Genomic DNA, 288358 nt, shown 5'->3' with positions numbered 1-288358 from the left:
CTGACTGTATGTGTGTATGTTTACCCCCTCCCAACCATATACACGTTCCCCATGGGGAAAAGCATTTTCAGTATGTCCTAATTTGAGGGGGTGAGGTGGGGCTAGGGAACAATAAGCGAGCCTCCTTCTGCCCTTTGAGAAACACTCATTTGTCTTCTGGCTTGTCTATGTCTGCTTGAAATGCACTCTGTTCCTCCTTCTCATATCACCCTCAGTACTGTGACGTTGCAAATTTATTGCGAGTCAAGCATCAGCAATTCTCTCCCTCGATGGAACTGCTTCAGAGCAGTGCTGTGCTCAAATACCATGTGAGGGGGTTACCTGTGGTTGTGAAATGAGAGATATCACTTAAAGAGCTCTCTGTTGATACTGCTTTCTTGGCTTCCCTTTGATAATGACTCGTGTAGCCCTATAAATAAGTGATAAAGTGAAAAATAAGCTCTGGTAAGACTACAGCTCTGATGGACAGATGTGTTCCAAGGGGTAAATAAGAGGCCCATCAGAAAGGAAGTGAAATGTGTGGAACGAAGGAAACAAGAATATTTTTATGTTTCTGTCCCAGCCTCTGCAACTTTGCAGGTTTGTTTTTATACTTTCCCCTCCATGGCTTTTAGTGCTGACACTTGCTGAGGAAGGGAGGAGGATCTGATATAACACCTTCTAAAGTTATCACTGTAATTTGTCCTACAATATGAGGACCTTCACCAAGATTTGAGGTCCCAGGTACTGTACAAAAATGTACTGATTAGTAAAACATAGCCCAAAATGCTTGCCATCTCAATAAGGAAGATAGTGCCAATGAAAGCTCAGAGCCAGTACTGAGGATAACGCTTACCTGTCTCTGCTTCTCTGTGTCATTAGAACATGACACTGCTTCTACACAGTTTGAACCCACTGCCCGCAAGCCAGACACATCACTTTCACTTGCCTCTATTCCTGACTTTGCCTGAAGAACAATGGAACAGATGATCTTCAGGAGGCTTCAGCCTCGTGTCACAGACAAATTCCGATACAGATCTGCTGTGCCCCTTTACTCCTTCACTCCCAAAGAAGCAAGTATGCTTTCTCCTCTCTAAATGGAAACATACTTCCCAACTCTGTCTTCTAGTAACCAAAGGTTGTAATCCTCTGTCCATAAGTGCTAGGGGACATCTTGGGTTATGGAAACTCTATGACAGATGGGCAACTCTGACCACAGGAAAACTTGTTACGAAAAAACCCCAAAGTCTACATGTGATCAGACAGGAATTAGGTCCTTTTGTTCCTGTGAAGCAGTCAGACCCATGCAGGACACCCAGACACATATACTGGCAGCTTCCTGTGGTGCAAGGTGAGGGAAGATAGGAGAAATGTGTGGACTGTAAAAGCAGCCATTGTGCTCTGCAGCTTATGTCTGGGAAGCCCAGCTGGAAGGTCTGAGCTGTGGCAGAAATGCAGAAGTGAAACTGCAGCTGGAACCAGACTGGACATTTTCTGGCTCAAGCCACTAGTACCTCTTCTTCCTGTGGAGCAGTCCCCCACAGGATGCACACGCATACATGGTGTAGTGCTACAAGCGGTGAGAATGGCCCAGTGGTGCTTTCTGCCCTCACCACTGCTGAGCTTCATACGTGTGCATGAGGACCATGCCTCTCCTTCCCCCTTTGTTTCCTTTTTTCATTTTTTATCTCCTCAAGTAGGGACTGGCACATCACTCCTGTGTATGTCACATGTACAGTATTCTGTATATGTCACAAGTACAACTTCTAGCCCAGCATTGTGCCAGCCCAAGTGCTTTCCAGATGATAACCTAGCAAAGATGAAGCTTGGAGAGGCCAGGCAGGATGAGCCCCCCGTCTCAAGCTGGAAGAAGAGGGACATTTGAGTGCAAGGCAGTGTTCACAGTGATGATGAGTCACCCAGGTATGCACAGTAACTACAGAAATCCTTCCAACATCCACAACATCCTTTGCATTGTCTCTTGGTTTCCTGTTCCTAGCACAAACACTGTTTGCCTTTAGCAAGTTAAACCTGTTGCTTCTCTGTATTTTCCCCCTGCCTTGGATCCTTTAGTGTTTTGCTATGCCTTTGCAGTCTATATGCATCTGATATCCTAAACTTAGAGAGATTACAGCATGGACTCACTCCTAACCGATCTGAGAATGATACTCAGCTTCTAGTGCTGATGCCATTCAATGAGAGGCAGCACTGGATTGATCAGTGCCTCAGATTACACAGGTCTTTGGTTCTGATATTTTTCATGTGCTGTTCTCTAATCAAAAGTGCTAAACATTAGTTTGTTGACCCAGATTGCAACCCAGCATTTACATGAGGGAAGAAGACACTCCCACAGCAAGTTGCACAGATATGCAACTTCCTCACACAACTAATGATACTAACATCAATTGGATTCCTCCCCTTAGTAAACGGACACAAGAACTTGTTGTTTGCAAGAACAAGGAATTAATCATTATTGACCAACTATTCATTATGGCAGCTATCGAGAGCAAGTGAGTTTAATTTTTGTAAAGAGGTCTGTTTAGTGGGGAAGGTGAATGGTATATTTTGCTATTTTGCACTTGGGTGAGAAGGATTAATCAGGTCCTTGGTTTGCTTGGGCTGTAACTGGGGCACAAGAAGAGTGCAATATGCACTCTTGTTTGATGATTAGAACAGCTGTAGCACAGCCACAAGGAATCCACTCCCTGATCTGTGGTCAGAAAGGGATGGTCATCAATGTTCTCACTGGGTTTAGTGATAAAAGGGAGTTTTATGAATATATCTTAAATCTAGGGCTAGAGCAAATTACAGGACATTCAGAGTTGGAGGAAAGTCTTATTTTTAAAATACAGATACTGTGAATTTATAATTTTTCATTTTTCTGATACTTCTTATGTCTCAGAGACTGGTACGTTGACCCAGGCAAGTCAGCACACAGCCAAGTTAAACATCATTAATCTAAAGATATCTTAGACCCAATGAGCATACTGTGCTTGATGTGCAATCCAAGACATGCTCACTGTTTTTTTTTTTTTTAATTTTATTTTTACATACGTATCTAATGACAGGGAGAAAAGACAGAAGCTTGCATCTGTGTTTGTACAGTGGTTTGCATGTCCATACAAAGTGTATCCCTCAGTAGGTGCAATGTAGGAGATGCCTTTGCTTTAAATCTTACTTAAAATAATGATTTCTATGCAATGTATGCAGCATGTGGTGTTTAACTGTGTGCAGAGATTCACTCTGTCACAGACACAAACATGCAAGCACATAAGAACCATATCTTCTACATCTTCTACACAGATGCTAACACTTGTGCCATCGGTGGTGACACAGGGCTTCCAGTTTCTGCTAGCATCCCTAAATAGCAGCCCAAACAAAATGTTCTTCTGTAAATTGATTGCACAGCAGATAGCTTTCCTTGTTGCAAATCCCCATAGTTTAGCAGATGGGAGAAGAGGGGAGGGAAAATCAAACTTTATGCCCTGGGAGCCAGGCTATCTTAGTGATTTACAAATGACCTCAGTGATCTGCAGTCATCCTGGGTACTTGATATTGCTCAAGTATGTCTGCCTCTCTCTTGCATTCTCTCTCAGCATAGTAAAGCTAAGGAAATCCAGGAGACTAAATTCAGTGCTGCAGATTAGTGACAGGAAGGAAACTGGATATGCATGAATTAAAAGAGACAATTTGCCTTCTCTGATCTGCAGATGTTTTTCTCTCAGAAATGCAACTTCTTTTTTTGCAGGTGACACCCACACATCTCCTTCACTTACTGGCGATGATAATAAAGGAGATAAACAACTGGAGCTCATGCAGTTAGACTTAATCTTTGTATGTCATCATCACCAAGCAAAGCCACAGCAATAGGAAAACAGAGCTGTTTGCTGCTGCTCATTTCTAACTGACATTTCTTCACCAAGTGGCTCATGTAACCTATGGACTCTTTGAACTTCATTTTGTGCCTGCTATCTTTCACAGTGCGTGGGTATTACCACACAGTGCTGAGCTGCAGTATGTATATCCTCTGCTTACACCCTGGTCCTCACTTTGCCTCTCTGCCTCAGTGGTTTGAAATCAGATTGCAGAACTACAACAGAAACTCCTTAATAAAGTTGTTTGTTTTTTGTTTTTTTTTTTTTTAAGAAAAGGAGTAACAAGAAAGGAATACTCTGATTTTAAAACCTTATACCACAGGTTAAGTGTGGGATTTGTAAGTAAGTAATCCTTTAGTTCAGAAAAGACAAAAGGCAGAAATAAGGGTATTTTTTAAATCTTTTGGGGTTAACCGTATGCATGGTTATTTTGACCTAAATGTCAGGAAATAACCACAGAACCTTCATCCTTCCAACAGCTGCTTTTACTGGAGGAAATTCTCTGGAGCTGCAGTGCAAACTAGTGCCTTTCTCTAGCTGCTAGAAACAAGCCCTGGAGTCGCTTAACTCCACTTTTCCTGCAGTCAACCATTCATCCATCCTGCCTTTCCAGCCTGCTGTGGTTTGCTTAGCCATTGCACTTTGAATATAATTTGCTGCTTTCATCTCAAGGGTTTCCTGGGACTCAACAGTGTGCCCGACCTCACCTGGCTTTCACCATCAATGCAGCTAGTTTCTCATTGATGCGTAGCAGCCTATGCAGTAAAAAATACTTCTTAGGGCAAGAAGGACCTAAGAAGGTGTTATTTCTAGTACATGGCCAAGGAGAGGCAGAAGCCTGCTTTGTGCATCCTGCAGCTGGTTTGTTCATTTCCATTCCCTGAGGGACTGTTCCAGAGTTTCACTGAAGTGGTTTTGGTGTGGTTTCTTCTTTAACCCCTTTTGCTTCTCCCATCCTTAGTGGTGGATTGCTCCATCACAGGGCTGGACTCAAAATCAGTGTCAACTCTGTGTGTGTGCAGCAGGGAGAGAGGTTATTCCTTTGCTGTCCAATTCTATATCTTCATAGTCTCGTAGTTTTTTTGTTGTTGTCAAGAAAAAAAACATTGGCATTACTTCAGCATTCTGCTAATGAGAGAAAGAGCTAGCTGTGGTAACGCTCCCAAAGGCAACATTCGGCCCTGGACTTCAGACTCTGTCCCCGCGCATCAGGAGCTGATGAGCTATGCAAACAGAGAAACAATTTCCATTCTGCAGCCCATTTTGACTTGGCTGGGGAATGCTGACAAGCCGAGAAAGAAATGCAAGCAGCCTACTTCATCATTTTCATAAGTGAAAAAAAAAAACAAAACCAACAGCTCTCATCTTGACCGCTGGTGTTTGAAGATTAAAGTAGCCCAAGGGTTGTCACAGGTAGCAAGCATAGCAGGAAAATTAGTTCATTCTGACTCACAACAGAGTGATCTAACTTAATGGGGCGCTGACAAGGCTGTCGGGCATTGACTTAGCTGTTACCTAAGTCAGCCAGATTGATGGTTCTGTCCTGCTACTGCCCTTCGTATGAGGGGCTTGAGACCTCACTCAGACTCTACCTGCAGCACCAGTCACCAGCTGAGTGCCTGCTGTGGGAGTACCTGGAGCCTCTTGGTGCAGCCCTGAGCTTGCTGCAAGGGAGTGGACCAGCATCTCCAGTAGCATATGCTCAGATTAGAAGGCGAAGTCCTTGTAGGCAGGGAAAAAAATGCAATTTAGTTAAAGAGCCCCTCCGGTCACAGTAGGGGGCAGAAGAGAGGCTGGCTAGGAAAGCTTCCTTCTGGCATTTCCTGCCTTTGATTTCTTAATTTTGCAACTTGATCTCTTTTCTTTTAAGGTACTTTAGTATGTAATTTCTTAAGCTTCTTTATTTTAGAGCAAAAGGATTTTATAAAAAGGCCATTTGATCCTCCTACCAGATTGAAACCACTATGTTGATTTCCACAGAACTGTATTGTTACAAATTGCTCGCGTCTTTGTTTTTGATGGTTAGGGAGTAATCTTTCCTGACTGAAAAACTAGAGTTGTTCCAGCCCATGAGAACACTTCAACCTGATCCAGAACAGTTCCCTTGAAGGAATAAAAAAATAGTGAGGAAAAAGGAATGATGTGGGCACATAATGATAAAATGACTAGGAAAACTGCGGCATTTGAAAATTCCTCGTCATTTCAATGGTCAGATGAATGAGATGGAGCTAGCTCCCCAAAAGTGAAGTGCACCTGGTAAATTTATGGTTCCTGATAATAAAGTTACATTTTGTTTTTATTAACAAAGAAATGGAAAAAAAAAATGCAGTGCCTTGATCCTGGAGATGCAGTGAAAAAAAAACCAAAACCAAACACACAAAAAAAACCCCAAAACAAAAACCCAAAAAAACCCAAACCACCATGAATTTGAGACCATTCAACTTTTTATCTCTTTACAAATGGGTTTATATGAAATTGGCAGCCTCCTAATAGTTTGTCAGCCAAATTTGCCACATGAGACTATCTGCATGCCCTTGAGGCTGGAATAGTAACATACTGTAATGTGATGCTATAACAAAAGCACCTAATTGTGAAGAACAATCCATTTGCATCAAGATAAGCAGCTAGTAATGTTTCCCTCTCACAGTCACTTACAGACACTGACTGTGGCTACAAATTACTGCCTAGTGCTGTTTTCAGCCTTTCCCACTCTTTATTGGACCTTAACAAAGCTGATGCACTCATTACCCTAACCTGTTTTCTGGTTAGTGTGAGTGACTAACAAAATTATGTCTTGGTCTGTGATTCATCTTGAATAAAGTATTTTCCAGTCACACAGCAAAAGCCTTGCTGAAAGCGGAAACATTTGATCTTTAGCACTGAAGCCTTTGCTTGTTTGCTCCTAAAACTTAAGCTTTTTGTACCATGTTATTTATTAGTATTGAACATGCTATCAGTAGCCAAAGTTGCTTTTGCTGTCAGGGCATGTCTACAGGCGTAATGAAATGGGCAATAGCCAAAAGCCCGCTATGCACAGGAAACGAAAGGTACAGAAATTAAATGCACTGTGGGGAGCACATGGTGTGTGGGATTCCCACGTGGTTGCTGGGCACGACTGAAAATCTGAAGATGATGGGAAAAATCAAAGGGATGAAAGACCCCAAATCCTTCAAAAGAAAACAAATACCTATCAAGTCACCACATAGGTCCAATCTCCTATGGCAACTCCTTTCCCCAAACTGAAGAGGAATGTGGCATAAGAGACAGTCTTTGTGAAGCAAATAACTAGTCAGGGGTACATGTAGAAGGCTGCACAATGGTGTCAGAGATTAACAAATTGGATGGGTTCCTGAACCGCTGAATCTGGCATTGAAATGGAAGTAAAAGAGATGATATGTAAAGAAGGAAGATGTGATATAGTTTGACAGATATGTAGGGTTCATGTTTATAGCTGCAGAAGAAAGAAGAGGTAATTTGTAAAATCTAATACAGGAGGAGGATATTGTACTTCAGGGGTTTCAAACTAGAAGCAATGTCCTAGACTTTTGGCTTTAGTAAACCTGACAACCCCAGTGATGAAGGTCCAAGATATTACAAGATAACACAGGCTACCTCCTCAGCATTCATCTCCTAGGGGCTTGGTTCCTGGAAGCACAGAAGAGCCAGGCTGCTGTTTTGTGCTATGCTGGAGACGTGCAGAACAGGAATCAGCATGCAGGGGGCTGGAGCTGCACAACCCTTGGTTGACCCCTTGCATCATATGTTGATTGCCGTTCAGATATGATGATAGCAGATCAGATGTTTTTTGACTGAGATCCAAAAGTGGCAAAAAGGAAGATGAAATATTAAATCACCGTTCGGCAGGATTACATTTGCATTTGAATTAAGACCTGCGTGCAAGGCAGAAAACCCTGCTGATCTCTTGCTCCCCTTCCATAAGGGCCAGTTTCCGAGTTCAGAGCAGCAACAGAGGGAGGTCTCTTTTTACATCATCTCATGTATAGCATATAGACCCCAAAGGCAGGGCCTGGGAGGGCTAAGGCCTAAAACCAGATGGAATAAATTAGGATTGCTCTGTTTGTCATATATGCTAATCCACATATGCAGACCCAGACTCCAGGCTTCACTGGCTTGCTTCTCTGCAAACACTTTCATTTAGTCCCTTACAGAGGTGGATAAAAGGTATTTACTGGCATCGCATCTCCAACAGTCTGTAATTTGTGTCCCTACAGTGCTTTAATATAACGGCAATGTGCATTTTAATGCAGTGCTGGGGCCTCTCCTGTCCTGGTTCCCCTCATTTTTTTCATTGTATGTTTAGGATGTTTCCCTGTATCTCCCTTTCTTTTTGGTCAGTCAAATTTAATACTTCTTCCAGATGTTCCAGGACTTACTTTCCAGTATCATGTCCTGGGAGCTATCAGTATGTTTTAAATATGGAAATTACAAAAGTGTTAGGGGAAGGAATGCACGTTATACCAACATTTGCTTTAGAAATTACTAATTTCCTCTGACTAGCCTCAAGCCCAATGCATTTATTGAGGATTTCATTTACTGTATCTATTTAATAATTTTAAAAGAAGATTTCAAAAAGTATAATAAAACTCTAAGGAATATAGATATCATTAGATACATCTATATCTAAAAATATATATATGCAGTTTAAACAAAGAACGCTTACCCGGTCTTATGCATTTGATACCCATTTGCCATCTCACCTTACATTTGCACTAGAAGATGTGATTTTTCACAGTGCATGTAATCAGAGACTTGTTAATGTTGTGTTATACAATGACAACACTGGTAGATGGCGTGGAGCACAGCGAGACAGTGCTGTACCCTAACAGAGGACGGTGCCCAGCCTGCTGCTCTCTACTGCGAGTGGCTGGATGCCCCTGGCACAGGATCATCCACTTCTCCCCACCAAGTAAGGAGGGAGGTGGCAAGGCGTTAGCATCCCCCCAGTCATCCCCAAGCCGGGACCATGCAGGGACTGCCATGGGTCCTGCCTGGCCTCCTCCCCTCTGCCCCCTGCACGTGCTCCTTGCTGCCTTGGCTGCAGTACAAAGGTGCAGTAAAGGGCTTTTCAGGAACAGAAAGTTAAAAATGTATGCAGAAAAATGTCAGCCTTGGGGAGATGTGCATGTGGTGAGGGGAAAGGAGAAAAAAATAAATTTTAAAACTTTGTTTTGAAGTTCTTCAACGCAATCATAAGCTTTTGGGTTTGCTGAACTGACCCAGAGCAAAACTCTCAGGGCCTGCTGGGTCAAAGACCACAGTCCCATACCAAATGCACAGCATTGCCTCATGGCAGTAGACGCTCGAGCCTCGCTTGCAATTGCTATTGTAGGCTCTGCGCCTGGCTCTGGCAGAGCTGTGCCTAGCTGAGGGGACAGCAGGCATCTCATTGCTGCCCAGAGGTGGCACAGCACCCTCTGGAAACACAGCAATATGACTCAGAATGAATGGTTTGGGGCCCAGTCAGCAAACTCAAATAAAACTTCCAATTTGGAAGTGCCAAAGTCTTTTTCTTGGGTTAAGATGTCAAAGCAGGTTATTGCCACACTTCCACATCTCTACTTTTGACATTTCCCCTCAAAGAGAGAAAGAATCTTCTTATCCCAGTTTGGATTAAATTAAATCCCAATTTTATTTCAAGGTGGAAATATGGATGTATTTCTCATTTTTTATTCAGTAGTCCCAATAAACCTCATCTCCTCAGTACAACAAGGGATTTTATGCCAAGACAACCCCAATTACAGTTTAGGATGTCTTCTTAATGTAAACATGCTTAATTGAAAGAATGAAGCAGGTTTTGCTGAAGACTTTGTCCCACTCCAGCATGGAGCGTTCCCGAAGAACATATTTAAATAGAAAGATAACCTCCAGTCAACACAAAGTTCCTCAAAATGCCCAGAGTAGTCTGTACAGGTGGCTGAGCACTTGCTGGTCCAATACACAATGGTGGGAATGAAGGACCCTCTCACATCCCCAAAATTGGGTGCTTATGGGAAGAAAATTCAAGTGACCTTTAGTTGCTCATAACTGGACCCAGATTTTTGAAAGAGCTCCAGTACAACCTAAGTGCCAGAAGATGTGCATGAATTTTCAGGAGGACTCAGCAGAATGCCTTTTGGTTACAAAGAAAAATTAAAAAATGAAACTAAAGCTCTTCTCAGAATCTGACCTCTGTGTCTTCTAATGCTTCCCATATGACTTTGTGTTCCCTCTCTGTAGGAGGCAAACAGAAATGGGGTTCTTCATGATGACAACAGGTCTTTCTTCTTCTCCCACTTGTCTTGATTTTGTCTTCAGGTTGATTACTTTCCCAGTCTATGGAGTTGCTTGGTCATGACTTCAAATGGCCTTCTGAACATTTACAAAATGTCCAACCTAAGGACTCACATGTTGAAAATTTAGTAGTTTTCTATCAGCTTGATTTGTCCTGGTGGCCCATTTGTGCCATAGCCTAATAGCTTGGATGCCATACAGCTGACTTTTTCCCTTTTCTTTCAAGCATATGTTTTGAACTTCAAACTGTGCCCAGGTCTTATAGGGAAGTTTTTTGTTTGTTTGTTTGTTTGTTTTTTGGTTTTTTTTTTTTACATTTTGCCATATTTAATAGCAACAAGGGTTTCTGAGGACTAGACATACAGGAAAGGAAGTTAAGGGTTAAATCTAAGGCAGCATTTATTGGGAAAGGTCAGAAGTTCTGGTTCTCCCAAAAGCTGAGCAAAACCACAAGTATAAGGAGGAGACCAGCTCTGAGGTCTCATGCCATCTTTCTGTCTTACCCACTGACAACCCTCAACACACGTTGTATCTCATTTTCAACCACCATGGAGAACAATCCTTTTTTTCACTTCCCCTTCCCCCCTGCCTTTTTATGTTTGCTTGTTTCTTTTTTCTCTTAGTATATCAAAGTTTAGCCAATACTTGCTATGGTGTAGGTATCCATGATCAATAACGACAAACATGATGAGAAAATGAGAGGCTGTCTTTCCATGTCCAAGAGCAAGTGACTGCCTAGAAGCACACGAGGCCTACTGGTGGGTCTGCTGGTGGGTATCAAGGCTGCCAGGACCGATACGCAGTGTAGTCTCGTGTTGGCGCATAGGGTGGGTAACCCTTGTTCTTCTGGTATGGTGGATGCCGAGGAGTCATGTTCATGTAGTCACTTTGATGATACATATTCTTTTTGGATTTTTGCTGTGGGAGAAGGGGGAAGAGAAGTGTGAAAACATTTCTGCAATTAGTCTGTCCTGCCTGGGGTAGGCATCCCAAAAACGGAGAAGAACAAAGGGAACAGGGGTCCTTTGAACAGAGGGTTTTTTACTGTTAATAAGACCTCAGAAAAGTAAATCACGGATTTGATTAATTTTTCCTACTTTGAATTGACAAATTATCTCACCCAACTCTTACATTAACTGCTGACAGTTCTGGCCCTAGGCCCTGGTTCAGGGAAGCCAGCACATTTATAAGGCAGCCTCAGGTTTAAATACATTTACAGAAGAATTAGAATACACATTCTCATAAAATAATCTATGGAATTTGCCCAACCTGAAAGTAAGTCTCCCGCTTATCTGCTGTGAGATTTACAGTGTTAGTTCTCCAGGTACAGGAATGCTGCCAACCAAGGATACAGGCTGCTGCCTCTCACCATCAGTTCTGCCTTGTGGAATGACTCAGCAGAAGCAATGCAGTATGAGCAGTGAAAGCTGTCCTCATTTATTAGGAGGAAAAAAGAAATTAGCTTAACGCTTAACACAGAATAAGAGCAGGAGAAATCGGCCCCGGCTATGCATGTCATGGTTTGGCTGCCATTCACAGCAGGAACACTCAAGGTATATGTTGGTCTGAGCCTTCCTTTAAGGGACAAAAGAATCAGAGCTGATGTTAATCTTTTATCTGTCTCATTATCTGGGCCTCAAAAATCTCATTTCTACTGTTGAATTCCTGCCTTATAACTACCCTGTGGGCCAAGGGAGGCATAGTCTCTTTCAGAAATAAGAGTAGCAGAAGACAGGTGAAATAATTTGCCTATAATCACAGAGGAAGTTTGTGGCTACAGCAGCATTGGAACCTCTGACTGCTGCAGGCTGTGCACAAGGTTGGTGGTTTTGCGGAGCTTAAGGCTTTATTGATCAGGGGCTAGGTAAAGTGCTTCCATGCTTTTTCCTTAATACCGATCATACCTTTTTTGCAATCTCCTTTTTACTGAAATTTCCTTCCTGTGTACGTAAATACTTGCATATCCTGCAATATACTTGTGAAGCTGTGGAATTAGAGGAGGTTTGCATTACAAAATCTGATGGCTGAATTATGCTGTACATGCAGAGTGGGGCAGTTACTATGAAACATTTTCAGCCTTTTTATATTAATGTTATATCTATGCCAGGTGTTGAATGTAAGTCACATACTGCTTAAGCCATGCAATGCAGTTGATACATGTAAATCATTAGATAGAAAAGCTTTACCTGTATGTGTTAATCTCCATAATATAGGATTTTTAATTCACCTAAGAGGTAATTTTGCATGGGAGAAAGACATTTTGCTAGCATCAGTGAATGCTGAACTGTTCCAAGATCAGACTGCTACTTTTGGAGAGGAAAGCAGTTTTCCTCCAGGGAAGGCAGAACTGTATGAAAATACACAAATCTAGCTGCTTTCAGGAACTCAAGTGAAACAGGCTTGCCATGGCTGTCAAGTATCATATTTTAGAACCTTTTTTTACAATTCACAGTGTCTTCTAGGCAGCTGTGTTTACATTCAGCAACACTCCAAATACATCCACACTCAGAGTACATATTATCAGGAGAATACCACCAGCAGTGATAACAGCAGGTAAGAACTAATGCAGCAAGCAGCACACATCGCAATGCAGCTTTGTCACTCTTGCTGGAGGCAGACATGTTAGTAGGAAAGTCATAGCCATTAGGTACCAAACTAATACAGTGGAGAGAAAATGGTTCAGATTGTAAATGATGAATTTGAAGCTACAGTATCTCATCAGGGCACAGGCACTGTTGCACAGCACTGTGACACCAGTAGCTGTTTGCTGTAACCTTCTCAGCTCTCCTAGGAGTCAGCCTCCATGATAAGGCACAAAGAAGGACTACTTAACCCGCCTTTGCGTTTTCCTATGGCAATGCCCCATGTGATTGTTTTCCATTAGAAATAGCCATATATTGAGCAAGTGTATTTTTGTGAAACGCTTAACAGATCTCAAACTTCAGCTAGAAGTGAGAGAGGTTTTCTGTATGCATGCAAAATTTAACTTGTCCGAGACTCTGGACCCTTTATACAGGCTACCTCATAATGTGTTGAAAATTGCTATTTAACAATACAGGAGAAAGAGTGCAAGGAACAGAGGGCTCTACAGTCATTGTTCAAGTCTTTCCCATATGGAGTAAGTAGTGTAAATCAGCTCTGAGAGATCATGATCCTAAGACTTTCCTAGGAAGACGTCCTCCTGCTGCCTCTACATCACTCCTCACTCTCTCTTTACTCTAGCAGGCAGAACTGGATGTGACCTGGGCCACCCAACTCTCCAGAGAGATTTGAAAGCAAAATTAATGAGCCATAAGATTGTCTTAGCTTTCTTAGGGTTAATATACAGAGGCTGACAAGGGACTACTGAGATCCCAGTGCTCCTATTCCCTTGCTGTCAGGCTGTCAGAAATAGTGGGTACTTGAGGGAATTGCTGGATAGGCACAAGACATATTGATGAAGATGGTCTTGGGCCAACTGAGGGCTCCCTAAAGATTGTTTTACTGTAGGTGAGCTCCTTCTGTCTATATAGTCTCAGATGGTTTTGCCAGGAATGCTTGTAGTACTAGGTTTTCCTGACAGGGACAATTGGCAGAGCTAGAGACAGTGTCCCAGTACTGCTGGTGTGCAGGGCACTGCCAACACTACAGCATTACTCTTTGCTTTAGGACTCTACCGCAGAGGCCTGGCTGCCCACTTGGAGAGCATCTGGTGTTTCCGTTCTTTTGGGACATAGCATGGCTGTGCGTGTGTAGCTGGGGTGAAGAAGCACTGTGATCCTGAAGTGAGGGATGTCAGTGAGTTTGTGGTAAACATAGCAAGTATAGCCTGAGAAATGAACTAGGGACAAAGAGCATATAGAGCAAAGGAAAATAGTTGTTTCTTACCCAGTAGTTAATAAAAGCTATGGTTATTAGCATACTGTAGAAAGCAAGTACTCCAGTCACTGCCACCATAATCCACAAAGGAATTGCAGACTGAGGCTCTTGTGTTTGGATGGGTGTCTCTTTAAGGAAACAAACAAAGAAAAAATGTTAAGTACAGGAAAGCAAAAACCTTGATCTCTGCTTATTTACTCCTTGTCCAGTGCACTATTTGCATTAATCATCATTTTAAGATGTCCTCTTCAGGACATCAGGAGCAGGAATGTAGTTTTACCAGGCAACCCAACATTTATTTATGTATTTATTTTTAAGGAAAGAAACTGCCTCAGGCCATCATGTGGTGAGTGTGTACAGGGAGGATACTGGTCCATGGAGATTTCCCAGCTTACCTTTCACATGAATGACAGTCCCATTGCTCTTCTCATTGTAGACATATGGGGGTGGATACATGGCCTCAATTTTGCAGAAGTAGATGTCAGTTTGGCTGGCACTCATATTCCAAAGATTGAAGATGACTTTGTCTTTATCATGAATCCCCTGGCAGTTGAATTCTTTATTTGAATTACCGCTAATTTTGGTTGTGTTCCATGAAATGAAGCAAACTTCAACTGCACTGTCTGTTCCTTTGTACAGCGAAGCTCGAAATTCCTTCCCTGTTCCATTGTATGTGTAGTTGCACACTAGAGTTGCAGTTTTGTTAGCTACAATTAGCAAAGGTCGCTGAGACACTAAAATCTTGTTTTCTGGAAGGGAGGGGAGAGGAGAAAGTGAGAAAAACACTTGTTTATAAAATACAGTCCAAGATTTCAGAACCACACATCCTCCTGGGTAACTCTTCCCTGCATCTCCTCTCCCCTGCTGATGCTCCCTACTAGGGAGTAAGTAACCACCAAGCTGCAGAAGCAGTTTCTCATAAGAGCTCTTATTGCAGCAATCCTCCTCTGTACAAATAATGACATAGTCACTAGGAGAGACTATGCGGTCAAGAGTGGTTTTGTTCAGAATCAGAACACTAGTACAGAAAGTGATCCATATGATTAAGATTTAGCGTCAGGGCTTAGAAGGCTACTCTGTGTGTGTGTGTATATATAAGGTGAGCTTAGTCTATCCTTTCCTTAGCAAACAGATTCCCAGGGGACATTATGGAGTGAAAAGACTGTGAATTAAATGCTTAGTTTAGCAGTCAGATCAGAGAATATTATTTATATATTTGCTTTTTAATCCAAGGACAGACTTGAAGAGTTTGCAGGTGGAATTTGCTGAGCCATTTCAAGGGTTTGGACCTTGGACAAAGAGCACTAAAAGCATGAATCGTTATCATTTTAATGTAAAATAAATAATTTCTTTAGCTAGCAGTTGTAGTAGATTACTAATCTCTCAAAGGACTCAGGAGCTGACTAATTTGAGACTACATTGGCACTTAGCACTTGAATGGCCTGCAAAAAAACCATGTCATATAAAGGTATAATTCAATTTGAATTGACTGGATTGATACGTAAACAGGAAATGTTTTCTGACACATAGACCTCCGTGCTACCATCTGCCAAACAATGAAACACTGCAAGGACTATGCAGACAGACAACTTCTTCCAAGAAAAATCAGCCTGCACAAATGAGGCACTACTTTTCAAATATGACCTGTGAGAGGAAGGGCTTTCAAGCTAGGAACTTGCCAGAACTAAGGACAGCCCTTTTGTGTGTGTATATGACTGTGTAAGTCTTCATGCGAGCTCAACTCATGTGAGGTCTTAGTAGCCTTTTATAGATCCCCTGAGAATTGCTGTGGTTGTAAGAATGACAATCGTATCTCTTGTCCTCAAAATCTGCTGCAAAACCTATATTCTTTCTACTTAATCCATGTGATGATATTTAAAAAAGGCTAGTAAGGGAAATGGAGTGGGAAGGAGGCCAGATACAGAATGCCAAACAACAGGTATTTTACCGTGTTTAGCAGTCTTTAGGACCAAAAGGCTACATTTAGTGTGTTCACACCTGCACAAGAAGATGGAGTACCCCAACCTCTTGAGTAGGATACTCCTTTGAGATGAATGTGATTGAGGGAGTAAAGTAAACAGAAAGAAATGTATGCGATGGCCAGGACTAGTGGCAGAGTGTGGGCAGTAAAAACAACTCACAGCTAGCATGTTCTCCATTTACCAGCCCAACCTCCGAAACTGCTGAAGTTGTTCATTTTCTCACAGAAAGTCTTGTTTATCAGCCCTTTCTTCTCATGAGAGCAGGAAGACATGAGACAGGGAATGCTCTACCACCTCGTCTTTAGTGAAGAAAGATTACAGTCCATTCTTCTTGTGTCTTTTTGTTGAACATAGTGTCAGAAGTGGAGCAGAGCCCATCACAGCTCTGAAGTATCATGTTTGCAGGGAATGCAAACACTGAAACTTTTTGGTTTGATGAAAGGCAAGCATTTCCAGGTTTTCCAGCAGAAAGAGAAAGGGAAGACAGGATCCTGGAATCCTGGAACTGAGCAGCAGATTAACAACAGACAAAGCAGGATTCTACTCGAGATGCTGCCTGTGGTGAATTTTCATCGAAATGAAGACATTTCAGCAAAACAGTTCCGTTTCATCGAATCAGCATTTTCCAACAAAAGCTCTCACATAGACTTATAAGGCATTCTAGTAAGGGGTGAGGTTTGGATTCCACCCCTTTAGACAAGGTATTTGATCATATTTTTGTTGGACAGAAAATTTATCTTTGGCCTAAGTGGCAATGTGTAAGTCTGCAGCAGAATTGTTCTGTGTTTAGCTCAGCAGAATTCTACACATCTTGCTTGAGGCAGAGTTATTCTTCTGATTTGCACTGCAGTAGTGCCCACCACTACAACCCTGATTGCCGCCTGGATTGAACACACCTTCAGAAAAGACCTTTTTTGTCTCAGAGTTTACGACCGAAATAGGCATCCCGGAACAGACACTTGCAGAAGCGTTACACTTCAGAAAAATGCTTGCCTGTTTTTCACTGCAAGTACTTACAGAAAACTAATGGATGTTTATTGCTCAGCCTGATCAGTTTTTTCGCTATGGCCAGAGGAAAGACAAAGAACATACACAGTCTCATCACTGAGGGACTACCTTCAAATGTTATTTAGACTCATCTGCAGACCCCAGTCACTTACCCCTACGTCTTGCTGTTGTCAGCTCATTGGGAGTCCTGATTTTTAGTACATAGCTTCATGCCTTGAGCTCCACCACTTAACTACAGCTTAGGACTATTTATGTCCCTCCCTTACTGTGCTAATTGATAACCAGTCTCTTTTGATACACCCACCTAAAAAAATAAGTTCCTTCAACTTGTTTCCACCTCTTGGATTTATATTTTGGTCTGTTTGCCTTGTGTTGGTTACCCAGCCCCATGCTGCTGGTGTTGGGATGCAGGATGGCTGAGCCCTGGGAAGAAGTCTGTGGATCATTAAACAAAGACTGCTCCTATGTGATTTCAGCTTATCATCCAAATCCATTTTCACAAAGTGGCTCTACTAGTTGAAATCTAAATTGATTGAAGGAGATATTTTGTTTTTCATTTGTAGGAACTAATTAGCACCAGGTGAATTGGCTGGGCTGCAATGCGAGCAGGGGCAGGGCAGGTGACCCCACAGCCATGTTAGGCCCTGCTGTCATCCTCCTCCTCTGGCCTTGCATTTTTATTGACTTGAAGAAAGTCAGTCATGCTAAAATGTGTATTAGTTTCATGGGGAAAACAGAGTAAGGCCAAACATCCCTTACTTCACTTGTGATCTGAATAGGATTTGATTATATTCTTAGTAGGATCTGGACCAGTCTGAGGAAATGTGGGCTGAGGCTGCTTTTGCCTTCGCAGAGACAGTTTTTCTCGTAAGCGTCGCTTTGAGTTTGTTAAAATGGTGAAACTCTGAAACATTTAGTATGTGTTTCCATTAGTCTATGCTTTCCCCTAAATCGGGTTATGATTGCCACTTCCAGAGCTGTGTTCAGTCATGCTGCATAGTAATAAATATCTGTATCTTGGCCTTACTCAGCCAAGAAAATGGCAGTTATGAAAAATAATTGTCCACAGTTTCAAAAAGCTGTGAAGTCTAAAAATATAAAATAATTTAAGTCAGTGTGCAGAGGCTGCAAGCTTTCTCAGGATCTTAGGATTTATATGCAATGGTGTGTAAGATCTGTAAATGTTTGTGAAGCTTTTTAATACCTTATTTGTCATGATAGACATTTTTTATAATCACATGTGAGTTTTTTTGCATTGTAAAAAAATGCCATCCATATATAATATTGATTCTCTAATCGTAGACCCCTGATGCAAGCAAAACTTAACTGAAGTTTTTTTTCTTTCTTTCTTATTTGTCAAGAAAGTGAAATGGAGATGACAAAGTATGGAAAATAACTACTTGGAGGTTTTTTTTTTCCCAGAACTTTCCATGAATCATCATCAGCTATTGGAAAAAAATATTCTGCTAAAAATATTTTGTACTCTCCTTTCTTTCTTTTCCATGCCACTTGACTTCAAGGAGCTATTTGCCAGAGCAAGGAATTTGGGATAAGCTGAGATTTCTGTAAGCGCAGTGAAGAAACAGCCCACTGAAAGCCTTACCACAAACAAAAAGACACACAGCTGTGTTATAAACAAAACTATTCAATTGTTACTGCTGCTGCTCGGTTGCTGAATTACCTTTACTCTTCCTTTCCAGGTACAAGGGTCTTTCTCTTTTAATTTGGTTTTAGGTCACCCAGCTGTGTGCATCATGTGCAGCTGGAGGGATGTATCCCTTCTGGCCAATACAGGCTTGCTTTCTGCTAATCTTTCCTACTTTGATGCAAGCACTGCAGGAAGCGCGGAACTACATAAAGCCCGGGTGGCACTCTTGCTTTAATCAAATCCAGTGTGAGCACAGGAGTTTTTCTTGTCAGTTTGTGATTTTTTTTTTTTTTACAACAAGAATTTATTGCTGTCATCCTAATCTTGGCTAACCTTGCCTCATACGTCTTCTGCATTCTAGTAATCTTAGTGGGTTAGAAGTTGATTTTAACACCCAGAGACCATAAGACAGAAGGTTTTTGTGGGTAGTAAAAAGATGAGGCCATTTGTGGTATGCTGCAGTGGGAACCTGCTTATATTACTTATGTCACAAAATACACGGGACAGGCAACTTGATCTAGGTGCCTCTCTGACAGACCATAGCAATGAAATTATTTAGCCAACAAAACAGACAGAGGACAAACTTTATAAATGTTAGTGTTTCTGCAAAAGGGAAATGAACAAATTGATATTTTAAGTCCCTTCCAATTATTTAAACTCAACCTGCAGCACTCACTTCTACAGTCGAACAACAGCAGAATGGGACAAATTCTGTTGTCTTCCCCAAAACAAAATACCTGAGGCCTATAATACACTTTGTGGCTTGAGGAAGTCCTGCAGGGTTTTGACCTGCCTTAATGTTTTCCGTGTACTAGGGATCAGTCATCTTGATCAAAATGAAGAGAAGAGGTGGAGAAACTATATAGGAAAAAGATGAGACCCCTGAGAAGCAATTGACCTCCTGCACTTCTCTTTAAGCAGTTGAAAGACCTCAGTGAAGCTATTGGAGAAACTCAAGCTCTTCATGCAAAGCAAGTGTATAAATGTCTGTAGAGTCATGGCATAGCCCCTGTGTCTGATAACCATACACTATATTTTATTTTGTTGCAATTCAAAATAGTTGCTTAAAAGCTGTGCACACCTCATGGAAATGTTTTTAAAACTGTTAACCCACTGCTGATACTTATCCCCTCCTGGAATCAGTGTCTTCTCTGACAACCCAGGGGCCCACTGTGGAAATAATTATGATATGGCAAACACGGAATTATAAACATGGGAAAAGGACAGGAAGAAAAAGCCTATGATCTCTTAAAGAAATGTGGATCATGATGTCATGCAAATTACAGTGCTTTCACTGAAGAAAAGAATTCTAGACAAATAAGGCAGAAATAAGTTAAAAGTAGATTCAATTGTATCTCTCATCTTAGGAAAAGCAACTCTTTAAAGACGTTCTATATGTGAAAAGTGTTGTACTGGAAAACAGATTTTTGTCCTATCTGTAACTTCCTTGTAAAATACAAAACACTGGTATTTGGAGAAGACCCAACAACAACAGTTCACAGGCCAGTGGTTTGAAAAATTGTCTGTCTCAAGATTATTCTAGCAAAAGCCATCATCCCTTGCCTTGCTTTGCATTTTGATGTACCTCTTGGAAAGACATGTTAACTCTGAACATACGAACGCTGCATCAGCCAGACAACACCAAGACAAAATACTCTCAGGCACAACAACTGAAGATTCATAAAGATTCACTAAGATTCAGGATTTCAAAATCACAAACAGATATTTTTTTTGTTGTTGAAGATCTTTTCAGAAAGAATCTAGTAAATATTGATAAAGTACTAAACAATGCAAAAATCAGAAACTTCGCAGTTCCCATCCTTCCATCTTTGAGCTCACTAAGCAACTCTGCTTTTGGTCCTTTTATTTACTAATTTTGTGAGGATGTGGGTGGGCTCAGTTCTGCAGCCCATCACACCATGCCAGGCCATGGTGGGATCTGGAGCTTCACACAGGAGACTTGGGGGTGGTGGAGAGGCTGCCCCAAGAAAAGCACTGGCACCAGGTCTGCTCAGCACCCCTGCCACCCAAGAGAAGGCACTTGTGAGCAAAATTTGTAAAGCCTGTGGGGAAGGTTAAATAAACCCCTTCTGTCTATGCATGCAGCAATTTCCAAATGCATTGAAAGAGAAGTCAAATTAAAATAAAGCTCTTGGGTCTTATCTTGGAGGGATACTTGTGGCAGGAAAAAAAAAAAACAGCTTATTCGTTATATCAAGTTGATCCATGTGCAGTCTTAGCAGTATGTTCTTTCCCCTTTCTTCCAAACACAAAATAATTTGTGCAAAATTAATTCAAAGCTATACTAGATCTTCTCCCCTCTGATGATCAAAGTGAGGAAAAATAGTGGAAAGGATTGAAATGGGGGGGGGGGGGGTCATTACCTGTTACATCAGCAGTAGGGATGAAGCAGAGCACCACGAGGATCCCCAGGAGCATGGTGCTAATGGTGGGCCCAATGCCTTGTCCCCACCCCCTCCAGGCACTGCTACGTCTCTCAGGGCCCTGCGCCACCAGCCTGCCTTACCCGTGGGCCCAGGCTGCACCCTCGGTTGCTCACACAACTTCTCTCCTCCTCCCTCCTGAGCACATGATACACAGCCAAGTGAAACCACTGTAATGGCAACGCGTGAACAGGAAGTTAAATTGTTTGATGACTTTAGCCCTAGGAAATTGCCTCAGCAAAGCTCAGTAACGCCTAAAAGAAGAAGAATAGACTCTGCTCTAGGAACAGCACTAACAAAAACCAAGAGGGAGCTGTGTACACTCTCTTCATCGTGGCCGTGAACCCACTTATTCCCTTCCATCCCTTATTGCTCCTCATGTGCCTCTCCCATGGTGAGGACAGACCAAGGCACTGATTGCAAACAGGGACTGGACTGGTGGAATAGAGAAGAGGGAAGAGGTGCCACTAAGAAATTATCCATTGTGGCCCTAGAGACCAAGCTGTGAGGTATTGTTTCTCTCAATGCTGTTGAACAGTTGTACCAGTATTGCCCTTTCCAGAGCCTTTGGTCCTTCAGTCATGTGTTTAGTTTTGCCTAATGGTTTCCTCTTTGACCTCTGGAGTAAGGAAGGGCATTTTTTTTTCCCAAAATAGCTCTTGGCTCATCCGCACTTCTTGGTTTTCTAGGATTTTAAAAGGGTATAAATCATCATTGTGTTCCTGAGGGTATAGCTCCTTTCATTCTCAAAATTGCAGCTCTTACTCTAATTTAAACAGTTCATTTCCGATCACTTAGATACTTGACTTTGTCGCTTCACTTGTATGATCTTCTTCTGTTGCCAAAGTTATGATGAGGGTAGGGGAAGAAGATATTATAGCTTTCAGCAAGCTGTCTTGCACTTAGGACAAACCACATAAAAGTTTATCTAGGGAAAAAAAAAAGCCTGAAAATGTTCCCTGATATGCCCTCACTCTTAATTTTTCATTATTCTCCCATCTCTCAAAGTTTCTGTCCTTCGATACCCTGAACATTACCCGAGGATGTTCTGCAGTAGCATTAATTAAGGCATCATTCACTCCTATTCTTTCTCCATTTTCCATTCAGATTTCAGTCTGTTGAGTCTGTCTGTACGCTGGCAGACAGGCCCTGTTTGCTGAAACAGCAATGGAAATCCAGACTAACTTTAGAATTTCAGTGGAGCTAGAGCTGTGAGAGCACCAAAAGAGCTAAAGATGCGATTTGGACATATTTAGGAAAAGGAAGGTTTTCATCCCATCACAAAATGTCTGAAATTCTGAAATTGCAGTTCAAGAGAAGTAAATGAGAGTTTTGTAAATGAATTTTCAGGGTGCACCAGAATCTAGACTATGGGTTTGAGGTTTTTATTCATCACAGTATGTAAATAAAGTAACAGTCCAGCTATTTCATTGTAGCTTTTCATGCCTACCATTAGAAAACCAAGCACTGACAGGAGCTATGAGCTGAGTCTTAGAGAAATGCTGATATGATCTAGTATGGTTTCTCAGAGGATTATCCAGGTGTCTTTAAAAGAGTCCCGAGAAATCCCCAGTGGGCTGCCAGTTTGCTTGTATGTTAAAGAATGAGAAATAATGACCGATGCGTCCTCAGCCAAGTGTTTAGCCGTTAAAGTGAAGCAAGAGATTCCAAATTTGTTATGATTAAAGAAGTGGATAGATTAGAAGATAATTTTAAAATTAAGTCTCCCTTCATTCACTGGAAGTTGTGTAGTGCCATATTTGTTCCCAGGACATACTGTTGTTCTCAGGCAAATAAAAACATACATGCAACAAGACACTGATTCACTTATTTCTAGGGACTCCAGTGTAATGGGAGAACAGTAGGTCACTAAAATTCCTATTTAACTACTATAGACAATTGACTTATAAGTCTCTGGACTATTCTGCAACTCCATACAAAGATTAAATTTAACAGTTGTCTGAGAGAATCTTCCTCTTTCTTCCCTACCATGAAGAATCATAACACAGACCTGGTGTGAATTGTCTAGGTAGGCTTTATTCTGCTTGTTCTGCATAATTGTATGTTGTCAGCTGCTAGAATAAATGCTCTCTTTCCTACAGCTGCAAATCTTAAAACATTTTTATTTTTCCATTGCTGCTGCAAGTAATGATTTGTTATAAATAGTGCTATGCATACTTGGTACAGATGGAAGGTTGATTCTTTCACATCTTTATTACAAGGAGAATGCTATAGAGATGCAGAAGTGGGGTGACAGAAAGAGTTTAACAAATAGTCATGTAATTTCTAACTAGGGAGACAATGAATGATCTATATTATTCATTCTCTACTATGTCCAGTAAGGTAACCCTAAGGACTTATGTCGCATTTGTCATCTGAAGCACTTCGTAAAGTTACATATTGTTATCTTCACTTTACAGATGGAATGGAATCACAACAAGGTGAAGAGGAATGCCCAAGGACATAGCTCAGGTTAGTGGCACAGCTAGGAACCTCTGCGCGTAGCCCTTTGCTCTCTAGCTTCCAAGGTCTGATTGACTTTCTGACTGCCTCTGTTCTATGTTGTTGTTTCCCTTGTGCACCCATGAATTTTCACTGCGTTATGAGTCTTTTCACACTCTTCTTTCTGTGAATCCGGATGCCTTCCTACCACAAGTACAACCATCACACTTAGAAGGAAAAATCAATATACTTCTTCAGAGGGAATTTTAAGTTGGTTTTCTGTACCTTAAAATGTTACAACTGGTATCTGGTATGTAGGAACCTTCCAGGGCCAGAGTTAATATGGCATGTTACAGTGGAAAGAGCTTTCTTTTTTGGAAAGATGTGAATTTATTTTTTTTTTCCAGCCCTCAAGATAGCAGCCCATAAATGTGTCACTAATGTAGAACTAAGTGCTGCCATCAAACACATATAAATTTGAGAGGAAGCTTTAGGGAAGCCTTCCCTATTTGGTAGAAGAAACATTTCTCTGACAGGCTGCTTATTTTTAATGCCAATAGCTGGAAGCTGTTCATTAGTGTTTCTTGGGAAAGGGGCAGGAGTTCACACATGTACATGCCTGGCTCTTTTCAAGTTAAAAATCTCATCCAAGTTTCAACATTGTAACCAATTCTTCTGGCTGATCCTACTCCTGGTTTGGATTGTTAGAACAAGTCTCAAAGGAGGTGGATTAATGGGTAGAAAGGGAATGGCTAAAAGCTGAATGATTAACTCCATCTATCAGCTGCCTGTAATATGACATATGGCTGCTACTTCACTAGAGGTCACATGTTTAGGTAGCAACACCTGAAATAAAGCCCACAGGTGAGTATGTATATGCTAAGGTTAGAGGGAGAATAATTTCTGTTAACTGCACTGCCTGCTCCTTGTTTCTCTTGGGTAGAAAAGGTGAGTGAGACCCCTACATATTACTATTGAAGTTGACAAAATTGTTCCAGTTTACTTCAGCTGAGAACCTGATGCTTGGGACTGGTAGAGGAAAGTGAGCCTGGAAAAATAATCCTTAGCTCTTCTCAGCTTCTATTTTAGAGCTGCTGCCAGTTAGCTGCAGGGAGCTGGGCTAGCTTTTCCATTTCTGCAGTGAATGACAGGCCAATGATCTTCTGTCCTTCCTAAGGAGAGGGGTATGGGAAAAGTTGAAAAATAGCCAGTAAAGCCATGAAGGATATGGCAACAAAGCAGTGGTGTCCTGTATATGAGGGATTTCAGAATGCCTCATTCTTTAAGAGGGAAAGAATTTACTTCCCTCTCCTTTGTCCTGCTGAAAACAAAAAATATGAATGAGCACTGCAGGAATACTGCAAGCAATTTTAAATAAGAGGAAGCATCTTCCAAAGAACTTAAGGCCTAGAAATCTTGAGCAGAAAAATTCAGAATTCAGCATTGTGCAAAAAGACAGTTTCCAGACCTGGCTGCCTACAGCTTGTCCAGAGAAGTTACACAGATCCCTAAATATCAATAACAAGATTTCTGTCTGCTAGGGCTGTGTTTCCTTATCTGAGAGCAAGGTGGAGTGTCACAGGTCTTGCAAGGTCTGAGGGTGTGTAGAGGGAGGAAGGCTTTCTGGGGCTGTGCTGAACAGCAGTCATATAGAGCGGGAGTCCAAGCCTGGGTGGTACACATCCAATATGATCTGGCTGGAGTTGGCTGGTCTGCCAACTGTGGCAGCATTTCCTTTTGGAAAGAAATAATTGGCCAAAATGTTTGCTGCCAAAAGCAGCATGTGAACAGTATGGATAATAAGGAAACCAGAGCCCGGAGGTGAAATCAGGATGAAATCAAGGTGGAGGTGTAGACACTTGAGTTGCTTGGCAAACATTACCTGTAGTAAGGGAATGCAGTAGCTGGGGTTTCCAGGGAATTGTCTGCATTGCCTTTATTTGTAGAGAACAATCAACATAGCCTGTATGGGTAAAGCCTTAGCTAGAGAAAACACTTGCACTTCTACTGGGTTCAGCAGAACCAGGACAGCCCAGGCTCAGCTCAGAGTATTAGGCTGCCATGATCAGGCCCATTTTTAAAGCTTTAACTCTTTCACTTCCTCGTTGTTGTGTTACTTTTTGTCTCACACAAATACTACATTTTATAAAGATGGTAATAGTGCTATCAGCATGGTACACATACAGTGAAGCACCATCCATTTGCAGTTCTTCCCATTTACACAAACTTGGAAGGAAGTGTTACTCATGTTTACGAACAATTGAAACTAGAATAGAGCACTCCATACAATGAGAGCCCCTTTGAGGAAGTGTCAGAGGGGCTGCCCAGCAACCTCGCTCGTACAATGGAATATATTCTTTGAGATTACTTCATTCTGTGTAACCCTGACAGGAAATAATTATTTTGGTAGACATTAATGCACTCTAACTTGTAGGATAAGTATTTCCAAAATACTCCTTTCCCTGAAGACAGTGGCTTCTTTACGCCTAGGCAAACCTAGCTTATGTCCAAATTCAACAATTTTCTGCCTGAGAAGTGCCCTATTCTTAGACTGTGGTGTTGCCAACACTAGCCCACAGAGCTGTTTTCTGCCAAAATACTATGAGAAACAGGCTTTTCATTGTATTTCTGCCACTTCAAAAAAAGTACTGAGTCATCGCACACTGGAAATGTTTGTGCTGGACTGCATAGGAAAACATCATAAATATATTAGAAAGAGTTTGAAATATTTCCATGCAGGAACTAGGAACCAAAATTCCTGATTCTTAACTGTGATAAGTGCCTAAAGCAGGAGGAAGCCCTTTTCAAATCACAGTAGGAAGCATCTGCTAACTCATTTGGATATGCATGTGAATTGTGACAAGTACTTATTAATTTCATAATGGATTTTTTTCTTATAAAAGAAATCCTACTTTTATTCAACATGTTCAGCATTCCTTTAAACTATTCCTTTAAGTGGGAAATTGAAAATAAACATTTTGCTGTTTACAAAGACCTTTGTGGGTTCAGAGGATAGGAATCCTTGCTGGTTTAAAGAGGAGGATAAAAAAAAAATCATATGATGGTTTATTAGAAGTCACATCCACACAAGAAGCAGAAAAAATTTCCATGCTTTATTTCAGAGATCTCCACTCTGTCTACTGATGCAAGCCATAAGGTCCTTCAGGGAGCCACCTGGGTGCTGGATGTTTAGATGTCTCCCCTAACGTATCTTAGGACATGGAGCCGACAAGTGTTGGTACCCCAGCTATGCCAATGGCATGTAATGGCACAGGCTTAGCCCTCCTCACCTGAACCAACAGGCACGTGCACACCCTGTTGATGTGAATGGACGTTTTGCTGTCCTTGGGCTGGCGTGTCGCCTGCCTGACCTGTATGACCACCACTAAAGGGCTCACGGGAGACAGCAGACTGCAGACGGGGTGTATTGTTCTTACAGGCTAAACCTGACTCTTAAACCAAAACTGACTGACAACCAAACACCGTGTGCTAGAACTACCTAGAAAACTTGTATCTGAGCCAGCAGGCAACTATTAGGATTAGAAAGACAGGTATACGGGCTTCCCCTTCACATTGCTGCTGTCTCGTATACCTATGGATTCCTTTATAATAAAATCAGAATAATCTCATCTTTTCCTATGCACAAAAAGAGGTCCTGCTACATGTTGCTTATTGCAGCTGTGTGGATAATCTTTCAGGTGATATTAAAATACAATCAAATTTTAATATCTCACTAAGCTTTGGAGGTTATTAAAAGCAATATAAAAACGCTGATTTTGCTGATTTCAGGACAGTCTGGGAGTTTATATAAATTAAAGTACATTTTTGTAGCCAAGTCTACTAAGGTTTTATGATAAAATTGGAGTTCATTATTAAATTTCTGAGCTTTCATTTTTATGCCTCAGAAACAGGAAAATTTTTGGTGTCATTTTTCCTTGGCTTTAGCAGATTATTGTTGGTTACTCCATTAGCCCTAATTCTCCCTCTTAAGGTATTTGCACATGCTTTTTTATTAAGAAATATTCTCGTAAGTCCCCTAAGTCTCCATGTGGCATATCAAAAAGACAATCATTAATTCAGTCCTCCTTTCTTAATTTGTAGTAATTTTATAAATATTTTTTTTACAATATTCTATATAACATTTTGCCTGTTCAGTCAAATTTCCCTTAGTTAGTATTACTCAAAGTTCCATCATTAGTTGCGTGTGGGTTTTGTGTTATATGTAATATCCTTGGAGGTTTTCACAGAGCAGGCCCGCAGGATAAAAGACAAGTTAGTAAGCAGCAGAGCTTTTGGAACTCGAATGAAGTGATTCGTGACTATTCTCATTATTAGATCTCACTCCTGGTTTCCAGGGGTCATGTTTATTTAAGCTGTTAGTTTAACAATTTATTTGTGAGTCCTAAACATTTTGTAAACAATTTTTAACACAGTTTAATATTAATCTGGAATATCATCCTACATCATTATCTGTTCAGTAACTGATATGCTTCCATCGTTATTCTCCTATTTTAGAAGTTTTCGTTTCCCTGTCAGAAACGACAGCATGTGAATTAGGCAACTAGCCACATACCCTTGGGGGTGAAAAATAAATTGAGTATTTTCAAAACATTGGTCTGCAAACAGCTAATCAATTAAAATGTATTTGTATAATCTGTTTGTTGAATGTTTACAATTAATACTACAAACATGGAATTCAGGATGATGTGACGGTCAAGTCACAAGTAGGAAAAAATAGACTAAATTAAAATAATCACTTATTGCCATAAACAATTCATTCAGCTCTGAGTCTGGGAAAATTGCATTGCACTAATGAAGCTGGTAGAAATATATTCCTCTTTTTCTGAATGCCTAGAGGGGATTAACAGTGTGAGGGCAGTAAACTTGTATAAAGAACGTAAATAACTTTGATTAGATCAAGGAAACTATTTGAAAAAGCATAATCTTTATTAGTACTGCAATGGTGGGAAGGAGGAGTGTTTAGCTCTTTATTTGACCTGTATTGGAGGAAAAGGGCAACCTTCCTTTTCAGTCTCTCCACTTGTCTGTTTTGTAAGAGGTTTAACTGACATCACCGCTTTGATATTTCAACATCTGTGCTTGGCTCTTTCTTTTGTCCCTGTGGATTGGTTATGCTAGTTTTCATTTGTTCATTAGCTTAAAATAATGTGTGGAACCTAAGCCAATATCAAAATACTAGAGCAAACATCAGTTCTGGACAAGCAGAAGCCTACAAAGGTGTGGAGAGCAAGAGAAGCACAGGAGCACTTGAGTTCTTGCTGCAGCCTGGCTGTAAACACTGGCAGGAAGTGAGAAGAGCACACACCGTACACACGTCAGGCATGAACAGGCAGTCTAAGGTGAAGTATACTGTTCAGCTGTCATCAGCTGAAGTGGTAAAGTATGGTTCTAAGTTTAAGACTGCAGTATAGATTTCAAAGCAGAAGGAACAACTTCACAGTCAAGACCCAGGTTGCACCCATGTTAGGAATGCCTGTTTGTTGTGGTCCCGTCCACTGAAGGAGAGCAGGGATCATGGCCTAAGCAGCTGGGAGAGAGCAAACCATCTGGGGTCCAGGTGCTGTGGCTGGGTATGTCAGAGTTCCAGAAAACTCGTACGTTCCAGACACCACCAGCCTCTGTTAATCTGCAAAACAGGGAAACGTCTTCTGTTCTGAGTAGCATTTGAGCTCATTGCATTTGGCTGAGAATAACATAACTCTCATGGATCCAGGGAGTCATGGGCTCTTATACCAAAATCCATAGCTCCACAGAGTACCCTACTTGGCTACTGTCTGACTGCACTGCAGAGTATTCCTTTGTCCATCCTTTCACCTACAGGGGGGACAGTGTCTTCCAGAGCCCATTTTAACCTGACAGCAAGATCACGTATACCTCACGTGTATTTCCTTGCTCAAAATCATTGCAGTTTGTTTGAATATGAATATATTGATGTACAGAACACTGCACGACATTTGCTGTTTTTTACAAAAGGTCAGCATTTGGATACAGTTTGGCGAGACTGAAATCCTGGCCCTAGAAAAACTGGTGAGATTTTTTCCATGAATTTCATTGGGCCAGGATTTCATACCAGCTCATTAACTGACTTACTGAATTCTGTTACGCTGATAAGCCTGGACTGTGGACCATGTGAGAAGACTTTCTCCTCACATTTTAGTTTCTGCTATATTCCATCCTGGTCAGAAATGTTATAAAACATTTTCGTCTTTTTTTTTTGTCTTTTTTTTTTTTCTTGGAATAACCAGCTACTCCTGCTTCTTGTTCTGGAGAGAACATGAAAGTAAGGCAAGAGATGTATGTGTTCTTCAGTTAAGGTAAAGCTGCAAATGTTAACTTTAGGTCTACGCTCCCTAATGTTTGCAGGTGCTCAGGTTTTGTGTGAGACATATAAGCTACAGGCTGTGGCACATTTATGTGGTTACATCACATTTTAGGAAGTGATGCTGGAAGGATGTAGATTAGCTTGTTGATTTGTTATTTCATTTGCGGTTGTTCCGTCAGCATCACTATTGTTCAAGTAAGACAGTCACAGGCTGAATTTTGATGACTTTCAGACACATCATCTCACACATCGTAGGTGTAGGAACCTGCTGAAAGGCTTGAGATGAGTTCCTAATCCAAACAGTTCAGAACTTGAAAAATATGCTAAGTTTGGCTCTTGAAACCATAAGGCCTAAAGCTTTCTAAGTGCCCCCTCTCACTAGAGCACACGCATAAGTCTTCTCTAGTTTGTCATCTGAATTTTCAAAGCCCTCTTTGCTGTTCAGTAGCAGATGTGTTCAAATGGAATACAATTACAGAAAGATATGGTGGTGCTACGCTGTGGGCAATTGGCATTGGTGATTTATACCTGGGTAAATGCTCTTTAATGGGTATAGCTAAAAAACCCATGGAGACAGTTGTACGTTTCCCAGCAAGACCAAATGTGTCTGGGGTGACATAATCAGCTGTTTCTGTAGCATTTCTGAAAACCCAGATGATATGAGAGTGTTTTCTCCTGATGGGGACTAGAAGCACAAGAGACTTTAGCAGCTGGAGATGCTGCCAATTTTTGAAAACTTTCACAAAGCACTCTGTGCACCTTGCATCAGATACCACACACAGATAAGAAGCTTGAGAGACATCCGCACTGTAATGCAGGCTGGCAGAAAATGTCTCTACAATAATGCTGAAGAAACAGGAGGCCTAGAGCCCCTCTTGCTGTACAGTTAAAATGCTGGCCTTGTGATCAAAGTAATGGAAACAAGTTAGTCTTATTTTCAGAGGAAAAGCTTCCAGCTTCCATGGCCTTCCTTTGGAAACTGAAGGAGAAGGAAGACAGCAAACTAAAGAGTATAGACCTTTTAAAACATTTGGACATTTGGTTGGGAAGATCCTGCTCTGGGCAAATGTAAGGGAAAGGCTGTTAAGAAAGAGAAGACAGGTACTAAGAAACTAGAGGATTACTGAGGATGAATATGCAAGCATGACACCAGCATATAGGACTAACACACAAAAGCAAGAACACAAAATAAGGTAACATGAGCAAATTCCCTAAAGGGTAACAAGAAACACTTCTGCAGGTACACTCAGAGTAGAACAAAGCCCAGGGAAATGGCTAATTACTGAACAGAAAGGAGAAATGTTACTGAGAAAGCTGTTGCTATTTTTGTCTCAGGGGGCTTCGGGAGCCAGCTGCAGGCAGGTAACCAGCACAACTGAGACCACAGCACAGCAGTGTGCACCTGGGAGAATGGGTTGGAAAGGGCATAAAAAGCCAAGTACATTAAAATTTATTGGGCTTGATCAATTATGGCCCAGAATACTTGGAGAATTACCTGATGTGATTTCAGAACCACTTGCAGTTATTTCAAGAAAGGTGAGATATCAAAGAAGGGAAGAGGGCAAACATAATACTTCCCTTTAAAAAAGGGAGAAAGAAGAGTCAGAGCATTATAGAGCTATCAGCTTATTTCAGTTCCTGCAAAAATACTGGAAAAATTACTCAAGCCATTATTCATAAGTACCTAGAAGAAAAAAAAAACAAAACATGGCTTTCTGAAGAACAGACCGTGTCAAACCATCTAATTTCATCATTTGATGAGGTAATCCTTACCATGCTGACAGGGAGAAGCAGTAAATGCCATATATCTTGATTTTCATAAGGCTTTTGGCAGAGCTTTATGCAGCCAAGGAAGAGAAATATGGCCAGATGAAAAGTGGGTATCAATCTGACTGGAAACAAGGCTCAGTAGTTACAGACAATTTGCTGTCAAAATAGAAAGATAAACTGAGCTCCTCAGTTCTGAGTTTCCCAGGAGTCTTATCTGGCCTGGCACTGTTCATTACTTTCATAATAACTTGGATGATGAATGGAGTCTGCTTTTTCAATCTTCACACAGCCCTGGGTGCGAGGGACTGCAGGCATGTTGAGGGACAGGATTGGAATGGTAAAAACTGAACAAACTGTAGAACTGATCTTACACAGAAACCATGAAGTACAAGGTTCACGAGCTGTGTGGGAGCAGTCTGTAGCATGAGTATTGTCGTAGTTCAGTTCTGCTGAACAAAACCAGAACAAGTATGCAGTGAGGAATAACAGGTGAGAAAGCAGCTCTGCAGAAGAAAAAAAAAAAGATCTGTGAGGACCCATTCATGGATCACAGGCTAAACACAAATAACTAATGTCATGAAAAAGGCAAACACCACACTGCACAAATTGGGAGACTGCACTGAAAGTTATGTGATTCGTCCTTCAGCTTGGCTTCACATCAGTAGTGCCTTAGCTAGGGTGGCTGGGGCACTGTGCCGCCAGAAAGCTGTGTCCAGCTGGAAGGAGATGAGAGGAGTGCAGTAAGATCAGTGAGCAGTCTGGAAAGGATTGAAGGGTGTGTTCACTCACAGAAGACCCCTCTAAGTGGAGAACAGCAGTCCTTGGATACACAAAAGGCTACTGCAAAGAGAAAGGAAATCACGTGTCCTCTGTGTCTGTCACAGGCAAGGCAAGTAGTGATGGCATTGCACTGCAGCAAGTGAGGCTTCACCGTTAGGAAAAGCTTTCTAAAGGCAAGAGTACCCAAGCAGAGCAGCAGAGTGCAGGTTTCCATCTCTAGTTCTGGAGGCTTTTAACTGGTTAGACATCCATCTCGAGCGGTTTAAGTGGTATACAAGTCCTGCTTAGAATCACGATTCCCTCATGCCCCTTTTTCTATAGCTATTGGAAAGTGTGCAACACATCACAGTGAGCAGATATAGCACTTGTACAGCTTTGTGAATCTTTTGTAGGTGAAATCTCTTTGCCTTATTCTAAGATCATAAATGCAGTGAGAATATTTGCACGCAGCATCCTGCCACCTGTGGAACAAATGACCAGGTTTTCTTTGAAATTTTTTGTGTAAAAGGAGATTCCTTGACTGTCTGGTAAAATTAACATGCTACACATCACACATAGTTTTGAGCATCATAGCACTTGCTTACTGGCTTTTCCAACCCATGAAAGATTTTAGTAAGGATTGCTCTCAGTTTTTTAATTTTTTATTCAAGAACAATCTATCCAGGGAAGGAAACCCTGCTAAAATATGTGGTCAGGTTGATGAGTGCCCTCCAATGAAATTATACACCCTTTTACCACCAAATCATGCATTAATGTTCTCATGAGTTACCATGATATTCAGCAAGTTTTTACGTATTTATTATAAATCAAATGGCAAGTGGCTGACATCAAAAGGGCAAGCTTATGAGCCAAACACTGCTTGTTCACAAACACGCTAGATTCTTGCATCTGGAAGTTTCTTTTATGGGAAAAAGCTTTATTTGAAGATTTCCAGTACTCCTGGGTTTCAGTTCCATAAAATCTCACAAAACAGCTGTTATTGTGGTATTTTTAGTTATTCCTGCTTGAAAACTCAGCTGAGACTGGGATGTGTACATAATAGTGCAAGAATGGGAGCACACAGATGCAAGCATCTGACACTCTGCCACATTCAGCCAAGTCACCCAGGAGAGGAGGTTGGCCAATGGCCCCACTGTCACTGTGATCACTGGGTGTCCCTTCTGAACAGCACTTCGTCCTGGAAAGGGAGGCACTACCTGAAGCAGTATGTGTCTTATTATCTGTAGTGCTTATTCAGAAAAAAAATGTGCATCCCAACCCAAGGGGCTGACTTAAATTCTCAGATAACCTGTGATAGGAAGCTTTAGGAACAGAAATAAGAATAACCTTAGGGAAGTCAGACAACTCTAGCTATTTATGATTTAATGATCTAGCAGGGTTCACTCTGCTTCTTTCTGCCCCCAGTGGTTTCCTAAATGAGCTCCTAAATTTTGCCCAGACTGCAGATCATTAGTATCTTCAGCTTACGGCTCTGTGGTCCGGTCTTCTGTTGCAGCTGGTTACATCTTTCAGGACAACCTGCCCTTCTCCGAGACCACAGGCCTGGAAGCCTTCCAAGAGGTTCCCTGGAAAGATGCCCATGGTTGTGTGATCACACATGATACATAAGGCACTGCAGTTGTCATCTGCAATATAATATGCATCCTGCTCTTCTTTGTGGAATAAAAAGCACCTCTCTCTTTGGTCTCCTCCATTAATCTCTCTGTTTTCTGTTCCCTTCTACCTTTCCACACTGCACAGGATTCCCTGCCATGGGACTTTTTACCAGCCACTCCCCCATCTCTCTTCTTTTCTGGATGTAGATCTTATTTGCCTCATACCCTTTTCTCTAGACTCTGCAGACACCCTGAGAAAAGAGGTGCGTCTCTACCAATTTCTGTGGTTTCTTTTGCAAAGGACAACCTGTCCCCAAGTTCAGCCAGATCCTCGCAGATGTTTATTCAAACTGCCAAACTTTTAGAGGTTTGCCCACTTAATTTCTAGCTAGCATGCTGGAGTTGTTTGTAGAATGCCATGGTAACAGAGGAAAACATTGCTGCATCATTTCATGGTAAGGAAAATTCTGAGGAGCTGGGCCTGAAAGTCTCGGTGGTCTTCTCTCTCGCTTCTTCCATTTCTCACAACACTTCAGGCAAGGATGTTTCTCTGTCAAGAACTGGCCAGCCCAGAGGAACACAGTCTGTGCCAGGCCACCTAGACATGATTGCAATACAAGTAATAGGGAACATCAAAATAATCATAGGTAGCATATGTATTTTAGCTGTTCTGCAACTTCTGGAAACGACGTGGAAACACCATTGCCCAATGGCAACATTGAGGAAGATTTTTCTGGTGACTGATGTGATGAAAATTAGTATTAAATCTGCAAGGCATAAATGAAATATCATTCACTGGCTTTTACCTACAAAGTTAATTAATCAACTATTTTAAAAAATAATGGAATTGTGCCATTAAGGTGAAAAATAAAAACCCACAGGAAATTATCCCTGGTCTTCCTGTCTTTTTGGTAGTGCACCAAAAAGCAATAACTTTAAAAGAGAATGAATGCTTGTAAGAGTGCTGTTGTGTTCTGCGCACTTAGTCAGCCCTCCTCTGTTGAGTGCAGTGAGGATCTTCAAGGTACTATTTTCTACCAGTTTTGAATCAGATACAGTGTGACCTTTTCTCACTATGTGATGCTACCTCAGAGTATGCTGATGTGTCACGCTCCAGTATCATCATTCTCTTGGTGCAAGTGCAGCCCATGCAGCAAAAGAGTCCCTTTGGCTTTTCAGCACCTTAGTGATTTGAGTCACGGCGCCACAACAGCAAAGAATATATCCTTGAATGCTGTGAACACAGACCGTTCTTTGTGTGTCTTTAGTCTCTTTCTTATTGTCAGTTCAGGTTTGAGAAATTCCGGTCTATTTTGGAGCCACAGAATTTTATCTATAGGAGAGAGACAAATACACGCTGTTTAGAAAACCTGCCCTGTATTGTGTTTTCCCTAATTAAAAGTAGCTAAGATATGACAAAAAGCTTGTTTCAGGTTTGCAATGGGTTTTGTACAAAGATTCAACTCCATGTTTATTTTATCTAGGCAGATTACTTCTCTGTACAAATTACCTCTATCAGTTTCCTGTAACATTTTGTTAGTAAATCTAGCAATTCATCTTGCCGTTAGACTGCAAGGGATTCTAGCTTAGAGGATCACTTGCTTGCAGGACTACAATGAGCATCAAGCTTGAAGGCATGAATGACTGAACAGCAAAAAGGCACTATTTTCTAACCTGCAGCCCACGGAATAAGCACATCTAGGGTGCAGCCCTCAAATCACATAGTGTAGTGTCAGGATGGGGCTTTGGAAAAGGACAAAATTTCAGAAGTCAGTGATGCAGGAGTCTTCATTTTGTTGGCTGCTACCTGAATGTACCTGACTGTGCATTTTCTAATAGAAATTATCCTCAACTGCCTGTCTGCCCAATATAGATTAGTTCTGATTCGATAATTAATCTAACCCATCCCCCAGTAAATCCTTAGACATTATGTTCCTGTACAACCGGAAAACCCTAATGAAGCAATATAAACTCAGTGATAATAACAAGTAATGGCCACAGCTTAATGAAGGGTGGCAATTCTGCTCTGGTGAGATGTCTAATTGATGTGGCTGCTCTGGTAGCTTGGTCTTGTGCTGATCCTCTTCCCTTCACATTTGTTGGTCCATATCTTGTTGCATATATGTATAGACAAAACCAGGAACTGCTTCAGTATGGGAAGGAAGGCTGGCATCCAGATGACATGTTTGGACTGGACTGCCACGCCAGCACAGCTGCAGCTCTCCTTTCCTTTGGGATGAGGCAAAAAGCAGGTCTGTCTTTACCCCTCTATGAAGAGCAGTTCTTCCAGGTCCAAGGACCTGCCCAGATATTCACTTTTTTTTTCTGCATATCTCTGAGCTGGAGCACTGCTTTTGATGTATTAGTGTCTTATTTAATTTGGTGTTTCAATTGCTGAGTGCAATAGGCTGCTCACTAAGGGAGCTGAGTAATTAAAAGAAATCTATTATGTGTTTTTTGAAGTGCCACTGAAAAACAGTGAGAGTAAAAATCAGAATCCAGAACACACATGCATCCACACAAATAGGCCTTACATACCAGAGCTAGAAAACAAAACAAAACCAAAAATAAAAGTAAGAAGTCTCTCCTTTTTCTCTTCCTTTTAATTTACTGTTACTAGTCCTCACCCAAGACCAATCACTTAGGGGAGGCAAATTATTTCTGTCTCTCCCTGGTTTTGAGTCTAATGCCTTCTGACCAAACTAACAGTACTGGAGATGCAGCTGTGTCTTGGAATTCAAAGATATCTCAGTAAAAAGCACATACCAGTCTCTGTGAAGGGCCTTGTTTCAGACCAAAAGTAAATAGCCAGTGTCACACAAACCTGCACAGTGATCAAACACTGGAAAACATGACTGGATTTTTTTTTCCTTAGTCATGAAAGAAGGTTAGACTTGTCTAAAATTGCCTTCTTTGTATGATGCTTTAAATTGGTGAATTGAACCCAGAAGACAGATTTTTAAGCATTAACCAGTGAAAACACAAGCAAATTTCAGTTTTAGAAATGTCTCTTGAGAGCAGCCTTTCCTGTTTAACACTGAAGAATTACACTTCAGAAACAGGAGATCTTTGCTGCCATGCCTCCATTCAAACACGATAATAAGCAACAATCTTCCCAGGCTTATTTGTTGTTTCTTTCTGTTATATTTTAACATCTTTTTTAAAACCCTGTAGAAGCTTTTACTACACATAAAAAAAAAGCTTATTCTTTGCTCCTGCATTCTTCTTGTAGCGTCAGCTTTACCAGAGCGCAAAACACTTACGCATATTTATTTATTTTTCTTGTAAATAGCTCATTGCTTGAAGTAAGAAAGGTCCAGGTCAACAAACATGCACTAACTGTTCTCTCCCAACTCCATTTCCTGAAACCCTTTCCCAGCTGGGAACACGAATGAACTCAGGGAGTCCTACTCCAGCAGCATACCAAGGAAGAAAACAAAATTGCCATTTATACTACACTTACTATGTAATGCCCCAGGTAATTATCTTTCTGTCTATGCATATACTATTTTAGGTATATACTTACACAATCTAAGGCAAGCATCGCTCAGATCTTTGATTTGTTGATGCTGCGTGGCTTTCAGCTTCTTGAATATTTAAGGAAGAAGGACGAGTTTGTGGTTAAAGCACGGTTCTAGGAGTCAAGAGGTCTGGATTCTATTTCTGTGCTGTGCCACATACTTCCTGTACGCCCTTGAACCACTCACGTGACCTCTTTGCATTTTTATACCCCATCTACTAAATGGGGAATAATTGTTGCTTCATACGTACTGCTGCTGTGCAGCTTAATTCATACTTCTCTGAAAGTGTTTCAGGTTCGTCAGAAGAAATGCACTTCAGAAATAAAGCCCCATCTCAGTTTTAATATCATCTGAGCTGTCTAGCTTAAATGTAACCTCACCCAAAGGGAATGGTATTTGTAAATGTCATCCTTATAATGAAAAATCTGTTCTCCTTTTTCTGCCCCACATGCCCTCATCTCCACTTCCTCCCCTTCTTTTGCTTCCAACAAGCTGCAGCATTGTTAAAATACCTCCTCCTCCCCTGGGACACTCAACTGATCGCAGACCTGGGTGTGGGGTTTGTTTTATGTGGAGATGTGCATGCAGTTATGTTGCAACATTCTTTTGTCTGTTTCTGAGCAGGCAAACGGCTCTGCAGAAAGAATAGAGCATATCTGTATTTGATTTACACAGACACTCGGAACAAGCTGAGCATTTCAGGGGAAAGATTGGTCTTTAGTTTTAGAATCATAGAATCATAGAATCACATGGTTGGATGGGACCTATAAGATCATCTAGTCCAACCGTCTTCCCACTACCATTGCTGCCACAGCTACTAAACCATATCCTGTAGCTTCTCATCAAGCCGCCTCTTGAACACTGCCAGGGACGGAGACTCCACCACCTCCCTGGGCAGGCCATTCCAGTGCCTTACCACTCTTTGAGAGAAAAATTTTTTCCTCAAGTCCAATCTAAACCTCCTCTGGTACAACTTGTGGCCATTTCCTCGGGTCCTGCTTGTTGCCTGGTTTCCTTAAAACAAAGGGATTCCCAGAGTCTGACATTTCTGAGGGCTTGGGGCTTTTTAGTTATCTCTTGAGAGTTTCTGAAGGTGCAGAGATGAGATACTATGCTGCTATTGGACATGAGTCCGGTTAATGAACGATTACCAAATGATCTGTTACTGAATCAGTGTAACACAAAAAGTGCCATGTTTGTATGTGTAGAGGAGAAAAGAGTGCTTTTGTGGGAGCTAGATGTGTTGTCTGGGCCTGATAACTAATGAAGTTTTTCTTATTTGTGTAACTGTTTCAGTAGTGCCATCTTTGTGCTAAGGCCAGCTCAGTCAAAGTGTAACCCTACGGAAAAGCTCCACTAACTTTAAGGCTGGGCAAGGACTCATGTGAGTTGTGAAATCCAGACCCTGATTCCGAGCGCGGTGGCTTGTGTGTGCTGCGCATCTCAAGGACAGAGGTCTGTCACCCTCACAGCAACTACTTGGATTAACCTTGTGGAATAAAGGCTGATGGTGAACAGAGTGATCTTGCTGATCTGTTGCACAGCCCCTAGGGTGCAAGAATAGCATCAGGAGTGTGTGCTGTACCCAGAACAAAGGCATCCTGATTACTCCGGACTACTTGAGTAGCCCAGAGGACCCATAACAGTGATGCACTGGCGAAGTCACTAGATAATTGCTCACTTGTTCCTTGGAAGCCCCATCGTGCATGGCTAGGAAAGTGGATCCTTGCATTTAATCTGCACATAAACAGAGGTCAGTGCTTTAAAAAGCGCATCAGTTCCCTGAACTGTGTGAGAGAACCACTGACTTTTCAATCTTGTAAGAGCCTTCTGCAAAATAACAGAGCGAGTGCCGAGACACCCATGTATTTGAGGGGAGCAGTATTGCTGTAAATGCTTTATGAAAGAGAGATCGTCAAGCAGAATAAGCATAAAGAAGAGGTAGAAGTTTGGCATGTGAAGGAGAGAGGAGGAGCAAGTTGGTACTAGGAGGCTGTAAACACCGGTGCTAAAAGAGCCTTGATGTTGTTTGAGAGACCTGGGGAGCCTTCATCAGGAATGAGAAAGGAAAAACAGGAGAGGCAAGGTTTGAAACATTCAGAGCCATGAAAACTATGATAGGAAGTTGGAGCTGGATGCAGAAGAGAGAGGAAGCCAGGATTAAGAGAGGACACAAACTTACTGGGGGGGTGCCAGAGTGTGACAAGTTCAGTGTCCCATATTCCCTTGCATCCGGTGACAAGTATCAACTGTCAGTGGTTTATGTGGGGGCAGGCCACTTATCAGATCAGGAATGTTTACTTATTGCCCATCTCCTCTTTTTCTCCGTCAATTAGCAACGGGAAGTGCGAAGCCGTTACATTAGGCATGCTGTGGACATTAGCTGTCAGAGCTGCAGCCCTCTAACCATTCAGTGTTTTCAGGGAATGCAGGGCTTCTTTATCAGTAACTCTAGGAAGTTGCATTAATCAGTGGGGGATTTATTGCAAGGCCAATTGGATACATTTGTGGTATTTGGCCTGCCATAAATTGTCTCACACCGAAACTTTTTATTTTCCAGTCAGTGTGCTCTTGAGGGTTAAAACATGTAGCTCTTGAAACGACAGACTCGTGAGAGCCTGGGAAAGCAGTGATATTGCAAAAACTATGTGTCCCTCCTACACCTTCAGTACATTCTCCTCATTACCACAAACTGTCCCCAGGAACACTTGATCTGAATTAACTACAAGCTCTGCAATATTTTAAAGGTCTCTCTAGGCCGTTTCCTGCCCTCCCTGTGCTCCCTTACTTGGGCAGATATCCCAGTGAAGGTCCATGGGAGTTTTGCTTGAGACATCTGTTCAGATTTCCATTTCTGCTTTCTTCTTTTCAGTCAGTGTTTTGCTCCTTTCCTCTGGCTCCTTGTTCTTCTCCCCTTGCTGCTTAGTGTGAAGTGAGGAGAGGAAATGTCTAGATGATTCAAAGAGAGGAGAAAAAGAAACCAGTCAGAAGGTTTCTAAGGGCCAAGAGTAATGGGAAAGACTGGAAACCTGGTCAAAATTAATTTCCTAATACCTCCCAGCAGTGCTGAACACAGACAGCTTGGTAGGCATGCTTTGAATTCAGCTATCAAATTTTTGTCCCACAAAACACATCCCTTTTGCTTGTAGATGTAATTACCAGGTCAAAGCTAGCTTAATCAAGTGTGTTGGAAAAGGCAATCAAAATATTGCCTTTGGCAGCTGCCCCTTGTATTATTTCAGGTCTGAGAAGGGTTGGCATTAAAATAGGAATTAGATTTTTGTAGATCTGAGCTACCTCTTCAGTGTCCTCTCACAAGGCACCTATTCCTTTCTGTATCACCGACTCACTGCAGTAACTCAGTAGGTTAAGCAGTCACTCGAAATGGCAGACAGAATGAAGAATACAGTTCTTTCTTCTAGGTGGTTTGAACTACCCAGAGAAACCTGCTTTCCTCATCAGAAAAGACACATTGCTCCACTTCAGCCAGGAAGCAGGTGAAAGTCACAGATGTAGCTATGCTTATGTCTTTTCTGTGATGAGCTGACATGTCCTTGTGTAGGCATGAAAGTGGCTGCGCATATTTTTCTCTCATTTAAACACATCTAGCAGCCACTTGGTTTTATTTGCTGACTGGGTTTTGGTTTATTTTCTTTTTAAATTTCACCATGAGAAATGCCATCCTAGCTTCTTGTCGCAAATATTCTACTTCATGTTTGTCCTGCAGAGTAAGTGTTGCTTAAGTATTTTAGGGATTCGATTGCTTCACTTAAGAATTTCTGTCTCCATGACAACCCTTCTGTGCTTTGTAATACCTTTGGCGCTCACGGTGGAACTGACTATTATTTATTTCAAACTATATAACATTTAGCAGTGGAGATGCAAAGGGAAACGGAATCAAAAGAAAAATACCCAAAGAGCTAATTTGCAGCAATTGCTTTAAAAACAATTTTCAAAACAACCACACAATTTACTATATGGGAAGCCTGCTCATGTCAAAAATGCCTAATTTTTTTCTCAAAATCCACTTCTAGGCTCACTCTTTATCTCAGCACTGTGTCCTGCTACAGATAGACTGCAGAGTTTGACCTTCAGTGTCACCTCCATGACCATTAGTGTTCTGTGAAAGTTAACTTTGTGACGAAAGTGCTTCCCAAGCCTTATATATTTTTTTTTCCTAGGCATCCAAATCAACTGCTTCTACAGTGCAAAAGAACAGAACTCTGTTCTTGCCTGGGATGATGGATGATCATCTGTTGCACGATGTGTGGCATGGTCACACAGTTCTTGTGAATCTTAAAAAACATCCCATACTTCCATAATTTGGAAACTTCAGTTATGCAAATAATATCCTGTGTATGGAATTTCAGTTCTCTGATCTATTACTGTGTTTCCTTTCTGATAAAAAAATACCACTTAAAGTAAATTGGCTAGGTATTTTCCACTACATCTTCAGACACATTCCTACATTTGTGCCTTTCTCTTTCTTCCTGATGCTGTCCTGGATCTACCTCCATTTTCTAGTTTATACCTGCTTTATAGATGGTGTGGCTAATCTGCACATCTGTCAGTTGTCACACTTCTGACAGCTGTGCTTTGCAGAAGCTCTTTGTGAATAAAGCTCCTGGCAAGGATGTTTTTGAATATTGGCCTGATTTCTGGGTGCATCTGTAGATGCATCATAACAAGGCCTTACTTTCATATGATGAAAATAAAAGACCAGGGTCTTTTAAAATCAGATCATGCAAAAGTGGTTAAAGTTGGCCACACCATACCACCAGTCCCTGCTGAAGGGTTTGCTGTGTCATGTCTTAGCGCTTCCATACCTTTGAAGAGCAGCAATAACAGGCAAAGACTCTGTCTTCTCTGCTCCTGTGTCATACTGGAACTTTCTCAGAAAAATAAGGAGCCAGGAACTATGTGTGGCCTGGGTATTTTGAGAAGATATCCATGTTGTTGGTATCAAAAACATCATATATCTGAGAAACTCTTCCCTTTTTTCCTCTCTCTGTTTAGAAAATGAAGGCATGTTTACAGCGTAAAACCTCATGCTGAGTCCATAAAGCCTAAACACTATCCATGCTGATGTTTTCTGTTGTTTAAGACACCCTCTTATTCTTAATACTTAATGTCTCATAAAACCCACTGAGATGCAGCCCCAGAAGTCTCCCATGCTCTTCTGATTCCTTCTGTCTTGATTTCTAAAGCCACTCAGCTCTGTCTCCTCTTATTCATCAAGCACTGTAGTGCTCTGTCATGAGAGAACTCCTATAATTTATAGTGTTAATGACTCCAGGTGGTGCTACCTTGAATATAAAAGCAATCTAATTAGGCCACCTTCTGGCTGAATCTGATTTAGTCTTTGACTTGGGAGACGCAGGGAGGATGAGTGAGTGTGTGTATGTAACAGTGACTGTTATAAAGAGCAGACGTTGCTGAACACAGTTTTTTAAGTTCTACTGCCTCTTTTCTCCTTTGTTTTTGTTGTTTCCTTGTGCTTGAAGCATCTACAGAAAATCTTGGTATAATATGATACAGCACTTAGGACAAGCAGGGTGATTATAAATGGCTCTTGCCTCACTTCTGGTCTGGATCCTACAGATGTTACTATATGAGGCTTGTTCTTCCTGGTTCTATAATTTGATTTTAATGGCTAGATACCATTGGAGCATGTAAGTCCTACAGACAATAGTGTCCTTTTACATTCAGAAACATCTGTTAGCTAAGCACTGTTGTACAGCCTGAACTCTAAAAGAGCAGATCTGTGTTTGAACACCAGCATTTTATACCAACCTGGCAGACAGCATTCTCGGGAGAAACTAAGTCTAATATGTCTTTTCTCATTTGGTAGAGCTCTTTTCTTTCCTCTGTCCTTCATGTTTCTCTTTATTTCATCTACTACTTTTAGGGATATGAAGTTTGAGAGCATTTTCTAAGGGCTTAATGCATCCTGGGGACCAAATGTGTAATTCAAATAGTGGTGCTTTGCTGTTCCCTTGAAGCACAGGATAGAACTGGCACCACTTAGAGTAATATTTTGGGCTGTCATTATTTGATCAAAGAACTTGGACTGGGTCTGCCAGTGTTAATGCTTTTAGGATGGATGAATCCTTTGCTTTAGAAGGGGTTTCCAGTAACGGCCATAACATCTCTGAAATGTCTGTATTTGCAGGGTGGTGAACTCTCCATGGTAGTGCACTTCAGACACCCTCCGAGGAAGAAACAGGTTACAGAGCTCCTTGGTACATCCCTCCTTTTCCTCTTCTAATTTGTGCTCCTTCCAGTTTGGTCTTGTTTCTGTAGCTTTCTGTAGCTTTCCATAGCTCTCAGCTTGGGGAACAAGCCTGAACTCAAATCCAGCTAACAAAGACAGTTTCTCATGGTCATAGGCTGGAAGGAATAAGTTTTAAAGATGCCTGAGTTCTCTGAGGTTGGAACCACAGTACTCTTGTGTCAGCTGAGTATGTTTTATACCTTAACTACTGTACAATAAGCAGTCTTTATAACACATATCCCATATACTATTAATGCCTGCAGATTAAAACAGCTGCCAGGCAGCAAAACTTGCATGCAGAAAAATCAGGGGGACACTGAAATCTGGAGTTTTAATTAATTTTTTAGCTTTAATTCTCTGTTAAGAAGCTGCAAGTCTTAAGGCAACTTCAAACAAGGAATCTTACAGAGGTTTGAAAATTAAATTCACAGCACTTGTTCTCAACCTGTGTTTAGCTTTGAGGGCAACTGCTTTTATTCTAGACTTGAAGAAAATTTGCCCGGTTTTCCAATTATATTGGTCTAATAAAAGTCATTACTGCTTTTTAAAAACACTGCCTCACATAGTGTGTAGTTAGGTTGTAACAGAGCCACTACCATGTGTGCTTGGAACGCATCCATTTAACTCTGTTCTTTGTATTCAGAGTATTGCTGCAAAACAGCAACAGTTCCAGCTTTCAGAGGAAGTCACTGAGTACTGGGGAGGGATCATTTGTTTCTGATAAATCAGCCAGCTGCCCATCTACTTTTCAAGTAAATCACCACATTCAGTTGCCAGATTCCAGGCCCGTTTAGAGTTTTTGTAAAGAGAATAATTGAAATTACTAACTTTATTATTTATCTTTTTAACCATTAGTTATTGTAAATTGAAATAACAGAAATTTGTGTTTCAAGCAGAAGTATATGTTCACTGGAGCTAATTCTGATAGCCATATGTGAAAGTTGGTACAAAGATGCAACAAATTTAACTTCACTGCCATCATGCTAGGAACCCTTTCTTAATATCACCTGTTCTCTGTATTGGAAATAAATATTGCTTCTCACTGGGCAATAGGTAGGTACGTTTGGCAAATAAAACACCCTGTGAGCTCCTGAAAGTATAAAACACAGGAAAAAAAGAGAGTGAGATTCTCCAGAAGAACAAGCCTCTTTGCAAAACTTTATTTCCATTTATGTTACATAAGAACTTTTAAACAGAGCATTGTGTGTGTTGCCACTACGCATTCTTTTGCCTGTGACTCTCACTGTCATTTACTCCATAGACAGTTCCCAAAGTATCACTATTCAGTGTTTCTTCCCTGCTTCTCAACAGATTAAATCAATCTGCTCCCACCCGCTTTCCTGAGACAAAAGTTATTTCATCCATTGCTGTCATACATTTCCCAGATAACATTTCAATGTAGTCCCACCAGTCACGACTTCCATAAACTTGATTTACTGTCTGGTTTATTGACCTCACTTTGCAAGGCTTTGCCTCCCTTCATAACAGCTGTGAACATGTTGCCATAACAGGAGTTTGCCTTCTGTTCACCAGCAATTTGCCCTTTCATGGCCTGAAATCTCCAGGGGAACCCTGGTGGTGTTAATCTTTAATTCCTGGGAACATACCTCATACTCAAGACACTCTGGGCATCTTAATAAAAAATGTAACTATGGAAGTAATTCAGGGTAACTGAGCAATGTTCAGTAAACCACTACAAAGGATATTTTCCAAGCAAATTGTTTCTTGAGAGTAATATCCTTGGTCTCTAAATGAGCAGGAATTTCAGATAGACATGAGAGTACATTTGGGGACATACAGGGCATGCACGGTGTCACCTTTGACAAGTTTGCTCATACCAATCTAGACCTTCTTATTCTCCCATGTCAACAGGTTTCTATTCCACATGCCCACTGGAATAATGAGAGACAGGGATCTCTGCAGCTGAACAGCCACTCAAGAGCCGATTGGATCAATATACATATTTGTCACCTCCCACTGGATATGTGGGAATGGCAATAGCAGCCTACTGCATATGCAAGGATATAGAGAGCTGGCAGCTAGGGAAGGAAGGGAAGCGGGACTGCAAGGGGCAGGAGGAAATGACTAAGAACTGGAGCAGAGGTGAGATCACACTAGTGCACAGGCCCAGCAGAAGCAGCACAGAAAGGCAAATATGAAGGTGTAGAGGATGTGGGAAGAGAAGTCGTTGTCCCTGGGATGTACAGAAGCAGAATGCATAGAAAATTCTTGTGACTTAAATAGCTTTTTTTATTGAAAAGCACTTCTGCTTGTTGAAAGTTTTAGGCAAAGAAAGCCAAAGCAAAGATGCAAGAATACCTAGCTAAAGGAAAAAAAAAATGGACTGGAGACAGTCACTTGTGATGCCAATAGACAATGCAATTAAGTAGCTTCTGTATAAAAAAGAAACATAAGAACTGGATATCAGGGACAATTCCCACCTCCAGTAGTGTCCCTGGCAAACATCTCACTTTCTGAAAGAAGGCTGTGATTTTGTCCTAGATGACCAAAATTAATCAAAACAAGGAAAAAGACAGACATTAGTATACTATGGGAATTGACAGGAAGAAGCTTGCAAACAAAGGTTTAGTGCCAGGCAGAGTGGAAGAGAAGGTGAACGGTCGGGGCAGAGCGAGGGGCAGACACAACCTAGGAAGCAGCCTCCCTAACTGCAGTTTCCTGCCTTCTGCACTCCATTCAGCAGCACGCTGAACGACCCTTCAGCAGAAGTTCCTAAACTTCTTTTCTGTTGCTTCTTTATCAGCATTCTGATAAGCTGGCTTGTTGGCACTCCTGAACTGAGGAGTGTTGCCATGAAGTGCCTCTTTCTGTGTTACTAAAAGTTACAGGCTTTCTCTACTGTGGAATTAGCAGATGAACTTTCAGAGGCCAATTACAAGAAATATCTTGGAAGCATGAGAGCCACTTCTTCTTATCCAAGCTCTTAGATCAGCCCTGCTCTCCAGTCGCGTGTGCATAGCAGGACTACTTGTGCAGAGTGGGATGTCTCCTGATTTGGTTTGCAGGTTAGGACATTCTAGGATTATAGTATTTGACTGGGTCATGGCAAGAGGTTTGTGGTTGAAAAAATAAATCCTAAATTATTAATACTCTGTCAGGGGGAGAAAAGCCATATAATATTGGATTATGCATATTTTATCATCAAGTTGTGTAAGTGAGCTATTAAATGGCATACAATTCTTGCAAGCCTTTGTTTTATAGATTAGTTTTACAAAGCATTTTGTGTTCCTGCTTGAACATAAACAGCCTCTCATATCTCCACCTACTGCACCAAGTATTCTCCTGATTAATTCATGAAGTCTATAATATTCAAAAGGAACTAAGGAGAATAAATATGGTTTTAAGCCCTCTCCTAGCATTGGCAGAGCAAATGATCTGTGTTCAAGTCAGGAAAACAGATTCCTTTATTGTTTTTGTTCAATGCAGCATGCATTGTTCTTTCATTAGCATTATGTCTGGTCCTCTGTCTTTGCAAGGAACACACAGTAGTTCTGCAGTTACACAGTGGACATGGTGGTGGCTCTCAGAGGTTATCATCATCAAGACTAATGCTAGAAATGGAGGAAGCATCAGGTCAAAATCAGCCTCAACTGAAGCTTCATCCACAACTAGATGATATCCCAAACCTCGGCTTTTCCCAGCTGAGGGGAGACTGGCACCCTTTGGTACAGTGGTTCCCAAGAATTGGCCGGGGCACCATGCAGAGACAAGTTCTGTAGGTTCTCCTGGATGCTACTACAGTCACCCACAGCCACACCATGGCAGAAGGAAGGACAGGCATTCAGTGGGGAGATTTGTAGCCTTCCCTAGGCAGGTGGGTAGAGCAACAGGGCAGACCGAGCTCCCTTGGTACTCATAGCTCTGGCCTCTGTTGGCCTTTTGCCTTGGAGTCCCTCCAACTCAGAGCATGTTGGATGGCTGTAGGCTAATTCTCAGGTATAGAAAGTAGCCCTGAAACTTAAAGGGTGGGATGGCAGAAACAGAAAACTTCCCCAGGAGCAAGGACAGCTGCTTCACGGCCACTTTATGACCAAATATAACATAATATCAAATAGGTGCTCTCTTATCCATGGATGTCTTTCAGGGCCCAGAGCAAGGGATGCTCCATGTGTTTTCACTTTCACAAAATCAATTTTCACAGGCTGAGCCTGGCTGGCCATAGGCACACAACACAGCCAGAACAGTAATCCCAGTATTTCTGACCAACCCACTGAAGGGAAGTACCAGCAGAAACAAGGGGAAAGCCCAGTCTCCTGAGGCTTTGCAGGCTCCAAATTGCTGGCTTGCTCACAAAAGGCTGAATATTGTGCTCAGCCAAACATTCATTGGAATTTAGTGGCTTATTAGTTGACAGCTCTTGGAAAACCTCCGTCTGAAGAAGACGGAAAAACAGTCCCCAAACCAGATTTTTGTGTCTATTTTTCTGATGGGCTGTATGCATAATGCAGCAGCAGGGCATTAGGGTGAGCAGTATTGCTTTGGGAAGTTATCTGAGGAACACGGTTTTGATGTATTTCTGTTATCTATGGTCTAACAGGAATGAGGGGGAGACAAGGAAAGGTCGATTCAAGGTGCTAGCTGTTGTGCCCTGACCTATGCATTGATTTCTGTAATGAACTAGGTATCTATCTTCTTGCACTGGATGTTTTCAGAGCTCAGTTTAAAACAGATGTCATTCTGCTAAATTAAGGAGGCATTTAAAAAGAAATTGCATTATGATATTATTGGTATTGTTATCCCCCCAGATGCTCCAGGTGCTCTTAATTCTCACTGGAGTGCTAAATGCTAAATTCCCTCAGAAAAATTTAACAAATAAAGGTTAAGTATATTCACCTCATCATTTTTGGCAATGTCCCTTTAACTCAGGTGTCAGCTGGAGGGGTTCTTGCCACTCTTTCTTCTGTTGTTCTCTTAAAATCCCACTAGATACCATAGCAACAGCTGGATCACATGCTCCTCTGGTGTGCTCCCTATAAGCAGATGTGAACAATCCTGGATAATAAAGTCTCAGCAAGTGTTGGACAGGAAAAGGACTGAATTCAGCCTCTACATTTTTTTTTAATAACTCCCAGCAAAGGCTTTCCATAATTTCTTATGACACGGATAAATCCAGATCTGCAGGCAAAACAGAATCAGGTTACTTCCTTGCTTAATAAAAAGACCATCAAGGTAGTTGACATTTTACAGCCATTTTCTCCCCATCCTATGTAAGCGTTTCTTGGAAGCCTGAGGCTGAAATATGCTTCCATATTCAAATATGTTCGCAGTGCCTGAATGAATACTATCTCTGCTTTATTGATGGGTTAGTCCTGCTGTTAAATTGACTACACTCTTTTGTATTTTTTGAAACTTTACCCCAAAGAAGGAATTCAGATCTATTTATATGTTTGTATGAAAGCTCCATATTAAATTGTGTTCTAATTATTTTCCATGCATGTGGCAAACATTTAAAGTAATGCAGATCAGTTTGGCCTAATAACTGTGTCGTTTTTTTTTTTAAATCACAGAATAAAGCTTTTCATCTGTCAAGCAAACATTTAATAGTGCTATTGCTTAGAGGAAGAGTTCATAATCCTTTTCCTTGACTAATGTGGAAAATCTATATACGGCCTTATTTATGTTCATATTTAGGCAAGCAAAAAAATAATAATTCTCTCTTTTAATCTGATTTCTACTTCCAAGTATCTCCTATAAATTCCTCCCATATAACACTAAACCATATGCAGTCTCAGCTGTGTCATACTCCCTAGGTTCAAAGCCGACTTGCAATGCATAGAGTCTACAGCTATGTCAGACGTTGTGTAATCAATCTGTACTTTAATTATTGGTTCTTACAAGGACAAGTAAATCATACCTACATGCGGCTTGATGGAGGGACTAAAACCCAAAACAGGGAAAGAATATTAAATTTATTCCCTTATGCAACTAGATGGAGGTTTAGTAAGAAATCAATGCTAATACTTCTGATGAAAATCCAGAGTAGGTTCTGTGATTTTTAAAATCTGAAGTGGCTCTGAAATTGCAGATGGCAGTGGAGTTCTTCATCTAATACTTGTTTATAGTGTCTGCATCAATTTAGATGCAAAAACTTAAGGGATTTAATTATTTTCCTTCTGTTTTACAAAGTATCTTTTCATTACAGAGCATCAAGTTAGAAATCCATGGAGGAAATCTTAAGTAGTAATATCTGCTGCTGATTTTAGCTCTCTTTTCTTTCTGAAGGTCCTTTCCAACCCAAACTATTCTATGATTCTGTGTGTGTGTACTGCTTAGAAAGGGTCTGCTTCTGCGACCCCCTTGGTAGTGCTACAAAAATTTTTTTGTGATTATTGGAAATGCTCACTGATAAGGTCAGAGTAAGGGAAATAGCCTCCAGTCAAGTAATGTAACAGTCCCTGCTCCAAAACCTGAGATCGTCTCATAGCAAGCTGCCTGACAGGCACTTGCATGCATGGCTTCCGCAGGTGGGCACAAAGCGTGGAAGGAACACAGGATATTAAATAGCATCATGTTTACTTGGTAGGGCAGACACAGGTTTGGATGGGACAGTATCTGGCATTTGCAGCGTCTATGTCCGAGCCTCTCCCACACGTGTCTCTGGGAGAACGGGGCATAAATAGAAGGGAACATACTGGCAGGCAAAGAGGAGACTCCAAAGGCACGGAGTGTCCCAGTGCTCAGAGAGCACAAGCGTGCTGCCAGTCTCCTCCTGCACTGCCCATCACTGCCAAAGGCTATTGAGTAGCTCCTCACGAGCAGACAGTCTGGAGGGTGGCCTGCACTGGCTGGCCTCAGGACAAACCCCGCAGGCCAGGTGGGCCAAAGGTGCTTGTCCTGCTGCTGCCCTTTTGGGGAGACACAAGTCTATGGTCTCCAGACTGTTGGTTCAGCATTTCTCATGGGAACAGAAGATGAGGCTGAAACAATGACAGTGCTCTATGAAAAATTAGATCAGTTCAGGCTAGGAAGATGTGCAAGCTGGAGTGGCTGTTTGCCCCTGCCCTGGCACCAGGGACACATCTTTCCCTGCCAAACCGTCCAGCTCCAGGAAGGATGTAGGCACAGGCCTGTAAATTGATATTGCACTTAAATTATTACAGGCTCTTCACCTTTAGCCTGATTGCAGCTGACTTGTGGAAAAACAAGCCCAGAAATCTAGTTCTGTCTGTCTAAGGGTTGCTGAAGAACCGGGCTAGTGAAACCAGGCTAAATTAGAAATTAACAGGCGTTGCCCTGGGGATGGTCCTATAAGGCATGAGTGAAGGAAATAGGCAAGTATTCATAACCAGCTCCCAGGAAGATGAATTGCATGTAGATAGACAGATTTAAAGTTAGGGATAACAATTGTGCTTGAAACTGGAACCAGTTTACTTTATTGTTTTATTTGTAGTCATTGCGGACAAGCATTTTTGCTCAAAACACCTAGGCAGACCATGTATGTTATGTTGTGGAAGGACAAAATCATTCTTAAAGCATAACCATAATCATAAAGAGATTGTTTCCTCTCAGATTTGTTTCACCACCAGAAAATGCTTTTTTATTGCAGTCTGCGGCAAGAGAAATTCCAGAGAATTGTAATGTGTGCAATTAACAGAGGGTCAGCATTGCAGCTAGTGTAAATCAGAGTAGCTACAACTTGGAGATACACACACTCAACTGAGTGTCTGGCCCCAGGAATGTAAAATAAGATCTGCTCTGCAGAATGAGACTACTGTTACCAAGGATCCCATGACTAGCCTTTGTACGGTGAGAAAATGCAGTTAATAGGATTTTGTTATTAGTGAATTTGATCTGATACTGTGCTTTATTTTATTCCAGAGCAGCCTGGCAGATATTTAGCATCAACAAAGCAAAAACCATAAGAGCATTTCTTACTTATTGCAAACGTTTTCCTAAGCGTAACGTTGCTGTCCAGGAAGCTGGAGCTCTGGGCGCGGGAGCCTGCAAGCGGCCAGGCTGCGGGCAGCACTGCAGGGTGGCCCCGAGCAGCCGCACCCCGTAGAGGGTGCCCGGGAGTTGAGGCTGCCAATTCAGCTCTGGCACTGTCACCCTGACACTCCTCACAAATGTTGAAACGCAAACCAGAAAAGCCAAGCTGCACCTCTTTATTTCTTGATGAGTACTTAAAATAGAAATACTCTGACCTATTTTTTTTTAAGCTGCTCCTATCTTGATATTCCCATGTACAAAAAAAAAGCTGCGTGTCACTCTTCACAGCAGCCTTGTTTTCAAAGATTTAGGGCTGGATTCAGCCCAGCAGCCCTACACTAGGGAATCTCCACCCAGCCACACTGAAAGCAGGGGTCGTTTGACAATGGCTCAGAGCAACCCTTTTCAAGCCTTAAACAGCACAACAACTCAAAAAATGCTCACTGCCTGCTTTGCTCTTTTCATGCTCTCTCCTAGCTTGGCACCGCTATGATAAAAAGCCTCTTTAGAAGATAATGCACACTCTGTGTCACTCACCCTTCCTGCAATTTACAGGAGCTAAGGACACTAGTAAGGTCCAAGAATAACAGGCATTTCTATGGCATTGGAAGTCCTCTGACAGATTAGAATAAAAAGTAAAGAGTTTAATGCAGTCCCCAGGCAGCATCACTCGCATCTGGCTTTGAATGTAGATGAGGCCAATCTTGAAGACGGCTTTGCCTGTACAGCATCTGATGCCTCTGTGCCTCAGGGCAGCAGAGCCAGAAGGGAAACCCTGGGGGGACAAATGCCTGAGCCCTGCCCAGCCGCACCCTCAATGCTGGCTGTGGGTGGGCATGGCTCTCTCCTTACATAACTGTCTGAGGACTGGGTACAGCATCCCGCAGAGCAGAGCATCTCCCACATTTTACAGAGCCTCTGTTCTCACTCCCACCTGCTGCTGCATCCCCTCACACACAGTGCTTTCCTTGTTCCTCTGAAGCAAGGACAAGCCTTTCCTGCTGCCTTCTCTCACTAATGGTGGAAAATCCACAGGATAACACTATAATATTCATCATGACAAGGTGGGAGCTTTTCTCCTGACTGAATTTCTTTAGCTCTGTCTCTGAGGTGTTTAGAGATTCATATGAGGAAAGCTGCCTTTTCCTGATACATTGTCTGATGATGTGACAACCTGGACTGTCATCACAGGCAGATGTTTTTGGCAGCAGCTGGGCAAAAATAATTAGTACAACAGAGGTATAAGCAATCCTGCGCTGTCTGTTCCTCAGCAACAGAGGCTTTGGATGCTTGAGCAGCAACATGAGAAGTGGTGTAGTCTGAGGGATCTATTATGCTAACCTGAAGTTAGCCTGCAGCACGGTTTGACCATTCCGCTCATTCAGAACACCTTCTCGGTACCAGCATGGGTGAAACAGAGGCCTTCTGGAGAGGAAAACAGAGGTTATCAATCTGCTGTGTAGACTGTAGTAGCTGGACTCAGAGGGGCAGCTCCTTGCCAGAGTGGATTTTGTTTTGCTCTTCATGGGTTACAACTGTTTCTGGCCAAACTTTTCTCTCCTTCTCTTATTTGCACAGCAGACTGCAAACTTTTCAGACTACTTCAAATGGCAGTCGGGTTGAACATGAAATCCTTGCCACCAAGGCAAGGATTCTCTGTGTCTTACAGCTATCCTGGGTCTGTGGAGCTCATAGCTATCTTTCAGGAAGGAGACAGGTTTATGTAGAGAACTAATGTGCATGTAAATCTCTTCCCCATATATGCTGCCTCCCCTGCGTTGAATCTTGGCCTTGGTAAGGACTGTCATAACATCAAAAACTTTTTAGCATTGATTGAAGAGACTATCTGCTGTGAAGCCACTCCTCTGTCTGGTCTTTCTGAATTGGGGAAAGAATAAAAACTAGTTCAGAGATAGCATTACAATCAGTAACAGATTCATACTGATCGGATTCAGAAACATTCATACTGAAAGCCTGCAGTCTGTTCTTCTCTGTGTGAAATTCCTGTTAGATATATTGACAGAAGAGAAGCACTTCTGTACCTGTGTGGCTTCTTCCAAACAGGGGTCCTTATAATTCTGCCAGATTCTCATCTCACTCATTTGATTATTGCCCCATCTTGAGAAGAAGCATAAACCTGACATTGCTGTAAGGACTTATTCCTACCCCACAGAGACTTTTCATTATGTGTGATACAGATGATGCTCCAAGTTTATGCTCAGGGTTTCAGGTTTCAGAACCGCTTGTAAGTGCTAAGAGGAGCAAGTTCATGATAGAACACAGCTCTAGCAGAAAATGGGAAGATTACTGAGCCACATGAGGGTCATAAATGCAAAGACTACCAGGCAAGCTGTCTTAATCTGGTGGTTACCTTCAACTTGGATGTGGTCCTGGATGGTGTCACCCTCCCCACCAGCTTTGTCTTTAGAGGGGCTGCCTCTCCCTGCTTCTGTAAAAGCAGAGAGGGGAAAGACTGGATCTGTCTCATGCTGCCTGTAGAGAGCCCAGCTTCTCAAACCCTACTGCCGCTGCAGCAGAGCTCATGAGTGGAAGTCCAATATACATGGAAATCTAGGATTGCTCAATGGCTTTTGTCTTGGGTGTTCAGGAAGGATGACAAATGGTGAGAGATGTAGCACAATGTGGCTGCAACTTCCTTAACTTCAGACATGCAGAAGTTATCAATTCATAGAAGGGCAACGTTCCTCTCTCATGCATGCCAACTCAGGGGAGGAAATTTCTTTCCATACAACAGGACCTGTTGCCTAACTGTCTACTTTCCTAGAGGTTCCTTCTGTGCTGAATGAATGCAAATACAGAGCTCACCCAGACTAAGATATTGACTGTAAGCTTCATTTCAGTTTCAAGAAAGGGTCAAACACTTGATCTGTTCTCTTGTAAGCCATCACCATAGGCAGCTTATTTTCCAGTACCAGCACATTCCAAGAATGGCACAAACCTGCAGCTGGCTCACCAGCCTCTAGCACTGCCAAATCAGAAACTATGCCCAACTTTAAATCCACCACAAATTAGTCTGCATCTGTCTCAAACACCAAAGCAAGAGAGTGGCTCCACCCTCCAGAAATAATTCAGCCCGGTATGACCTGCATACTGAAAAGCATCCATTAGCGTTAGCAAGCAGATTTAAACATGGCAAGGCAAAGAAGCTGGCAACTAAAATTAAGATACACAGGGTCCTGTTCAGCTTCTTGCTCATGTTCCAGCAAAAAAAAAAAAAAGAGAGGGAGGAGAGATGCCTTTTGCCTTTTTTTTTTTTCCCTATACAACATTATAAAGAAAAAACTAATCCCTTCCATTTAGCAAATCCATTTTGTTTCTTGGAGGGTTAAATCCTGCTTGCCTCAAACAAATGAGTAATCCAATTGGCTTCAATGTGACAACTCCCAAAAGGCAAACAGGATTTGATTCCCTCCAGAATGTAGTACACAGATTTTATGAATGAGCTGTTTGAAATGCTGGATACTTTGTGTGCTAGCTTTGGTGCTGCCGTGTAAACCCATGATGACTGTGTCAGCTAGTTTTTCTTATGCTGAAGGTTTAAATGGCTTCCTATGGCTCTAAATTTAAACTAGGGCCTCTCAATACAAATCATAAATTTGGCCATGTTGGTTTTGTAAGATGGAGAGAAAAGGGAGGAGAAGGAACACTCTCTCTGAAAGCAGTAGTTAGGGCCAATTTATTTTTACTGGATGTTTTAATTTCTTGAGAACCACGTAATCTCGTAGGACTCTTGCAAAACTGTAAGCTCTGAATCTCTAATATGAGAAAGCAAGAGTGATTGAGCCACATTGAATAAACTTTCCCAGTTTGCTGGCATCAGGGGCTTTCTCATCTCCTCACTGACTGGATTTCTGTGTTCTTACTAAGCCCCCTCAAAGGAGCAGACATTTGAGCTTGCAGTTTGTCTCACATTTGCTACTGACACTGCAGGCTGTTTTCAGAGTAGCCTGAATTTCTTTTCTTTGCCACCTCCAGTTACTTCACAGAAGGCACTTAATTAGACACCTCCCAGCACCCACCTACAACGCTTTCACCACTACAGGAGGGAGCTCCCTTGACTATAATGTTCACACTGGCAGGAAAACAGATCAAGAAGGTAGTCAACAATCCATAGGGATGAAACCCATCCAAAGAAAATAGCTTTAGTGATCTAACTTTGAGACCTGAACGAATGTGGAAAATCACCCACTGGCTGTTTAAAAACAGTTAGATGCGTAGAGGCACCAAGTCCAAATAGCAAGAAAGAAAAGAGAAAATTGCAGCAAATAATGTGCCAAACACATTGTATGTTGATTTAACTGTGCCTGAAGTCAGACTTAGTGCCATCAGACAGAATTTACATGTCTTCAAGTCCTCTATAGTTGCACTGATTGCCCAAATTGCAGTCTCCCACTGCCCCATATTCCCTAACAGGTAGCAAGGCTTAGGCAACTTGCGTTTTTAGAAGAATATTTGCATCCTCTTTTTTTTTTTTTTTTTTTATGAAAGTAAAGCCTGCAGAAGGAGAGGGGGAGTGGAGAAAGTTGTTATATAAGCAGAGATGATAGAGAGTTTTGATCAGACTTCTACTCTGGGCAAAATAAGTAATCAGAGAAAATTAAGATGCAGGTGCTTACACCAGGACTAAATATGGCTCAAGGCCTTTCTCCTGGGCACTTCTTCCCTGATAACACAGACAGTGTCATGCGACTCATCTGTGCTACGGTAATCAAGCTATATAACACCACATATACAGTACATCTCAGCAGGAGGGAGTGTATTGGAAACTGGCCTAGTCATTTTTAACATGTGTGGCTCATTACTAAATTGAAGCATCGTATTTTAAAGAAAAGTCTTTGTGTTCAGAATGAGCCTCAAACCAAAATGCTGGATGTGAATGCCTCCTGTCTGCTGTGCCAGGTTCGATTTAGGATTGTTTTGGAGCAAGGGACTCTGTATTCCAGTGCTCCACCCAGACCCCGAGGGTGACAGCAACTACAGCCCTCTGGCAGGAGAAAGACGCGGTGTGGCCTGCCCTTGGCAGAATAAAATGCTGGAAATTTAGGACAAGTATGCAGGCTGTGCCATTCTCTCCAGATAAATTTCACAGTCAGGACATATAATCCTTGACTATTTGAAGAAGAAAACTGTTGTACACCTTCTTAAATTACTTACAAGGACTTTGATTTCAGTAATATTATAACTTTTATTTTGGTAAACATGAAACAGACTCTCAAGCCTAGAAGGAGTAAATATCATTGGAAGGGAAGGCAGAAGTCACTCATGAGCTAATTTGCTCTTTTGCCAACTAAATTGAGATAGTTCCCTGGAGTCTATTTTCCTAAGATTTTTTTTTCTTCAGTCTAGTCGAATGTCCTAATTAATAGATCTCAGCAGGAAGAACCACAAACCTAAAATAATCCAAAGCTTATGATATGATCTGAAGTGTTTTCCAGCTCCACTGTGTGAAATTTGCCTCCCAACAGTGTGTAGGAAGCCCTGAGAGCTTGGCTCCTGCAGGGGCTGTGTCGGCATAGCGGTGGGCTGTGGAAAGATGAAGCTGTACAAAGCTGTACAAACCTCATCCGTGTGAATCTCCCAGCTTTGGGGGGTTTTCTGTGTCACATGGAGGGCATTTCCAAGCCACCTTCTGGGAAATTACTGCCTCAAATCTTGTTCATTTGAACTAGGTATTCCAAATCCCCTAGTTAGCCCTACAGATCCTTTTCTTTAATCTTATAAAAACATTAAAAATCTTTATCTTAAAAGTCGTAAAAGACAAAACAGTCCTGAGCTTCCCTCTCCTGAAATCCTGTTGATGTAAATTGAAGTGAAATACAGGGCTGAAGGTGATTTAAAGGGGCAGGAATGAGGCAGAAGTTTTACGGTGACAACCCAGATTGGTTTAAGGTTAAAAACTTGCTTTCAGAACTCACAGTGCCATGTAGGAAGAGTGAAACAAGGATGTAACCATGAACCCAGCTAGTCAGCCAACCAGCTGTGCTTACAGAGGTTTCAATCCAGTAGAAAACTACTGATTTTTTTTTTTCTGTGAAAAACAGAGGCAAATGTTTCTGTAAAAACTTCCCTCTTTTCAACAAATACGAGTCTAGAAATGTGGATTTTTTTCCAATGTCAACTGCCAGTAAGTGCCATAAACACCTACAAGAACAAATACATTTAGAGGAACAAAACCCAAGCGTTTTGCTGGAAGATACCATGAGTTCAGCTGAGATGTCTGAGCACATTTGATGGCCAGTGCTGTTGCTGGATTCATAATCCTTTCCAGATAACTCGCTGAAGAAAGGAAGCTTAACCCCATTTGACCTGTGCTTACTCAGGGTGTCTCTTCCACTTCAGCAGCTTGAGCCACATAGAAAAGACTTTGTTTTTGCAATGATTTTGATAGATTTTCAGGGACACAAATGTGCCTGATTCTGAGGGAAGGCTGAGGCAGTTTGTGCCTCTGGAAGTTGACTTGCAGTTCATTAACCCTAGTTGCAGCTGTTGAAATCCGTTGTGCCGAAATAATGAAATGCAGCCCTGATTTCCTTTCTTCTGGGTCAGGTCTTGACAGCGAGTGACGTTCTCAGCTCTGAGAGCAGCTGGGGTCACAGGCTCTCAGAGAATTAGGCTCTCTGTCTCCTATGGAAAGTCTTTGGTCTGTTATGGCTGTTGCTTTGATTTTCTAGTGATGTGTATTTTTATACATGTCTGTAAAAACAAACACAGTTTACCCTTCTGCCACACAGATTCCTTGCGATCCCTTGTCAACAATGTCAAGCCAATGTTACACTCAAGCCCAGGAATGACTCATTTTTTACAACTGTGGTCTTCTGAGAACATTACAAAAGCTAGAGCAGAAATGGTTTAATTTAGAAGTATTTCCTGCATCACCATCAGTGGCTTACTTTTCCTGGGTCTCCATTTCCTTTGCGTTTCCAATGGTTTGGGTATTCTATATTTAGCCAGTTCACTGAAGCACACGTGGAGAACTGAACTAAGCACTTGTACTAAAGCTTTTCCCCTGACTTTCTGCCTTCATAGTAGAACCCCCTGTAATTTGACTGTCTTGTTACTCCCACTCATCCCTGATGAATGCAGCTGTATAAGATTTTAGCAGTGCACATTGCGTTTTTAATTCACTGTGTGCCTCTCCCGCAAACGAGAAACAGACGACATCTGCTGCCAGGGTGACTCAGCATGAGAAGAACTGCAATTGCAACCCAGCAGCCTGTGCTAAATAACCCGACCCATTTACTTCGAAAGTCAGTCAAATCTAAATGCCAGATACTAGATTAAGGTGTGGGTGGGTGGGGATTGGAATGAGCCTAGAAGAGGTGAGGGAAGGGGCAGACGGTGTCCCAGAACTACATAGGCAAGTACCAGAATAGGGAGCAACACAGCGGTGGTGCTTGGACCCCTGCCCTGCAGTCCTGGGCAGGGTGCGTGCTAATTTGTAGCCCACTCAAACAAAAATATCAGGCAAAGGTATTACTGCAGTTGAAGGGGGAGAGAGAGATATGCAGGGGCAGACCAGGGGAGCCTGTATGAACCTGCCTTCTGCTGCAGGAAGTATAAGAGAAGGTGAAATGACTGGTTTCACAGGTGGCTCAGACAGGATGGCCTGCGGGCAGTAGAAGCTCTCAGGAAGCAGTAGCTTGCCTTATCTCCAGGGGTATTTTGGGAGGGAGAAGAGAGGGCACTATCCTGCACAGGCTTTGGCATATGAACGAAGACATTAGGTAGCCAGCAGTTAATCCACTGAAAAGGTGGATTCCCCTGCCTTTGTAACAACGGATTTTCATTTCCCAGTGGACAAGATCCCTTTCCCGGTGGACAAGGGATAAGAGATTAAGTCTAATGCTTCTTGGTCTGCCTGATCAAGTGTAATTTTCCAGCAGCGCGTATCAGTGTCCAAACTTGTTTTTCATAGGAATGTAATGTTTTTACAAGGCCATGTTTGGTGGCTGAGCCTCAAAAGGGCCTTTGTGTATGTGTGAAGATCTCATTGATTTTAGTATCTTCACAGGAAGTTGCTGATTATTTACAAGCTTAATATAGAGGAGCTGGGCTTAGTGCTGCTTTCTTTGTGTATATGACACACTGTCATACGTTTGACATATTTTCCATCAGAGTAGAAGGGAGCTTTCCATGGATCTCTAAGCTAAGCCCCTCCCTGCAAAAAGGTTTCCTTAACCAGAGATGAGGAAACTAAACCAATAAATGATTCAGTGGTTTTCCCGAGTTCACACAATGATTTGGAACCTATTTCATGTCTCTTATGGAAGAAGGCAGGTTTTGTGACTGAATCTAGTGGCAGGAGTCCTTTATCCCTCTGGGACTAGATGTTTTGCTACAGCTATGTACTTCCATGTGCCCATCCTTTTGTTTAAAGTCATCAGGATGAGTTCTAAATTTACAGTGATTGTGTTTGGAAAAATAAATGGCTGAGGTGAAATGCCCAGGAGCTCCTGGAGGAGTGAAAGCATAAAGCATTTGCAGGTTCTGTTCTTCAGTCAAAAGGCTCTTTTCTCCTCAAGTAACATGACTCCACTTTCAGGGGTCTCTTTTTTTAGGAGCAGAAGATCATTTGCGGAGCTCTCTGTGAGTCCCGGTGGCTTTGATTGTACAGTGCTGCAATGTGTGAGTGAGAAGACGCGGAGGCAGCTGGCATTCATTCCAGAAATACATGGGCACTGGACTTTGCCAGGGCCATGCCTGGGAATGTCTCAGCTCTTCCACTGCGGGGATGCAAAAACACAGACTGTTTCTTCCTTAGAGCTGGTTAGTTCAATCTGGCAAACTCACCTAACTTTCTTCTTGGAAAACAGTTTTGTGCTTTAAAGGTCCTTACAGTTCAAAAGTGTCAGAGCCTTTGTCATACTTAGTCAGAGAATGCTCTGGAAAAGGTGGACTGTTGGCCATGATGTACGTGACAAAAAGTCAGTGACAAAGACGGTTTTAATTTCGAAATGCCACATCACATGCATTACAAAATGATATAAAAAGCTACAGCTGCTCTGCTAGTAATTCCCTACATGCCTTAAAATTAAACACTTTATGAACTTGCTGTCTTTCTTAGACATCCTTTATCATGATCTCCTAGCAGCCTCTAGCTAGTTACATGATCATCGCAGTAAACAAAGTGTCCATCTTTCTGTCTTTTCCACACAGATATTCTTTATGAACATTAGCACCTCTCTGATGTCGACTAAGCCACTTGCATGCCTAAAAATGTTTGCAGGGAAATTTCAAGGGTCAGTCCCAGCTTTCATTTTGTTTGATTATGTTTCATAGACATAGACATTAGCCATTTCCCAGTCCTTATCTAGAAAGCATCCGCCCCTCTAGTTACAGGAGGAGGAGTGAAGAAAAGAGCAAACTACAACATGCAGGAGCTTCAAAGGCAGGGAACAATGCTATCTGCAGAGAAACACATACACACAGCCTGCTGCCCATAAGGAGCTGGATGAAAAGACTAAAGCAGCACAGAGGGAAAAAATAACACAGAGAAGACCAGCTGTGTCTTGAGGCACAGTTTCAGTTGTCATGTCTACTGACAGTACAGAAGACACACCTTATTTTCATTAGTCATGCTGAGGACGAAGTGGAGCTGAGCTGCCAGACAGTGCCTTTAGATCCGGAGTGCACTCTCCAAACATAGCACGCAACGAATGCATTAAACAGTTCTGCTTGAACGGTGCAGCCGTTCAAAGCGCGTGGTGTGAGTATGCTCTTGTTTCATTGCCTGCTCTATTGCAGCTCTGATGTCTGACAGGGTGTCATCAGGGACCGGAACGGATGCTAGCTACCGCCCAGCCCTTCCAAACCATATATAAGGATGACTGAGGCCGAGAAGTGTGTCAGAGCTCTAAGCTGCCCACAGATTCATTGAAATTTGAGACCTTTAAGGAAGAGCAGAGTGAAAATACAAACTGCCCTAATTCAGTAATATACCACAAAAACACTTTGAATGTGAGCTGTGTTGTAAGTAATCAATACTTAATGTTACAGTGAGCGCTTCTTGGTTTCAGATATACCGTCTTAAAGGTACAAAGCACTCAAAGGATTAAACATAATCTTTGCATGTCCTGCTAAGATAAACGGGGGATGTTTGCACTGGGTTGATCCTGTTCTGTTACTCTCAGACTGTAGCACAAAAGACAGTGCTCTATCATCTCATACTTCAAAAAACCTCTTCTCCCTCACCAGAAGAGGAATAATTCTCATTTGAAATTAACAACCCCATTGTCATTTTAAGGTGAAAAAAAAAGTGAGTCAGCCCACAGATTCCTTTTTCTTCAAATAGCAAATTCCTGTATTTATCTCTGAAGTTCTCACATGTAGTCGATCTACTGGGGAATAAACTGTTGTCGTAGTTCAGCCCCGATCGGGACCAGACTACGCAGTCTCTCTCTCACTCCCCCACCCTCTAAGAGAACAGGGGGAGATGATATAAGGAAAAACGGTCCGAGGTTTGATATAAGGACAGGGACAAAATCCTTGAAGTTACCGTCACGGGCAAAACCAGACTCAACTTGGGGAAAACTATTCATTTATTACTAAAACCAGCAGGATAATGAGACAGAGAACAAGATAAACCTCCTCCCCACCCCTCCCTCTTCCCAAGCTTAACATTATCTCTACTACCTTCCCCCCGCCGAACGGCACAGGGAGGAAGAGGGAATGGGGGTTGCGGTCAGTTAATCATGCATTGTTTTACGCCGCTGCTTCATAGTTGGGGGAAGAACTCCTCACATTCCTCCCCTGCTACAGTGTGGGGTCCCACCCATATGCCACAGTCCTTCGTGAAACTGCTCCAGCGTGGGTCATCTCCTCCACGGAGTTCAGTCTCTCCAGAACGGCTGTCCCAGCGTGCCCTCCACGGGCCACAGCTGCTTTCAGGCATCCATCTCCCCTGGTGTGGGTTCCTTCATGGGCTCCAAGTGGATCTCTGCTCCTCCATGGACCTCCATGGGCTGCAGGGGGACAACCTGCTCCACCATGGTCATCACCACAGGATGCAGGGGAATCTCTGCCGGGAGCCGCATTACGCCTCCCCCTCCTTCTTCACTGACCTTGGTGTCTACAGCTGTTCCTCTCACAAGAAAAGTTCTTCACAACAGGCTGGCAGACGCCTCTCAGAATCTCTTCACATCATCCATCTCCTCTCCACTTCTTGCAGTCAGGCTGGGCTGAGTTGGGCCCAGTCGGCCGCCTGGTGAGAGGCCGGAGGGTGAGGCCTGCGCCTCTCCCTCTGCGCCTCTGCCCCCGCTCAGCTTCTTCACATCTTCTCTTCTTTTTTTTTTTCTGTTTTCCCCTTCTTAAATACGTTATTGCAGAGGCATTATCACGGAACATTCTGCCACCAATCGGCTCAGCCTTGGCCAGCAGCAGGTCTGCCCTAGGCCCGGCTGAGTCCACTGAACAAAGGGGAGCGACTTCTAGCAGTTTCCTACAGAAGCTGCCACCTTAGGCCCCCTCTCACTAAACAAAACCACAACAACTCTACAGCAGCACTAGAGAGCCAGCCATTAGGCACATATGAACTGATCACATTAACGCGTAACTAGCACGTAATTTTCTGGAGAACCCATATGGCGCCCATCGTACCAGTACTAACAGCAGCACATCATATCATCCAACAAGAGCAGGTCAAGCCCTGACTTTTTTCTAGCATACATGTTTTGATAATAATAGGTATTATTTTTGTCTAGAAATAGATTTGTGGTGTAATTTATGACCCAGCTTATTCTTTTTTCTTAAGAGTGAAAGTTCTCTTTGATGATCTTGGTAGTGGTGTCTGCTATCTTGTTGGTGCGGCCGACGAGAACATAACAAAGCCGACTAGATCACCAGCTCAATCTTACAATTGCCTAAGAGTCTGGCATCTTACCAGCTCAAATAGTGGTGCACTGGCTGCAGGGCCTAGGGAAAAAATGCAAATATTTCAGCTGTGTAGACAGCTATACAAATAGCAGAACAGACGAGGCAGCCTCATCTGGAGAGACAAAAAATATGTGTGACAACCTCCTTCCTTGCAGTTAAACAAGTACAATCTTAACCTGGCTCATTGTCACAAGTTCCCCTCCTCTGTGAATGTGCACAAAGCGCAATGCACTCTATCTGCAGCTTGGCAGCATGACACGAGCCCAGAGAGGATGTTTTGCGGTCAGGTCTCGCTGTGCCCTGTCTGTGTGCCTGCTGTGTGTGGTCAAGGTGCCTGGGGCTGACTAAGCACACAAGGCAGTACATGCCAATTCAAGCTGCCACATTTTCTGTCATTCTGTCTCTGCTTCTCCACTGGCATCTTTTGTGTTACCATTCCATGTGTTTGCTCTGTCTCCCTGTGGTGCCCTGCTTTTCTTGCACTCTCATTTTTTCTTGGGAGAACACAGAAGTATGGCAGGAAAAGTGGAAGCTGCCTCCTCTCTGCTCAGTGTCCATCATCTTGGTCATTCTCCTTTTTGACATGGTAGAGGTTTCCTTGTCCATTTCCGTCTATCAAGTCTAGCACAATGAGCAGTCTCAGCTGAGATATTTTTGGCTGACAGTGTCCCAACATGCCATGCATTGTGCCATTTACTTGGCTTTGCTTCTTACCACAGAAATTAACAAAATCCATACCATGCTTCAGGAGACAGGCTATGCGACAGAGATGATTCATCCTAGCCACAGATAACACTTCCTGTCTTTAAATAGTTTCGGTAGATAAATAACTTCTATAATGAAACACTATCCCACAATGAGGTTTTCGTTTAAGCCAGGAACTTTTGAGCTTTAATTCTGGCTTTCAGACAAAAATGCTTTGTGGATAAAAGTAAGTAGAAGCCTGGGGTTTTTTTTTTCACAGAGAAGGTACACCCTCAGCTTTTTTTCACACTACTGAGGAGTTCTAGCTCTTCAGCACCTACAACCTGCTTCTCTGGCCACTTCTTTGCTGTAAGCTAGTCATAGAGCTTTCCCTGAAGATGTGTTGAAAGGATAAATTACTCAGTGTCAGAAAGATTTCTGAAGATGCAGGTCACGGCTTGAGGCAGACTGCAGTCATGCACAGTGCTTAGAGGTTGCTCTAGGGAGCCTGCATGGTCATCATGGTCCCCACCAGTACTCAGCCTTTACCTGGAAAATATACCCAGCAGACCTCATTCTTGAATCTGGGTCAGACATACATTCACTGCTGCTCACAGACAAGATCTGGTCCAAAGCCCATTTTCAGAGCAAAGCGGGAACTATGACCCAGTACCTCTCCCTCTGTTCCTTCAAGAGGAGCCAGTCACTATAGTAATGGTTAACCAGAAAAGCAGATCAGCTCACCTGTTTGGCCTCCTAGGCCAAGCAGTGAGAAGCAAATAAAGTTTCTATTTCATGAAATAGAAGCAGGGAAACTCTTTTAACTATGTTTACTTTTGGCTAGACATTTGCGAGGAAAGGACACGGGCAGTGTGATTGAATGTCTATGCCAATTCAGCCCTGCCTGTGAGAAAAAAAAACCTCAACCTTCCCCAACTTGGAAGTCCAGACAACAGATCAGCAGAGCACTGAGGCTCAAAGCACCTACCTCTTCGCAGAAGGCAATGGTACCTCTGCCCAGGATGGAAGCTGCACAGCTACTTTTTCTGCTACAATTTTAAACCAAATGGATCAAATAGCAAAATCCTTAATTTGATAACTGTTAATTACATTCAAATGTGGTTTTGCTTGTGAAAATGCTGGCTACTCGGGCTCATATCCATGAAGAACATCATTGTCAGAAGGGTTTCCAAGAAGAGTTCTCTGCTAGAAACCTAGGCTACAGCTAAGGTATCTCAGTATATGGGTACTATTTTCGGAGGTGGTGGGAGGCCACCATAAGAATCGTTTATCTTAGTTAACTGTAACCTCTACAATTAGATCAGACATCCTACTTCAAAATAGGCTTTAGATACTTTGGTTTAATATTTTAATTCTAGGAGATGAAATTTAAGCTCCAAATGTTGTATTTAAACTCCTAAATATAAGTGGCCTGATTTTCCAGGGTGTTAAGCATATGCAATGCCTGTTGATTTCAATAAGAAATGTGGGTGCCTGCCAACCATTTTGGAAAACCAGGCCATTTTATTTAGTCATTGACACATAGATTCCTAACTTTACACAGCCAGGTTTGAGACCTTTTCTAGTTTCATGCAGTTCTGCTTCAGCTTTAGCAGAAAATCACTTCCCTTAAGAAGCTTCCTTGACCTACTCCCTTCCAGGCCTATTTTGCATGCTGTTGCAAATATTCATTTAAGGCTGATTTTGCAGAAGCAGGCAACAAAACCACATCAATCTAAAATATTCCTTTTTTTTAATGCAGAATAAATAATTTCATAAACATTTAAAACAATGTTACTTACAGAGAGAGTGACCTCATTTTTATACAGCAATTACTACTTAGACAGAAGGGAGTTTGTATTGCAGAGCCATTCTTTTTACTATAGATGACACACTTCAGTGGGAAATGCAAAGTTAAATATGTAGCAAAGTTAAGTACACACACTGGGTTCCAGCCATATTTGGACTATATCACAAACTAAATAACACGAGAAAATTAAAAATGAATACTGCTTCTCAACTCTAATCTAGATTTATTGTGCTCATCCCACATGATGCTTGATCAGAAAGGGATAGCAATGCCTGTAGCAGGAGACAATGCGCCAGGTCTATGCTAGATTGAATGTGCCGACTGTTCAAACACAGGGTCCTACTGGAGGGACAACTAACACAAAGGAAAACAAATATGCTTTAACCCATATAGCTTATACTAGTTCAGCATTAGCTACAGTGACCAAAATACTTTCCTCTTAGGACACTGTCATATACATTAGAGCTATAAATACTGCCAAAATTTCATTTCTCTGATTGATACTCATATAATGGCACTGGCTTTTAGTAGTCTTCGCCTTAATCTTAGACTTTCAGAGAGAATTAACAGCATATGTTGCTTGCACATATCTCCTTGCCATCTGTGGATTCTTTAGGTTCAAAAGAGGCAACAAATACATCAACACTTATGGAGCCATTTGGATGTTGAAATCTTAAAGTTGGAAGCATTTATGGAAGGTTGCAAATAGTCTGAACCTTCACACTGGAGTGCATGTTACAGATTAAGATTTCTCAATACGGGCTCAACAGAAACAGAAAATTAATTAGACATACTTTTCAGAGAGCAAGAGTTAAGATGGTGAGGGGGCAGGTGGGGTTAGGAAAGATTTTGGAGACCTAAGGGTGTAGCAGAGGGAGAATTTGTCTCTTTGAAGTCTTTTGAAAGAAGGAGGACATTTGTTTCCAAGGGATAGGTCTGCGCTTCCATACATCTTACATTGTCCTGGACAGCGTTCTGACCAGCAGTAGTTCAGGCTCTGGGTACATTCACTTCTGGAAGATAAGATATGCTTCTTCCCTCAGTACGCTCCCGGGGTTCCTGTGAGTCCACAGTGACTGAAAGGTGGATCTGCACAGGAGCAGTCAGATGAGCAGGGAGTAGGTAACAACAGCCCTGCTATCATCTGCTTAACATGAGGCACTACCAGGTTACTTACTGAAAGGGAAATCTGGAACTATAGTGATGTGGTCTTGCCATGCTGAGGATCTGGTTGCAATTTGACACTTGTGTTCAGTGGCAGGTTTTCTATTTAGCTAGTTAAAGTTGTTTACAATGGTGTAAGAATAGCTCAGACCAGCTCATACTCCCATTTTTCTGACTTTCTTTGCAACCATAATGTTTTAAACATAGGTGTTGGGCTCAGTCTCATGTCTCTGACAGTGTACACAACAAACCCATGACATAGTCATAGCTGGATCCTATGTAAACCCATACAATAAACATACCCAGGCAAACAAAAGACAAAGAACATATGGGGTGCTGCTGAGGCCGATCTGGTTGGTTGTAAAACAAAAGCAAAGCAAGCACCACCTATAAACTATTTAAAAGAGACATAGCTGCAATCATCACCACTCCCCCAGCCTGGCCCAGCTGCACAGACCCTATCCACCACCATTTTCCAGCTGTGGCAGGGGAGAGCTTCTCAGGAAGTAGCTGCTGCATTAAGAGCCTTGCCACATCCTCCTGCAGCCGCAAAGTGCCTGGCGCTCCCCACCAAGCCACTGCTCCCCAGTGCCAGCAGAGGAGCGGGCAGTGCAGGATACCTGCCTGCTGCAGCAGACATTCAGCCCAGCTTGGAGAGCTGTGACCACAACACAACCTGCCGCAGGGGCAGACCTGCAGCTGCAGCCCAGGCCCCTTTTCTGGTGAGACTGGAGCACAGCTGGTCACCTTGTATGTTCTACAATGCTTTTGTAAATCAGCAGGGGTAAGTCCCTGGAAAGACCAGGCTCCTTTGTACCATTTATTGTTTGTATTGTAACAGAACACAGGCTCTTGTGCAAAAATGTTGTCCCGGTGGAAGAAGATGGACGGGGCTATTTGTCTGGCACTGCTGAAGCCGCCCTGCAGGAACTGTCACTCTGGCAGGTAGCTCAACAGCTGGCTGTCTCCAGTCTGGCCACTTTAACCAGACCAACTGTCCACTGTGTCCAACAGCATCAGGCGTACTGCTTGCACACTGGCTGTTAGGGCAGCAGATCTGTCGTACAGCTGATGCAGCCTGGATATGTGGGATTTGGTGTCTGCTGCGTGAGTCAGTATTGCCACCCCAGGCAGCAGTATGGCTGTGGTAACCCAGGTCCTGTCTCTGCTCTCGGTGCTCTTTTATGGCAGATACTCATACATGTGTAACAGGGAACCTACATCTTACTAAAGAGCTGACAGTCAGTTTTGACATAATACAAAAAGTGGAAGAATATCCAGTGGAGGAAATGGGAAAGGAAGGACAAGAATAGCAAAGATAAAACCAGGCAGTTGCACACTTTGATTTGTGCACTGTAAGCATTGCCAGATTGCTATTTTGAGATATTTGTATTCTTACTGGTGGCTCTCGTGGTGTTACCAGCTTTACAGATGTCAAAATGGAGTGCATACGGAAGAGTTTTGTAAGGGACTATGCAGACGGTTCATATATTTGTCCAGGGAGTTTATTTTAGGACAAAAAGGAGAAGACAGTTTGTACTTTCAGGAGAAGAGGACACCTGGTCAGTAGAAGAAACAGTTAGATTTCAATGAGTTTTACAAGGATTTGAAATGTATGTGAAGGGAGTCTGCTGGGCAAATTAGTTAACGTGAATGGACTTCTGGGAGGATCTGGAGGAAGTAGTAAGCAGCAGAATAACTTAGAATACATACAGCTCTAGAAAGAGAAGTGCCATTAGGGTGACTTCCAACTTACAGTCTGGAAGAACTCACTGAGGTTGCTAAACTGGCTGCACTAGCTAAATACATAGGCATACAGTTGCTGGGGGACAATGGGCTCTGTCCTTTGAAGCTATTTTCACACGCTGATATCCAGTTTGCCACTAGTTTGTATATACAGTACATGTCGCAATTTTTTTTTTTATCTGTTTTGAGCCTAGATGTCAGGTAAATAGTCAGGAAAATTGTCTGTTTTTAAATCTAATATCACAAATAATTTTTTAAAAGTAAATTTATAGATTTTTTTTTGTGGCTGAAAATCTGTCAATTCAGTGTAGGCTTATGAGCTTTCCAGTCACATTTATAAAAAGACATTTAATAAGAACGCAGCATCCAGTTCTGACTATCGTCTGACTTATAGAAAAACTACCTGCCACAATGTGATGATGAGTCAAAACAAAGCACTAGGTCCTCTCTTTCTCTACATGTACATATTGATAAAGTACAAGTGAAAAATGAGACAAAGTACCTTTCACCTAGGCAAGTATAATTTTGCAGGGTTTCCCTCATAACCAATACCAACTTGTGAAACTTTTTGCTTGTCAATTCCTTCCTCAGAAAGCTTGTCCACGCAGACTCAGAAGTAATCCTTTAATAAGCAATATAAGAGTGGCAGAGTAAGATGGAGGGGGATTTTATTTCCAGCTTTCTTAACACCATATGTTCACTTAATCCCACTCTTCATTTAGTTAAAGGTAATCCCTGAGTGCTTCACTACAAATTACATGCGAACATACATTATGTGTATGGGCATACCTGTATGTAACACTGCACGTGTCTCATATTAAGAAAGAAATCATACTGATAGGTAAGGCAGTTGAATTTTCCTAGACAGATGCTCCCAAGTCATCTACCTCAAAAGTACACACTAAGATTCAAGAACGAAATTTTCTCTGAAAGAGTTACTAATGAGGATTGCTTGGATTTTTGCCCATCAAATCTTGAATAAAAATCTTCAAAGTTATCCTGAAGTGCCATTTAATTTTTCCTACCTCATCACTAAAATTATTCAGAAAAACATGACAGCTCTCTTTGATAAGTCCAGAAACATCACACAGACCATATTAAACATGCTGAAGTGTTTATTTTCCACTTTTCACTTCAGAATGAGAGTTTTAAAATAAACTGAAAGTTTCAAAATACAATGAGAAAAAAGCTGAAATTTACTGTTCAGAAATCTACTGTCCATTCATCTACAGCTGTTCAAAAAAGAATCTGAAACTTCCCATGACTATTTTCAGTCTCTTGCTAGTTAAAGAACAACTGCACCAGTTTAAACTACTTCTTCAAAAAAATGCGACAAGTCCAGCCAATGTCACTTAAGTGGTCAAGACAGAAATTCCAGTAAATCCTAACGTATGATTTACAAGGCATATGTCAAATATTTCACAAATGACAGGAAAAAAATAGTTCTGCTCTGTAAACATTTGGTACAGTTAAATAACACAGAACTTCTGGAGAAAGCTGTACTTTCTACCCAGTCTTGCAACTTGATTGGTGCCAGCTGGCTCCTGAAAGAAAAAAAAAGTCATCTTGAGCAAGTCATGATCCAGAACGAGATCTGAGGACAAGACATGGCTGAAGATAGTTGGGAAAGAACAGTTAATAGTAACTGGAAAAACAAACAGTAGTGCCAGCGCTGAGTAGACCAGAGATGTGTGTATCTTTCCCTGCAGCTCCAGAAACTGTACTATGTTGCTGCAGTACATATACACAAAGCTTCCCCCTGCAATTACAGCCAGTGCATAAATGAGTTTGAATTTAAAATCCAGACCCCTGGATTATCCTGGGACTCTTCCCGTTTGATATGAAGCAGAGTCATTGTGCCTAAAGAGTCAGTAAGGCCGTATCAAAAGGGTCATTGCAAGAAGAGAACTTTTCATCAGAACTACAAGACAAATTTAAGGTGCAAAGTAGAAGTAGCAAGCAGAAACAAACCCAATTTCTTTTCCCACCCCACTCTGCCACTCGCCTCCCTTAGTATTTTAAACATATTATGGACTTGGGTTTTTTTATGTAAAGCAATGGTTCTCATGAATGCAAAACTTCTGGTATACTTTGTCGTTTCACTGTGATGCTAATGACCAAACCTCTGCCATTACACTATAGCAAATGGGATCTTTTAATGCTTTTGAAGTAATGTGTGACGTTAGGTCCAATGCTGAAAATTCTAGCGTTGTTTGTATGGTTGTATGGAAAAGAATCACGGTTTGTATTTTAAGTTAATCATGTGTCAGAACCTCATAATTCTTTTGAATAAGTAATATGATAACTTTCAGAGGCATCACTCAAAGAAAGCAAAGATACTCCAGGATGTATTTGTTTGCAGAGTTGTTTGCAAAGTTGTTGCCATAGCTTTGGCCTCTTTTTTTAGACCATCCTTACCATGTAGTGACTTCTCCAAAAACTGACCATGACAGACTCAGTGTCCTCTATATTAGCATTTGTTTACATCATCCCCCTTGCTGTTGTTGGCACCTCATTCCAGTTCATGTCACTTTTTTTTTTCCTATGCTAACGGACCTTTTCCAGTTCATCTTCACCGCTGAGATTTTTTTCTCTTGGTTTTAAAGGTACTGTCAGATAGAAAAGTACTGGCTCCTCCCGTCCCCAAGAAGACGATGCAAAACCTTGTTTTACAAATGGCCTGTGCAACTACTGTGACTGGCACCCACAAATACATTATTTCCCCTTGTAATCATATTAAGTCAGGTGAAGGAAGAAGAAAGGCAGCTATAGAGTCTTAACAGATCCTAGGGGTGTGATAGACCTCAAGGCCTGTAACTGCACTGCAGAAAGCCACTCGTTTATCTGCCTCTCAGTAAGAATCTCTAGAAATAGAAGTATTTTACATTATTTTGTTCCTAAAGATATAAAAGTATATACATTCTAATTGCACTTTGGAGAAGGAAAATTAATAAAGACAGTTACACCATTCCCCATTAGTGGAAATGCCCCACAGTTAACCTGCCTCTAGCACTTTCAATATCACCGAATCCCTTGAGTGGGCTTTTCCAAAGTGCCAGCATTAGCTCAGCCCTGCTCTCATTAAAATCAATTACTGACTTCAGCCTGGGAGGAGAGTCCAGAGAGTCCCTGTGGTGCCCTGTATGTTGGAAGATCCTAATCCTTGTGTGTGCTGTTGCTTCCCTATTTTTATGTGCATGGCTGCACACGTGCTCAGATACATTCACAGGGGCCAGGATTTTCCTCAGAGGACCTAAAAAGGAACCAGAAAGTCAGCTGTGCAGAATAAGGAGTAATGGAGGGTAATACAAATAATGGAGGAAAGCGGAACTTCACATCAGATGGAACCTCCTTAAGTGTCTAGTGCAGTCAGTTAATTGCAGCCTCTATGCCCCAGTTTACAGAGCAAAACCTTCCAGAACATGTTTTCAATACTACTTCACATAATGTATTTTCTATCTATGAAATCCAATTGCCATGGGCAGTCATCAAGGCAAAGAGTTTGGTAGAATTAAAAAAAAAGGGATTTAGGAAGCTTTGTGAGCAAAGACAACATTTGCAGCTGCATGCGCTGGATTACAACAATGCAGGGGGAAAAAAAACAAGCTTCCTGCTTCTGCAGCATAAGCTGACTGCTTTGAGGGTCAAGAAGAAATGTGTTCTTGCCATGTGTTAGCCCTGCCGATTTCTTGAGGTGTGTGATGGGATGGTTTGAGTTTTCACTAAAGGGAGTGATAATGATAATGAATGATATAGGCAGATTATTTGCTAGCCTGTATTATGGTAATACTGGCACTTCCATAAAAAGACTATCAGTCAGTAAGTCTGTGAAGAAGAGCAATCTCCCAAGCAAGGGACTGGTTTGTCACTGATGAGAGTGGAATTCAGACCTTGGCTAGGAACGAGACTTCCTTTCCGACTGTAGGGAGGTATCTTACTTTGCGTGCTTTAAATCATCACCAGGGAAATGGGAAGACAGTACTTCTTTAGTTCTCAGAGGTGGAATGAGGGGGAAGTGCATAAAGAAGAGAGTAGACATATTTTAATTCACAGCCATTCTGTGCTTTGGATTCAGAGCTGTCATCCGACTCTAAACCAGGAGTACTTTAGCCAGAATTAGTCAAGATTTTTCTGTTTTATACTGATGAAATGAGTTCAGAAAATGGTGTTTTCATTCCACAGTTTGTGGTGCTCCTCTGTTTGAACTTGTTCCCACATGCAAATACAGCAGCCTTTCCTAAGAAGAACAGCAGCCCTGAGAAAGCTTAGTGGCCTTAACCTAAAACAAGTGGTTTCTGCGATGGATTATGTATTGTTCTGGCTGGCTTGAAAGCCCAGAAGCTCCTGTCCGAGTCTGGCATTCCTACATGGACTGCTGTTGTCATTATACTTGTTGCTTCAAGGTCAGATCCTCTTCAAGATATTCTTCTTTACTCTGAACAGTAGATAAGATCTAAGAAAAGACATTTTTAACGTATAGGCTGGATGAGCTGAATTATTTATGTTAATGGCTATGGGTGCTATACCTGTTGCTAAGAAATACTGTAATACTTCATCATAACTCCCATTTGAAAATGCCATTATAGCTAGCTGAGCAGCAATAGATACAGTATAGGCTGAGCAAGGTATAGATGCACAGGGAAGGATTTTTAATGATTTTGTACTTTGAACACTGTAGTTTGCAAAAAAAATTTGATAAAGAAGCAGGTGGAATCAGCCAGACTGCTCTTCTCCTTGTTAGAGCTGGCAGGGGTCACAGACACTCAAAGTTCTGTGATGGGATAGCTGCGTGTATATATAGATGTACCTATATATGCACATATATATAGTTTTGATTGACAGTGTCTGGATCAGAGCCAGCTGCTCTTCAGCAAAATGTGAAATTTCTACTGCACAACTCACTGAGCTTTCTTGGGACCAACAAAGCAAATCAAGATGGGAGTTGTTGAGTTTTTACATTTTGAACTCTCTTATTGCTAGTGTTTGCCTGCTGTTTCCTTTATGGAAATTCCCCCACCTGTCTAATGATCCAAAAGCCTACATAACCTTTGTTTATTTATGTTTTCTTATTCAGAATTATCTAAAAACAGAAAATAAAACCTTTGAAGGATTCAAAGTTAAGCTGCCAACACCGCTTAGCTGCACTTAAAATTGAGACTAAGACAACATTTAGGGAGAAGGAAGAGACAATTGCCATGGAATTATTGCCCTGATTAAAAACAATGATCCAGATATACATTTAAACTGACCTTTTAACCTATTCAAAAGACTTAAGTATTTTTATTATTTCATTAGCTGTTAATTTTATTGGCAGATGCATGGCTAAATCCCCTGTACTACTTTGAAAACCTTACCCAACATCTACTTCAGGTATGTGCTATTTCCCTGGCCTGGGGGAGGATTTAACGTTAGGAACTGAAGTATGTAATTGGATAGTGGTTCTGTAGGATGCACACAGACCCAGTCTGGTCCTTAAGCTTACAATGGTCTGGCTCTGATCTCCACCCTGCCTTAAATTAACTGTCTTGTCTGTTGTCTGCTTAGGCTCAGGGCAACTTAGCAGTTTGAGATAAAGGAATAACACTTCCACGCGCCAAAAGCCGAGTTTGCATTGGTCAGCTGCAGCCTCTTTTTCCTTTTGATAGAATTTCATAGCTGAGCGTATGAAGCTTTGCACACTTCACGGCCATGCAGTTCCTGAGCTGCTGTGGCGCTGAACATGACTTGGCAGGGCTTCTGTGCTGGGTTAGACGTAGCTGGAGCTGCCGCTGAGCTACAGACTGAACCTGGCCACGGCAGACCCTTGCTCCTTGTACTGCCCATGGACTCGCTGTGTTTACTCCGTGAATCTGAAGTCTGCTTCTGGGGGAGGTGTTGTCATTCTAATCCCTTCAGGGTCATGGAGGATCATTAGGAAAGTACGGTGAGATTAATACAACCTGGAGACACAGCCTAAACCTGCTGATAACATCAGATTCAGTCACTGCCAGCTCGCTCTCACTGCTGATATTCAGCAAGTGCAGAACGGCTCTGAAAATTGAAGTACTTATCACTTTTATTAAATAACGTGAGCCAGCCCATTTATTAATCGTGAAAAATTTCCACAGACTATGAAGCACAGTAGGCGTAGTGGTCTATTATTTTGAATGGTTGGATTAGAACTATTTTATTTGCAACCCCAGAAGGCTCTTGTAGTCTCTTGGTGATTAATGCATGCATTTTTATTCCGTATTGGTAATTTATAAAAGAAATTCAGAGTTGCAATTGAAACCGTCTGATATTTCTGTATCTGTAACTTTGATCTCAGCTTGTCTGGGATATTGTTAATTGTCAACATTTTATTATGTTGTCCAAAATTTGGAAGTGATTACGTGCTAAGGCTAATTTACATAGCAAAGATTTTTTTTTGCGAATACATTAGAATTGTATGTGAACTTTGTCTTTCAAATGACGTAATTGTATGTATACATGAAAATAATTTTCTCCATGTAGTAACTTGTATTTCAAAAGCTGCTTTTGACCTCGCTTATAACCTCATCAGTAAATTAGTATTTACAGAAGTAGAACAACTAGCATGATTTTGCATAATTGTTCTCATTTATGGAAAAGGCTGTGCTGTAGCTGACTGAAGTTTTCTCCTTGTCAGATACTGACAGATGAAACCTGCTGCAAAACACGCCTGTGCTCTGGCATGGTATGACGGCAGCTGTAGCGAAGGGGAGAAGTCCCTTCCCAGCCGAGGGCAGCAGGAATGCCACCTCTTCTGCGCTGTGGCTCGGAGCCCCGGCACGCTGACATCCTCCCCAGCAGCCCACGCAGTGAACTATATTTAAGCGAATCTCCGCTCGCCTAGCATTATTTGCAGTAGCACCCAGCGCCTTGTCTCATTTTGTAAATAATTTTTTTTTTTTACGTGGAGATCTCGGCCCTGAAGTTGCGGTAGCATGAGAAAGGGGTAAACTCCCAGCGCGGCGGAGGTGGCGCGGCCAGGGGCAGCCGCTGCAGGCTCTGCGGGAGCCACCACTCAGGGTTTCCAGGATTTGGCAATTTGCTGCCTACAGAGACCCGGGGCGATCGGCGCGGGTCGGGTAACCTCCTCCAGCGCCCGCAGCTGCGTACGGACCCGCACCGCACCTTCCGTGCCGCGAGCTGCCGGGGGCACGGCCGGTGCCCTCCTCAGGGCACCTCGGCGCGGCGCGCGGCCGGCCCCCCCCCGCGCGCGCCAACCGCCCAGCCTCTCGCCCAGCCGCCCCCCGCGTGCCAACCGCCGCTCGCGCGCCCAACCGCCCCCCCGCGCGCTCAACCGCCCCGCGCGTGCCAACCGGCCCCCGCGCGCCCAACGGCCTAACGGCTGCCTAGGCGCTCCGGGACCCTGGCCGCCCCCCGGGCGCTGGCGGTGGGCCCGGTGGGGCGGGGCGAGGTGCGGCCTGCGCGCCGGAAGTGAGCGGCAGGGGGGGGAAGCCCAGAGCGGCGGGGGCTGGGGCGGTAGCAGCGTGGAGGGAGCGGCGTTGCCGCTGCCGGGCAGGGACGTGCTCCGGCGGCCAGGCGGAGGCGGTTTCGCGCTCGGCGGAAACAAGGAAACGGGAAAGGAAGGGAGCGGCAGTGGGAGCCGGCATCGGCGGCCACCATTAGTGGCGGCGGGAGGAGGAGCAGCAGCCGCAGGGGTCTGCGGGCGCGAGCGGAGCCCGGGTGCCGCCGCCGGCAGCGAACGGGAGTGTGTCCGCCGCCTCGCCCCTCTGTCCTGTGGAGGGTCGCCGCTGCCCGCCAGCTCGCCGGGGGCTACCCCGGAGCCGGAGCGAGGTGAGTGGTGGGGCCGCCTTCTTGTCGGCATTTTTTTTTTTTTTTTTTTTTTTTTTTTGGTGGGGAGGGGCGGCAGTGGGAAAGCCGGCGGGCGTCTGCCGGGGCGGGCAGGCGGAGAGCGGCGTTTCCTGCCGCTTCCCCTCAGCCCGGCGACTGGGCGGGGGCCGCTGAGGGACCGCCGCGGCCAGGAGCTGGGCGGGGAGGACCGGAGCGTCCGACGGTTTGATGGCCCACGGTCTGTCTCCTGCGCCCCTACACCCCCCAAACATCATCGGGTGATTTTTTTTCAAAACAGACTTAGCAATATTGATGATTGGTGGAGGGTTTCTGTGTGTGTGTTTGCCAGCCGGCTTTTCCCCGTGTAAGGCATGCCTCAGAAGAGGCTGGGAAGTAAGCCAGGGATGCGCGAGGGATGTAGTCGGTGGCATCCAGACAATGTCAGCTTGGGGGAGTCTCCACCCTGTGGAGCTGCAGGCGGTCGAGTCCCCTGCACAGGCATCGCCAAGTCTCTCTGCGACCCGGGGAACAAAACACTCTCAAATCCTCTTTCCTGGTGCAGAAAGGAAACCTTGAGTTGGGCTGTTCGTTACGATGTTTTGTTCACAAAAGAAGTAATCTGAAATCTTTTAAGCTTTTTAGCCATACGGCTTGCTAAGGGCAGTCTGGTTTGTGAAGAGCTTCCCAGGCAAGGCTGGTGTCTGCATTGTTTTCATGAAGATGGGGAGAGTGGTATATGGTTTTTCTGGTTTTTTTTTGGTTTTTTTTTTTCATGGGGAAAATCATTGATGGTGGGAGGGAGAGGAGGAGTGTCTGTATACATGAGTGTCACATGACCTGTGTAAAATCCAAATAGGTGTACTTATTTTTCTCCTGCATTAATGCTAGTTGTTTTTAGAAGGCAATGACTTACCTGTTCATTTTGGAAGGTTTTATTTCTTTTGTGTTTGTTATCTTCTGTGGCAGAAAATAGTTACCTGTGTGTTTGGGCACTGTCTTTGCATTTTACCATTTTTACTAATATTGCAAGGCTTTTTATGTTTTTGCCTGGTTATAGGTATTCAGAATGAGACAAACAGCAGCATCTGTAGTATAATTCCTCTTTTACTGGAGGAGTATAGGTACAGTCGGTTTGGCACAAGTATACTGTTTCATATGGCTAATATCTTTACATTGCTATTCGTGTGATGGAGGAATGGGAGATTACTGTTTCAGGAGACTGTAGAATCACACCCGCTCCATTTTAAACAAATTGCCTCTTTTTGTCTGTTTCCCCTCACTTCCCTGTCCTCCAGACAGGGACATGTTGTAGAACACCCTACACATTTAGATGTATATTGACAAACTAGTTTAGATGTTTATTGAAACAATATGTCTAAACCAGCAAATCTTCCTGTTTTACTCTCTGTTTAATCAGCTGTTGTCTGCTGAGAAGTTTCCTATTAAAATAGAGGAATGGAAAAATTGTTTGCTAAATCATATTGAATAACAAAAGTAGAGGTAATAAATTCTAGTTCTAGGGAATACTTTTACATGTAAGTTATATAAATGTGTAGACATGTTCATATTTAATATCCTGATATCCTTCTTGGGTGGGTGTGCTGGGTAGTGGAATATAGGACTTTTTCTGCACCTGAGTTGGTATGTGGCTTTTTGTATCAGTGGGTGACACTCAAATTAGCTTACAGAAAATCCACATTAGGGAGATTTTTGCTTTTATAGAACAAGGAGGTAAGCAGCACTAAGAAATTTATTTATTGCCCTCCTATAAATTTCATTTTCAGAAAGATATTTCCTTAAAATGGTGTGGTTTTTAGACTCGTACGACATGCAATGAAGAGTCCTTCTACCATTGTTTCTCTGACTCAGCATGGGATGACAGAGAGAGAAGTATTGCTAGCAGATAAGCCACAGTTTGGGAAAGCAGTGTACTTTACCAGCTGTTAATGTCTCAAAAGAATATGAAAAATAGTGTGAAAAAGGGACACTGATAAATTTTATATAATCTTGAATCTGCCTTCCTTGTGTAATATCTTGAGACCATTGCCTTCAGGTTTGAATTTAAAATAGTTTTTTTTTTTCCAAAGGAGTAGTGCATTGACATAAACTGCTTTGAATTTCCTATATATTGCAGCCTGTTCTTTTCTTAATAAGGTAAGGCATGCTACAGAGAACACCTGTTGATTCAAATGAGTGCGTGAGACTGCTATGGTAACTTTTGGAGGTAGTGATTCAATATGATTGATTTTAAGAGGCTTTCTTTTTCAAGAGATTATCTCAGTCTTCTGAGCATCAGAATATGTGGATATTTCTCCTTTCTCCCTTCCCTTAAATCACTGAATTTTTGTTTAGGTGTAAAGCTATTTTGTTGCTTTTTTATTTGAATTTTGCAAGAATATGAACGTGTGCTCCTTTGTCTCTTCCTTCAGCATCAAGATTTTTAATAAAATCAGCTAGCTTTTTCTAGCCAGAAATAGTTATTTCTTTGTGCTCTTAATTTAACACCTTTATGCCGTATTAATCTGATCTTTACTGGTCGTACAACTTGCCTTCCTTCTTCAAATGTCGTTCAGCCACTGGAGAGGGGAAAAAAAAAAAAAACGGTCAAACTGGGACAGAGTTAAATCTGAGTGACTAAGCCAGTTAGGCAAATACTAAGAAGAATAGTGCTGAAGATCCCAGCCATTAAGTAATTTAGATCACATTCTTAATAGTAGAAAAATCCAAATCTCTTGTGTTACAAATGAAGCCAAAGATTGCAAAATAATCACATTGCCTTTTCTGTTATGTTAAACAATAGTTTTATTACTGAATTTTCAAGTAGAACTGAAATAATGTGCTTCACAGCTTCCCATTAACATCTGTTCGTACTGAAGACCCGGCTGATTAAATCAAGAACTTGTTACAGGCACATACTGAAACCAAAAATGTCCACCTTGTATTTCAGCCCCCAACAGTAAACCGAATGCTGATAGATGCTTATTTTGTGATGTTTCACATCTTCTAGCAATTGCAAAGAAAGGAAAACTTATGTTGATTTACAGCTGAATCAGGCAGTCTCGGATAAACAAGTCTTATAAAAAGGGACAATCTAGATCTGTTTTATTGCTGAGGTTTAATAATATGTAAAAATGACAGCAGACTGCTGAGTAGTGATATTTAACGTATTTCTATGTGGAGTGTTAATTTTGTTTAAGGAAATGTAACTGTTAGAAAAAAAATTAGTTGTCCTGTTGAGTAAATCCTTTTAAGGATTCAGAAAATGTAACTGTCAGTCACAGATTTTGAGTGAGTATGGACGTTGAATGCACTCCACCTTTAGGAATGTTTGCAAGGTTAGGGAATGCCAGTGAAGAAACTTTCACTGTAATTGCCTGTTATAATTGTTCTTCGGATTGGCACGGGATTTAAGTTTTTTCTTGTTAATCTGTAAGCATTATCATCACTTAAAAACTGTGTTCATTGAAAATGGCACATTATTTTCAAGAGGTTAATACTATAAATTAGTAATAACTATCCAATTAAACATATCAGTCCCCGTGAGAAAGACAAGTAAAATTCTGTGATGATTCAGGTTGCTAATAATCATCCCCGTAGTTGAAAGTCTTATAAAGGCTAAGAAAAGTATCTGCAGCATACTTTTTATGCAAATTGATCCAGATACATTGCCTGATATTTTTTAACTTTTCAACAAGCTAAAGTTACTTCTCTGTTTTGTCCTAAGCAGTGATTTTAATTATTTGCTAGGACAAGCTTCAATTGAAGTGTTTAATTAAAGATGTTAGGTAGAATAATATTTTCATTGAGTTTGTTTTTTTGATATATCTGTTAATGAAAAGCACTTCTTGTTCTGTGAGCTCTATTAGTTTGGAAATGTATGGAGGAAGACGACACGCGTGAGAATTTGAAACTGGCCCAGAGTTAACCTGAGAAAATTATTATTAGGAAAATATTTTTTCACGTATTGTTTTATAATGAGTTAGTTGAATTCTATAAAGGTGAGGGAGGAGGAGGAGGAGGAATTCCAGAGCTACTATAAAAACAGTTTTTAGACTTTTTAGTCATAAAACACTATTTTATCTGTTAATAATTTCTAGTCTCAGAAATTCATCAAATTAACTTAAATTGATGCAATCAGAAGGATGATCGAATCTTCATTGGCTCTGATCTTTCTTTTTAGAAGACCAGTGTGTAAGGTAAAAGTTTTTGTATAAAAATATTACAGTGAGTCTGGTGAGGGAATTACTATACACAGTAGCAAAACTGTTATGATATATTTACTTTTCTTGAGTAAATATTTTAAAATGTTCAAGAACTCAAGTTGTTGCTGATAAAAATGCGCTGATGCTGCATAGAGCAAATGGTAAACTGAATGAGGATTTTTCTCATCTGGTGTGAAAATTATCCTAAATATAATCCCTTCTTGGAATGTTGATGTTGTATTGTTCTAATTGTTGTATTTGGCATCTGCTGAAATGGTCTTGTACTGTGTAAGAGCATCAGTACTCTGTCAATATGTGTTTAGAATAGCAAGTTGTATTTGTATACGAAAACAGAGTGCTCTTTTGCTTAAGCTGTGTTGAGCACAGGTCGCAACCACCTTACTATTTCCTACAATTTGTTACAGGAAAATAGCTGATTTCTAGCAGATTGGGATTTGAAAGAAACAGGAGGAAAATTTTCCAGTTTTGTGGCTCTTATCAGTTTATTACTTGTGTCAGTATTGCACTTTCATCTAAAAAAGTCTTAGAGCAGTTAAATAGAGCACCTGATCATTTCTCTCAAATGCATGTATGAAGTAAGAATATACTAAATAAAACTTATATACAGAAAGGGGCTGAGGGGAGATTAATTTGCATCCTTCATCCTCTCCAATAACTTTACCCTTCAGAAAGCTTTGGGAACAGTTGCACACTGGCAGAAACTGCTGTTCATGTGATAGTGAGAGTTGAAGTCCACTGTCTGTCACTGGCATAGGGTCCTTTGCTGCTACCAGTGGTTATCTCATCTTGTCCTTCTCTTTTCCCAAAGACTTAAACAGTTTGCTGTGTTTGTAGGACCTGTAGTATTCCTGGCCTATCTTTATGTCCTTAATACTGGGTGAAAGAAAAACAAAAAAAAAAAATTGTAACTGTGCTGCGCTTAGAGTTGAGGAAGGAACTGAAGGAACAGTTTAGTAGTTTGCTTCCTAAAGAAAAGCTTCAAGTAGAGCTTGTCACTTTCTAATGATAAACAGACTTTGTTTTAATGCAAGTTCTGACACTTGTTACCACTTTTCTGCTTGAAAAACAGCTGTCTTTAGCATAGAAAAGGTAGTTCATTCTATGTGATCATAATGCTAATGTCTGAATTTGGTTACACAGTCCTGGTAAAAGTGCTCCCCTAAACTAAAACTGTTGTCGAGCAAGTAGTTTCTACTATCCTACCATCATGTATCAGTGACTTGTGAAAAAGTGCAGATTCTTCAAGGAGATGCTGTAAACTCTTCAATGATTACTCTGTGCAAAATTTTACTTTTATTTTCTGAAATCCAGTTAGTCATCACAAAAGCAAAGATGTTTTCAGAATTGTCCAAAAGACTTAATTACTAACCTTACTGAAACTGTAACTAGTAAATTTGCGTGGTCTGCTTGTAAAATTGGATTTTGAAGGCTATGTCATTAAATAGCATTAGAAATGCAAATAATGAACATGTATCAAGAATTTATGATAAAATAATCCCATCTCAAATGGTTACATTCTTATTCTGATATCACCTTTGCAATTAAATCCCTTTAACATATATAATAAAATTGCCTGCTGAGTTAAGTGCAACATTAAAAGTGATATTATACAATATAGAATTCATAATGGAGTTTTTGGTGTGGACTTTCATTATTTTGGAACTTACAGATAAGACAGTTTTGCCTCAACTGTGTTATTTCAATCAGTGATGAAAAGAAAAATATTAGTGGTTCTTTTTTAATGCTTCTGTATTTCTTTTAAATAATTTCATTGATTATTATGAAAATGTCTCAGTTTAAAATGCTTGTTTGATTGGTTTAATTACTGAGAAAGTATACTGAAACTGACAGATTTTCCTCTCTGTCAAAGGACTTCTAGATTTGTAGTGGTACTCCCATGTTTAGCTCTGTGAAGTTGCTGAATTGATATACCTTGTGATATTCCATTAGTGAAAAGACAAATGTTCAGAAGGAAACAGCTTGTGTACATGCTTGCTGGCTTTCCTTGTCTCCTCTTTCTGTCTCTTCTTGATGAGATGTCACTGATAGACTTTGTTATAGATGTTACAGAAGATAGTATTAGTAAAATGAATGTCCAGGTTCTTTGGAGAAAGTAAAGTTGCTACATGCGTTGTTCATAAACTTCTTCCAGTCATTAATCTCTATACAGATGCATTTGCTGTGTCTGGAATTGCCACAGGTTTGCAGTTCTCCCTGCTTGTATCTCTGACAATGCTGACCCAGCCTCAGGAACTGTATGTTCCACTCTGTGTTTTTTCTGGTAGGTTCCTTAATGAAATGGTGTTAATAAGAGCAAAAGAAAAACAATTGGGATTAGAGACAACCTTTTTTTTCTTATGCTTTTTCTGAGCAGAAATATCCTTTAGGCCTTATTTAGCTTTAGCAATCACTAAACTGTTGTTTTGTTAAAAATATTCTTAAAAAAGAAGAGACTGGTGAGATTTAATCCATGTAAGTTCTGTCATCCAGTTTACAGCATGTTACACAGCATGCCGAATTGGTAAAATTGAAGGGATGATGAGTTGCAGGAAAGGTTCTACCTTTGGGGAGCTGTTGAAGCAAAAGTCCTTGTATACATCTTCCTAGACCATGATTATATAGTTTTGCAAAATTAAAGGTTCTTTTATCTCGGAGATGTAAAAGCATTTTTAAAAATATAGACAAATTCCCTTCTAGGCTGCTATTTGCATCTCATGAGTATTAAAAAGCATCTACCCAGAGTTCTGCAATCTATTGTAGGAACTACTTTGCACCATGATGTCATAAATGAATTCGTTTTCATATCCAGAAGACAAATGTTTTCTGTAGTTATTTTAAGTAAGCTGATTTACAAAACTGGGATGGGTTCTAGCTCAATATTGAACACAGTAAGTATTCAATATGTTTTTAAACATCTCATGAATTAGACTGATTTTTTGCAACTAAGTGATGATCTTCCAAAGGTGAAATTGGCATGGGAAGCTTAATAGTTTTGTAGAAATACTATACTTGCATACTAATTGCTTTAATTGTAATCCTATATTTTTTCTGCTTTGTATCTGAGCTCATTGCTTGTTACTTCTATTCTTTATGGTTCAGAACAAGAAGTATTGAATTTGATGGGAAGAGAAGTACTCTCTAACAAATGTGAAACCATTTCATTATGACTACTACACTTTAGTTTTCTCATGTAATTGGCTGGGAATATGCAGTGATAAGTTAGGATCTGAAGTTCTGAAATTTATATTAATTCTGAAACTCTGTATCTTCAAGGACAAGACACACTATGTGAAATAAATGATGTATCTACTCTAGCTTTCTTAAGAAGGAAGGACAATGTTCACCACCCAGGGAAGTTCCTCACACTTGTTCTATGGGAGGTACATTACTGATGGATTGTGTCTGGACTTAGAATAAATCCTCAGTCTTAGGTATTGTGCTGTTGTCAGTTTCCCACTCATATATGGTTGTTTTCAATTTCATCCTGGCTTGCCTAGTTCATGTCTGTATAGTCGTGAGGCTATCTTGCATAGGATTTTTGATCCCATGCCAGAAGCCAAGCATTCCAAGCTCTCTATCATTAGTAATTTTGCTTCCTGTTTTTCTCCTTGCTAGAAGGATCACCATGATCTTGTTGTGCCATGTAAAATTGAGTTAATCATTGTTGGAATCTGTTTCCTTTTAATATACCAATGCAAGTTTGGATTTCCCAGGTGTCTGTAATGATTCTTCTTCACAGGTGACTAAAGACCTTTTACACCAATGCATTTTGTAGTGTATTTAAAAAAAATTATCCTGTAGTGAAAAAAATGCTTAGGTTGTTCTTAGCCTTTAAAAAAAATACCAGATCTCTGTTCTCCAAGGAAGTTGTCACTTATCTCATTAATGCAGAAAATTACCTTTTAATTGGACATGTAGTTCTGAGTGGCTTTGATAAAAACTTGCATGATTGCATGCTATTCCTGGACAAGCACTCTGCAAGTTTGTTGACCAACATTTCGAGGACTTTGGATTTTAGTGAATACTAGTTGGGTCTGAAAGCTTAAAAAGCATTTGTATCTATAAAATAGTGGCATTTTGTTTAGGGGGAGGAGGGGGAAAAGCCAGTAGTTTTCACTCACTAGTAGCTTTGCAAGGTAGTAATATTGACTAAAAGTTGTGAATTCTTTTGGCCATCTCTGAGCACATCACAGGTCAGGAGAAAACTCTGCCTGAAGCTCGGTAACAGAAGATCACTTTTTATTTCACCTCTGCTCAGATATATCTATCAATAAGTAACTTACTGATATCTTATGATCAGTTCTGTGAAACTGAAAGGCTCTTTGTCAATAAATTCCTGCCCATGGAGGAAGGAAAGGAATTACTTTCCTAAAGAAATGTTCAGTTTTTCTGGATTATAGACCTCAGGTTTTTTTTTTCTGAGAAGCGTAGCAGAAATGAGAAATCTCATTTTCAGCAATTACATGAAAGGAGGAGGAGGGCCCCATAGAAAAGCATGTATGTTGTCTTCCCTTCTGGCAGCTGGCAGAGCGGAAAATTGAAGGAATAGGGAAATGAGTGACATTTTTAGGAGGAACTGCATGGCCACATCACAGTTCTTAAAGTGAAACATACAGTGTCTTTATGAAGACCGCTCTGCAATTAACAGAACTCCAGTTCTGTTACTAGTAGTCCATCATACAGCTTAACCTTTTGTGCTTGCTATCTTAGTTAGTGAAAAGCAGAGATTTTATTGTTTAAAATAAAAAACAAATCCTCAAAAAACCCAGCTCAAGTGCTTGTGATTAGCTTGAATGAAACTTTTTGTTTTCATATTATTTATTCCTTTTTAGATTGACTCTGTGCAAAAACTTTAGAAGCTCCTCAAAAACAATAACAATTTAGAAATAAAAAAGCCTTTAGAATTAGTTATTACTGCGTTGTAATGAAAAATTTTAAATAGTCTTTTATCAACTGGAATGGAATATTCCTGGAACAATTAGAGTGCATTGGGGGGTTCAAAGTCCAGTGTAGAGCAAACAAAGTATTTTCAGACTGTGCACTTTCACCTTCAGTGGTGTTTCATTTCTCAAATGTGATGACTTGGGTGTATCTCTTTTCAAAAAGAGGTGTCACTTAATCTTCATGCTCCTGCAGTACCAGGTAGTTAATGTATTTACAGGTGTCATGTAAGAAGTTAGCTTCGACAGACTGCTACGCCAAAAAGTTTGGGGAATTATTTTTTTGTCTCTTTTCTGGGCCGAGGCCATTTAAAAAGCAGATTAGGTTTATGTGACCTTTAAGTACACGTAGTGTAGGAAAAAACATTGTCACTTGACAAAAATTATTTTGATTTAATGTACAGGACAATGTGCTATCATTGTCACAAAACAATTTAATTGTTTGAACTGCTGTTGCTTGATTTCTGGCCTAAAGACTGATCTAAGTACGGTACAGAAGGCATGTTATTGTATTATCTGTGACTTTTAAAATTATTCTTCATATCTAGTACCTTCTGATGATTAATGTTTTCCACTAATTTTTGTGAAGTGTATACTTTCTTATTTTGAAGATAACGCAAATTTTATATCTCTGTATAATGACATGGACCATCCTCATGTCTTTGTACACTGAAGTAAAAGATGCATTAGCATTTGGGATTTGAGAAGTGAACCTGAGAACAGTAATAAAATAGGTCTAAAGTGTTTGTGAAACAGCAGTGTGTGCTTTAAAGCAATGTCTTCCTAATACTTCAGTTTCTCAAATTTTTTTTTTTTTTTTTTTTTTTTTGTACAGCATAATAAGACCCCTACCTTCTGAGCTTGGATTCCACCTCTCCATTTTTTTTCAATCTTGAAGGTACACAATTTTTCTTTTGTTTAAAATGTACCTCACCTGAAGCTAGAAGGCTAGAACTCTTTTGTTTTCTGTATTTATGCTCATTATAACTTTCTGAGATAAAGTTAGGCTGGCATACTCTTTGATACAACTCTTGACAGGCTGTGAGCATTTGAGAACAAGGTTTCTATATACCTGGTCTAATGAAACATGATAAAATGCTGCAAGACATTGATATGTCCTGTGTAGTACATTGATCCAGTTAAAGCTGCCTCATCTTTGTTTTTCTACTTTAGAGGGAGTTGAAAAGTAAGATAAAGGGCCAGTTGTTCTCTTATGAAAATGCAGAAAATTGCAGCTGACTTTGTTGTCTACATTCTTTTTGCCTTCCAGTATGGATTTAAATATTTAGGTTTACAACTGTGCATGGTTTCACTATGTTATGATGTGCCATAAGAGTTGAGAAGGCATAGCCTACGGATAAATTCAACAGCTGCTACAGAAGATGTATATAGAGAAATCTTGACTTTTCTGACTTCACATGTACAATTTGCTTGGATTGTCTGCTGCACCCTGCAGATAGTTTAGTCTTAATCTTTTTCTTGTGATGGGAAGGAGAGGTCGTCTGGCTCCTTTCAGTAGTTGATTATGAGAGAGGAGTGATGATGTGTTTATACGTATGTGGGAGCTTTCATCAAGAAATCTCCAGTATCATAATGATGTGATTGGAATTAGTCACTTCAGCAATTTTAAAGGCTTTTGCAGGACTTGACAGTGGGGAGAAGCCTAATCTATGAAAATTAATTTTATTTGTAATAAAAATTAGTGGAACTTTTAAACTACTTTCTTAACATCTCTCATCTAATTGTTATACAGCATAACCTATGAACTGAACTTGTGTATGATTTCTAAATTTGACATTGATAACTAGATTTATTTATTTTGATTTATTTATATCTCAAGGTTATTTTGGATGCGGCATCTGCAATGTTTTACGTAGTGATGTCAACAAGCATAGGAGATTTTTCTAAACTTTTCTTTTATACTTTATTAAATGCTTTAATTGTCCTTGACCTGATTGGGCAATCAACTTCTAGATGTTCCAATTTACACAAAAGTATATGGAGATCTAATGCGCCAGAAATGCTCAGGGTTTGCTAAGCCTAGATATATAGCTCAGATGTGGGTGGATATTTTTTTTTCATGAAATGATGTGTTATCATTTGACCTGTTTAAAAACTGTTGCTTTGAATTACGTCAAATCGTTTCAGCCATTGAGACACAAATAACGTAATTCAATCTCTTATTCCTCTCCTAATACATCTATGTGCTATGAAAATTCAGATGCCTTATCTTTCTTAGCATGGACTCTGTTACTTTATCTTAAAGGCCCAAAGTTAACTTCCCTCATTTATGCTTAGAACCAACCAATTTGTCTATTATCAGGTTGCAATGTGAAAACCTTTTTTCCTCATGAAACACTTTCTTCTGAAGTCTAGTGTGGCACAAGCCCTGTTATATTGGTAGAAGTCTTCCTGAAAAGCATTAATGAAAGTGTTCTTGGATGCTAGGCTTAAGATAAAAAAGCACCAGTCCTGTTCTGAAAATCATAGAATGGTTAGGGTTGGAAGGGACCTTCAAAGGTCATCTAGTCCAACCCCCCTGCAAGGAGCAGGGACATCCCCAGCCAGATCAGGTTGCTCAGAGCCTCATCCAACCTGACCTTGAACATTTCCGGGGATGGGGCATCCACAAACTCTCTGGGCAACCTGTGCCAGTGTTCCGCCACCCTCACTGTAAAAAATTTTTTCCTAATATCTAATCTAAATCTACCTCCCTCTGTTTTGAAACTGTTACCCCTAGTCCTGTCACAACAGGCCATACTGAAGAGTCTCTCCCCATCTTTCCTCACTATAAGGTCTCCCTGGAGCCTCTTCTCCAGTCCTCTTTTACTGAAGTTAGACTACCCGCTTTAAAACTAGATTTCATTATGTTTGTTGGTTTTACTGATGTGTCATACTAGTTGCAAAGCTAGAGTTCTACCTTGCCCTAATTTTTGAGCTTTTAAGAAGTGCCTTGTTTGTTATAATGATCAGGAACCAGTTTTAGGTCTACTTTTACTATTGAGTAGAAGGAGGAGATGTCAGGGGATACCTGGAGAAAAGAGCCGCATTTCTAGCTAGAGGACCATGTTCTCTACCCATCCCTCTGCATACTTTAGAGTTAAAGTTAATTACCTGCTGTGATGCAAGCAAACAAGATGAGATGCCCGGACCTGTGTGAATGCACTTTAACATGCTTCTTGTGAATGAAAAGGCAAAAGAAAAAGGAGGAACAAAAAAAAAAAGGCGATGATTTAATAGTAAAAGCTGTAATACCTCATCTTTGAGATGGAATGACATCTCTAATTCTGAAGGGTGAAGATGGATGAAGTCCATCACCTGTATAAATCTCAGGACCTTCAAGGAAGCAGCTCTACTTCATTCCAGTGTTCCGCTCATGCTGATGGAAACAGTTATGTGGCACTATCAAATGCAACATTCCTTTACAGTCTGGATATGGTCCCTGGCAGAAGTTATTCGTAAATAAGTATATATAAGGAATTGAATTATATATTTTAGTAATTCTTAGCTACCTTTACTGCAGAGGTGTGTTGGGATGCAGGGAGAATGCACAGAAAGGTCCCAGTGGAATTAAATTTGTAACTCTGCAAAAATTATTTCCCTTTTTTGGCTTGTAAACTTGTTCTGATTTGTCACAAGGTGGCCTTTTAACATATGCTAGGCTGTAGCTCATATCAGCAAAACTTTATAAATCCTTTGGAAGGATAATAGGAAGAAGTTGCCAGCAAGATTCAGGCATGAATGGGTGTTTGGAACTCTGAAGGAAGATAGAAAACCAATAAAAGCCATGAATTTTTTTTTTTTTAAAGCTTCATTGTAAATCCTTTCACAGTGCTGTTTTTATTTAATTCAGCTTGAGATAGAGAGCTAACATTCAAGCATAATAATCTTTTCTACAGAAAAATGAAACTAAAGAAATATTCCAGCTAATTCACACCTCACTGTTAGCAGTTTGAGGAAATGAGACTATAGGCTAATGGAATGTTCCACAAACTTCTGCATCTACATAAACTTTTTCATAGTGCAATAGACAAATACAACTTGGAAATCATCTTGCTTTTAAATATTGAGGTGCTAATGGATTAAGGGACTTATTGTAATGTGGCTTTTAAACTGATCGCTGTCATCTACATTTTAAATAGCTACTTTTGCTCTTTTGTGGCTCATTTTGGCTACAGCAAATTAGTGCAGATAGTTCTTCTTGACAACCCTTGTCCTTAACAAGATGTGAATGGGGTCCAAGTAATTATCATTTCTAGTGTCACAAGTGACATTACTTATACAACGTGATCAACTCAGTACAGCTGCTTTAGCAGTAAAAATAGTCTTTGTGGTACACATTCCACTTCTAGTGGTGTGTTCTGTAGTTTATTCATCTGACTCAGTCCTTAGAGAGGTCTTTATACCAAAGAAGATGTTTTTGAGGAAACAAAAATAATTGTTCTTTTGGGATGTTCAGAAAAAGACTTCACTCTGAGGCTTGCCAAATGTTACACAGCTGTTAAGATGATATAATGTTTTTTTGTTTAACTAAGGTTGTAAATACAAACTTCCTTCCTCCTGCATTTGTAATTAATCTAGCTGTATGCAGAATTTGTGTTAAATATCTCCCAAATTTCTGAGTGAGAGTACCTATGAAATGCTAACAAGCTTCAATGTGCAGTTTATATTTGCTTATGACATGGATGACCTAATTTTCTGTGAACTAGATGTAACCTCCCCTAGTCCTGCCAAAGGAATGTATGTCTAGAATAAGAGTTTGGCCTGGTTTTATATAGCAGAAAAAATATTAATCAGTGAGAATTCTTGACTGGAATACCCTTAATCCTGCAAGGAGTTCTCTGTGGTTAAGTTGCAATAGAATGTACTTAGTCAGACTTCAACATTGGCCTCAGAGTGGACAGTAGGTTCTGTTTTGTTTGTATATGTCAGGTATTCCTGCATTTATTGTGAGCCCTGTTTCCTGCTGCTTTCCAAATTATACTGAAGGAAATGACAGCACTGGTGATCAGCCTTGTGGATACAGGCTTCAATGTTCTGGAAAGAAACTGAGACTGACTGCAGTGATACTCTAAACTGAGGTAGTATTTTGCCTTAGGAAGGGCATGGCTCTTTGAGCATGATGCAAATTTGTTATGCATTACAGTATAAGGTAGTTTTTAGCCCTGTTTCTAACTAATTTTTAGTGCTTAGAAATCACGTTTTTCATATGAGACCACGAATGTTTATGTTCTGTAGGAAAAAACTGAGGAGCATGTGTTCATAATAAAATAAGACATTTATAAAAGATTTGGTGTTCTTCAACAACATTGTAATATAAATATTCAATATGTCTATGAAAGGTGGAGGTTTTGTTGTGTGGCTGTATTTCTTTGTTTAAACAGTATTTTGATAGTATCATTACATCTGTAGCAGTGAAAGATGAAGGAATTAAAATACCTTACTAGTTGAGAAAAGTCTATAAGTTAGTCTTCTTGCAGTGCTTTCCATTTTTCCATGGAATTCAGGAAGGAATGAGCCTTGGTGGCTTCTAATATTAAGATGTGATAGCAAAAAGAGGCAGGAATGTTTTGTTTCTTGAAAAACTTGCTTACTTGAAGTTTCCTAAAGTTGGTGGGTTTGATTCTCAATTATGTAACAAAATAATAATAATAAATACATTATATATGTTTAATAAGCACATTTAGAACCAGATGTTGGGAAGATGAAGTTCCTGCTTTCAATGGCAACAAGCTGTTTGCACAGAGTGTCATTGGAAAACATAGCCACAGCTTGAGCTTGTATTTGGCTGGCCTTGTTTGAGTACTGAGAAAAATGATTTCAAACACTGAAAACCAAAAATTGTCTGTAGTTGCAATTAGAGTTCTATTTTAAAACTTAGATTTAAGATATTGAGGAATCTACAGCAGAATATTCTTGTAAATACTCTTTACACTAAGTAAAGGTCCAGCAGGAAGTATTATAGAAGTGTGATTTCAGGGGAATTTTGCAGTCTTATCTCTGGCAATGTGGTAAAAGATTAGAAAAGTCTTACTTTGCCTGAGTTACTCCAGACTTAGCTTGGCACTATCAACACCTGATCATTACACAGAATTTTGTGAGCCATTAGTATTCCTTGCTTGGAGTTGTAAGTGATTATTATTATTTTTTTTCAATAAGTATTAAAGTATACCCAAGTATTCTTATGAAAGAATTTAAATTTAGGTGTTTCTGAAAATATTATGGTAGACATTAACCATTCATGCTCACATCTTATTGACTTTTGAAAAAAAAAACCCAACAAAACTCCAAAGCACAGATGTAGTTATTAGCATGTAATGGTTTACAAAGCATATATTGTAGTTTGGAAGGCTCTGAAGGAATGTAGAAGGAAGAGTGCTGTTTGTTGTGTTCCTGAAGCTGGTCACCCCGTTTCTCTCTCTCATTGCTCACAGCAGAGTCGGAGGCAGTCAGCTGTGTGCTGGTGGTGGCAGCAGATTGTGCATACTCATCAGAATGAAGCCATGTCCAGACTTTGAAACAAATGTGAACTTGTATATCATGGCTTAATTCTTGTACGAAGACTGCAGAATGTTTCTCTCACTCTCAGGAGAGGCAGCCTATATCAAGTAGTTAATGTATGCTTCAGACAATGAAAAATTGAAGTGGCTTTAACTTCATGGAATTGGTGGTAAACTGCACAATTATGTCTGTAGCCAACTGAGATATTGATAGAATCAAAGAATATCTGAAGTTGGAAAGGACCTATAAGGATCATTGAGTCCAACTCCCTGCTCCTCACAGGACTACCTGAAACTAAACCATGTGACTTAAGGGCGTTGCCAGACACTCCTTTAACTCTGACAGGCTTGGTGCCGTCACCACTTCCCTGGGGAGCTTGTTCCAATGACCAGCCACCCTCTTGATGAAGGACGTTTTTCTAATGTCCAATCTGAACTTCCTCTGATGCAGCTTCATGCCATTTTTTTATACTATTTCATGTAGCAAAGGAGTGTTTACATAGCAGGAAAGAATGTATTGTTTGTTCCTGATAATTTGGAAAAACTGTGCTACAAATACAGACCTGTTAAAGTGTAAGCCATTCCTTTCGAGTTTTACTTTTTAGTGGAATTTGTGTTGCAGTAAGTATCCATTTGTACCTTTTTGTCGTCAGTTTGTTGTCAGTGATACATTTTAACAAAACTGTGCCTTTGCTTGTGCACAAACATTTAGATATTATAAATACTTACAAACTACACTAGTGAATAAGTAACTTACATTGGCAGGAGAGTTTTATTATTTTATAAAATATGTTAAAATTTTATCTATATACACACATATTTACAGGCACAGAGATGCTTACATGTGTTGCCTTTGGGCTGATTCTGAGACCACCAATTCCACAGATACATGCAAGGTCCTGTGCTTGTGAAATAAGTTTTTAGTTTCCAGAAATGTCTGGCCAATGCTTGTAAGCGTTAAATGAAAAAGTGCAACAGGGAAAACACTATTTTTGTATTTAGCCTCTAATTTGAAAGCTCTCTGTAGTGGCATGGTCATACTGTGTTTACACAGTGCTACAGAGTTAATACTGGGAGTTTGCTAAATTCAGAGTTATTAATGCATTTATGGATAGTAATGCTCTACACATTTTTTCCCAAGCTGTTCCAACTTCTGTTTAAATGTAGTCTTCTCTAGGGGTTAACCTGGTATTTGAAAAGTACTAAAGCTTGAATGCTTGTAATGAAAAATACAAGCTTTAAATATGTTTGTAGCTAAAGTAGTTTATTAAGACTTGTCATTGTCCTGATTTGGTAAAACTGATCCAATTTTAGTATAAATAAATGTAAATGCAGAAAAATTCTAACTGTTTTTCAGTGTCATGCATATGTGTTTGCATATGCCCTACAGTGGGTAGGAAAGGTAGCCTTTTCTATTTTTTATGAATGTAAGGATGCAAGCCAAGTGTTTGAATTTTTTATAGTACACTGTGAGCTCGAACTGGACTTGCAAATTACAGGCGAGCCTGTTACAGGTGAACTTGCTGCTGCCAAAAAGGGGAAGTCCCCCTTGTTTCTCTGTCGCTTCTTCCAGCTGTCTGGTAGGAACCCAAAAGAATGTGTTGGCTCTAGTATTTGTCCAGTTAAAGGGTAATCTATTTCTATTTGCTAACTCAGCAGAAAGATGACTTGGTGTTTGGAGTGTTGAGTGAGTTTTCTGTGGTTTAAAAGGTTAGGCAGACCAAGGGGTGTTCTGGAGCAAAGTGCTAGGGGATGGAGAGGAAGGAGAGTCCTTTTCTTTACAGCAATGGCATATTAGGCTGGCTCAAACTTTATTGTGTAAGTTGTTTTAAACTGTAGGAACATAAGCTTTTAAAAAAAAAAAGACATCAGAAAAGCTTGTAGAACATTTTTCCAAAACCTTTTGGAAATGACTGTAGAAAGTTAGCTCTGGGATAGAGAGAAAGATAACTTTACAGTTTTGTTGCTTTGGAGTCAGTTGTCAGTGTTTTCTGTATGCAAAGAAAACATCCATCCACAATGTGGTGATTTTTTTTTTTTTTAATATCCTGCAGCTCTCAAATACCAATGACGGTAATAAATTGCCTGAATTTCTCAAATACTTTGCTGAAAATAAATGTAGATTTACTCAGCTGATTGAGTTGTAGGCATATTTGATGAATGAGTTGATCATGTAGACTAATGCAGCTAGGAGGTAGGCTACCCCTTTCACAATTGCATGTTTCTGAGAACAGGTCAAATTGAAGGATTTGATATTGGGAATATCTTAACATTTTGGTGCTCAGCTTCTTAATCTGAACAGGCAGTGTGCTTATCCCAGGAGAGGATAGGAAGGAAGAAAGAGGAAGCATGTGCTGCAGCCCCTCCTTTCCTATGTGACTGGAATTTGTTGGGTATGTACAGCCCAGTGTGTGCTTGTAGTTGAATTTCTTTCTGAAGGGGCAAGCACAATCTGCTGTCTTCAGCTTATCACACAAATTGCTCCCAGTTTTGCTTTTCCTGGGCAACTTGAATGTGATCTGTGTGAATTAGTTTGAAAGTTGTTCCCCTGTCTATCTTGAGAAATAGACAAGCTGAATTCACTAGTGACTTTTTACTGAGTAGCATGTTCCAAATAAATCCAGCATGATGGAGGAGAGGCTCTGTGGCTGCTGGAAAGGGTGGCAGTCAAAGGGTAGTTGCTATCAAAAGAAATAATCCTGCATTTTGCTGTGGAGGATTCTTTGGGAAGATGCTGTGTGGTGAGGCCCATGAGCTATCCTGTAGAGTACCATTCTTCTTAACCTCTTGAAAGCTATAGAGACTCCTTGATGTTCACAATTCAGTTGTGATAGGAGGGTATCTGTCTCCTAGATTGGTAAATGCTGTGGAGTATCTCATTCTTGTCCCTATGAACTTGTGTTTTGTAGCATGGAAATGAGACTACTGTGCAGTATTTTTCATTCAGTGTGACTGAAAGTTGCGTGGAAAATATATACCTACATTACTTACAGATGGCTTTAAAAGTAGCCATAAACTGTATGTCTGATATAAAAATCATGACTTTTAAAAAACTTCTTTGTAAACCTTAAAATTATTTTAGTCAGCCTTTTGTGTTCTTTTTTTTTTTTTCCTCATAATCTAAATCTGTTTTACCTTGGCTTATCAATTTACGACAGCATCAAACATAGATGAGAGACGAGTAATTGAATACTGTGATGGAACTTCCAAGCATGTTTATGAGCAAAATGTAATGTGAAACAGAATGCCCAGTGTATATATTTCTGAATGTATAATAACTACACTCAGCCACTTACTTAGAGTTATCCTTCACTGAATGAAAGAACTGATTAGTTTAAAAGTTGGAGGGGGGATTAAAATTAGTCAAGAAGCTTCTTGGAAAAAATCTTGAAACTTATGTTCATGAGTGGCAGTATGGAGTCTGTTGACTCACTTGATTTGTTTTAATTTTCCCCTACTGTTGCAGTAACAAAGCACTCTACTGTCTTTAGTTTTCATGTGCAAGAAAAGTTTCATTCACAAAGCTACCAAGAGTGGTGGCAGCAGACTTTACAGTAGTTGTTTATGTGACTCAGGTGCTGAGCTGTTTAGACAAGGCCTCTGCAGCTTAGGATCTGAACGGTGTTTCTTAGAAGTGCTAGCTTAATCCCATGAATTTAAATCCTTCTGTTTAAAATCCTTCTTTAATGAGACTCAGCTGTCAGCTCTGTCTTCTGTGGTTGTCCTACTGTATAGAAATTTCCTGTTCACTTCCTCAGTGGCATGATTTATGCTTTTTTTTTTTCCTTTTTGCTGTGGAAGCTGATTTTCTTACTTTTTTACGGGAATATGTGCTTTAAAACATTGATTTTGTGTTAAAATATTTACATTTTGTTTTAATCTCTACAATTAAGTTCTAGATAAAGTCCTTTTGGTATGCATCAGTTGGTGCTTAACTGACTTTTAGACTGCTCTAACCTTTGACATAACAAAATTTTTTTTTATATTGAGGATGCTTTCTTGCTTTAAGTGCTTTTTTCCAGGGAGTAGAGTTCAGAAATTGTGTTTTCCCCCCCTTAACTCCCTCACTCTCTGCTGCCGAGATTTATTTAGAAACTGAAGTAATGCAGCTTTTCAGTAGGAGCGTGTATCTTTAAAGCACATCTTAAGTATACAAAATTAATTTAAAACAAATTGTAATGAGTTTCGTGAGGCTTACAAACTAAAGATTAAGGTCAGTGCTCGGTAGACAATGCTTGGATTCCTGTTAGAAATCTGTAACAAATTTCATAGCTTCCAACCTCAAATTACTGATACCGTTTGAGCTATTTTGTAGACTTCTTGGGTTAAGATAGTTAAACTGTCCTTACAGAGAAAGGATGTTGATTTGACAGCAGAAGCAAAATCCCAAGTGAAGAAAGTATTAAAAAGAAAAAATAGAGGGAGAAGTATTATCAGTTTTCTACCTTTTTTTTTTTTTTTTTTTTCCTTTTTTTTCTTCTTCCAAAGAAAATTTTGTAGAGAGTTTTTCGGTGATGTTCTGCTAAGATGACAAATAAGAATTAGGTCAGCCTTTGCTGGTAATGAGCATGCCTTTCTATATCTGCTCACAGACTTTCTCCTCTTGAGCAATTTGTACAGGCTTTACTAGAGAATAGCAGTGGTGAAATTGTTACAAGCTTTGGTACCCTGCTCAACCAGATGTGTCATGGAAGTTGCTTTATGGTTTGAGATCACTTCTGGAATGGCTTCTCGCTTACTTTTGAGGAGAAAAAGAGCAAGTGTAAGAAGAATTGTGCAAATGTAGAAGGTGGGGGTTGGTTTGTTTGTTTTCTTGCCTGATGGGGTTGTCGAAATACAGCTTGGATTCTTCCAGTATCTACAAGGAAAATGGTGAGTTGCGGTTTATGCAGCAGAAAGTTGGCTTTCTGTCTTGTTATTGCCTGTGAGGTTTATGTGGATCTGAAATTGTGTCTCATCACTTGCAAGACCCAAGAGAAGATGCTGATAAACTATTCTCTTCAAGCAGTAGTTCTCCTGCAGTTGTGAGATTCATAAACATGTTTTTCCACCTACATCCATACCATGCAGAACTTGTCCGTACTTTCTCCTTTTTATGCCACATAGTTGCTCCCAAATTTCATTTTGTGGCAAGGGCCCCATCAGCCTATGTGTCTCACACCACTACCTAGTGAACAGTGTTGGTTTGCTGCCAGATGATCTCCTTCCCTTTCCTGTTATAGAAAACTACCCCATTCCTGCTGACTTTGCAGCCTTTCTTTCCAGTCTTGACTGCTAGGACTCGTCCAGTGCCCCACATCAGTCCTTCTCCTACACTCAAAAGGCTCTCCTCTATGCAGTCCTTCCGAGCCTCCCACAAAGGCACAGCTTTTCCGTGGAAAAATCTTTCCTTACATAGTATTTCATTCTTTTTTTGGTAACATCATGGTGCAGTACTGCATATTTTTTTTTTTTTGTTTTTCCTCCATCAGAGTGGCTATCCTCATCTGTCTCACACCTCAGTAGACACAAATCCTTCTAGGTAGAGGTTGGTGACGAAAGAGTGATGAGGATAGAGAGGGGTTTTTTGTCACTGCTTGCAGTTTGCAGTGAAGTTGGAGAATGAAAGTTGACTGCCGGTTTAAATACGTAAGTCTGATCTTACTGGTGGCTTAAAATATAAAACTAATTGAGCTGGGGTAGCCTGTTAAATATAGAGTCATAGAATCATAGAATGGTTTGGGTTGGAAGGGACCTTCAAAGGTCATCTAGTCCAACCCCCCTGCAAGGAGCAGAGACATCCCCAACTAGATCAGGTTGCTCAGAGACTTGAATACTTCCAGGGATGGGGCATCCACCACCTCTCTGGGCAACCTGTGCCAGTGTTCCACCACCCTCAGTGTAAAAAACTTTTTCCTAATATCTAATCTAGATCTACTCCCCTCTATTTTAAAACCATTACCCCTTGTCCTATCACAACAGGCCCTACTGAACAGCCTTAAAACATCTTTCTTGTAGGCCCCCTTGAGCTACTGGGAGGCCACTATCAGGTCTCCCTGGAGCCTCCTCTGCTCCGGGCTGAACAGCCCCAACTCTCAGCCTGTCTTCATAGGAAAGGTGCTGTGGCCCTCCTCTGGACCTTCGTGGCCCTCCTCTGGACCGATTTAAGCCAGTGGTGGTGGTGGTCTTCCACTCAGCTTGTTAGGAGAGGGTTTAAAGTAATCAAGTGTCTTCTAAATTTAATATACTTTCTCCTTCTTTGATAATGTTTCAGCTAAAAGATTATTTTCCTGCTCTAAACATTATTTTCCTGCTCTAAACCACTTTTTCCAAGTGGTGTTTCTTAAGGTTGTGCTGTTTTGTAATGGTAAACTATAAACAACTAAATGTATTGACTCACAAATGCTAAGAATTAAACACGTACTTTAGGCGTATCAGACATTTATTTGTGAGTTTTCTGAAAAAATATGAAGTTCTGGGTTTCGGGGATTTTTTCCTTTTTTTTCTTTTTTTTCCCTCCTTCCCCCCCCCAACTATAGTAAAATGCAGCTCTTCACAACATAATCTTAATTATTACCAGAAATCCTAAATCAACTTTCAGCCTGTTGCAGCTGAGGTTAATGTAAAGAATATATACCCTGATACGGGAGTTTTATAGAGCAACCTATGAAGAATGTTTTTTTTATTTATCATAGCTAAAGCACTACTCTTCCATATTTTTTTTTTTTTTTTTTTTTAACTGTGGTTCATAGGCTGTCGCTAGGCCCTTGTTGAAAGGGATTTGGCAACTACTTCTGAGTCTAGATAGTACCCACATCATACAGATTGCCAGTGTCTGGTGTGGTATCTTAAGTGAGCATTGGCGTAATGATTATTTTTAACCTTTGAGAGGGTCCCTTGAGCAAAAATTAGTTTTTGACTGTAGTAAAGCACAGAGTATCTCAGAGTCTTATGAGGAAATACTCTCACCTGCATTGTAATTTGACATATGACCTAAATTGTTTTCTTACACCTCCCTCCTCTTGGTGAAGTTGATCCTTCATATATACCATCTTCTGTAAGCCCTGTTGAGATGTCCAGTTTTTATAGGTAGATGGCAGTTACTTGTTTATTTTATTTTCTTATAGTTGAAAGACAGCCTAGTATATGTGTAAAATTTTTTATTTTTTTTTTATTTTTAGTATTTATTTCTTGTGGAAAAAGACCATGTACAGGCACAATAGAACAGTCTGTAAAGGGCTGTCAATTTTGTAGTGATTGGTTGGCAAGTGCTTCTTCCCTTCCCAAGTCCAGGGTGAGCCTAAAAGTGCTGCTGTTAGCCTGGCAATTGTTATTACTCGGCCACAGCTACAAGAATATTTGAGTATTTCCTGGGATCTATGCGTAAGACCAAGCATTATATCGAAGTCTGTTGCTATTCTTAATTTGCTGATGGAAAAGAGAGATTGCATAATATTTTCTGGAATGGATGAAGTTGCAAGAGGTAAGTAAGCTCATGAAAATTAATTTACATTGTGTCTTGTAGTGCTTTTCTGGATTGAAGAGAAGATCACAGGGCAGTGTGGTATATTGGGTACCTGTGGAGCTGTCATTCAGGGAGTGGCTAAAAAGGCATGAATGTACAGCACCTGTGCACAGGCTAGTCTCACCCGCTGCTGTTGCATTATTAAATTAGTGCTTAGTTTAGTGTTCGTAGTAAGTGATTTCCTTTAAATGCAACTGACAACTGTTTTTCAGTACCCATTAAGTTTTTCTATGAATGTATGCAAAGCCATTCTTTCATACTTTGTCTCTTCTCATGTATTCTTTGAGACTTTGCCTCCTACAGAGTGTACATACTTTCATGCAGTTTCATGCATCTTGGTTGAGTCACTTGCTGATCCTGAATTAAGAAGTTTCCCATTTGCTTGGTTTCCTTACCAATCGCACTGACATTGCAGTACCTCTTTTTGCATTGCCTGCAAATAGAATAGTCAATGCAACCTAGATTTTGAACAGCAAGGACAGGGATGGAACTGTATACTGACAGAGAAGGAGGAAAATAGAGCTGCATCACAAAAAGATTTTTTGCTCATATCTCAGCTGAGTCCTCCTTTTGAAGGTTGTTGTGTGACCCTCTTACAGAATAAGAGAGCCTTGATTTTGTGTTATTGCTTGGTTTTGATTTTTTTTTTTCTTATGTTATAATTCAGGCAACATTAACAGCTCTAGAGGAAAGAGAGAGCCAAATGACACGTAACAGAATTTGATGCTGTTTTATGTGAAAAATGTGTTAGACCTTTTGGGTCATCCCAAACCATGAGCAGTTTGCTTTGTTTTCCTTGCCTTGGCCCTTATCTATAAAATGGAAGTCTTCCTTCCTTCATTCATCCAACGTGTCTAGTATAGTTTTGGTGATAAATGCAGTAAAAGTTCAGACATCTAAGTTCTTAATTTCATTTTCTAAAGTTTTTATATAAGCTTTAGTGGAGTTTTAGGCTGGCTGATCGGTATGTGTGAGTCCATGTCATTAGGATATATGCACTTCTGAATCTCTCGTTTGCTTCCTTTGTGTACCCTGGGGACAAAAGGATTACCTACATTGCTCTTACTGTTCTCATATCACTTGCAGCTGTATATTAGGATAGTAACTGTAATTGAATTGAGTATTATGCTTCAGGACATAAGTGAGTTGCCCACTGTCGTCAGGAATGTTTGTCTTGCACATCTCCTCCTCACCTCCCCTTCACAATTAATGAAATATTAAAGGGTGTTATGTTTTCCTGAAATGCGTGGCCATAGCTAGAACTAGGGAAGCAGAGCAAGGAGCCCAGTGGTCTGAGGTAGGGTAGGGAATCCTCATTCAGGGATGCTTGTATAGTCTGTCTTGCTGTGTACTCAAACTAGTAGCTAGAGTTGACTGAAACCTGTTCCACCTCTATCCCTCAGATCAAATTGGCAGGAAGTGTCTGAGGGCTTTCCTTTTTCCTAATCTGTATGGACCAAGAGTCACCTCTTTGAGGCATCTGAAATTTATTTTGTTTAGTAATTTTTCACTTTTTGTAGAAGCTTCATCAGCCTTCAACCTGGGGGAAGTTTAATGACCTGCAACATAAAGGAAGTGTAATCTTGAGCATTTGTAGAAAAGATTCTTCTAAAAGAAAAAGTCAGGGTTGAAATAGCAGGACTTGTTGTGAGTCACTTGTGGTTCTTCAGTGAGTAAGAAAGAGATGCTTTTTTTTTTAAGATCATTTACTCGAGCAAACTTTGCTATTTATTTAAAAATCTCTGAGACAGATTGACCTTATGTATTTATGTCCTCTTCAAATACTGTCATGAGCATGTTCAAAGTATATGTTGTCTGGTGTAAAGCATAAGTAATACCCTTAAAGCTTTGAATTTGTACATTCTCAAATTGTGTAATAAAGCTTAACTTGACTTTGAAACCTTTTTTGGACATTAGCTGTCTTTTGTCAAGTTTGCAGCTGCTCTAAGGTATTTTTTGTTTCATCTATTACACAAAACACATCCTCTGTCTGCTTCTTACTAATGTTTTAAAAAGATTAGTGTTATAAAAAATATTTGCAGACATATAGTTCTTGAAGCTACTTCATTGAACTTAGTTCTGCTTCTCTTTCTGCATCAACCTGTTAAGGTTTGTTATTATTTTTTTGGACATCATTTCAAAGCTAAAACTGAAGATGCTACAATAGTGTTTGTGTTACAATAACTGCATAATGAAGATTCTGTAAAATTTGAGCTAATATATGTTCTTAAGTACATCTCTCTGCCTACTGAAGGCAGACTATATGTTAATATAGATTTAAAGGTATATATTTTTCTAGCTTTCATAATCACACTCTGTTTTCACACTGAAAATTCTGTAGTCTTAGCTGGTAAGACTAGGATGTTGGCTTCTGCAACTAATGAGTGTAATTGTTTTAGAGAACACCACCTATATTTTATCCTCTGCTTGAAAAATATTTTAGTTAAGGCAACTTTTATTTTTATGATCTTTGGCTAAGCAGTTTTTTAGAGCTGTCTTCAGGTTGTCTTCCTAAAGAATCTGCTGCAAGACGTGGTGTAATCTAGGATGCTCTTTTTATGGGAATTAATTTAATGTACACTTGGGTACTCTGGCTGGAATCTTTGCTCAGGAAATGGGGCACAATGATTGATAAAGCTCCTTCTTTTCAAGACAACATCTGTTTGGCTAGATGTGAGACAAGCACTGAAATTTACTGGAGGGAATAAAGGTTTTACTGTGTGCCTTCTCAGCAGTGCAAATTTCAGATGCAATTAGATTCCTCAGTATTACATCTCAGTAATTTTGCTGTATCCCATCTCTTACAGGAAGCAAGATCTTTTATGTGTGTTTCAATATACAAGAGGTCACCCTATGGAAACTAATTTAAAATTTCAAGCTGCAATTATGGAAAGCTAGAGTCATTATAAATGGTAATAATAATACAAAGACAGCTTAAGTGATAATGAGAAATCAACCCTGTGGAATATAGGGCAGACTTCTTGATTTACTTCACATTTTACCTCTCTCTTCAAGCTTTTGAACAAAGAAGGGGTGGGTGGGTATTTTGTGAGTGGTTTTGCTGTGGCACATCAGAGGTATTTCCTATTGTTAGTTGGAAATCAAGGTGATGAAGTAAACATTCTAGTATCTTTTAAGTGTTTGTTTCAGGAAATTGTGGGTGCTTGTGTCAACTAAAGTTAGAGGAGGAGTGTACGAATTTTGATTAAATACAAAGGGAGTTGGTAGCTACAGTGGATATAAATATGGAAAACTGTGTTTTTCTGTTTCTTCACACTGCCAGCCAAAAAGAGCTTTGTTCTTTCATATTTGTATTGTCTGTGAAGGGTACTGTGTTGTCATACCCCTACTTAACACTCTGCCTGCTTCATTCTAAAAATTTAGTGCTGAATCTGTGAAAGACCAAGAAACGACTTGTGGTATCGTTTACTTTCCTGATTAGAATCTCAGGGGGTGGTTGTTGAACAGCCTGTTACAATCTGAAAGGCATAACAGTGCTCTCTTGAACAAGACTGAGTTTTAGAAAACCTGTATTTACTGTATGCAGCACTGATGTATTTTGGGGGATTCCAGGAACAGTGAGACAGTTTGCTTTGATGTTACCATCTGATATCTGATTAAGGCTTTTTTCTTGTTCCAGTTGCTTTTTCAAACAATTATTTCATTAGCAGTTCCTAAAATTTATGTAAATTATGTGTTTACTTGTATTGCTGTAAATATTTATATTACAAACTTACAGATAATGTAGAGAAAAATATTTTTAAGAGCTTAGTGAAAAGGTTGTTTGACTGGACTTAAAATACAAACAGCTAGAGGCAAAGGCAAGTCCTTGTACAGGCATGTGCCTGATTTTAGGAGTAGCGTTAGAAATCACGCTGTATGTGTTTGAATAACTTACTTTCTGCAGAATTTAATTGGTCTTTTATTGAAGCTCTAGCCTGTCTGCAATTCAAAACATGCATTTTCAGACACAATGATTTCTTTGCTGTGGTTTCAAGATACCCACTGATCTGTGCAATATGTAAGAATGTAAGGGAGGGAATATTGTGGGCTGTCCAGTTTTGCACCTCCCAGCTAAACCTGAGAATAAGGCCTTACAGTGAGAATGCCTGGATTTCATACTTGCTGGATTTCTATAATCCAGACCAGCTGCCTGATATAAAATAAAAGACTTGAAAATGAAATATGCTCAAACTGAACATTGCTTTTTAAACTTTTTCAATGTATTCTGTAATTATTTGGTTTCCTTCTCCCAGTTGCTTTGAATGTCTTGTACATTTTATGTTCCACTCTTGCCTTCCTATGTTTGAAGAATAAGATTTATTGCTAAAGTCCAATGCCTTGTTTTAATTTTGAAGAACAGCTTAAAGAACCCCATGTGTGTAAACACTTGTTCATTTGGAAACAGTCCTGTTTCCAAATTGCTACTAATTAGTTTATTTTCAGAAATAAGTAAGGAATTAAATGAAATCAATTTTCCAGAGTAATGCTGAGTCCCTTCCTTCCTTGATAGTTGGAATGCAGTTGAGTTTGACAGGACAGATCAATTGAATTTTGGCAGATAATGTGTTGATGTAAAGAAACCATCCTTAATGAATTGGGGGGGGGGGGCGGAGAAGGACAGGAAACGGGTAGTAGACTTGAATCAAAAATTGTCACATTCCTTAATAATTTAGTGACTCAGTATTGAAATACATTAGTAACTATGAATGCTTTATACACTTTAATGATATCGTAAACCTCTTGATGTGTGGTTAGGTGCAACTAGTTCTTTCTTGGATCTTACATTGAGACAGGTAAATACTGCTGTCCGGGACCTCAAGAGGTCACCCACAGTACTTCTGAGTATGTGAATCTCTTCATGTGTACAAGGCATAGATTCAATATTTTTCTACTTTAAAGCTGTATTGCACAAATAGATTTAACTGGTACAAAAGAGTGCACAGATGTTATTTGATTTTTTTTTTTTAAATGTGGCAACAGATGCTATCTTTGTATGATACGTAAATGCAGGATTTTAACTATTAAAATTATTGCCTGAATAATTCAGAAACATATGAGGTTATTGGTTTTAAAAGGTGTCTATGCTTTTACTGAAGAGGCTGAAGCTTTATCTTTTATCAGAAATTCGATGTGTTTTCACCATGTTGTGTGACTACAAGGCTGGAAAACTATTACCTGAAGTATGGTTTAAAAAAATAAATAAAACAAAAGTCAAAGTTGCAAAGTTGGCTCAATGTAGCATATTGAAGGAGGCTTTCATTTGACATAAGATTTTTATTTGGAGTGTTTTGAATTTGTGGGGTTTTTTTGGCTGGCAGATTTGTACCTCAGTCTTTGAATTTGACGTGTTGGAATATCTGTGTGCTGTAGGAGCCTGGGGATGTATTCAGCTAGTACCTATGCTATTTGAAGCTAAAAGACAACAAATGTTCTTTTGTTGCGGTTTTCATCGAGATTACTCGTAGTGTAAACTGGGTTATAGGACACAGGATAATGCAAAAGAATTTCCCATAACTTTCTAATCCCCCACCAAATCTCTTTTTCAGGAGTAGTTAATTTCAGAATATTTTATGCTTGTTAAGAGGAAACATGGAAATACTAAAGCAAATTATCTGCACTCTATTGTTGGCTTAGTGTACCGTAGTATTAAATTCAAAAGATAAATGTTAGTGTCAGTTATAGCATAAGACTGTCTTATTTTCTATGAAAAACATGCTAGATTTGATTGATCTGTGTCATGTGGACAGAGTATTAATATGAAAGAAATAATTTATGTGCTCGAACTACCTTTCATTATTTACTAGGACATCAAGAAAATATCTAGAAATGTGGATGTGAGCTTTGGCTGTCAGTTTTGTGAAAGTATTTCAATTTTTTTTTTCTGTGTGAATAACCTCATTTCTTTAAGGAGTCAGGTGAATGAGTATTAGAGGTGAAAACCAGCTAGAATCTTTCTTCTGTATTTATGTATGCACACTAATGCTTATGTGCTCATAACAGTATATTACTGTAGTGTTTTGTCATATACAATTTCTTAAACAGAAATGGATACTAGCATGATGACAAATGGAAGAGGAACTCTTATTTCCAAACCAGAGTATACTATATAGTTCCTTTTGGTTCCTCAGGCTAGATTTTAAAATGCGGAAATCCAGTTACTTGTTCAGATGGTGTTTTGAACACTTATGTATTGTCTGCTGCATCCCTGTAATAGATTTGTAAAAAATTCCATAGTTGTTTTCAGGAAGAAGATCGTTAGTTCAGTAACAAGCATGAGCTTGTACAAGCTTGTGTTTAAATAATAAGAAAGGTTGGGGGTGAAAACATCAGTTGCCTGAAAGAAAGATGGTTTGTTTTCATTTTGGGGTTTTAAGCTGTCTGTTGCCTTTGAACATACTTACGCATCTCTAGTTCAAAATGCTTATTACAGTGCTTCTGAAATTATAGTGAATAAACACATTCTTGTTGCTTACCCTTTAAGCATATTAGCATTTTCAGTTGGACTCAGATATTTTTGTTTCTCTGATAACCTTTCCATCATTAATTAATTGTGGTATAGACAAAACCTGCAATTTGATCCTTTTACAACTGCTTTTTTTCAGTGCGAAGTGTTTTCCTTATAAGGAAATATTGTTAATATAATTAAATATCGTAGAATCATAGAATGGTTAGAGTTGGAAGGGGCTTTCAAAGGTCATCTAGTCCAACCCCCCTGCAAGGAGCAGGGACATCTCCAACCAGATCAGGTTGCTCAGAGCCTCATCCAACCTGGCCTTGAACGTTTCCAGGGATGGGGCTTCCACTACCTCTCTGGGCAACCTGTGGCAGTGTTCCACCACCCTCAGTGTAAGAGACTTTTTCCTAATATCCAATCTAGATCTACCTCCCTCTGTTTTAAAACCATTACCCCTCGTCCAATCACAAAAGGCCCTACTGAACAGCCTCTCCCCATCTTTCTTGTAGGCCCCCTTGAAGTACTGGAAGGCCGCTATCAGGTCTCCCCGGAGCCTCCTCTTCTCCAGGCTGAACAGCCCCAACTCTCTCAGCCTGTCTTCGTAGGATAGGTGCTCCAGCCCTTTTATCATCTTCGTGGCCCTCCTCTGGACCTTCTCCAACTGGTCCATCCTGTTGTTTTGAACTGCGTTGATTTAAGGTAGGAACTACTGTCTCAAAGTGCAAATCTGCAGAATGAGGTCTTAGCGAAATACACTTTTGATTATAACTTACCTCTGTCCCAAAGATCAGCTGTTGCTTTCTGATGACAGCAGTTCATTAGTTTCAGAATAAAAGCTACTAAAAAAAAAAAAGCTACTAAAAGCTACAATGGCTTGCGTAAGAATCCACTTGGAAGAGTAAACGTGTGTGGTTGATTTTTTTGTTTGGTTTTGGTTTTGCTTTTGATTTTGTTTTTTGGTTTTTTTTTTTCCCTAGTTATTGGTAAAATTTTTTTCCTTACAGTGTGATTAAAATAGTAAGTTATGATTAAATGTTGCAAGTTGTGACTTCTAATGAAAGCCTCAGTCATATTTCATAAAATAATATTGAAATACTGTGCTTCATGCATTTAAAGGTGAACAAACCTAATGAACTGTTTTGGAAACTAGACAGTTGATACAGCGGTCATGAGTCTACCTGTCCAAATAGCATTTCAAACAGATAAAGTTGACTGATGCAGTCCATAGTGCATAATGAAACAGACCACACTTTAGTGCAGGAAGCCTTACTTGCATGTGGAAGACATGTTTTATCTAGGTATCCCAGGATGATGCTGCTCATTTTCAGTAAGTTCTATTCTAACATACACTTGAACAGAAAAGAAGATGAAGTGTTGAAGAATACTTGAATCCAAAAATTACTTTGGCACTTCACCTGGTATGAGCTAAGCAGAAGCAACAGCTCCTTAAACTCTGCTACACTGCAAATGCTTTAGGAATGTAAATGGTGTCACATTCTTCTTTTCCATGTCTTAGATCTAATTTAGTTCTAAATTACTCCTTTAAAAACTAAACAAACCAAAACCAACAAAACATAAAACCTCCACCCCCTCTACCCTTAAACTTATGCTATCTTTCTTTCTCGTTATAAATACAAATGTCATATCCTTAGAAAGGTGTGATAACTCTCATGTCATGATTTGCTGAAGAATCGTGCATGTTTGCTGTGATCAACAGCAGTGAGAAAGAAAATTGCTGTAAAAAGGAAAATGCCAAGCTTTTTATTGGAATGTGCACTCTTCTTGAGTTGTTGCTGGTTTTGAGGTTTTTAAAGTTCAGATACTGTTATTTTGTATTTTGTTTCTGCCTTAATTTATTGAATTAATGCTTTAATTAATGTCCATTGGTATATCTCCTTCCAGTAGTGGAGCTTGTGCTAAGAGAGATCCCTTTTACAGAACTAGCAAGTTAATATAAATGTTTAAGTAAGACACTATTCTTTGTGTGACTTTTGCAAGCAAATGTTGACAGGCTCATAGGAAATGCAGCTGACGTTAAGAAGCTTGGGTGGGGACTACAAGAAGCTGGCAAGTACTACAGAGTTTAGTGCCAGAGCTGCTGACACAACAGTACTTTACTTGTAAAAGTTTTCTTTAGGCTGCTAATTCTGTCTTTGGAGTAACTGGAACTAAAGCAGTGTCTCTGATGCCAAGTTAAAACAGCTAGAGCAACAGTTTATGGGAAATTGAGAATGCTGGTTTCTTTCCACAGCTTAGATCCTCAGAAATATTAATAAAAAGAACAAGCTCCTCCCTTAATGAAAGGATGAATTATGAACAGTGCCACAGAATGAATGCACTGCAAAACAAGTCCCATCTAAGTGTAGAGTAAGTGGCAAAAACAGCTCAAAGAGGGAAAGGTTAGTAGTGTAAAGTGTCTGTAAATACTGAGCTCTGTCTGTTTTATATCATAGTTTCCATTTATTTGATTTGCCAGTTCATAGTTATATTTCCAAAGGGATGCTTTTAATAGCTTCCCTTAGCCTTCAAATAAAAATGCTTCAAGTGTATCTAGACATTGAGAAATACCATGTTGTCGAATGTGGACACTGTTAACACCAGTTTGACCATGCCACCGTAAGTATAATGTGTTTTGTCTTGAATTTGCAGTATTTCTGGTCCATGTAAAAGCCTAAGGAGTAGTAAAAGAAAGCTTTGAAGGGGCATGAAAGTGGAATCCAGCTTCTGTTTGTTTTGCAGAAGTTTGGGCAGAGTATGAGTTGCTGCTGCCCTGCTGTCTCCATTTCTGTATCTGGGAGGGCTTTCAGGTGACGTCATGGAGAGGAATCTTGCAGAGAGAGGCATGCCCGAGTTAGAGAGCATAAACTTGGTACAGTCTTGGGGGATGGATGCAGCTCTATTGGCATAAGCAGATGGCATTTTTTGAATTTCAGCATCACTCTTAGATTTTTAGGAAGAGCTTCCTTCCCTTCCCTAGAGTGCTAGAAGTACTTAACAGGACTCAAAACAAGTGTTGGAAGAAATGAGATTCAGATAATGAATTTAATCTGTTCAGTGTTTGCTCAGTGCAGTATGCCATGCCAAGTTAGCCTTAATATTATTGCCCCTTTTAAGGTAAGCTGCTGCATTGTGCTCTTCTGTGAAAGGGAAGTCTCAGTAGGAGACTGAAGTGTCTTTGCCTAGAGCAGCTGAATGGCAGAATCTTGCACCTATGGAAGGTACTGGCTTCTACTAACCTCAGAATTGTAGATCACCTCTGAAGTCTCCTGTTACCTGATTATTTTATCAAGGTAAAGAGAAATATAGGCAATGTATAAATAGAAGGAAAGGCTATTTTGTAAATCATGGAGGTTTTGTGCATGAACTATTGTCATATAAAGTCAAAACTGAATTGACAGTTTTTCGCTGAGATCATCTTTATCATCTTTCGTAACATCTCTCATTAGTTCAACTTCGCAACACTGTGATGTCTTTCAGACCAAGATTTGTGTTTTCTCAAAGACTAGTGCTTACAAAGTTTACTTTTAAATCTACAAAATGTAAACTAGTGCGTTCTGAAAGCTACGTAGCACATTGCTATGTAGCCCATCGCTTCACCAAATCACGCTGTACAGCACACCATGATTTTTTGGTGCAGCTCTTGGTGGTGATCTGTTTCCATGTCTCTCTAGACATTCTATAGCACGTCTCTAGGATTTGCTCTTCTGTAGTGCTTGATCACTCTCAGATTGTTGCCTATATCAAGTTCCCCCTAAATATGTAGATTTTTATTCTGAACCAGATCCTGGGTTTAACAGTGTGGATATACCCAGGAAGGCATGTATGTCTTAGCTCCATGTAAGGTGCTTGGAGGACATGTATGAGGAAGAGAACAGAGGCTTGCTTAACAAAAGATTAATTTCCTTTGAGGTAATAACAGATAACCTTTGGAGAATGGTTTTTATCTTGGTCACTCAAATTTGTGGAGTGAAAGAGGGTCTACTAGCTGAAATGGTGACTCTTTGCTTCCAGAGAGGAGTTTCTTTGTTGGGTAAAACTTGTGCAGTATTACTGAAGTGATCTGGACAGCATCCAAGATTTAAACTGTCTCATGGGATGTGTTGCTGGCATTCTCTGTGGCCTGTTTAAGCATTTCTGTTTACAGATGTGTAGAGTCAGCTATTTGCAGTGCAGTGAGACTGCACTTCCTGTGGGCTGAATGGTGTTGCTTAACTGTGGTCAGCTGAATTCCTTGGACAAGAGTTGAATTTTTGTAATGTAAAGTCAATAGACTCTGCCAACAATAGCTGGCAATGAATGCATGTGCAAGGCTAGCATGAAATAATTTCTGATGGTGTATTAAATATTGTGGACTCTGTTCTTTATCTTTTTATGCATGGTTCTGACAAAAGTGAGCTGCAAGAATGGCTTTGTAATTATCCATCGCAACTTTCACACTAGCTCTTTATGTGTGAGCAGGATAATAAACTGTGAATGTACACAATTTTTGTGAAGCTTGTGGGCAGACATGTGCTTTGACTTCAGAATGCTTTTTTGGAAACTTGGTAGCTGACACTAGTTTTCTTAGATACTGATGCAGTTTGGGTATCAAACTTTTTATTTTTCAGATGGAGCAATTATCAGATGAAGAACTTGACCATGGTGCAGAAGAAGATAGCGATAAGGAAGATCAGGATCTGGACAAGATGTTTGGGGCCTGGCTGGGGGAACTGGACAAACTCACACAGGTTAGGCAGGTTTCAATCATCTCACAGAATAATTCCTTATAAGTATTACATATTACTTTTCAGTTGGATGCTAGCTACTTAGAACTGCCACTTGCAGCAAGGTACACAGACCATAGCATGTGACCAACTCACTCTTTAAAGGTTTCTCAATTGCCTTATTTTCCCCATCTCAAAGTTTTGTTTGTTTGTTTTCACAACCTGCTAGTTTGAACTTTCCTAAAGGGTATGATTCCTTGTGACAGTTATGGAATTGGTATTTTGTCCTCATGTATATAGAGAAACACTGACTTTAGCTGTTTAGAGGTAAGCTATATCTCCAAACATACGGTTGGACATTGTCCAGCTATGACAGCACTTATTTGTTACACCTGAACAGCAATAAAGAACAAGAAATTGTGAACATTACCACTGATGACATAGTGCCCTGATACAACCTAGAGGACCCATTATTCCAGAGTACTCTTCCTGCATCAGAGAGGCATCTGATAGGACATCTTTTAGCGCTTCCTTCTTTCTAGTCCTTTACCTTTCCTTCACATTTGCATGGGTATGCCAGACTGCTGTGGTGATAGGCCATTTCTCTATGACTGCCTGCTGTGATTTCAGCTATATGAGCTGGCCCTTCTCATTACATGTTTCATCTTCTCCCTCTTTGTCACGTAGAGTTAAGCAAAGGTATAATACTTCAAGTTTCAGTAAGCTAGAGAAGAGGCAGCTTTTCTCATCTTCATCTTACCCAAAGACTGAAGGAAAATTGAGGTAATTATGTGACAGCATTTGAAACTCAGGCTCATCTCTGTTATCTTCTGGTTAAATCTCTGCTTGCAAGATCTAAATGTGGGTAGCACTCTAGGGGAAAATGATTTGATTCCCCCCTCCCCCGTGAACTTGTGCGTGGAATGCGATAAACAATACTGCCTTTTGATATGAATGGAAGATATTATGAAATAAATCTGTATGTTGTAATTATTGTTGGTTTTTTAAGTTCATATGAAGGATTTTTAATGGTAAGTGGGAGCTGTTTTGAAGGCATGGGCTCTGTAAATTATCTTGGGTGAGAATCTTCACAGAGGATCACAGTGGGTAATTGATCTTCAGGCTTTTGTCGTCTGCCCCATATGTTTTGGTTGGGGTTTTTTTTTTTTGTTGTGTGTTGTTTTTTTTTTTTTTTTTTTTTAAGTAAGCAGCCTAGAAATATAAGCATACTTTACTTGGGGCTTACAGCTGCACTATTGACATACAGGCTTTGGTGTGATGTCTCAATTTGTGTGCTGATCCATGTGAAATTCTTAAAACCTGCTAACAGATAGTTAAGGGGGGGGGATCATACATTATTTCTTTCATACTGGTTTACAACACAGTCTACAACATAGTCTGGCAGTTGCCTTTCTGTCTTTTGCAACTATTGATAAATGACATTTCCCAAAAAACTTTGTATGACCTCATATGGTTTTGTATAAACAAGTTAATGCAGTTAGTTGTGTCTCAGTTCGTTTGTTTGGAAAGTGGTTGTGTCTTGATGCAGCTGCCCCCAAAAAGAGGGGTGATTAGAGCTAATGAGCTCCAAAGTGCTTTCTCCTATAGTCTTAGCATTTGTTGCTATTTATCAGCTGGACTCTTAAGAGCAGTAGGAGGAAAGGTTTTTTTGTTTGTTTGGTTGGTTTTTTTGTCCCTGAATTCCTTGAACTTTAACTTCATTTTTAGATTTCCTAAATGTTTATTTTGGGGAGGTATTGAAAGTTAAGACCTGGATTCCTTTCCAGATGGAAGTGCTTTGTAAAAGGTTTGTAATTGTTAAGGTGCTCATGAGCTCATTTGAATTCACTTTGCCCTCTTTAACTGATGATCTAATAAAAGCATTATAAAGTGTAGTCACAAAATTTGCAGCACATGGAAGCAGTGTTTGGCACTGATGCAGAGTGTATTAACATTTATCCTGCTCTGTGTTGCAGGTTAAATGAAGGCAATCTGCTTCCTTCTAATGACCATTCAGAACTAAGCTTTTGGTGCTACTGCAGTTTTCAGTAGTTCTTCAAACTGCTAGTTTAGCAGTATAATGTGTTGTGCAGGATGTGCTCTGATAATAGTGAGAGCATATCACACGTGTTTCCAAGGATGTGAAATAACTTAATTATTATTAAATTCAGTAAAACCATTTAAGATGCTTTTAACTAGGATATATTTGCTTTACAGAACATCTTTTGTGGCAATCTACGGGTTCAGTCTGAAGGAATGAGCCCTAACTTGCTGCTTCTGTCTCCAGTTTCAGTGCTGTTTCTAGGGTTATAGATAGTTACTTCCTCCCCTCCAGTAGTCTTTGTGAGACAATATCTCTCTCTCCCCCCCATCTCTCTCTCCCCCCCATCTCTCTCTCCCCCCCATCTCGCTCTCCCCCCCATCTCTCTCTCCCCCCCATCTCGCTCTCCCCCCCATCTCGCTCTCCCCCCCATCTCGCTCTCCCCCCCATCTCGCTCTCCCCCCCATCTCGCTCTCCCCCCCATCTCGCTCTCCCCCCCATCTCGCTCTCCCCCCCATCTCGCTCTCCCCCCCATCTCGCTCTCCCCCCCATCTCGCTCTCCCCCCCATCTCGCTCTCCCCCCCATCTCGCTCTCCCCCCCATCTCGCTCTCCCCCCCATCTCGCTCTCCCCCCCATCTCGCTCTCCCCCCCATCTCGCTCTCCCCCCCATCTCGCTCTCCCCCCCATCTCGCTCTCCCCCCCATCTCGCTCTCCCCCCCATCTCGCTCTCCCCCCCATCTCGCTCTCCCCCCCATCTCGCTCTCCCCCCCATCTCGCTCTCCCCCCCATCTCGCTCTCCCCCCCATCTCGCTCTCCCCCCCATCTCGCTCTCCCCCCCATCTCGCTCTCCCCCCCATCTCGCTCTCCCCCCCATCTCGCTCTCCCCCCCATCTCGCTCTCCCCCCCATCTCGCTCTCCCCCCCATCTCGCTCTCCCCCCCATCTCGCTCTCCCCCCCATCTCGCTCTCCCCCCCATCTCGCTCTCCCCCCCATCTCGCTCTCCCCCCCATCTCGCTCTCCCCCCCATCTCGCTCTCCCCCCCATCTCGCTCTCCCCCCCATCTCGCTCTCCCCCCCATCTCGCTCTCCCCCCCATCTCGCTCTCCCCCCCATCTCGCTCTCCCCCCCATCTCGCTCTCCCCCCCATCTCGCTCTCCCCCCCATCTCGCTCTCCCCCCCATCTCGCTCTCCCCCCCATCTCGCTCTCCCCCCCATCTCGCTCTCCCCCCCATCTCGCTCTCCCCCCCATCTCGCTCTCCCCCCCATCTCGCTCTCCCCCCCATCTCGCTCTCCCCCCCATCTCGCTCTCCCCCCCATCTCGCTCTCCCCCCCATCTCGCTCTCCCCCCCATCTCGCTCTCCCCCCCATCTCGCTCTCCCCCCCATCTCGCTCTCCCCCCCATCTCGCTCTCCCCCCCATCTCGCTCTCCCCCCCATCTCGCTCTCCCCCCCATCTCGCTCTCCCCCCCATCTCGCTCTCCCCCCCATCTCGCTCTCCCCCCCATCTCGCTCTCCCCCCCATCTCGCTCTCCCCCCCATCTCGCTCTCCCCCCCATCTCGCTCTCCCCCCCATCTCGCTCTCCCCCCCATCTCGCTCTCCCCCCCATCTCGCTCTCCCCCCCATCTCGCTCTCCCCCCCATCTCGCTCTCCCCCCCATCTCGCTCTCCCCCCCATCTCGCTCTCCCCCCCATCTCGCTCTCCCCCCCATCTCGCTCTCCCCCCCATCTCGCTCTCCCCCCCATCTCGCTCTCCCCCCCATCTCGCTCTCCCCCCCATCTCGCTCTCCCCCCCATCTCGCTCTCCCCCCCATCTCGCTCTCCCCCCCATCTCGCTCTCCCCCCCATCTCGCTCTCCCCCCCATCTCGCTCTCCCCCCCATCTCGCTCTCCCCCCCATCTCGCTCTCCCCCCCATCTCGCTCTCCCCCCCATCTCGCTCTCCCCCCCATCTCGCTCTCCCCCCCATCTCGCTCTCCCCCCCATCTCGCTCTCCCCCCCATCTCGCTCTCCCCCCCATCTCGCTCTCCCCCCCATCTCGCTCTCCCCCCCATCTCGCTCTCCCCCCCATCTCGCTCTCCCCCCCATCTCGCTCTCCCCCCCATCTCGCTCTCCCCCCCATCTCGCTCTCCCCCCCATCTCGCTCTCCCCCCCATCTCGCTCTCCCCCCCATCTCGCTCTCCCCCCCATCTCGCTCTCCCCCCCATCTCGCTCTCCCCCCCATCTCGCTCTCCCCCCCATCTCGCTCTCCCCCCCATCTCGCTCTCCCCCCCATCTCGCTCTCCCCCCCATCTCGCTCTCCCCCCCATCTCGCTCTCCCCCCCATCTCGCTCTCCCCCCCATCTCGCTCTCCCCCCCATCTCGCTCTCCCCCCCATCTCGCTCTCCCCCCCATCTCGCTCTCCCCCCCATCTCGCTCTCCCCCCCATCTCGCTCTCCCCCCCATCTCGCTCTCCCCCCCATCTCGCTCTCCCCCCCATCTCGCTCTCCCCCCCATCTCGCTCTCCCCCCCATCTCGCTCTCCCCCCCATCTCGCTCTCCCCCCCATCTCGCTCTCCCCCCCATCTCGCTCTCCCCCCCATCTCGCTCTCCCCCCCATCTCGCTCTCCCCCCCATCTCGCTCTCCCCCCCATCTCGCTCTCCCCCCCATCTCGCTCTCCCCCCCATCTCGCTCTCCCCCCCATCTCGCTCTCCCCCCCATCTCGCTCTCCCCCCCATCTCGCTCTCCCCCCCATCTCGCTCTCCCCCCCATCTCGCTCTCCCCCCCATCTCGCTCTCCCCCCCATCTCGCTCTCCCCCCCATCTCGCTCTCCCCCCCATCTCGCTCTCCCCCCCATCTCGCTCTCCCCCCCATCTCGCTCTCCCCCCCATCTCGCTCTCCCCCCCATCTCGCTCTCCCCCCCATCTCGCTCTCCCCCCCATCTCGCTCTCCCCCCCATCTCGCTCTCCCCCCCATCTCGCTCTCCCCCCCATCTCGCTCTCCCCCCCATCTCGCTCTCCCCCCCATCTCGCTCTCCCCCCCATCTCGCTCTCCCCCCCATCTCGCTCTCCCCCCCATCTCGCTCTCCCCCCCATCTCGCTCTCCCCCCCATCTCGCTCTCCCCCCCATCTCGCTCTCCCCCCCATCTCGCTCTCCCCCCCATCTCGCTCTCCCCCCCATCTCGCTCTCCCCCCCATCTCGCTCTCCCCCCCATCTCGCTCTCCCCCCCATCTCGCTCTCCCCCCCATCTCGCTCTCCCCCCCATCTCGCTCTCCCCCCCATCTCGCTCTCCCCCCCATCTCGCTCTCCCCCCCATCTCGCTCTCCCCCCCATCTCGCTCTCCCCCCCATCTCGCTCTCCCCCCCATCTCGCTCTCCCCCCCATCTCGCTCTCCCCCCCATCTCGCTCTCCCCCCCATCTCGCTCTCCCCCCCATCTCGCTCTCCCCCCCATCTCGCTCTCCCCCCCATCTCGCTCTCCCCCCCATCTCGCTCTCCCCCCCATCTCGCTCTCCCCCCCATCTCGCTCTCCCCCCCATCTCGCTCTCCCCCCCATCTCGCTCTCCCCCCCATCTCGCTCTCCCCCCCATCTCGCTCTCCCCCCCATCTCGCTCTCCCCCCCATCTCGCTCTCCCCCCCATCTCGCTCTCCCCCCCATCTCGCTCTCCCCCCCATCTCGCTCTCCCCCCCATCTCGCTCTCCCCCCCATCTCGCTCTCCCCCCCATCTCGCTCTCCCCCCCATCTCGCTCTCCCCCCCATCTCGCTCTCCCCCATCTCGCTCTCCCCCATCTCGCTCTCCCCCCATCTCGCTCTCCCCCCCATCTCGCTCTCCCCCCATCTCTCGCTCTCCCCCCATCTCTCGCTCTCCCCCCATCTCTCGCTCTCCCCCCATCTCTCGCTCTCCCCCCATCTCTCGCTCTCCCCCCATCTCTCGCTCTCCCCCCATCTCTCGCTCTCCCCCCATCTCTCGCTCTCCCCCCATCTCTCGCTCTCCCCCCATCTCTCGCTCTCCCCCCATCTCTCGCTCTCCCCCCGCCATCTCTGTCCCCCCCCCCGCCATCTCTGTCCCCCCCCGCCATCTCTCTCTCTCCCCCCCGCCATCTCTCTCCCCCCCCCCCCCGCCATCTCTCTCTCTCCCCCCCCCCCCCTCTCTCTCTCCCCCCCCATCTCTCTCCTCCCACCCAAGCGAAGCTGAGGAGAGAAGGGAGTTCAGCAAAAATAAATATCAGGGGAAAAACTAGTGCATTTGATTTTTTTTTTTTTTTTTTTTTTTTTTTAACAAAGGCTTGAGTAAAGTTGTAGAAAACGGAAGTAAAAAGCTTAGGTGAGGAATACTCTTCTTTTAGACAAGCATATCTTCAGGAAAGCTTTTTCGGTACAGGCATTGCTTAAATTCAAACCCTCTACAGGCCTGTTGAGCCTCAGTGACAGAGCCAGATTCCCCATGTAACACTTGTCACTCCAAGGGCAGTGGCACTGGACCCTGTCATCCACCTCTTGGGTCATCGGCAGGATCATAGTGTCCTACTGCTTGCTACTTACAAAAATACTGATATTTATTTTAATATTGTGCCCATATTAACTTTCATAATATAACGATTCAATGTATCAGATAGGAAGTTGTCTTTTTTTAAAAAAAACAATATTAGTTTCTCTAAAAAAAAATTATTCTGCATAAACTGGCTGGGGTTCGCTTTCACAGTTCAGCATTTTTCACAGAAAAGGCTTATTGAGAAAAATATCTGAATTTAACCCATTTAAAATCCCTTTTAATAAAATAAAATTCTTAATTGAATTCTTTTATGTGCTTATGCCATGTTCGTGCTCATAAGCTAATGATACGTTTCTTAGAGAGGATGCCACAGTTTTAATGTGTTTAGATACTTGTGCAATTCGCTGCGGAGTTTTCAGACGTAAGCCAGCTGTCTGTTTCAAAATGAGCTAGAATGTAGCACCGCTTAAAAATGCATTTGGGATATACTTCTGTCCTTTTGATTCTAAAAAAATCTTTTAACATCTTTTCTCCATTTAATATCTGAAGCTAAATCTCTGTGGTATGGTGGTGTAGATTTTCAGTCTAAAGCCTGAAAAACTTTTTTTTTTTTATATTTATCCCAGGAGTTTTAAAAATAATTCTCTTAGAGAACATTAATTTTCATTCATCTTGAAGATTTACTTGTCCGGTTCCTTGTCAAAATTTATTCTGCACTTTTTCTTGTCTTTTTCAGAGTTTGGATAAAGACAAGCCTGTGGCACCAGTGAAGAGATCACCCCTCCGTCAGGAAACCAATCTTGCCAACTTCTCATATCGCTTCTCTATGTACAATTTGAATGGTTTGTTGATTTATTTACCCTCTCAAATATTAGTTTAGGAAAAAAACCTGTTCCAGCTGTAAATGAGAACATTGTAAAATATAAGAGCATTTAAAAATGCTTCTGGCTGAAGTGTGAACATGTTTACTGAAGGCATTGCTTTCTGATGGCACAGAATTTTGAGTATCCTAAAGCCGTATCTTTCACAGCACCTAGTATCTGAGAATTGGGATCTGGTTTTATGAAGGAATGAATTGATGTATATCTGTTAAACAAGTAGAAAGAGCATCTTGCTTCATTGGACAGGATGCAGGAATGTATCTGCAGAATACTTTCATGTTAAACAAAAATAGTGTTTTTATGCTTTTCCTTGTCTTAAAATAGCTTCCCTTGATTGTAATACAGGAAGCTTTAATTTAAAGACTTGAGTATGTGTATAGTATTCTGTGGGATTTTTTTAAAACAATGTTACATACCTTCCATTGCTTTAGCAGAAAATGCTTAGCAAAACACCTACACTTTTTAAAAAGCGAATACATGATATTATACAAATGTATTTGTAGATTCTGTTCACAGAATAGCAGTTCAAACTTTTCAAATGTAATCTGAACATCATAGATTTCCTGGGGGGCTTTGTTGTAGGTTTGTTTAGGGTTTTTTTTTAGTTTTTTTGTTTGTTTGTTTGTTTTTTAATTGCTGTTAGACTGGTAAAGAGTAGTAGTGCAAATAAATTTGTGCTTAGTAGTGAGCAGAGATTTCGCAATACAGATGTGAAAAGAATATACAACTTCCTTTACCCTAATTGTTAAATTTGTTAATGCAAAGTGAAGAGTTGCACAGACAAATGAAGTAACTCTGCACGTACTGAAAACTTGTTTGTTGCAGAAGCCCTGAATCAGGGGGAGACTGTGGATCTAGATGCCCTCATGGCTGATCTGTGTTCCATAGAGCAGGAGCTCAGCAGCATTGGGTCTCATTCAGCGAACAATGCTGCAGTGAAACGCCTTGCCACAGAATCCAAAGCTCAGAAACCACCTGCTAGCCGACCTTCGACTAAGCACAGCAGCATGAAAGGAATATCCTCCTCATCTGGTAAAGTGACTAAACCGTCACATGCCAACGTGTCTTTGGATGATATCACTGCACAGTTAGAGAAGGCCTCTTTGAGCATGGATGAGGCAGCCCAACAGTCTGTTGCAGAAGATAGCAAACCAGCAGTTACTGCGCAGCACAGGAGGACAGCATCTGCTGGCACAGTGAGTGATGCTGAGGTGCGGTCAATCAGTAATTCCTCCCGTTCCAGCATAACCTCTGCAGCTTCCAGTGTGGACTCCTTGGATATCGATAAGGTGACAAGACCTCAGGAACTGGACTTGACATCACAAGGGCAACCAGTCACTGAGGTAGAGTGTCATTAATTCAAGATTTTAGTTTGGTTAGGGTTTTTTCTTTTTTCCTTTTTTCTTCCCCCTCCCCATCCCTTATCTCTCATGCTGACACTCCTAGTTAAACATCTTCCGTACACTGGGGTTGATTAAATATTAAGGCTGCTGCTGCTGCCTTTCTCTGTTTCTGTCCACAAGGAATCTTTTTAAAGAATGTGTACTACTATTTTTTTTTAAGGGCTTTCCTCATCCTAAGCCAGTCGTGGATTTTAGTCTTTTATAGTTATGTTTTTATTCAAGGTAAGTCTCATATATTGCTTTTAATGTAGATCTGAGGAGTGCACAGCTGTTGAAAAAAGAAAGTACGAATGACAACACTACCTTCCTGTTACAGTACATGTAATACCTGAAACACATGGAGCAATTTACAAGTGCCTATCTGGAGCTACACTATACTAGTAAATTGCTGCTACTTAATATTCTTGTTTAATATATGACAGAGAGAACTCTTTGAAGCAATGCATAACACAGATAAACAACTGGGCTAGGATACAGCAATAGCAGATGTTCATTTGGGATTTTGGTGCCTCGGCATTGCTTAATCAGAGGGAAACTTATCAGTAAAAACACAGGCAATTTGGGGAACGTTGAAAGTGTTGGTGACTTATGTGAGGAAGTGGGGAAAATGTTCTGTGAGTTTAAAGAACTTAAACTAGAAGTTGTCTTGTAGAAATATTCTCTGAAATGGAAATCTGGCCTGTTCAAAAGTCAGTTGTACTAATATGTGTATTCTCTTTTACGGAGAAAACTGGAACAAGCTGAGTTTATTCTAATCAATAATTAACACTCATTTGAATGAGCTGTGCTGAAAACGTGCCTCTACCCATCTGCAGCAAAAGTTCATCAGATGTAAAGAGTGAATGGTGCAGGCCTATCAGTCTAATAATCAACTCATCAAGGTCACACTAGGATTTAAATCTTTATTTGAAATGGTGAGAAATGAATGAGTGACAGTTTAGGTAATTTTTTTTTTTTGTATAAAAGTTAGTGTTCAGTATATTTTTATTGGAGATTTGTATTGAGTGAAGCAAAACAGAGGTAGAAAGAAATGTGCCCTTTTCTCTTTGGAAAGTTAAAATGCAAACCTTTGCATTATTGCTGTAGGCCTAAGAGTTGGAACTAGCCTGTGACAATCATTGATCATATTGTTGTTCTTTCTGTAGTATGACATGGTCCATTTGTGGGTTTTTTTGATCTCAGTCATGCTGATATCTTTATCTTTTTTTTTTTTTTTTTTTTTTTTAGTGTGGAAATTTAGGCAATATTGCATTTTTGTCTCTTGGGCTAAAAAGATTATTTACTTGAATTCATCGCTTTTGTAACTTGCGTAGCACAAGAAAAACTTCAATTTTGCATTTCTTAATTTTTAAAAATGCAAGGTGTTTTCTGCAGTTGACTTTGCAGGCCTCCGTCTAGATCTCAGCCTTTCTTACTTCAGGAGTGATATGCTTGAGGCGTCAGTAAGATTGCCTTTGTCTCCCAGATTTTTCAATTCTTTGTGTGGTGTGAGTAATCAACGAACCACCTGCTGCACTTAAGTAACTTGATGTTGGTCAAGAGACCAAGGTCAAGAAGTTGCTTTCTGAGCTCTTAACCACTGACTCCAAGGCTCAAAATAACCCCAAAAGCTTTTCTTGCAAAGGTATGTGAGAGCTACCTTTGTAAACCCGGTGATTGCTTCTCATAAGAATGCAGCTATTGTTTCTCTGCCCAGATAAGTTGATAAGAATTTCTTTGATTTCTTTGAAGAAGGTAACCAGAAAGTGTAATTTGAGAGCCAAGTTGTGATGTCCTTTACTCACCTCTACAGTCATTGACAGTGCTGCTTTGTTTTTGCTCTATGTATTCTTCTTCATTACAGTAGCCTGAGGGAGATGTTCAACTATGAAAAATTTTCCCCATGGTATTCAGCTGCTCGGTATTAAAACTGTTATGTGATGAAATGGGATTTTTTTACTGTGAAGCAACTTTTTTTCATTTCACCAATGGTGAGAAAAAAGGGGAAAATCACATTTGTTTGGAGTTTGTGACTGATTCGGTAGTGATGGCTGTTAAATTAAATTTACCTTATAAATGGGCAGAAACACAAGGATTCTTTGGTAAAATAATTGTGTACCAGTAAAGGAGTTTATTTCCTTTTTCATTCATTTAGCACATGAAAACTGTTTTTTAGGCATTTATTAATCTTCATGGCTGGGTTGTGAACCAAAACACCTTTTCCTAGTATGACTGAATTCTACCCTCCCTACCCCACAGTTGATTCAATGGTGCTGTTTCTGATGGAGGACATACCTCTAAGGAAGTAGCCTTTGAGGGAAGACCTAGTGCCCATGTAGGAAAAAAAAAAACCCAGTTTTTATGTAGAAACTGGGGAAGGCTATTATTTCATGGCCATAGCAGATCTGATTTGAGATTTGTTATTCTCACATAGTACTTTAAGTTAGCTCTTTCCTTTTCACCTGTCTTCCTTGAGACTGTCTGTGGTTGAGCTGACCTTTACAATTTTTCTTTGCTGCTATGGCTCTTATGAAAGAGGTCAGTGACTTGGCAGCTCTGCCCTTTTGTCAGATCCTTTCTGTTCTCTCCAGGCGGCATAGGGACTTCTAAAACTCGTCCTTTCTTCTGCAACTTAGTTTTATTGGAATTGCAAGAGAAAGAGCTTAACTTTAAGTAAAATGGGAGACTGTTTTGATAGGAGGAAGTGCTTGTCTGAAAAAGGAAATGAAACTTTTGCCGTTATTAACTGCAGTATTTTATCTTTAAAAACATCTCTGCTATGTATTTAAGAGCTTACTGACCTGAAAGTGTAGGGAAATCCTGTAAAAGAACTTCCATGCAGTGGCCTACTGAAGGTACGTATAGTCTAGTATTCTTTCTGGAGGATAATAGTGATGAATGTTACGGAAAGAGGCTGCAATTCCATAGCCACCAAAGATGGGAGGATATTACTTCCTTTTCCTCTCTTCCTTCCTTCCCCAAAGCTCTTATTTACACTGTCTCATCTCCTCCCTTGTCCCAGCTTTGGCAGTTAATGATACTTAACACACCAAAACTTATCACTTGTATTCTGAGGCTTGTTCTGTGTTATTTGGGTGAATTGCATAGGCTCAGAGAGGGGTCTGATGTGTGCTGATGTGTGGTAGGAGGATTGTAGCCAAGAACTGGAGGCTTGAAAGGGAGCACAGGAATACATCCATTGATGATAATGAGTTATTCAAATATTTTTGCCTGAGCAGTTGGACAGGCACCTTAGTGTTGTCACCTTCCTCTTCCTCCTATGCTGTAGGAACTTCTTGGGGTTGAAGATACATCAGCATCATGACAGATTATAACTCTCAGAAGTCCTATTGGCCAGGACCATACTTGTTCTCATTCTGAATTTGTCTCTATGCCACTTTCAGGAGAGTTGGCTGAAATTCACTGGGTTGTCTAAAAATCATCGTTTTCTTAGTTGTCATCATGATTTGTTTCTTTTTCTCCCTTTCATAACCATTCTTAACACTACCTGTTTGCATGCTGTGAACATTAATGTCTTCAAAGACTATTGCTTTGTAGTCTCAAGATCTTGTCTTGGTCATACTAAATGTTGTCTGTCTGCATTTATATTCTTGACTTTAGTCTCTAAGCATTGCTGAATAAGAAAAGTTGTTTCTACCACACCCTAACTCCTCGTAATTTTTGCTAAATTGAAATTTGTCTTTCACAGAATTACTTCTCAAGACCTTGCTTGAGCAGTATTCTTCTTTAAATTGGTAGGTTACTTCTTGTCTTCTGTCCTTTTAGTTGTGTAATGAGTGGCATGCACTTCAAGTCTTGATTTCTGCGTATGGGATACTTTACTTGAATGTAGACTGAGTGAGTGATGTAATAGGATGAGTGAAGGTAGGGGAAGTGATGACTCTATGACATGTCCCTTCCTTCCACCCACATAATCTTTTTCATTCTTCCTTCTGTCCCTCTACCACCAAGAAGTTATGTCTATTTTCAGTGAGCTGTGCTAGAGCGTTAGGAGAAGTAGTGTGGAGAGAATAGAGAACTGTGTTGATCATGCTTATGTAGCTAGTTGTGTGTGATCAGTGAAAGGGGCCATTCATGGACAGTCATTGTTACTGCCCTACATATACTCAGGGAAGAGGTTGCAGATAATTTGAAGTCTGTCATATGGTCTGGCACAGTACAGCATTACTCACCCTCTCTCCCAACAAGATGGAGTTCTTTATGTCTGTAACCCAGTTTGCACATCTGAGAGATTCTGACTTTACATATGAAGATAATGCATAGTTAATGCTATGTGATTTTTATTATTATTATTTTTTAGCTTTTACTTCAATTCCTTCTAGTTTTAGACTTGGTGCATAAGAGATTATAATCATGACAAGGGACTACCAATGCATTAAAACTACAAATTCTTTGTTTCACTTGGCAGAGAAGGTGGCAGTAGAGAGCAAACTGTAGTATTTCTTGCAGGGAAAAGGAGCTTTGGGGGCGTGACAGTTAGTAATGGTTGCAATGTAAGCTTAGCAGACATAGACAAGTCTGTATTGGCTAATAACTCCTGTGAGATAAAGTAGAAAACTCGAAATGAGTGTAAGGAAAGACAAAGTTTGTGTTGTACAGCAATTTTGCCTTGGTTCTCGTATGGATGTGTTGTCACTGAAATAATACTTGCTGCACAGTGGCATGACGCAGAGGCTCTTCTACCCATTAAAAATTATTGTAGGTCATGTTTTATGTGTGATTACTAATTTTTACATCGTATGAAAATGCAGTTAACTGTTTCTATATGTAGATAAATCAACCCCTAATATATATGATCTTTGGTAGGCAACAGTATCTTAAAATAGAGTTGGATGGCTGAACCTCATATACTATTTGTAGGTGATTTAAAGAAGAGTTGTGGTCTATTTTAGCTCTTGGAGGAGTAGACCATTACTGACTCGTGTATTTTGGGAGCTTAAGGTTTGAGTAGTTTTCCTTATGTTCCGTGTTTTGTGTGGTTAGCAGATGCTAAGGATGTTAGTCTTTGATTTGTGAGAATAGTCACAGATATGCAACAGACAAGTCATGACAGACGTTTGTTTTGTGTTTCTTCTAAAGGTGCTTAAAAAAAATTAAATTATTTTAGTTTTCTGCCAGTTCTGTTATGCCTTTAGTTTTGTAAACAAACTGTGTTCTGGACTGTTTCCAGTTATCCTTTTCCTAAGCTGAAAATAGTCAATGGAAAACACTTAATTTTGAAACATAATTAGACCATCTCTTCCTCTTTCTTTTTTTCCAATTATTAGTCATGAAGTTGGTTGGTGTGTTTTTTTTTGTTTTTAATAAGTCAACAGTAAAGTAAAACTGTGCGTATTTATAATCCTGAAGCATTACTTTGGCTTCTAGTTTTGTTGGCATAAGAAGCATGAGCCATCCAGTTTTCAAATGTTCTTGAAATACATGTAAAACAGCTCTTTACTTGCCAAATTTTTAGAGACTTTCAAAACATCCTCTGAGATAAACATATCAGTTTATGAAATATAAATAATATTTATATATTTTGGTAATCAAATGTGCTTGGTTATTCATCATGAAGTTTATGCATGACAGCAAACTAGTTTTCATCATATGATGCACTAGAACCCAAAAAACTATTAAAGCACCCTTCCCAATGCCTGCAAAACTTGCACCTATTTTTTTTTTTCACATTATACTTAGGGAATCTGCAAAGCAAATGATGGGAAGGGATTATTATTTTTTTTTGTAAGAATCTTGAATTGGAATCCAAGGGAGGTGTTCTAAAAGTTCAAGTTATTGCATGTGCGTGGAATGGTAGGTTTAAAAAATTGAGGTATATAAATTTAAAATAAGTGAAAGGGAAATGAGAACCTAATAATTTTCTTTATATTGGTAGTTCTTGATTCTCCAATCAGGATATCTGACTTATTTCATAGCTATGAATTTAAAATATACCCTGTAACTTTTTTCCACATAGGAAGTCATTATTTAAAGTGTAGCAGGAACCGTCAAACATGTAAGAATATTTTTATCTTTTAAGATTGCCTGTCAGCATTGCCTCACACTGATGAATAAGCTTAAAGTTCCCTCCCTGGAAGGATAGGAAAATGGACAGTATGGTACATGTCTTGTTTGACACAGCTGGCTAGCAAAGCTGCTATTAACTCAAAAATTACAGTTGTCGTGTATTTTGTTACCTTAAGTATGAACACTTGTCTTGGTTTAGCCCCAACTGGCAACTAAGTACCATGCGTCCGCTTGTTCACCCTCCCCCCTCCTGGGAGTGATGGGGGAGAGAAAATATAATGAAAAGCTGGTGGGTTGAGATAAGGACAGGGAGAGATCATTTAGCAATTACCATCACAGGTAACAGACTCGATTTGGGAAAGCTAACTTAATTTATTACCAATCAAATCAGAGTAGGATAATGAGAAACAAAACCACATCTCAAAAACATCTTCCCCCTCACCCTTCCTCTCTTCCAAGGCTCTACTTAACTTCCAGTTTCTCTACTTCATCCCCTGTCAGCGATGCAAGGGAATGGGGGTTGTGCTCCATTCATCATGCATTGTCTCTGCCTCTCCTTCCTCCTCAGCAGGAGGACTCCTCACACTCTTCTCCTGTTCCAGCGTGGGGTCCCTCCGACAGGAGACAGTCCTCCACGAACTTCTCCAACGTGAGTCCTTCCCACGGGCTGCAGTTCTTCAGAAACTGCTCCAGCATGGGTCACTTCCATGGGGGTGCAGTCTTTCAGGAGCAGGCTGCTCCAGCGTGGTCCTCCACAGCTCCACAGGTCCTGCCAGGAGCCTACTCCAGTGCAGGCTTTCCACAGGGCCACAGCCTCCTTCAGGCACATCTGCCTGCTCTGGTGTGGGGTCCTCCATGGGCGCAGGTGGATCTCTGCTCCTCCATGGGCCTGCATGGATTGCAGGGGGACAGCCGGCCTCACCATGGGCTGCACCACGGGCTGCAGGGGAATGTCTGCTTCGACACCTGGAGCACCTCCTCCTCCTCCTCCTTCTCTGACCTTGGTGTCTGCAGGGTTGTTTCTCTCACATATTCTCACTCCCCTCTCCCTTGCTGCTTTTCCCAGCGGTTCTTTCCCTTAAATATGTTATCACAGAGGTGCTACCACTGTTGTTGATGGGCTCGGCCTTGGCCAGTGATGGGTCCCTCTTGGAGCCGACTAGCATTGACTGTGTTGGACAGAGGGGAAGCTTTTACCAGCTTCTCACAAAAGCCACCCCCATTGCCCCTCCACTACCAAAACCTTGCCATGCAAACCCAATACAATGCTGAAGGCATGGCCTATGCCTTAATGCTGTTCTTTCTGGTTGTTCTGTAATGTTGGAGTCTTTTGTGGATAAACAACTGAATGACTCAAACTGTGCTATTCCAAATGCGTTTATCTGCAGTTAAAAACTGCGTCTGCAGCTACTTTCCTGGTAGCCCCTTGCATATGACAGTAGTGAGGTGACTGTCTCCAGCAAAATCATACTGTATCAGTTAGAATTTGCCTGTGGTGTGCTTGTCCTTTCTTCCATTGTGTTCTTTTGGAGATACCAAACGCTTGATGATTTCTATTCTCCAGCTGTTCTGACACAGTTCAATGTTCATTAGCCTTCACTTTCTGGTTGCATTAGACTCTTGCCTATTCTTCTTGCCTAAGAAAAGAATGTGAACTGCTGGTAGTGCTAGTCAGCTGAGCTGATACCCTCTTAAAATGGTTAGACTTCTTTCTGTATGTACATGTGCTGTTTTGATCAGTAATGCTAACAGTAGAATAGCCGCTGTTGCTGATGGAAACTATCTAGTGACACTGGTCTAGTGACCTTTTATCTTCTCCTCCTGTCTCTTTACATGCATTGATTAGAGAAGCCACTACTCCTACTGACTTCATCAGTTGTAGAAGACAGTATGAATTGGGTTCTGTGTAAATAACCACTTTTTAAAATAAATATTGCTACTTTCATGCCAGTTCTACAGCACATTAGAAAAAATAGTTTTGTTTATGATAGGATTTATTAAGAAAAAATGTGTCATTGATTGTCCTCCTCTTCAATATCTTTATTGATGATCTGGATGAGGGCATTGAGTGCACCCTCAGTAAGTTCACAGATGACACCAAATTGGCTGGGAGTGTGGATCTGCCTGGGGGTAGCGAGGCCCTACAGAGGGATCTGGACAGGCTGGAGAGCTGGGCTGAAGCCAAGCTGAAGCCAATGGGATGAGGTTCAACAAGACCAAATGCCGAGTCCTGCACTTCGGCCACAACAACCCCAGGCAGCGTTATAGGCTTGGGGCGGAGTGGCTGGAGGACTGCGTGGAGGAAACGGACCTGGGGGTACTGATTGATGCTCGGCTGAGCATGAGCCGACAGTGTGCCCGGGTGGCCAAGAAGGCCAACGGCATCCTGGCTTGCATCAAAAACAGTGTTACTAGCAGGAACAGGGAGGTAATTGTCCCCCTGTACTCAGCACTGGTGAGACCGCACCTCGAGTACTGTGTTCAGTTTAGGGCCCCTCACTGCAAGAAAGACATTGAGGCCCTGGAACGCGTTCAGAGGAGGGCTACGAAGCTGGTGAGGGGTCTGGAGCACAGGCCTTATGAGGAGCGGCTGAGGGAGCTGGGATTGTTCAGTCTGGAGAAGAGGAGGCTCAGGGGAGGCCTTATAGCTCTCTATAACTTCCTGAAGGGAGGTTGTAGTGAGCTAGGGGTCGGCCTTTTCTCTCGTGTAGACAGTGATAGAACTAGAGGCAATGGTTTCAAGCTGCGCCAGGGGAGATTCAGGCTGGACATTAGGAAATATTACTTCTCGGAAAGGGTAGTCAGGCACTGGAATGCACTGCCCAGGAAGGTGGTGGAGTCACCGACCATGGGGGTGTTCAAGAAACGTTTGGATGTTGTGTTGAGGGATATGATTTAGCTGAGAAGTATTGGTGATGGTTGGACTGGATGATCTTTTAGGTCTTTTCCAATCTTGATAATTCTGTGATACAGACAAGCTAAAAAAAATGGTTGCTCAGAGATTGGAACTCTTACTAGGATCATCTGCAAGAGACAAAATACCATACATCAATGACCAAGTAAATCTAGGCAACATACCTCTCAGAATAAGCAGTCTTGGACCAAGCTACTAGACCTGGGATGAGAAGTGAGAATTCTTGCCTTATGATGTTACCAAATTATGTCAAAAGCACTGCAGGGAGTTGTATGCTTTGGTTGCAGTTTCCAGTTACAATACCACTCTGCAAGTTGTGATTAATTAATGGAGCTCTTCTTTGTACATACACCAGTCCACTTAAAACCAAGACAAATTCCTGTACTTTTTCTGCAACATCTAATTAGATTAGGGAAGAGAAATACTACATCTGTAGGAAATTAGCAACAGATTACTTGTTTGTCCTTACTTCAGGTTGCCAAAAATCAAATTTGGAACAGATGACAAAAATGACACAGCAGCCGGTTGTGGAACATTAAACTCTTAAAAGGATAAAAGAATTTATGCAGTTTTCTTCAGTTGCATATACTTCTAAGTAACAGGATGAAAACTAGGGTTTGTAAGGTTTGTAAAAGAGTTTGAACCCAAAAAATGACACTTGATGTTCTGAAGAAACAACTGAGAACTGGTCTTCTAGGTGTGTCAGTTTTGTGCATGCTGGTTACTGTTTAGTTTGTTACAGTATAATAAAAGTTGTATGCAAATACAGGAAGAGTCTTTATTTTTAGTTAACCAAATTTACAGCCTTCATTAGTTTCCTGTGTTGGACATTTACTAGTCTCATGTTTGTGAAGGTTATTCTAGATTTTAGATCGGCCACATCAGTGCTTTGCTTTATGAATGCAGGTTTTAATTTTTTTTCATATAGTTTATCTGCTTTTAACCAAAAGGGTAGATATGTGACTTTTAACTCCCCAGCTGTGAATACCTGTTCTCCTCTAGTGATTGATCTTTGGATGAGTTGATGTTGACAGTCAAAACTGAGTCATAGTTTAGAAGTCAACGGAGGCATATAAGGAAATGTTAGTTAATACAGTTACTACTTAATGTAAAAGGCAGCAGATTCAAACAAAACAAATTAAAGCTACTTGTACTTTTTTTCTTAGTTTTCTTAGCTGCTTTGATGTCTTGTTTTCTGTGCTGCAGGTGGAGGATTTCACAGGAATTAAGTATCTGATATTCTTTATCTAGAGCAGTCGGGCATGAATTAATCTTAAATTTTGACCTTTTTTTTCCCTTCCTTCTTTCAGTCTTCCACTTAAGACATCTCTTTTTTGACTGATCAGACAATCATTTTCCATGAAATTATACCCCATCTTATTTATTTTTTCCTGTATTTTTTTTTTTCTTTTGCAAAAATTCCACTGCTTGAAACCAGCTCCCTGCAGATAAACATTATTTGGGATTTCGTGTTTGGTTTAAGCTAATTTAGGTCCATGCTACTGCTGAACTGGGCAGTCTTGCCCCATCTTGTATTTGTACTAATGTTTGTGCAGCTGCCTAATGATTTGGATTAGCTTTTGGTCTCCCTGAAAAATAATCCTTCTGAATTAGTTGTTCATTGATCCACTGGACCACATGGTCAAAATCACTGCTGTTCACAGGAAAGAGGTGTGAGAGCATGTGGTTGGGGGAAGGTAAAGACTGCCTCTTTATTGTACTATTACTATTCTTTCTGGTAGTTTAGTCTTAAATTTCTTAAAACTAGTAGTGAAACTAAGCTTGAACTGAAATGTTTGCTAGTTTTTGCAATCCTTTCTGTCCTGCTGTGTCCCAAGGAACTTGTATTTGACAGGGCAGTGTCACAACCTGACCTGGGAGGTACATGGACTAGCGAATAGTGTACCTCATGCATAAGAACAACAAGGCTGGCAAAAAGGCCAGGAGGCCGTCGTGGATGAGCAAGGAGCTCCTGGACCAACTGAAAGTGAAGAGGAAACCCTATAGAGGGTGGAAGCAGAGACAGGTAGCACGGGAGGACTACAAAGATGCTGTGCGAGTGGCCAGGGAGCAGGTGAGGAAGGCTAAAGCCCTGACGGAATTGAATCTGGCCGGGGATATAAAAAGCAACAAGAAAAGCTTCTATAGGTATGTAGGGGACAAAAGAAAGTCCGAGGAGAATGTAGGCCCCCTCCGGAAGGAAACCGCTGTCCTGCTTACCCGGGACATGGAGAAGGCTGAGGTACTCAATGACTTTTTTGCCTCAGTCTTCACCGATAAGGGCTCTTGTCTCACCACCCAAGCTGTTGAAGGCACAAGCAGGGACTGCGAGGATGAAGGACTGCCCACTGTACTTGAAGAGCAGGTCCAGGAACATCTGAGGAACTTGAAGGTGCACAAGTCCATGAGACTTGATGAGATCCATCCGTGGGTCTTGAGGGAACTGGCGGATGAAGTTGCCAAGCCACTGGCTATCGTATTTGAGAAGTCGTGGCTGTCTGGTGAGGTCCCCGGTGACTGGAAGAGAGGGAACATAACCCCCATTTTTAAAAAGGGGAACAAGGAGGACAGGCCGGTCAGCCTCACCTCTGTGCCTGGCAAGGTCATGGAGCAGATTCTCCTGCAAACCATGCTAAGGCACATGGAGAGCAAGGAGGTGGCTGGTGACAGCCAACATGGCTTCACCAAGGGCAGATCGTGCCTGACCAATGTGGTGGCTTTCTTTGATGGGGTGACGGCATCGGTGGACAAGGGACAAGCAACGGATATCATCTACCTGGACTTGTGCAAAGCTTTTGACACTGTCCCGCACGACATCCTTCTCTCTAAACTAGAGAGACATGGGTTTGATGGACGGACCACTCGGTGGATAAGGAGTTGGCTGGATGGCCGCACTCAGAGAGTGGTGGTCAACAGCTCGATGCCCAAGTGGAGACCAGTGACGAGTGGCGTCCCTCAGGGGTCCGCATTGGGTCCGGCCCTGTTCAACATCTTTGTCGGCGAAGTGGACAATGGGATAGAGTGCACCCTCAGCAAGTTCGCCAATGACACCAAGCTGCATGGTGCCGTCGACACGCTGGAAGGGAGGGATGCAATCCAGAGGGACCTTGACAGGCTGGAGAGGTAGGCCCGTGCCAACCTCATGAAGTTCAGCCAGGCCAAGTGCAAGGTCCTGCACCTGGGTTGTGGCAATCCCAGGCACAAATACAGGCTGGGAGGAGAATGGATCGAGAGCAGCCCTGAGGAGAAGGACTTGGGAGTGCTGGTGGACAAGAAGCTCAACATGAGCTGGCAATGTGCCCTGTGGCTCAGAAGGCCAACCGCATCCTGGGCTGCATCAAGAGAAGCGTGGCCAGCAGGTCGAGGGAGGTGATTCTCCCATTCTACTCTGCCCTGGTGAGACCCCACCTGGAGGACCGCATCCAGTTCTGGAGCCCCCAACACAAGAAGGACATGGACCAGCTGGAGAGGGTCCAGAGGAGGGCCATGAAGATGATAAGAGGGCTGGAGCACCTTTCCTATGATGACAGGCTGAGAGAGGGTCGGAGCTGTTCAGCCTGGAGCAGAGGAGGCTCTGGGGAGACCTTACAGTGGCCTTCCAGTACCTCAAGGGGGCCTACAGGAAAGATGGGGAGAGGCTGTTCAGTAGGGCCTGTTGTGATAGGACGAGGGGTAATGGTTTTAAAACAGAGGGAGGTAGATCTAGATTAGATATTAGGAAAAAGTTTTTTACACTGAGGGTGGTGGAACACTGCCACAGGTTGCCCAGAGAGGTGGTGGATGCCCCATCCCTGGAAACGTTCAAGGCCAGGCTGGATGAGGCTCTGAGCAACCTGATCTAGTCGGGGATGTCCCTGTTTCTTGCAGGGGTGTTGGACTAGATGACCTTTGAAGGTCCCTTCCAACTCTAACCATTCTGTGATTCTATAAAGTGCAGCAGTTTCTTAATTTGAAATGTCCACAGACATGTTTCTTAAATTGCAATGAATTTTGATATGTTTGGACTGTAACTGGCAGACCTGGCATGAAGTTATAAATGTCCCTAGTAGTTAAGAAATAATTGCTGTAAAAAATTTTTTTTTTTTTTTTTTGGTCCTAATTGTTTGGTTGTGGATTTGGTGGTTGGGATTGGTTTTTTTTTTTTTTTTTTTTTTTTTTAAGTTACAAAGTTAAACACTTAAACTTAGGAAATTTCAGTTGCCTGTAGTGAAATGAAACTCCACAACTCCAGAAGGAGGGTTGACCACTTGGGCACACAAAGTTATAGCTCCAGATTCTTATTTCCTGTTGGTGGCTCCAATATGCTCTGCAGCAGCAAGGCATTGCAATTTCAAGAAGGCTGCCATACTTTCCTACCATGGACCCAAGCATTCTCAAACTTGGCCAATCTTTTGTTCGAGGTTAGTAGTGTGCAATCTGGGTGAAGGGCTGGGCAGTGCTCTGTGAGAGATGCAGCCTTGAGTTTTTTTAATTGTGATGCTCCAGACTTCACAGAGACTTTATGGACTGTAATTTTAATTCTGAAAACTTATGCTTAGACAAATTTGGGTAACTTCCCATGGGACAGCATAAAGCAAATCTTTGAGGATGCCTTTAAATGAGATGCACCTTCCTTTCCTCTCTTGGAAATACTTTGTCTAATGTAAATTACTAGTAATCATTCTATAACAGTAATCTGTCATGGAAAACTTCTGTCCTAGTGGTTATAGCTTGGCAAAATTTTTGTAAGCAACTGAAAACACGTCTTGTATGTGGAAGTATCAGGCAGCTCCATTATCTAGTACTGCCACTTGAATTTTAAGTGTCTGTTTTCCTTTTCTGAGGTTTTGATAAGAATAAACTGTAACCCCTTTTGCATCTGTCAAACCTTAACTGTAGCTGGTTTACCAAAATTAACACGCCTGAAACAAATACTTCTATAGCTTTGAAGGCGAAGGAGCAAGCATTGAATGACACACTGGAAATCTTAGGACCTCTGCTTTTTAGTAGCATAATATTTGATTTTGGTCCCTTAACAACTTCACACTAAGAAACTTGTCACTACCATGAACACTTTGTTCTGAGCCCCAAATGTAGTCTTTTTTTTTTTTTTTTTTTCTCCCCTTCCCTTACTGAAGATTATGGAAATACAGAAATACTTCCTCTCTTTCTTTTTAAATGAGTTACAGCATGAGGGCATTCAGAGATCTAAATTAGTATGACCAACTGGAAATAAGGTAAATCTCTACTAAATGAACATTGTTCTTATATGTACTTAGTAGTTGTCATCTGTGGTGTATTATGTCATTTTCTGGTCTGGATGAACTGATGTGGGAAGCAGATACGTTTGTGTAAAGTGACAGTATGTGGGTTTTTTTTCTGTTTGTAGTGTTTAGAGAATTTAATTCTTAATTGTTGGCTTAGTGAGCAAGTAGTTGTGCAGAGAAAATGTTACCTGGGTTTATTTTCTGGCTTGTTTCAACAGAGATAGAAAAAGTGTTGTGTATGCCTGCAGATATTTTAATGCAGTGCTTTTGTTTGAGGTTATTGACTGTTTCCCTTCTTACTGTGGTTGAAAACATACTTGTGTCCTATCTCCTTCTCCCTTTCCATAGGAGAGAGCCTGAATCTCCTCTTGTCTTCAAGTCATTAATTGTTTATTCATGAGAAATTTGGATGAGGGACGCTGCAACTTCTTAATCTAGTTTTGTTTACTTTGCTTAAGTTAAATTGTCATCACTACTTCTTTCTTCCCTCTTCTGAGTGATAATAAAGCCTTTCTTTCTCCTCCTTCCCTTTGCCCTCTTCCCCTTTTGCATCCTTCTCTCCCCATTTTCCTACACTTTTACTGTTTCTATGGGACATTCCGTCAATCAGTGCGAGCATCCCATTAACTTTCCAGAAGAGGAAGCTGAATTGACTCCTGTAAGTTATTATGATGTGTTTATATGGCTTCTGTTTATGTCGATACTTGTGTCAATTTGCCTGTAACACAAAAATCACAAGTGACTTGGTTGAATTAATTAGTACACCAGTGCAATAAAGTAACCATGCATATCATTATAGTCAAGCTTTAGTCTTCTTTAAGTTGATCATTGCCTATTTTCTAGTTATTAATTGGGCAAGGCTACTTAAAATACACTTTTTTTTTTTTTCTCTGAAGCGTGATTGCTCATGGCAGTCATAGAATAGAATCATAGAATCATTTAGGTTGGAAAAGACCTTTAAGATTATCGAGTCCAACTGTGAACCTAACACTGCCAAGTCCACTACTAAACTATGTCCCTAAGTGCCATGTCTACGCACCTTTTTAAATACCTCCAGGGGTGGCAACTCAACCACTTCCCTAGGCAGCCTGTTCCAGTGCTTGATAACCCTTTCTGTGGAAAAATTTTTCCTAATATCCAATCTAAACCTCCCCTGGTGCAACTTGAGGCCATTTTGTGTTGGTACTTGGGAGAAGAGACCAACACTCACCTTGCTACAACCTCCTTTCAGGGAGTTGGAGAGAGCAATAAGGTCTCCCCTCAGCCTCCTTTTCTCCAAACTGACCAATCCCTATTTCAAAGGAAAGCAGAAAATTGTTTTTTTTTAATTAGATGTTCATAATTTTCTATTGTGTACTCTTACAAATTCAGTATGAATACATAATCTCAGAGTTTGCAAAGAAAAATTTCAGTTCTCTTTTCCCATCTTTGTCCCTCTTTGGGACAAAATTACAAAAATTGTGTTTAAACTGGTTTTAATTCTTGAGTTCTCTTTTAAAAATAGTGGATTCTAATTCTTTAAGCTGGAATCTATAAAGAATTCAATGTACTGGTGTAGTTGAAATGCAAGCTATAGTGATTATCTTGTCAACAAAGTTTTGCAAGCATATAACTCTCTATAGGATGCTGCTTACTCAGTGTCCCTCATTTTAGTTTGTTTCTTAGGGACAGAAGGAGGCTTTTTAAAAAGATTTTTGTAGTGTTTCTCAACTGTCACATGAAATCCAAAATAGTGGCACAAGAGTGCCACCAGCTGGTTTAATTAGATGTGTATGTTAATGTTAAACTATTAAAAGGATTTTGCAAGAAATGTGGCAAGATATTTATGTTCACGAATCCTCAGTGTCTTGTCATTGTCTTTTTATTTTTTTAATGTACTGAGTAAGTTGAATATATGTTGGATGAATGATGTTTTTGAACATACAGATAATATGTAACCAGAAAGGAGTTTTTTCTATGTAACATGTTTAGTTTAAGGCATTAGAACAGTAAGATAAAATACTTTAGAAGACTGCCAGATCATCTTTTTCTTAAGCTTCCCACCCAGGTTTTATTCATCATTTGTAAATTGATAGTGTAAAGAACATATTTGGCAGCTTTTGACTGCAGTGGACTGTTTTTAAACCCTGCATGCATGTATTCTGAGCCCTTACCTTAAATTTAGAGGAATTAGATACAACTTCATCTTTTAGCTATGAGATTGATTCTTTTTAAATTTATTCCACTTCTGTACTGAGTGATAATCAGGTGTGTAACTGGAAAACAGATGAGTGTTCGATATGAACATGATTATCAAGGTTTTGCAAAGATGTGCACATAGAATTGAAGATATGAGGCAAAGAGGCACCGGATATACTATCTTACTTGTGAACTGATAGCCTGCTACAGTTGCAAGATGCGTTACGCAGCTTGCATCCTTCAGAACCAAACTAGAAAGCTCAGTTTATTACCTCTTCTAAAAGCATCTTCACTTCTTAAAATCCACCCATCAGTTACTGTCTGAAAAAAACCCCAGTGATTCAGTGTTAGTTTAGAACTCATTTCGGTTGGGTTTTTTTTTTTGTTTTGTTTTGATTTTTTTTGAAACTGACTTTTATCCTAAGACCTCAGAACCTCAAGAATTAAAATAACCCACTAAACTTTTAGTAAAAGAACTGATAAGGAATAGGGAAGAAAATCTTTTGACCATGTAGAGGATTACTTGTCATTTAGTAAAGTGCCACCAATTGGTTGCATATTCTGAAAATCTGAAAGGTATTTTTATTTTCCTTGTGGTCCATGTGTTCTATCATGTTTAGCAAGTATGTTTACATGTCTTGTAGATGTAGACTTGGTGATGGGTATAGAAATGTTTAAGCATTGAAAAAACTTTCTGGCATAAGCACCTACTTTGTATTTTAGAGGAGTATTTTGTTGAGTTCTCTTAAAACACTGTGAAATGTAATATTCAACAGCTGGTCCATGAACTTCTGGTATTTAGGCCTGAAGATAATGGATGTTGCATTCCTGTCTTCAAAGAAAAGATATATGAAATCTTTGAAGTCCAAAACATGATTTGGAATACCGCTATATTCCATGTTTTTATAAACATCAAGGCTAGCTGTCTTTGAATGAACTACACATGGAAACTATTTAATTTTTTTTGTCCTAACAGCATCTAGAACTTTTAAATTAGAATGTTTATTTTACTGAAATCTAGTTTTCTATGTTGTGCTAGCAGCTAAGGTTCATTATGGAGACATTAGTAGGCTTATTTATATGCTTTTTTTTTTGGTTAGTTCTGATATTTAATCATCATACCCCATTTTTTAATGTGAAAATGTTTCTGTACTTGATACTTTTTGCACAGCTGTTTTTTCATCCCTTGAGAAAGGTATGTATTTTATCAAACGTTAGTGTTCTGACCAGCTTATATCTTCTAGTATTTTGAAGATGTAAAAATTATTATTATTCTTAACATTCATAATTTTCAGAAGCACTAGAACATATTTTAATAGCTTTTTATGTATTGTGTAAAAATTCTCCCCAAAAGAAGATATTTCAGAATGAAAATAAGTTGCAAGTGTATTCAATACCCAGTGGTAGGCTTCACATTTGTTTCTTTTTTTTAGGGAAGGAAGAGTATCTTCTGAAGATTATAAAGAAACAAACTTAGCAAAGTTCAGTCTCCAGCACAGATAGTGTTATGACCTATCTAGTGTCACTGTTGCAAAGTCTTATAGCATAGTTTTTATTGACAGATTCTAGATTCTTCACTTAAACAGTTTCTGTGGAAGAGCGAATTACAGGATTTGATGATGTGAGAAGGAGAAAAAATTCTTACTGCCTTTAAGAATCTCCTTAAAGCCCTGTCACACTTCCCTCCCTGCATGCTCACAAGCTGTAGTATGTTGAATTCTGCCTGAGCAGTGGTGTTCTTAAATTAACTGGGAATCCTAAGTGGGATCTGGCTCTGTATTCATCATTTAAAATACCAAAGTATAAGTGTTTGGTTTACAATTCTTTTATTGACAGAGTGGTTTTATAGATCCCTTTTTAGTAAAAAAAAATATTAATATCTGCTAATGCCTATTAAGTGATTTTTTTTCTACGTATAGTGGAAATAACTTCATGAAGCTTTTTCATTTGCACTGTGTTTGCATTACTCATTTTATACAAAAACTTATGAAAAGATATGGCTGTAACTGATGGGTGGATTTTATTGAGAAAGCTATCTTATACATAAAAAAATACAACTTGGAAAGAACTTTCTAGTGAAGTGAAGAATTATAGCTAGCTTTGGGCTGTGCATACATTACATAAGTCTTTGACTCAGTGTTACTCATGTTCAGTAAGCTTCACTGAGTATTTTAGTGAATGCAGCAATTAAGTAGACTTCCAACACTGTTACAACCTAGCTCTTACATAACCTCACGCTTAGTATAAAGAACAGCACACTTTTACCTTCTCTGAAGCTTTTGTCAAATTTTGATACTTTCATGATGCTTCAAACTACTTTTACCTTCCAAGGATATTTTCATATTCTAGTGCATGAGAATTTAAAGAAATGAAAATACCTATTATGAGAAATTATGGCCTTATACTGTGGAAGCAGTCAGCTTACTGCAACAGGGTAGAAAAATGCATAGCATTGGGGAAGTGAGGGAGATGGGACATACTATTTGTGCAATTGGGATTGTTTTTATGTCCTAAATGAACCTAAGATGATGCACTGGAGGAGAAGATTCCTTGTTCCCAAGGCCCGAGTTCTTGTTGTTGTGATGGGAGTAGATGGAAGGAGAACAGATGCTTTTCATGGTGGAAGATTATAAATGTCTACCTAGGAGTAATTAATGTTTTAGGTTTGTTTTCCTAGGTTTCATTGATGTTGTTTTTAGTAAGGGAAAGTAGTTGGGGCAGAAAAGTAGGTTAATTTATTTGGAAAGATGAGGCATTTCTGTTGTCAGAGTTTTGATATATATTTGAACTCCAGAAGTAGAGAGGAAGAGTGGGCTATTTAGATCCTCTGTGTGGTCCAATATGATTGTAGTGTCTTAAGAAAAAATAACAAAATATTTGTCTACCCCTGAACAATGGAATATTCCTAGGAGCCTGTATTAAAGGGCAACACCTCTTCACCTCAAAGCTTGATGTTTGAGCTGAAAGCTTTCCTTTGAAATAGATTAAGTGCTTTAAAAATGTGAATTGTGGAAAAAATAGCACATTGTTCTAAAATGAAACTTAATTTTTTTCTTTTTCTAGTGGTTTGGGCAGGTCAAATATTTACAAAATGTTATGTGTACATAGTTGTTGTTCGGCCAAGCTACAATTCCCAGAACTTGAGCTTTCCTGTTGCTTTCCTACTTTTGCTCATTCTAACTTTTGGGTATCTGCAGTACTGCAGAATGTGTTATGCAGTAGGAAGGACCCATGCACAAAAGGTATCTGGCAAAGAACTATTGCCTTCCTGTTTCTAGACATCTCTCTCCAGCTCAAATTCACAATGGTAGTTGATATCACGCAACTACTTGCATTTACTCGCCAACACCGCTTCCCATGATATACCATAATTCTTGATTTGCAGAGTAACTTCCCTGTAGTTACCTGTTTTCATATTTTGCTGCAGATCTGGAAAGCAGTATGAACAAAGTCCCCAGTGGTTATTATTTTGTAAGAAATATGTGACATTCCCATTTTTTTTATAGAATAAAAGCTCTTTAGTGGAAAGAAGTTCCACTGTACTTAAATGCAAGATGGCAACAACCAAAATGACCAATGATAGGAAGGGAAGAAAGTTAAAATCTGCCTTCAGCTTTCCTGTAGAAGTATTCTCAAGCGAATAGTATTTTCTTTAAGGAGAGATTCAATATCCCCTCTTTATCCTGACACTGTTGTTGACTGATAAGCTAAGGTGGCTAAACCCTAAGGAAGAGACTACAAATGTACACTGTAATGTTCTCTCTACTGCTGTGCTCCATTCACTCAGAAAAAGTGATCTATATTAATTTGAGTCCATGATGTCTGACAAGAACTCTATCAAGAAACTCTCTTAAAGAGTTTCCTGGAACTTTGGATTTTTATGTATATTTTTGAGCTTTGTATTGAGCCAACCAATTTGTTCCAGAGGTTCTGTAGTAATATGTTGTAATAAGACCATTCCAAACTGACTTTGTGTGAAAGTTAGAACTTTTGTGTAGGAGAAGATACAATTCCGAGTAAAAATGCACCTAGCAGAAATCATAAAAAGTCTACATTCAAGTTAAGCAAAACTGTATTATTCACCAGCAATGTTATCATTGCCACAGGCTTGCTCAGGCTGAGTAAATGAAGTGTTCTATAAATAATAGCCTTTTTTAAGTACCCTTGAAGTTGCTGGAAATCCTGTGTATGTAGAAAAAGCAGAATTTATTAGATCATAGGTCCCAGATGAAGTGATTATGTATGTGAGGAAGTCTAATCTGAGAATTCTGTATGACTGTAAACAATGCATGAGGCCTTTTAATTATAGCAGGTCCTGCATCACAAAGTTCTCATCAGTATGTGCTTGAGGTGTGAAAAATTTGTCACTACGCAGCTTCTCAAACATATGATGTAGACACAGATGGTAATTAATCTGCAGGCAGGAAAATCTTCATTCAGTCTGTAGCATAACCTGTGTCTATATTAGTGGCTAAGTACCAGGTGGAGCTTGGGCTGGAGCCGAAGTTTTAATTCAGATGTTGTGTAGAGTTTTTTCTGAGCTGTAACTTTTCAAGTCCGCTAGAAATCCAATCCAGTGGTGGCACACAGGAGATACACTTAATGCCCTTGTCAAGTGCCACTTGTTAAGGATTAGCCTAATTTCCTTAGCAGGCTTGTGACTATGTGGTTCTGCAGATTCCTGTGGGCTAATGGTTTTGTTTTTCCTCTGTAGCAGATGCTGGAGATGATGTTCACTCTGTTAGTTGTCATTAAGTGCCTTTTGAGAAGTCCTTCTCTACTAGTTGCTACAGATTTTGCATCCCCTTTTTTAAAAAGATGACAATATATTTTCTGCTAATTTATCTTCCAATACAAATGTAGAGATTTGTTTCTAACATTTTGGATTATATAATTTGGATTTGACAAGAGAAGAGACTTAAGTACTTTTAAAAAAAAATTAAAAGAAAAAAAAATAATTCTAAGTCAGATTTGGATTATTATGGTAACATCTTTTTTCTTTAACTATGGAAGCAGCAGCCAATGTAGAAAGCGTGAAACCAGTTCCTTGTCTCCAGGATGACTAGTTTTCAGTGGCTTTATGTTTGCATTGTGGAAGTAGAATGTTCAGTTTTAGAAGATTGGATAGAATTTTGAAAAGCATTGTAAGTACATGTTTATAGTTCTCAATGTCTTTAAAAGTAAGTTGTCTCTTGCAGAAAAGAAACCGGTAGCAGGTAAGCAAAACTTTTCTTCATTCTATTGTGTAACATTTTGTACAGAGTAAGATTATAATAGTGTTCTCTTAGCACAACTGCTTTTGTACTAGTGCATTAGACTCATAGTATTCGGGAACGTTCACATTTTTATGGGAGGGAAATAAAGTGATGAAGTAGGGTTTTTTTCCTTAAGCTCTACTTTATCTTCTGTAATCAAGACACTATAAAATTACTATACTGACTTCTTATGTTCTTTCTCTTTCTTTCTGCCCAAGCACTCCTATTTGGACAGGGAAACCTCCCTCCTTCTGAGAAACATTGCAGGAAAGCCTTCTCATTTGCTGACCAAGGTGATGCTTCTTCTTTCCACCTGTATGTGACTATTTCTATGTAGCAAGAATGCTTTCAGTGTGTGCTATGCTGCTCCTACCCCTGCCCTTTCCAGGAACTTGTGTGTTTACTTACATGATTTTCCTGATTGTCCAAGGTGCTTTAAAAGGCTGTATTTTATTGTTTGTTTCTGCCGATTTATGAAAGTGTTCAGGTTCTTGGCAAATACTTAATAGTCATGTCAGCAGATAAAATACCTTAGCTGAAAAGGAAATGTACTGAGCTAGAGGTTCTTTTGTTCCTGTTCACTAGTTTAAAAAACTAAAAAAGATCACAACTGTGGAAAATGTGTGGGAGTATTCAGTACTGTTAAAAGACAACAGTATCCTTAAAATAAATTCATTTGCTGTATTGGAGATAACCATTTTGAATGTTGGTCGGATATAATGTGGGGAGAATATCCCAGTGGTCTAATGAGCCAAGTACGTACAAATCCTGATTATAAATTCATTCTCTTTACAGGAAAGAGGTCACTAATGTACCAAGAGAGCACCAATTGCCGTTCACTTTCTCTGGTTCAGTTTAAGAATGACATTTTCTGTACATATTTCCTTTTGAAACTAGAGTAGGAGGGATGGAGCAAGCTATAAATTTCCTTGGTGAAAAAATAAGCTGATATTAAGAATGTCGAGTTTCGTGGTGCTAAGGAAACTTCAAATATTCAGTACCTGAGGTGTCAGGTATGTCTGATGCCATTACCTACTGCAAACCACTCCTTGGGTTATTTCTCTAAAAGAGACACTCTAGAGGAGAAACCTCATGCAAACCTGAAGTGACAAAAGGTACCTTTGCAACTTCAAAATAATAAGGATAATGTTTGCTGGGCAAAAGTAGTCTGCATTTTCCAATTAAAGTTTAGAACTAGTATTGCTTTTTCATAAATGCCGTAACGTTCTTCTCAAAATACTCAGCAGACATCTTGACAACAAATTTTCAGGCCGTCTTCTAGAGGAGTATAAACAGCCAAAACCAAGTAACTTTCTGCTTTTGTGATTGTTTTGCTGAAATTGAAGTCCAAGTCTATACCTCTTTCCTTTCACCTCTGTCAGCTCCTTGCCCCTGCGCTCCCAACAAAGCAAGCAGCCGCCAAACTAGCAAACGTTGCTTGATTGCAAATAGATTAACAACAGCTGTGGCACAAACAGAAACCATAATTTTACCTCTTTCATCTCCATGTGTTTTCATATCCTCCATTCTGGCTATTTATATGCGGAATTAGTGTTGGTTATCATATGGAACTTCAATTAAAAAAAAAAAAAGGCATAAAATATTAAGTCCATTGCATCATATGACTATGAACTACCTCATATCAATGGTTCTAATAGACTCCTGAAGTTAAATGTTTGGATTTGTAAGTCTTTGTGTATTAGATTTAGTTGCCCTTCAAGTCAAGTCTTTACAGTGAGCTTGCTGATGTTTTGAGGATGTTTGTTGTCACCTCAGCTTAGGACTATCTCAGTACAGCTGTGTCCTCTGCTTCTGACTACTGAGCACACAGTCCTGGTGTGGATACTTACTGGTTCTCTTCTGAGATCCTGCAGAGAGAAATAACTTTACTAAAGTGGTGAACTGGAATTCCGCTTTGCTGCTTAGATATCTTCAACTTGCTGGAACATTAAATAAGCTCCAGTATGAGAAAAGCAGTCCCAAGAAATGGGGCTTTTTCTTGCAATTGTAGCAAGCTGTTAGATCAGTTAACTGTAGGATCATGTTGCAGCTCTATGCTGGTGTCTCTGGTGTGTCCACTATTTCTTATTGTTTCTTGAATTCTTTCCCTCCTCTGATCTTTCTACTTCTTATTTGAGACTAGAGACACTTTGAGGGAATGATAATATCATATTTGTCCTCTGGTAATATATCTAGTTGTAAAAATTCTAGTCATGGTCTAGATTTGCATTATGGCCATGCACAAGCACAGTTCCTATTGGAGCGTAGGGCAGATCTCTGCACAGAAAATGCTCTGTTCATTATGGTGGTCTCTTTGTTTTTAAACGTAATTCTTTGTGTTACTGTTCACACAGCATTCAGACTGTTGGGTTTTGGTTTGTTTGGTTTTTTTTTTGTTTTTTTTTTTTGAAAACAGAAAGAAGTGAAAGCATATCAGTGAAATAAGTTATTGAATATTGAAAATAAAGCAATGTCTATTTAATGTGAAATCTACAAGCTTGTTTCTCTTTAGGGTTGGAATTAAGGCATCAAATGAAAACTGCAAACTAAACTTAGGCTGTGAAATATGGAGCACATGCAAATAATTTTGAGACACTGTTCAGGGCTCAAATATATCCCAGTTTAGGATGTGAAAACAGGAAATAGAAATGGAACATGCTGAATTTTGAAGTTAGCATTTCTTCTACCATTTTGATGCATGTGAAGCTGAAACTACATTCAGAAGGCCAGATGGTGTTGATTTAATGATGTAATGTTTCAGATATGTATGTCAGCATCTGGAGAAAAGGAGTCATGTTATGCCTCCTCTTCCCAAATATCTAGTACTTTATTCTTCTTTTTTTTTTTTGTTAACCTGAAAGGTAAATATTATTCTTATGAAGGTTGATTTCCCTAGTTTGTAGATTTTGGTTACTACAAACTGTAAGTCCTTCAGACCTTTGAATAAATCAGTTGTGAAGTTGGCTTCATGCATATTAGGTCAGTCTGATTCAGATGGGCTCATTCTTGAATGAAGCATCTGTTTTGAAATTTTTTTAAATGCAGTTTAAAAATACAGCCATTGACTTCTAATCTGCAAAGGATGTAAGCATGGTCTGCAAACTTCAGCTCTCTGCCATCCGGTTTTTGAGTAAGTTATAATGGCCATACCTGGAAACCACAAAAAGAGGGTATAGGTGGTTAGTAGCAGGGGTTTGTGCAACACGGAAAATTATGATATAAAATTTTTATTCAACAAGCTTCTTTGTACTAATCCACTGTGATTGTTGTGATGTCACCTTTGTCCTGAATGAATTATAATAAGCTATTTTGGATATATTGTTAGACATACAGCCTGTGTTCTCAGATCTGTGTTTCTGCCCTATTCTGCATATCAGTTGACCAGCTAAAAGTCCTTATCAGTCAGTCCTAGTGCCTCATCTGTTATGTTGTAGTCTTTTTTTCCACTCTCAAAATTCCTTACTGTGGTTTCTAAGGCCTGTTCTCCCTCTTGGGTGTTGGAGGTTTTTTTTGTTGGTGGTTTTTCTTTGTTTGTTTGTTTTGTTTGTGGTTTTGTTTTGGTTTTTTTCTTTTTTTTTCTTTTTTAATTATTTTTCTCTCCCCTCTGTTGCTTTTTCCTGGACCCAGATCTAGTAACTTATCTATACCGATTTGCCTTAGGTAGCCCTAGAGAGAAGCCTAGCCTAGAGCTGTTACAAGACAGGTTCTATTCACAGGCAAGCAGGAAGATATTCTAGTGCAGATGGATTCTTCCAGGGATAAAAAGCCAGTGAAATTCCTTGTAAATGCATTTGGTTTTTGGTTTCTTTTATTTTTTCTTTATTGCTACTGGCTTTGTCAAATCTAGTTTGAGTATTCTTTCAGGGGGACAGCAGAATGTATATCTCTGCTGAATAAGATTCTATTCTGCCATACCTTGAGGCATACCTTCAGAATGATACACAGTCTAGTTGGAGGCCATTAACCAGAGGGCAATACTAGGTCAAATACTCAAATACTTTTTAACATCTTCATTAATGGTCTGGATGGTGGGGCAAATAGTAATGCTAATTTCTGGCTCGTGCTTGGACTAAGTCTCTCATCTCTGACTGCACCGAAAACTACTCCTCGGCACTGATATCTTTGCTCCGGCTTGCCTATGGCTGCCCATTTCCAGCACCACTCCAGTGGACCCTCTAGACACTCTCTTTCACTCAGCCCTAACCCCATAGACAAACTAACCCTCACAGACAAGCTATTGATGTGTGGGCTGGATAAGCTGACAGTGAGGTGGACTGAAAACTGGCTGAATGGCCAGGCCCAGAAGGTGGCGATCAGTTGGAGGGCAGTAACTAGCAGTGTACCCCAGGGGTCAGTACTGGGTCCAGTCCTCTTTGACATCTTCATTACTGATCTGGATGATGGGGGAGAGTGTGCCCTCAGCAAGTTTACTGATGGCGCCAAACTGGAAGGAGTGGCCATAATACCATAGGGTCGTGCTGCCATCCAGAGGGACCTTGACAGGCTGTAGATATGGACTGACAGGAAGTTCACGAAGTTCAACAGAGGGAAGTGTGAAGTTTTGCACCTGGGGAGGAACAACCCTGTGCACCAGTCTGTGCTGTGGTTCACCCAGCTGGAAAGCAGCTCAGCAAAAAAGGATCTGGGGGTCTTGGTGGACACCAAGTTGACCATAAGCCGGAAGTGTGCCCTTGTGGCAAAAAAGGCTAATGGTGCATTGGGAGGAGTGTTACCAGCAGGTGGATGGAGATGATCCTTCCTCTCCATATTTATTAACATAATACAATATGGTGACAGTAAGTCAGGAATGTGCCAGAGGTATAGAAAACTCTGTATTAAGTTAGGAAGGAAGGAGGAGGAAGTGTGGGATGAGTCTACATTAGGGAGGATGGGCACCTCACCAGGAAAATAGCTACTATGTAGTCAATTTAGTGAGCTTTGAAAGAGAGTAATGTCTCGTTTCCCTTTCTCCTTTGCTTGGATATAGATTATTCTGGATTATTTTGAGAAAAAATGCAATAAAACATATGTTTTGAAAATGTTCGTGAGCTACTACTGGAAACACAAGTTCACTGTTTATAAATGGACTGTGCCACCTTTACCACACGTTTTTTAGGGTTTATCAAGAAATAGAGAAGTTTATCAAGAAATACAGAACTGCTATTAATATTCACTCATTTGACTTAGCTTTCCAGTGCTGATCACATACACACTTGTTCTAGTGTTCCTTCTTTTTTATATATATAATAAATGAAAGCAGAAAACACTTCATTAATGTGATTTATATTCTGATTGATATGCATTAAACATGGAACTAATAAAGATGTCTTGAAGTTTCGGGGAATTAAATACAAATTAAGATGTTAATACGGTGTTCCCAGGCAACAGAAACTTCTGCTTCAATAAAAACTCTACAGGAAAAAAAACCCCAACTCTGCAAAACAGATTATTGCCTTTCTACCTGAGGCTAGACTATAGCTGGGAAAATAAACAGTGGATACCTGCTTCTAGTCCTTCAGAAGTCAATGCTACTTGTATATTTAGTTATCTTCTTATCTGTGTTCAAAGAAAGACTTCAGAGAAAAATTTCAAATATTAAACATAAAAGAAATTTCTTATTTTATGCATCTTATGATCTGTGTATCTACCCTACTAATTTAAGTGAAATGTGGGGTTTGTTATTTACCTCTTATCATTTAATTACTAGCTTTCCTAAATACTGTAGCCTTTCTTAAGTGATTTCCCCCTCTTTTTTCTCCATTCTGCTTGTGATTTCTGTAAAAGGGACCAGTTAATGACCCTTCAAAAATTTAAAAAGAAACAAAAAAAAAAATAGAACCCCAACCTAGAAACGTGAGACATGAAGTCATTTGAGTGAGGTCAACTCTATTGTAGAACATAGCTTGCATATTTAATGTTAAAACACAGCTGAAATATCTTTAACTGCACATTCAACTGGAAAGTGGGGTGGGAGACTCTGGTTGTTGTTATGTTAAGGAAATCTTAACTTTAGATTTTTGGAGGTTATTCTTTCCAATATTCTAGTATAGGCTAAAGTTATTGAAAACTGAGTTCTGGTATAAAAATACAAAGAAAAAGTCATTAATTTAAGACCAATGCATTGCAGAGCTGTACTCTTTCAATTTTAGCTCACAATATGTTAGGATGTTTTGGATGAACAAGTTCTTTAATATAGGTGTGTTGCCAAGCATTCTTTAAATCAGATGTGATGTTTTCTGTAACCAAAAGTGTAATCTCAACTCAAAGCTTTAAAATACAAGTATAACAATACTCCAGAAGTGATGCCTTTAAAGGGAGGAATTTATATTGCAATTTTACAGTGATGTGTGCTGTTACTAAAAGAGAATATCACCTTCCTGTGGTGAAAATGACAATTATTTGTTTTGTGTTTTTACACAGTAGATACATACATATATCTCCTTTATTCTTTTCTGTAGCCTGTACGTGACCATAAAGGCAGCCTTACCAAGGAGCGGATTCTGATGAATCTTTCTCCTGTGTTGATTTTCAACCAGATCTACCCCCTGATGGAATTGTCTGTGTGGCCACAGGACCACTATGACTGCTATAACTGAGAAGTAATGCTGTACAAGGGAGGCAGATGTATCAGCCATACCAAGGATTTACATTGGTATATGTCACCTGTAAAACCATGACCTAGGCAGCAGTTCTGCAATTCATGTGTATGTTTGTGACCCTTTGGCAATCTAACTCTTATCACTATTACTAGAAGGATTTACTAGCAAAGGAGAAATAATTACCTAAGTTAAATGTGATTGAACTGTATGTCCTGGCCTTGTTAGTTTGTAGTGTTGAACAGTTTACAGTTGCAGTAAAGATTTCTTGCCACACACCACCCTTCTTTGTGTGCAGTGAAAAATTTTGTTAGCTTAGTACAAGCTGATGGATTGCTTCTTCCCATTGAGGACCTGTCTGGGTTCTATAAACAGGGAGTAGAGAGCCTCTGTGTCTGAGTGCAGTTTTGGGGTGGCTTTGATGGGGAAACGATGTGGATGGCTGTTTTCTTGGGCCATTAGGAGAGAAGTGGAATAAATTGTTGTGAGTTTTGAAGAATTGTGTAATTATTAAATTATTTTATTAAGTAATCAAAATAGATAATTCCTCCTCCTGCTCCAGTGAAACATCATTTGTCACATCAGCAATGATGCAGCAGCAATCTGAGCACTAACTGTAAACTAGAACTTGAATAACTTAAAATCCTTGACTACTATATGCTTTCAGAAATTTCTGATTCTTGATTCACTTTCCTCTGTGCTTTTCCAGTAAGCAGATTCAGCCGCCTTCTTGTAATTTGTTGCTCGTTGAAACTGGTTCTTATTTTTAGAATTGTAATTCTGGGGTTTTGTTTAAATTTAAACTGACTTTGTTAAACTCTAGTGTCAGAAATCGTGACCTCTAGACTTGCATTAAAATTGAGTGGGAAATGAAAAGTAATTGGTAGGCATTAAAATAATTAATCCTTGAAATATTTTTTTTAATCTACATATTTATTTATTTTTAAAAGCATTTAAGGGAATGATGTATTATAAACTTTGAGGTAAACAAGGATATTTTAGCTGTGTTGGCGCAGGCATATGAGAGGCTCCCAGCTAATTCCATGTTCCTTGCTTTCTTGTTGCTGCCTGTGCCTGTGCACTGAGGAGGGCCACAAAGATGATCAGAGGGCTGGAGCACCTCTCCTATAAGGACAGGCTGAGAGAGTTGGGGCTGTTCAGCCTGAAGAAGAGGAGGCTCTGGGGAGACCTTGAGGCCCCCTTGAGGCCTTCCAGTACTTCAAGGGGGCCTACAAGAAAGATGGGGAGAGGCTGTTCAGTAGGGCCTTTTGTGATTGGACGAGGGGTAATGGTTTTAAAACAGAGGGAGGTAGATCTAGATTAGATATTAGGAAAAAGTCTTTTACACTGAGGGTGGTGGAACACTGCCACAGGTTGCCCAGAGAGGTAGTGGAAGCCCCATCCCTGGAAACGTTCGAGGCCAGGCTGGATGAGGCTCTGAGCAACCTGATCTAGTCAGGGATGTCCCTGTTTCTTGCAGGGGTGTTGGACTAGATGACCTTTGAAGGTCCCTTCCAACTCTAACCATTCTATGTTTCTATGATTCTAGTAATAATTTATTTCTGCAAATGGAAATGGTTAATGTTAAGGAAGAATATTTTAGAATTCTAGGTGTGTTCTACATTAAAATAATTCTAGGTATGATGGCACTGTTTGTTTGTTTTTAATAAAATGCTAATCTGATTTAACCTTTCTAAGCTATACGATACCATTGTTATTGTGAATAAAAAGCCACAGGTCCCTGTAGACTATAAGTTCCTAGATAATGTTTCAGGTTCACACTATTTTTGCTCATGTCAACCTAACTGGTTCATTTTATTGAAAAGAATTATGTTTCTCACAAGGCAGCCTATTGTCCTGTCTAGCTGATGTTTTTTACAGTGCATAGTATGGTCACAGGTGTGAGGGAGCAAAAGCTGTTAAGTAAGAGTACAATAAGTACCATAGTAAATACGCTTTTGCAGTTCATTGAAATATTAGTAGTTCATTGAGAAGTGGAAAACTTAAACTCTAGGGATTTCAGAATAGCTGAATCGACTTTTACAAGAAAAGCAACCATCTAATCACATGGTAAAGAGACCACAAATTATAGTAGTACAAGAAAGCAATGCGGAACTAAGTGTCTGTGGCATGTTGAGTGTTGCTGTGATGGGCTGTGCTACTTCTGGTCTGAGAAAAATCTTTCTTTTTTTTTTTTTTTTTTTCTTTTCTGAGGAGATTGAGTATTTTGGAGGAGATTTCTTTGTTTATTTATTAATATGTTTCTTTTTCTAGAGATTTTAAAATAATTATTATGCTTGTAGATATTGGCCATAATAAACATCCACAATTTTTAGATCTCTAAAGTCTGAAACCTGCATGTGTCATCTTAAAAAGTGATTCCTTGTTTAGCTGCGTATTTCAAATCCGCTTTCAACACAAATATCAGTAATATCCAGAGATAAAAACCAATATTGCTAGCCTTACAATATACAGATTTCTTTAGCATCAGAAGATAGAACTGATGCAAATTATCTAAATTCTTAAAACATTTCTAGTTGTAAGTAAAATAGATTTTAGAAGAGCATCAAAGAAGAGGATGCTTGCTTGCTTTATGTATCTTAAAGCAAGAGGAAAGCCTGGATTTAGTAGATAACGGGAGTGTTCAAGCTACTTGCTTACTGCAAATTGATTTAATAGTTTAAAATCTTCCAAACCAATGCGCATTCCTATTTATAGAACTTGTTTTCCATACTTTCTGTATGCTGTTAAGTTCTGATATTTTTCAGTGTGCTATTTATGTTTCGTGTTGATCAACTGAAAATCTATTTGGTGTGTTCAACTCCTGTTGAATATGCATTGTCCAAATCTATGACTGCAAATACATGATATGCCGAAATATTTGGTAGCAATGCACAAGGCTACTTAAAGTATGGAAGAGCAGAGAAATGCCAGATGTGTCTATATGAAATATCTATCTCCAGTATATTATTTTGGAAATAATGGTAGTTGTATTTCTAAATGTTAGATATAGATAGTAACACTTTTTTGTCATAATAGTCTTCATCATCACTAAGAAATAACTGAGGATTTATAGGTCAGTAAATCAGCATTTCAGGTTGTGTTTTAAAGCATAGTAGCCTCAAAATTAAATCCACTAAAACCAGACTGAAGTTTATGTTAAGTGGAATTCTGTGCATTGTGTACCCATAGGAGGAACAGGCTGCTAAAGTCAAAGCTGAGAAGATCAGGGTTGCGTTAGAGAAGATTAAAGAGGCACAAGTGAAAAAGGTAAGTTATTTATACTGGCTTATAAGATACTCATCTGGAAAATGCAGGCAAAATTCTTCTCATTGGTATCTATTACCCTTAAGTTGCCCTAAATAAAATAGGAACACTGTAGTGTTTTGATCTTGAGTGATAATGTACTTTCTCATCTAGACTGGACATGTTAAAGAAAATCCTAGCATGAGGAATAACATCATGTTTTTATTAAGGAGTAGCTTATTTTGCAGCTAGTGCACATTGAGAAGACTTTACCGACTGACCCAGAGCTGAAATGAAGGTCCAGACTCCTGAGGTTGTCTTTGTATATTAAGCAGTCACACATTAAAGATTTGGGTCTGTCTTCTTTGCAGACTCCTTCCCATTACGCATAGCAGAATTTTCCCATGATAAATGGAGTACAAGCATCCAGACTACAGACAAGGGTCACCAAGTGGAGAAAATTTGCTGCACTATCAGATAATATAAAGTGTTCCCTATTAATGTAACATTCTTATTTTATGTTTGGAGTTTTTCAGTAGCTTAAGATGCCTTTTATGTTTAGTTTTTATCTATCAAAAGCTGAAAAACTGTCCTGACGGGAATTAACAAGCCAAGTAGTATATTACAACTAGTATGTTTTAACTTTTCCAACTGAACAAGGTGTAAAAAAGGAAGCAAAATGATTGGCAAGAAGAATCTTATTAAGTTTTTTTGATTGGTTAAAAAAAATGGCTATATTTTTCTTTCTGGACAGTGTCCCCTTTTTAACGAGCCTATGAAAAGCCACTGTGTTTTAAAAGCAGATTTCTCTAGCACTAATGCTTCATACTCCCCAGAAAAAGATGTAGTATAGGTAGATTGTTTACATCATCAGTGGTTTTAGGAAATATGGAGGAAATGGGCAAAAAGCTTAAATTGCAAATCTGAAAAATTCTAATTCGATATAAGGTTGTGCAGAACTCTGTGTCTATGTTGATTTCACCTAGATATGTAAGAAAAATTGCCACAAAGACACTTTATTAATCAGAACAGGACGCTTTGCCAGGAGGAATTTTTTTTTTCTTTTTTTTTTTTTTTCCTCCTCCTCCTTACAGCACAACTAAAGCACATTGTCATTGTATTGGGAAGATCTTTATATTTACTCTCTTATACTGAAGGAGAACACTATCTTCTTAAGTGTCTGTGATAAATATATCAAACCATTGTTTATGGTTTTTACGTTTTGAGGGAGTGTTTTTATTGAACTTAATATTTTAACAAAATCTTAGAAAAAGAAGCAAGATCTTAAAAAAACCATGTTTTTATTTGAAATGTGGGAAATTAATTCTTTTTTTCCTAACTTTCTCCTTAATAGTTGGTGATCAGAGTCCATATGTCTGATGACAGCTCAAAAACAATGATGGTGGATGAGAGGCAGACAGTGAGACAAGTATTAGACAATCTGATGGACAAATCACATTGCGGTTACAGTTTAGACTGGTCATTGGTGGAAACCATCTCTGAATTGCAAATGGGTGAGTAATAATTATAAACTTTTACAGTTCTTATCTATGGATGTAATACTTGTCTGTATCTATGTCCTCAGAATGATATAAATTCTTCCCTTCATAATGTTCATCATCTTGTTCATTCATGTAGCAAATGTTCATTCATATAATAAAGGTTATGAATGATGTTGTTTCGGGATGATCTGGGAACATTTTCTTCTTTCATATGAAAAGTCTGTCTGAATTCTAAGATGTGATATAAGAATTTTACTAATGTCTAGTCACTGAGCCTCTTGGTTTTGATGTGTTCCTCACAGAAGAGATAAGGGGTAAAAAACTTACCATACATTTTCCTTTTTGTAAATAGTATTTTGTACTGATCCTAATAGCTTTTGTTACCAAAAGCTGTCTACGTTTTTTTTTTGTTGTTAAATATTTTAATGTTATTGGCAATGTGGCTCTTAGGGCAATTAAAGCTCCTTTGTGGTATGTGCAATCCAGTGCAATCTAAGTTGTTAATTTAGCCAAAGGATGTAGGATCTGAGTGGAAAACAAAGGGGAAAACAATGGAAAACCAGTATTATCAATTATCAGAGAAGAATTACATCAAAGAGCTGTTAAGCACCTTACCTGTTGACTAAAGAAAAGCCCAGAACTGAACCCAAATATCTAGATTTCAAATTAAAATGCAAATTAATATTTCCTCTGTCTTTTGATGAAACCTTTTCTAGTTCAGGCATCATAGCATGTTAATTTTTCTTGTTGTTAGACAAAAAAGGACATTGTAGGGTGACAAGGTATCTTTTGAGTCTTCTACCTTTCATATGAAAAATAACATCTTACTAAGCTGAAAGCCTTAAAATTTTAATAAATAAAATCTTAAAAGTTGCCCAGTTTTGAAACCAGAAAGAATTTGCAGAAGTTCTGTGTAAATCCAAATTAGGTATATAAAAATTAATTCTGTAACATTTACTAATTAGAATACTATTAATAAATAACCTTATTAGTTCTGCAATACTTTTATGTTTCTATCACAGAAAAATCCCTGAATGTGTAGGTAGCAGAATCCTGAACTCAAGGCTCAACCAGGGCTCTTTCCCATCCTAGATTTGCTTTCATAAAGCACTTCCATTCACTGTGCAGCCTGGAAAGAGTAAAGAAAAAAGATACTGGAAAAAATAGTTTCAGATTCTGTTAAAAACAAAGAGCTAGGCTGTGGACACAAAGATAAATTGATATTTATCCAAATTAACACTGTGACTGAATTAAGGTTATTTAAATTTAGACTTCAACATGATAAACCTCAGAGAGATGCAAGAAGGTAGAATTCAGTTTCCTCTTTCATTTTTCAGTTTGACTTTCCTTGATCCTTAATAGGGCAACTCTTAGGTAGTTTTTCGTAGATTTCATGTATGTGTTTTTTTAAAAGACAGTCCAAAATGTAGCTTGTTTCATTCATATATTTTGTACTGGAACTTGAAAAACAGATGAAAAAGTGATTACAACAAAGCCCTTGCCCTATGTACTCATGTGTGATGTGTTATGTTAATTTGCCAGTGGTTCATCTTTTGAAACACTTTTTCTAACAATGCTTACATAAGAGGAATGAACTTTATTATAATATTTTCCTTTAGCAAGACACAGATGACCTGTGTACCTTCACAGTGTATTTTACCATGTTGTCTTGTCAGTTGATTGTTCATTAATTGCACAGTTCAGTAAAATGAAGTGAAAGCTTTAAGCTAACAAACTGCAGAGAAAGACATGAGGCCTGTGGAGTTCCCGATTGTATTTACGTTTTATATAGTCTGTTTTAAATGTGTGTGGTTAAGTAGTTTTCATTCCTATTTGTACTCATAACATTTGAAGTAACATCATTTCAGTCTGCTATGTTCACGTGGGATGGTAGGCTTTGTCAGGTAAAGAAAAGAAACAGATAATATATTTATAGAACTATAAACCTGAAGATATGGAGGTGAGAGTTTTTAGTGAGTGTATGTGTAAAATTAAACTAGACATATCTGAAAGTTGACTAAGTTCTTTTAGTTTCTTAGTGTAAACTTCTTCACCATTTTAGTAGACCTTGAACTCTTATTTTCTCTACATATATGCCTTGTCTCCCAGATATGACTACAGTTTCTGTCACAAAATGTGACACATTCAAATGTATTTGCTTTCTCGTTATTGCTGCAGAAAGGATCTTTGAAGATCATGAAAATTTAGTTGAGAATCTTCTGAACTGGACAAGAGATAGTCAGAACAAACTAATGTTCGTGGAACGTATAGAGAAATATGCGCTTTTCAAGAATCCCCAGGTAAGCATGAGATTCATGCTGAATGCATGTGTGCATGCACGCATGCCTGATTGCAATTTCTTACTTTAGCATTAATGTCCATACTTTTATTTTGATACTTATGTATGTATTAAAATGCCAGGCAACTTTACATTTCGGCACTGTGTACATCTACATTGTGGTCAGCACAAAATCAAGTACCTAGCAGAAAACATGAGCTGAAGCAATCTGTTTGCTGTTTGTGGGTAATTTTTAATGGTGATGAAGAAAAGCAGTTTCATGGCATTTATACCAATACTTAATGCTATTCATATAAGTAAATATGCAAGAGAGATGTTGGCAGATATTGCTAATGGTAATGCCTCTCCACTGTGCATTCTTACATTGCTGACAAGAAGGGGAAGAGAAAATGGAAGAGAATAGCTACTCTGTGGTCAAATACCATGTGAAAGGAAGAGAGCATGTGTCCCTCCCTGTGGAAACTGAGACCTACCTCTATTCACTTTTTTCCTGTTCTCTCTCAAATGGCCTGAAAGGCCTCTCTTCTCTCAAGTGGTAGCTACAGATTTGATAGCTGGCAGTAATTCTGTCTTGTAAGAGAGTGGAGGAAAAGAAATGGAAAACCAGAAGGTGGCTTTTTGAAGAATTTGAATTGAAAAGAACTGGATATAGTATTGCTTGATCTGTCTCTTAACCCTTACCTAAAATCCCTTTTGGGATCATAGGTTATTTTTACATCTGTATGGCATCTATGTGGTAATTTCTGTGATTTAAAATGAGCATCAGTTTTGTGTGCTTATCCTTTGAGACACCATCAGTGTACTTTATTTTTATTTTTTAAGCAAGAATTGAAACCCAGGTCTTATGCAAGTGCTTTGCAATGAAGCAGCATAAATTGTTTTTAAAAGCATGTAGTTAATACATTTACTATCAGTGCATGTAGTAGACACTGCCATCAAGAATGAGGTACCAGCATAAAACCAAGATTTCTTCTTGATTTAAAATATTGAACTGTGTAAAGTTTGCAAATATTATTTTTTTTTCCCAATGTAAGAGCTAGGAATTAGGAAGAGAAGGAATTTCATTATCCCAGTCCTTTCCAAGCTGAGGAATCTTATTAAGTAAGATACAGTACCTATGCATAGTTAGGTTCCTTTTAAGAAGACAAGGAGTATTTAGTAATTCTTCATGAAAAATAATTTTTTTTTATTTAGCAAAACTGTCAGGGCGAGGTGGAAGTAATACATTGCTTCTGTGTGTGCTTCTTTGAACACATAAATAATGGCAGTATGTAGCAAGTTTAAAGAACTCTGATTTTAAATATTTTTACTGTGGGATTTTCAAGTTCTTGGTATTTTTATTTCTGGATGCATTATACTACGCAGCTGTTTGTTTTGTGGAAAGGCAAGACAATGTTATGAGACTGTTACTTAAGATAAGAATATGGACTGATTGATATTTCTTGAAAAGGTACTTAGTTCCGTGTATTATTTGTTAGTCTGACAGGTTGTTTCAATTGGACTACAAACTTTTGTTCAAGTAATGTATTGTTGTTGGATAACATTTTCTTTATTACTGCTATAGAAAGATAAATGAGAAATTTTATTTGGCTGAATTTCAGAATGCCTATAGAAATATTAAGTTTTCTCTTGTTATAGAACTATCTTCTGGGGAAGAAGGAAACCTCTGAGATGGCAGACAGAAATAAGGAGGTGCTACTAGAGGTAAGACTGCCAAAACAAAAAGGACATAGTGGTCATTTCAAAGTTTGAAGCTAAACTCTAAACCGTTGTGGTCGTTGAAAATGATGGTTGGAGCTGAATATAATCCGGAACAACTGTAAATGGAATGTGTTACGTTTTAGACAAATTGCCATTTTGATGTTACCTTGTTTTGAGATAAAAATCAATTAATAAAAATGTGTCTTTATTTTGTTTAATAACTAAAATTCCATACACGGCGGTAGTAAAAATGAGGTGTTACCTGTAACTGTGGCTAAAAGTAGTCAAAACTTGCGAAACTGTAACCTGTTTTTTGACCTGTGGTAGTAGAGATGTTTTTACTAGTACTCTCCAAATGATTGTTCTCTACAAAATTCTATTGTGTTGGTTCAGTGACTGGTCTATGTTAATATTTTAAATTTTGTTAGGTAAGCAAAGTAGGTAAAAATTGTTTCAGTTACATTTTAAAATAAACAACCAAATATTAAATTTAAAAAAATGAGTGACATAGGAGGAAGTCAATTAGTATCAAACATATTAAATAGTTTACAGAACTAAGGACAACAGAAAAAATATGTGGAGCAAATAAAGCGAACAGTTAACATAGCCTCCATAAGCTGAAAACTGTTTTGTGACATCTTTGTAGAGACATACCCATGTTGAAGTGTCATAGCTTCCACTTCATTTGCAGAATAATGATTATGATTTCAGTAGTTACACAGAAGTAAATATTTTTGGTATTTAATTTTGAATTATACCTATTACAGTTTAATTCATAACTAGCATGTGCATGCTCTTAGTTTATTATTAATATGGGTTTTAATAAGGGGTCATGTGAATACTCCGGATCAAAAAAGATGATTGAAGTCATGACATACAGAGGGTTGTAATTCTATCTAGTAACTTCTAGGATTACTCAAATCTCTGTGCTGCATAATGATCTGGAGTTTATTTAAAGCATTTGTTTTCCTCTGTTAGCTCTTTACAAATAGAACCTTAACAGAACTTGTAGTGTTGCCAGTTAGTAGCAACAAAGTACTCATGGAATGAACTATAGCTGTGTCTGATGGAAATGTAATTAGATTTTGTGTATACGTAGACTTATGAGGTTACAGCTATAAGGTGACCTCATGACTTTAAAGCCAGTAAAGCCATTGGGGAATCTATTACTGATAAGCAGTGGTTAGAAAATCTTTACAGTACCTGTTAATATTTTTGTTGTCATTCTTGCACTGAGAAAATGCTAAGATTCCTTGTTGTGTTTGTCTGAATTACTTTATAGCTTCCAGAATTAATCTCTAATTCATGTTACTGCATGGAAAAAAGAGCTCTCCTTGTTACGTGTGCATGCCTGAGATAGATAATTTCAGAATTTCACTAATTAAAAAAAAAAACACTGCATGGTGTATGTTTTATCTCTTTTCTCTTTTCCCAAACCACTCTGTTTATCGGCAGGAATGTTTCTGTGGAAGTTCTGTAACTGTGCCAGAGATTGAGGGAGTTTTGTGGCTGAAAGAAGATGGTAAGAAGTCTTGGAAGAAACGTTACTTTCTTCTTCGAGCTTCTGGAATCTACTATGTCCCTAAAGGGAAGGCAAAGGTATACTATTTTAAAGCGTTTTCCCTGAATTGTTTATTACTGCTAAATCGTGCACACAAGTGTCAGCTTTAAATTTTAGCTTAGCTGTACCTTGCCTAGTGCCATATCCCTTAATTAGAAGTGCAGCTTTATTATGGAAATATTATGTAAATTACTGTGGTAGCACTTGATGTGAAGAATGTAATCTCAAATTTAAAAATACAAGAAGATAAGGGTCTGCTTTTTGAGTGAGCTCAGGGTTAGGTGTTCAGAAACACTTCAGGAGAAGTGATTACTGAAATTAAGAGGCTGTCTTTTTTCAAACAGAATTCAGATGAAGGACCAAATTGTACTGCAAATGCCAATGATAATATATCAGACCAACTCCACAATCAGTCTGCATAATTTTGTTGGTTTTAGTTAGTTCATATAAATGGGATTCTTTTTAGACCAATTTGTGCTATGTTTTTTGAAACTGGTAAATATAATACCATTTCTTCAATGTCGCTTGTTGCTGTTCTGTGTGTATCAATAATGAAAAGTAAAGAGAAAGCTGCTACAAATGTATTATAGCTTCAAGGCTGAACTACAGTGAGTTCAAGTTGTCCATGAATCCATCAATCTAGACAACATCAACTGATGTCCAGTACAGGAAGTCCACTTCCCACACAGCTGGTGATAAAGAGGAAATCTCTGTGAGCACATCAGTTCCCTTTAGAGCTGAATACATCCCCGATGTTTTTTCCACAGCCTTTTGCTTTGTTAAAACAATCTATATGCAAGTGTGGTGGTTTAGCCCGGATCACCACACAGTTTCTTATTCACCCTACCCAGTGGGACAGGGGAGAGAAATTGGGAAGAAAGGAAAACTCGTGGGTTGAGATAAAAACAGTTTACTAAAAATACTAAAAACTACAAAGCAACCAGGATATAAGGATATTAATATATACAAAATGAACAATGTGCAATTTCTCACCACCCGATGTCCGAATGACCAACGCAGCCCGTCCTGAGCAGTGATCACAGGAACAACACCGAGCAGCAAGCAAAGGGGGGAGAGCAAGCTAGCAAGGTAGAGGGAACGATGCCAGCAAGCAAGAGAGAAGAAAAGGGTGCCAAGGGTGCCCACACAGATACCCGACAAGAATGCCAGAAAAGGAAAGGAATACCCCCTCCCATGGGCAACCCCCACTTATATACTGAGCATGATGTTTATGGCATGGAATACTCTCTTTGGCCAGTTTGGATCAATTATTCTGTCTGTCTTTTGCCCAGCTTCCCGCATCTGCACGTTAACGAGACTTGGAAAGCCAGACAGTGTCCTTGGTCTCATTAACAACAACTTGTATCATCAGAATGTTTTTATCAACATTCTTCACACACAAAATCCAAAACACACCGGCTACTGAGAAGAAAATTAACTCCATCCTTGCTGAAACCAGGACAGCAAGATAGCCTGTTGAAATTCTGTGCCCTACAATCACTGCTAGATGTCAGTAGAATTATACTCACAGTCACATTGGAATTTGGACACCTTGATTATTACCAAGATGAAATGTAACCAGCAGCTATTGAAAAGTTCCCAGTCAACCAATCCTATTTATTTTCTCCTGATACCAACTCTGAATAAACATTAGCCCAGTGTAAAATGTTGTCAAAAGGCAAAATGCAGACAAAACACAAAAAAACAGAATGAGTTTGGAAAAGGATATCCAGGTTAATAATGAATGTCCAATGCAAGAGTTTATGCATGGCTGTATCTCCTTCTTGTATTGGTAGTTTTCAAATCAAATTGAAACTAATATTAGACCTTATGTAGACTTTATATTAGTATTGGATCTTCACGCTAATTTTGTCAGTGCATGTGGTTTTCTTATAAAGGTATTTTGTAAGTGATTATTTTTTTGTTTAATAGGTCTCACGGGATCTCGTGTGCTTTCTACAGCTAGATCATGTCAATGTTTACTATGGACAGGACTATCGGAACAAATACAAAGCACCTACAGACTATTGTTTAGTGCTAAAGGTAACTTGTTACTTGTTTTTAAAGTTCTTCTACTGAAAAGAGCAATTAAAAGAGCTTGACACATTTCCACACTAATCTTAGTCCCTTATAATAACTACACTTCCTAATTGTGAGCAAGAGCTGATTAACACAATATTAATCTTGGGACATATAATTTAGAATATACTTCCTATAGTAATATAACAATTGGAAAACTATGCCTGTCAGTTTTCAGGGCCAGTCTCTAAATTGTTCTCATTCTGCACATGAGAAATTTAAGTTGCCGTAAGTTACAGTGGCAATGAGAAAGCTGTGTTTAACTACATATTCTGTGGAATTGTTGTAATGAGCCTCCTTGACAGAAATACAGTTTAAAAAAAAAAAAGAGAGAGAGAAAATGCCAGAAAAAGAGAGAAAAAAATGGCTATGAATCACTTTCTTCCCCATCAAGCTGAGATTTCCTCCTCCTGACAGAAGATATGTAGATTGCATGTTGGAGGAGGAAAAAAGATTATAGAGAGCAGTAGCAGAATGGCTTTACTGGATTCACCTTACACTCTAGGTTTCTCTGATAGTGGACTTTCTCTATAAGCTACTTAGGGAAAAATTAGAAGTACAAGATTGTCTTGCAGAGATACTTCCATAGAGTACTTTTTCAGCCTTTAGAAATGTAGGGAGCCAGGGAGTGGATCTTGGCTCCTGCAAGACAGCTAGCTACAAAGCTATTTCAAAAGAGGTTTCATAATATATTCATAGCAAGTAAAATATCTTCATGGATTTGAAAATGGTGCAAGTAACAAGAGGTGTTTATAGTTGCACTTAGTTTTCCTTTGACCTCTTGCGTTCCCTGATTTGTAGGTCATGTGGTGTACATGTATGGCAGTACATTAGAACGTTTTATGTGCGTGGAGTGTGTGGCTGCCGGTCCACTGTGTGTGAAAAAAAGATTTCGTGTTCCAATAGACAGGGCCCACTGAGACGTGCATTTGGGCCCACTGAGAGGTAGACACTGCATATCAAATGTGGGACGTAATATTAAGGGAGAAAGCATACAGCTGAAGCTGGAAATATTTTCCATATTCTTGTAGGTCATTGGCACAGTTAATTGAATGCAGTTAAAAGCAAAAATTTCAGTGTTTGTAGGTATTTATAAATTCCTTGAAGTAAATTGATTTCTTCTGCTTACATGTCACTCTCTATCCACATCGTTTGGACAGGTTAATAGTGAATTATTTTTTCAGACTTGTTGACCACACAGAGTAAACCAGACTAAGTCTTATCTAAGTAGAATTTTTTTTTTTTTTTAAAGTGTTGCCATTCTGAGCATAAATGAAGACAGGAAAATATTAAAGTCAAATTTTAATGTGTCTAAATTGTCCCTTGTTGACTTATTTAAGTAAATTAATGGGGTAGAATTAGTCAGGTAAATTAGACAAAGTGAAGCTATGTTTCAGTGTGGAACTGATGAATCACCAAATTACTATATTAAGCAGGATTGAGTTCTGCCTTCCTCAGTTCTTAAAATGTTACATCAGTGCCTTTTATTAGTACCAATGTATAGAAGCCATACAGTTTATTTTAATAGAAACTCAGTTTTGTGTCACAAAGATTTACTAAGCTGGGAAATACCTCTAAAACATGAACATGATTTTGGAGAGGTGAATGGCAAATACAAACTCAAAGGCCAGTTCTCACGGAAGTCCAGAATGGATTTGTCTTTACGTTTAGCTTCATTTATCTTGAACCTTACTGTGCAAGACAGATGCTGTGCTATTGTTAAATATAATGTTTGTATGCTAGTATACAATATTAGCTCCTTGGTCCTGAATGTTAAATTTCTGAGAGGTTCTTTTATTTCTATATAGTGACATTTTTTAACAAGTCCAGGAAAAAATGGCTTGTTAGTGAAGTAATTTTTTTGTGTTTCTATAGACTCTCCTGTGTTATACAACATGTGTGTGAAAGAGGCTGGTAGTGAAAAATAATTATCTAATATAATAATGAAGTTAGTTATATATATATATTCTGTTTATGGAGATAAACATGTTCGTGTTCATTTTGAAATAATTATCTTTGTAAGACAACAGGAGAAAATATTAGAAAAAGAGATAAAAAGTTCTTTGATATATGTTTCAGTCTTCAGTAAAACTTAAATATCTACAATCATCTAGCAAAGCTCTGTGTTACTGAACTGTAAGCTAACAGAGGACTTATAATAACCTGAGTATTCAGAGTTGCCCTGACAGCTTTGAGACATGTAACTTCTACAGCAGGGACAGGAAACAACTGAATAATCCATCCAGAATTATTTCCAGTGTCTATTTTTTTTTAATATAAATTTCTTTCTTGTCATCTGAATGGAAAGATACAGCACCTTTTCTTTTCATACATGTGTGTGGGAGTAGCAAGTATGTTAGATTATAGTCCTGTATCAGTAGGGTGGGGACCTTGAAGGCTCTACAAGCTGAAAATGGAATTGTGCTTAACAGCATGTCATTTGGGGACTGTCTCACTCAAGCCATACAACAGCAGAGAAGACCAGTGTGTTTGTTTTCCTCCAGTCTGTTTTGGTGAGAGGAAGGTAAAATACTAGTTGTCTCCCTCAGGTGATGAGTTAGTCCATAACACAGTGGAATGAGACAACTGTTGACTCTTTGGCTCTCTTGTTTGTATTTAGGAAGTGTTTTTAAAAGCTGAGACTGTTCTGACCACTTGGCTTGACTGAATAAAAATTTCTAAAGATCTTTATGAGTACAGAAGACTGTTGGTAGGTAGAAGGTACAGCACTAAAATACTGAAAGATTCACCCTTTCTTAGTGTTTCAAACCTGAAATCAGTGCACACTGGACACACTGCCAATCTGTGTGTGAAGCAATCCCCACTGCCAGGTCCTGAAATTCTCTCAAACATTTTTAAGTGGGCTCAAAATACAGACTACTATTGAAGAGCTTCCACCATTAAGTTTGTCTATATAGAGCTCAACAGATAAATAGCTTTCTTTGCATTCCCGGCAGTTAAAATATTGATGAGGATTAACAATTTTTCTGCAGCATCCTCAGATCCAGAAGAAATCCCAGTATATAAAGTATCTTTGTTGTGATGATGTAAGAACTCTACACCAATGGATCAATGGCATCCGCATTGCTAAGGTAACCTTCTCTAGGCAGTCTTACAATGTTGTCATGAGTTGTCAGTCATTATCGGTTTGAAACTATTTACGGTTACATAGCAAAATACATGCTACATCTAACTTCCCTGTGTTTAACTATTCTGAACATGAACTGTACAATCTTCTTAGATATTTCATTCCCTAGCAAAATTGTTGGGCTTTGTTGTTATAATTCAGTAATTGAGCTCTTTCTTCTTGTTTCTGCGGCACTTCTTTGTCACATGACAAAGTTCTAACTGACATCATGGCTAGATTTTAGCCAGCTACCTTACAGATTTTAAAAAGAAGGTTTATGGGAAAAGAAGATAATTGAGAGAACAGAATTGTGTTCTAAGATCCCCGAAGTGGCTTAGTTTATTCATTGGCCCATTTCTTGCTCTCTTCTAGCATGAGTAAACTGTTTTTCAGCAGTTCACTAATAAAAAGGCAAAAGGTTGGGGGAAGGGGGTTGCCACTGTTGTTAAATAAAACAAAATGAAATTTACACTGAATTAATATCCCTGAGCTCCTTAACAATGAGCCTGTTGTTTCTCGCTGGGGGGAAAAAGGTCGAATAGAGAAGCCAAAGGTGGAGCTCAAGAGTCTGAAACGGGTTGAGAGCCTATACAGGTGTTAAATTTGTTTGTCATTTTGCTTAGTATGGGAAGCAACTATACACAAACTATCAGGAAGCACTGAAGAGAACAGAATCGGCATATGACTGGACTTCTTTGTCTAGTTCCAGTATCAAGTCAGGCTCCAGCTCATCTAGTTTGCCAGGTAATGTGATCTGTCTCATAATAGAAAAATATGATTACCTTTTTTTTTATCATTTGTTATCTGGAGATCTCAGGAGAGACTATTGCAGGAAATGTACTGTTTCTCCAAAGTCTTTTATGCTATGTTTACTCTAAAACATAGACTTTATGTTTAACATACATATATATATATATACACACACACACGCACACACACTTATTTTATTATATTACTTGCAGTGGTGTCTGTATTTGGAACATATAGTACTTTCTTGTTGACGTCCAAAAAAATAATGTTTTTTTCTGATACTGAGAAGAGGAAACTTCCTTTCAAATTCCTGATGCCTTTGTCTTCACGTATCTGAAAAAAAGAAATCAAATCTATATTTTATTGTTGCATGCAGACTTGTGTGTGTATCTCTTAAACTGCTTTCCTTGACTGAAACATCTGAAATTAGAAAATAAGAAATAGTACCTGCCCAAAGGCAAATAATCTCTTTAGAGACAAACTTTGAAAATACTGTTTCTGTTCCTGTGTCAAACTGTGTGTGCCTGCAGTAATATGCTCCTGTTTACCTCTCAGCAGGACTGGAACTGTTTTGGTTTTTTTTCTGTAGCACATAACAGTTTAAAAATCGATGAATGGTTTATATAGTAGCATTTCACTGTTCAGAGGTGACTGACACTCTGCCAGGTTATTCTGAACCCTCAGAGGCACGTTTCGTTATGGAAAACAGGTTATTGAGTGAAAGTGTTTGTCCATTGCAGATACAGGTCAGGAAGTAATGCTACTGAATTTGAAAGGTTCAAATGAGAGAATGAGCTAAGCAAATGCAGCCTAACTGGCAAAGCACTATGTTTTTCAAATGTCTGGAACAGCTTGCCAGATGTAGTGGTAAATTATCTGTTACTGACAATTTCTCCATCCAGGCTGGGTGTTTTTCTGATAAAGTTTATCTTGTTGTGGGGAGCTAAGCCAGAGCCCACCAGTCATGCATATTCCGCCAGAGCTACAGTCCAGCCTGTGCCTAGAGGCTTTTTCCCTAGGACAGCTTGGAACTACACAGAAAGCAGGTGCCAGGCTGCATAAATCAGTGGCTGCTGCTGTCTTTTCAAGATACCCTCTGGACACAGAGCATCATCTGTGTTTGCTAGTTGCAGGATGTGCATAATTCCTTCTCTTCCCTTGAGGAACAGAGCAGTCAGAAGCAGACTGCTGCCTCGGGAATGTAGTTTGCCTGTCCTCAGCCTATGTCCAGTGTTTGTTTCTAAGGTTGTGCTGGAGAGAGCAGGCTGCATGCATTGCATGAAATGGGGCTTTTTCCAAAGTGCAGGAGCTGCTGAGTGTTTCAGAACTTATACAACTGCAGTGTGTTTTACTTTGCAGCATATCTGACACTGTCATCTTTGTGGAGCTTCAGATTTGGTTAACACTGGGGATCTGTTGCACTGTTTTGTTTTCTAGACAGCAAAAGCCTGGATGCGAGCTACAGCTTATGCAGTAGTTAGTGGTAACAATGTCCTTTGGCCAGATGATGTGTTTAACAAGTGTGACCAATAAACGGCTTTATCTTACATTCAGGAACACATGCTAACCATGTCTTAACTTTCTTCTAAACAGAGTCTCAATCAAATCATTCTAATCAGTCTGACAGTGGAGTTTCTGATACCCAGCCAGCTGGACATGTCCGTTCGCAAAGTATCGTCAGCTCCATGTTCTCTGAGGCCTGGAAACGAGGCACTCAACTGGAGGAATCCAGCAAGGTAACAAGAAGACTTTAATTTGAGAACCTGCACCCAACAAATCATACAAGACAGTGTGATACCTCTTCCACCTCTGTCTTGAGTGGGATTTCTTCTCTTTTTTACTCTGTTATTGGCATATGCTGCCACATCATTGTTTTTTCAGGAATCACTTTTTTAGGGAATTCAGTCCTGGAACCTTCTATTCTTGCTTTTATTTGTGTGCGCAGAAGCCCTCTGTTTTTTGGAGGCATGATACAGACCTTCCTATAGAATCCAACTAATGTTCAATAAAAACAAAATAAAAAGATCAGCTGATAACAAGTTGAATGAAATTCTTTCACTAAGATCTTTCTCCGGCTAACTAGACACATCTTTCCATTGTAAAGATGTGAATAATTGAGGCCTGAAGGCAGGTGTATCTATTTAAGAAGTACTCCAGTAGTTTTTACTCAAATGTTTTCTATTATATTTGTTGGAAATTGAAACAGTAACCATAGATATGGTCAAAGCAAAAGTACTAAAATTGATAGCAGTTGTGGACTGAGGCAGATTTGGGATCTCCTGTTGCTGGTAGAGAGCTACAAAAGATTTTAACCCATTAAATCCTGGGGCTCAGATCTGTTGTGGTTTGGTTACTTTTCTGTCCTTTCTGTGGTAGTTGACTGGTGTAGTTCCTTGGGAACACAGCAGAATTATCACTTACGCTGTTTTGTTGTCAGGCTCAAAGGAATTTCCAGTTCCTGAACAGCCATGACATCAGTATTAACTGCAGCTGTTACACATGGATATACATTGGCAGGATGCTGTGAGAAGCTATCTTCACTCCTTTGTCTATTTTGAATCTTTCCCAGACCCCAGGTTCAAGCTTGACATTGGTGTGTCAGATAAATAACTAAAAAATCAGATACTACATCGCATTTTCTAATAAGAAAGCACATGTAGCACCATGGGAAAACTGACATGGCTGTATTCTTTGGGATTCATAACTTTTCTACAGTGTCTGCTGGCTTGGAAATTGTCTGATTCTAATAGTGATGTAGCATTCAGCCCAGAAATGTAGCTTGCAAAATTGTGATCCAAATTTCTCTACTGCATGAAAGCAACAGCTGGTGCATGTTCATCAGCAGGTGGCTTGTGTTATATGTACAAGGTGCATCATATCTGCAGGAACAGGGTAGATGCAAAAGATAGAGCACTTGAGTCTGTCTAGCATGTATATCTGACAGAGGTGAAAGAGTACCGCTGTGAGAACTGTAATGTTATTGTTTCCTAAAGTTTTGGTTTTAATGTGAAAATCTTGCTGCTGCACTCTCTGTGAGCTTTTAGAGAAAAGTTTGCAGTTAATCACAATGGGAGTCACTGTTGTTCTTATCAAGTCCGTAGTGCTGCTGACAACTGCTGATTTAAATAAACCCCAAGAGTTTTTGTTATCTCATTAAAGCCATTTTCAAAATAAAATATTCGGACTACTCCCTATTGAGGGCCATCCATGTTTCAAGATTTCCTCAATTTGAATTCATTTCTATGCAGAAATCCAAGAAAAGGTATATTTCTCTTCCTCGTGAGTAACATAAGTGAATGGATTGCCCTAAAACTTCCAAAGAATGCAAATGAAATTAAAAGTGAAAAATTATAATTTGAAACAATGTTAAAAATTCTGAGTAAGTAGGTGAGAAATTTACCTTCAGTGAAACTACAATTCCTGCTTTTTTGTCATGTACAGGTCTGGCCCAAGGAACTTAAATAACTAATACATCAAACTGGCAGTGAAAAATGTTAAACCGTGTGGCAAGAAAGAAAATAAGTGTTGGAAAAAAATGTAATTTACATGAAAAGGTAGTTGCAGTGATACTGAGGTGTGCTGGTTTAGGCAGATTAGCCTCTAAACAGTTATTTCTGAAGTAATTGTTCCACAGTGCTTTGGTGACAAAGCTGGCTTAAGAAGTTCATACAGGCAAGTTGCTGCAAGCAGCAAAATTAATGGAGACTTGTCCAGCATGTCCCTTCCCCTTCTGCAACAGCTCTCTCCCCCTTGTCACTCTTCTCTCATCCCCCTCAGCAAGCAGGGTAGAACAGAGCATACTTTGGCTCAGCAGGGAGATGACATCGAGGCTGGCCAGCCAGCCAGGATGTTGTACTGGTTGGCCAGTGGCTAACTGCTCAAGGAGTTAACAATGGGTGAGTTCTGCCTGCTTTCCCCTCATTTACCAGGTGCCAGTAACTTCATTACAATTTCTTGAAGTTGAAAATATATTGACATTTCTAGTGGTCTGTTGTATTTGACTGAAATTTGCTAACCAATCCAAAGGTGACTGGCATGAGAAAACAGATGATGAACAGTTCAATTGCAAAAGCTTGTTTTCTTAGGAAAAACAGATTTTTTTTTTTTTTTTTAAAAAAAAGCACAGTTATTTTTAAAAATAGATACTGTTCTTTTCATAGCATTTCTGAGAGTTACAGATAGTCATGAAGATGCGTGTTACAAACATGAACTGATAAGTATGCAATAAGTAGCTTTTCAAGATACGCAGGACATCACATAGTTAGAAGGACTAATGGAGACAATTATCTGTTTCAAGGTGATTTTATAAACAAAGTATCACTGAATGTGTTTCTGGTTGTTGAAACTTAATTTGAAGCTGTGGAGGTGGGAGGGGCTCCCTCTCCTGAGATGCACAATATTCTTTTCCCTGTCCTGAGTGTTTAATTTGCTCACTGTGAAAATGACTGTCTTCAATGGATATAAGGAAATTTCCTCTCTATTTGAAATACATCCAAGATTGAAAAACTCACCTTTCCCAAAATGCAGGTAATCTGTCCACTTCATGTTTTGAAAGATTGCTGTTTGCTGTAGTCTATACTATAATACTATATATATTTTTTATATGTTCTGTACTATAATACTATATTCTTTATTCTAATAATACTTTATTGTTCACATTCTTCACAGTTGGGCAGTGAAGATCTCATTATGTCTCATTTTGCTTGTTAGATTTTGAACATGTTATTTCAAACAGGATGCTACAAGTGGCATCAAAACCTGTGCTTACTGGGTGTGCTTTAAGTGACAAATTCAAGATTCTCTGAGGTCTTGCCATTCAGGGATAGCTGTGCTGTTATGCCTTGGTCTCCCTCTCTGTCTGTTTTATGCCGTTTTTATTTTTCCTGTTGCCTTTTGCTGTCTCAGGTGTCAAAAGTGAAGCTCAGCACAGCTAAGGTCAGCACATTCCTGGTGCCTTATACAGGGCACAATTAAGGTCAGGTGCTGCTACTTGACAGTTCATTAACCTGGATGACTGGGAGAATGGTAATTTACAGACTAACACTTGCAAGAGATCAAGATTTCTCTCCTGTTTTGTTATGTGAACACCTTGATTGAGCTCCAGAACTTTGTTATACTCTTGCCTTCCAGACATAGTGTGACAGATAGAGGCACACCCCGTGTGTGTTGTAAATCACTGTTCCTTGTTTCTCACTCTAATCCTTTTGATGTTCTTCTGTGCCTACAGAAGCTCTGTGCACCTGTGTTTAGAACAAAGCAATATGCAAACCTGCTCATACAGTGCAAATGAGCATAATTGGGCTAACTTGTGGCAAAGTATCTACTAATGAAGTATAGGTACCGAGTGTGGTCAGTTGCCATATTGGTACTGCATTTCTAATGCATGTTTCTGTGCTGTGCACTGTGAAATTCACAACTTGGCTTATAGCCAAACTGCTTTGTCTTAGGGGGATATTTATAAACTTGAGTAATGCAATTATCTTTTTTTACCAGGTAGGCTTACAATTTTAGGAAAATATTTAACTTGAGCAAAAACCAATGAGTAGACTAAAACATTCCCTGCTGCTTTCCCATTGCTCCTTCCCTTGGTCAGTTTTTACCTGTCTTGCCTTTCTTATTCTACTTAATAGTTGCATGTATAGCTTTTATTTCCCAAGCTAACTTTCCTTTGCAGATTTCTAAACATTTCCTTCTGGGGAAATTTTCATAGGAAACCTCAGGTCCTCCCTCTCTTTCCCCCCCCCCCCCCCCCCCCCCAGATATCCAAGCCTGTGGAGTGGAAGTATTCCTGCGTAGAGCTTGCTTTCACATGTTTTAGAGCAGTTCAGGATTTCTGCGTTTTGTAACACTGAACACTGTAAGGCCTGAGCTAACCAATGTAAAGGCTTGACGTGCTCTGGAGGCCATGTATGGTTTAACTCTAGTCTTACTGAGCTGACGAGATGTCCGCAGAATCTCTTGCTCTGCTTGATGTTCTCTGTCATGGCCTGTGGCGCTCTGGGAAGTGCTCTCTTTGGGTCATTGTGCTTGCCCAGAGGAGGACCAGTAATTCTCACTGGGTACAGCTGCCTGCCCCACAGCAGTGACAAGGCTGGTGCATTTTTTGCTCTGATATTCAGCCCAGCTGGGAGTAGACCTGGCTCCACTGATTCTTATCAGCTCCTTTCCCTGCCTGCCCAGTCAGACTGTGCGCGGTCCAGGCTTATCAGTGTATGGAATTGTTTCTTGCTGCATTGTTTTGCTAATACTTCCTGCATGCTGTAATCTGCCACTTAATTTTTAATGACAGGCACATTTAGACCTTGACTTTATAATCTCTTTGTCTCCCTCCCTCCCTCCCTCTCTATCTTTTTATTTTTCTCCCTTTCCACTTTCACTAAAAATCCCTTCCCTATAGGCCCGAATGGAGCCTGCAGGTCGGCCCTTCATATCTGTTGCACCTCCTGTGTCCCCACAGACAAAAGTGGTGACCCCCTACACAGCGTCACAACCGTCCCCTCCACTGCCCCCTCCACCTCCGCCACCCCCGCCACCCCCACCCCCTCCTCCCCCACCCCCACCCCCACTGCCCAGCCAGGCTGCCCCATCTGCGGGCTCGCCGGCCACCATGTTTGTCAAGTACAGCACCATCACCAGGCTGCAGAATGCTGCCCAACACAGCGGGCCTTTTTCCAAAGCTCCTGCTGCACAGCAGGTCCCCCTGCCCCCTCCACCCTCAGGAAAGCCTCAGATACTGGTGCCCCCAAACGGGGTCATGCCACCTCCCCCCCCTCCACCACCACCCCCCACACCAGGCTCAGCTATGGCACAGCTGAAGCCAGCACCTTGTGCCCCTTCTGTGCCACAGTTCACACCGCCACCGCCGCCCCCCAAAATCCATCAGGTTCAACCAAATATAGGCCAGGCCATTGCTACTGCCATCTCCCCGTTGCCACCACCTCCTCCTCCTGTGCCTGCCCCACCACCACCCCAGGCACCCCCAAAGCCTGTTGTGGCAGCTCTCCCCCCACAGCCTAGTGCGAAGGCAGCGTCACCGGGGGTCACACATGTCACCCCACCTGTACCAGCTCCCTTGCCCCTCACAGTAAAGAAACAACCAAGTGTAACCTCTCCCCAGGTGCCTCCACTGCCCTCAGCCCCTCCCGGCCCCACTCCCCCCCCAACATTGCCAAAGCAGCAGAGTTTCTCTGTGAAGCCTCCTCCATCCCCTCAGTCCCCAGTGCCGTCGGTGGTGAAACAGATAGTTAGCCAGTTCCCACCTCCTCCCACCCCACCTGTCACTGAGCTCCAGCCTCTGAAGCCACTTCCACTGAGCGTGGCTCCACAATCGCCTCCTGCAGTGAAGGCAAAGCCTAAATGGCAGCCTGCTTCTGCACCCTCACCAGATTTCCCCCCTCCTCCACCAGAGAGCAGCTTAGTGTTTCCTCCTCCACCTCCTTCCCCAGCTTCCTCTGCAGGTTCTCCCCCCCATGACAAGTCAGGGTCTCCAGTCAAAAAGACCAGCAAGACTTCAAGCCCTGGAGGGAAGAAACCACCCCCAACACCTCAGAGAAACTCCAGCATCAAGTCCACCAGCTCCACTGAGTACCATGAGTCCAAGAGACCTTCAGTGGACCGCCTTGTCAGCAAATTTGCACACCCACCAGAGCCATCAGGGTCTCCTTCCAAGGAGTCACCACCTCCTGCAGCCCCTCCAAAGCCAGGAAAGCTCAACCTTTCTGGGGTGAGCCTGCCCATTGTCCTTCCGCAAGGAGGGATGCCCACCAAGGCTCCTGCTCTGGGTGTGTCTGGGAAGGAACCTGTGGTTGAATTTCCTTCACCACCATCTGATTCAGACTTTCCACCACCACCACCTGAAATAGATCTTCCTCTCCCACCAGTTGAGATCCCATCTGTGTTTTCAGGCAGCACCTCCCCAAAAGTCGCTGTTGTCAATCCCCAGCCTCAGGCATGGTCAAAACCATCTGTGAAAAAAGCCCCACCACCCACACGTCCCAAGCGGAATGACAGCACTCGACTGACACAGGTAGAGGTCACAGAGCCACCAGGGTCAGCTGGCCCTCAAGTGCCCACGTCACCCAAGTCCAGCCTTAGCGTTCAGCCAGGATTCCTGGCAGACCTCAACCGGACGCTGCAGCGGAAATCCATCACCCGGCACGGCTCCCTCTCCTCTGCGCGGATGTCCAGAACAGAGCCCACAGCCACCATGGACGACATGGCCCTGCCTCCACCTCCGCCGGAGCTGCTGGCTGACCAGCAGAAGACAAGCAGCTTTGGGGGCAGTCATATATCTGGCTATGCAACATTACGGAGGGGGCCACCCCCTGCACCTCCTAAAAGGGATCAGAACACCAAGCTGTCACGGGACTGGTAGTCTGTCCCCGGGGGCCAGTGCTCTACGTGACTTGTGGGCCACTCTGTGATCAGCCAGCCTGTGATCTTGCGCACTTGGAGAGAATGTGGGGACGTGGATGATGCCCACATCAAAAGAGGTGATCTCAAACTGCAGCTAAGGCTAAACGTAAAGACATTGCTCTTTCATGGCTAGGCCAGAAAAGGTTGGGCTTTGGGAGTGTTGATATTGGGAAAGGTGGGTAGAGAGACATTGACATCCTTTCTGTTTGTTTTACCCTTCATATGGATTGGACCAAAATCCCATTTTCTTACTTTTTCTGCATTTAGGGGAGGGGGGAGATAATTTTTTTGTAGTGTCTGTCCATGTGAGACATGTTTGTGCATGTATTATAAGTGTAGGTATATAATATATTGTGATATATTTTGTCGCAATTATAGAAGATAACCAGAATGTTTTTGTAGAACCGTATTTATTGTTTCAGTCGCTATATTATCTGGAATCAGACTCTGTAACTAGTTAAATCTTACCACAAAGATGAAGATGTAGGGGGCACTTTAAAGAAAGGAAGGGAAGGAAAAAAAGAAAAAAAAGAAAAAAAAAAAGAAAAACAAACAAACAAAAAGAAAAACAAACAAAAAAAAACCCAGAAAAACCCCCCAGAAACCTCCTGGCAGTTTGTGGTGGGTAAATGATGCAGAGCTGAGGTGTTCTGCTAGTAACTATACATCGTCCATTGATTGAAAAGTACAGATGCAACATACCAAAACATTCTGGTCATAATACTACTGAGAATGAGTATGTTCTGAGGAAGAAAATAGATTTTTATATATAGTGAACTGGAGTGAAATATATTTATACTATAAAGAGCCTCCCTCTCCCTTCCAAATAGTTTAAAAATAACACTGCTACAAATTATTTTGAATTTATTTGTCCATGCAGTAAGTAGGATAAATATATGTTATTCCAATCCATTATGCATTCTAACTTGATAGTAGGCTCGATCACTTGTTTCTGTGGCTCAAGATGAATATATTTGTGTTAACTCCTCCTGAAAGCTGCCAGGACTCCTGCAATTGATGCTGACCCACAAGGCTGACCCATGTCGACACATCACATCACTTGTACGTATTGTTCTATCCCTGAATGAACAGGTAGGTTTCTGTAGAGTGTGTTCTGTTCTTGCACAAACATACACAGTATACGGTCTCACCTTGTCTGTGCCTGATAACATGAATTATCTTTACCAAAAAAAAAGTGTCTGGAAGCATTTAAAGAAAGTTTATTGTTTGTAATTCATTAGAAACTATCAGGAAATTTTCCTTTCTTGAAAGAAAGGAGGGAACGGTAACTTCAGGCCAAGCACAGTGGGAATTGTCTCTCTTCTCTTTGACCCACCAGAGACTGTGACTAATGCATAAACCTGTTAATTACAAAGTTGCACTTCTAGCAGTAAAGGGAGAAGACTGGAAAAAAAATCCAACCCTGAGAGGCAATAACATTTGCTAAAAATTTCATGTAAGGGCCCATATGTGTAGGAAATAGACTAACATACTTGCTTTGCGTTTTTTCTTTGCCACGGATTCACAGTCAATCACCAGATCAAGTACTAGAGTCTTTTCCTGTACTTCAGTAGTTTGATTGTTCAGTCTTACCCATGTATTTGGACATTGTGCTTAAGGTAGTGTAGTTGGTGTAAGTGGTCTTATGTATCATGCATGTTCATTACAGGGTAGAGGTACACGACCTTTGTAAAGTAACTAAAATACTGGGACTGTACCTACCCCATCTTTGGTTGTAACAACTTCCCTCATCACCATGGGGATATTGTCGAGGCTCAGATGGAGAATTATTTTACTGTTTACCTTTTCTCCAAAAGCAAATTTTGAATGCTTTCCTTCCCTCAAAGACTGAAACAAAGGAAGTAGCCTGACCTGACAGTATCCTAGCCTGTAAAAAAGATGTAAACTAATCTCTCATTAGAGTAATTCAGGCTGATGGATTTAAGAAATATTGTGACAGTGTCCCCCATCCCTTCTTTTTTTTTTTTTTATAAAGTGTTTTTTTAAAAAATCTAAATAATAAAATAAATGTCTTTGTGAATAACTTATGAATAGGAAAAAAGCTTTGCTAATTAGAGGGGGGGAATGACACATCTATAACTATATAGTTTTAAATAAGTGCATCATGAAAAGAGAAAAATTAATGGTGCTGTCTCTGCTGACCTGTTTCATATGATTTTTTAAAAAATCTGTTTCAGCACCTCTGGAAATTGTTTTAATATTTCAGACTATTTGACTATTTTTTTTGAGCAATAAGAGTATATACCATTGTGTGCATTTTTAAAGCACTGCTATGGAAAGGCACTTTTTTTGTATCTTTCAAATTGTTCACAAAGTAAGTTTTGTTTCTACTATTTTTGTGCTTATAAAGTGTCCTTAAAAGCATTTGCATTGTTGATTTTAAGCATGCTCAGTGTAGCTGGCAAATAACTTCACAGGAAGGTTGTTAAGCTATACTGTAATTCATGGGTGCTGTTTCAACGTTGGCCCTCCTGCTGCTTTGTACTGTATGCAGCTCCTGGGACTCATACCCACCAGTGGAGCGAAAGGTGCACAGGTACAGTCGTAATTCCCCGGCTGTTACTGATGATAGGTAAGTGGACACCTGCTGCTGCTCCCTGGCAAGATGCATCTGGGCTGATACAGTGTGTGCACCCAGGCAAAAGCAGTTGCGGAGTTCTGCTTGCCTCATCTGTTTTCTTTTCCCCCAAAACAGCTCCACTGGTGTGTGTCAGTTCCAGCTCTTTTTCTTCTGTTCGTTCAGTGTGGGTACCTCTGGGATTTGAACTCGGCAGATCAATGCTTTGAATGCAATTTCTTCATGGACATTTGAGCTTTGTTCTCATTTTCCTGTGCCCAAGTTTATTTACCTAGTATCTCTCCCTAGATAATGAATCCATGCTTACCTTACTATTGCAAGCTGCTACACAGCTCATTGGGAGACAGAAGTTTAACTTTTTAAGTTTGCAGCAAAAAGAATGAGCCTCAGCAAAGGTGGCACCCTGTATTCCTTCGTGTGACTTCTTTCCTGAGCCAGTAGTGATACAGAAATACAGTGAGTGGCTGCAACGTGCTTGCTTTCAGCTGAGCAACTGAAATTTGGCTACAGTGTGGTTCAGACAACCTGGTTGCCTTTTCAGCCTATGAGACCTGTCATTGTAACTTGCTTTTCCAGTGTATTTACTGATTTTTATGACAGTAAATATTTATGCCTTATTTGCAAGCAAGCTCTTATTCCCGTGTGCTCTGGTCTCATAATTGCACCATTATATTTATTTAAATCAGAAAGCAAAGGGGCTAGAGCTCAGATACACAGCAAGAAGCTTCCCATTACAACTACGGGCTGTAATCCTTTTGGCAGTATTAAAATGAGCATGTGAGAGCTGAGCTTTCATTTTCTGGACAAAGATAGCAGATGCTTTGATACTAAAATACTAAGAGAGTACAGCTGTTGTTGTGTTACATGATGAAGGGTATAGCTTTTGACACTTGTTAAGGTGAGTGTCAGGGAAAGCCCTGCTGCTGCAGGGGCAGTTGAGAGCATACACCTGCGTTTGTTAATCTGTTGCAAATTCGGTCTTCATTTCCTCTCTGCCATGCAGCGGTAGCATCCACCTCTGAGCAGCTGGGTCCCTCCAGTTCAGCCATGTTTACCTATGCCTGGTGTAGAAAACAGGGAGCTAGTTGCTTGAACAATTTCATTGGAATTCAGGTCTCGGGGAGTTGCTTTGGAAGGGAATACTGGGCTTTTATAGCAGCACTAATCTTAGGAGAAAAACTACTTTAAAAAAATTAAAATATAGTACCAGAACAACCCAAACCAAAAACCAAACGCAGAGTCTAAAAAAAAAAAAAAACAAAACCACACCTTAGGTAACATGTTTGAGGTGGATATGCCCAGGGTTCTGTTCTGTTTAGTCTTTTTCAAAGCTGTGGTTGGGGAAGGAAGTTAGGCACAGGCCTCACAATAAAATAAACCTGTTATTTATCTCTGGAAGAGGAAAGCTCCTGCTTCCCCCTGTGCAGTGTTTTCCTCCTGCAGCAGACCACCACTGCTTGCTCTGACTTTGTGCACAACATCAAAACCAAAGAGCTCCTCTCCTAAACTTAACTGTGCAATCTATCATCTCCTGCAGGGCAACAGTGACTGACTCATCAGGGAAACAAAGTGAAGGTACCTGGATCACTTTGGTTTCAGGTCTGATGGGAGAGGGCAGAGTTTTTTTTCAACAACAAGTGCATTTTTAAGATTTATTGTTTTGGGCTTGCACATTTAAAAGTTTTTCTACTTTCTTTATTGTGTGCCCTTAAGCAACCAGACAACTCAGATCAGCTCAGAGATGAAGTGTGGCTAGTTTTCCTCTGAGATGAAATTATTCTTTTCCACAGTTAAAGGAACCAAAAGTGCCATTTCAACAGCAGAAGGGCAAAAGAGAGATTTTTTTTTTTTTTCCTGCTTATTACAGAGAACTGCATAGACCTAAGTTGTTTTACTTCAGTGATACCATTACAGGTAAATTTGTTTCTTACTCAAAATAAGATTATAACTGGTTCTTACTATAAGTATTACTTGAAATAGAGAGTCATGTTAAAATCAGTTGCATTCCAGGGAAGCAATACAAATTCCTGACAGAAGGTAGTGAGAATATAGCCAGAACACATCAAAAGTTTTTTGTTTGGTGGGGGTTTTTTTGTTGTTTGTTTGGTTGGTTTTTGTTCCTTTTTTCATTGTTAAGGTGTCGGTTACATACTTGTTCAAACAGTGCTCCTCAGTTGGAGTGCTAGTTTTATGGAGGAGGAGATGTTTTTTCCCCCAGCCTGTTTGTGGCTCCTGGCATTTAGCTTTGCATTCCCTCGCAGCATCAGGGCAGACTCCAAACCAGAGCACATTTAACACTACAGGGGATATTTGTCCTCTTATTACAAAAATGTCTGTGCTGGTGGGTTTTAAGCCTTTATTTTGGAATTATAAGTTTGTCTGAAGGTGAGTGATTTTACTTTCTGAATTCCTTTTCTCCTTCAATTAAAAAATGCCCAAAACTATTGACAAAGCCAATGTTACTAGTGCTGTGATCCAATGAGGCACATGCTTTGTCTAGTTTTGAAAAGTTTTTAAGACACTAAACTGCACGTGAGGCAGTAACAGATGCTTAACCCTCACAATGTAAACTAAAATAATTGCCACTAACATGGAAAAAATAGTGATGGGGGTTGATGGCTATTTGGTGCTCTGAGACAGCTGCAGTCAACAGGGCAAGGACTAGGTGAGCTCATCAGAAGTGTGCATCTTTGGTGAGGAGAGCTGGAGAAAGTAGAAGAACAACAGGAACTACTGCGATATGTACAATTCCCTATGGCAGGGATTTTGTGAGGGAAATGCGTAAGAAGGAACTTCAGTAACAAGATCTTGGACCACCCCTCTTAGTTAATACTTCAAGGCGACCTGAATCTTAGGAAACTTAGGAATTTAACTAATTGTTCCCTGCAGTGGAAAACAGTTTCCTCCCTGCTTTCCCAAGGTGCCAAAGATGCATTAAGAGCTAAATTCCAGGTACACAGATGTGCTTGCACCAGCCTCTCCTGAGGCTCAGCTGCCAGGAGCTGAAGGGCTGCCAATCTGCAGCGGCTGTTTGGCACGAGAACAGGGCTGCCACTGTCAGCTGTTGTGCATCTCCTGTAACCAACACTGGTGACAGGCTACACATCTGCAAGGGGCAGGGGCAAAGAACAGTTTAGCAAAGCTGTGCCCAAGGGTCCCCCAGGACTATAATGCTTGTACTGAAAGGCAAACTAAATGCTTTGTCCCAAGTTTTAATTGCAAATCTTAGGTCTCCTTCTAATGGACTGCAGTGGACGAGAAATTAACTGAAGCAGCAGTTTGTCTTATGGCTTACAGTAGTTGTTCACAGCCACTGGTGATATTCTGTATAATACTGGGGATGCAAAATGTAAGAAAAAAGTGTCATTGCAACGATGAATTGTCTGTGCAGCAAACTTGTGCTGAGTGCTGTAAATACATCCATGTTTACTGCTTTAAAAAGAAAATTGCACATTTTATCTTTCAATGGGATTGCCTCCCCTCTTCTTCCCTTTCAAAAAAAGAAAAATCAAAGCTCTTTTAGACTGATAGCTTCAGGCTGGGGGGAGCTTTGCCATATTATAAATATATATATAAATATATGTATAAATATACTTTTTTAAGCATGGAAGAGGACAAAATAAATACATTATAGAGTACCCAATATAGATCATTATACAATGGAATATGCACAATTCAATAAAGATGTAGTTAAATTTAATAATCTGGTTTAATCTTCTGTCTTGCCATTTTCCTTTTTCATGAGTTCCAAATCCACCTTGTGACCTCAGGGCATCAGTGATTCCCCAGATACCTGATGGCTTACAGGTTACCACTTATAGGCTCACTCTCAATAAAATTGGCTTTTATTGTTCTTTTGCACAGCTCTTTATGTTGGGTGAGAGCTGGCCATACCAGTAACATGGTACATGCCAATTACAGGTCTAAAGAGGACCCAGTGTGAAGGCTCACCTTTTCCATCTGCCTTCTCCCTCAGGTGTGCAGGGTCCTGTACAGCTCCGCTCACGCAAGAAGAGCTGATGGCTGGTAAGTGTTGCTGCAGCCCCTCTCTGGGGGCCACTGTAGGGATCTCAGCTCTGTTCACCTCCTCCTAGGCTGGCCCTGCATCAGTCATCGGCTTTTACAGCAGAAATTGGAGGCATTACATTAGTGGTGATTACAGGAAATTGCGAGTCATAGAGAAGTGGAGAGGAGATGCTGAAAGAGCAGGCTCGGTGTTAATGATCATACCTTTGCTGTGGGAAGTGCTCAGCTCAGGGCACCTCTGGGCCAGGGCTCCTCATAGACAAGCAGGAGCTTGTTCCTGTCCTCGCTGTAGTGAAAAGTCGGTAGCCAAAGACAGGGAACGTGACGCAGCACGCTCACAGAACACATGGTATGTGCTTTGTTCTTTTTTATTTAGGGCTTGTAACAAGAGGGTTTAGTACACAGCAACAGTTAATTCCAAGTACAGTTAAAAAAATTTAAAAATTGGATTTTGCACTCACTGGAAGGTGGTTCAAATGGCACACACAATAAAACATTACTGGCAGCATACAGCTCCCCGGAGTCCTGCGGGCGTGGTCACTTACAGTGGGCTCTGCACGCATCCACTGCATCAGCAGTGCCAAAAGCACAGTGTGCTTCTCTGACTGCAAACCAGCGGTGGGGGCTGGAGGGGCTATCAGCTCTCAGAAAAAAGTGCATGGACAAAATCCATGACAGACACTGACATTTCCAGAGAATTCATAGAAACTACTTGTCCATGCAAGTTGCAAAAGACACTTTTTCAAATGTGAAAAGAAGCACTTGTTCTTTACAAAAAAATCTCAGACATCAGCACTTCAGCAAGGCGCTGTAATGGAAATGAATTTGTACACCGCTCTTCCTCATTAGTCAATAGTGGTAGGATTCTTCTGAAGTTTTAAGAGAAACAGGAACAAATGTACTGCACACATTTCAGTAGTCAGCATGCTGGTGTTCAGCAGAATGCTGGCTGTAGGCTTACCTCTGGATAACAGGCTGTTTTATAATACATCTTGTCATAAGCAAAGGTGCTAATAAAATTAGTACATATGTTTAGAGTACCAAAAAAAAAAAAAAAAATCACTTCCTGCATGGGCATGAGATAGATTGCACAAACGTGCAAAACACATGGTGGGGAGGGTGTTTTTTGAATGAAAGCAGCAGAACATCACAGTCTGTGAATTATTCTTTGTAACAGCACTTGGCAAACCTTGGCCACATCAAGCGTTTAGCAGCCTTCCCATAGACATGAGGTGGGGGTCCCCCTGTTCTTGCAGTTTCAAAATCAAAAGTAAATCAATAGCACTGTTACTACATACTGACTTCAGATACTGGGGGGGGAAAAACAATGACAAATTATTCCCTTCTTGGAGTAGTCTCTCTGTATAACACCATTTTATCCACAAGATCTGACAGTGCCTAATACTGAGAGATGCCAAAAAAGGTGAGGAAGGTGAATATACCTGTAAGCACAGTTAATTCTTGAAAGTGGTGGTGTGCTCCATAAGCTATAGCTCGTAATCTACCTGCTAGTGCTCAGTTTACAACAGCATCTTCTCTAGAGCTTACGGTTGTAAATACCTGCTTTACTGAAAGCAACAGTGCTGTATGTTTCTCACTGCCGCTGTACTCAACATAGGAGCTGATGTCTCTGCATAGCATTTTTAATTCTTCCTGAAATACTGCAGTGCTCAGTCAGTTACACACTCAATGCAAGTACCACTGCCAGTAGGGGCCACAGCACCATGGTCTTTCCAACAGCATCCAACAAGTTGCCCTGCAAAGAATACAGTTGCCACCTCTTTCACAACATGTCCCATCCCACCTCTGGGAGGAAGCATTCCCAGTTTACTAATCCACATTAAGTCCCCTCCTTTCCAGAAAGGAAAACATGAAAGTCTTCCTTTTGATTTATGCCCGAAGCCCAGCGCCATAACTAATAAGAGAGCAGAGGCACATCTGTAGCACTTGCTAGGAGTGGTGGAAGTTGCTGGGCAGAGCGCAGCATTAAGTCCCCATCAAGCACAGGTGGAAGGCACCACAGACACACAACAGTTTGCATCAGTGCTCAGCCCTCCTCCAGTCAACAATACACACATCCGCACACGCCAACCAGGCAGCCTAGCCAGAAAAGAAGCATCAGTCCTCCTGCTGCCTGGCTTTCTTTTCATGATCAACTGAAATGTGCTAGGTAGAACTGTCACTTTTCTGAAGCTCCATCACTGCCAGTGTCAACTTTGGCTGTCACCAAGAACCCTCAGCAGCAAAGAAAGAAAATGCCCAGGAGCTGTGAAAGGAGAACAAACTGCTGTAGCAAGAACTAGCTAGATCTTGGCCTTCCCAGGCCACCACTGGAAAGCCACCCAGTCACAGACCACTAGGACTGTGAGGAGCTGTGGTTCAAGCCAGCAGCAAACTCCAGCCACTTCCAGGAACACACAACGTCTTGCTACCACTAACTGCAAGGACAAGCTGAGTCCCAGGAATGCGGTCAGCTTCCTGTAAACACACACCAGGCTCTGCCATCTACCCTGGGCCATGCCACATCTCTCCTTCAGTGAGAGCAATGGCTCAGTGCATCAGTGTCTCACCAGCCAAGCCAGCAAGTCTTTGGGCATTGCTTCAGCTCTCTGGTGCCTACTCCAGCCAGTGGGCACGGGCACACTATCAGTGCAAAATCTGCTGCTTGCTTCTCCTGCCCCTCTCAGCCCTCTACTAGAACAGCCAGTGAGAGAAACAAAGAATATGAATCCATCATAGGACAAAAAAAGGGGAGGGGGAGGAAGAATGAGACACATGCAACCTCAGCTATCTCTCTCAGACTGGAAAGAAGGCACCAAAATAACCTGCTTCAGCACTAGATGGGGACAGACTCAGTCCGATCTCTCACACAGTCACATGGCAGAGAGGCAGCTGTAGTTAACAGCTTAGTCCCTGGGGCCAAGAGCAAGGAAGAAATCTCTGATACAGCAAACCAAAGCAAAATACACTTCTAGAGGATGCTGACCGATTTCTGTGCACAATGAAAACAGCTGGCTAGGCTAAGGAGGCTCTCACAAAGGGAGAAACATACTCATTTTGGCTTTACAGCACTCTTCGAGCTACTCTGGAGCATCTCCTTCCCCCATCTCTCTCTCATGCATACACACTGCTGATTCAACAGCCTGTGATACTGAACACCTTTAGCTGTGGCACCAGAACTCAGTGAAAAGATGTCGTGCATCTATTTGAAATACTGAGATGTTTCTCCCCCCGCCTCCATTCTCAATCCTCTTTTAAAGTAAACATGTAAATTAAAAAGGGGCAGGGGGGAAGAAGGTTTTGGAGAAGTAGTACAAGGGACAAAACTGGAAACACAACCCTCACTGACTTTAGCATGCAATCTATGTAACATTAATATACAAAGCCTGTTTACCTTGGCCTGGTCTATGACCATTACGTCACATCATCCCCAAACAAGCCACAGAATTAAAATCTGTACAAAATGAAAAATATGCATAAAACTCAACAAATTTCTTTACATTAGTACTGCATAATAAAGCATAAAACCAGCAGGAGGTGACCCAAACATTCCATCCACAGCAGCTCTTACAGGATAAACAAGCCCACGTGCTATCAGCAGGGACCAAACTAACCCCTGGCCCATCAGCCCAAAGCCAGTTCTTCAAGGAGATTCACACATTCTACTTTCAAGCTTTTGCAGCCTCATCTTCTGTGCTGAGCTCTGGCAAGTGTTCAGTACCTCCCAGAGTTCACACTGCTCTGCTCTCGCAACAGAAAACTTGCCAGATGAACAACCAGGTGGATGAAGATGGATGACACGGGTGTGTGTCAATCACACACAGTGGAAGTACAAGCTATCCCGCTCGCCTGTCAGAAGTATTGCACCGACTGAGCTAAAGACACATTTCACTAATGTGTGACCTCCCAGCTGGAGCATGGGTGCACAGTGAGAGAGGTTCAGCTCTCATTTAGTAACTCTAAGCTGCCAGAACTTGAAGCATTAGAGCACTGTGTGCTCAGTCTTTATCACCAACATCCCCAGTGCAAGAGAAACCAGGAAAGCTCTAATAGTCATGGAAAACGTAGCCACCAGTGAGCACCAAAGGCTTGTGCAATACTGCTCTTCAATCACCCCAGCTACTAGCCAGGCTGCAAGCACCACCTCCCCGTGCAGTAAGCATAGGCCTGCCCTATGACACTAGAAACAGTCATTCCAGTGACTGCACAACCAGCGTTTTTCAAGGCTTTATCCCAGAGAAACAATGGCTGCTTCTGTTAGTCTTGCTGCGAGACAGAAGTTTTCACAGAGCAAGGTAGAATGGTATCTGTCTGGCTAACACCCATCCCAAACAATAATGATGTCACCTTCCAGAAAGAAGACAACAGTGTCTTGGCTACATGGCTGTGGACTGAGCAGGGGAGAAAGTAACTTCTACCTTTGCACTAGTTTCTTCGAAGTTGTACTTCCTGTAGGCTTCAACCAAACTCCTTCCTTACGCACAGTCACAGGAGTTAATGCACTCACAGCAGGTGATCACATTCATTCATATCCCACAAACACATCTCACCTGTTTGTTTCCTCCTTCTTTCTCCTTGAGCAGCTATGGCACCTCCCTGCCCTGGTTTGCACCAAATCTGCACCTCCATGCTGATATTGCGCTAACTACCAAGCAAGGGGATTGGGTCAATTACCTGTAACATTGCCAATACCATCACAAACCCAGTCCCAGTAGCGCTCTCTTGTGCCCTGCTCTGTGTTGCGCACAGGCCTCAGAAGACAGCTGCAGCATTGTCTTGCCTTTGACAAGCCAGTGTTGGCACCAGCTGGAACTTGGCCAGGCAGCAGTCAAAAGTTGTCCGGGAAGATGCCCTGGCCCAGGCAGCTCTCACAATACAGGGGTCAGCTCAATTTGCAGACTAACAGGACTGCAAAGGAGGTTTAATCAGTTCACTCTGTTAATGCATGACATTTATCCAAAGATAACATTTAGTCCATCCTAAAGGCAGACTAGTACAGTGATCACTTTACACTGATCTGCTAGGCAGAATCACTGAGCAGCATTTTTAACTGAGACTAGATTAAAAAGCAAATTATCAACACAAGGGGCTACAGAGCCTTCACTTGGTATTACTCCACCCCAGATCCACCGGCACAGCTCAAATATATCTATTTCTTTATAATAAACAATGGAGAGGGCTGGGGGAAGAGCTAGGACTACTACTAGTTACTGCTCGGATTTCCATGGGAAACCAGTACACACAACAGCCCTTTTTTACTTCCACTGAAGAGATTTTGGCAACAGACATGAAGACGACAATTGCCGTTTGTCTTGCCTCTGCACAGGGCTCTCACAGTACATATGCAAATCTCGTCATCAAGTACAAAATAGCCAATTTACAATACCTGATTGGATTTTTAAGATTATGTTGTGCATAAGACTAAAGCTGGGGGCAAGTTTCTCTAGTGCAAGCAGGCGCAAGTAGATCTGAACCTTAGATCACAGACCCTAGAGTTTATCCTCAGACCCCAGGAGGACCCGTAAACTTTGTTTCGCCTTCACCGTCAAAGACATCTGTGAGTTCTGTTTGTTTAAACCAGCAGCACCCATGGCAAGTAGTTCGCTGCGGAGAGGAGCACATTTACATCAGTGCAGAAAGCAAAACAAATCGCTGGAATTCTAAAGTTGAGGAAATGGGGGTGGGGGTCCTCTGGGCTGCAGCCATCTTAATGGTCTAAACTGAAAGGTGAGCGAATGAAAGCCAGCTCTGTGTGCCCCTGCGTCAGCCTACGTGTGCAGAGCAGCTGCAGAAGTGTTTATGCTAAAGATGTATCCAACTATCTAGAAGTCAGTTACAGGAATGGCTCTGTGCAGAAATCCCAGTGTCTGCTAGCACATGACTCTTCTTCCAGTTGCACAGGAGTGTAGTGTAGAAACAGGAGGGATGTCCACTGTAACCCTTCACCGCAAGCATCCAGGACATCCCAAGTGCCAGGCACTGCTGCCAAGGGTAGTATCAGGAGGGCCCACAGGATTCCTGAGACAGATCCCAAAGCCTCTCAGAAGAAGTCAGAATTCGAGTGAAGTATCAGCTACTCAATGAGTTTGTTACATCTAAATGGGTCAGCTTAATTCAACGTCAGATGGCTCAGGATAGCATCTGCTGGCAGCTGGAAGAGCCATTTATTCAAACTCAAATCACTATTGTTTTATAATGAGGGGAAAAAAAAAAAAGCCAAAAGAGTGGTTGTAACAATTATCCTTCATTCAGTTATACTGTATGGGGCCCCAGAGGCTTGTGGCGATCTGGGAAGCCCTGACAGCTCCTGCAGCAGGAGGTGCAGTGTTCTGTCCTCTAGTCTTCACTCCGAGTAATGCATGATGGACTCCACATAGTTCCCTGGGAAAAGCCCTGTCACTCCATTCATGACCCCCTCATACCAGCCGTCATCATTTTTCTTGATGACATAAATGATGGCACCTTCCTGAAACGAGAGCTCATCTTCTTTGTCCTTCGTGTAGTCATAAATCGCCACCACTAGGAAAGAAGAGAACATGACTGTTAGGAGAGGTACAGGGGAGAGGAAAAGGAAAATCAACCTACCTCATACAAAGTTCTCCACATTCAAGGCTATTTCAGAGAACTGCACTGCCTCACCTCTGTGTGCCAAATGCCCTGCTGAGAGGGAGTTTCTTCCAACCCCTTTTATAAGAGCTCATGCTTTGAAGCACATGAGCCAGGACTACTTTAACTCTTCTATTCTTACTATTTCCAGATCCACCAGAGGAAAAGTTTACAAATATATGATAAACTTCTGGTGTAGAGTGATACAAGGAGGTGCATGTAACTCTCCATGGCTATGACCACGCAGACTCCAAGATTCATGTATTGGATATCTGTGCAAAACCACATCTCTACACAACTAACAGCAGGAAAACATGGAAGAGGGAGAGCTCTTTTCGGGTCACAGGAAGAACGAGGCAAGGTTAATGTCCCACACTTCCATCTACCTTGGATACCTCCACGTTTAAATCTGTAAAATGCAGTCCCAGTAGAAGTCACTCCCAGGGTACAGAGTGCCAAGGTGAGAATCCCAGTTAGGAGCTAGGAGAAGTTAGGTGGTTCTCTGAAGCAAAATGTATGCCTACTGTATCAGGAAATTTGTCTTACAGCTGTAGAGTATTTTACTGAAGGCACAAAGCTGTTTGGAAAGTCCAAAGAAATTGGATAAAGCAGTGGCAAATATTAAAAAGAGAGCACTGTCCTGAAATGGCAGAGAATAGACATCAAACTGGATATGTTTTTCCATTCTTGGTCCCATTATTATGTGTTCCATAGAGGAAATCAGCTATGCTGGACTCAAAATACTTTAACAAATAGAATCAGCCACTGCTTTGAACTCTTGGCAATGAAACATGCAGTGCTGCCATTGAACGAAAATGAACGTTGGACAGGGATCCTAAAATCTTGTACTGGGGATAGAAGGGAAGATACTCTAAACCAAAGCAAGAAGAAAAAATTAACAGCATGTGTTCATGACCACAACGTCCAAGAATCTTACTAAACCCATCATTCTTTTCAAAAGAAAAGAAGTCATTTCTTTTTGAGGAAGCAAAGGAATTAATACAAATATTTACTAGGGAAACCTGCATCCTGAAGAGATCATAAAATAAAACATACAAATCAATCCCAGTGGAGAAACAGAGTATGTACACAGGTATATTTGTTGTTGTTGTTGGCTCTACATTTACACCAGCACAGTTGTTAACTAAGTCATTCTAAATAGTTTTAGACATATTCTTAGGAAACAAAACACAAATGGATAAATGAGTAAGTTTTTAGCTTGAAAAACAGAAGTCATTATATGAAGATGTGATATATTCAATTAAAGTCCTTCAAAATTCCTTTTTAACTGCCTTCTATGCCTGTTCATTTTAAAACATTTCTTCCTAGAGTCACTGTGCTGTTGTTCTTTATTCTCTTGATAATAATAATCCAAGGATCACAGTAACTTCCAACTCCTTTCTTTCTCATTTTTGAGCGTACTGTAGTCCCTTCTGATACTGAATATATTATTTCATGATCACAAGTATGAAACTCTTCCCTAAGTCTGTGAGGAAAAGCCACTTCTTGTTAAGCCTCTTATAAAATCACCTGAATTCTGGTTTTGTTTTTACATCACCATTGCTTCCTCCTGCATGTTACTTTTGTACTGACAACGCTCCTCTCTCTAAAAGACTGCTGTTTAATCCTTCTGTCTGTAGACCCATCAGTTCAAGCTGTGAGCACGAGCCACCAGGAGCCCAGGCCAGTATTGCAGAGAAGGCTCCAGATGAGACAGGAAGCAGTGATACTGACTCAGGAGCTGGCATCCTTCCCTGCAAGACTGAGCCAGGACCTCTTTTAGTTTCTCTCTGAATACGTCTCAATGCAGATATGAAAAACAGAATTACTCATTTAGGTTGATATTTTTCCAATCAGTGATCTTTGGTTCTTCAACAATTATACTAAGTTTGACTGAACTCTGTTACATCAAACTGACCACAGATGTAGGCCAGACCAATTATTCAACTGAAATATGATAGCTGTGACCACACACTTTCTCTATGTGCTATGAGGGCAGTTTTTCCTTCTGGATACCCATTTCTGTTCATCTGATTTGCAAAGCTGGGACATTTTCTTACCTTTTCATGCCATGCATCTGAACACACAGCTCAATGGAAAACTGCAGTGCGCTTTCCTGGACATCGCTGGCTGGCTGTTGCCAACAGCTGTTACCACAGCTATGCGGTAGCGTTCTCAAGTTCAACATCCCCAGTAACTGTATCCTACCTAAGAGTTTCTCCATCTGTTCAAAATTAATTTGCTATTCACTTCCTTCCTCAGCTGCAGGTTAGAGCTTGTCTTACTGTTAAACATACCTCCCACCCCTTTACAGAACAGGATCATACTTAATCTCCTCTCAATATATAGCAGCCCTCTGTATTTGACACCTCCTTGGTGCTCCAGCTTCTACATTCTCACTTTTGCAAAGGTTATCTACACTAATCCTATTAAAAATGTTTTCATATGAACTTAAATAAGTGAATAGTCATACCAAAAGAACAAGCACAACTCTTAGGAATTGCTACTCTAGCAACTGGGGGTGATAGCATTTGAACAGCCATTTCTCTCCATCAGTTTAGCCCGCTTTGAATCATGTGGCACAGAATACTAGTTACAGGAACTTAAGGAGTTGCCATAGGAATAATTATTTTGCAGAAGATAAAGTGTTACTAGAGTTCACAGCAGGGTAAGTATACACATGGTTTGTGTATAAAAGTCCTCTTTGAGCATGAGGCTTTTCACTAACTTCAAAGCTTGTTTGCTCCAAAAGGCACAGCCAAGCATTCTCTCCCAACTCCAGCAAAGCAGTCAGATCTCAAGGCACAGGTTGAATATCAGTACAGCTATTCATATAACTGCAATAGAACCCACACCTATGTCAATATCTCTTCTTTTGTTATCTTAAACCTACAGTTCTTCATAAATTGTAAGCACATTAATTTTCTTATTGCTTTTATGAGTGTTTCTAAGAACAGACCAACCTTTTAGATGTTTTAGTCATCTAGTTTTCAAAATACAGATCAAAAGTATGTTTTTGCATTCTCTGCATCAATATGAGAGAATGTCTGGTTTCCTATACTTTTCCTTTTCTGCAGGAAAAATGTTCTGACTAAAAGCCTAACTTTCTCCAGCTTATCTTTAAAGACTCTCATTGCAGTTTTGCTATCCCACATGATTTTCCCTGTAAATATCAAACTACAAGTGTCTGGACTGCCTGCTGAGATGCAAGAGATCTGTACATATATGCACCTACATAAATCATTTTAGTTCACTAGCTCATAGAAGTCACAGAGAAAAGCACATCACAACAATATGCTGTAATTGAAATGTAATTATTTCTTCAAATAGAAAGTTGTTTTCCCAGGCCACAAACACACACATTTCCCCCCCCCCCCCCCCCGTGTACCAGTATGAGACACTATGAACAGGCAACACACATCAGGGTTCTTTTTTTTCTCTTCTGCTCCTAACTGAATGCCGCTGTGGATTTGCTGAGTGCCAGGTGGCAGGAATAACAGAAATATAAAAAAGACGGTGATATGAACGTTGAATTAGGCTAAAGAGTGTCTTATGCCTGGAAAAATACAGAGAAAAATCTTGAGACTCACTCTCCTATCAAAAAGTACAATCTTCTGCTTACAATCTTCATCCAGCACAAAATACATGAACCACAATGAAACTGAGCAGATACTGTGCATTCTCAGAACTGCCTGATAAGGAGGAGTCCATTAAGTAATGTAGCACAACCAGTATTTGCCAAACTGGTCCCAGTTGGAAGAAATTTGCCACCCTCCCCCAAAGAAATTCAAGATCAGGAACTCCACCCCACTCCAAAACATGATTTTGTGAAGTCAGGTAACTACTATCAGTAATCAGGAATATCCTCCAAACTGCACAGCAAGAGTGCTTTGTATACAAGATCTCTTTTTTTCCCTGTCCTCCCTCATAGATATAAGCTTCCCTGACAAGAATAAGCTGAAGCAACTTTTAATCAAACAAAGAGCCTGTATACATCAACAGAACAATAGTGATGCTGTCAATCAGAGGCATGGAGAAGTCAATAGATAAAGTGAGTCATGTAAGCAGCCTGCAAGTCAGCCACTTGTCTGACAAATGGTCTCAGCTTCTCAGCAAAGCCTGGGTACTCCTTGCACTGAACACTTACACCTGCTAGACAGAGGGTGAGGGAATAACAAAAAAAACCTCACACACAATCCTCTGTCTCCCTCAGGAATAGTAGTATTTCCTTTGGGCTGGAGTTGGCAGAAAGTGCCTCTTCCATTTTCTTTTTCTTTTTTCCCCTCCCTGCACTAGGTTTATCTTCATGGCATTCTTGATTTCTTCCCCTGATGCAGACTGAATGAGTCTCAGCCCCTCAGCTGAGATGCCTGGTTGCTTTGCAGCACTAGCTTTATATCACCCTTTACTAAGAGGTACGTGACTGTTTCGCAGGAGAACACCGGGCAGTAGATTTTTTTCCATACTCAAGTGTCCCTAAGCCATTTACCTACTAAGTTTATTTTACCTGTAGTTTTACTCCAGCATGTTTCCACACACTTGCTTCAGAACTGGAAGACATCCAGATGCGCCACGCAGCAATGCCTCAGCTAGTCAGTCCTCCACAGATCCAGTGCTTTTTAGCTTAGCACGGCCCCACACTGCAGCTTCCAGAGTCCCAAACACACATTGCAGCACTTCTCCAGACGCACTCATATGTTCTAAGTTCAAGTGCAACTACAGCACTGATTGATTCATTTTTGACCTCATACAAGTTTGATTATCAGGATTAAGCAGACTACTGAAAGGTAGATTACAGAAGATTTAAAAAATATGTAATTCGCCAGCTAATCATTATCTTCCCTTTATGCAGAAAGGAGTGAAAGAGAGTCAGACTCAGAAGAGTATCTTAATTTTCGTTCTTTAAATTGCCATTTGGAGGAGCACCTTTACCACAATACCAAATACTGGCTACGAAGGAGTCTAGGCAGATCCCATGCCCAAAGTGGGATGGCAGAAGCTTACACAGAAAGTTGTTACAAACATGACCCTACCATCTCTACTAGCTGCAAACTTACCCTTTTCTAAGTAGGTCCTTGGTGCCCAAGGAGGGTCCTCCTCAGCATATGGATCACTGTACTCCACCACAGCTGCTTCTTCCTCCTCATAATCCTCTGGAGGTGGGGGGGGAGGTGGAGATTCATCAAACACTGGCTCATCCACAGGCGGTGGCGGGGGAGGAGTATCTGAAACTGAAAATAAGCAACAGCATAACCATGAAAATGTCTCTAGAACCATGGTAGCAGGTTGAAGTAATATTCCCTGTCCCAATTAGTTGCACTGGGACCAATAGTTAGAATTTGTGAAAAAACACTAGAGACAATAAAATTCAGAGAAGGAACAATCAGGTTCCTCCAATAAAATTATTTCCTTTTCCCTCCCTTCACAGTTTCAGACAAACTTGCAGAGGTGGTAGAGAAGGCAGAGTTATATAGACAAATCTTTCATCCATTCAAAACAAAAGCCACATCCAGTAATAAATCATAGCATGAGGAAGCAGCAAACTTACTGTTTTCTTGAACCCTGGCCACAAATCCCATTAGTGGTAACTGTGGAGTTACCTGTAGGATGCAGGGGGGAGGAGGAGCAAGGGATGCTGCCACAGAAATTAAAAAGAGAGAGGCATTCAGTTAGAAACACAACAAAGCAGCAAACAGGAAAGTAGACATCATCACCATTTAGACAGTGTAGCAGTCTGCCAAGAAGCTAAGATAAAAAGGCTGACATTCAAAGGAAAACGGCTCAGGTGGTTTAAGCATATTCCTAATCCTTACTTCCAGGGGATTTCTCTATTTTTAAAATTTCCAACCCAGCTCTTTTTCATAAGATTAAGAATGCACGCTGAAGTATTCTTCTCCTCTATGAGATTCCCTTCAGGTGAAGCAGTATAGCACCTTTAAGAATAGACCTAACCAACAAATATATCAAAAGGATTATCTCCCTATAATCCTCCATCCTCTAGATCAAATTGATATTTATAGAGGCAACTTCTGTAACAGCATTCTCAAATCCTTAGTAATGAAAATGGATATAACTAGTTTTCTCCAAAACATAGGGCAAAAAACCCATCAAATGAGGCAGTTATTTTAAGCAAAACAGAAGAAGATGCCTTTGAGAAAGGAGCATATTTGGAAGACATGGAATTTCTGCCCTTACTGGCAGAACAAAGCACACTCTGCTGCTGCCGAACAACAGGGCCTATTCCAGATGTGCTGCCTCATTTCCTTCCCACCTGATTTCACAGGCCACTGCACTGAACTCTGAACAGCCCTTTCACTGACAGAAGAGCTGTCGTTCTACAATGCACGTAAATTCACATTTAAAGATACTCTCAGCAGGCTGAAAATGTTGTAACACTGAACTGTGGTTTAAGCCAGGAATGAAAGTTTCAATTATCTAGTTAAGTTTAAAAATAGTTAACTAGTTTTATCTAGTTTTAGTATCACTTTGCAAGAGCAATGCAGCAATATTCTTTAAGCAAGTTCCAAGATTATTTCTCAGAAAGCACATCCAAGGAAAAGCACAACTAAATAATTTTCTTGTTAGTTGTGGCATAAAAAATATTTAGTCATGTCCAAAAAAGAATGAGGAAAAAGGTCTACACTTCATGTACCAACACATTTTATTTAGCTTGCAGAACAGAACTAAAATTTCAGACTAACTCCAGACCCAGTAGGAAAACCGCCAGGTACGATGCAGTATTTTTCAGAATTCACATCAGAGCAAATGATAAGAACTCCAGGGCATTTAGAATTCACGTCTCAAAATTTCTTCTGTTTACTTATTTCAGTAATTATTATCTGAAGTGCTACCCCAAAGTAACCATCCTTTTTGTTGCAAAAATATCCTTGTAACTCCATATAAAGCAGGCAACATTATCTCACCATTTAATTGGTATTTCTTGAGAAAAACTGTAATACATTTCTAATTACAGCTTCTTTGACTTGAATGATGTGACCTTTGAGAGTACTTATTCCTTCAAGTATAACCACAGTAGCTGGAAAAAGACTTGGTCTTACATTTTTTCAAAGCAGGAAAAGGGAACTTGAAGTCCTACTGAAATGCAGTAATATTAATGAATTTAGCATTCTTGTGCAACTATGAAGTTCCCGCCTTTTTAATTATATCTGCTATAAAAATATTTAGTTTCAAAATGTTTCCTCTATTCACATGGATTCATACAATTCATATAAGACCAGCTTCAGTTTCCTAGATTCCTTCAGTGTACTTTGTTCGTGTGCTATATGTGTTTCTTTGAAATAAATAACAAGGCTTTCCACGTACGGAAAATAAATCACTCTAGACAAGCACTCTAAGCAAATACAAAAAAAAAAAAAAACCACCCACAAAAAACACCCTTTGTTCAGTTTGAGTTGTGTAATTTGATCAAAACGGTGATGCTAACACTAGCAGACATCATTCCTTGTTAATCTTTGCAATTTGGTTTGTGCTTCAGTCTATGCACAGTGCAGGGACTATCATATTCTATTGCCTCTATATGATATATAATGACTCTAAGCTAATTTTGACCTTTAGGAACCAATACAATAAATATTTTATTAATCATGACTTTGTTTATAAAGTGCATCAAAAGAACTTTACTGTACCTTTGCTATCTCAAAAGATGAGAGAAACACCAGCTTAAACGGTCACTCCCAGCTTCCTTCCGTATAGACCATTGGTAGATTAAGAGTTCACCTACACAGTTCTGTAAATTAATTCTGAAATCCTCAACAGCGCCTTCCACTAGATTGCTTCAGCCTGGTAAGAATTCAGCTATACAAATAGTGTGTAGTGCAGACCACCATCTCAACACTTGCCCAGTTTCCCCCACAGGGTTTTTAGCCTGTGCTGAGCTCTATACTGCTTAGATACTGGTATCTAAGGCTGCAAAGTTAAAACACTTGTTAGGTGGCATGACTGGCAAAAGCATCTTTGGGACAGACATATGCTGAGTTCATTCAGGGTCTCCATTTCTTAATATTTTCTTTTCAGTTGTTAAATGGTCTCACGAGAAAGCAGAAGGCAAGGCAAGTGTCTTTTATCTTCTGTGAAGGGAATAAATAAAATCACTGTGCCGAAAAACTAAGAATGGAAGTGGAATAAATAGTACTGCCTTATTGCCAAACAGGCTGCAAAGAACAAGCCATAGCTGGCACACTCCTCTTCCTGTTGTAAGGTCTCTTTTTCAGTTCTTAAGTTGGTATTTTCCCCCTCTCCTCAAGAATGCTGAGGAGCAATTGTAACCCCTGTCCTGTCCCAATAACCCTGCTCCTTACAGACACGACAGTCCCTCCATTCTTAGGGTCTTCATCAATTATGCATGTTTGAGCATCCTCTCCTTTCAAGGTACAGGTCAAAACCACTTGGTTTAGTATAACTGCAAAGCTAATAAATTCTGTATTCTGCTAGGTATATATAAAAGTCTCTTACTACAACTGCTTTTTATGTTGTATCAAGTGTGCCAGTACAATTGAAGTATTTTGTGATTTACAGCTCATGTGACTAATCACCATAATGATCATCATCTTTTTGGGTACACAGACTGAATTGTGGTTATGTAACTTATTTAAGTCTATTTGGCATCTTCTGTGATTATCTCTTAACAATGCAATGGCAGCATGCGGACAATTACCCCTTTGCTAAGTGGGATGAGCAGAAATGCACAGCAGTTGTCAGAAACTCTCTGGATATACTGAGAAGGTAATCCTGAAAGGTTTCTTTTGCTATTACCCTGTCCTTCTTGCCTATTCCCCTTCAGCCTTCAAAATGCACATAATGTGCTTAACAAACACCACATATTTCAGGCAACTGGGCTGCAACTTAGTCATATAACTTCCTCCACCCCCGTCCCCAGCAGGACCTTCCATTTCCTTCTCTAGTTAAGTACACACATCTCTTTGAAGGGTAGCTCACAAGCATTAATATTTGAACCTGATCAAATCTCTTAAATGCAGATGGCAGCATTTGACCTAATTCCAAGTTCAGTGCTCAATTTTTTTTTTTTTTCAAAAAAAACAAACAAACAAAAATAAAACCAAAACCAAAAAACCACCACAGACAAAACCCACTACCACAACAAAACACAAACACACTGTAGTGCTTGCAAATCAACATTCAATCTTGCTGGTAATAGGGCATTTCCTAACAAGGAACCTTCAATACATCTCCTGCATCTTTCGTTAGCTTTGTCAAAAAAGAAAGTCTCCCCCTGTTCTGGTATCAAAACTTTCACGTCGCATCAGAAGCACAGGGAAAAGGACTCCTTAGATGAAAAGCTACTGAGTTCTGCCTGACACACAGGACACACCATTCCTTTTTAATATCTCATCCTGCTTTTTAAGATGCCCATTGAAATAACATCACCCGTGGACTTAGCAGATGGCATAGCTCCCTTGCATCCCATACCAAACACCACTGATGCGTCTAAGGGGTCTAACGCTTGCCCTTATATAACAAGTGCAATTTATTGAACTCTCCATTAATCAGAAGGAAAAAATAGCATACAAAATAAAGACTGATTCATGAAGAATCAGTGTTCTGGTGCAAAATCAAATGTTCATCCCACACCAAAGCAGATACATGACACAGGGTGTAGTAAAGGACTGAAGCTTGTCTAATAGGGACTGGGAGACAAAAGAAGTTTATTTGGCAACAAAGCCAGTATTGTTTTAAGCTGCTTGCCACAATGGAATCTAAACACTCTGTATTTGAACTGCAGCTTTGGCTTGGTTACCAGCAACATACTGGAAGTTATCTGAGACTAACTGCAAGATCTGCAATGGAGACAGAACGTAAAACTTCAGAGATCTGGCAGCCACTGCATTCACCACTGTGTTGAATTCAACAGAGCAGAAAAACTTTCTTACCAGGGTTCTGGTTATAAAACGGTCCTCCGTTCATCTGATTCTGAAGGCTTGTCTGTGATGTGATTGAAGGAGGACGCCGATATGGCAAAGACCCCCCTATTGTTGGGGGAGTGTGTCGAGATGCAGGCCTGTTCATGCTGTAGAACTGAACCGGGTGACCTAGGTTAGAAAGAGAGATGTATTAGCAAAGAGAAGAATGATGCCTGCCTTTTTTATATCTGCATTCAAGATTCAAAGGCTTGGAGAGGTTTTTGGTTTTTTTTTTTTTTTTTTAAGACAGTCTGCATCCTAGGAGCAGTCACCAAGTTCAGCTGCCAGACTGGCAGGACACTGTATGTCTCAATAGCAACACAAAAATCAACTCCCCCAACTGCCTGCACTCAGCACTGCTCACAAAAACCAGTATGAAAATACAAATGTGTCTAAGCTAGAAAGTTTCAAAATGAAAGAAAATAATTCACAGTTATCCATTTTATATAATGTATTATAATAACTGCCTGCAAATTTAGTTATTTATAAACCTGCAAAAAAATAACACTTCACAGTCCAGCAATTAAGCAACATACACATACAGAATTAACTGTATGCCATTTCCAAGATTCAAAACTGTTACCATCTGTAAGTGAAAAGCACAATACCAACTATCTTAGTGCTGTGCAGGAAATACACAGAGAATCATCTGGGGAGAAGAGAATGTCAGAAATCTGGCCTTGAATGTTTCCAGGGATGGGGCATCCACCACCTCTCTGGGCAACCTGTGCCAGTGTTCCACCACCCTCAGTGTAAAATATTTTTTGCTTACATTTAGTTCGAATCTACCTCCCTTTATTTTAAAACCATTACCCCCTGTCCTATCACAACAGGTCCTACTAAAGAGTTTCTCCCCATCTTTCTCATAAGCCCCCTTTAGGTACTGGAAGGCCGCTGTAAGGTCTCCCCAGAGTCTCCTCCTCTTTTCCAGGCTGAACAGCCCCAACTCTTTCTGCCTGCCCTCACCAGAGCAGTGCTCCAGCCCTCTGACCATCTTTGTGGCCCTCCTCTTCCATACATGAAAGTAGTTTAGACATCAAGATCATCATCTCATAACAAAATTCATCACAGTTTGGAAGCTTCTAGTCATAGTCATGGATTCTAGTGTAAGTATCTTCTAATTTTATATTAAATTACAGCACCTTACACTAAATACAATTTCAAGAATGCTTCTGGCACCTGATGAAATTCTCACTATGAGAGACCAAAAATAATCAACACACAAATCAATTCACACCATTGTGATCAGCCTCCACTATAATGAAAAGCAACAAAGCACATAGGTAGCCGTATCTGAATATATGCATGAATTTGGCTGTCTAAAGGAAATCTTTACAATGCAGATGTAATGTCTCATCAAAAGCTGAAACAGAATAGTTTTATGGTTAGTAAGTATTACATGCTGCAACTTCAGCATATGAGAAAATGGAAAATGTGAGGCGATTTCATAAGCATTAAAAAAAGCAAGTTGCAATATACACCATAAGTACCACCTATTAAATCAAAATGCTTTAGTACTATTCTGCATAATAAAAACTTGTATTTTACCTGACACTGAACACAAAAAATTGCCCTTTTTATCAGTTCATTGAAAGAAGATTTGTCATTTGAAAGCACTGAAGAGACAAGTCATATAAATTATACTTTGCTAGATGCATTGGTTTTTATTCTATTCTCTTTCAGTAATGATCAGACACAGAACTATCAGTGCTGGTTCCTCCCAAACATAATTATTCTATGAGATGCTCAGTATCCAAGCCACAATAAAATGATAATGTAATAACTATGTAAATGTAAAAATTATAAAATTATATGATTGCTGTTTATAAAACTAGCACACCTTGAACTGTCTACTATAACTATTACCTTACAGTTGGGTATTAGCAGATATTTTCCAGTTATATTAAAAATAATAAAAAAAAAAAATTAAAAAATCACTGCTTCTGAAGTAAATTTGAATAGCCTTCGATTGTGATCACATCTGGGTTTCTCTGCCCACCAGGTGGAGCAGACACTCACCTGTAGAGGGTGTGGAAGAAACAGCAGGGGGAGTTGGAGAGGTGAAGCCATCAGCAAGGGGCTGAGCTCCTGCAGCAGCAGCAGCAGCATCTGGGGCAGCAGAGGAAGGGGCAGGAGCAGGAGGAGTGGGGGCAGGAGCAGAGGTAGCAGGAAGGGGAGAAGTGCCAGCCGAGCCAGCGGGGGCTACGTGAAGAGAGGAGGAAGAGGGGGAGTTAATAAGGAGATATGTTAGCAAGGATTAGAGAAAGCCTTTGACTATTCAGTGTTAGCTATTTATGAGATGCATAGTATTTTAGAATGCACAAGGACATGAGAGAAAAATGGAGCTGTTAAAGAAAGGCTCATTCCTATGTAGACAGTAAATGAGAATCAAGCAGGTTCCAGGTCTGAAGGGAACAATCCAGAACTTTTCACTGAAAGCCATTACTTTTGAAAGATATCTTTACACCTTGTTATTTATGCTTCAACCTGTAGCATGGCTGCCTTTAGCTTTTGTATGAATTAGAAAATATAAAGAAGAGGAAAGCCAAAAAATTCCAGTTCTTTGGTTCAAAAGCATCATGTATTTCAGATCACACTGAAAACCAAATAGACACTCTTCTTCACTCAAAGGGCTCAGCAAAGGAAAACGGAGTACTAATATCACTTCCTATTGCTGGGAAGACTGCACAATAACATTGAAGATGTGTCTTTTCATCACAACTCAGTTAGGCTTGCATGAATGTACTAAAGATTTACTCTGTGCCTGCGCCTCTCATTTAATCTAATTTAATCTTCCATGTATCTGCATGAACAGCCAATGAAAAACATTTATTTGCTTAAAAGGATAAGGGAGAAGTTTCCCCTAGCCCACTGACAAAGGTGTTGTGTCCTACCTAGTCACATGCAGGCAGCCAAGCAAAAAATTCTTATAAACAAGTTAATATATAAAAGAAGCATTATAGGACATCAGACACTCCCAGAAAAGACACTACTTGATTCAAACTCATATTATCAATAGCAAGCAATTCGCAAGGCTTGCATATTTCTGGATTATGAACTTTGAGACTTCTCTTGGGGTTTAGGAGACCTGCAAACGCTGAGCCAGAAAGAGGAACAGCAAGTTTCCATTCACCTGGATAGACACTGGGAGGAGACGGTGTAGGAACAGCAATAGGAACACCCACACTTCCACTTCCACTGTTCTCTCGACTGCTGCTCCGACTACTTGGATGGCTTCCTCCACTACTCCCACTGCTGCTGTAAGAAACCAAAATAACCCAGGGTAAGAATATGCTGCTGTGCATGCTGAAACGTAAGATCCCTAATAACACCTTACTAATTTAGAGAAGTAACAGGGAACAGGAGAAAAGAAACAAGGATGACATAAACTTATATGAAGCTTAGTTTTTCTAAAAGTCTTCACTTCGACTAAAGCACAACAAGTTTATCAGTTAGTCTTCGTGAACTTGCCCAAAAATGAAACACTTCCGGAACCTTGTTCCAAAGCACATCACTCCAACATTGTTAAACCCCTACTGAGCAAATACAGACCTTTTTCCTATAACTTATAAAACGTGTAGACTGTTTAGAGTCTGATTTATATGCTTTCATATAAGACTACTGAAATCTGTAAATTGTAAGATAAGTAAAAGTCAGATTTTTCTTATATTTTAAGTCCATCCGTGTAGCCACCCTCACGCACCTATGATGTTTTAAAAGCAGAGATTTCAAGAGAAGTATTTAGACCTGTCACATCATGAAACTCTTACTAGAGAAAAGGTTAGCCTTCTGCAGAACCTTTGGCAATACAGTTCAGCTTTATCCTGTGTTTGAAGTTATGAGCATCCTCAAAATACAATGCTCTTTTTCAGCTACTCAATCTATAAACAAAGGCTGTTCAAACAAAAATGTGAACTATAAGCATACTATCCAGCCCTTCAACATGTAGGAGGCAAGCTGTGTACAACATCTTTATCCACTTTTGTAAGCATTTCATATAATGATCTACCTACCTGAAAGACTTCACAATTTTAGTAATTCATTAAGTACTGTAACTAAGTGATGGCTTAGTGTGGTTAGTGTGATGGCTCACACTAAAACTAAGGTGACTAGGGCACTAACTGAACAATCTTAACAAGATTCACTATTCTGGTTTAATTAGAGCGCATTTTTCCCAGGCCAAACAATGTCCCAAATCCATACCATGAATTAGCAAGCTTTACTGTAGAGGTGCAGATTTGATATTTATTGTAGCATTTTTTGTCCATATGCTTGCACAATGCTAACTAAGCTTTGTACAAGACTACACTGAATACCTGTATGTGCGATTCCTCTGATTCACAGAAGCTGTTCTAACAGGGCTCTGTTGTGAGGGAGCCATATTGCGTGTTGGGCTAGGCACGTAGTCATTTGGTACCACGGGAGGACGTACTGGCTCCAATGTACGATATGGAGAGTGACGCCTACACAAGGACAAGTATATTTCAGAAGCAAATTAAGATAATATAGGCAAAACCAAAGATTTTTACTTCTTTAAAAGATAGCTACATACTAATCAGTAATGGGAGCTAAAAAAAAAAACACAACGTTTTTCCGTAAGTTTGCAGTACTACTTCGTAGGATGAGAAAAAACAATTAAGGATGTTCTTTATGTACTTCAGTCTCCAGATGTTTTTCCTATTCATAAACTCTATGTTGCACATCTCATTCTTGTTTTAAAAGTAATCCATATCTTGTTTTAAAATAAAGCACCATAGTCCGTTTGTACATACATAATCAACAAAACACATACCAACAAACAGCATTCATCCCACTTACAACGGATTTTCCTAAGGCCAAAGTCAAGTTCATAGACTTACATAGGAAAGCATTTTTATCATACAGAGCACAAATAATTATGAACAGTGCCACATACTAGTTTTCCAGTTGTTTAGCACTACCTGTCAAAGCCACACACTTAATGACATTTTACTCTAAACCATGTAGTTTTAAGTGTTCTGCAATGATAAAAAGGATCCAGTTGGGAAAGGCTGATGATGCCCACTGTCTTCTGGCAGAAACGTGCTGATGGATACATAAGACACAATCAGTATAAGAGGATGCAGCTGTAACACCTGACCTTTGTGAATGGTTAAAACAAAACAAACAAACAAAAAAACAACCCACACTACAGAAAAGAAAGAATATTCCCTTTTTTCCCTTCTGTTCGCCAAAGCCATTCAAACACTCGGTAACTGCGCTTACCCAATAGTTCCTTTTCCCGACATTGGTGGACTTGGTGGCTTCTGGGTGGGTGGTGTTGTACGAGGCAGCCCACCCATCTTCATATTCTGTGTGCTGACCTGCATGAAAGAACGGGGAGAAAAACGGCCTTCACTAAGCTCAGCTTCTAGGGGGAGAAACACTGAGATACCTTTAGCAATTAACTCTAAGTAGGGGAAGGTTTAAAGAAACAAAAAAAACCTGAGAGGCCATGCATTTTATATGCAGTCTCCACTCTACTAGAAGTTAAGAGTTGCGCTCAAAGGACTCTATTACACAGGGTTTTGTAAGATTGTATATATAAAAAGTTAATTTGCCTTTAGGCTATCACATAAACATTACATCGCTCACAATACAGACACTGCATCTAACTTGGTTAAATCTCCCAGTTATCTTTTGAGATAAAGGTAGTTACTTCAGGTTGCACTACTGAATGGCAAATTCACAAAAATATTTTTGAATACTTTTTAGGAATACTAAGGTTTATCTAATAGGTCACAATTTAATGTAATTCATACAAATATGGACAAGCCAAAGTAATCTCCAAATAGGATTCATTGACATTTTGATATCATTTTTTAAGATATTTATTGTAAATATTATTTATGTATATGTAAACATAGAGAGAAAAATACAAAGATGTACTTTTTTCCCCCCATTAAGTCTGTAGCAATTTAACCTCTAAGAACTGATAAATAAATGGACTGAGAGAAACCTCTTTCAGTTACTAATGAAGTAACTTTTAGATAAAAAAAATTACTCTAACTTCTTTTAAAAAAAAAAAAAACCACACAAAAAAAACCCCCAACTCATCTGCATTCCTAACTGATTGATCAATCTAGGAATCGTCAACAATTGTTACCAACGTAGGCATTTTGCTTATCTGTATACTGCCAGCCAAGCTTAATTCACTCACTCCCTTACAGGAACAATCAGTACATGGTCTTCCTTCAAGTCTCTGTTAATGAATGCTCAAACTATTACTTAGACACAGAGATATTCAACAAACCTAAATAAGTATGTTTACATCCCTTTTTCTTTTGTTCCTGTCATGCTCTATTTCACAGTGTTTCTTATTTCCAAAACATAAGTCTTGCCTCCTGCCCCCACCTCCCATATAAAAAAGGCACAGTGATCAAGGCATTAAAAGTATTTGCAAACATTATTAAAGGCAAATTACTCCTTTAAAATTGGACTATAACAATTCAATTTAAACTCTGGCAATGTTTAGATTTGTGAATTGATAAATATCGAGAACAGTATAAAGAGTAATATATTCAGTACTCTAATGCACTGAAACTTGATTCCCCGTCTCTGAATAACCCCAGTGCTATCACGTTTTCAATATGCTGGGAGGAAAAGAAAACCAAGCATTGGAAGGGGTTTTTTGTCAGATTCAAAACCAGATTTTGGATTTAGTTGTGCAAGAGTACTCTAATGTCAATTTAAGACAAAATTATTTTGCACACCATTATAAAGTCCTTTAAGCCAACTCTAAGCAATAAGAAATCTAAAGTTAATTCAAGTGAGGGATGAGGTAAGCACTGAACTACAACTACTTGAAGGGAAAAGGGAAAGAGTAAAACTAAGTATATTTTATTCTATACACGGAACATTAAGAAATGGCACATCTGCCTTTTTTTTTTTTTTTAAAGTTGCAGCACTCCCTGTATTTCCTCCTCCATTAAAGATGCCTGTTTCACCCACATACTTACCTATTGGAGTTATCAAAAAAAAAAACAAACCCTCAAACAAACAAAAAAAACCCCCAGCTTAAACAAACACTTGCTGCATTGTCACTTGCTATATTTCAAATGGCCTATTAAGCATAGTGGAGGACAGGTTTTGGATGTCTTTAGATGACAGCAAACTTACACCAACCTGTGTGCTCCTGAGTTTAAGTGTTTTAACTGGCTACACTACTGTTTCTGATTAGATGACGTAACCACTGGCTATTACTTTACAATTAATATAAAATTCCATCTATTTAACCATACAGAATCTTATTATTCGTATGCAATCACTGCAGGAACAAAAAATAAGTTTTAAGCTTCCACTGGGCTAGAGCTACATGAAAAGAAAGGACAGCAGAGGTGGAGGATGTAGTGACATCCCACAGTATACTGTGAGAAGTGGAAGTAACACTTGCCTGACTAATGCAGAACTCTAGTCACTGCTAGTTACTTTCATTAACACTGCAAATAAACATATCCTTGTCATAGGATGGAAGCTTTAGAAAATGTGGCCAAAAGAAAGTGATCCTTTTTTAGCCAAGAAACTTTAGTCACAGAGCAACTGTCCTTAAGAAAGGCTAAACTGAAAGACGGGGAAATGGACTGACAGTAAGCTTAGTTTCAGGCTCTTTGAAATTACTTTTCAACATTGAAATCGAAACACTGAAAGACCATGTAATTAAAATTTACAGGCTGTCTTCAAATCTGACAGGATTGGTGGCTTTAGAATCAGTAAGTTAACCCTATCTGAGTAACTTCCCCTTTGAGTTACAGAGAAATAGTCACAGACGAGAAATTAAGAATATAAAATTATTCCAACAGTTCTGATCAAAATGGACAGATCTGTGGAAGTAATATCAATGCAGGATACTTCCTTGAGGAAAAGAAAAAAAAATAAAAGGAAGAAAAATTAAAACTATACAAGTTGCAACTTCAGTTGAGATAGAAACATTGCAACATTTCCAATTGTGCCCTTCTATGACGGCATCTACTGGGGGGGAGCACCATTAATGTCGCCCTCTTGCAAAACTTTACTCTATTGCCTTTTCCAGTATGCACACACAGTTGTAAAGACAGTTTCCATACACAAATCCTCATCTACACATATCCTTCTTAACACACTTCTAAAATCTGAAGCAACCACTAGAACTCAAGGCCACATTTGCTGTCAAGTTTCAAAAATTCTTTTTCTAGAGTAAGTCGCAATTCACAATAATTTGCACTGTTTCTGACAAAAATTCCCCTAGCTCCGCCCAGTTGGAACTACCCAGATGCAAGTGGTTTAATTAGAGGGTGAAAGCAGATGAATGCATCTGTCTGTTGGTGGTTTGTTTGACTGCACATTGCAGGACCCCACAGGTCTGTGGTTGGTTTGTAGTGTAAGAAGTTGCAAATTCTTTAAGGAAACTGTTGCAAAAGAGAGCCTGCAACCAGAAACGCAAAGGAATATCTCTGCCTTTGCTCACAACTACCAAAACAGCTAACCACTACACTAAAAGAAAAAAAAAAAAAAAAAAGAAAAAACTAAGAGAGGCAGTAGTGACTTGGGCTCAAAGCTTGGGAACAAAACAAAACAAAACAGCTAACTGCTCTAAAAGCAGGAAGACAACCTGTGAACAGCCACGTGGTGCACAGTTTCTATGCAGAATCCATGCAGGGATTTTTCCAATCCTTTTTTTGCCTCTTCTCATGGAAGCAAAAAAGTAGAAAATATTACCAACTGAAATTACAAAGACGAACACCAAATAATTCTAGGGAGATCCTGAATAAGCTTCTTTTTTTTACTGGATATCTCAACAGAAGCTTTTTATAAGCGAATTAGCAAGCACCTACACTACAGAAGAAAGTGTCTTCTACCAAAGCTGTAACTCTGTCAGCACTGGAGCTGGAATTTGAAGTTTTGCTGAGGAAGAAACTGCACAAACAACTTAAAATAAGCAGATCCTTTGTAGGTAATACAACCTGGAGGGTGCTGTGAGATCCAGCTCCACAGTAACAGCCATAAAATGAACTGTAAATAAACGGACCACTATGGATCATTCTGTTTAAAAAGGGTACAACAGTATTTAGTCCAATATTTTCTATATTGAGCTACAGCGTCAGTTTTAGACGGGTAACATCTGATGACTTCAAGACACAATACAGGACTGACTAGAGTCATTACATAATGATCATTTTAAGTTTAATTTTTTTAATAATTAAGACTTATTTGTCCAATTTCTATTTTTAGCAACTAGTTTTTCATAGATCCCAGTGATTAAATCACCTTCTTATGGTCCTAAATATGACCGAGTTTCCTTCATAGTTACATTTTTATAAACATTTAACACATTGCGCTTCTTTAGCACTCCACTGTATCAGAAATTTGCAGTGAAATAAACCTGTTAAAACAGAGAAATCCTGCAGTTCATTCAATTCACTTCTGGGGAATATTTTCCTGAGGAAAGAAAAAAAAACAAACACCAAACAAGAAGTGCAGAAATCCATAGTTGGTCAGGTAAGAGCTGGTCATCAGACGTGCAAAAACTATTTGCACCAATGCACTGTGTATTTACATGGCTGTAAGGTACTTACCTACAACAAAGACTTCAATTCACATTTTTACTCTTCTGAAGAACATCTCATTGTGAGTTCAACTACCAAAACAAGCTGGGGTTTTTCCCAAAAATCCTGATTACCAGATATTCCACCCAATCAAGCCTCTGGAGAAGCTACTTTCTAAAGCCAAAGTTGGACTCAGCCTAGAAATTTTTAAGTGGTGCTTTATGGTCACATCTGATTTTCTAGAACTTTCAGGATGTCAAAAGAATCATCTTTTGACAAAAAGAAAAAGTGTCCTATCAGTGACGTTCCATGGATTATATTCAGAAGCTTTAGGCAGCTACCCAACCTTCTTGAGCAATTTTATACCTGACTCCAGCAAAAAGAACCTAAGGCTGAATGAAAACTACCTTTCCACACCTTGCTTCAACACTACAGAGAGGATGGAGTGTCTTTTGGCCCGTGATCTACTACCTCAAAGTAAATTCCTTTTCAGGCTGTTCTCAGCCACTTGGATACTTCCTCTGCATGTCTAACTAAACCATTTGTTTGTCAGTTGAGTAACCAGTTGATACAGAAGTGAAATGTCTAAATCTCAACCCCATTTTGCCAAATGTCCACAAGTAGAAGCTTCAGCAAGTCAGTTTACTTGTTTTTACCACATCCACCTACTTAAAGTAATCAAAGAATCAAGTCTGGTAAATACAAAAAGGATTAAGCAATGTCATTTTCAATTGATTTGTTGACAGGAGATGCTACAGATACTCTTCTGACAAAATCTATTTAAAATTTAAATTTAAGCTACTTGGAAACAAGCATGGTTAGCCCTGCTACAGTCAGTCAGTTTAATATTGTAACTGTTAGCTACAACTAAGGTATCGTTGCAGCCATGAAAAGTAAACACAGGCTAAACACTTCATATCCAATCTCTCATAAGTGAAGTAAAACTATTATTCACATGGAACTAGAGTTAGTAGCCACCTGTAGCTTTCTTCTTTCAGGCTGATGCACAGTGACTATAGTGAGACTTAAAGAATAACATGTCCACTGAGAGGTGCTGCACTGCTTTTTGCCTTTTTTGTTTTCTTTAAACTCTCATGTTTTGGCAAGTTGATTGACATACTGTGATTTCCCAAATCAAATTTCTGATCAAGTTCACTCTAGTAAAAATAAAGAAATAATATTTTAACTGGTGTTAAAACAAAAAATGTTGTTTTCATTCCAAACCTATACATAGAAAAAAAAATTGTCTGAAAAGATAAAGAGACACTTATCACTACTGCAAATACTGCACACACATGGCAGTTCACACGTACCCTATAATTATACAATGTTTACATTTTTTAGGATGGTCATTACTTGTTTATAACTGTAACTGCAGAGAGCAGCAAAGAAAACTGAGTTTGCAAACTGCTGTGGTGGTTTGCTTTTTTTTTAAGATCATTGAGAAAACCGTTATCCAATATGAATTGCGCCCAGAATAAGGCATATTCAGCAGTATTAGTTTTGTGTGGATAGACAGAAAGAGCCAGGGGGCACATATATTTTGCAATTCTCAAATAAAAAGCATTTAAACACGATGTAACTTGAAATACTGTACCTCACAAACTTATGTAAAAATAAATTTCAAATTACATGAGAGAAATCTCTCATTTATTAAACATTTTCCACGGTGATCAGATGTGCTACATACACTTAAATACCTTACTAAAAGTACCATCTGGCCAATTCCATATGGACATCATCGGGATATGTAGTAACACCTGGTTTTACAGGCAATCTTTTAAAGAATGTGCAGCATTTTCTTTTAGCTTTTTCCAGTCACGGAAAATAAGTCACTCAGTAAAAATATTTCACATCAACTTGGAACATCATTTAATTAATATACTCATACTACATGTTAGTATTCTATGTTCTAGAATACAGTTTCCTCTTCAAAACTGTGGTGGCTTCTACTAAAAAAAACTTTCATTCCCTCTTTCCCCAAACCAGTTGCACTTCAGGAGAATGACCATGTCACAATACTTAATAAAGGCTATAACCTATCTAATAATTAATGTGCTATGAACTCCAACATAGTATCATGTAACTTCATTTGACTGCTTGTCTAATTGATTTGATGCTTTCTATTGCTACTTCTGCAGCCACTAAGGCTACTAACATTTAAACCTCCTTGAGAATTTGACATATTTCAGTCGAGTTCTTTGATGCACTGTTCATTTAATATCCAACTAAATAAACCACTTAGCTTGTTGTTTAAGGGCTATTAAATATTTCACACAACTATCAAATTTGTGAAAGTGTTCATATATATGACTGCTTCTCAGTATTTAAATAGTGCTAGTAGCTTCAGAAAAAAAAGAATTAAGGATACTGCAACTTTAAAAAATATACAGATTTGCATTTGTTACACAACTCTGGAACCCATTATTTGAGCAGTCTCACACTGAAACATTAATCCCAATCAAATCATAACTTATACCGTGTATAGGATAAAGAATATTACACAGGGGGAGGCTCATGTTCAGTCGCTATCTATTCACTGTATCTTTTGGTCTACACACGGTTAGTACAACATTCCTCCCTTCTAAACGATCTGGTAGATATGCTGAAAGCAGTCAGTATTTCGCCACAAAGCTTTTGAAATGAACTGGTTTAGCTTCCTTACAGACATCAATTTGTAACACAAAATGTTTTTCTGCAATGAAGTTATCCAATGGAAGGTCTGATACACAGGAGGGAGAGCAGGTGTTGTTTTAAACAATCAGTAGCATTCATGTTAATTATCTCCCCGTGTGTAATAGTCTCATAAGAATAAGAATGGAAATTGAGCCCTGGGGTTTCTTACCTTAAATCTAAGCAACCACTTAATGCATAAATGGAGCAAATAAAAGAGGTAAGGAAAAAAGCATTGAAAGGTTAGTTGGAACTTCAGGATATGAAGAGAAAGGAAAAAGAAAGAAAAAAGTTAAGCATTCAGCATTAACAAAATAATGTATCAGTAGATCATAGAAAGAGTGGTTAAAGCAGAATGTGTCATGAACAAAAGATTTTCAAGCCGAAACTTCAAATATACATTGAACATTAAGCCTTCAGATTACACCTTAACAATAATGCTCCAGTACTTGTACACTGTTTAGTCAAGTTCTTACAGTGCTAACAAAAAGTCAGCTTCTTTCAGAATGGATCATGAGATCTAGATGGATTAACTTCAGAGATTAATTTATTTGAATTGTCAAGAAAATACCCTTATCAATACCCTGAGCTCATTTAAATTGTTACATGCATTAGCATATTTACAACTGGCTGAAACAGAAGCCTCTAGAACATTAAGTTAATATATGTTCTTTCTTAGATAATGCTCTTAGTTACCTCTTAACCCGATGCCATGAGATATCTCTTGAACAAAAATCAAGAGCAAATCATCACATCTTTTAGGAAGTACAGCACTCTGTACGGATACTGGACCACATAATATATAGTTTAGAAAATACTGGTGAGACATTAACCAACAGCAAAATCTTATTTTAAAGCCTAAGTGCTAGCTTTTTGACACTAAGTCCTACATCTTACTGGCACAATACCATGTATCTTCTTTCCCCATAATATTTTTTTTCAAAAGTAGTAGTCCTTCCATTTTAATATCTTCCATTTTGAATATCTTTTATTTGAAGATCTGTTTTCAGTTCAGCTAATCTAAACATACCATTACATTCCTTACACTTTTTGTAACACTGAACATGAAATATACAGAATCTCAACAGTGGAGCATCCAGAGTGACTACTCCGTTTCACCCATTTAGATCATAAATAGACCCTAATGTATTAAAAAAGAAACAATCTGATTTACTTCAATATCTCCTGTCTTCAAGTTAAAGTTCCACAGATCTATTAACCAAAATGGTCTCTGCTTCATATAGCTGCATTGGAAAACCAGGTCCCCCTGTACTGGCCAGACAGAGTGGCAATTACATTAAGAGAGTCCATGGGCTGAGACCTCTTCCTCAGCAGCATTACCCTATAATTACAGGGCCTTAACACACACCACTTTGAATAATCAAACTTTTTTCTCATCCTCTTGACTAAAAAACTCTTTGGAGGGAAGAACAGATTGGAAGACTAAGTCAGGAAAATTTGAAAAAAAAATTGAAATCAGGTCTCTTTCAGACAAAAGGTTCTTTAGATTTTTGCAGCACTATAGCCTCCGTGAGGGAAGTCGAGGAGGGACTGCTGGAATGATATAGTGGCACTTAAATTCTCTCTCAATCATATCGCAGAGCACCTTTTCCTGAAGATGGTATCCAGTAATGCTCTGAATTTTCGAACGGAAAGGCTCAAGTGCCTATACTACTTCTCTCAAGATGGCATACTGGATTTCAAGGCCAGGTTGGTGAGGCTCTGAGCAACCTGATCTAGTCATAGAATCATACATAATTGTAATTGTAAAGAGAATAATACATTATTGGCCAAGAATCATAGAATATTGTGGATTGGAAGGGACCTTCAAAGGTCATCTAGTCCAACACCCCTGCAAGAAACAGGGACATCCCCAACTAGATCAGGTTGCTCAGAGCCTCATCCAGTCTGGCCTTGAACGTTTCCAGGGATGGGGCATCCACCACCTCTCTGGGCAACCTGTGCCAGTGTTATACAACTCGCATTGTAAAAAATTTTTTCCTAATATCCAATCTAAATCTACCCCCCTCTATTTTAAAACCATTACCCCTTGTCCTGTCACAACAGGCCCTACTGAACAGCCTCTCCCCATCTTTCCTGTAGGCCCCCTTGAGGTACTGGAAAATCAGGGATGTCCCTGCTCCTTGTAGGGGGTTGTACTAGATAACCTTTAAAGGTCCCTTCCAATCCACAATATTCTATGATTCTTGGCCAATAATGTATTATTCTCTTTCCAGTTTGCCATCTTTCTCAGGGGTTGCAATGAATGCTTGCTGCATTAGCTTTGATTGTTCTGACAATGCATAATTCTCATCCAAGTACTAGAGGGGAAGTCCTATAGCAGAAAAAGCAGAAAGAGGACAAAGAATGCAGACTGAGGCACCCTGATGCTAACTAGAACTTTAATGCTATTTATGCAATAACTTCTAAATATTCATTTGAAGGGGAAAATGCCATGGTTCAAGCAATAAAGATTTATGAACAGGCAAATTCAAAAGCTCCTATCCCCATTCTTTTTTTCCCTCTTTGTTCTCCAGCCAGAGACCTAGTAAACTAATCTGTAATTACTCAAGCAGAACAAAAACAGGTTCATAAGCACAACTGTCCACTTTCTCCCCATCAGCAAGAATGGTTCTTTCTTCTGTTCTGAACACAGAATTAACCTGATTGTAACATATCTACGGATCTTAAGGATGGTTATAAGTTCTCTGCTTACTGTTTCACAAGTCCACAATACTTTCTCATTCTCCAAATACCATACACTGTAAATATCACCTGTAAGATGTTTCAAGCACATCACAAGCATAACAAATGGATGCAAGTACACACCTGAGTCATCATCCATTTGATGAACTATGTTCTTTCAGAAGAACGTAATTCATTGCATCACAGTGAGTATGATTCTGCTACATTGAGGTAAGTGGAATACCAATTATAATGGTTTAGAGCAAATGCTAAACAAGATTGTGCTGCAGAGCAATTAAAAACTATTTTTTAATGAATTCTAAAATAACCTCCTTAAAACAAAAGTGATAATTAAAATATTAGCAACAGTAATCCTACAGGTTAATATGCTCCATCCATATCCAGAAGGAGTTCTGCTGCTATGCAGAAATTCAAAATTTTTAAGAACTGGCAGTAGATTTAAACATAAGATTGGTCAAAACAGTAGTTATTAATGCTGGAGTTTTTTAGTTTGGTTTGGTTTTCCAAATCAAGCTTAAAGAGTTACTTTTCTTTTTAAAATCTGTTTAGACTTACAAATTGAGGTTGACTCTTTTGGTAAGAAATGGGAAAAAAGACTCTGATAACAAACAGGATGTTGAGAAGACTCTGAGTAAAATTGCTTGGGGAAGATATTTAAATTGGACTGTTCAGAATTTGTATTTTAAGAGTTAGGTGAAACAACCTATTGCCATTTAAATGGCTGTCCAAGCAGACAGTTCAAATAGAATATAGATAACTTAATGCAGTTAGGTGTCAAGCAAAAGAAATTCTGGTGTACTTTGACTGGAAGAAGCATCTTACCTTACTGCTACTTAGCAGGTTTACAGATTTGTTAGTCTGTCATGTCAAAATGACACTGCTTTGTGTTATTTGCCTTTCTTCTCCTGGAACTTTAACACTGTCAGTGTTCTCATTTCTGTATTTGTTTTCCTGGCAGCACAAGTTAACAATGAGCTCACACCTGCTAACATTGTGCTTACATTCAGGATGTGCTTTTAAAAACGCATATCTGATCTCACACATGATATTACTGCTGTTGTGTACACTCATATAACACTTGCATACAACAGCCACCAGTTGTGTCTCAGTCTCATCTTTGCCCTGAAATTCCTAGTTTTTCCTAGTTTTAAAAGGGAGAACCAGCTGGCTTTGAACTCTGTAACAATATTCCCATTCTGAAACCCCATATCGCACAAAAGTTGTAGAGAGCTCACTTTAACAAAGGACATCACAGGATACAGGCAGAAAAGGGACAGCCATTAGCCTTTCAGCCCCCAGGTACATCCCTGGCAACTGATTCAAACAGTAATAGCAGCATCACACAAGTAGGTATTCAGAAGCATTTTAAAAGGTGAGACTCATAGTCCCAAATATCCTCAGAAATAAGATTTAGTGGGTTTGCAAGGTTTAGAAACATTGGGGTAAGAGAAGGGGAAGGGGCAACTACAAGTTGACAGGACTCCTCTTATGTTTATAGACACACTGGTCAGGCAAGGAGAAACTGGTATATTACCATGAAAAGCATCAGATTATTTTGAAAACAAACAAAGACAATGTATTTGCAGTTTGGCTGTTTTAACAATATCACCTACCTTCACTCCATGTCCAATATCATCTAGAATTGTATAATCAATAGGTTTCCTGATGTAGCGAACTGGTCGCTCCAAGTTAGCTGGTGCAATGATTTTGTGAGTTCTTGAGGTGTTTTTGTTTGTAGTCAAGATACCAATTTCTCTTCTAGCAACTTTCTCTTTGTGAATGTCCACCGTCTACAAAAGACGCAGTGTATTTACTAAGTGGTATGCATTTGAACACAGAGTCAGTATAAAAAAAACCTGAATTAGTTACAATGTTGCAAAGATCTCTCTATACTGTGCTAAAGATATCACTACACATACCTGATTACATCATCTTTCTTCAACTTACTGAACTTGCCACCTCTAAACGCACACTAATAGCTACGAGTTTTCTGTTACTCTCATGCTTTACAGTTCAGCAAAATTCCTTCCCCTTTCCATTTTTACTAGTTCCCATTAATTTACTGACACTGTTTTATACAATTCCTCCAAATATCCCTTTTAATTTTACAATTGCACTCTAAGCTCATCTTTGAAATAGTCTCCAACTAGATGAAGTGTAAAGATACCTTCCCAAACCTTAACTTTTATGACCTGAAAAACAAATCATAAGCAGGTTTTCTTACACTGTACAACAGTCTGCTCAACTAGGACTGGTAGTTATATGACAGAATAAAATTTAACTCAGACAATTTGACAAGGTATTTCAGTTATTACAAATCACTCATTACAAAGCAATGATTAGATTGTAGAAGGTGGTCAATACTAATTTATCAACAACGAAGCCAGTGGCTAAGCCCAGTGCCTTCACTTAGAATGCCTAAAGCCAACACTGAAAATCCCTTGCTCCACATATTACAATGAGTACCACAAAAGAATCCCTAGTGTAAGACAAAAATGTGCTGAAAATTCATTGCCTAAAAACACATATTTGAATCTTTGTTTGGTAACAAGACTAGAAAAAAGTTACCAAAGAGTCTATCTATCCCTTCCACGATAGTAAAATCTCTTAAATCATGGTGCATGGAGTTGTTGGCATCATTTGAAACAAAAATAACTCTTTGCTTGCAAAACAGCTTTCCTTGTAGGAAACTTGCCAGAGTTGTGAACAAACATTTTCGCTATGGGCTAAAAGAAAGTAAAACACTAGCCAGAATCACCACCATTAGGATTTCTAAACATTCATGGAATTTCTTATTACCACTTTAGTGTTCATGAATAGCACTAGAAAGACTGTTCAGTTAGGAGACAAGCTCTGTAGTAACTAAGGAACAGGTACAAATGAGAACTCACTTTCATAATACTTTTTTTTTTTCTGTGAGCAAGGATTGGGGTAGTGGGGTTGGTTACACTGTTTTATCCTTTTGTTTGTGTTACTGATAGCAAAACAGACCCTGTATTACCCTGTGCAATCATCACAAACTTTAAAACTACAAAAATTAAAACAAAAACAACAACAAAAACCCCAAAAACAAAACAAAAAAAAAACCACAAAACAAACAAAACCAAAAAAAAATCCCACTTCCAATAAGTTATTTCTTCAGACTATTTCAAGAGAAGAACTTCCACAAATACCAGAAGCATTATATGGAAGCTTAAATTACTATCTACTAAGACTATCTAGTATTTCCCAGCAACGCATTTTCCAGATCTTGCAACTTTGCTAAAATTAAGCACTGAATATAGCTTTGTCGTGTACATCTCTGTGACCTCTAGTACCACCCCACTAGAACTGTAAGGTTTCTACTAAAGCTGCCCAGCTATTTCTTAAAACAAACCTACGGAAAAATAGATTATTCAAGGTCAAACTATGTTGGCAACCCTGTCTTTGGAAAGCTCGAGTTCATTGAGCAATGACTTAAAATTTAATAGGGGTAGTTAAGCTATCTGGGACATATCCTCCATCACCCTCACAAAAACTCACCCAGAATGGGCCAATACATACACTCTGCAGAAATTCACAGTTCATACAACCTTAACAGAAACATATATGTTTCCACAACTACTTAACAAATAAACTACTCTCCAACCAATTTTGCCAAAGTCCTTCCAGAAGTTCCCTGTGATGACCAGGTCTATATACCATCCCCCAGTACAACAGTGCAGATCAGATCTTCACAGCTCTCAACGATATTATTGATTGTACAAGCACCAGTGAAAACAGAGCACATAAACATGTTTCAGGCCAGAGTATCAAAAGTGTACCATTCTGCATCAGGGTAAGATTCAATATTTTATCTTCCATCATAGATTTTTATCCCTTCTTTGTACCAGACCTTTGCTTTTGCAGCATAGTGGAAGAAGTAGTTCTGGAATAAGCAGCTGTCATACCAAAGAGACCACCTACAGAATCCTCACCTCATCTGTTGAGGAGTTAGAAAGCACATACTTTCTTCATGAGCTAACAGCATGCGATTGCAACAACTTGGAGAACAGTTACATGTTTAATACCAGTAAAGAATTTAATCTCTACGATTACCTCATCTTCATCTATGATCTAGACATGTCCCTAGAGAACTGGAGAAACATTACACCAACTCTTGTATGTTCTTTGTCTCACAGGCCTCTGATACCATTTGCTAAAATGTTAAGCAACATCAGCTGGAAGAGCAGCTCCACCTCAAATGCTGTATGATGTTTCAAATTTACTGAAACATCAAAATCTTATGGGTCTGAATCTGGTCATTCAAAATTAGTTTGTGCCTTGCACACTACACTGTCAGAGCCTTAATTGCAATCTACAAATCAGAAAGAAAAGTAAAGTAATTAGTTCAGTGTTGGCAAGATGATTTCTTGTTTCTCTCCATTTCAAGTGCTTGACCTCTGCACCTTTAGAGATGTTCTTTTAGTATTTTGTTATGTAATTATCTATAAATACAACATGAGTACAGATATTTAATCCACACGTTATTGTAGCAATGGTGTCTTGGCACTCATTTGAGGAATGAAAAGCATAGGTTTTTAATTATTCATAGGAGTTATGAGTACAACTAGCTTCCTTAAGGACTACGGTGATCAGTGAGGCATGACTACAGTAACAAACAATGAAATGCATAAAATATAATTAAAACCTGAAGCTCATCTAATGGGAATTCTCTTGCATGATGATTCAGAACATCTCTTTTACCTTGAATAGCTATGGAATGATTAAGAGTATAAAAACGGTGCCTAATTCTGGTTCATACTCCTAAAATTGTATTGAAAAGCATTTTGCTGGCAGGTTTTCCAAAAATTTCATTTTCTCACTTAGTGGACTACTGGAGTCATAAGATCTTAAGACACTTATAAAATAATAGAAAGGAACACTAAGATATTTGATTGGTAGAGAAAGGAACAAATGTAACCTGCTACTGAAGGAAGTGAAAAAAAATTATCCTCAACACAAAGGTAATTACTGCCTCCAGTACTGGTACAAATCCCTTAAGGGAGACAGGAGATTGCTAGCAGAACGTGTATTCAGCAGTTTAGAAACTTCTATTGAGAAGTTTTGGGGGTTAGAGCTGGACTAACAAAACACCTGTCTCAGCAAGTCTTTCAGGAAAAGCAGATGGGATATACTGCGCTCTTCTATAACTCAAAACATTGTTTTCTAACAAGAAATTTCAGACTCCTGACAGCATTATTACACATTTTTTTCCCCATAACTCCATTATCTTTGGCAAAAGCTTTTAAATGAGTTTGTTAGAGGTTAGGCTCATTACCACCATCTTTTCATATGCTTTCAAAAATGCCTGCAATAAGCCAAGGGATAGCTTAAGGTGGAAAAAGTATAAAACACCGCTTTTTTTTTTTTTAAATTAGGAATTTTCTGGCTATTTTGAAACATCAAATTTCCATACTGAATTCATACTGGCTGGGCATCAGTTGGTTGGTGTTGAACAACTGTTTTCATTTGCATCACTTCTTTCTCTTGGGTTTTATTTCTCTTTGTTATTTTCATTTTCACTACAATTTTTCAATCATTATCATTATTGTTATTATTTTATTTCAATTATTAAATTGTTTTTATCTCTCCCCACAACCTGCTGGGGGAGAGTAAGTGAGTGGCTATGTGGTGCTTAGTCGCTGGATGAGTGCTGACAGCACTTTTAAAGTCTAAAATGTAGTGGAATTTCAGAAATAAAAGTCTCAGAAGCCTTGACTTACTCTTCTTCTCAAAACATTCAATATTAATTTATCAATTTATTGCCAGTCTGTTAGTCTGGGCTTTTAAAATTCAGTTTAAAAAATATTTTAGAAGAAAACATTGCTTAAATACAGTGTCGCTGAGCTTTTATTTTTTTAAAAAAATCTAATTTGATGTAATTTAAACAAAACTGCAAATTGCCTTAAAAACTGGATTATTACTTTAAAATTAGTAACTGCCTAATTTTGTCACGTTAGAAATGTGACATCACTTGCCTCAACTCAATCTGTATGTAATTCATATACAAAGAAAGAGGTAATAATGATACAAAAATGCTGAAAAGTTTCTTGCTCCATAAATGGGTAATATATACTGTGGAAAATTAGACTTGCATTACCATTTTTGAAAGAGTTTGGCTATTCTTATAACTGGCAAGAATAAGACAACTGAAAATGGTTACAAGCCTTTACTGACTTATCAGTGGTCCAAGTGAACTTCTCTGCAGAGACTAACCAGTTCACATGTTGCTACAGCTTAGCTAAGCAACATATGCTGGCTACAGAGAAGTTCAAGTCTGCAGTTTATTCAATACCTGTTCTCATGGCCAATATCATGCAACAGATTCTGTAGCAGGGGGAGATGAAGCAGATTTCTCCACCATGCAGTGCCACTGGAGAGAACTCATAACTATCACTCATCTTTGTGATAACTTACTGCAGAGAAGAATTTTAAAGATAGCCTTGCTAACTAAGAGTATTCTATAACTAAATCTGAAAAATTATTTCTCATCACACAAATATTAAAACCTGAAAACCTGCCAGATTAATTTATAGAATTTGGACATTAGTAACATTTCACAGCATGTGCTAACTTGAAAACTTTAACATAATTTTTCAAACAAGTATAAATATTTATACAGATTATCTGTGTTTAGCATTTAAATTTTCAGCCAAACATGAAATACTGCATATCATCTTGTTCCGGACAAGGTTCAAGAAAGCAAATAAGAATAGATTCATCAACTATTAGACCAAATCAAAGTAATCCTAAATTTTAAACCAATAGGATTTAATCATTTGCATAAAAATAGTTTCAATAGTAATGATTTCCTTATTCAGGACCTATATATAACCTGAAAACCAGAAATTATTATCAGCTTTCTTTTCAGCTCTTTGATTGTTGGCATTTAGAAGGAAACACAGACAGTGATATAAATTGGCAGCCTATCAATGAACAGAGAACTAGAATATTTTATCTTCTGAAGTTAATCACATCTCTTCCAGTTTGAGCTACACTTGAACAAAACAAGCACTTTTGAAAATGTTTTCTTACGAAGACTCAAATTATTTTTCTCCCTTCTTTGGGGAATATGTGGAAATCAAAATCAGAACTAAAAGCAGGACTACATATCCAGATATCATAATTTGTATTAGTGTTTTCTCAACTTAACTAAAGCATTAATGCAATAATACACTGTGAGCAGATGGTAATTACCAACTTGTTTTCAGAACAGAAAATGTGTTACTGACATCATTTCAAGTCAGACCAACTGAAATCATAATTTGGCAATGAGGTATTATAGCATGAGGCATTTTAAATGGTACTAGAAACAGTCTACTAAACTTTACACTGAACATAAAGAAGATCAAGGAAGTCTTCTGCAGCTTAGGCTTGTTCCAGGAGAAGTATAATCAATTTCTTGAAAAGAAATTATTACACAGAAACTGTGACAAAATAAATTCATTTTTTAAAGAAAAATAACCAGTGAAATTAAGGCAGATAATAAAACCACCTACAACATTGGCATCATTGGATGAAGCCATTTCTGAACATACTGAATTCAAGTTAATAGAAGTTCCTTGGATCAACAGACTTTGTGTATGTAATATCCAAAATTCAAATACTATCTGCTCCTCTGATATAATTTCTTCCATTAAGATTTGGGGAGCATCCTACATACAGATGATGCAGGCTCAAAACCCTTCCCCCCAAAAAAACCCCTGAATTCAGTTTTCAATTTTACAGTTGTTTGGTTTTTGGGGGTTTTTTTTTTTGGTTTTTGTTTTGGTTTGGGGTTTTTTGTTGTTGTTGTTGTTGTTGTTGTTTTGGTTGTTTGTTTGTTTTTTAATTTAACTTCTTTTTGGTTGTTCAAGTGCCACCGTGAATTTTGGTAGATACATCTTCATTAGGTGCTGGGCATTGGTAATTTAGTGCTCCATTTTAAATAACTACCTATTTTGTATAAATGCCAAAGACGATCTAACCTAGCATCTCAACCTGCACAAATCTCTGCTTCTTAGAAGGAGAAAAAAAAAAATGTTATGGTTCTTTCCCCAAAATCTACTTTACGAAATTGTGTGACAAAATGGACTTTCCACCTCTACAAAATGTAAAATCCACTGAACTCTGAATATTTTTATTCATATACTGTCTTTTATGCCAGGCTCTCAAATGGTTGAAATACTTGTCAGCTGGCACTAGCCTGTCAAGAAGCACACTCACAGCACAAACACACACAGACATAAACACACACACAGAGGCATATATACACATACACAGTATATATATATATATCACATATACAAACACACAGAGAGTAATTTGTAACATTTCCTGGGAAAAAAAAATGAATTGACTTGTCCATTGATTAACAAGAAGCTTGCAGCAGAAGAAATCAAACTTCTCAGCTTATTTTGGGGATGGAGTTGCATGAGATAACTGAGGCAATCTAATAGCATACTACTACCAGAAGGGAAAATCCTCCCCATCCCTTCCCTTGCACCTGCTCTGGAATTCATCTGACCCCTCAGTGAGCCAGCTCAGCTCAGTAAGCTTGCAGAAAATTAATAACTTTTGCTCATTCTAACCTCTACTAGCTTAGCAACCCTTTCAGTACCAGTAAGTAAATAATCAGCTCAATTTGCTTATTTTCTACCTTACAAAGCTCCTACTTTCAAATGTCTTTCTAAATACCACAATATTCTTTATTTTAATTTATTACATTATCACATGGAGATCAAGAAACTCTATCAGCCAAAATGTATTCGTCAAATAAGACACAAAGTATTCAGCAAGGATGCCAATCAACTCCCCAGGAACAGAAAACCAGAAAGTGCTGTATCTTCGCTCTTAACTTCTCTTTTAATCCATCATAGGCATGTAAGCTTCCAATAAATCTAGCCACCATCCTCAGTCTATTTTGGTAGTCAAAATTCTCTCATCAGTTTGGTGATGAGACATGGATTCCTGATAATAGTAGCTTAGTTTCTTACTGCTTAGAAAAACTGTAAACAACAGCAGGAGTTCTGCAGCCATACACAAACTTGAAACTTTGTGTTCTGTTCATGTCATTGCAAAGTACATTTTATTAAGAAAAGCCAGGAGCAAACTATTTTTGTCATCTATGCTTTTGTCATTAGATGCCAGTATAACAGCAACAGGAAAAGTAAGAAGATGACAAGTATTGTTTTCTACCATCCATTTCATATTTCTCTCATTTACTTTTAAGTGCCTCTAGCCAACAAATACCAAGTACAGTAAGTCACCAAATAGGAGCTGGAAAGCTTAATCTGTCCCTTACATAATCTGATTTTTCCACTAGCAATTTTTCTGTGCTTTTCACTTACGCAGAATGGACCCCTTTCCAAACCATAACCTGGCCAAGAACACATTTAATCTCTTATCCTAAGTAAAATGTTCACACTGACAGATCTACAATCACATAATGAGACCCACTGCCAGAATTAATATGAGAAGAAATGCATCCTTCTGTTTTAAATGCGACTATTTTTCTCATTCACAAAATGTCAGGAGAGAGTTTTACTTGCTATGCAATTTTAAGAACAAAAGAAAAAAAAAGAAAAGAAAAGAAAAATCAGGGAAAAAAAGTCTCACTTGTGAAATATGGTTGATTGAAGATTCCATGCGTCGAAGTTGGGATGCTTGGATATCCAGCATTTGGAGAACATTGTTGGCCAATGTGTTGATCAGATAGGCTACACTTGCTAATGACTGGGTTGTGTAGGCTTTGGTTTCTTCCAGGGCTCGCTGCTTGTCTGCTGACTAAAAGCAGAAATAAAAGGTTTATTTAGTAAAGTCTCTCACATAAGGATTCTTGGAATGAACTCCTTTTGTCTGTATTTAAACGACAAAGAATTATACAAGTCTAACTAATCCTACATCAAAGTTACAATTTTTCCTCCTTTACATTAATTCCACAAAAGTTACTAACTTTGTATTTTAAGAGTTTCCATATTTTATAAAAGGATTTAAACCAGTATACAACATGCTCATCTTTTCTTTAAATACTTCAAGTGCAACTTTTTATACTTTATTTTAGCAATAAACTTTAAAAGCACTCTGAGATACTTATTCTTGAGTTCTTCTAAACTTTGTACTGCAATTACATCTCCTAACACTTGCAAGGATCTGCCAAATACCATATTCCTCATCTCTCCCAAATATTTAGACCTCATCAACGTCACAAATGGTCATTTACAGTGAATGAGCTATAATTACTCCCTTACAATAGTAGCTGAATAAAATGTGAGAGGAATAATTTTTAAAAAGAACAAGTCCATGTTTTTTCAAACGTTTTGTGCTTTTTCACATTGGCAGTATTTTCTTCTATGAAGAATTAGTATGATCTATTTTTCTACTAGAGGAGTACCTAAAAATATTTAGGCTATCAACCCAGAAGACATCCATTAAAAGTTTCAAAACATACATACATTTCAAACAACATTAAAAATAATAAGCTGAGCCTAGTTGTCACGGTTCCGTGTTTCTCCTTGAGTAACATAAGTATCACCAAGATCTGATTCAGTACAAAGAGTACAGATCAAAGCACTGGTAATACATACAAGTAAGATGTTAAGAAACTTTCCAGTTCCCAAGGCTTTGTAATAAACTTGAATTTCACTTTTAGGGATCTTTAGCCACCCCACAGGCTGACAGTGCTGTTTCTAAAGCAGCAGTTGACAAATGTTCTCAACTCCCACCTGCCATTATAATACTGTATTTCATCATTTCCTTTCATTTATATATTATTCACAGAGGCTGGGTAACAAGACTCAAGAAATATGCTTTTATTAGAGGAGGAATATAAAGTCATTCTGTATCTTTCAGCACAAGCTGCATCCACCATCTCTTTTATTATATGTACTTTGGGAAACACTGAAAGTAAGTCTATCCCTACTTCAGGAAAATAATTCTTACAGCTCAAGGTTATTTCCTGAGACCCTGTAATAAGATACTTAAAAGAAGTAGCTAGCTTTCAAGAAATAAAAACAAACAAACAACAAAAAAAAAAACAAACCAAAAACACCACACATGTAGACACTGACACAGGACTTCAATTAAAGGCTCACATTAAAGATACTCAATACTTTTCCTTTCCTGGCAACCTCTCCTGTGTCCGCAAACATCAATGGCAACTTGGTTGCTTGGTTGGCCTGCTGTCATTCTTTTCATTGAAGGCCACACTCGGGCCACTGCTAGTCTGCTACCAGAAAGGACAGCAGCAGTTGCTGTTCAGCCATACAAGAGCTCCCACCACAGTGCAGGAGGGGACGAATGCTGTAGAAAGTAAGCATTCTTGCCTGGCTGTTTCCTTCCCATGCAGCAGACAAAACCAGACCCAGCAGCAGAAGGAACTGAAAATTTTAGGAGACAGTTTCTCAGGGCACAGTATGACGATGTTCCCCAGCATAGCATGCTCGGTAAAGGCTGCGTTATATCCAGCTGTAAAGAAATTTGATAAATGTTACCCCCAGAACCCATTTAAGAACTCATGACTTTCAGCCAGCTGGATAGCATGTATTTTATACAAAAGAGCTCCAAACTCAGCTTAAGGACTCCCAAATGAAGAAATACAGAGCTCTTTCCCTCTGCTCTCACACTGTTGGCTTGTAAATGTACTCTTTCCTTCTCCCTACTCATAACCTTAGTTCAGTCTGCAAATATAACTACAGCAGGCATACAAACCACAGGACACCTTCACAGCTATTCATCAATTTCTGAATGGCAATAATAAAAATTACCAGAAGCTTGTCAGTTTTGCTCCGCAGCTGTGGACAAAGTCTGTTTATAGAAGCAGAAATTGCTGATTTACATTAGCACACTGTACATTCAGAACAGCCAAGTAGAAGCCAGAAAACAGTATTTTTTCATTAATAGCCAAAGTGTTTGAGAACAAAAGGAAAAAAAAAAGATCTATCATTTTAGAAAATTATGCTTCAGTTTTACTGCTTAAAGAAGCACAAATGTGAATATGTGTTCAGAGCGCATCCTTCCACTGTGTTGTGTTTAGCACAAAATCTAACTTTTAGTTTGGAATGTAGATTCCCAGACATTGTATCTTATCACATGCTCCTATGTAGCAAGCTCCCCGCGTATACCACATATACTCCTTATGGACCTCAAATTATACTGCTTACAACTGCTGCCATGCTCAAACCTAGCAATGGATTTAGACAACTAAATGGTACACTGATAAGTGTCCCAGTATGTAATTATGTAACCAAACGGATTTATGCAAATCAGATAATGATTTCAAGCTATCAGTAAACCAATTTCAAACATAATGCTTACCGGACTAAGATCTGATGCTCTGATCTTCAGAACAACAAAGTACCAGACAATATGCTTCATACCTGACTGTAAGGCAGGCAAAAAGTTAGTTCAATATCCATACCTACCAAAATTCTCTAGTGAAAGTTTAAAATACTAATTTGGCCTCTCTATAGTAGTTTCAGTAGCCTACAGAATACTGTTTCTATGTGAATACTGAAAACAAAAGAAACATATTCTGCTATGTTCATTATAAGAAAATGAAGACTCGTTACAGTGAAGGCTATTAACTTGAAGCCCTTCAGTTCTCAGAAGTGCTGCAGTCAGCATGATCAAGAACTGGTAACAAGTATGTTTTCAGTGCCCTGACCTAAATTAAATGCCATAAAACACCACTGAACAGCTCTCAAGTTTTAAAATACCTTTAATCTATCACTCACGCATAAGAATTCTGCATGTCTATGAAAAAAATGGACATCATAACATCTATACAGACACCACTCTTAGGGAAGCAATGCTTTCAACTGTTAGATCAGCTTGATCTGTACTTTAACGGATAATAAATTTAAGAAATCAAAGCCATTGTTTGACAAATAAGTCTTCTACAACACTGTCAACATAGGCAGCCTCTCACTCCTAGTCTTAACACATCCATTCAGTTGTGACAGTAGGGCCACACAGTGAACTAAGTACCTGATCTAGTTTACAAACAACCTAAGAAACAAATGGTTATTTTAAACTCTAATCAATTCAGTTATCTTCCCTGCCATGCAAATTTGCAAACACGTGCCCTAGCAAAACTAAATAGATGTCACAAAGGAAAAGTCAATAATGTTAGGTGAACTATGGTTTGAGCAACTAATCACTATATTAAGGAGACACAGGCTCTAGTTTCATCAGTAGTACCTGTGGAAGTAGGGGTCCCCAACACAAACTGCACACTTCCTTCAGTGCAGTGAATTAGACCAGGAGGTGAGTCTTAAATTAAAATTATCTGATCCATAAACCAAGTTAGGAGTTTTCCCTCATCCAAACCACTGCATAGCCACAGAAACACAAGGAAGCACACAATCAAGAATAAATAGGGAAGAACAATCCAGAGTTGCTCTGCTTTCTAGAGAAAAGGAACAAGTGCTGGAAAAGAGACAGTACTCCAGTTTTTCCAGTCCTTTGCTACATTTTTTTCCCCACAAGACCTGTGCACAGTGCCTCATTTGTTTCCCTTAATATTTTTGCATTAACTGTATAAAGAATGCTGTTGCATGTTCACCTCTTAAAATTCCAGCTTTGACTTTTCAAACATTGTTAAGAAGATATGTGAGCACCACAGCTGGATCATCTTCACAGCCTTAAAAGATAGAATGTTTAGATCATTGACGTCCTCTGTGCCCACGTTATCCACTTTACATGCAGCAGCTTAGCATCTACTCTGTTTATCACTTTTCTCCACACAATGCACGTATCAGGTGGTCCACATGAGTCACAAAGCAGCATCCCTTTCTTCTGCTCTCAGCAGTAAGTGTGAGTACAATTTTAACTCACCACAGAGAGCTTATCTGATACTCCTGCCAGCCAAGTCACATACAGGGTGAGGATGGTGTCAGCTACCTCTGGGAGAGCGTACCTCTGATGCACCAGGAAGTGGTACACCATGCACCTAGACCCAGCAGCAGCCATTGCTCTGCCCTGCAGAATGTTTTCCATATGTAGGAAGAATTCACTTACTGTTGAATTGGGGGCAGGGGGATGAAGAGAGCTTTTCATTCCTGAGCCTACTATCACTCATAACTGGCCTAAACCTAAAAATCTCTTAAAAAAAAAAAGAATTCCAAATGGAAAAATCTCAATTAATATTCAAATCAATATTCAGTGTACAATGCATTTACCCAGTAATATTCAGGTGTCAAAGTGAAAGCTGAGGTTAAACAGTTTGACATGGGACTAACTACATGGGACTAACTACACTACAGAATCTAACAATCACTTCCTCAAGATATACAGCATCTCTTGCCATTATTCAAAACAGTACCGCTTAGTGAAACAAAACTCATATTTAATACATGTGACAAAAAGTAACAGTGAAATTTTAAGAATGAGATAGAAGATTAGTTTATTTAATCAATATAACACTTGTTTATTTTGATTACTGTTAATGCAAACCCAAGTAGGCATTTGTCTTAAGACCAGTAAGCAGAACTCCTCAAGTTTCTGTTGAGGTTGCATCAGCTTCAAGGAGCCTCAGGAACAAAAGCTGTATGCCACAGAGTTCAACAAGCTTGAATTATTCGGTACAAAACGCGCCCAACTGTGACACCGACAAAGCACACTTCAGTTTTCCTGTGAAAAATAGAAGATCGAGCTTATCCTTAGTTGTTGCTGAATTCCTTGAAGTTAATGAAAGCCTCATACATAATTAAATATTTTACACACATTTATTCAACTGCACAGATAGTATTTGCTTAGCCCATCCAAGTGTTTTCTGAGGTCCTTTTGTAAGCTAGAAAAATGGAGAAGAAAACTGAGCATCATTAATCCAATAATTATGCCACAATCATGCCAAAAAGTTACATAACTGCCAGTGAAAAATACAATAGCTTTCTGTTTTAAAAAACTACCTCATTAAATACTTACTTGCTAAAGAATATCCCTTACTCCTTCTTCACTACCAGAACTGCTCATTCCCAGCATGAAAAACATGTACCGTACAATTCATAAGTAGCTGGTATATAACATGCAGGTGAAACAAGTATGAAAAAGCAGAAGCAATCATTGACATGTTAGAAAAGAAGGAAATGAGATCTCTCAGAGCTCCTGAAATAATAAATGCCATAGGACTACCAGAAAACCTCAAAATTTCCCTTTTGGATGTGTCAGTTGTAATACTAATACTATAATCACTGAACTATTCATCTCCACGTGTAAATATTTTTCTCTACATAATTGCTTACTCATGTAATTACTGCTGTTATCATTATTTTAGGCAAAGGTTGGGCTAGCTCGACCACTTCATGACCCTACTCAAATGTATACATGTTTATTTTAAAATTAAGGAGAGCTTGTAGTCATCTAAGGAGAGCTTGTAGCCATTTACACATAATCTACACCCTAAACATTATGAATTAGTCAAATGTTAACCAAACATTTCAGATGTTAATGGACAACACTTCTTCACACATACCCATCCAGAAACTCATTGATAAGTTTTCTGACAACTTTCTAGTATTCTGTATTCAAAAGAATACACAACCAGCAAGATACACTGAGACCACCCAACAGGCGAAACTACAAATTAATGGGACTGGTAATTTGGCATACAACTTAGTAGAAATGGTACCTCTAGACTTCGGAGATAGAATACTTTTACTCCACAATAATTTTTAAATGGCCTTATCTGGATAGCTAACTATAATTAAAGTAACCTGCTTGACAACTCTTAGCCCCACCTGTGAAGAGTGGAGCATGTTAAGTCTTCTAGTGACATGACTCCTTTTTAGTGAACTACTCTCAGAAGTGACAATACACAGTGCAAGAAGCAGCACTACAATGAAACTTGAGTTGCGGGTGGACCATCCAGGCATAGACAGAGGTCAGTCAGGCACTTAAACCATCTCACCTCAAACATCTGTCAAACTGAAAAGTACTTTTCTTCACAACTGTATCCAAAGTCTCTACTCAACACTTAAATGAAATCATTTAACTTGCTGTTCATACAAAGTGCTTTTAAAATTTAAATAGCTTTAAACATGAAGTTACTGAAGTAAACTCTTCTGAATACAGCTCAAAAGAAATCGGATTAGGACAGCTCTCATAGTACTGTAAAATCCTGTGTATTCTAAATCTAACAAAACACATCACATGCAAAGAATATACATGAAGCCTAATCTCCTAAGTGGAAAAGCAACTTTTAAAAATATATACTGCATTCAAGGCTGCTAGTGAGGGCAAAACTCACTCACTGGTTTGAAATCTGTGACTAGAATATCAGTCTACTGCACTCAAAAGAAAAAGAGAACAAATGATAGCTGTGGACAAGCACATCTTCCCCGACATCTAATCACTTGCACCACTGTTTTCACGCTTCCAGCATCATTGCAACAAATCTGCCATGTGTTTCCCTTAACCATCACCATGATCAAACTCAGTATTTATTTCCATACATTCACAAGCACAGATGACCAGTTTTCACACGCAAATGTCCTGCTCTCCAAAACTGGCAAATTCCTATTTTTTGAAAGTAGAACCAAAGTCCTGCTTGTGAAGAAGAAAAAAAAAAAAAAAACCAAAACCAAAAAACCAGGGCACACTGCATTCATATAAAACTACTAGACAAGGTCATAATAAAGTTTGTTCAACACACAAATAATATAGTTTAAAATGATAAATCACAAGAAACTGAACAGCATGACAGCATCCAAATTTATTTGCATCTGAAATGTAGTTAACATGTAGCCATATTAACAGTTATTCAACACTGTTTTACAGCATCAGATGTAGAGAAGCAAGCAGCAGTGAAAGAAAACTATTCCCAGTGTGCATTTAAGACTCACTGCTCATTCTGTTAATCAATGCAGGCTTCACCTTACTCTGTTAGCTCTTCTGCAATAACACAGCTGAGAGAAGTGGATAATTTTCTAGTTCATACAACAACATAATTATGATTAGAGTTACAAATACAAAGCCAATTTTGGCTTTAATACCAGTATAAAATCAACATATTTGTGGCCATAAGAGACTACACCAATACAAATGTGCTGAGCAAAGAACCTCAGAAACAGCAAAGATCGGCAGGCTTAACTCAACTATCTCACGTATCTGCTGTTCTACAATTCTTCAGTGTGCAGAGTTTTAACTAAGTGTACAAGTAAAAACAATTTATTAAATCAAACTCAAATTTTACTTCACAGCTACTTGACAAAAATAAAAAAGTCATTGTAGCGTTTGCGAAAGTTACTCTTTGGATGCAAAGTGGCCTTCAGAAGTTAGAACAAACTACAATCACATAGTAACTACATTCTGCTGTACAAAAAAAAAAAAATGTTATTTGCACCAATTGTTTTCTCCTTAGCAATATCAGATGAACAGATTTTCTCTCTCTCTCAAGAAATCTGACAAAACCTACCATTTCTAAGAAAGGATGTCTATTTCAGCTTCCCAAAACATGATCCAGTCACAGGGGTTTATGCAACATCTGAGTTATTTCCCAACTTTGCCAGTTTCTTCATTTCACTATAAATGCTCAACTCAATTCATTACACAGGAATGACTGAGGCAAACTAACAGCTTTAATTTAGAATCACAAGCAGAGTTCTCTGTGGCAGCAAAAGTAGGTTCTGCTTCCAAGAGTCCACTGCCAGATGTTACCAACTCATAGCAAGAAAAGCTAAGTAGGATGTGCAGTCATGTCATCCACCATCACAATTTATAGCCTAATGTACTAACAGAGTTAGTCAGATGGCAGGACAGCTTGTAATTGCCAGAGTGTAATTGCAGCATATAAGGGGAAGATATACACCCTATTCAGCCAATAGCTCCCAAAGGAGAGGCAGGAAACGTGGACAGGACATCTGCACCAGATACCACAGCTACGTCAGGCTGCCATCGAGCTGTGTTGCAGAGTTCCATTTCATTAGGCACTGTATAAAGGAGTGAGGTAGCTGAAGGAACACAGGCTGCTGGAAAGCCTTTGCCGTCTGTCTAAAATGAACACAGTCCTGTTACCCTCCAGACTCTTCCCACATTGTCAAGCCAACTAACACAGGTCTTTCAATTACCATTAATTGTCCCTACTTCCTCACATGAGTACGCTCCAAAATTTTATCATTCTAGAAGTTATTATGTTTTAAATTAGCTACCTTTGACAACTATGGCTAAAAAAAAAGCTTTAATAGAAGTGACATCGCATAGCTATCAGGTAACAAGAGCACACTGTTTCAAAAGATAGTAGATAGAGGAGAGGGCTTAAACTAACTGGAGGCAGGAATTCGCACAACTATTCTTCCATTTCTAAGAAATAACCACAATTGGATTACACAAATCCTTTCACAGTGATCAATTAACTCCAAATCTGAAGTTATTCTTACTTGGCACTTTTTAAAGCTGCTGTCAATTCAGACATACTGAAAGGAACCGTCTGTCTTCAGATTCATGCCCACAATCTGATAGTACAAAAAAAAAATCATTTTATTTGGTATAAAAAAGAAGAGATCAAAAAAAGAAACCTTCACACAACAGTTGCAACATGCAATACTCCTCTAGGAGGCAACAGAGCCATTGGCAGCATACTGTAGCTCCAAAATCTAGACATTTACGCTCAAATTAGCAGAGCCTGTGAGAGCTGCAGTGGTGGTTTATGAACTGTGAAGCAGAGAACTAAAAACATCAGAAGAGGCTTCCCTGCATTTCTCCATGAAAGGTTCTCCAGTCTCTCCCTCTTTTTTTTTTTTTTTTGGCCTTTAAACAAACAAACAGGACAGACTTCCTTGCCTATTGTAGAACCATCTAAAGGCTGAAGTCTCCAGCTCCTCCAACACAACATCACATGCCAGAGTTCTATCACCCAAAATGCACATTTGCACCTCATTAGATGACCAGACTCAAATATACTCTTGGCTGACTTGGGCAAAAAGAAAAATCACACCTCTAAGGTGTTTTTCCTTGCCTGCTTTGGAAGGGCTTGCCACAAAGACAGCAAAAGCAAGCACATGTTCTTAGTATCTGTGTTCAGTCTGCTGAAAGCTCACCTCTGTTGTACTACCCATCTGCTGAAGGGGGTGGTAACAGTAAACCATACCTAGCCATAATTGAACGAAGGATCATCCAGACTTCAAGTTTAACTAAACAAACTACCACGATCAAACAAAAAAGGCGAAAGAAAGTTAGCAGAAGTTTACTCTGAAAACTGCTAAGCAAAACCAGTGCCGCCTTGTTCAATAGATTTGTTCCCTATGTGCTCCAAGAACTCTATCTGCGCACTTTTCTTGGCAAAGAATGTTTTCACAACCTTTTGCTCCCATTACCATAGCACTGGACAAAACACAATATTGGCAGAGTAAGAACGCGATTCTAGCCTCTTACGCAGAGACTGTTAGGCAAACTCTAGATCTATTCTGTACTCCTTGAGTAACTAGTGAACATTTTATAAATATAAAAGTCATGTCCTCAAGAGAGGAGTTCCAGTCTAATTCCCAAGTGTAGACTGATAGAAATAAGGGGTTTTCAGAAGTTTACCAGTTTTGTTCATGTTTGTAATAGAGTTAAACACATAAAAAAAAACAGAAGGTAGCAGGAGGGTTTTCATTTTAACCAGACTCAAACTTCGCTATGCTGCTAAAATCTAAGAAGCTCAAAAAATAAGCAGAAAAAAACCCCAAACTTTCCTGCAGGCTCCGTAATTAGTAGTTATTCTGTTTTTTTCCCAGTTTAACTAGCAGTTTTGGTCCATTTACTTCAAAATTAGAAGTAAAACTTCTGTCAATTGCTATGTAGCTCAAGAAGAGCAAGCAAAGTCACTATATTCAACCTGCAGCATATAGCTTAACAACACAGCATCAAGTTTTCTATCATTACTTTCAGCGAGATCTGTATTTTACACAGTCATTTTCCTAAGCATGACCTACTTTCACACTAATTGCAGTGCTTCTTGCCCAGAAAGAGACTATTCTAAACCAGTGGTGACTCAATTTTTAAAAGCAATATAAGGATATTTTACAAGCATAAAAGGATGTGCATTTAATCTTCCATATTGACTACACTGCAACTGTAATGCTGTCATCTCCACAAAGTTTAAATACTATTTCTTTCTGCAAATCAGCCAACTACTTCTTTTAAGAATTAACAAGTATCACACTGAGGTATAAAAACCAAGGTATAAAAACCAATGTGCTTGATAAACAAATCCAACTTGCAAAGCTTTTCTCCACATACAGTAATTCTTACACTCCCCAGACTGGAAAACACTACGCTTGTTCTGCGGGTCACAGAGGCATCTCAGAATGTCTCTGTAGCAATATGGAGAGTTTTCTGTCTGCTAAAGAAAAGCCAGAACTTGAAACACATAATCTACCAGTGGTAAGGCTCTTCTTGCTTAGCTACAAAGGATCATTGTTCAGCATATCAAGTCAGGATGAGCCTGAAGAGACTGTATTTTTTGAGAATTCTCTCAGAACAGTGAATGTTTAAGACTGCTCTCTTAAAGCAAAGCATTGGCATTACCTGATAGCCAAAATAACGGAACCGGACATCTCAGCAGAAGTTTTATGAATTCTACATGGTTGTTTTCACTCATTCCCCCGAAGAGAGCAGATTATGTACCAAATACCTTCTTTGAATCAATTGTACAGCAGGTTAATAAACTTAAATGAACATGACTAACCCCATGAGAATGACAGCAACACCAAACGAGTTTCTGCTTCTAAAAAGTTTAAGTTCCTTTGTTCTAACATTTAAATATCAGTCGAAGACAGTGCTTAACTATAACTCATGTGAACACCACACAAAATTACATGCTAAGACTCTCTGAAAAATACGTCAGCAATAATCCAGTCAATATTCCGAAGCAAATCTCTGTGCAGGACCTTGTAGAGGCAGCAGCCCAGTACACAGTTCCATCAGCATACCTTTCAAAGACTCAAATAATCAAGTTATCTGGGATCCAATACAAGATACAGCTCTGTAAACTTGACAGCAATTATAAAACGAAAGATAAGCAGCACATACAATGGCACAAGAAGTTCTAACAAGTCTGTCCCCAAAAAGTTGGTTATCACAAAAGCTGAAAGTGTGCTTCAGAAAACATGAGATCAATGAATCAGAGAAGACTTCTGAAAGTAGTCTAAAGCATCTGCAATGCCCAAAAATTAGCAGCTGCCCATCTTTGCACATGTATTAATCACGTTCCAGACCTCAGCTTCCAATAATGAACACTTTTTTACCACAAAAGCACTTGCAGGGAACATTATTTCTCCAAAACATGCACACATTTTTTCTTTTTTCTGTTTGTCTAATGCAAGCCATATTTCCACCAAGCCCTTTTAAATTTGTTCAGATACTGATTTCTGTACGTACTGGTGCTGTTCTGCCCAAGATCTGCAAAAATATCCTTTAGTCACTCCTACATCAACAAGGATACATTTTTCAAACCTATGGAACATATTTTTTTTTTCTCCAATCAATATTTATAGAGCAGGAAGAATTCATATTGGACAGACAAGACACCATCTGTCACAGATATCTTGGCAGAAGCTAAAAATGTACTCTATTTTTCCCATACAACAGCCACATCCAAAGTAGCTCAATAAAACTTAAACTCAGAACTTTCATTAAGTAAATCAATCCATTATTATCCTTGCCTAACAGAATTCCTACTAATGAGTTCTTTCAGATGCCATAGTCTTAAAAGTAAATTTTTGCACACAATTTTCAAAGAAAAGTCGTATACAGTGTAAGATTGTCTCAAGCAGGATAAACAATTCCTTCTCACTATACAATTTAAATTAGGTCATGAATATTTCAGTAAGAGAATAACTTTAATTATTATGCTGTTCCCCATATAGGCCAAATTACATCATAATCAACTACAGCAGCAATACCAGATAGTTTTACACATTCTGCTAACTCTCACAATGGCAAGAGTTCTTAGCCATAAAATACATCACTAAGAATGCCAGTATAATGTGCAGTCTTGAAGCCATCCTACTCAAGCTGCACCAACAGCATCCCTGCAACTTACAGGCATACCTGTAAGCATTATATTGTAATGTAGTGACTACTCACATCATTATGCTTAGATAGCATAACAGTGTTACACTGAAGGTACAGAAATGAAAGATTACAGGATAAAAATAGAGAGCAATGCTGCAAACTTGTGAAAGAACACAAGATTCCTCTCACAGCAGTTCTGTGCTGCTTTACAGAATACGAAGAATCCCCACCTTTGTGTTTACATTCACCATAATTATGACACAGAATGAGAATCTCAAACTTATTCACCCAATTTCAACAAAGTTCTTGTTTTGACAATTCGGAGCTCTTTGTTGTCACAAGAATAGAAATATTAGAGAGATGCAACAAAAAAAAAAACCAACATTTCAAATGCTGAATGCCTTTTCTATGTCACAAAAGCTTCCCTCATCTTTAATTCTTGCATTTTTTTACGTGAACTGATTCATTTTCAAGTTTTCCTAACAGATTGTTACAACCGCTTATTTAGCAAGTTCTACTACATCAGAAAAAAAGGCTTATCTCTATACCCTAATTAATTAAACTGCTGCACAAATGACCTTTTCATTTGACAAGACATGTTTAGATATCACCTCTCTACCAATCTAGCTATGGCAATAAACAAAACTATCCTGTTCGACATCTTTGTCGGCAACATGGACAGTGGGATAGAGTGCACCCTCATGGACAGTGGGATAGAGTGCACCATCAGCAAGTTCACCAATGACACTGAACTGTGTGGTGCGGTCAACATGCTGGAGGGGAGGGATGCCATCCAGAGGGACCTTGACAGGTTGGAGAGGTGGGCCCATGCCAACCTCATGAAGTTCAACCAGGCCAAGTGCAAGGTCCTACACCTGGGTCGTGGCCATGCCAGGCACAAATACAGGCTGGGAGGAGAATGGATCAAGACCAGACCCGAGGAGAAGGACTTGGGAGTGCTGGTGGATGAGAAGCTCAACATGAGCAGGCAATGCGCCCTTGCGGTCCAGAAGGCCAATCTCATCCTGGGCTGCATCAAGAGGAGCGTGGCCAGCAGGTTGAGGGAGGTGATTCTCCCCCTCTACTCTGCCCTGGTGAGACTCCACCTGGAGTACCGCGTCCAGTTCTGGAGCCCCCAACAAAAGAAGGACATGGACCTGCTGGAGAGGGTCCAGAGGAGGGCCACGAAGATGATAAGAGGGCTGGAGCACCTTTCCTATGAGAACAGGCTGAGAGAGTTGGGGTTGTTCAGCCTGGAGAAGAGGAGGATCTGGGGAGACCTTATATCAGTCTTCCAGTACCTCAAGGGGGCCTACAAGAAAGATGGGGAGAGTCTGTTCAGCAGGTCCTGTTGTGATAGGATGAGGGGTGATGGTTTTAAAATAGAGGGGAGTAGATTTAGACTAGATATTAGGAAAAAGTTTTTTACACTGAGGGTTGTAGAACACTGGAACAGGTTGCCCAGAGAGGTGGTGGAAGCCCCATCCCTGGAAACATTCAAGGCCAGACTGGATGAGGCTCTGAGCAACCTGATTTAGTCAGGGATGTCCCTGCTTCTTGCAGGGGGGTTGGACTAGATGACCTTTGAAGGTCCCTTCCAACCCAAACCATTCTATGATCCTGGAAAGGAAAGAAGTTTCACAATATGAATGACAGAGAGGCTTTAAGACAGAGAGGCACAGAGAAAGCAGGAATACTCAAGCTGCTTTTTGGACAAGCAATTATCTCCTTCACTTTGCAGAATGCCCTGCCAACTGCATAACTCCTAATCCTCCACCTGCCTAGACACAGGCAATTGGTTTTCTTGTAACACTCACCATCTTCCAGTTACCTTGCTCAACAGCTTGTCCCTAAAACACAGGAAATACCACCCTATTTCTCCCCTACATTCAGCAGAAGAAACACATGCAAACAATTCTTGAAGGATTGTGTTCAAACACAGTCCTAAGTGCATATGAAACCCAGACCAAAATGTCCTTGAAAACAAGCTCCTTCCACTGTTTGTAAAATAAAGCAGTACTTATCCTAATTCGTAATACATGAGATCTAGAAATTAAAAGCATTACCAAAGACCTGTGTTACTTGAAACCAACATAATTAGGTAGAGCAAGCAGACTGCTCAAGTTGTGATTTGGTTTGTGCAGAGGCATGCAATGAAAAGAAAGGCATCTATTTTTTTTACCCTAAAAAAAAAGGAAAAAGAAAAAAAAAAGAATGCAATTTGACAAACTACCACAATATACATAAAATGAAAAAACAAAACAAAACAAAACAAAACCCTGAATAATCCTTGCATTTCAATCTCCACAGCTTAACATCTCCAGCTCCAACAGAAGCTAAACAACAAAAATCATTTCTGGAATTCTGGCTTTTCAGAGCTGCCCTGGGAGTTTCATTGAATATAGTATTTACCATGGGGTAATGCTAAGAGGCCCAAAAACTAAGGTCAAAACAGTTCAAAAAAAACACCACAAGACGACTATCATTTGTCTCTCTCTAAAAAGATAAAAGTATTTTTGGTCCCCCTTATCAGATGACTAATTGAAGTCATATCCATATAGTAACTCTGCAGTAGATGCCCAAATCAAACTTCAGATATAAAATTGGTGCTTTATCTCCAGAATGCCTTTCTTCCTCAAGTGATAAAACACATCACACTACTTATGGAAAAAGACAGATCCACAGAAACTCCTACTGTTGCCAGAATCATTATGCAGCCTCAAAGTTAGCACAGAAAAGGGAAGAAAATGCTGCCTGGTTTCAGGTTTTTTTTTTTTGTTTTGGCTTAATCAATTTAAAACTAAAACCAAATAATTTCCTTAAGTATGTTTTTCATTTTTAAGATGTGACATAGAAAATTTGCTTGAGATTATACATAGATTATTAAAAAGTTGAGCATGCTGCTTATAAAAGAAGCTAAATTTAGTAAAATACAATACTTTGAACCTTCAACAGGGGGAAAGAAATCTCATTCTTCTCTGAATTCTTAACACAAGATACAACTAAAGAAAAGGTAAGGAAATTTCATGAAAGGTGAAAGACAAGGAAAATATTAACCTTTGTTCATCATAAGAAAATAAGCAAAGGGAAAATTTTCTTAATAGTACTTTTAAATACAGCCTTTCCAGAGGATAAGTTTATTACTGGCACTGTATTCCCCACTTGTTCATGTCATGAAAAAAATTATTTTTAATATGTATAAATTATTAAATAATTTGTACCTCAGAATTAATTATCCTTCTGTTGAGCAAGTGAGACAATTCGTAAGAGCCTGTCTTGTACAATACATACAATTTATAAACCTTATTTAAATGAGGGAGCCTTAATATGCTACAGATTTTTACAACAGGCTTACTACAGTGAAAATTTTTGTTTTCAAGGATCTCTACATTTGGTATATATTATTATAGACTTACGTATACGAATGAAGAAAACAAAAATTAGATTTTTATCCCTCCCTCTTGCTCCAGTCATCAAAACTGGATTTGCCCTACTGTATTTCATTACATATCAAATTATTGACTAAAATGAATGTAAAGACTGTGTATGTATTTTTTAAATCTAAAATTTAAGTTTTGAGCAGATCACAACATCGTAACAATTCACAATAGTTCTAGTAACTCATCCTATCAAGTGGTTATAGAAGCATCCTTAATTTGAAGATGGTTTAAATAAATGATTAACACCACCAGACAACTATAACAGAGATTCAGAGTCTACAGATAACTTTCTACCTTCTAATTATCCAAACTGATTAATTTATACAGATGCAAATATAGTCAGAAAGAATGTCTTCTTTCTTTTAGGAAAGGACTGCTCTTATGACAATGCATTGAGAACTTAACAAAAAAGGCTGCGAAACCAACATCCTCACTAGCTTAGGCTGACTACACACAACTCTCATCCAGAGTTTGTTCCTCAGAGCTTTCGTATGCTAAAATCACTCTGCCCCTTCTGAGAGACAGTCACTCTCTGAGCATCATTTTATCATTTTCCTAAGGACATTAAGACAAACATGCCTAAATCTTTGAAGATAACTTCTGAGGCAACCAACAGCTGCCTAAAGTGAGAAAACTGAAAAGTATATCAGAAAACACTGCATGCTGATTTATCATAACTAACAAATAAATGTAACATTATAGTTTTATGCCTCTCTACAACTCCATTCACTTTCAGTTCTCTAGTTATTAGCCATGGTGGGAAAACACAATTTCAATTGCACTAATTCAGCACTCACAAATGTACTCAAACAAAATTTATCTAGATCTTACTTAATTGACATGAGCAACTTGACACATTAATTCCCTCTCTTTGGAAGGCCAAATCATCACCAATTTGTGCAGCAAAGCATTTCAAAGGACACCAGCTATATGGTATTCAGGATACAGAAACTATAACATTAAATAGAAGCAATATCCTCAATAATCCAGTGAAACATTACAGTGGACAACGCAAAACACTTCATATAATGGGCATAAAACTCCATCATGGAAAAATTCAGAACAAATGCAAGGCAAAAACATACAAAAGAAAAAGATAAAACTGCTTATATTCTCATTATTTATTTAAAGTGTTTAGCCTTTTTTAGAATACTATTAAACCTTGAGCCTTAACTCACAGCAATAATTCCATAGATTATGTTAAGTAGCATTACCTAGCAAATTAAATTTAGCATCTGTGTACTTCAGTCAAGAAAAGTGGACAATCAGTGTTAATAGTTCACACTCTTCACAACTTTATTTGCATATTTTTATAATTTACTTTTTCTCTGTGAAAAGTAACAGCCCCTTTTTTGAAGTTCTGCTCATATGGGCATTTTTCAATCTCTCTGACATCTGTCATCCACCTCAACCTCCTATTTTGCTGTTAGCAGTGTGGGGGGGATAAGAGGTTGGCTTTTGTTTTTACTATTTCTACTTTAAGATATATTTATAGCAAAAATTAATGTAAACTTTCCATAATGGCATGGTATCTTTAGTGTTGTATTATATAAGAAGTTTTTTTTCTCATTTTGACTAAATACTTTGTGCTCGTTGTCCATCCTCATCCACTCTCCAGACAAATAAATGTACGTTAATTAATTCAATATAGCCATTTAATTTGGGATATTTAACATATTTGCATTCCCCATAAGTTGCAGGAGAACTGTTTTTTACCCAGTAAAAAAGTAGGCAGACAAGAAACTTTTGCACTCTGCAGCAAACATTCTGCCACACATAAAACAGTAAAAACAAGCTCCACTTCTCATGCCAATTTACAAACTTACCACCTAGTTAAAAAAACCAGAGTGAATTACAAACTTTGCAATATCCAACACCTCTCAGACTTAGTTTAAAAGGACACTGAAATAATTGAGAATTTGCACTGTATATTCAGTAAACACATACTAATTATTATTATAAATATATCAAGACAAATTAGTGTGCTTTGAATTCATACTAGACTACTCAGTAATAAATGGCTTTGTACATTTTGTTTGTTGAACAGACTAAAATTTTCTCTTTGAAAAGAGATCAGGCTCAAAAGTACTATTTCAGCTATGTTTATATACCCCTCTCTGCTAAGAACAGCAGTACCAAGAAAAGACTTTGATTGTTCTATGAGACAGACTACACAGAAAAACAAGCACTAATTCTGCTTTTAAAAGTCACATATTACTGAAGATTCTCTGTCATGATCCTTACATGTTTAACAAGTGTCAGCCCCTACTGCTCACAGTTTCCATTGCGGGAGGCCCAGAGAGCAGCACTGCTGCTGTGCAAAAGCTTGAAATAACCAAGTTTGATGCCTGGTATCTTGACGAACTTCTCTCTTGCCTTACAATAGTCAATCTAACAGCTCACTGCCCTCAGCAGAGATGGTCCCAGTCCTTCGCTATTTCATTCTCCCCGCCTCCCTGAATTCACATTCCCACCATCACTGAGCAAAGGCAATGATGCTTTTCTTGTCCTAGTTAGTTTTCTGCTAGTTTAGCTAACAGAACTGGCTCACAGATGATCAGGCAAGGACCAGACTCAGGACAAGGATACAGGTAGCACTAGAAGCAGAAAGAAATTAGATCAGCTCAGCAATCTTGCCCCTAACCAGCAGCAAAGTCTAGTATTTGCAGCTTTTGACAAGCACTACTTTAATTTCTAGCCACCTTATATTCCAAAGGTGTCTAGTCGGGCAACAGGAAGAACTTATGCACTTAGCATTTTAAATGCAAGTTTTCAAATCTACAGAAACCAGACTTTTCCAGGATGGTTCAGCAGGCAGCCCATTTCACCTTTACACTTCCGACACTGGACAAGTCTGTTAGGGTAGGCCTTCATAAATACCCATCTGAATGTCCCTTAGTATTCCTGCACCCAGCACAAAATTTAGAGCCACTGCCAAAGCCAGACAGCTGGTAATGTACTGTCCACTGCTGTCCACCCTCCAACTGCTGGAAAGACTGGGGCTGTCTTCTGAAACCCTCAATCCTACCAGTGAAACTTTGTATTCCACACCAACAAGCAAGAAAATACGTTTTTCAAACCTTCCTATCACAAGCCACTCAAAACCAAAAATTCCTAATTTTTATTCCATGTAGCTATGTTACAAAGATTTCCTTCAACTCTAAAATCCAAATTTAAACCACTTTCTTCTCCTTCCTTGAACACAGTGAACCTGTTTATATTAACATGAAAAACCAAAACCTCACAGAAATTCTTGCAAGGTTTAAGCTAATCTTTTATCAAAAAGATTCATCAAATAGAATAATAGAAATTAATATCTGCTTTCTAACAACGTTTATCAACCTCCCAATAATTTGCCCGTAAAACATCAGTTTGTTTCATCTTTTTTTTTCCAACAGAATTCATAATGTGAGAGATAGTCACAAAAACATAAAAGAACAGTAGTTAAAAATATAGGAAACAGTTCTGCTGAAGCTTACCTCTTTGTTCCTGTAAATATCAGTTTGAAAATTGAAAATATTTTAAATCATTTTGATAATGACGGCATGCAGGTTGAAATAAGCATCTTCAAACAAAAGCATCTCAGGCTTCCCTAAAATCTGTTAATAATATCAGCTGAAATAGAAATTTAATAGCCATGATCCCATCTTCTATGAGTATAATTTTAAAAAGCTGATATGATCTATAGTACAAATCAACCTTGACAAAACAGCAGCCAGCTCAAAAATAAGACAAAAGACCCCAAAGTTATTCCCAAGAATTTTGACAGAGTTCATATATATTAAAGCAGTAAGTTCACAAGAAATTTACAAAATATCCTAATAAAAACATTCACATTTATCTAGAAGAGTTTTTAAGAAAAAAAATACTAAATTCATGAGTTCAGCACAAAACTAGTTTGACTATGCCTATAACCAACACAGACAGGCTGCAAAAACCCCAAACCAAATTATATTTGCTCCTCACCCTGCAATTTGCTGAGCATAAAACAACTTCACTACATTAACACTAAGCCAATAATAATAAAACAAGCACTTGCATTTCAAATTGAAAGATCATGAAGAACAGATATTACAATGACAGCTACAGGAAAAGAGAATAGCATACAGAGAGTCCATAGTTCAGAGCATATCACTATAAATTTGACAGAGCAACTTGTTCATTGCACCTGAGAATCAGAAAATTAAGATTTCTCACGGAAATAGGCACAACTCATTTGCAAGAACGTATCAGTTCATTCACTGGAAGAAAAAAAATTGCCAACCTAACCTGTGAGAACCCTGAAAAGAAGAAACGCACCTAAATTCAGTGTGCTGTGATTACATGCTTCATCTACAGATATGCAGTTTTGCTTCACGAAGTATGAGTAGCCCAGTGACTGAAGCTCCAGGTATGGGTATCCAACAAAACTTACAGAACTTCAATTCCTAAGCAAAAGAACTTCAGGTGCACGATTAAGTGTGAAAACCAAGTATTTGAAAACAAAGTCCAAGAAAAATAGGCCAGCAGACTCTGGACATAGATTCTACTGAAAATTTGCTGCAAAACATGGTACTTAAATCCATGTTTTCTTCTCCACTAAAAATATTCTGATTAACATAACAGAGTAAGATTTCACTTGCTCAGAGCACTGACTGGAGAAGCTCTTGTCCTACACGATGCACCACACTGGTGCACCACTTCCTGCCTTAAAACCTGCAGCACTAAGCCACAAAGATTAATGACTGCAAATGCAAGTAAAACCCGAGCAACAGACAATAAATTTTAGAGAGCTTATTAACTGCAGGATGCAGAAGCTTGCTACTCTGAATTACAATTTTTGATCGATATTATTCAATAACCACTATCTGAAAATAAACACAGAAGGGGATAACTAGAATGCCACTTGTAACTAACATTTAGGGTTACAACACTTACTTTATATTAGCAACCTGCATATTTACAAATTTTACTTTCACAGCTATACATACAGTATTACCACCAGCAACTCCCATTACCACTAATAAAGTGGCTCGGGCTATTTCCACATCCACTCAACAGAGAATCAATCCTACTTTTCCTGAACTCCAGGTTGAACTCGTGACACTGTTAAATGCATTAAATTAGTTTTTCTGGCAAAATACAGCACAGTTAATGCAAATGAAAAGTAGATTGGTTGAGTGATAAGTACTTCACCAACTTTGTGAGCTACATGCATAAAAGGAAACACACAAGATCCTCACTAAACCTACCAACCTAACAACAGGCTCATGATAAACCTCGAGTATCTACGTGCAATAACAATTTGTGCAATCATTTAATATAATTACAACTCTGATGGGCATATACTGTGACTGAACTACTACCAGGGAATTTTATTTCAGAAAATTAGAACCAGACGCATAAGCAACATCCTTTAAGTGCTTTTTTCTAATTTTGTCATAACTATTGAACGCATCTGGTATCACTTCAGAAGATTTTTCTTTTTATACATTCTGATAATGCAAGGGAAACTATCTAACTGTCCTACAAGCAACAGTATCTGCCAACCTTCCTTTAAATTATCAGGTCCTTAAAGCTTAGGCACTTGGATATAAACTAAGAAAAAAGTAAAGAACCTCAGAAGATCATTAGTATGGTTCCTTTACAGTAGCACCAGAGATCACAATCCAGTTACTCCCACTTTCCACCTCAAGGAAACATGGACAAAAGAGGATTGTGAAACCACTTGCAGGCTGAACATGAGAGCATACCAGAGGGGAGACACTGAAGAAAGCAGTGAGACTTCTACTTACTTAGGCAGCTACTTCAAATTGGTGGAAACCATCACTTCTTGAAATCAAAAGAACAGTGGCCACATACCATCCTTAGTTTCCTCTTAATTGTTGGGATTTAGTGATAATGGCAAACACAAGTGAATGTTAACGCAAACAAGAGGGCACTGAAGTAATATCCTCTCAGACATACGTATTGGTTTTACATGGCAAGGTTTCGGTAGCAAGGTGGCTGCAGGGTGCCCTCTGTGAGAAGAGACCAGGAGCTGCCTCCATGTCAGAAAGAGTCAGCTCTAGCCAGCTCCGAAACAGACCCACCAGTGGCCAAAGCTGAGCCAGTCAGCAATGCTGGTGGCACTTCTGCAATAAGATTTAAGAAAGAGTAAAAAACCACTGTGAAGTAGCTGTTAGAGAGGGGAGTGAGAAAAACATGAGAGGAGCAACCCTGCAGACACCAAGGTCAGAGAAGGAGGAGGGCAAGAAGGTGCTCCAGGTGCCGGAGCAGAGATTCCCCTGCCACTTGTGGTGCAGCAGGCTGTCACCCTGCATCCCATGAAGGCCCACAGAGGAGCAGAGATCCACCTGCAGCCCGTGGAGGACCCCACACCAGGGCAGGCAGATATAATCTGAAAGAAGCTGCAACCCATGGATAGCCCACGCCGAAGCAGGCTCCTGGCAGGAGTTGCAGCCTGTGCAAAGTTGTTCATGCAGCAGCAGGCTTTCCAGCAGGAACTATGGCCCATGGAAGACCCACACTGGAGCAGTCTGTTCCTGCAGGATTGTACCCCACTGGGAAGGATCCATGCTGGAGCAGTTCTTGAGGAACTGCAGCCCATAGGAAAGACTCATGTTGGAGCAGTCTGTGAAGGACTGTATCCTGTTAGAGGGACTCCATGCTAGAGCAGGAGAAGAGTGTGAGGAGGAATGAGCAGCAGAGATGAAGTGTTATGAACTGACCAAAACCCCCATTCCCTGTCCCCCTGAACCACTCGGGAGGCAGAGGTAGGAGAGTTGGGAATGAAGGACTGAAGTTGAGCCTGGGGAGAAGGGTGGGGGGAAGGTGGTTTTAGTCTTGGTTTTGTTCCTCACTATCTTACTCTATTTCTAACTGGCAATAAATTAAATTCATATTCCCTAAGTCTGTTTTGCCGACGACAGTAATTGGTGAGCAATGTCCTTGTCCTTATCTCAACCCACGAGCTTTTTTTTTTTTTTTTTTCTTTCTTTCTCTCTCCTTTCTTCTTACTTTCTCTTGTTGTTCTGCTGAGGACAGAGAGTGAGCGCGTTGCTTGGTGGGCACCTTGCAGACAGTCAAGGGTAACTCACCACACCACTTCAATTTTAAAATCAGTTTTATGAAGTCCTACCATAGCATTATATTCATTCATTGCATTTAGGAATAAGATACTATAGCATATCTTTCTTTAACTTGTTTATAAACCATATTACCTGTATTCCCTATATACTCATACAAGTTATATACTGGTACTGGTCATTACAGGCAACCCCACAGGAATTTCACATTACATTACTAAGGCTGTTAGCACTCAGTTACTATTTGTAAAGGACCACCATTTCTGTAATTTAAGACTAATATGCTAATAAATGCCTTATTCTCTTGTTCAACCTATTGGAAGATGATTCCAAATCTACAGCTACTTAGTCTTGCTTAGAAGGTCTAAGTAAAATTAACAGATATCTGGAAAATAACTATGAAACTCATCAATCTATGGATTGTAGTAAAATTACTGAGAAACAAGTAGTTTTCATGTTTATGTCTATTTAAATAAAGCTATCTGCAGCAGCTGAAAGCAGGTACTTCTAATAACGAGAAGGATGGAATATTAAGAACAGGAATAAAAATCCCCTTCCTATCCTTCCCCTCACAAATGCCAGAAGGCTGTTTCTGTATATAAAATGCAATACAGTCATGGCAACTTGAAGACCATGAAAACAGGAAAATCAGAAGCTTACTCTCCCCCTTTTCAGTCTCTAGAGCTGACAAGTAAAGCATAGTAATCTTGAAAAACTAATTAATACAGAACCTTTTAGAAAAATCTGGACAACAGTACACAGAAATCCTACACTGCTTCTGAAAGCTGAGCAGGGCACAGAGGCTTGGTTTTTCACTCAATTCTGCATGCTAACTGGTGGTAGCACTTCCTCCACCCCAAATCTGCTCCTGATAAATACTTATTGGCTGAAATGCCTCCATCTGGTAATTTTTTCTGACCCTTTCAACAAAGAGTTAACAGACAGAAGCACTTGGTTACTCTAGAAAGCTCCATGTGATGCACAAAACAAAAAGCTGATTTTTTAAAAGAGTGATGATCATGAGAAACAAACAAAAGATTATTCTAGAACAAACTCATACAGGACAAGCTCAAAGAAACTGGACAGGCCAAGATAGTGTTAGAATTTATGTTAGTATACCAGTAACAAGATGTCCAAATCGCATAATTGCTTGGTTTTGTTACTTACACCATCATAACTAGAAATTTTCTTTAGGATACTTGTGAACAAAAATAATGCAGGAATACGAAAATTTTGTATACACTGCACGCTATCCAGAATAACCGTTTCTCAGCTTTTTATGAAAGACCCAGATAAATCAATACAAACTGCAAACATGTTTTTTTGCACTATCAAGTACATCAAATAATCAAGTTTTATAGGATCACTGTGTTGCTTAAACACAGTTTAGACAGACACTAAACTTGGTAACAGAGGACCCAGCACCAGTACATTAAGCACTGAACAGACAGTATAAAGTATAACCTGTGTTTGACATTGTGTCAGATACGCTCCTAACTAAAAATGTGTATCTTCCCCTTCTCTTTAAGATGTATGACATAGAAATAACTGTATGATTTCTCCAGATTTTTAGAAGAATAAGACCTTTTTGGCAAGAAAAGTTACTTGATTTCTGTAACAACACAAGCAGATTAAAGTGAGCAATTTATGCATCTACGCTTAAAACTGAATTGTTATTATTATTATTAAAGTAGAAACATAATCATGGAAGATTTATTAAACTAATTGCTGTAGTATGCAAGATGAAATTATACTTTAAGTGTCTATCAATTTATTTTCCTATTTAACAGAGCAGTGTGTTTTGAAAAACACATCACCTTACTAAGTAATTGATCAGCTGGAGGGCTGAGAGACTTGACTTACACAGTGGAAAACATTTAAAAAGAACAACCATTGGTGAAAAACAATGAATGAAAATACTTTTTTTTTCCCCCCAAACAGTAGTCCATTTATTAGATATTTGCTTTACTTCCTCTCATCTTCCACAAAATTTTAAGCTGATATACTCTGCTATATACTACCGTATCACAGACTCAAGGGAAGGGTAACAATTTATATAACATTCCCAGCTGCTAAAGTAATTGAGCTCACCAAGTATCAATCATAATTTGGATAAACACTGATAAAGTTTAAAAAAAAAAAAAAATAGACTTTTTATTTCAAAAGCAGAAGTCAAACCAGTTACAATCGCCAGAACTCTACTACTATGAACTACCAATTTCCACAAGTGAGAGATTACATGTTTGATTATTTCGAAGTTGCTATGACATTGCTGACAAAGGGAAAGACAAAAAAAAATGAACTTCAAATTCTTTATTAAATTAACCTACGCCTCCACTGACTTTTGCAACAATTTTTGTGATTGACAATAAAACCTCAAAGCATCAACAGGCACAAAAATAAAAGGGAGTGGCTTGTCTACTGGCAAATACAGGCCAATGTAATGCTTTCAATACCCCAATTACCACACCACCTATTGTCCCGCAGATCAAGTTCAAATCTCAGTCACATTCGGAGCCTAGGAAAGAACGTGAGATCTAGGAGATCTCAAGAATATCCATGACAAAACCTTCTGTAAACAATGAAACACTAAAGGATTACAGTAGAATTATTCCATCTTCACTACATGACTTTCTGGGTGATTACTCTTCCACATACCTCCGAGCTATCAGAAGCCCATCTTCACCACAAATCCAAGGCTATTGTTTTTTAATACAATTTGGGCTTAATTGGTCAGAATAGCTTTGGAATATTAATTACTATTGGAAGCAAAATTACCAATATCCAACTAACCAACAGTTATATCCATTTACCTATTCCCCACTCTTGCATAGAGGAAAAAATCAGCTTTTTATATAGATCCTGTGCAGGAGTTTATGTAGCTCTGGTACCTTGAAGGTGGGGTGGATTTGCTGACAGATCTGTTACCAGGACACTCACATCACTAAATCCGGAATCTCCTCACGCTAGACCTCTTCTCTACAGTAATCCCACTCTATGGTCTCTCAGCCAGTTCCAAAGGCCAGAGCCTATCACCTGGCCTCCAGTCCTCCCTTGTTTAAAACTTAAATACGCTCATGTTGTGACCCATACTGCACCTCACAGTCAACACTCACAACACAATTTCGTTCTTTCATTCTCACCCTCCCCTTAAAGCTCTCTCTTGTCACAGTGCCTGGATTAATTGCTAACAGTCGGACTATTGCTGTGTGGTGGCCAGAATCCACCAGGCTGACCAAGAGCACCTCATTCTTTTCCTTCACTCACCATCTGTCTGTATCCATCTCCTATTAGATTGTCCGTACAGACTGTACACTGTCTAGGGCAATAACCACCTTTTTCGTTCTCTACTTGTACAAAACAGCATGGAGTTCTCCTCTGCAGTTTTTATTAAAACAATGAAAGTGAGGCTGTTCAATACAGATCTCATAAACTTTAGTTTATAAGAAGAACACAAAAGAAGTCAGAGAAGAACAAAAAAACCAAACTACATCTACTTCTTCCTGTCCGGTTCTGCCTTCCAAGACTTCTCTCTCCTATTCCAGAAAAATCAGTTTCCTAGTTTCAAAAAAGCATAATTTTAAATACATGTATGTCAAGTTGTGACTGTAAGAAAATATTTCACTATATTTCTCTTGAAAGACCTAAGTCACACTAATTCAACACAATACATCTGTATAATTTCACTGTAATTGACATGTTTGGTAAATGACCCAAACTACGCAAAGTCTTCTGTCTAAAGGACAGCTGGTCATTCAACAATTCAAAAGAAACAGTTAGAGCTTTTTTTACAGGGACATTTTAAGTATTCTCTGTCATTGGTTAAATATTCTCTCCCATTTTCACTAATAGAATAATCTCACCACAGACCTCATCCCTACTTGCCCTCTGGAAACACACAAGCACTCTCCACGTCGGGGACTGAAAGCAAAAATAAAACTGGGACCTTTTGTAGTTCTCTCGACATTGACATCACAAATGCTCATCCTCTTCTTTCTTTCCTACACACTCAGACCCTTCTTAGGAATGACCCACAACCAATGGGTTTGGGGATTTTTCTTACTTTTGCTTGGTTTGAGGGGGGAACTCTTTAATTGACCCCTACAATCACTATCAAAGTGACTTGACTATATTTAGCTTCTCTTTCTAGTAAAACGAGAAAGAAAGGAAAAAAACAAAGTCCTAACACCAACCGGGCTTCAGAGAGATCACATAAAAATCACACGCTGTGGATGCAACTTGTGCTTGATCTCTTTCTCCCTAATTCTGTATCACCTCTACATCATGCTTTCATTCTGCAGCTGCCACTTGGAAGCTGCCCATCATATCGAATACCGCGGCCCTACTTAGGAAGGGAAATATAAATCGACAGGCACATCCCAATTAAAACATAAGTCATTGTGCTCTAAATTAACAAGCCCGAGTACTGTATTTACAGGAGTCACATCTCCTCGGTTTATCACATCATCTCAGTGCTGTCAGCAAAGGTGAGTGGAAGGTGGGAAGCGAACGAAAAGGAGCGCCAGAGACACCATCCGAGATAAATACTCAACGCACTCACAAAGTGGAAGGAATTTAATTTAGAAATCAATTAAATATTTAAACGCCTCTTCACGCCAAGGTAGTTCATCCTGGAGGTGAACCCGCTTTCCTCCTCCCCGGGCTGCAGCAGTCGGTGCCAGCCGCCTGTCACCCTCCCATCGCCAAGGGGACGGGGGAGGCGCGACCCCGCTCCCCTCACCCGCCGAGCGGGCAGCGGAGGCAGCCCCATAGCAAGCGGCGGGGGCAGGACGCGACCCTGCCCCATGCCCACCCCCACGCCGCCAAGGCCGCCTCAGCGCCTCGCTGCCGGGGCCAGCGACCGTTAGGCTAGGACGGCGACCGTTAGGCTGCGCGCGCCCCGCCCCACCCCGCCGCACCTGGATGTAGTTGGTCTCGCAGTACTCGGCCACCCGCTCCAGGTTCGTGTAGCTGTCGAACAGGGCCCGGCGCCCCCCCGGGATCTCCTCCTCCAGCAGCATCTGCAGCTCCGCCATCTTCACATCCTCTCGCCCCGTCTGTCCGTCCGTCCGCCTGTCTCTCCTCCTCGCCCCCCTCCACCCCCTGCCCGCTCCGCACGCACGCGCTCCCGCTGCACCCCCCACCCCACCCTCACGGAACTACCCGCAGCCTGTACCCGTCCTCGCGCCGCGGGCAGGGAGCGCGCGAGACCCCCACCGCGGTGGGGGCGGGGCGCGGCCGGGCAACACCTCCTGCGCATGCGCCCGCCCCTCTTATCCCCCTCCCTTTGCCCCCCGCGCCCCCACTTCCGGCCTGGTGGAGCGCGGGGGGCGATATCCGGGCGGAGCGAGAGGGGTGGACTTGTCTGGGCTTCGCCTCCATGGCTCCCCTCGCCCTGGGTCGAGCAGCCGGAGCCGGGGCGGGAAAGAGGGGAGGGGAGCGGAGCGGAGCCCCGAACCCGGGGTTCCCCTCTCCTCTTTCCCGCCCGACTCCGCCTGCTTGACCCTGGGCATCTCGTAAGAGAAGCCGCTGGACGAGCAATTCTTGCGTTATGTCGGGGGTTTTTAATGGCCGTTTGCAGGTGGGGGCCCGGCGCTCTCGCCCCGGACGGGGGCACACGGAGGCGGCAGCGAGCGTCGCGCCGAGCTGTTGCCCTGGGGGTGTCCTCCGGCACCGGCTGCTGCGACGCAGCGTTAGTCACATAATAATGTGTGTCTTAATTTTAGGAAGTCTTGACTTTTTTTTTTTTTTTATCATTTTACATTGACTTACTCAATGGCAACTTGCTAGCAGCGCTTCTTCCAGAGCAGAGGTCTAACGACACAGCTACTGATGCCGGTGGAAGATCTGTCTTTGAATATAGTGTGAGCCAGGGTCAGACCCTCACGCTTTTAATGTAGCTGTTGCTCAGCTCTTCTGATCAGCAGAGAAAGAACAAAATGTTTCTTTTGTGCAGATTCTGTCTGAAAAGTGGCTATTGTACAGGGGCGAGAGGAAGGGTAAATTCTCAGCCACCAAGTAGTCAGCTTTTTTCAACTTTTAACAGAGAAAAGCATATAATGAAGGGTCAGCAGAAACAGAGGACGGATAACCTCATAGCTCAAGCACAACACTGAAGCCATGAGTTAGAAGGTCTATTTGGCTAGTTCCTGGCTTTAACACTGACTTCCTTTATGTCTCCGGCAAGGCCCTCAGTATCTCTACAGTTGTGATGAAAGTGCCCACCCTTAGAGGAATGTGGAAGGTTTTCCCACTGAATTCCTTCACCTGAAACTAAAAGTAGCCTTTCTCCCACAAAAAAAAAAAAAAAAAAAAAAAAAGAAAGTGATCAGATCTCTCAGCAGAAATGTCCCAGCTTTCTCTACAGGAGCTTATTTGTCTCTTGAAATCCATTGCAGCTGTGACTACTTACCTCGTTTTGCCATGAGGCTCCACAGAGCTCCTGTTGCCTCAGTAGTGCAGCCCTGGGCTCGCTGACATCCCTTACATACTCTGATACGACAGCCTGACATTTTCCCAGCCTTCGACACTTCTGTGGTAGGCACCAACTAGGGAAGATCCAGTGCCGCAGTCCTTGGACACCAACCTGGCTATAGGAACAGTTGTTCTCGTGCCTTGAAAGCTGTTGTAAAGGCCTCCAGGTGACTTCTAGAATTACAAACACATTGCAAACACCTGGTGGAGTCAGGCAACAAACATGTAGTCTCTGGGCCAGTCCTTTTAAGTTTCTTCGCTTGAAACAAAAATGAGATAGAAATCCGTGCCCTGAGGGATGTCTGCCTGGAGACATTTCCTCTTAGCTTGTTTAGTTCTCCCATGTGAAGGATGAGTCAAGCACAGTGTTCATTATGCTGCTTTAAAAACCCTCATGTGCAAAGCATTTTTGCTGCATTTTTAAATGTGGACTAAAATTCACAACTTCAGCTACTTGATTTTGTGTTTTAATTTTTCTACAGGCAGTTAAAGTGCCAAGGGTAATTCATATTTTACAGCTGCAGTAGTCTTAATTTCACAAAAGGCATAAGAATCACAAAATACCCTGCTAGAGACCCCCCCACCACAATGTGTGTGGGGACAAGAGGGGTGATGGCTCAAGAGCACCCCTACTGTCACCCAGCACCCATGCTCCAGCACAGGGCTGTGCTAGCGTGGTGTCAGGCCGCCTGCAGCTCTCTGCAACGGATACTGGCACTCCTTGCCCTAAAACAAGGACTGAAGAAGTGAGTGCCATGCAGCCTCACTCTTGGTGCCCTCTACCTCTAAAGTTTATAAACCATGAGTTCTACATCCAAAAATACTGATTTTGCTGAACTCACGAAGGGCTGCTGTACAGTGTGGAGCTCCAAGCCTTGTTCCACACCTCCAAGAATCAGCCATGGCCAGGCCTCCACCTCACCCTAGGGCCTGCAGCTGATGAATAACATCTTCACACTTTTGTCGTGAGTCCCACGCTCTCTCCTGCACAGTAGCTTCAGCTTGGACTCTGCTCATGTCACATCTGCTGCTGCAGTTGCAGGGGTTGCTCATGCCCACGCTCCCAGGACTCTTCACGTTTGTGCCAGGCTGGAGGCAGGCTGAGGCTTTCCTTCTCTCCTCATTCATTTGCTTCCCAGGTGTGAAGTCAAGCTGTCATTTGGCAGCTCCCAGTAAACCTGCATGATCTTTCTCTTGGCAAAGGGAGAAAGCTGTCAAGATGTAAAGAAGGTTCTCTAAAGATGCTTGTAGGAGTTTTAACTTGGATTAGCAGGACCAGACTGTAGGGAGGGAGAACTGTTAATTGTGTCATCTTCTCTCTGTGTTTTTGGGTGCCGTCAGGACCTGCTTTCAGTGGAAACCTGCAAGAGCCTGTCTGCTCTCAGATCTGCGCTCAGTGTCAGCAAACCTTCTTACAGGGAGCTCCCACCGGCAGGTCAGGCCCCTCTTGACCTCTCAGTGGCTCTGTCGGTGAATTTTAGGGTGTAAGAAAAAGCATTATCTGAAAGGTGCACACAGCTGTTCACCAGAGTAGCTAGACTAACCTGTCTGCATAATTAGGTGCTTGTTATCACAGCATATTTACATTTTAATAGGGTACTCTTTTGTGGATTTAAATTTAAATATGAAGAGCCCTCCTGTCAGAATAATGGCCATCCTATAATCCTCTGTACATGTACCAAAAATAATTAGAAATAGTGTTTAAATTAAACCGACTGAATCCAACTACCACATCCCTAAATTTACATAAATGATTTCCCATCTGTCAAGCGATGTGCTAAACTAATTTTAAGTTTTTATACTCCCTCAGCCCTAATTACAGTATTACACACTTAAACTTTTCCAACTTTTTAAAAATCTTTTTGTGCAAGTTTTTCCCTTAGATCAATATCTTCAAGACCGTGAATCAAATATATTTTACACCTAAACATGCTGTTCAAAGAGTCACCAGAAAATAGAAAGGCATGCATCTAGCTAGAGACTGAACATAGGAGGTCGATATCCAAAAGCACAGGGAGACCACTATTCTTCCAAGTTCTTTCACATGCGTTAGGTTTTTACCTCTGCCAGACACCCAAGGGAGTCCCCTGCTCACAGAAACTCGCACAGACAAGCAGATCCTTTTGTCATGTGCAATCTTCTAGCTGGGCATTTTGTGTGCATGTCCTACATACCACAGTTTGAATTACCAGTTCTTAATTAGAGAAAAGTAATAATGGGGTAGCTCAAAGGCCATTTATTTTTGGCACCACAGTAAGAAATCACAATCAAAAGCCTCTGCCATTTTCTTTGCTATATGTAAAACTGAACAGCACAATCATCACATTGGGGTATGTGAGTAAACATCCTGTTTGGACAGACGACCAGGTCAGATCTCTGACAGATCCTGCTGCAGGTTTTCAGTTTACTTGTGTAAATAACTGCACTAGTTTTATGAGTTTCCCATTTCTGACCATTTTGCCCTTAATTTTTTTTTTTCACATTTTGTAAACGATAGAAACAAAAGTCAAAAATCTCTGTACTTGCTGCATCGCATGGACCTGAGCAGATTTGCAGCTGGATAAAGGACAAAGGACTCTAACACCAAACATATCATCATGTCTACTGACCATAGACATAGGCCTGTGCCCTTTAGCCAGCAGATAACATTTAGTGGAGAGGTAAGGGAGTGAGGAAAAATTGGAAGACTGAAAAAAATAGTCTCTGATTGAAGTATGTACCTTCACTCCCTCAACAAAGACACAGTCATGCGATCCTGCTCGCTTCACATGTGTGTCTGGATCTGCTTCTGGCTGGATGGCAGGTCTTTGCCAGTCTCCTAATCCAAAGCACCTGAAGAGAACAGCAGCTTAATTAACTCCCAAGGCTATTCCAGAATGCCAGGGGCACAGCATGCAGCATATACACGTCCAACGCTGCAACAAATGGTGTCAGGATCCCGAGGCATCTTAAACACAACCATCCAGTCCTCACTGTAGAAGAGAATGAAAAACCCACACATCCTGCAGCTGCACATTGTCCTCCTGCTTCCTCGGGCATTCAGCAATTTGCTGGGCAATCAAGACTGTAACCACAGATAACCTATCTGCTTATGAGAAACTGCATCTGGGTAAAGCTCTTGCTGCACAAAGGGCCGGAGAAATGACCCATGGGGTAGTTTACCTCTCGTGGAAGTGTTTGCCCTAACTTTGCTATTTCAAAACCACCTCAGACAGAGGGAGTGCATGATTGACACCTGATACCTCACAGCACCTCCAGAGAAGGACACGACGTGTTGCAGAGATTCAGACTGTCTGTTCTAGGACATGCCTCATTCTAAATACCAAGTTTTTTTTTCCTAGGAATTCAAGGTTTCTCTTGAACTTTATTTCAGCACAGCACTGTGTGAGAAGGACAGAGCTAGTACAAGAGGAGAAGCTCTCCAAGGGAGGAAGAGGTCAAGCTAAATACGAAAAATAATGATCTCTTTCTAACATTTCAGACTTTAAAAGAAAACAGGCAACAAATGGTCTCAAAGAGAAGCCAGCACAAAGCATAGTTGCTCATCAGTTTCCCTCTGAGGGTTCAAACGACAAAGCACTCAGGGAGGGGGGAAGAAAAGAACCACTCTAATTTGTTTTTCTTTCCTGCCACTATTCCCACTCAAAGATGCCAACCCAGACCAACTGCCAGTCTTTTTCACCTCTGTCCTGACCCTTGTGGCATCCCTCAGGTAAGGTCTGATATGGCTGCTGAGGAGACAGACCCTAAAGGACAGGTCCTAAAGGACCCATGGGAAAATTCATCCTCTCTCGACTATTGATTCCAGCTCACTACAAACTGGAGCAGATGTTACTGGTCTACTTATGCTTTTTTCACATTTGCAACTTTGCTCTGCAGCTAAAACGGTTAGAACCATTCTCTGATGTCTTTGTTTCTTCCTATGTGTAATTAAAGTCAGATTTTTAGGTACTTGTATAACTCCAGAAACTTGCCCCCTGGAGCTTTTTAAATCCTGTCCTGTTTGTAATCATGCTTTTACCACATAAACCACTTCTAAAAGTTTTTTATGGCCTTGCATATTCTTGGGACTCACCAAACAAATCTGTGTTTTTCCTGGAATTAGCATAACTCCCTTGCATGGGAAGGATAATAAATCACATCTGTGAAGTCATCTTTCCTTCTTCCATCACACATCTGGTCAAGTAATCTTTCACGAGGCTGTGAAGACCGCTTCTCTTTGCACAGCTTTTATTCACTGACTATCACAGTTTGCATCTCTCTCCTTCTTCTAACAGCTCTGTCCTGCTTGGCTAACACACATGAGCATTTCAGCCCTTTCCCTTGCCCACAGCTATTTTTGACGGTATGGTAACAGCACAAATCTCAGAGATACAGTACCACCTAACAGGAGATGGAGACTGATGGCTCCCAGTCAGTTGCAGCAGCTTCACCCATCTCAGCGTGAATCTGGTTTGACAGAATATTTATGCGCAGAAGGCAGCCAGGCCTCCCCGTACTGTCTCCTCTGAGAGACACCTTAAAGGACTCATTTATTTCAAAGGCAAAGACATCTCTGAATCATTTGAGTGAGTTTTTAGCAGGAAAGAGTTAGAGCATAAACTGTTCCTATCCTGCCACAAAATAGTCAAAGTCGCAGCCTGTGCACCCTGGAACATAAGACAGGACCCAAATGATCAACTATCATGTGTCAGCACACAGGGTTTGATCTGTCTTATACAGGTATAAGGATTTTTGGTTTTCCATCTTTGTCTCTTTAAGACTGGGCTTTCCAGGGAACACAATGGAACGAGGTGTTCGCACCCCTGAATTCCAATAGGCCAGGGTATTTAACCTATTTTGCAGATGCCAGCCTTAGCTAAGAAGCTTCTGGTGAGTTGGGGCTGAGCTGGGTGCGCAGCTGGGGTGTACAGCAGCTTGTGATGTTGGTTTCAAGAGCACCTATTGGACTACTGCTTCCCCAGCTAGGGAGTGGGATTGCTGGGGAGACATTCCTAGACGGGGGCCAGGGGTGAATGACTGGAAGGCCACAGGTTGGTCACCCTTCACCTAATGGGTCTGGGGTTGAGCCATTACTGAAGGATAAGTACAGCTGAGCTCTGTTCAAAGTAATCATACAAGTCTGTGCAATCCCTGGCCTCACACAGAGATTTATTTGAATCGGGAACACCAATGCAATTCATCCTCTCTAAACAGCCTCATTCCCTGCTCTCCGTGCTCACTACCCATGGGGCTCAGCTATGCATTAGTTCCCCTCCTTCCCTCTCCGCGCTTTTCTGCAGCATCTATTTGCTAAATATAATGTGACAGCTTACTTTCTCAGGTCCACAGCCTCAACACCCATGCGTTGCTTCTCTGTGCCAGAAGTTCTGTTTTACAAGTCAAGCCGTAGTCTCCCTCTCAGCTCATCTTGCATGAGAAATGAGTGCATCCTCGTGTCTTCTCCCTTTTCACAGCCATCGCTGTTGCTGGAAGGGGCTCGCACTGCCATTTGCAGTAGCACATCCCTCAAAAATGTCGCAGCCTCAGAGCCATACAACCAAGAGTTAACTGTTCTGGTTGTTCTGAAAATGCCAGCTAGCCCCCAGCTCTAATCAGTTTGTACACTTTAACTGCTTCCAGTTTTGGCTTAATTCTAAGTCTCTTTGAAGCCATCACATATGTATAATTTTGTTGCATAAGGGGGCTCACATCCAAGTAGTATCTTACTACTCTTCAATAACTGTCTGCCTCACCGACTTCAAAAAGTGCCATATTCCTCCAGTGTGCACTCACTGAAATGTCACGGAAATCTGCCTTCTAGTTGTAATACCGCACCTATTGCACACGAAATCTCAAGGGTCTATTATTTATTCCGGAAAAATCTGGTCCTTGTCAGTACATGTGACACCTCTAACCCAAGGGCTCATTTAGTCACTTGCTAGCTATACTCCTTGATTCCGGAATCCAGAGTTCATTAGAGTATTGAGTGTTGTTTAATTTTATACATCGCTAGGATAAAAAGATTATTTCAAGGCACAGAATGGCTATCATCTCTAATATGTAGGAAGAGGAGCAAAAGAGCAAATATATACAGCTGGTGTACTTTTGTTTCTCCTCTGCCAATCTGATTTTTCAAGCTGTTTTCATACAAAGGAAAAAGCAGAATGGAGAAATCCTTATCTTAAAAAAAAAATGGCTGGAAGCTCAGTGAATTCAGCAGCTCTTAGGATAAAATACCCGCAGTAGCCTTCCCCCGCCTGTGCCTCCTCAGGAACCAGCAGTATTTCTCACAGCTTTCCATTAACTACTTTTATTATCTGAACGTCTGCCCACATGAGTAATTGAGTGAGTCACATCAGCAAAGACTTGGTGGAGTTTTATGAGGAGGCTGCACTGTAAAAATTTCTTAAATCACAGTTTAAATTACAGAGTGAGGATTTTTAGCTGTGGTGACAATTTCAAGACCAGTGCTGCAGTAGGGGGAGAAAGAAACACATAGGTGATAAGGATTTCCAGTTCTTGAGGGTAATTGAGAAAATGTGATTGCTCAGCTCTGTTTACCACATTGGAACACTACAGCTATAAAATCTATAAAGGTTAATGCAGGATGTATGTTTGCAGTATTTTTACCTTTACTGTGTAAAAGTCACCATCAAGCTTCCTCAAGCACAAAAGAGGTTCACTATGAACTGTGGTGTATATATAGCAACAGGCCCTGCCTAGTTATCACTGCTGGGATACGAAACCAGAGGCCTGATCTAGCAAACCCTCTGTATCATTTCCTTTTTCTTTGCATTATGGCAATACTAGACTTAGGAAGACATCTAGGCATTTAAATAGTCAAGTAGGTGCTTAATGGGATATTCAAAACCTAAAGACCTAAACAGCTTCAAAAATTTGCTTTCTTATGACTGAAAGTCACAACTAAGATTTAAGTGCAACTGTGCTAGGCCAATATATGAATAGTCAGTGATATTCAATGCAATCACATAGCACAAATAATAGGCGGTCCTACAAAGGTTTGCAGGCCCAGGCCCACGCTTGATGTTAATTTAGAGCAGTCTGTTAGCAAGTAATCAATTTGCTCCTTCCTTTTACAAGAAATACAATCCTTTTACAATACCATCAAATCAAGGTGCATGCTCCGGCAAATTTAATGTGAATTCTGCACAGCAGAAGGACTAAGTGCTTCACACACCCTCTCTGTTCCCAATGCTCAGCAATGAATGTGGGGCAGCTGCAACCATTGGTCCAGTTGGTTTTCCATCATATGCGATGGTGTATGCTTGCAGGCATCCCTGTCAGCTCCCATTAACTCACACGGCTCACTCCTCTTCTCCCAAGGAACCTTTTCCCCCATTTAGACTCCTGGAAGAGCTTGCAAAAGCAGGCCAGCCACCTCAGAGCCAGGGCATGTTGAGAAGCTAATCTGCCACACAGTGGGCAACCTCCTTTCTCCCAAGGCAGGACAGTGGCGGGCGGTAGCCAAGCTGCCAGAAGGCAGGGCTTTTTGGCCTGGCAACTGTATTTGTGGAAGCTTAGAGCCATGTGAGAACACTCGTCGATGTTGCAACAAGGCAGCAGTTCTTCACTCCCCCGCACAGCAGCAGTCCAGTTACTGCAGTCTAACGCCCGTGGTGCCCGAAACCCCATCATTGCACCAGGCTGACTTACAAGCACTGGAGGACGGAGCAGGAGTCAGCTTGTGACATACTGGATAGTGAAGGCTGCCGAGCAGGGATTGAAGTTGCTGCATCTCTGTTATTTAAGTATCATAGAGTTCCTGCATCTCCTGGGGTTCAGCTGTAAGGCAAATGCATAGAGCTAGAGCATCAGTGTGCAGCACAAAATACCACAGTGGTCTTGAAGGAAGGGGTGAAATAAACACAATATATATAATCAATAACTCACAGCTAACAAGCCCTGCATGAGCAAGTCAGTTGCTTTTCAGTTCAAGAAAACAGAAAGCCAGAGTATGCATTTTCATGTTAGTGCTGACATCAGGGCATGAATATTATTCCAAGAATTAAAAATAATATATCTGACAACAGTGAATTCCAATAGAGGATCCAACAGTGACATGAAAAATGCTTTTTTTTTTCCTTGCTGCCAGTAGGCCATATCAATGAAGATGTAGGGAAGTCGACTAGGGTAATAAAGTTGCCTTAGTTAGATGTGAGCCTTGCTTATTCCGTACGAGGGTCTCAGCCAATATGAGACAGTGCTACAAAGGGTCCATTTCCACACTGTGGCAATATGAACTTTGCTTTTTCAGACATCCTTATTTACTCCCTCACCCCAAAAGATAAATGGCCAAATATGACATTGTTTTTCTCCTACTGTTCCAATAGATTTTTGTTCCTTTCCTGGATTTGTGGCCTAGGAAAATTTGGTCAGGGCAAGAGCCTTAATGGGGGAATAGCACCTTCTCTTTTATATATGACTATTCATTGCCTCCCAGCCTCCCCTCCCCAAGGCTTCTGAACACAGAGTACTTGTAGGAATCATTTACTCTATTGCTGAAACACAGCACCTGAGCCAGCAAGTAGACAGCACTGCTGGAGCATCTCATTCCATCGGTTACATTAAAGAACTGAATCCAGCTGATGGCTGGGCCCAGCAAGCTCTCTTTTAGAGAGGACACGCAGGGCCTTCTGCTGTAAAGCTCTGAAGGGGAAGATGATCGCTTTACCCTTGCTGCAGTGTCTGAGTCATTACTGAGTTGGAAGCGACTGTTAAAAAAAAAAAAAAAAAAAAAAAAAAAAAAGCCTTTTTTGGTGAGACTATAAAGTTGGCAGCCAAGCAGGCACAGCATTGGATGTCTCACTGCCAGGCTTGTGACAGAGCTGACCTGCCTGGATGCCAGCAGGGAGGTGGGAGCAGAGCGTGCCAGTGCCCGTGAGGACCTCAGCACTGCAGAGACTGGAGCAGAGAAGCTTCAGAGGCTCAGAGGCAGCCCCAGCACTGACGCCCCATGTAAAGAGCAAACATTTCCTGCCTAGTAGTCTCACTGAAGCATCACTTGCCCACCTGCAGTGATGTTTCACTGTCCCGGAGGTAACAGAGATGCTTACCAGAGACACATTTTTCTGGTTCCTCTGCCCTTTCAGTTCTGCATCCTCTCATCTTTGGCCAAAGCAAAAGGCCTCAGCTATCTTATCACCCCTACTATCACTTATCTGTATGTCAATTATAATTAAGGTTTTGCCCCAAGTTACACTGGTTTTAATGAGGAATCCTATAAGATTTGTCCTTGTGACTTTTTACTGGCCTAGCATTGATCTGTTTATGACTTTTCCCATTAAAGAGATGATCAAGTGCTTGTGCCAGAGATGTGGGTGCAGATACAGAACTATGACTGATGATTTTTGCCTCCTGGAAGCAAGGCTTTTCTTTACAGCAGTATTAACATCAGAGCAACCGCACATACTTCATTTATCTTGGGTTCAGGCTCCTCTGTAAAAGAAATAGGAATGACCTGAAAAGCAGTGGAAAAAATTCTTTCCACTCCAGCCCTCCTTCAAATCTTTTTTGTGGGAAACACAACCGAGTTTTGAATGCTAAAATTCACACAGATTTAAAAATACTTATCTGCAAGGAATGTTGCCATGGAAACCCTTATCTTCTCTCCTTCCCCACCCTCCATATGTGAGGAACATTTTCTTCATCTTTTTTTTTTCCTGCATGTGGTAGTTCCTCTTCCCCGTCTGCTACCGCCAAAAACTTGGCATTGAATCCTAAGAGATGTCAAACAGGCCTTTTGTTTAGTTGAAAAGTGATTGCTAAAGAACAGTCCTGAGCTCAGCTACAGAGATGCCAAGATGGGTACATACTCTCAGATTCCAGAGGAAGATGCCTGGAATATTTTCCAGCAATTCCTGCTTCAGACAAGTGGAAAGAAGAAGCAAGAGCTGCCACGGTAATTACAACAGTTCTACTTCCTTGTGGCATAACCCACAAGTGATGCAGATTTCCCCTCTCATTATAAGCCTTTTTTTCCCCTTCTCTGTCACTCTTGATAATAGAGGTAGGGAAGTGGGTGAAGCCCTACATGTGTAAAGTGCTTTGATGAAGGTATTGCTCTACCCCATTCCTTTTGCCCCATAGCTACAAGAGGATCTGAGCACAGAAAGGAGCCCAATAAACTGTAGACTTCACTTTGCTGATCAGGATATACCTATACCCAAGAGTCAAGGTCAGGGAGCCCCTTCCGTAGCATTAAGAGAAACCTTTGGAAGATCATAGATGGCCCTACTGAGAGTGAAACTTTACAGGTATCTCCTGTTGTCAGTGAGAAATGTGTGCACAGTACCCGAGACAGAAAGAGCGAGAAGGCAATGATACTTAGTGAGTTAAGCAGTACCAAACTGTTCACAAACAAACTATGCAGGTGAGACAGATATATTGTTTTCCCAGTTTGGATTGCCAGCAGCCTCAGGTTTGTATAACTGCACAGCTAATGGGGGAGCTGGCACAAGGGCTGCCCAACGTGTTTTAAATCAGCAAATATTCACTCTGCCCACCAACCAACTTTTACTTTTGCAGCAAGCAGGACAGAAGTTGTGAAACTGATCCTTTCCATTTAATGATGGAAAATAAAATGTACAGCCCTCAACTCTGTGCTGCATGCCACAGCCATTACCAGCAAGTCCTTAAACTGCTGGAAACAGGAGAAAGATGTTACTAATTTGTAATAATGGCTCTATATGCAGCCTAGGTTAATTAAAATCTACAGGTAGCAATATTCATGGATATTTTGAGGTAGTGGGAGGCCAGCTCAATAAGCTGTCTGCTCTGCTCAAAGTTATATTAACAACTGTCTCACCAGTTGCCACCAGTACAAGGGGCGACAGTATAAGGCTCTGTCAGCCAGAAACACCCATGATAATCAATTAGTGCTGGCTGCCTGCTTCTGAGAGCAGCAGGTTGTATAGACACAGAGATATATTTAGCCTCTCGCCATCCATGAGTTTGTAGCCCTCTGCAGAAGCTTGTTCTACAGCAAGAGTCCAAGGAATGAAATGACAGCTTTTCTCTATGCTTTTCAAAACCGTCCTGTGGAATTTGTGAAGTAGCTTTCTGGTGCAAAGCAGGAATACGAAGCATAAAAAGCAATAATTCTCTATATTACAGAAGCAGCCTCCCCATCTTGGCTTTGTCTCTAGACTAAGGCATTTTTTCCACAGGTTACAATGCTTGCCACACCCACAGCCAGAAGGGATCTCTGGACCTTAGATGTGTCCCCATTGCTGGGTCTGAGCAGCAGAACTGACAAAACCCTATTCTCTATTGACTGGACTCCTGAGATTGGCTCTCTGGTACAGTGCAGGCGCTGACTCAGGGTTTTTCACACGCTAGCAGCTAACAATGCTTAGGCTTTGGCTGCAATCTTGTGACACGTCTAGCATAGGCTCCCTATGCCTAGTTATCTTGTTTCTTTTTTTTTCTCCACAAAATTTGCAGGAACATAACAGTGTTGAAATTTTAAACCTCAGTCTCTGTCAAATGCAGACGATTTGGCCCAAGGGCTCACAAGTTACTTCTTGTGAGGAGAAAGGGGAAAGTATGAATGCTCTATGAACATAAGTCTTCCTTAGGAAACCAGGCCAAACAAGAATAGTGCATGCCGGACAAAGGGTGAGGGGAGAAGTGGCACAAAACGGGTATTTCAAGCTTCCAATCAAAACAGATTAAAAACTCCCAAGAAAGCTCTGATCCATGAACATTCCCATACAAAAAAGAGGTTTTGGTGCCCAAGAAAAGGACTCACAGGTGGGCTGATAAGCATTGCACTAAATGTTGATAGTGAGGCTGCTTGAAATGACCAACACACACAGAGTGAGGAATAAAAACTTACAGACTTCAACAAACAATGTGGCCGTGACCTCAGTGTCACCCCGAGCAGTGCATAACAAATGCTTGAGAGCGCCTTAGCCCCCTCCTTTCCCTCCATGCTCAACACATCTCCTTAACTGATGAGTCAGGCTCTTTTTTTGACAGCAGTTTTGAGCAAACACAAACTAATCATTGGTTTTCTCCAGCACTTTCACCCACGTTCTTCTCTCATATCAGCCACAGACTTCTGTAGTATGCTTAGTTACTGGCCCAGACGGAGACCATAGTATTATGGGATGCAATACCTGTGCAGAACGACAGAAAATTCTTAACAAATTATATGGAATTACTCCCATTTTTGATGCCTGTAACTGAGGAAGGGCTGTTGCAAGGCAGTTGGCCTATAGAGCTCCAGCAAGGCAGAGAAATGCTGTAACAGAAGTCTGGACAATTACTCTTTGGAAGTTTTTATGGTGCCTGAAAGCTTCACTCCTACCACACGGCTACATAAAATCAGATCTTAACCACTCAGTTATGACAGTCAGCTATTCCTTGTCCAGTACTTAGCAGAGACAGTGCCATCCTACCATTTTTCCCCAAAAGGCAATCACTTAGCCTTCATTTTGCCTCCTCTGCACACCAGGGATGCTTTAAAGCAAAATCTTTTACCCCACTTCTTTCTCCAGAAGGTTTAGGAAACATCTGCAACCTTCAAGAAAAACAGGCCTTTTTGCATAAGCAGTGAAGCAAAACCTAATGTGAATTGCCATCTGGGGACATGACCAGCCTTCAGTTAAATGGAGGTCAGATGAGCCAGAGCTTTCTTGCAGTTCATTATAAAAATCAATGCAAGAGAGGCAGTAAGCTGAACTGCATAACCCTCCTTTTTCTGCCCAGCAGACAAAAACCAGTAGAACAGCATCTCTGTTTCACCTCTCCCCCATCACGAACAGCACTGGGGGGAATCTGAATCTCTACAGCTCCCCCAAAAGCAGAGCTGACACATTAAACCTAGAGCAGAATTTTATTTGTCTGGTGCCCACAGAGGCTGGCATCAGATGTTAACCCCATAAGAGCTGTCAGGACTGCATTCAGGCTGGCACTTGGCAGCAATACAAGAGCCAAAACATTTTTATAACAGCAGCGTATTTTCTGAACTGCAAGGTGCCAGTGAAAGGAACAATGTCTGTAGAAATGTGAATTGCAGCTACCAGGTATGTGTCCCTAAGTAAAGTGTGCCCTGTCTGCAGAGGGAGGAGAAAGTAGCTGTAACGGGAGCCACACACCCCTGGCCCGCTCTGTGGTGCATTGGTAGCTGTGCACAACAGCAGCTCGGACATACACAGCTGCAGGCTGAGCAATACCTCACCTACCACCACACAGCTTTTGGGTGGGAAGGGGGTTAAGAACTGGAGCTAACAGAGACGTTAGGTTTATGGGGAAAAGACTTATTAAGCTCAGGTAAAGGGTGATTCGGGGGGGGGGGGGGGGGGGGTGAAGGGGGGAGAAACACAACCTGAAAAGGAAGTCAGATGGCAATTACTCCAATGAGACGACAGTGCAAGAGGTTCCTGCCTCGCAAGCTGTTCAGTGGGGCTCTGAAAAATCCTTCAGGAGCTGGCCTATGATGGCCAAAAGAGAAAGAAGCAGGGAAAAGCATGTGAACATGTGGCATGCAATGCTGCTTTGGCTGTTTGAAGGAGGAAAAGGATTGTTTGAAAGACTTTTAAGTTATTAAGTACAACATTAATCCAGAGCCCTATAAAATCAGCACTCTCCAGTATTTGCATGACCAGTCTCATGCTAACCCAGTGCTGAATGAATTGCTAGCATCTGTCATCAATTTCTGATGCTGATTAGATTAGACACTGCCCTCAGAACTGTCAGAACAGAGAATCCCTTTCTCAGGGCTTTGTTCTGTGGTTTTATTTCATTTCATTATATTATTACTGATGCTTCTGTTTTCTCAGGGGCCAAACCAATTTTATTCCTCTTGGTTTAGTAGCATTTCTCAGTCATCCTTTCTCTTGCAACCCCACAGCATGGCAAAATTACACAGCAAGAGAACTGGTGGGTGCAATTCCCACCCCACTTTATTTCTCTTTCTCTCTCTCTCTCACACATTCACACATACTTCTCACAAGATATATCTGCTCTTCCTGACAGTTATAGCTATAGCTCAAGGGAAGGAAAGACACTTTGAATAAAAATACCTATATAAAGCTTTGCCCTTGCGTCTCCAAGGTCTTATTTAGCTAGGATCCATGAAGAAGCATTCCACTGGCTAAGAGAGGCACTTTTATCCAGCTCTGGCTGCTGTTGGAAGGGGGTGCATTAACCAGAGGTCTGGTGTTTGACTAGCTGGCATCCAACAGTTCATGCATACTCCATTGCAAGGTTTGGTTGCTTCCTTTGCAATGGTTTAGCCAGAGATCCAAAAGCAAATGTATAAAAGGCATACAGATTAAATCTACTTTAATACAACTACTAGTTGAGTTAGAAAAAGTACCCAATAGAAGTATGTGGTTAAGGACACGGAAGGTAACAAAATCTGGATGTAAAATTCCGTGGCTGAGTTAATGTGTAGCCAGCGTGATTCCCCCTAAGATCCTTGCTCAGAATGTCACTGCTGGCACTTTTAGCCCTTTGTTTTGCTTGCTCTCAGCTTCTCTTAGACACCGTTATCCAGGCTTCCTCCTTTGGTGAGGTTACCAGCTCGTATTTGGTCTCCATGACTTGTCCTTTCACGGGATGGAAATACAGTTTCCTTACCAGGACACTCAGCAGAACTGTAGCCACCAGATAGGCAAATCTGAGGGAAGAGGCAGAAGAAAAGAATAAAAACCTTGCTATGATGTAAATCTGCCAAAGGATAACTGCCAGCTTGGACAGATTGTCTCAGCAGTAACAGGAAGAGGCTGAAAGCATCTTCTCTTCTGTCTGTCAGAGACACACAAAGACCTCCTTCCCTATGCTCACCTCAACTCCGGGCACTCCTGGCTTCCTGAAAAACCCAACAAGGAGAGGTTTTTCATGGCTGATTCCTCATTAAATCTCTCTGGGTCAAACCTACGAAAGAAAAATACACCAAGGCTTTCTGTGCAGGCACAGGATTCTTTCCCCAAACACATGTGCCTACACACACGAGTAAGAAACTGGCAACAAATACAGAATCTCATTAATTTTCTCTCTCTAAATCATGCTGGGTAATTCCACACAGATATATGAAGGCAATTGTGCATCTACTCCATTTATGTTCTCAGCTGTTCAGCTGTGTCCCAGCTTGGTCAAAATGCTGATAAACTGAATTAGTGTGACACAGGGCTGGAACTAATATGCATTACCTCTCAGCAGTGGGTATTTAGCTGGAGTACACAGCTGAGCTGATGCTGTTACCTGCCCTCTGTTCCCCCTCGAGGGCACACAACAATAATCTCATTTGTCTCCCTCTCTTTCTCCCCCCGTGTCTCTTCCTCTCTCACCTCCAAAAATATTTCCCTTTTCTCCTTGCCTCTCACCCTTCTCTTCAAGCAGCGTGTATGTGTATGTGTATGTGTATGTGCTGGGGGAGGGAAGCTCATGACTCATTCAAGTGAGGAAAGTGGTTTCCAGCATTAGGATGGTGGAGGCTGCAAGAAAATTATTATCCAGGGCTGGCATTAGTTAAAACAAGATTCCCATAATCAACTAACCACAAGGAGACTAATAAAATATCATTCAATTTAAGTATATTTTAAAAAAACCCAGGAAACAATGGATAGACGGCAGTTCTTTCTCACTTTCAGCTAAATCTTACTGCTTATACTTCAAGCCTTTGGCTTCCTGCCTAAACATCCAAGCTCTGCTTCTACCAAGGCACGTGAGTGCTGACCCTCAATAACAGGAGCATCAAACTTACATTCCCCCTAAACTGAAGTTGCAAATTACAGATATTGTAATAGGAAAGAAGATGCATCTTCCTAGCAAAAAAAAATAGGGAGGGCGAACAGCCACGCATATAGGTAGATGAAAGGATCACAAAGTGCCAATCTCCTGTCTCTATCATAGAAATACAGATCTGTGTCAGGCTCAACCTCCTTCTCCTTGGCATAAACACACTGTATTCATAGCAGTCCTTACTGTCTCTCCCATGAGACATCAGCAAACCCTTCCTAAACACAGTGCGTGTCCTATGCTACTGGGCAATCCCTGCCAAGATGCTCATAGATCATCAGTGCCTGACCCTTTTTTAAGAGCTACATTTGCAGGAGAGGAGAAGTACTGTTCCAAAGGCTCTATTCTCTCTCCTAAATCTCAACGGTCTGTCCTCTCTGTCTGGAATAATTGACCCACATTTTCTTCCCAGCCCAAGTGAAGTAAGTCACGTACATGTTAGTATTTGCCACCTGGAGGCCACAGGAAGCTACAGCAATTTTTTCTTTAAGCTCACTGGAGCATGGGAGGATCCTGACTTGAATTGCCCCAAGATCCCACCCACAGAGACAAACAAACTAAGACCCTCAAATTCATTTTCTTACAGACTCCCTTTCATCTTCAAAATCTGCTTAAGGCAGGCCTTGCAGCCAAATAGGCTGTGCTGCAAGATCTAAAGAACATTAATTAAAAAAAAGGAAAGGAATTAGTTGCAATAAAAGTCTTGATTTTACATACTTGTATGGTGATGGCCACGATGAACTATCCTGCAGCATTACACCAAGAGCATAAAGCACAAGTGTCTGCAAAGAAAATTAGGACATGTATGTCAGAGCAGAAAGAAATGCACCAGCTAAAGACACCTCCGGACAGCCCTGCTGGATGACAATTATTCTGTAGACTACTCATTTATTAGGTGGATTAAAAAGATAATATGCTATTTTCATCTACAGATTTCTATAATCCATGCCCAGATGTTAGGATTTTAACTTTTAAGGTACATGCTGCAACTGTTGCTGGTTAGAGAGGGTCTGATCCCATTCCTCTAAATATTGCTGGCATGTACGTATGGACTACTTTATTCTCTGCAATGGAAGGTACCTCTCTGTGTGGGAAACACAGGTGATGTGATCAGGCCTGAAATCACGCTCTTTAATGCACAACCAAGCCCATAAAGCCCCTTCAAAAGATGATTCACCCCTGGTGGACCTGGACACATATTCGCTCAGCAAGAGAATGTTAATTCCCACAGCCTCTCCCACAGAGGAATTGCAGGGCAAACTGAGCTAAATTGTACTTTCAGATGACAGAGCAGTTGTTCAGGTTCAACAGTGTCAGAATAAATGGTCTTCCTGTCTCACCCTTCCGTGGGAAGAAGAGGAAACAGTAAATTCCCTTCCAGCAAAGGAGGGTAGCCTAGTGCTCCAGGTGCTGCCCTACCTCTTTGGGGATAGTATGCTGGTCAACCCTGCCCTCCAGCTCCTGCAGCTGTGCAGCAATGGGAGTAAGCTTTGCTGTTCGCACTGTCTCACACAGGACTTGCCGACAGTATCTGCAACAAGTAAGACTTGGTTAGTTTAACCCTTCCGGAGAGAAGCTTGTCTATGTCCTTGCAGCAACAAGGAGAGCTGAATCACCTGCTGCATTTAGGGTCACAGCCCACTCCTGGAGCTGTCTCAAGCCACACAGAGGCACTTCATTTTTTTCCTGGCAAGGAGTCCCAGCATCTTTGCAAGAAGCATTAAATCTCACTATTAGCTTTTAGGGAAGGTTATTGAAACCTCTCTTCACACTTCTTTCAGATTTTAAACCAAACTAACTCCACTAAAAAGCATAAGCACACCAGCCCTTTTCCTGGACCTCTCACCCATAAAAGAAGCAGCAAGAAACCCACATAATACTCTCTTACTGAAACTCTAACACTAGTCCAAATACAAAATGCACCCAGTTGCACCAACAGATGCACAAAAAATAAAGGCACACTGTTGACCAGTCATCATCCCAGTTCTGTGGCCCTTTGAAAAGAAGATTCTTCCATGCTTTCTCTCTAAATATGTCTAATATGAATCCAACCATTAAAATGACTGATTACCTCTACTTGTGGAAAACTAGGACAGAAACCAAACAAGACAGTAAGCAAACAAATTTTGGCCTGGCAGCCAGGGCACTGATACTGTGCTCTCCTCTGCCAATAAACCTAACGGGTTTCCTACAGCAGCTTGGTCCCCATGTCTGGAGCCCTACAGCAGATTCTCTCTGTGCTGCAAGTCATCCTGTGGTTTGATCACTTCCAGAAAAAAAAAAAAGGGAGTAGTTTTTGGATGCCTTCTCCTGGCCCAGTGTAGGCTGGGCAGCAGGCTCCAGTACATGGAGCTCCTGTCCCCACCACATGAGACAATCTTCCTCTGCAATTCCTTCCATAGGACCCACCTGAGCTGCTCAATTTTCTCATGTGTAATTGGTCCCTTCCCCAGAACGCGGTCCATCTCCTTGTAGAGATTCTGCTGAACATCTTCTGAGGTTGTCAGGAAATAGACTGCCCAGGTACACACTGGGGAAGAAATCAAGACAAGAGTGGACCCAGAAAATTCAATCCTTTACAAACTGTATTGAGTTTTCTTACTTCCTGTATTTGCAACATTTCTTTTTGACCCAGGAAAGGGTGACCTCTCTTCACAGCAGGCTGTACTGATTCTGTATTCTGTGGCAAGAGTAGAGGCTGAATTCCTGTGTAACAAGAGGCCCTGCAAGCTGAAATTCTCTTTCCAATGCTATGAGGATGTTTTGGAGCTGTGCAGGAGACAGGGACATTCAGCCTTACAGCTCTGGGGAAGGGACCACACAGCCCAGCAAACCCTGGGGAACCAGGGTTATTAGATCAACCATACAAATGAAAGGCTGGTTTGTCCAAAGCATCAGAAAATTCCCTTATTTAGGGGGCTTTCCCAGCACATCTTGGGTGAGTACTCCAGACAGCCAAAGCCTGGGGCTCCTGGCAGGGAGCAACAAGAACAGTACAGCTCTCTGCAGCAGGTTGGCCAGCACTTGTCTCCCCTACATCTATTTTGTGAGGTACTCAAGACATATTTTCAATAGCAGTGTGAAAAAGAAACCTTACATAAGAAATAAGTGCGTAGGATGCAGTTTCCCCTAAAGCTACAAGGAAATGTTTCTACCACTTCAAACTGTTTATTCATGAGAACTATCTGGAATCCCTGAGGAGTCAAGCCCCTTAAAATGACAGTCCTCCTGGAGTATTTGGAGAGGATATTCTCTGGGGAGAGTATTAATCCTAGCTGCCATATTTACCTTCCACATTCTTTAACAGCCAGCTGCACCTGGGAGGTTTTCTTTGGAGTCCTAGCCCCATTGGCTGAGATACATGGCCTGATAATCATCCCCCTACCATAAGAGATTTTATACAGCTCCAGTTTGTATTTTTATTTGGTTTTTTTTTTCCCATAATCTTTGCACAAATCCCAAAGCAGCTGCTTAGAAAGACTTCCATACATGGAACACACCTATCGTCCAGAAATTCAAAGCAGCCAGTCAGATTCCAGCACTCTGCTCTAATTTCCTTCCCATGTGCCAGAATCTATTTTACAACATGATTGTTGTGGCTTACATCTTTTGGTGCTTTTTCATCAAGTTTAGTATCAGTTGGCTGAGGTTAGAGTGCAAGTGAAAAGCAATGCAAAGAAATTCTAAGGTTCACCAAAAGACTAGAAAGATTGCCAAGCACAGTTTGGTTTCAACTCACTAGCCATGAGGCTGTATCAAGAGTCTGCTGTAAAACCAGCTGCTTAGCTCAGGAGAAACAGAATGATGAACAGAATTTTTTTATTAGCCTAGAATAAGTCTTGTGTCATCACACACAGTTTTAGACAGCTGAGTCTGAAGATGGAAAGTTACCTACAATCTGTACTTACAGTTAGCAGTGATTATGCATCCTGCCAAGGAGAAAATCATTGTATCTTCTAGAATCTAGGAAATAAAATCTACTTCAGAGAACAAAGTTCATAAGACTGTAAAGATAAAAAAGAAGTGGCATGTTCTCCATTCAGGTTCATTAAATCCCTTTAGTGCAGAGAGCAGGAAATACATCTAGAAGACAAAGAGCAAACTCTTTACATAACTTCCACTGGAATGGCACATCAGACATGTTTAATACTAACATACTTCTGGTTTATAAAAATAGCAATGAAGCAGTGCCAAGGAAAGATACCAAAGTCTAATGCAATTAAACACTGTAGGAATATAAAAATAACAAGAAACTCTGCTTTAGTAAAGAATCTGACCTAAGATGCAAAAACTTAAATTAATCAAAGGCAAAATGTAATGAGCTTGTAATAGCAAAAGTCCATTACTGCGTAATGACATAACAGCTGCACAGACCTGCTGGTCACTCAGGCTCCCCTGCAGCAAGGTGTCTACAAAGACATGCCTGTTGAATGATCTGCCTCGGCGCTCCTTTGTAACTTTCCTTAAGGTGGATTCCATCTCCATCAGAGCTGTGGAAGCAAAAGGAAGTGTTTATTTTAAAAGCTGGTCATTCTGAGTGCTGCAGAGAAGCAAATCCATCTCCCCAAGCAGATTTTCAGACCAGCTGTCCCTGCTGGGCTCACTTACAGAAGCAGACTCTGTTACATGTTACTGTCAATTTAGAAGGTGGTATCTCAAATTTAGTTGAAAATGTAGGAACCAAATAAGACAGGTTGCCTATAAAAAGCCACCCTTACAGGTAAAACTGAGACAGGTACTTTATGAGCTGAAATCACGTAAGGGTAAGTCACATAGCAGTTAGTGTCAAACCATCAGAGAAGGTGTTTAATCAGCCCCCATGAAAAGTGTTTGAGCCAGACAACACTAGTTGCATGGTCTGTAGAGTTAGTGTTACATCATCTCCCACCACTGATGGTGTTCCTTTTGCTAGGGTTTCTACAAGCATGGTGCAAGAGGATGGCTCTGTGCTAAACAGTCTGCACAGACAGAGAGACGAAGGTGGGCAAAACGTGGGAGGCATTTGGCACAGCATCCACACATCTGAAGATATCTGGGTGCCTAATTCCTGGTGGCTGTTGTGAGAACTGGGAAGAGTTAGGGACCTAGATGCCATTGGCTGTCTGATTTAAATTACCTACTCAAGACTATTCAGGAAACATGGGTCAGAAGCTGGATCTGAAACTCTATTTGCCAAGGGCCAATTCAGCCCCTTCGTCTTAGAACTTCCTTTCCTCCCTCCTCTCCACATAGGAAGGCCAGAAACACTTAAACACCAAGCCTCACTATCTGGAGTTTGTGAAATTGTGTCCTAATGCATCATCCTACTACAACTGAGCAAGTGCCCATGGGAGAAGACCATTTTAATAAGGCAGTAGTTGTCCTCAGGTTCGGGAACCCACAGAACCAGCAACATAAAGAAGGAAACACTGAGTTTCCTAGAACTAGACCTGGAACTATAGTTATAGTCCTACAAACTCCTTGTGCAATGGCAGACTCATCACTCAACTCCAAACCAATAATCTTATGCAAAAGTAAGGAGGACACATCTGGTAGCTTCTAGTACAACGATCAACTCTCCAGAAAAGCCAAGACAGCTGGGTAAATTAAGTGTTTCCATATGCTAGCTAACTCAAAGTATTAATCGGTGGGAGGAAGACTGTGATTTTGGGAGGAACCTACCATCTTCATAGAGCTTCTTCCTAGTCATGTTTTTGTCAAGGGACCCATCCAAGAAACCTTTCCCAATCTCTGACCAGATCTGAAAGAAGGACAGAGAGAAGAGCTTCATCACTCATCACAGGCTGAGACTGCTGGGACTCTTCTTCCCTATTCAGGAAAATGAAAACACCACATAAAATGAAGACTTCCTGTGAATACAGAACTAGTCTCCTCTTAAGGACACTATGTCTCATTCTAGATATTACATCTTTGATAGCTGAAATTGAGTTGAAATGAAACAACTGTAATTACAACTGCAGGGGAAAAGACATGGGAATCTTGAATGGGAGATGGAACTGTTTCTTTCCCACCCTATCATCAGCAGATTTAACATCCCCTGATGTGGACACAGCTTGGAACCTCCTCAGTCTTTCCTTTCTCCACAATGTCACAGACCCTTCAGAAGATCTTGACAAAGGAGAAGTTCCAATGTCATTCCCAGTAGTGTTTAACTGACTTAGGTTCCAAATACCTTTCAACTGCCATTGAATCTGTGTTCCCGATCCCCACAGATCCTTTAGAAACACCTTAGACTAATGACAGCAGGATCAGTAGTAGGATCTTTCAGATAGTTTCAGTGTGGGAAAACTGAGGCAGAGCCTTAAGCTCTTAAGCTTAATGTTAAAGCCTTGTACTAAACTGTACAAAGACACAAGCTGTGTACTGTTGGCATGGAAAAAATACAATAGGAGATTTCCTGGCTCTTTGTGACACTTACTGCATCATGGTGTCTGCGGAATCGGATGACTTCCCGGTCATCTTCAAAGCTGCTGCCCATAGCTGTCTGCGTGACTGACTTCATGGCAAAGCCCAGCATGTGCTGGCAGAGTGGCACGTGTTGTGCCTCAGGGAGGGAGAGCCATTTGGCTAGCAATTCTTCTGACAGCTTGAGAAGGAAGAAACCATTAGTTGGCAGTAATATCAGCAGCCTATTTACCAAACATACCCTGGAGACGTTCCCACCCAGTTCCTAAGTGAGATCACACTTCAATGGCTATGGAATGAAGCTACACTCTTTCTGGGGTTTCCTTCCATTGTTAACTTAAACAGTAACATTTTAGCCTCAAATCTTCTGCCTCTTCCCCAGGTTTTCACCCAACAAGGCAACCCTGTCTTCCTCTCTTGTTCCTTCTGTCACAAAAGAAACCTTAAAACCGTTAATACTAGTAGCTCCAGACTGGGAAAACAGATCATACTCTGGCTGCTGGACTGAGCCAACAGAACAGTTCTTGTCCTGTTTGTGTTTCCAATAGTTGGTTCCTTACTCCTGTCCTGTGAATTAAATCTAGAATCCAGAGGCTCCAGTATCTTTATCTGCATCTGGTATCTTAGCATAAAAACCCAACAAGCTCAGCCCTTCCCTGGAGCTAAGAGAAACCAATTATTCACACTGTGCTTGAATGGGCAGAGGCTGTTCACTGTCTCAGATGCTTATAGCTCCAGCACTAATTTGAATGCAGCTCCTTTATCTTGGTGATCATTCTCACTAAACTTTCCCCTGTGAGCCACACAGGGCTTCTCTGCTGTCTAAAGACAGTTACACACCTTCTGGATGAGAGCAAGGTTACTTTGCAAGGACTTGGTCACACCATTTTCATACAGCTTTCTTCTCATGTGGCTCTCTCCTGTATCCCCATTCAGGCTGGACTGGTACCTCAAGAGGGACTTCAGCATTGTCTCAAAGGGATCCACTGAAAGCAAATAAAGTAAATACCATTCAAAAGTCAGGCACTCATATCACACAGGGATGATGAAAACAGCAATCTCTTTAATCAAGTGTTGCTACTTTTGGGCAGTGAGCAAGGCATAGATCCTTCCCCCAGTAACAGTCTCTTTGGGGTGTCAAGCTTCTCTTGTTTAGTCTGGGCTGGGACCTCAAAAGGTCTCCTTTCTGTGGCAGGGTACCATCCTGTGATCAGCTCCCCTTGCAGAGGTTGCCTGCGGGCTCCACCAAGTAACTCTTTAGTCATAATGCCTTGGAAGCTTATTCCCAGCTTGCTTATTCCCAGCTGGTTGTGCCATTGACTTGGTGTCAACAGTGAGCATGGCTCCTTTCCCTTCTCCAGCCTGATCTGCAGCCCCTCTAGCACACTCCCCCTTAACATCTGGTGCCCCCTCCTGCCCTGACTGTGGCTATGCACTCAAGATACATCAGCTTGCATGACAGACTTAGCCAGAGGTTGCTCTCTGCACTCCTTACCTTGCTTTACTGCCCCAGCAAACCTCATTTGACACCCTACTGCTCCTGCATGATTTCTCTTGCATGTGCTTGAGTTCCCTGCTGATGAGCTCTTCCCAGACTAACACCTACCTCTCTCAGTCAGGGCTGCCTCCAGCAGAGAAGCTCTTACAGAAAACAGTACCCCACTAAGCTACAGAATGCTTTCTACCTCTAATTGCCTTACTTTCCATCTTCCTTCCACACAGACACTTGCAAACTAGACAAAACTACATATCCTCCATCTTCCATATCCATGGCTCACTTCCGTTAGATATTTGATTCTGAATTTCATCACAGGGGCCTCTACTTAGAAAAATTTACTGAAGTATATTATGTGTCAATGCAAAACTGTGCAATAAAGCATGGCATATACTTTTCCCTTTCTGAAAACATTCCTGTGGGTCTTGCAGAACTGGTAGAATCTTTAAGGAACTATTTGCAAGCAGCAATCAGGGGGCTTTCAAGAGGGATATTTTCACTGTTTATCACAGTCTGTTATTTCTCCTAGTTGGAGAGTGAAACCTCTGAGGCAACAGAAAACACCAAGGCTGGGCTAGACACATATGACTCTACCAGCTGTGGATGTATCTGAAATTCCCAGCAGAGATCACAGCCTTGTTATGCTACTGGACAAACATACAAGAAAGACAACTCACACTTGCAGAGGACTTACTACCTAATGACACAAAAGCAGCTGATGAAGCCAGAAGCATGAATATGGTAAACTTTCCTAAATGCTTTTCTCTCACATCATTTTCCTTCCAATGTTTTTAAGCTCTGCATCTCACCCTTTTTCCCACTTTGAATGACAAGGAGTATGTGCATGTGTCTTTTGGCACAGCAGATGGTACCTGCAGCTCTCCACGTGGAGCAGGCTGTTATGTGACCCTAGCTGCTGCTCACAATTCCTCCTCCAAGGTACTTTGGAGTAGCTGCTGCTATTCGTGCCATGATTCCCTGCTGACTGGCCCTGGCAGAGCTAGGCACAGTACTGGGGCAACCAGAAAGACACATGGCTGGTGGTAAATCCCACACAGCAAATCCAGCAAGCAGAAGCATTTGATGAGGCCAGAGAATGCTTATCATCATCACCTGCAGAAACTGCAAAGTTCTCCTGTTGCATACAAAAGGAAATTGGTGGATCAGCCACAAGCTCCATTTTTTTCTCCCCTGTCCCTAGTGCAAACTGGCTGTCCCATGCCACTGATACCCTCTCTGTTGTGAACTCAGGACTGCAGAGCCCAGGCTTCCCTTTGCTGAGGGCTAGCCCTGCCTCACAGTATTTGGCTAACAGCTATTTCTCCACAGTTACAGGAGGCTAGTGACTCGACATGGCACAAACTGCTTCTCAGAGACAGAGGTCTGTCCTGCCAGCACTTCCATGGACTTCTTCCTTTGTCCTTATCTTGAAAACACGTCCTGGTTTCAGCTGGGATGGAGTTAATTTTCTCGTCAGTAGCTGCTGTATTTTCGATTTAGTATGGGATTCGGTATGTGAAGAATGTTGATAATACACTGATATTGGTAGCTGTTGCTAAAGAGACCAAGGACTTTTTCCAGCTTCACAGGTTTTGCTAATGTGTAGGTGCAAGAAGCTGGGTGCAGTATAGCCAGTGCAGTTGACCCAAACTGGCCAAAGAGAGTATTCCATACCATAGATGTTATGCTCAGTGTACAAGTGGGGGTTGGCCAGGGGGCAGCTTTCGTGCTCTTCCACTTGCTGCTCGGCATTGTTCTGGGATTTTGTTTCCAAGATCGCTGCTCGGGATGGGCTGTATTGGTCATCAGGGCATTGGGTGGTGAGAAATTGTGCATGATCCATTTTGTATATCTTATTATCCCTATATTTTGTTATTATTATAATTTTCCTTTGCTATCCTAGTAAACTGTCTTAATTTCAACCCTGAGTTTTCCTTTCTTCCCAATTCTCTCCCCCATCCCACTAGGAGGGTCAGGGTGAGTGAGTGGCTGCATGGTACTCAATTGCTGACTGGGGTTAAACCACAACAAAACATCTCTAGGGTTACATTTTCAGTCCTCTTAGTGAAGTATATAAAAATTTCAATTGTTTCTTCCACTTACAAGGAAGTCTTCTCCCTCTCCCTTCTCCCAGAGTGCTGTCCTGGACACCATTTTAAGTAAATATGGAGAAAATATCTAACTCCAGATAGTCAAGACAGATACCAAGTAGAACTGAACATCAGAGGTGGGAAAGGACCTCTGAAGCTGCACAGTACAAATGCACACAGAACAGCAATGAAGCTGTCCTGCTTAAATACTAGGACCCATAGCTCCATCTCCAGCATTCAATGTGCTTTAGGTTCATTGTTCCAACTCTAAAGGTGACATCAACTCATGGGAATTTTCCAAGTGGGTCTCTGAACCCACTGCTCCTGACAATCCTGAACTACTCCACTCTCTTCACATCTGCACCCTTTGCAGGCCTGGACTGCTTCTCCAGAGCCTCTTATGTGAATCACCAGTGTTAGCAACAAAGTTTTACTTCGAGTTCTTGCAAATTAATATCAACCAAGCTTTAAGAGGCCATGAAAACGTACCAATTTCGAACACTGCTTCAAGCATGAGAAAAAACAGTCTCCTGGCATTGGGAACCTTTTAATAACTATGAATGCAGTGAGTCCAACTTCAGGGGTCTCATGAGAGATGCACTATCAGCACCTCTCTCTTCTCTCTCTCTCCAAGAAGTCTGGCCATACCATACCTCATATACATATGAGATGAGAGGAACCTTTCTATGCTACTTGGAGCCAAACCCTACACCTCAAATTTGGAAACCAACAAGCAAGCATCTATGAAGAGCAGTTCTGGTGGCCTCAGGTACCCCACCAGACTGAGGAGGAGTCACATGGCAAAGGTTTTCAGGTGGGGCTGGAGTCAGGAGTTGGATATAACCCAGTCCACAGTGGGCTGTCTCCTGCCCTGCAGCACTGGTGCACAGAACAGATACAGACAAGGCCAGGTCTGCAACAAAACTGCAAGCTGCCCAGAGCCAGTTGGTGGCTGAGCACTACCAAAACACCTATTCCCGCTCACCAGGAAATTGTATAGGAACTGTTTTGCTACAGCCACTCAGCTACTACATGTTGTTTATACCTCAAAGCTCCAGGGAAAATAATCAGTAAGATTCCTCAGCTCTAGTAAAGTTTGAGCACTTCTGACAAGCATCAGTGCTAAAAAGAAAGCAGTGATACAACTAACATTGCTGCTTTTTCAGGTCTGAATTCAGTAGAGATCATGAGAATCCTCCTCCTTAAGCCTGCTGTTCTGCCTTTACAAGGATCCCTCCCTAAGCTGGGAGCTGGGACCCCTTCCTTCTGCTGGGCTGAACACACTCTCCCTGGCTCCTCCTACACAGCAGGCTCCCTACTCCTCTGAGAGCACTGACAGCCTTTCTTTGCACTTGCTTGATTCAAAATCACGCCTGAGTACAGAGGTCAGAGCCGTACAGAGGATTCCAGGTCTGGCTCACATACATCTTGTGCAACAGCCTAGATGCTTTCCTCTCTCTACAGAACATACATGACTCAATGCAGCCTTGCCTTTTTTTCCAGGCCATGTCATCCTGCAGGCAATTAATACAGCCTGCTCTTGCTCCACCCCTTCCTGTTTCCAGTACCTCATCCCTCAGGGTACCGATCTCCTTGCTCTGATGCTCTGCTTCCCTGTGTTGACAAGGGGTCCCAGCATGATGCCATCAGGGCAGGCTGCTAACAGAAGTGTCAGTATTTCACCTCTCGAACTCAGCGTTTCTCTTTCCCAACACAATCCAGCCTCACTCCCTCTTTCACTTCTTGTATCATATTACCTCTAGCTTCAATGATGACCCAAGTAGTGTCCAAGCAAATGCTGAACTGAAACCCTGACAGAAACACAGTTGTATTACTTTCCTTGTCTAGAAGTCTACTTATCAAAGAAGTATGGCACACATTTCCTACTTATCCCCATCCTTAAAAAATATGTTTAGCCCTTGCCATAGCAGACTAGTCTGTAACTGCCTGGGTCACATTTCTGCCTTGAAGTCCAGGCACTGTATTTGTTTTTCTCCAGTATTTGGGTACTCACAAATTCAGTAAATCTCTGAGAACCTGCCTGTGCAGGGGCCTGTCACCACTCCTCTGAGCTTTGAGAAAGGGACTGTCTGCTCAATTTCCCTCAAACACACATCAGTGCATGCAGATCTTACAGGGTGGGTTTCCACCTTCTGAAGTGCCATTGCTACTGACTGTGTCTTGCTGATCTTCGTTAACTCCCACTCCTTTCCCAGATCATCACCAATTTTTTTTTTATTTTGTCATGCAACTGTACAAGAAGCTCACCCATCACAACCCCAGCATAAAGCAATGCTGAGATATCTGCCTGTGCCTAAAGACAGCCTACAGTATCAGGTCAGAGGTGTGCCACCAGCACCTCATTCCACCTTATAAGACAAAAACTGGAAAAACAAGAGGTTAAACCCAAACATCAACTGAGTTAACTTATTGTCTGTGATCACCTTAGGAAGCAAAACACCCATGTAAGAGACTTACACCATAAATTAAAATATCTTCCCAGGACCAAGAGGGTCAACTCAGAACCCGCACCACTGACCAGTTCCAAGTCTGGAAGGTCACTACAGGTTTTCAGCACAAAATTCTACATGCCAAAGAAAAATAAAATTTAAATAACTTATTCAAACAATACTTTAAAAACAAACGTCCACACTGAGCCACACAAGGGAGCTATCACAAACTAGCACAGTTCTTTTCAGACTTAATTTAGCAAAGTTCCCCCTCTTAAATTGTATTTAAAGCTGCTTTTAAAATGTATGTCAAGTTGCTACAGGATCTCTGCTTTGCTGTTTCAAGTGACTAACAAGCATGATGCTTTCCATAAACATTTGCCTGTAAGGAGATGGTAAAAGACACCAGCATACTCATTTATTGATGACCACTGAACAGCAGCAACTCTGTCACTCATATTTGAGTCCAATAAGCAGGACCAAAGACACACTTGAACCACCATGTCAGCTGCAAACTAAGTCTCATTTTCCTTCTACTCAGAATGAAACCCCAGCTTACTTTGGCATAGGATGCCCAGCAAGGCCAGAAGGAACAAATGGACACAAAGACAAAGCAAAGGACACTTACACAATCGGTTGGGGTTAATATGTTGTTTCAGGAGATCAATGGAGCCAAGACTGACAACAAGACGCCTTCCAAACCAGAAAGAGACCAGTGGGCCATATTTCTCATGAAGGTTCACCAGGAACTCATGCAAACTGCTGCTGGCAATGATATCTGGCAGGTTGCCATCCCTGAGGAACACAAAGAGGATATTTGGTCATGAACAGCATCCACTGCCAAGCCTGAACTTGATTGATGTGAAGATGGAAAGCACTTACTTTTCATCAGTTGGAGCCAGCCCAGGGATACCTGATGCTTGCCTAGATGCCTAGAGAGTAAAAGGAAACACATCAACCTCCTTGAACCTGGATTTTATACAAGCCCCTCAGCTTTCCAGCAGGAGAGCTGGACTTTCCAGACCAAAACTGCTGCACTGCTCACAAACGTTAAACAAAAGCTGGATAAGCCACATCTTCAGGTCTCAGATCTGCTAAGGCTTACGAAGCCAATCAACTTGTAAGCGTGTGCCTGGTCCCACTGGCTAAGCCAAGACTATTCATCTAGTCAGATGAAAGGTCCCTGCGCAAAGATTTGAAGGGTCAGGTTTGCGATGTAGATCTTACACTCACATTTGGCCCTGGAGATCCGCACACGTGCAAAACAGCAAGGTGAGCGGATAAAGCCTTTCCAAGAGGGATTCAGCGGGCCATGTAGAGAACACGGGGTGTGCCGAGGCGGGCGGGCCGGCCTGCCCCGCAGCTCGGGACGGCCGGCCGGCCGGGAGTGCCCAGGCTCCGCAGGCGGCAGCCACGGCCCCGACAGGGCCTGTGCCCCGCGGCCCCGGCGTGGGCCACCGCCAGGGCGGGCCCGAAACACCGCCCAAGCCCAGGGGACGTGGGAAGGGGCCGGGGCCGGCTCGGCCCCGCGGCCGCTCGCTCCCCGACCGCCCGCACGGGGGCCCAGGCCGGGCCGTGCGCCCACCCCCCGCCGGCGGCATTACCGGGTAGAGGTAGAGCACGGCGCCCACGAGGATGAGCAGGAAAGTGACGGCAAAGATGGCGAAGTCCAGCATGGCCGGACCGGGCCGCAGCGGCGGCGGCAGCAGCAGCTTGGCCCCACCCCGCGGCCCGCCGGCGGGGCAGGAAGGGGCGGGCCGGGCTGGGCCGGGCTCGGGGCGACATGGGGGGCCCGCGGCGCCTGCTGCTGGTCTCCAACTCCACCCTGCACGGAGGGGGGTACCTGGGCCACTGCCAGCAGCACATCAAGAACTTCCTGGGGGAGTAAGCGCTGCGCGGGGGCTACGAGGGTCTACCTCGGGCCGTCCCCCGCGGCTCTGAGCGCCCCTCTGCTCTCCTCTCCTCTCCACTCTCAGGCAGGTGAAGCGGGTGCTGTTCGTTCCCTACGCCCTGCACGACCGAGACGCCTACGCCCGGACCGCGAGGGAGAAGTTCGAAAGCCTGGGTAAGGGCTGGGCCACCCCGGGGGTCACTGTCGCGGGGTCCGGCCGGGCTGCGCAGAGCGCTGCCGGGAGAGGGGCCGAGGCAGTGGGGGCCCTGCGCCGCCCGCTCCGCGCCGGGCTGTCGCTGGGGTCGTGCTGCAGGCAGCGGCGGAAGTGGGGTTTGAGTGGCTCTGCGGCACCGTGTTTGGGTTACGGTCAGTTACGAGAGCAGCGGGGAGCTGTTTGCTGACTTCTGCTTGGAAGTAGATGCTTTAGAGGCCGCCGGAAGAAATCTTGTTGCAAACACTTAACCACTTCAAGGAGGAAGTTTTTGTTCCTGAATACTAAGAGGCATCTTTTTATCCTCCTTAATTGCATCTTAAACCCCTGCTCAAGCCGTGCAACTGCTGGTGTTAAGTGAGGACCATTACTATAATGCACTTCAACCAGCCAGGTGTTTCCATGATGAACAGCAATTGAGCTTTGCATCAAGCAAACATCTTTCCAGAGCAGCCTATAGCAATACCTCCATCTACTGATATCTATCATCATTCAGGATAACTTTGGACCTGTTCCTGTAGTAATAATCAGTACTCACTTCCCTGGGCAGCACACTTTGTTCCTTGTCTTGCAGAAAGATTGCTGCTATCAAATGTCCATGTTCTTCTGGCTCTCCTGGCACTTCCTGTACTCAGTGAACCCCAGCAATGCAAATCTGTCAAAGCCAGACACTTCAGCTGTCTGTGGTGGGTTGACTGTGGCTGGACAGCAGGTGCCCACCAAAGCTGCTCTATCACTGCCCGCCACAACTGAACAGGGGAGAGAAAATACAACAAAAGGCTCATGGGTCGAGATAAAGACAGGGAGAGATCATTCGTCAATTACAATCATGGGCAAAACAGACTTGACTTGGGGAATATTTAATTAATTACCAATTAGATCAGAGTAGGATAATGAGAAATAAAAATAAATATTAAAAACACCTTCCGCACCAGCCCTCCCTTTTTCCTGGGCTCAACTTCACTCCTGATTTTTCTACCTCCTCATGAATTGCTCCAGCATAGGTCCCTTCCATGGGGTGCAGTCCCTCAGGAACAGACTGCTCCAGCATGGGTCCCCCATGGGGTCCCAAGTCCTGCCAGCAAACCTGCTCCAGCCTGGGCTCCTCTCTCCACAGCTCCATAGGTCTTGCCAGGAGCCTGCTCCAGTGAGGACTTCCCATGGGGCCACAGCCTTCTTCGGGCATCCACCTGCTTTGGCATGGCGTCCTCCATGGGCTTGCAGGGGGACAGCTGGCCTCACCACGGGCTTGCAGGGGGACAGCTGGCCTCACCACGGGCTTCAGGGGAATCTCTTCTCTGGCACCTGAAGCACTTCCTCCTCCTCCTTCTCTGACCATGGTGTCCGCAGGGCTGTTCCTCTCACATCTCTTCAATCCTCTCTCTGCTGCTGCTTTCCCCAGCAGTTATTTCTCTTCTTAAATATGTTATCACACAGGCACTAGCACTGATGGGCTCAGCCTTGACCAGCGGTGTGTCCCTCTTGGAGCCGACTAGCATTGGCTCTGTCAGACACAGGGGAAGCCTTTAGCAGCTTCTCACAGAAACCATCCCTGTAGCCCCTCCACTACCAAAACCTTGCCACACAAACCCAATACACCATTACAAAAAAATTACTCAGATCAGATATTTGCACTACTAATGCTAGACCAGTGATTGCACATCCTGCTCAGACTCACACTCAAGCTGAAGACTGACAGCTTTTTACTTCTCTCATTTTCTAGTTAGCCAGTGACGCTCAGCAGGACTTCGTGCCTCAGCCTGTACTTGCTGAGTGAAATGCTCTGCTGTTAGACACCGAGTATGTCTATCCATAAAGCAAATATTTCCTTTGGTACAGCTGGATGCAGAAGCCCTGCACTAATATAGGATGTATACCCTGGTTTATGTTGTGGAGTTGTCTGAAATTTCCCTGGTTGCCTGATGAGACATCTGGGCCAGGGGCAGAGGCAGGGAGGGATTGAACATACCACATTCTTCCACTAAACTGAGGTGGCAAAGGTAAATACATTTTCATTTAAGGTTATGGGCTGGACAGCATTCATGAATCTTGTGACCCAGTGGAAGCTGTAAGGAAATCTGAAGCAATATTTATCGGTAAGTTTAAACCCTTGCTCCCTGATGAGGGTTTATATAGGGCACTGGATTAGTCTTGCTCGGAGCTGGCACTGTTGAGACAACAATGAAAAACTTCGGCCTAGCAATTGTTAGAAACTACAGAAAACAGTACTTCAACTGGGAACAGTAACCCTAAATTTAGTGGTGGAGAGGGAAGTAGGAGAAATTTATTAATGGAACTTCATCTCCAGTAAGTTTCAAATTATTAATTTGAACAGTACTTCAGTGTTAAAAACATGATCATCACAGTTGTATCAACATTGTGTCAAGTCTAAGAAGATTCAGGGCTACTGTGCTCAAACCGAGCATAGTCCTAATACCATGCTCCTGAGTACTAGAACATTGTCCACTGTCAAACAGCCAGTGTCAGTGTTAGGAAGAGGACTTGGAGCATGAGCCATGGCCTGCCCAATGACCATTCTTCTGAAGCTTCTGGTTTTACTGCTGCTCAATGCAGGATAATACCCTGAACAGAGCACAGGAATCATTGAGTCTCCCCAGTTTGTAAAGGCTTCAATTAAAACTGGTGGTCAAAGAACGTTAAATAAGCTGAACTCTCTTTCTGCAGGAGGTGGGAACACATTCCGTCTCCTGAAAGCTCTCTATGACAACAGTCTGATACAGGAGATCCGGAAAAGAGTTCTTGAGGTAAAAACTACAGAACTCAGGCTAACTCTGAATTGCAGGATCTTATGCATAAGCTTTTGTTCAGACAAATCCAAGTTGATTCTACATCTTTGTTTTTAATATACTTTAAATATAGAGCCATTTCATGCAACATGGTGAACGGAAATCTGTGGCCAACTAAGGCTGTCATTAGTCCCTGAAGCCTGAAAAGACTAAGGCCAGCAATCTGTCTTTCTAGGGCAATTTCCCAGATGCGGGACTGTAAGACCTTGGGATGTACAGTGCTGTGTAGTACCTTAGAACTAAGCCTCTCAACTTAAAATACCAATGAAGAGCAGTGCAGGATTTCATCTATGTCCAGAAACCCTGCTTTTCAGCTTGACGTGTCTATTTTGTATTTTGTTAATAGATACAGATGTGTTCAAGTTGCAAGTTGTCTGCTAAGAAACCAACAATAAAGTTGAATCCATACATGTCTTTTAGACATTGTCCTGTTGACGTTGAAAATGGTGTAATTACCTTCAACTCAATGGAGTTGAAAAGTATGAATGCCATTTCAGTCAGCAGCCCCATTCTGGCTGGTGAATCTCATAAGGCACATACGCCATCCATGGAAGAGAACAGAAGCAAGGCATTCCCCTAGCAATGTGGAACTGCAAACAACTTCAGGCAGATCTTTGCAAGCACAGTATGTTTGAAAAGGCCAGCTGCCAAGAAGAAAAGTTAGCTAAAGTGTTTTAATATACAGAAATTCAATGCCTATTGTGGGCAGAAAAGCCAGAAAATGTTCGTGTTCCAGTGAAGTCTAGATAGCTATTTGGTTTTATTTGCACCAGTTCTCTCAAGATAGCATATTTTTACAAATTCTTCAGCATTATCCATACACTTGCATGTTTGTGTGGAATCCTTCCACGTACAGCACAGTACACAGTACTATGTGCATAGTAATAATACCTGTACAAGCACTAAACTGGCCAGTCACAGTACTGGTAAGCTGATGCTGTGGCAACACTCTACTCAGCTTCAGATGGTCTACTCTATTCAGAAGCTAGCTGAAAGCTAGTTCTGCTATTTTCTGTAACTGCAATGTAGACAAGTTTCTCCTTTCTTAATAGTGAAGTCCAGTACATGCACTGACAACTTTGTAAGTGCTCTCTTGTGATGGGGTCACAGAGTTGTGTGTACAGGACATTCAACAGCTAGTTCTCTGACAAGCATGACACATACAAACTATTGCCCACCTCAAAACCTGAATGCTTGTTCTTCTGCATTTCGCCTGCAAAGTTAGCAGCGAGATGAGTGAGAAGGACTAAGTCTGATCTAATTGCCGAGTCTCTGAGATTGACAGAAGATGCTATAAAATGCAGTTCCTAGTTGTGACACTGCATACTGATCATTGCTTTTTCTTTCAGGATGGGATTCCTTACATGGGATCCAGCGCAGGAACTAACGTTGCTACCATCAGCATCAATACTACTAATGACATGCCAATTGTTTATCCGCCTTCCCTGCAGGCCCTAGGTTTAGTTCCTTTTAATATTAACCCCCACTACCTGGACCCAGATGTTAAAAGCACTCACATGGGCGTAAGTAAAGCATGCCAGAGGTAACACAGTAACCAGGGTGCAGAGGTGTAATCATAGTGTGCATTTGCAAGGCCCTCCAAAGCTACAAAATGTCTAACAGCTGCTCCCTAGAGCAGTTGGAAATGCCAGTGAGGCAGTAACATTTTACTACCTCCTAAAGCTTTTACTTTGAGTGGGAAGAGGAGTTGGCAACAGTATTACTGAGGTGGAACAAAGTGTTTTTCACCAAGCTTTGCAATGTCTGAAATATGTTGCTTCATACCTGGCATGAAATTGGGGCAGGGGGTGGAAGATAAATTTGAAATGTTAAGATGCAATGTACTGTGTTTCTGGAAAGTCCTGCCATAGTCTGATGTGCCTGCTGCTTGAGAAGACCTAACTTAAACATACATTGAGAGGCTTAAATATCTAAAGGAATCAGAATAGGAAGATCTTGACATTGCAGCCAAACGTGTTGTGAGAGAAAATAACTAGGCACTAGTGCCCCTGCAGAGAGCACACTCTGTAATGTCCAGTACTGAGCAAGTACATGTAGCAGTACAGCTGAAAGAAAAAACACTTTAACCGTCAGGCACAAAGACTGACATCTCCACTGTGTGAAGGAGCAGATTCTTTATTTAATAGACTGCCAGGACCTAATTCTCAGGGACCAGTTTCTGTGGTGCATCTGTTAACAGCCCAAATACTTTCCTCCTTGTAATCAAAATTTCTTCATGGTTAGAGGAAGTATTAAGAATTAGGGGACAGTGAAAAGATGGAGGAGCAGGGTGTGCTTCTGGAATTTAGACGAAGTTGTAGGTACTCATTTAATCAGCTTGTCACTAGATAAGCAGGCAGTCTTTTCCCCATAAATAACTTGTGCTATTTCTCCAAGAGGAGGCTGGAAGTTCTGTGCTGTACCAAGTCCCTGCTGTGTTCCCTTATCAACAAATCCTTCTGGCTTAATTTCTTTAACTACTCTTGCTCAATAGTTAAATTTCTTTAACTAACAGTAGTTATATTTCTTTAACTACTGTTCAGCAGCAAACCCTCAGGAAACAAAGCAGAGCTGTTCACAGAAGGAAATTCTTTAGTATAATACCTATTAGAGGACAAACAAGCAGATACTTAAATCAGTGGAAATCCATGGTTCATTACCCTCCTTCATAAAGGTGACATCTCAGGCATTTGCTTCCACCACCTTAGTGCTCTTGTTCTAAGGGTGAGCACATAGAGATAGCATTTAAAAAATAAAAGAAAAAGAGCTGGATTGAGTAGAATTAAGTTTTAAGGCTTTTCAGGGCTGGGACTGTGTGAATTCTGTTTGATCAACCTACAGTGATTGCTGCTAGTGATGAAGGGTAAAATACATGTCTATTAAAGTAAATCCTGCCACTTCCTTCAATACATTAGCCTAATGAAAGCATTCTGCTTGAGGGGAAGTGCCTGCTTTGTTTAATATTATGAAATTGCTCAGTGTGATGCTACTTGGATAGCTCCAAGTCCTACCTTACTGCCTGGGAAGCTAAATCTACACTCATCATTGCAGGAAACAAGAGACGAAAGAATTCGTCAGTATCACGAAGAACCAAACACCCCTCCAGTTCTGGTGAGTAGTAGTTCCCGGTCAGGAAGCTCACAGCTGTAGCACGGTAAGCTTTTAAAATGCATTCTTGCTAGCTGTCAGTATGGGTTCCCTTGCCTGACAAGCCTTACAGAACTGTGGCATGGAAAGATAGTTGTATTCTCGCTAAAAGCTTCAACTTTGGATTTTGCCTACTTGCAGAAAACGTGTTAAAACAATCGAAATGTGCTCTGCCTATTAATGCTTGGAGTCCTCTCGCCAAACACTATTTTAGGCAGCTCGGATCTTTCCAGTCAGTGGACACCAGTCATATGTTGTATGTTGGGGGGTGGTGTGCATGCAGATGGTAAGATACCTCTCCTTAATCTTTTTGCAGATATACTTAACTTGACATTTTGTTTTAATCTCTGTAGGTTTCTGAATTTGCTCCTTTAGTAGTATGCTTGTAATTACAGGATGTCTATCTGGGGCAGTGGGACTTCTGGGTTTCCTGTCCCTGTGCTTGAGCTTGGAGTATAAAGTTTGTGCTCTAACAAATCCAGTTGGCTGTTGCCTGGCCCAAACTGGATCTAAGAATGGTGGTAGCAGAAGTAATTGTAGAAAAAAAACCCACACATTTTCCTTTTCTCCTTAATGGTTTCTCCTTTAAAAAGGAAAAATAAAATAAACAAGAAAACCAGCTTCTGAAACAAGATAACTCACCTAATTTTGTCTTGGCATCTTTGTTAGAAATAGGGTGCATGAGAAAGTCTTGTTGGAAGTCATGGCTGCACTAGGACTGGCCTGCTTGTGACAAGTATTCTAGCCTTTCAAATAGCTTGAAAATAACGTTAAACGTTTCCACCTCCACTAGGGCTTGCGGGAAGGTGCGATGCTGCTAGTGGAAGGAGACAAAGCCACCTTGCAAGGAGTGACAGGAGCACGTCTGTTTTTGAGGTAAATGCTTCGTTTGAATGGATATCCTCCTTCAGATAGAAAGGGAGAGAGACTTCTATTAGACTCCTGGCACACGCTGCCTATTCCCTTGTTTCCTTTAAGTTACTTAATCCCTTGCTTCCATTTCTCTTTGGGGAAAACATTGCTTTATGCTCTAAAGGAGCAGACAGCGCTCTGAAGTATGTCCGACAGAGTCAAAACTCTGCTTGTTATGAATAAGGGTGCCTTATTCTATCCCTAGTAACAGATGGAAACACAGTAGTCCTAGCTCCTGTTAAAGCTCTGGTTTGTCTTGTTTACAGGGGTAAGAAACCAACAGAACATGAGCCTGGAACAGATTTCAGTTTCCTCCTGGTTGACAGTAATCCCCAGAATCTGTAGCCTTGCATATTCCGCAGCAAAAGGCACTATATGAGAAAACAATGAGGAGGAAGGAACGAAATGCTTCTCGTCCCAGGGTGGGTGGAGAACTTAAGCTTTATAAATAAAGATAAATATACATTGATGGGCTCTTTTCCCCACCCTAATTTGTGTCTCAGACAGCATTCCTTCACAGCGAAAAGACAACTGATTACTTGAGTAATCATAGCTATTCTTAATCTGAAAGAGTCTGTACATTCATGTATCCACTTTGATTGCTTCCCCACCAAAAAAAAAAAAAAAAAAAAAATCACTTTAACACAATTAAAACAGGACAGTCAGCTGTTCTTGCTGCCTAGATATACCTGCTAAACAAAAGAATTGTCTGGTGTACTCCCACACTATTAGTTTCATTTTTACTCTATTAATAAAGTGAAAAGTTATGCATTCAATTACTTTTATTTGCTTCAGACTCATGTTAAATATATACAATGCTAATTATATACAAAAGTGTGCATGTTAAAAATTGTCAGGTTACAAACTTGCAAATCCTAGAAAAGTGCAAAATTTTAAAACATCTTCCACCATGCTGTACAGAAAAAAAAATCCATCATCAGCCAATATACACACTCTTTAAACATACTGATCAAAATAAAATAAGACATACAGTATAATCTTAAAGCACCCAGAAGGGAAAAAGATATTGCACAGAAGACTAACAGCAAATTCATTACAGTGCCTGAAGGCTCATACTTGAAAGTAGATCTTTCCAACACTCCTCAGACCTAACATTTAACTCTTCTTAAAAAAAAAAAAAGGCATTTTTTGGCATTTAAAAATCCATTTGTAATCATATAACTGCACAATCTGTAGGAATCATCAGAAGATATGGTTAACTGTTGCTGTAAGGCCTTTGTTTCCACTCCTTCATTAGCTTTAGTAAAAAATTATCAAGCAAACTGAGTAGCATC

General features: G+C 40.7%; 5 protein-coding genes across 24 annotated transcripts; 2 read left to right on the top strand and 3 right to left on the bottom strand.

Annotated features, from left to right (window-relative positions):
• Positions 1-10465: 10465 nt before the first annotated feature.
• CD28 (CD28 molecule) lies at positions 10466-21135 on the bottom strand. Its single transcript, XM_010123647.2, has 4 exons — positions 21026-21135; positions 14399-14752; positions 14013-14131; positions 10466-11063 (listed from the first exon to the last, which is right to left on the bottom strand). Exons 1-4 carry the CDS (start codon positions 21078-21080, stop codon positions 10923-10925), a joined length of 669 nt encoding a protein of 222 aa, XP_010121949.1. The 5' UTR covers positions 21081-21135; the 3' UTR covers positions 10466-10922.
• Positions 21136-76569: 55434 nt separating this feature from the next.
• On the top strand, positions 76570-179156 carry RAPH1 (Ras association (RalGDS/AF-6) and pleckstrin homology domains 1). The gene is made up of 14 exons (XM_086750958.1): positions 76570-76856; positions 111085-111204; positions 118422-118527; positions 119392-119909; positions 151357-151434; positions 152765-152924; positions 155091-155212; positions 156850-156915; positions 158368-158511; positions 160406-160516; positions 163546-163644; positions 164303-164423; positions 166023-166165; positions 170827-179156. Exons 2-14 carry the CDS (start codon positions 111085-111087, stop codon positions 172801-172803), a joined length of 3765 nt encoding a protein of 1254 aa, XP_086607084.1. The 5' UTR covers positions 76570-76856; the 3' UTR covers positions 172804-179156.
• A 657-nt stretch (positions 179157-179813) lies between these two features.
• ABI2 (abl interactor 2) lies at positions 179814-248497 on the bottom strand. Of its 18 annotated transcripts, XM_086751608.1 has the most exons (12): positions 248351-248497; positions 220550-220717; positions 212545-212721; positions 208398-208415; positions 201258-201355; positions 200330-200476; positions 199147-199271; positions 198033-198215; positions 195984-196142; positions 191624-191710; positions 191133-191306; positions 179814-185988 (listed from the first exon to the last, which is right to left on the bottom strand). In XM_086751608.1, the coding sequence occupies exons 1-12, from the start codon at positions 248465-248467 to the stop codon at positions 185813-185815; spliced, it is 1629 nt and encodes a 542-aa protein (XP_086607734.1). In that variant the 5' UTR covers positions 248468-248497; the 3' UTR covers positions 179814-185812. The 18 variants fall into 18 exon arrangements, with proteins under 18 accessions (XP_086607734.1, XP_086607736.1, XP_086607741.1 ...); XM_086751610.1 differs by lacking the exon at positions 191624-191710; XM_086751615.1 differs by lacking the exon at positions 198033-198215.
• A 15683-nt stretch (positions 248498-264180) lies between these two features.
• Positions 264181-279823, bottom strand: CYP20A1 (cytochrome P450 family 20 subfamily A member 1). Its single transcript, XM_086750562.1, has 13 exons — positions 279700-279823; positions 278978-279027; positions 278724-278890; positions 272901-273046; positions 272074-272241; positions 271317-271395; positions 270030-270145; positions 269564-269618; positions 268065-268185; positions 267075-267186; positions 266373-266437; positions 264702-264791; positions 264181-264534 (listed from the first exon to the last, which is right to left on the bottom strand). The coding sequence occupies exons 1-13, from the start codon at positions 279769-279771 to the stop codon at positions 264384-264386; spliced, it is 1392 nt and encodes a 463-aa protein (XP_086606688.1). The 5' UTR covers positions 279772-279823; the 3' UTR covers positions 264181-264383.
• Positions 279824-279836: 13 nt separating this feature from the next.
• On the top strand, positions 279837-287839 carry LOC104480867 (alpha-aspartyl dipeptidase). Of its 3 annotated transcripts, XM_086750563.1 has the most exons (8): positions 279838-279979; positions 280072-280160; positions 282219-282293; positions 282883-282962; positions 284354-284527; positions 286056-286115; positions 286945-287027; positions 287330-287839. In XM_086750563.1, the coding sequence occupies exons 1-8, from the start codon at positions 279879-279881 to the stop codon at positions 287406-287408; spliced, it is 741 nt and encodes a 246-aa protein (XP_086606689.1). In that variant the 5' UTR covers positions 279838-279878; the 3' UTR covers positions 287409-287839. The 3 variants fall into 3 exon arrangements, with proteins under 3 accessions (XP_086606690.1, XP_086606689.1, XP_086606691.1); XM_086750564.1 differs by lacking the exon at positions 286056-286115 and having other exon boundaries at positions 279837-279979; XM_086750565.1 differs by lacking the exon at positions 282219-282293.
• Positions 287840-288358: the final 519 nt, after the last annotated feature.

This window comes from Chlamydotis macqueenii, chromosome 6 (genome assembly GCF_036417535.1).
Source record: "Chlamydotis macqueenii isolate bChlMac1 chromosome 6, bChlMac1.mat, whole genome shotgun sequence".
NCBI classification, from domain to species: domain Eukaryota; kingdom Metazoa; phylum Chordata; class Aves; order Otidiformes; family Otididae; genus Chlamydotis; species Chlamydotis macqueenii.
Note: the sequence above shows the minus strand (reverse complement) of the source record. Positions and strands in the feature narration are given on the sequence as shown.

What these genes read in the sequence shown, in the direction of transcription:
- CD28 (XM_010123647.2), bottom strand. Translation starts at nt 21,080, where the DNA reads ATGCTCCTGGGGATCCTCGTGGTGCTCTGCTTCATCCCTACTGCTGAT. An exon ending in GACTGTCATTCATGTGAAAG is followed by an intron (nt 14,132 to 14,398) that starts GTAAGCTGGGAA and finishes GTTTCCTTAAAG; the next exon opens with AGACACCCATCCAAACACAA. An exon ending in TAGCTTTTATTAACTACTGG is followed by an intron (nt 11,064 to 14,012) that starts GTAAGAAACAAC and finishes CTTCTCCCACAG; the next exon opens with CAAAAATCCAAAAAGAATAT.
- ABI2 (XM_086751608.1), bottom strand. Translation starts at nt 248,467, where the DNA reads ATGGCGGAGCTGCAGATGCTGCTGGAGGAGGAGATCCCGGGGGGGCGC. An exon ending in GCGAGACCAACTACATCCAG is followed by an intron (nt 220,718 to 248,350) that starts GTGCGGCGGGGT and finishes TTCTGCTTTTAG; the next exon opens with TCAGCAGACAAGCAGCGAGC. An exon ending in GGCCAGGGTTCAAGAAAACA is followed by an intron (nt 191,307 to 191,623) that starts GTAAGTTTGCTG and finishes GCTTATTTTCAG; the next exon opens with TTTCAGATACTCCTCCCCCG.
- CYP20A1 (XM_086750562.1), bottom strand. Translation starts at nt 279,771, where the DNA reads ATGCTGGACTTCGCCATCTTTGCCGTCACTTTCCTGCTCATCCTCGTG. An exon ending in TCCGCAGACACCATGATGCA is followed by an intron (nt 271,396 to 272,073) that starts GTAAGTGTCACA and finishes TCCTTCTTTCAG; the next exon opens with ATCTGGTCAGAGATTGGGAA. An exon ending in AGCATACTATCCCCAAAGAG is followed by an intron (nt 266,438 to 267,074) that starts GTAGGGCAGCAC and finishes TTTTCTTTGCAG; the next exon opens with ACACTTGTGCTTTATGCTCT.
- RAPH1 (XM_086750958.1), top strand. Translation starts at nt 111,085, where the DNA reads ATGGAGCAATTATCAGATGAAGAACTTGACCATGGTGCAGAAGAAGAT. An exon ending in ATAAGGAGGTGCTACTAGAG is followed by an intron (nt 156,916 to 158,367) that starts GTAAGACTGCCA and finishes GTTTATCGGCAG; the next exon opens with GAATGTTTCTGTGGAAGTTC. An exon ending in TCCCTAAAGGGAAGGCAAAG is followed by an intron (nt 158,512 to 160,405) that starts GTATACTATTTT and finishes TTTGTTTAATAG; the next exon opens with GTCTCACGGGATCTCGTGTG.
- LOC104480867 (XM_086750563.1), top strand. Translation starts at nt 279,879, where the DNA reads ATGGGGGGCCCGCGGCGCCTGCTGCTGGTCTCCAACTCCACCCTGCAC. An exon ending in ATCTGAAGCAATATTTATCG is followed by an intron (nt 282,294 to 282,882) that starts GTAAGTTTAAAC and finishes CTCTTTCTGCAG; the next exon opens with GAGGTGGGAACACATTCCGT. An exon ending in GGAGCACGTCTGTTTTTGAG is followed by an intron (nt 287,028 to 287,329) that starts GTAAATGCTTCG and finishes TCTTGTTTACAG; the next exon opens with GGGTAAGAAACCAACAGAAC.